Source organism: Lycorma delicatula, chromosome 1 (genome assembly GCF_047948215.1).
Source record: "Lycorma delicatula isolate Av1 chromosome 1, ASM4794821v1, whole genome shotgun sequence".
Classification (NCBI taxonomy): Eukaryota; Metazoa; Arthropoda; class Insecta; order Hemiptera; family Fulgoridae; genus Lycorma; species Lycorma delicatula.
The window spans coordinates 343,804,941-344,020,921 of NC_134455.1; the positions used below are offsets into that span (position 1 = coordinate 343,804,941).

A 215,981-nucleotide genomic window follows, 5' to 3' on the forward strand; every position below is an offset into this window, starting at 1 on the left:
TACAGCTTAATAAGCTACTGAAACAGATGAACCAATTTATCTTTTATTCATAAATTTATACTTAACATTTGTATTTGTAGATGTAATATTTTTTTAAATATTCAATTTAATTACTCATGTCGTTTATTTATTTCAATGTACAGTGAAAAAAAAGTATATAAAAAATTATTTTATTTTTGTATGTTCTTAAATTATCAAAAATTCTTTATTTACAGGACATGTTAGTTTTACCAACACACAGTTCTCACAAAAGAAGGAAAGAATTTCAAAGCATGTTTTGCTAGTGAAGATAAATAAAAAAAGTTGATATAAATATGTATCTTGAAATGGTTTGTTTTTGAGCTAAAGCTTGCAAATGTTTCAGCCTGATTTCTGCTCCAAGGGTAAAATGAACTCGTACATTTTTTTTTTTGGAACTTAATACTATTTCATTTGGTCTTTGATTTGAGAAGTAGAATAAAATAGGCCTCAGAGCTCTATCTCTAATAAAATTTTAGAAAATTATTGTACGCGTAAAATACAAAAGAACTGGTGTACAAAGCACAATTTTTTAACTTTGACATACAAGGCTTCATTAAAACTAAAAACTTTAGTTTTCTTTTGACTCTGGTTAATCCAAAGCAAGATTTTATTAAAATTATATACAATATTTATCTGGTACATTTCACACTCTTTTAATTAAAATCAAATTTCTTAAACTCTTCTTCAAGTTCAGTTGATATTACTTACATACATGTTTTCAAAATTAAATTTTCTGTAGATTTTGTTTACTGCACTAATGAAGTTATTGTGTTTTAAGCAATTTCAGGCCAAAAACCATCAAATTTACCTGTGTATTTAATACATATAAAACAAGAGTTTTTAGTATTAAGAAATGTGATTTATTTTTTTTTAAATATGGTTTTATAAGTGTTGTACAATATGTTAAATTTTAAGAAAAGTGGTGACTTTTTAAATTAATTATTAAAAATTATTTCTTCAAATATTGAATTCAATAAATTATCAGTCAAAATTTTACTTATATCTAAAACTAATCATGAGAACAAATATTTTGTACTTGTAATAATTTCACTGTCATTAGCTTCAAGAGGTGAAGAAACATTAGCTAAATTTGTTGCAGTATCTGTTGGTATCACGTCAATGTCAATACTGTTCAGTAAACTTTCAGTAGCAGAAGTTGGAGTTTCCTGAGTAGAAAACTCATTTACTGTAGGCATATTAATTTTTTCAATTTGTGAGTTATTCGTGTCAATATATACCATGTCATTAGAGAAATCTGTTTTTACATTTTCATAGTTATGATTGAAAAATGGGTTCGTATGAAATATTGTTTCGTTAATTTTATAATCCTTTAACTTTTCCATCAAAAAATTTAGATCTGCACCAAATCTGTAATATTCTTCTTCATTTAAATGATTAATCTCTTCACCTCTTTTAACATTCAGATGAAAACAACCAAGATCATAATTGGATGAAAAACTATTCAGTAATGTAAAAGAAAGTTTTATACATCCCTGGATTGTTCGTTCATCTCCATCAACCTCAACGTCATAAATCCTAATGCAAGCTCCACTTTTCATTCTGGGCAGTGGTGTTGGGATCAAGAAGCAGACAGGAGGAGGATTCTTAACTGAAAATGTTAAACTTTATGTAATTAATGTTAGTAACATTATGGATTATTACTAGTGAGTAATTCATTTTTACTTTTTACACAACTATTTATGTAATCTTCTATAAAAAGAAAATCTAGATACTTACTTTCAACTGTAAACATACTTAACATTATGAGTGTTTTCATAAAAATTTCTACATCATTGATCTGACCCCCATAGGGGAAGATACCCATCTTATGATGATTCCGATTGCCACACCATTCCCTCTGTTCCTAACCCTGATGGATTTTACCAGAGGTCCCTCCTATAAACCCTCTGATTACATATCACAACGTCATCAGTTATAATATACATCATTAACTTAAAAAAATATTATAGAAAAAAGTTATTGCGGGTTTTCTTTGGTCAGATTTATTTAAAACTTCCTAGTATCAATAAACAAGGAAGCTGATGTAATTTGTTGATTTATTATTATAGTCGATGATGAACTGACAGTCTATGTACCATGTGATGTATAAGTTTATGTAACTGTAAATATTGATATATAATTTAATATATAACCTGCATCAGAAAATTGCTTTATAATAACTAATTAAAAATGCAATTATTGCAAACGCAAAATTGAAAATATAAAATGTATGTTTTCCATCTTGGTCATCAACATAAAATGAAACATTTTGCTGCTATTACAATCTGTTGGTAAATTAAGAAACCATTATTTTTAATTTGAATATTATTGACCATAATCTGAATACATATTTTTAGATATAAATTTGAACAAAATTAAATTAAATATATTATTTTCCTAAGCCAAGCATCAAGTTCAATTTTACTCATCAATTGATTACATTTTCATTGTTTCTTTACAGTATATTTTTTTCAAGATTAATAGATTTACATTTTTTGCTACCAATTTCTTACATTGACATGCTTTCTACATTTGAAAATAATATTAATTTCTCTTATTTTTTTTAATGCAATTAGGTTTTTATCATATTAAAATGGTTGTGAATATTCTAGACAGGGATTTTTTGTTGCTCCTATATAGAATTTTTTTCAATTTTGGAAATTGTAAATGATTTTGCAGTGAAATAAAATTGATTCAAATTTTATTTTCATTGAGCAAAGAATAAAAGAAAATAATTTTGGTACTTCAGTTAAGCACATCCTAAAATCTTTGTCTCAAAATTCTCAGACAAGAATTAGCAGTGATCTTTGTGAATTTTTCAGCAATCTTCAAAGTTACCTTAGAAATAAATATGACTTTACTATTGACAATACTTATGAGCAGTTGTTGAACTTTTAATTGTGCCAGGAAATTTAATATAAGAATTTTGAAACTGCATTGAAGTTATTCAGCTTACAAGATCAAGTGAATTTGGATGACCTTTATGAGGAACTTTGTGAAATTATGTTGAGTTTGAAAGACTGTTCAGGAAGTGATATTGCTGTTCTTAAGTTGCTTTCTTAAGTTCTTAAATTGCTTTTCTTAAGTCGCAACAAAAACTGCACCAAATATTCTAACAACAGTTGGATTTTTATTTAGCATTCCAGAATCAATACTTTTGTTGAAAGAGTATTTTCATTAATGAACAACAAATGGACTGATGTCAGGAACAGAAGCTCTTATGAACTAATAAACCAGAATGCCAAGTTCTGGATTTTATTTGCCCTGCAAGGAGTTTTAAAAGTATAACAAAGTATGTGAGACTATTAAGAGATGCAAAGTCTTCATTGAAATATAATTAAAATGCAAAAATTTGTATAACATATTTTGCATTTTTTTTTATGAAAATGCCCTAGTTTCCAATTATTATTATTATTATTATTATTATTCTACTTTACTTTGTGAAACCATATATGTGTTTGTTGTGTGTAAATTTTGAATAAAACATGTAGCTAAAAATCTTTCATTTTTCTCTGAAAAATCTGAAATTCTACTTTCTGGTCAAGGCTGCTTTTGTAATGATCATTATCATGATTAAGGTACTCTTCAAGGATGTCTGGTATGGACTTAAGGGAAGGCACAACTGCTTCTCTCATGGCTAGTAAAATATGTAGATTGTTCCAGGGGACCTCTATCATGCTGCCGTCAAAAAAAAGATTGGCTAACAATGCCCAAGGAGGTGCAGATTCTTGAAAATCCAGGTTATCCACAACCAATATTCTACTTTGTGTTTGAAATGTAAATTTAAGTGCTTAAAAAACTACATAATATGATAGCAAGCTCACCCAATTTATATACATGTAATCAATGTTAATAGATAGTTCTGAAAGGATGAATCTTTTACAACGCAATATTAAAGTAAGTGCTTTCCATGACAGGCAGTGTGAATTTGAACATTTCTTCTTCCAGTAGTAGTTTATTGTAATGATGTAGAATCTTTGAGACGTATGCACAATCCTAATGAATGGCATCTGCTTATAAACTCCTCAAAGTGTAGTTTGAAAGCAGTTTCTTCATGTTGGAAATAATATTTCTTCATGTCTTTCTTCATGTTGGAAATAATATTTCATCAATCCCTTTAGCTCATTCAGCTACATGAAGAACTCATATGAAAATATGAAACTTGTGTTGGATATGATTCAGTGTGAGAAACATTTGTGAAGACCTGAAAGTGGTATCACTGTTAACTTGGGCATACTAAATTTTGTTGCTTCTTGGGTGAGCAGGACAAAAAAGATAGGAGGAATCATTATGTTAAAAAAGAGTGGCCAAAAATAGAAACAATAACTGTAGGAGAGAACCTAGTGAGTCCAGCACTAGTAAAAGCTGAAAATGTTAACCATCCGCCACTACACATTTACATGTTTATTGCTTTTGATATCAATAAATCCAATTGCCACTGACATGCCACGTGCCTGTGGTACCAGCCAAAACCAAAAAAAAAGTATTAAATTGTATTACAGTATTCTAGCACCTGTGTGGCTATAAGCTGCTAGTTGCATCCTAATTAATACTGAGTATTAATAAAAAACCTGTATACTGTGTACTGTGTATTTTTGAGTATGAATATAAATAAAATAAAACATAAAATAAATTTAAAAAATAAAAATAAAAATTTCCTCATCATCTTGGGTCCAGGAGATGGGAAAAACAAGTGCTTAATTTGTTAAGCTAGGAAGAATGAAAACTTTTGTTAAAGCAATGAATTTTGATGGGAATGGATTTTACTTTCTAAAAAACAAGATCCTTAATATAATTGATGTTAAGATAAAGAAAGGTATATTTGTTGAGCTGCAAATAAGAAAACTAATGAATGATATTGAATTTGAAGACAATCTGAATGACTGTGAGGTTGCTGTGAGGAAATCTTTTAAAAAGACTGTAAACAACTTCCTTGGAAATCATACGGCAGATAACTACAAAGAACTATAACTGAGCTTGTTAAACACTGTAAAGGACTTTGATATAATATGTCACTAAAGATTGGAGAATGCTTTTACCAGGAAATATCCACCATGGAAACACACTACTAGAGAAAGTGGAACCCAAAAATGATAGCTGACCACTGCTAGAATCTCAAGACTTTTGTACCTACAGGAAGCTACAGTAGAAAATTCAAAAGAAGCAGATTTAGGCATGTAGAAATTTTATATATTGTTATAATGGTTTTTTCTTACAATAAAAAAATGATAATTACAAAAAACCTATGCCTGATAGTAAGAAATTACTTGTTTATTTGAAATAGGGGTTATTAAAAATACTACAAGATTCAGCTATTAACATTGTTGTAACAAACAAAAAAACAAAATTTTGTTGTCCAGTGTTAGAGTGTTCTTAATTTTCTTATTAAGTAAGCTGCAATAGTACAGATCCCCTACAGTGAGAGTCCTGCTTAAGGAATTTTTAGGGAGGAGAAAATTTGACTCAAATGAGAAGATCATTGACATTATGTGAGGATGGATCAACATGAAACCAAAAAAAAAATCTCTTTTAGGAGCAATAAGTTTCTTGAGCACTGAAACAAGTAGACTACACTGGCAGGAGACTACATTGTGACAAAGTAGGGTAATTTACCTCATTTTACTACCTAAATAAATTATAGTTGGGAAATTCCTGTTTATATTTGAACTATACTTGTATTATATATTTCAGTATCTACTAATAGACTACCTTCAATTAATGGTTTATTTTTATTTCATGATTCTACGTTGTTTGCTTTAAACCTGCATCAAAACACTTCTTCAAATGTGTTTTTGTACACCTCACAAGCCCACTATGCTGCAAGATATTTTAGTCAGGTTTAGCTGTGAAAGTGAATTATATTTTTAATTATTTTATTTTTATAAGATAATTTTTTTAAACATGTAGTTGTGTGATCAATTTTTGTAAATGAGTATTGAAAATGTATAAAATATGATTCTTTAGTTTAGTAAAAGGCTGTTGTAGGTTTTGCAAAAATACAAATAATAGTAATAAGTAACTTAAGTATGATGTTAGTTGAAACACTTATTATTAGTTATTGGTAGAATTAAGCATTGAACCTAAAATTGAAATTGCCTAAGCAATAATGTACTTACAGTGGAAATTGAGTTATTATTTACATAGTATCATTATATATAAATAATGATATATATATATATATATATTGTATATGTTTAGCTTAATTATAAATAAATACCAATAATTTAAATCAATTCTCTTTAGCAACAACAATACTTTTGACATAAAACTTAAGGTATACCTGAAATTTTTCTTTGCATTTTCACATCATCATTTACTATGAGACTGTATGAAAAGCCAATTTCCTTTTCAAGATATTCCACTTTCATGCATACTGTAAGAAAGAAAACAAGTGTAATTAATAAAATGCATTTTTATATTTTCGTATACTTACATATAATCACTACTATAAACTGATTCCAGTAAAAATAATCATACCTAATAAATGAATCTACAGCAATACATACACATCCTAAGTGGATTTCATCCATGTTTTAGGAATACACATTAATTTACAATTTAAATATTGCAGTAATTTTAAATATTGCCTATACTTCTTATTATAACTCATATATTTACATTCACTATACTTTGTTTATCCTGTACCTGCTTTATCTGTTACAAACATACACAGTTGGATTCACAAAATAACTGCATTTTAAAATTTGAGCAGTGTAGTTTTTTATCAATAAGTTATTTTTTTACATCTTGAGACACACTAATAAATTTCAAATGTTATCATTATAGGTAAACATTTTGGTATTAATATTATTACATAAAATTAATTAAATAATAATTTTTTGTTGAATTGTTTTTGTAACATAAATAACTAAAATTTTTATTTACTCTACAATTTTAGTATAATCTGAAAATATTTTCAATTTGTATAATTTTTTTAATTACAGATCTACACCTAAATAATTTTTTAATTATACTATTTACATACAGTTCATATCTTGATCAATATTATTTCTTATAATTAATTTATTACAGCAGATATTAAAGTATCCCATGAAAACTTTCATAAATCATGTAATTTTACTTTTTCTTTGACTATTTCCACTTTTTTTTTCAGTGTGTAGTCAATCCTAATTTTTTTTTTTTGTCTTCAGTCATTTGACTGGTTTGATGCAGCTCTCCAAGATTCCCTATCTAGTGCTAGTCGTTTCATTTCAGTATACCCTCTACATCCTACATCCCTAACAATTTGTTTTCCATATTCCAAACGTGGCCTGCCTACACAATTTTTTCCTTCTACCTGTCCTTCCAATATTAAAGCGACTATTCCAGGATGCCTTAGTATGTGGCCTATAAGTCTGTCCCTTCTTTTAACTATATTTTTCCAAATGCTTTTCTTCATCTATTTGCCGCAATACCTCTTCATTTGTCACTTTATCCACCCATCTGATTTTTAACATTCTCCTATAGCACCACATTTCAAAAGCTTCTAATCTTTTCTTCTCAGATACTCCGATTGTCCAAGTTTCACTTCCATATAAAACGACGCTCCAAACATATACTTTCAAAAATCTTTTCCTGACATTTAAATTAATTTTTGATGTAAACAAATTATATTTCTTACTGAAGGCTCGTTTCGCTTTTGCTATTCAGCATTTTATATCGCTCCTGCTACATTCATCTTTAGTAATTCTACTTCCCAAATAACAAAATTCTTCTACCTCTGTAATCTTTTCTCCTCCTATTTTCACATTCAGTTGTCCATCTTTGTTATTTCTACTACATTTCATAACTTTTGTTTTGTTCTTGTTTATTTTCATGCGATAGTTCTTGCGTAGGACTTCATCTATGCCGTTCATTGTTTCTTCTAAATCCTTTTTACTCTCGGCTAGAATTACTATATCATCAGCAAATCGTAGCATCTTTATCTTTTCACCTTGTACTGTTACTCCGAATCTAAATTGTTCTTTAACATCATTAACTGCTAGTTCCATGTAAAGATTAAAAAATAACAGAGATAGGGAACATCCTTGTCAGACTCTCTTTCTTATTATGGCTTCTTTCTTATGTTCTTCAATTGTTACTGTTGCTGTTTGGTTCCTGTACATGTTAGCAATTGTTCTTCTATCTCTGTATTTGAACCCTAATTTTTTTAAAATACTGAACATTTTATTCCAGTCTACGTTATCGAATGCCTTTTCTAGGTCTATAAACGCCAAGTATGTTGGTTTGTTTTTCTTTAATCTTCCTTCTACTATTAATCTGAGGCCTAAAATTGCTTCCCTTGTCCCTATACTTTTCCTGTAACCAAATTGGTCTTCTCCTAACTCTTCTTCCACTCTCCTCTCAATTCTTCTGTATAGAATTCTAGTTAAGATTTTTGATGCATGACTAGTTAAACTAATTGTTCTGTATTCTTCACATTTATCTGCCCCTGCTTTCTTTGGTATCATAACACTTTTTTTGAAGTCTGACGGAAATTCCCCTTTTCCATAAATATTACACACCAGTTTGTATAATCTATCAATCGCTTCCTCACCTGCACTGCGCAGTAATTGTATTCCGTCTATTCCAGGAGCCTTTCTGCCATTTAAATCTTTTAATGCTCTCTTAAATTCAGATCTCAGTATTGTTTCTCCCATTTCATCCTCCTCAACTTCCTCTTCTTCCTCTATAACACCATTTTCTAATTCATTTCCTCCGTATAACTCTTCAATATATTCCACCCATCTATCGACTTTACCTTTCGTATTATATATTGGTGTACCATCTTTGTTTAACACATTATTAGATTTTAATTTATGTACCCCAAAATTTTCCTTAACTTTCCTGTATGCTCCGTCTATTTTACCAATGTTCATTTCTCTTTCCACTTCTGAACACTTTTCTTTAATCCACTCTTCTTTCGCCAGTTTGCACTTCCTGTTTATAGCATTTCTTAATTGCCGATAGTTCCTTTTACTTTCTTCATCACTAGCATTCTTATATTTTCTACGTTCATCCATCAGCTGCAATATATCGTCTGAAACCCAAGGTTTTCAACCAGTTCTCTTTATTCCGCCTAAGTTTGCTTCTAAGTCATTCTGACTCACGCCCCTAACAACTACTGAAAGAGCTGCTGCCGTCTTTCAGGAATCATTCCTTAGTCTGGCTCTCAACAGATACCTCTCCGATATGGTTGCACCTTCGGTCCAGCTACTCTGTATCCCTGAGCACTCAAGCCCCCTCACCAACGGCAAGGTCTCATGATTCATAGAGGAGGCCTAATTTATACTTACTAATCAGTTTATTATACTGCATTAATATGTGTATACTGTATGCACTATATTGTATACAGTACATTACATATGTATAAATTATATTGCATAATGTATCTGATAAATTTATTCTGTATGTTATAAGATAAATTTTTATAATATTTATTACATTAACATTTAGCTGCTTTATTCCTCAATTTTCTGAAAATTATTTTTCTTAAGAAATTTCTTTTTTGAAAGAAAAGACTTCTTACATTTTTTCTTGACACTTTGAAATATAGATCTTTCTGAACTGTTTGATATGATATTTTTGCACATACATTTAATATTTTCATTTTAAATATTTTTTAATGAGAATTTTGAAAATTTTCTATCTAGTTGAAATTTGTCCAAAAATTCATTTAAGTCTGTTATGCAGATTTTAATAAGAAATCAATTACAACAAAAATGGCATTTTTTTTTTCATTTAATCTAACATCAAATATTAAGTATAGTTATGGTTAATGAAATTTAATATCTTAATTAATTACAAGCTAATGCAATATTTATTTTTTAATAAATCTGAAACTTAGGCTCATCAAAGTGGAAATTTATTTTGTGGTATGTTGTGTTTGAATAAATATCCAAGTAAGTACCATAAATGATCCAGATAGCTTCTGTTATGTGAGTGGGGATTTGAAGTTTAAAGAACAATGACAAAGTTTGACTCCACTAGTTAAAAATTATTATGAACTATATTTTAGCTGTAAAGTTGGGGATCACGATAAAAACTGGGACCCACATCTGCTGTTCAACATGTGTGAAATGTCTGATGCACTGGGTTAGGTGTTTTTGGCTCATGAGTTTTGCCATATGCCATATGGTGTGTTATGAATCACAAGATCATTTATCAGATGACTGTAATTTCTGTATTATAAAGATAAAAGGAATAAGTAGTAAATCCAAACACACAGTGTAGTACTTGGATTTACCATCTGGTATAAGGACAATGCCCCATGGTGAAGACTTGCCTGTACCTTATCCTCTAACATGTCTAACTTTAGAAGTAAATCGAAATATGAGATATCCACTGAAGTTTAACATAGGCAGCAAGATGATCCTACTTTTGAAGCAGAATCCTCTTTTGTGAACTACAACTGATAACTCAAGATGAATTGAATAGCCTTTGGTTTTTGAACTTGTCAAAGAAACAAGCCATGCTTTTGGGATCTGGCTGAAGGGTGGAATCTTCTCCATACTGACATTAAAATGTGTTTCTTCTGTAATTGTCAGGAAAATTTCAAAATCTATATTCTCAAGAAAATAGTTTAGTGTACTATAACAATATTTATGCTGTTATAGTTGCACTTCATGAGGACCATAATTCTACAGAATGGAGACAGTTAATTGAAATTCTTTGAGAATTAGTTTAAAGGCTGTTCTTTTATACAATGGCAACAAATATTCTTCTACATTGTTATTTTAAGCAACTAATATGAAAGAAACAAATGATAATATGAAAATCCTGTTACAAAAATTTAGTACAAAAGTACTGTTGGACTATATGTTGTGATTCAATTGTTGAGTTATTAATAGATTTACAGCTTGTCTACACTAAACTTTGTTGCTTTTAGTGTGAATGGGGCAGCAGGGACAAGACAACTCATTACAGCAGGAAAGAATGATCAAAGCATAAGCACTTTTGGTCTGGACAGAAAGATGTATATCTACCACTAATTGACTCAGAAATGATTCTTCTACCTCCACTGCACATAAAATTAGTGCTTTTCAAAAACCTTGTTAAGGTGATGGATAAAAATGAAGCTGAATTTTATTATTTGGAAGAAATATTTCCTCTGTTAGTGATGCTACAAATCAAGTAAGACATTTTTGTGAGTCCCCAAATAAGAACTTTAATTACAGACGGACAGTTTAAACAATTGCCTAGCCAAGTTGAAACGTTAGTATAGAGGTCGTTTATTGTACAAAATCTTTTAGAAAATCATAAATTCCCAAACTACCATGACATTATGTATGAATTATTAATCATACAAACATCTGAGGTGTAATATGTCTCAAAAAATTCATTTCTTGGATTTACACCTGGATTTCTTTTAGATAATCTTGACACCACCAGTGACAAACACAGGGAATACTTACCAGCAAATCTGAATTGTGCAAAACAGGTATTGATGATACTGGAGTGTAAGAATGCTCATAGATTATTGTTGGACGCTAAAAAGGGATGTTCCAGATGTCAAACATAAAAGTAAAACAACTACTACGTTTTAAGTAAGTTAAATAATGTACTGTATGTACATAAATTCTTACATTTCTTTCATAGTTTATTTATGTATCATAAAAAAACAGTGAGTGGTGGAGAAGTTCTATTTATATATTTGAATTCAATGTGAAAAGTTTTATTAGGATCAAATATTTTGTTCCAAAAAAAAGTTTACTTTTGTTCCTGTCCAATTAGACACATTGGTGCATCCAATAAAAAAAAAAATCTTAGTGCCTGCTACATGGTGTACCACTCTGCCATTTACATGTTGGTTTACTTTGAGAGGACTCCAATAGTGGGGGGGCGATTCATCATAATAATTGCACAACTGATACTTCCTTTGTCTTTCACATTTCATATAAAATTCTTGCCAACTGGGATATTCAGCCATTATTTTTTTTTTAATTCTCTGTAGTGTTTTACATGATTGCACCATTTTTGACATGAATAGTAACCTCCAATCTGCAAACAGCCTGTGGAATACGTCATGGTATTGTATCATAGACAGATGGTGGAAGACATCTTGACAAATTTAATTCTTACTTCTAATGAATAGGTCTGGTGTCAAGTAAAATGGTCCTTAGAGGATAATTATTAAATTTACCATAATCCATATATTCTGAAAGAGAGAGAAAATTGAATATCACAGTAAGAGGAGAGATCTTATCTGAATCTTAGAGATAGCAGCAGCACTCCTGCCTCATTGTGATGGCTCTCTGCAGGACTGGTATGAAAAGCACTATTAGCATAGCATATTGAATTTCTTTCGGTCACTTCAAGAAATGTTAGAACACTTTTCCATGCTGATGCAGCATGCATCAGCATGCAGACTATTGGACAGCACAGTCCAATAGTCTGCTGGATTAAAGACAATCCTAATTTAATCCTGTTTTTATCAAGATGCGGGTTTCTCACCTCTTTGGGTGTCTTTTGAATTTGAGCACCTTCTTTTTGAAGGCTCATTCATATTTTAAATAAACAAAAATTGTGAAATAAAATAAACTTTTGAAAAGAAAACCCCTATAAAAGAACAAATAATAATACTCTTTCAATTCTTTAAATTTTATCTTTTTGAAAATGGCATCCAGTTAATGACCAATAAATTGTAGGTAACTGTTCTCAATTTTTTTAATTTGTCATCAACTTCTAAAAGTCAAAGACTTAAATGGTCAAAAATAACTGAACGAATATTTTTTCTCTTTAGATCCTTTTTAAGTTGCTTATTTAAGTTTACAAATTACATTGCTGTGTATAAAGTATGATTATATCTATGCAAGCAATGTTGGAAAACAAATGAAAATAAATGACGTGAAGGTTAATTAAAAATTATCTGAATGGATTATCCCCACTGGAATTCTTACTATAGTTTCTAACCCATGGTGTCAATGTTAAAAGCATCCATTTTGGCTTGACTACAGCAACTGCAGAAAAACTTGCAACGACTGCAGCCACAGTGAGGTAATAGACGAAGAAACAGATTGTCAGAGAGTCTTACACTCCCTAAACGTTGAGGCACCAACCCACCTGCAAAAAATAAAATGTTTTATTTTTCATTACATATTGGTAATCAAATCAATATTAAACATTTATTTTATTCTAATTATTATATATTCTTAATAACAATATGAACTATAATTAATTATTGCTTGTAATATATTAATTGTAATAGTAGTGGTGGGTGGTGGTGGTGGTAATAGCCAGTGACAATGGCAACAGTAGTATTATGATTTAATGCTAGATATCAAAATTTAAATACCAGATATAAATTACGGGGCTCAGCTGATAAATATTACACATATATGCGTAGCATGGGAATGATAACAAATATTGGAATGAAATAAAAAATGAATAAAAGTACAATACCTTAGCTACAAATTTCAGTACTTATTTTTCAATATAATCCCCATTGATACACTTTTCCCAACGTGTGACAAGTTCTTCCATACAGTCATTGAAAAATTCTGGCAGTCTTTCCCGGATCCAAATGGCCACAGCTTCCTTCACCTCATCATCGGTGGTGTAATGATTACTTTGAGATCCCTCTTGAGATGAGGGAAGAAGTTAAAGTCGAACAGAGACAAATCCAGCGAGTAAGGCGGATGCAGAATACGCTCAACTTCAGCTTTCGGAGAGCCTTGAAAGGAATAATTCATCAAAAGAGTATAAAATATACTCCTGAACAGAATGAAAAATCAAGAGGTAAAATAACCATAGTAGAAACAGTTAAAACTATGCTAAGCAAAATCATTGGAAAAATGTTTTAGTGAATACTGCTGTTAAATTTTAAATAAAACCAGTAAAGTAGAAGGAAGAATGCCATCTGAATTATGGTTTGATAAAAGTTTTGACATAAACCAGCTACGCATATTTGGTTCAGAAGTGTATGTACATGTACCTAAACAAAGGAGATTGAAATGGGTTGTTAAAAGTAAAAGTGAAATATTCATGAGGTACATTGAATAAACAAATGGATGGATATAGAATTTTTTCTGTAATATATATATACAAAATCAAGAATATAGAAATAGCAAGAGATATTGTGTTATCAACATAAAAACTTAAAATGAAGGAAAAGAATTCGAAAATGTATTTGAAATGCCAGAAATGATCAATGAATTCAGTATGGAGAGAATGAGGGAAACATAGACAGAAGCTTAAGAGATAAGAGAACAAGAAAGACAAAATATTCTAACTGAGGCACAAGAGATCAATCCACAGGATAACAAACAAGAAATATGAGAAGAAAAGCAAAATCTTAGAAGAAAAAGCAAAGCTAATTTGGTTGAAAGATTATGAACTAAGATTTGTAAATGTCAATGCAGAAGAAAACCCAACAACCTATGCAGAAGCAGTGAAATGTGGTGGTGTGAATAAATGATTTGAAGCTATAATGGCTGAATTGAAGATTTTAAATGAAACTAAGACATGGACTGAAGTAAAATCACCAGTAAATAAAGAAATGATTGAGACAATATGGGTGTTTAAAAGGAAAGAAGTTGAGAAGAGTAATGTGCAATATAAAGTTAGGTTGTTGGCTAGAGGTTTACAACAGATAGTCAATATAGTGTTGAATAATATCTATGCTCCTGCTGCAAAATTATCAACCTTTAGAATATTATGAGCACGACAAATAAACTGAGTCAACCAGTCTACCAGATCATATAGATGTGAAAGGAGCGTTTTTATATAGTGAAATACAAGATGGCGGTATATTTTCTATTAACCAGTTGTAGTAATCTTATGTATACAGCAATGGGTTCAAGGCCAGAAATATGTTGTGCTATTACTATTTTGAGTCTTTTTTTTAAATGTTGCAAGTGAATTATTGAATAAAAGACTGAAATATGTTCTTTTATCTCTTTGTATTAAGGTTTAATTTACAAGTAGATTGACTGATGTGATTCTAGTATATGCTGATACTGAGTGTGGTAGTGATTGTGACAGAAAGTTGATAACTGGTTACTTCTTTAAAATTTTTGGAAATTTAGTATCTTTATGTATACAAATACTTACTGGTATGTAGCAAGCAGAACAGATTCAATATATTATAGCAATAAATCAAAGAGATTGGTTACTTTTGACACTTTTCAATCCAAGGAGATTTTTTAATTTTCTTATTTACTAGTATAACTATTATATTCCATATTTATATAAAATATGGAAATTCTTACCACAGAATAATCTTCTTTCATAGAACCTTAAAAAAATTAAAAACAAAAATAAAAAATTTATAAAAACTTTATGGAGAAATTGTTTAATCATTTGGATGTAAAAAAGTTTTATTATATTCAGTAACTTGTTTTGCAATTTACTTATTTTTGTTTTGTGTGTTTAATTTATTTTTTTAAACCATGTTAACTGAAAACATTTTATAGCAAGTCTTTAAAAAATGAATTTCTGTATACTTACTAAGGCTAATGCTAGGATCTGTATTATAGAATACATAAGTACCATCAGGTAAAAATTCATTTGCTTTTACAGTAAAATTTAGGTGATTCCTCTTTAAAGCTGAATATAGTCCTGAAACATTTTAAAATTCAAGTAGAATTCATAAATTAATGCTAGTTAGATTTTTTCTAAACCCAAACACAATCTGTTACAATAAAGTAAACAAACAGCGCTGTCGTTATTACAATGCTTGTGGACTTGAAGTCAAGAGTTCTAAGGTTCAATCCTAGTAAAGGCAGTTACTTTTGTACGGACTTAAATACTAGATCATGGATACCAGTGTTCTTTGGTGTTTGGGTTTCAATTAACCACACATCTCAGGAGTGGTCAACCTGAGACTGCACAAGACTACATTTCATTTACATTAACACATATCATCCTCTGAAGTAATATAGTGGTTCCAGAGGCTAAACAGAAAAAGAAAGAAAGGTAGACATATTCAAAAGATCAAAACACAACATTGAGAGCACTGTAACATTGACAATAATCTGGATGTTCAGTTTATAGGATAAAAATAAAAACTAAAAGCACACTGTATTGTAAATAGAAAGAACAAATTATCATTTTAGACAATACTAATCAAAAGGAAAAAATTAGTTTAAAAATATCAAACCACTGAATCCGCCAACTCATGCACTTCTAAGCTAACTTTATAATTTCAAATGGGACTGCCCAAAACAATACTTCGAACTTTTTCTTCAACATTAGTTTGTATTGTTCATTATACGTTTTCTTAGACATGTTCATTACATTGAGTTCTATATACTATCTCCAAGATAACAAATAATGTTGGTGATTCAAAAATTGTAATAGCCATCTATTTTTAAACTTCATTATGAAAACAATTTTTGAGTGTTTCCTCAATTTCTTTCAATAACAATGTAGTATATTTCTTTCTTTGCACATACATTTTTTCGTAATTATTTTGATGGATGACGCACATTCTAAAGTCAATAATCTTTGCATATGTTGTGTTTACTGCGCTGTTTGTAATTACACAAAATAGTGTCGCTTTATTGTAGTTGTTGACTTTAAGATTTAAAAAAAAAAAAAAACTACATATTCCCATAGCGGCGAGGGTAATGTTTTGAATTGGTATCAATATTCTCTTGTGTTTACATTTTAAATTGGGCACTTTAATATTTAACGTTAATTGTACTTAGCGAAGCAAAGTGAGCGTTAAGCTATCTTTGGTTAGGTTAACAGTTATTCTTATACGGATTTGAGTACTAGATTGTGGATACTGGTGTTCTTTGGTGGTTGGGTTTAAATTAACCACATATCTCAGGCATCGTAGAACTGAGACTGCACAAGACTACACTTCACTTACACTCATATATACCAACCTCATTCATGCTCTGAAGGAATACTTTTCTGTTATGTTCAGTAAAATCTCTTCTTAATAACCAGCAGTAGTTGCCCATCATAGTGGGTCCCAGCGTCCCTGGTATCGTGTTTCCATTGTCCTGATGTCCTTGTGAAATCTCTCTCCTTGTTCGTCACTTACTGCACCCAAATTTTCAGGAAAGAATCCAAATAAGAGTGAAAATACATTTTTAAGAATATGTGACATCCTAATAATTTATGGCTTTTAAGAGTTCTATGATGGCTTTATAGTTTCTATCTTTCTTATTTACCCAGAACACTTATTATAATTTACCCACTATACTTATAAAACACAGTTCCAAGCTGCCAATTCTTTGTCATTTATTTTTCTTTAAAAAAGGGAATTATTTAAAGGTTTCTTATATAAGGTCCAATAAAGATGTCTTTTAGTTTTGCATCACTTAACTAGGAAGATGGTTCTTTAAGTACTTGAAACCATTAGCTTCTTTATCCATAGCTTTAACAAAGTTTTTCATTAGTCCAAGCTTAACATAGAGAGGCCAAAGAAGCACCATTTTTTTATCAACGAGGGAAGCATACTTTATATTTGAAGTACCTGGTTAAAAAGAGTTCTATGAGGCCAATCTTTCTTAATGAAATAATCTTGTGCTGTCCGACCAACCTATAGGCATAAAAAACAACAATACTTTGTAAAACCCCTTGAACCCCTAGCAATCACTTTTAAATCTCTACAAATATCCCACTGATAATGATCATACTTCACATCATTTAGTATGGTAGACAAGTTATGGTAGTCTTTCTAATTGTCACTGAATGAGCTAAAGGAATAGATGGTTTATCGTCTCCATTATAAAGCAAGACTACTTTTAAGCTGTATTTAGATGAATCTATGAAAATACGCCATTCGGAAGGTGATTATGTCATTACATTATTAATAGTGAAATAATAATAATAATTTTTTTTTTTTTTTTGCGGAGGGAGGTGGAAATGCATTTACACACGGAGTGTCGGGCTCCCGCTGATGGTAATATCCAATCACTATCAGCAGACTACTGATTAAAACCACCCGCTTTCTACCAGGACTTGACCCAGAACCGTTCAACACATTACTAAACAGATTACCGGTCGAGTCCTCCTATACTAGCCTGATTAGGTGCTACCTAATTTTCAGTGTCTTAGCCTTATCTATTTATTACATACTAAAAACGTATGCTCAGAATCATCGTCCTGTTCGCAGTACATGCACGTGGGTTCATTCCTTCTTTCCACCTTATGGAGATAACCATTGAAACACCCATGTCCCATCAGGAACTGGGTGATCCAATAGTCAGTCTCTTCATGACGCCTGCTAATCCATCCTGTTAATTCTGGAATTAAAGTTCTTGTCCATCCAGCCACTCCAGCCTCCGCCCATCTCTCCTGCCAGATTCTATGTATGTTTTCCCTGACTTCATTTTCTGCTCTCCCTAAAAACCTGTCAGTTCTATATCTGGCGATAAGGTCAATCGGTAACATTCCCGAGAGCACACAGAGGGCCTCGTAAGAAACAGTTCTATAGGCAGATACTACTACTAATCCCAGTAGTATCCCCCTGTGTGCTCTCTTCAACCTGTCTCTGTTTCTGCTAATAGTGAGAGCACAACTCCATGCCGGCACGGTATACATCATTGTTGACACTACGGTTGTCGCTAAAACTCTTCTTTTTGATGCCCAAGGAGCGCTCTGCTTTGACAAAATTATATTTAGGCATTTAGTCAGTTTCTCCGCACTCTAACAGACACTTAGTACCTGCTCAGTAAATCTGCAGTTTTTCTGTAAGATGACTCCAAGATATTTTAATACTGTTACTTCCTCAATATTATAGTCTCCAATTCGTATATCTACTGGCTGCAACACACGTTTTCCAGTGAATTTAATGTATTTACATTTTTCAATCGAAAGCTGCAATCCCCTATCAATGAGCCGTCTACCGACTGTCTCTAATGCAGCGTTTGCCTTATTTTTAACTTCATCGATCGTTCTGGCCTGCACAAGGATTGCCAGATCATCTGCGTATGCTATAATTTGTACACCCTCAGGAAATGTTAGCCGAAGCACACCATCAAAGGCAATGACCCATAAAAGTGGTCCAAGGACTGAGCCCTGCGGTACTCCGGCGCTCATACTAAAGGATATCTCTTGCTCTTGCGCCTTGACTATACAACTGTGATTTTTGAGGTATTCCTCTACTTGCCTCCTCAAGTACGGGCTAATTTCCTTTTCAACCATGGCAGCATTAATATATTTCCATGGAATCGACCCGAAAGCATTCTTCACATCTAAAGAGACAAGCAAAGGAATGTTTCTTGTCCGCCAAGTACCTCTTCTAGTTTCGTTAGCCCAACTAATCACCTTAGTAATTGCCTGAACTGTTGCCTTTCCAAAAACCAAACTGATTAGCACTTCTTCCACCATCTTCCACCTCCTGCACTATGCGGCCAGCCAACATTTTTTCGACCACTTTTTCCATTGTGTTGAGGAATAATAATGCCCTGAGGTAGATAATCCCCACGTCCGGAACACAACATCACGTCCAGGGCGGCAACAGCTCTACTCACGTACAATTCATGCAGCTGACTAACGGGGTTCCGAATGTTGTTGTCGGACATGCTATTGTTCGGCCGAATTACATCTACAGGCCGAGTTTAAGGACTGGATTTCGCGGCCACCTGCAGGTATGACATTTTTTAACTGTTAAGGACATGGATTGATACCACCATTAGAGCTGGCGATGTGGCGACCACGGTCGAAGTTATTTGCAGGTGTAACGGAGGCCTTTCGCTGTCCACATGCCCCCCGCGATGGCAAGCATGTAGTTAAGGTGCCCATTTTTTTCGGCGCATGGGAGCCCCGAAAACCGTGGTGTGTAGGGGCCTGGAATCATTGCAGATACTGCGCATCCGCTCTTTGCCAAGACGTATGCCGGTTCCACCCGAACCGTACCCGAACGGACCTCCAGGGTTGGTAGCCCTGGAGTGGGGGTGTGCCCCGGCGGCTAGCCTTACTACAGAAGGGATCAAAGATCATGCAAACTGATCAAAAACCAAACGTGGCAGAGGGTTCATGTAAACACCCTCGTTTAGAACCGGCCGTTACGCCTCAGGCAAAACGGAGAAAGAGCGCGGAATCAAAGAAAATTGAAGTTGAGGCTAGAAAAAACTTACAAAAAGCTTTATTCAAGAATAGTAATGTTCCAAACCAAATACTTGGTCATTACACAGGAGGATGGTAATTTCTCGAGGGTGAGTCCTTTTCTCATTGCTCGAGAAATAACTAAATGCGCTGGAGGCCCTGTTAAAGGAATAAGGAAGACCTTCACTAGACTTCATGTTGAGACTGTAAATGATGCTCAATCTCAGAACATCCTACGGCTTAAAAGGACTGGAGAATTGGTTGTACGCGTCGATCCCCACGGCACGCTCAACACCTCAAGGGGTGTAGTCGTCTGTCGGGATCTTCTAAATTGCTCGGAGCAAGAGATTGTTGAGGAGTTGTCATCACAAGGAGTAATAGAGTGTCGTCGATTGAACATGAGAAGGAACGGCGAGGTCCTACCCTCAGCCTCTCATGTCCTCACTTTCAACCGGCCTACTTTGCCGGAGAAGGTAAGAGCGGGGATTCATCGATTGGATGTGCGGGCTTTTGTCCCGCAGCCAATGAGATGCTTTAAGTGCCAACGTTTTGGCTACACCACTCTTAGATGTGAAAGACCGCAAATATGTGTGTGCGGTGATGAGGTGCATGAAGGAGAGCCGTGTAAAGAGCCTCCTACATGTATCAATTGCAACGGACAGCATTCATGTAGATCCAGGAATTGTCCTGTCTACAAAGACGAAGTAGCTGTGCAGAAAAATAAAACCCTACAAAAAGTCAGCTACTTTGAGGCCAAAAAGATAGTAAGCGCCCGCAAACCTAGAGCAACAACAACCTATGCTCAGGCTGCGGCTGCTGTTCCTGCTCCTGCTCCAGTAGCTGTTGATGAAGGTGAGATTATCAACAAACTTGCGCCCACTTTGGCTGGCTTGATTGAAAGGATTATTGAAACCAAAATGAAGCCTTTCAGTAGTAAAGAACAGGTCAAGCCAAAGATGTTAGTACAGCCTCCTGAAGATAAATCTCCAAAACCGAAAGTTGCTCTTGTAGAGAAGAAAACGGACGCGAAAGTAGAATCCCAAGTCCGTCTTAGTGAGATACTTATTGATGATAAGAAGAAAGTGACAGCTACAGAGTCTGTTATGGAGGCTCCCAAGCGTCCTGCAACTGAGGTGGCCTCTAAGCCTCAAAGGCCACAAAAAATCATCACACAGGGGGGGCAAGTGTCCTCCACTCCAGGGACGGTGACTGGTGCGATTCCAGTGTCGGGGGTCGGCCAGGTTGTCGCCTCTCAATCGGCGCCTGAAACTGGCGCCAATCCATGTCCGTCGTCGTCGGCGGCTTCGGTGGTCTCCGATTCGGAGACCGGAAGCTATACGGGCGACGACGTTCTCCGCGAACACGAAGCTGTTCGCAATATGGAGAAAAAAAGGGTGGCCGAAAGGTAAACCTAGGCCATAATTTAATTTAAAATTAGCGAGTCGATTGTACAATGGAACATCAATGGATGTTTTTCAAACATCCATGAGCTCCAACGCTTGGTACATGATGTAGACCCGATTTGTATATGTCTGCAAGAAACACATTTCTGCCGAAATGAAAATTTTCAATTAAGAGGATATGATATATTTCGGCGAGATCAACCGCCAAATGTAAGTTAGAGGTGGAGTAACCATATTAACATCGACCAGAGCTACCGCCGAAGTTGTTAAACTAAATACAAACCTACAAGCGGTCGCCATTAGAATGAAGCGTCCGCTTCAGGTCACTGTTTGCAGCATATACTTGCCGAATTTTGATTGGATTGAGGATGACATAGCATGATTAATTTCTGAGCTTCCCCCACCTATTTTACTGGTGGGTGATTTTAATGCTCATAATTCTATTTGGGGATCAGATCGAGTAGTTCCCCGCGGAAGAGAATTGGAAAGGTTCCTGATGAATTCTGAACTTATGCTTTTAAACGATGGGTCAGGAACTTTTTTCAATGCCAGAGATGGAGCGACGTCCTGTATAGATCTTGCACTCATAAGCGGATCGATAGCACCGAGGTACACCTTCCATGTTTTAGACGATTTGCATGGAAGCGATCATTTCCCGGTGCAAATTGTAACTAATGTTACAATAAAAATATACCCCATCTCTAAAAGATGGTTGTTTGACAAGGCAGATTGGACGAGCTTCACGGCTAAGATGATACTACCCGAAACAACTGAAGTTATCGGGGACACTGTCAACGAGAGGCTTTTTGGCCGTCCTGAACAAGTGGTCAGATTGCTCTTATGACGCTGGAAGGACCCCGATGGGTTACGTCCTACGGAACTGTTTTTAGGAGGGAGTCAACTGCCACGGCATCCTGAGGCGACTGATTTGCTGCTTAATGTCGGTTCTGGTCTCCCCGAGGGTGCTTAAATAAATAATTAAACGAGACAGGCAGAAGGAGATATGGTATTGTAAAGACTTGTATTTTCTATTTATGTTATTTGTGATTTTACTCAAAGTTTTAAGATTGGGGCTCTTTACACCCCATAATTGTTGTTTTGTTTATTGTTGTTATATTAATGTTTTTGTGTATTTTGTGCTTTTAAATAAAAATGTAAGGTCCCTTTATACTCTTACATCTCTTACATATGACGACCCTGATGCTGATACTATCCTCTTTTTTTGACGAGAGCTAATGACCTTAGCAGTCGATGCCCATAAAACAAAGAAAATAAAATAGATAGATTTCATAAGAAAGCTACCAATTGTAATGGGTACCATGATCCAACTTCTGGAAAATTTCGACATATCTTCGCATTTCACATCCCCCAGCTCAAAAGTTTATATATATATACACACACACAGAGAGTGTTTCTAAAATGGTGGGCTGGCTATACTTTTTTGGATTCTACTTGTAAGATTAAACAAAAAATATCCTTAGGAAAAATGGCAATTTCTTCTTCATTCTCCCCGCTGTCCGCCATTTTGTTATAAAAATTTATATCTCTAGTTCGGATAGAGAAATCATATTAATAATTTGTAAGCGTCTTTGTAACAATGTTTTAAAATTAGCAAAAATCAAGACTTAAATACATTAGGAAATGAATAACAGTTGTAAAATAAAAAATAAAGGAAATTAATAAATTCAGTTTTCATTTCATTCAATGTACATTTTATCGAAAAAAAATAAAAGTAAGAATAATGGAAAATTGTTTTAATATAGGCATTATGTTTAATATGAAAATAAAAGACAATTATCACAGAAATAAAGACTCAAGTCACAGTACATAATCTTCCACAAAACATCATATGTTGTTGTTTTTACTCATTCAATGTCCAGCCCAACTAATTTGTCTGTTTTGACTGTATTGTTGTCTATATTACTTTAGAAACATGGTAGCCGAACAAACAAACAAACCATATTGTGGGAATGTGTGAATGTGTTTATGGAACTGTTTCTTTGTCTTCCATAATTTATTAACCAAATTACACAGGTATAGAATATGTCATTTGCCCCATTATAAACTTATAAAATCCATAAAGTAACACATTGTAAAACTTAACACTGCACAATTGCATCAGAGGCTTTCAAACTTCCTCTGACAAAGATTCTTAGGATACCTTAACTTCTAAAGGATGAACTGGCTGATAGTGGAATGCCTTCTGTACAGAGGAGACAGGTAGGTAATCGGAGGGTAATAAGATATCTTTGACAGACTAACAGGCAAAGATTTGTTATACCCAGAACATAAATGTTTGAGACATCTAACCCAGAATGGATTGCTGTCCTTCTGATAGGTGTACACTTCTCTGGTATTTACATTAGGAGTTGAAGCTATAGAATTTTTAACCCAGCTTAGAACCAGATATTTCTAATATGAGCCAGTAACTCAGTACCACACACCAGTTCTTAAGAGATTTTATTGTACTACTCTCATCAGCTACTCCTGACTGAGCATGTACATGACTGATTTTATCAACTGGTGTGATTGCATTGTATACTAGAAAGCTAATAAACTTATCACTTGCAGGTTGCTAAATTAAAAAAAAAAATCAAATAATAGTCATTAAAATACAGGTACATGTTGAGTACCAGTATTTTAATGCATGTTTGTGTTCTAATCTAAAAAAAATAATAATAAAAAAACATACAGCTAACACATACTCATGTCAGGTGTTATACAGCATATTCTATTTAAAAGGCAGATTACATTTTTTACTAGTTAAAAAATCAAACCAGTTTGTGTTTTATACATTTAAACTTTTCTGGATAATTTTCATAACTGCATGCAATATTAGAAATTAATTATTGAAAACTGAACATTACTACTGCTACTTAAAGCACTGTCTCATATTAACATTAACGACATCTTAGGAATGGTTGACCTGAGACTGTACAAGACTAACACTTCATTTGCATTCATACATATCATCCTCATTCATCCTCTGAACCTTAAGATGGTTCCAGAGGCTAAACAAAGAAAGAAAAAAAGTACTGTCACAAAAAGAAATAAATAAACAGCTTTTAAAAACAAATCACATAATGTTAATAGTTACCATTCATAATCATCGGCAATGAAGTAGCACACATAGCAGAAGTAACAATAAATATCACTGATTTCAAAATGTCATACATTTTTAATAAGAATGTAGGAAATGAAATTTATCTCTGGTATACAATGATGGAAGCTTTATATGAACTAAAATTAGATGTTCATATTTCATATTAACACTGTACGTATTACTAATCTATTTGCAAACATTGATAAACTAATTAAATATTACAATCAGATAACTCTAATAAGGTATCAAACTGTTTCCCTATACAGAAATTGTAAAGTATCTTTCAATATAATTACTATCTTTTTTAAATAATTTTTTTGGCCTTTTAATTACATTTAAATGAGTTTCTCTGTATATCTATTTGAATCGATATACCTCACCTTGTGAAGTATAAATGTATAAGTATGATACTTTATATTCTAAAATGAATCTTTCTTTACTTTCTATAAGGTATTTAATTTTACAGAAGTTTGATTAAAAAGATTGTATAGTATTTAAATTTTTGAGAGTCTGGAGACTGATGAAATCATTTAAAAAATAATATTAGTTTATATATCTATTTACTCTTGTCTATCTATGATGGCATAACCATCTTAGAACTTGAATCACTGAATTCATTTTTGGAATCAAAAGGGCCTTCATTAATCTATTTTATATCAAATTTAAAGTCTTTGGCTGGGATTTTGGTTTCTTATGAAAAGTTTAAAAAAAAAATCTTTTTTCAGAATTTGGTTAATTCTAGATTTTGACAAAATCATACTACTTATTAACCATTCACCTCTAACAATGGCATATTTGCTACCATGCTGTATACTATGGAAGCAAGGGAAATATCAAGGGAAACTTTTGTTTCACCATTCTGTTTTTATTAATAACTGAATAAAATGATTTTTTTCTACACTTAAAGTTTCAAAAAAAAAAAAAATTATCAAACAGTTTGTAGAATTTTATCCCTAACACTTTCATAAACTTATTCATTAACTAAATTCTATTTATTTTTAAGTATTATCTCTTTTTGCTTAGAAAATGTAAATTACGGTTTAGCATTCCATTCCTGAAGTTCTGTATCTGTATTCCAGCAGATACTAATTAAATTGAGAGACCTTAAATAGAAAAAGCTGCCTCCATAAATGACAGTCTGTATTAATGCCATCAAATCCTGTTGACTTACAACTTTTTGACACTTATCACAGTTTCTAACTCTTCAATTAAACTGTACTCTATCTTGCTGGTGCAAAATAGGTGACAGAACAATTTTCTAGTATTTTACTTTGTAAGTTGCAAACCATGAACTCCTTTAGTTAATCCAAGTTTCCATTGTAATAACATAAACTGAGCAAAATCTCTCTGATTTAGGAAGATAAGGAAGCTTATCACTCTAACTGATAGCCTATGTGAATTTATACATAATGGGTTATTTTGTTTTCATTTATTACAAAATACAATTGTATATTATTTTTGTATGTTTTGTATTCTTTTTATATATTCACTGTAATTGCAAAAAACCTTTCAAATGGTCCAGTCTTCATAGGATCCAGAATACTTTCCTTACTACACAAGTAAAATTTATTGAGTAGAATGAAAAATTCTTTGAAAGCATCAAATTTTTTTAATTTTAACGTTTAATCTAAATTTAGTTTTATTGTCTGACTTAACTTTTATTCTGATGCTGAATAAAAGAATAAAACACACCAAGTATAAGTGAGTGATATTCTTTTAATTTTCACATAATTTTAATAATATTATTGCATGATAGACCAATTGTAGATAGTTCCAGCACGCTTTACTGATATTTAAATTTTATTTTATTTTCAAATCATATTTTCTATCAGATGCACTAATATTCTTACAGTGAAATGCTTTATATTACTAACCGTTTATTATAGGCATTAGAAAAATATTTATTTCTCTCTTATACTCATGCAAAATAAAACTTGTATGTACAATGCACTCCATTTGCCCATTTCAAACTGGTACATGGTTATGTACATATATGTCATATAGTTTCGCTCTTCTTGTCGAAGTAGAGCAATACAGCACAATAGAAAAAAAAACTGCCTGTATTAGAAATAATAAATCAAGTGATTCATAATTAGAGTGTATTTAAGTTTTAGCAGCATGTTATTGCTATTATTAGTCGAGTTTGGATACTCATACTGTGAGGACGTCTTATTATTGCTCCTCGTTTTGTCGCTTCTTTGATAGGTTTTTTCGGTATTTTCATTGATTTGTTAATTGGATGTTAAAGTGTTATGGTTAATGGACTAGATCTGAAAATTTCAAGAGTTTTGGACACGGAATTACTTTTTTATTAGTGTTTTTTTAGTTTTCCAACTATTCAGTGAATTTTTAGTGAATTAAAATAGCTATAATTTACTTTTTATAAGGTGTTGAAGTGATTTAAGTTATCAATAGTGAAGAAGTATAAACTGAGTTTACATACAATTCAGAAGAGTGAGTAGAAGATACTTTTTTAGAGTGCTTCATTATATACTATTGAGGTTATAATAGTATAATATTATAATATTTCTTAGCAAAATTTTTCTAAGTTAATACACAGGCTCATACAGGCGTGTTTATTGTAGTAAACAAGGACTTGTAATTATTCTCTCGTATTACCGTCGTACTAGTAGAGATTTTTTCTAAGTCCTCAGAGCTGTTTTAATAGGGAATTACATTTCTACTAATATCTTGAGAACTACCCAATCGATTTCCTTCCTACCTGGACATAAATTCGTCCCAAAACCTTCCCTAACCCCCTACCCCCACAACTCCCCCCCAATTTTTTGACCCCATTTTCGGTCACATACATTTTTCTTACCCCCTCAACCCCCCCCCCCCAAATTTTTTTTTGGGCCCCTCCCCCGAGTGGGTATTCGTAGAACTTGGGACGGTACTATATCATGCGAAGACGTGGTTCACTCCCTATGGATGGGACATCCACCCAAAGTAGCAGCAGCATGACAAAATCGGCGACGGTCAAGAAAACTGATCTAAAAGGGAAGAAGAGGCTCCTTCAAGGATCTTCCGAGGAGGAAGAAGAGGCACCCGATACAGTGAGCAGTCTAGCATACCAATTGGGTCTGATACTGATATCGTTGAAACAGCATTTAGGCCCAGGTTTGAATAAGTACATTGCGACCCATGAACAGGATCTAAGGCGAGTATACGAGGGACTGAATGCGCTTTCCGAGCTGTCCTCTCCAGACACAAAGACTTCCCAAGCTACCCGAACGGACCCTATTGCGGATGACGATTACATGGAGTATATTTTGACCAGCGATTTGAGTGATGAAGAACTCATTGAGCTCCTCCCTAAAAGGTGGCCTAACTCACTTAGGGGCAAGCTAAAGTTGGTTACTGACCTTCCACCTGAAGTCAAAGACACTTGTACTCTTAGAGATTTAAGGAGAGTAGGTGAGCAGGATATGGGTAACAAACTCGCAGCTGGTGACTTCATAAAAGACGAAATAACTCTAATAGGAGACCAAACCGTTGAAGAAAAGAAGAAGAAATTTAAGATACATTATGACTTGGGAGCCCCGGCAAAGGAAACCCTTTCTTGTTTATTGAAGGCGTTCAAAAAGATAGCTATACAGTCACCAAATTCAGCGTACATACTGCCTTCGGGCAGTATGGGAAATTTTGCCAAGAAGATCATATCCTATATCTTCAGAGCAAGGGAAACACCTGTATATGTGTTAACTCTTCAAGGGGATGGTGGGACCAGGCACATCGGTAATAATCAAATCCCGATAAAGAAGGCTACTCCACCGGCGGAGCAAAGCCGAACTGTGATTGTTAAGGCGGAAGGAAAAACGTACGCGGAGCTCCTCCGGTCCATGAAGGATGCTGTCACCAGCGAGGAGGCAAATAACGTCATCTCATTGCGAAAGGGCCGTAACGAGGAGCTCCACGTTAGGATACAGGGTGCAGAGAAAGCGGAACAATTTACATCTATCCTGAGGGACAAGGCTGCCGACCTTCACGTTGATATAAAAAGCAGAGCTGGAAGGATAACTGTTGTGCACATCCGAGATGTCGAGCATGACACAACAGAGCAAGAGGTTATGGCTGCCATTATAAATCGCGTGGGTTCTAGCGAGGAAGTCAAGATAACATCCATGAGGAAAGGTTTTGGCGAGACACAAAATATTACGGTCATGACCTCTTACAGAGCGGCATGCAAACTGGTCGAGGAAAGAATAAGAATCGGATGGATTAGTTGCCGGGCGTACATCCGGGAAGATGAAGACAGGTGCTACAGTTGTTGGGGCACGGGCCATAGAAGGCACGAATGTAAGGGCCCAGATGCTCGATTTGTGCTTCAACTGCGGTAGCAGAGGTCACAAGATAGCGGATTGTCTTGAACCTAAGCAATGCCTCGATTGTAAGAGCGGTGAACACAGGACTGGAGCATGGCAATGTAAGAAAAAATTGCATGATTAGGACTATGTTAGCGAATGCCAATAGGAGTATTCTCGCTCACGACTTAATTAGTCGTGTTGTTGCAGACAAGAACGTAGACCTCCTTGTGGTCACCGAACCCAATATATATGAAGCTGCCAAACTTGGATGGACTGTTGATATGTCGGGAGATGTTGCCATTATGGACGTAAGTCATAGTATACAATGGAATTTCAAGTTTAGAGGTAGTGGCGTGGTGTCTGTTGAGACCGAAACAACTCTATTCGTGGGTGTGTACATTTCGCCCAACATTGCGATCGCGGACTTTACTAACTTCATCGACACTTTACAAGGTGTGATTACTAATTCAACCAAGAGGATCGTAATGTTGGGTGATTTTAACAGCAAAATGGTGGCGGCTGGCAGTCGACACACCAACAGGAGAGGACAGATCCTTGCCGATCTCCTGGAAACTGCCGGCTGCATCTGCATTAATGACGATACGCCCACGTACGTAGCGAGAGGTCATCGGTCGGTGCTTGACCTCACCATCCTGGACTGTAGGTGGAGGAGGAATCAGTACCAGTGGATGGTTCTCTCAGAAGATATAGCGAGCGATCACCGCGCCTCTATCTTGGATCTGAATTTCAGGCGTGAAGTGCACTCCCCCCACTGAGATTCTCATCAGTACAAATAGAGCAAATCGTCAACAGGACTGCAAGTAGACTGTCTGATAGACATCAACAATCACCTGAGGCTTTATCTAATATAATAAAGCAGGAAATGGACAGAATGGCAGCTAACAATACAAGGAGGCGCTCCGTATATTGGTGGACTGCTGAAATTGAAGCAATGAGACAAGAGCTCCAGTCCCTTAGGAGAAGGAAACAACGTATTCTTAGAAATAACAGAGAAGGGTACCAGGAAATAGCCAATAGATACCTCGAGGCAAGAAGAACGCTCAATAAGGCTATTAAGAGACGTAAAAAGGATTGCTGGATCAGGCTCTGCGAAGAGCTTGACAGCAATCCCTGGAGCCAGGCATATCGTATTGTGACCAAAAAGTTCGGGAGACGTATGCCTATCCTCAATAAGACCAGTGTTGCAAGGGAGGTAGCCAGGTTGTTCCCGCATACAGTGCCTGATATCGTGAGATCTACACCTTGCGACAATAGAAGATTCACCATGGAAGAGCTACAACTTGCGGCGAGGAGTTTGGCAACCAAAAAGAGCCCTGGCCCGGACAAGATTCCCGCGGCAGTGATCAAGGGGCTGGTTCAGAAGGCTCCCTGGGAGATGCTCGAGATTGCCAGCCATGACATGGAGAACGGAGACTTCCCCGACTGCTGGAAGGAGGCCAGAGTGGTATTCTTACCTAAAGGCACCTCTTCGGAGGAAGATATAACCTATAGACCCCTGAGCCTCCTTAACATGATGGGGAAGCTAGTAGAAAAGATGCTGGCTCGCCGCATCATCAAAGAACTAGGAGCCGGAATCAGTCCTAACCAGTACGGGTTTATGCGGGGGCGATCCACCGTGCAGGCTATCTGCCGAATTTCGGGATGGGCGACGAGGTGAAGGGAGGCACTTGGCGAACCAGGAGAATTCCACTGATGCTGTCACTAGACATAAAAAACGCGTTCGGGGCTATTGGTTGGGGTCACATTAATGACGCAATTGCGGCTAGGGGCCTCAGCCCGTACCTGCGTAGGCAAATTGAATGTTACTTGTCCAACAGAGGATGTCTGGTGGAAGCACAGGAAGAAACAGTACATTTTCAAATGCACGGTGGAGTTCCGCAGGGCTCTGTTCTGGGGCCGTTGTTGTGGCTGGTGATTATAGATGAACTCCTTCAGAAGGAGTTTCCTGTCGGCGTCCAGGTCCTGGCTTATGCAGATGACCTTGCAGTCCTCGTAGAGGGAAGGATGGTCTTGGAGGTGCGGGAGAGGGTGTATGCGGCCATTGACATTATACAGGAGTGGTTGAGGTCCAGGGGTCTGCAACTGTCTATGGAAAAATGCCGGTGTATTTTACTCTTTACGGGTAGAAGAGTGCTAGAACCGTTCAATATTTCCATCAACGGTCATGCTATAGAAGAAGCGAATAACATCAAGTACTTAGGAGTTATCCTCCAGAAAAACGGTAGATACACCGAGCACATAGTCAATGTATGCAACAAGGCAGAAAGGATGATAAAAAGTCTAAACATCATTATATCATCGCAGAATGCCCCTCGGGCCTCAAAGCGCCGTTTACTGGCGACCACCGTCGTGTCTTCGCTTATGTATGCCGTTCCGGCCTGGTGGCGCTCTATCGCCATCAGGCGCAACAAAGAGAGACTGGCGAGGACGCACAGGTGTGTGCTCCTAGGTGTTGTGTCCGCATACAGGACAGTGTCCTATGCCGCCCTGTGCGTGTTATCGGGTACACTTCCTATTGACCTAATCGCAAAAAAGAGGGTGGAGAGGGCACAAGGAAAGCCAGAACAAGAGGTCAGGGATGCCGTTTATAATATCTGGCAGGAAAGATGGTCGCAGGAAGCTGTGGGTCGATGGACGAGAACCCTCATCCCCAACATCAAGCCATGGTTGTCGAGAAGATTTGGTGAGGTTGATCATCACCTATCGCAGTTTTTTACAGGACATGGTTCCTTCAATAACTACCTGCACAAAATAGGCAAGAGAGAAGAGCCAATTTGCAACTACTGCAACGAGATAGATGATGCTGAGCATACCTTTTTTGAGTGCAATAGGTGGGACACACTTAGACATAGTAAGGCACTCACAGGTATAACTCCAGAGACAACAATAGACTACATGCTAAGAAGCGAGTCAAACTGGAATAATTTTGCTAGTTTTGTTAGACAAGTTGTTCTACAGAAATACTCCGATGAGAGAAGACAAGGTGTTTCATTTATGATTTTCAATTGGGTTTAAGTCTGGAGAGTTACTTGACCATGGCACTTTGTTTCGTTCTTCAAAAACTTTTTCCACTTTTTTGGCAGTATGGCATGACTAAAATCTTGTTGGAACATTCTGTTGCCTTGTGGGATTTTTTTTGAAATTGTGTCATAATCCTTTCCTTCAGAATCTTGATTATCAATCACATTTCAACATACCATTCACTGGAAGTAATGAACAAGGGCCTTCAGAAGTGAAACAACCCCAAAACGTTTTTTCTGAGGATTAACTGATTGTTGGTTATGAACTGGTGATGTATTTTCATTTCATGCTTTTCTAATGTATGGAACTCTTTGCCCCTGAACATAAAAATGTGACTTGTAAGAAAACATAACATTTTTCCTGTCTTCTTTGTTCCAGTTAGCATGTGCTTTGGCTCACAAGAACCTATTTTTTGCACATTGCTGATGTTAAAAGTAGATTTTTAGCTAGCCAATGAGCTTTCCACCTGATTGCAAGAAATCAGCATCTAAGAGTTGTCACTTGTAAATCTATTCCACTGGCTGTTAATTCTAGATTTAAGTCCACAGCAGATAATTTTGTATCAAGTTTACTTTTTCTCACTAATAACCAATCCTGTGTTGGAGTAGTTTTTTTTTTTACAGCCACATTTGCCTTTTGTTTGAGGAAGAAGGAACCACTTTCTTTACATCATTATAAAGTAACATTCACTGTTCCTAGTCCAAGACCACACTGAGAAGCTACTTTTCATTGTGTCATACTGGTATGCTCAGAAAGAGAAACAATTTTTAAATATTTTTTTGGAGTTATGTCTGTTAAAGACACATGGAACAAGAAAATATGAGAATATGATTTTATAATAAAAAATTAAATAAACTTTAACAAAATACTATTTATAACGTGAAAATTGCTAAATAATTGAAGAACAGTAGCCTCACATTACACAGATATCTTAAACAATGGGTGTGATCAAGTAATGTAGCCACAACATAGAAATAAACAAAAAATTCCCTGTGTTCAGATTAGTTTCAATGCTACAGTATAAGCTTTGAAATTTCATGAATAAGATTCAATTTTTTTTGTTTATGAGTTAATGTGCTTTTTTGATATACTGGGAAATGCCAGTATAAAGAAATAACTCCTATAAGCAATTCCAGGCTAAAGAAAACTATTATCAGAAACCTGAAGTATGGTTTTATTTTCTTTTATGGTAGAAATAATTAATTTTCTCTTTTGCTAGTTGTAATTAAGTAAACTAAAATCCATGGGTATTTCAGTTCAATTCATTCAGGGTTTGAGGATTGTTCTTGTAAACAGATCCTTTCATTGCTCCCTATAAATAAATATCTGTAGGTGTAAGATTTGGGAATCTCTATAGCCAGATATATTTTAAAATGAATCAATCTCCAAAAACTTCACACAGTAAATTTTGTGAAACATTGGTGGTGTGCAACATAGTTTTCTATCTTCTTGGAAGTATATTCTTGTTTGACTTGTTTTATATTTTTATTTGGCTGGAGGAGAAGGATAAGAAGCCTATATTTGCCGCAGTAACTGCCGCCCCTGGGCCTAAGCAGCTAAGTCCACCGCTGCTAGTCCAGGCTCCAGCTGCAAAAATTAAGATTATGCCGAGAGCAACGAGGGTAGAGGAGCCCGAATTCCTCAGGGCTATACACAGCCAAAATCCTGTGTTGGATATGCTTGTCAAGGACTTTCTCAAGGGAACGAGGGTGGTCCGGCAGTTGGGGCCGAAAGAGGCCGCAAAGAGCCACTGGATAATTGAGACCTTGCCATAGATGCGGCAGGTCTTGGTGGCCGGTGGTCGGCTGTTCATTGGGTGCACCTCTTGCAGGGTTGTCGACCATATAGAAGTACCCCGGTGCTTTAAATGTCAGGTCACACCTCTCTCCGCTGTAGAGCACAGTGGGAGATGTGTGGTCATTGCGCCCTTTCTGGGCACAGGGCAGCTAACTTCCCTAATAAGGCCGTGCCTAATAGGGGCCCCTTCCCTAATATGGCGCTCCCTGTGCCTTGGTGAAAAATTTTGATGCCGGACACCGGGTCGGGGGCGGGCAATGCAGGTCGCACGACATAGCCCGGGCGAATATCGTTAATAATACGGCGTATGGCGATGCCTGAATTGGGGGAAGCTTTCGAGGACTGTCGTCACCATATCGAACGCTTTCGCCTGGGGCAGTTAAACCTGCATCATTGCCGGGCGGCCACTAACTAAGTCATGAGGATCCTTGAGGAGTACAACTTCGAGGTACTCTTGGTCCAGGAGCCGTACATGGTCGGGGATAGGGTGATCGGCTTCCGCGGAGTTGATGTTATTCACTCTCGTGAGGGACGGCCGCTCTCTGCGATCGTGGTCGGCTTGGTCTCATTGGGTGTTTTCTGGTGCTCCAGTTTTCTGATGAGCAATTCACCATCGTGCGAGTCACGAGGGGTACGTTCGATGTCCTACCAGTGTCGGGATACTTCCAGCTTGGAGTATCGACAACTTGCTGGCGAAGTTGGGACAGTTCCTGGACGGTCACCACATCCCTAACATGTCAACCAACATCAGAGTGCTGGTTGCTCTGGACGCTAACGCTAAGTCTTCTGCCTGGGTTTCACCACTAACTGATCCCAGAGGTGCTGGTCTCGTACAGTTCGTAGAATCCAGGAACCTCTACTTGCTTAACGAGGTAGAACAACGGCCGACTTTCTCTTCCGAACTGGGGGAAAGTTACTTCGATGTCACCTTGGTGACGGGCGATCTGCTTAGGAGTGCAAGTAGTTGGACTGTCTGGCCCGAGGCCAGTGTGAGTGATCACTCACAGTGTGAGTGGGGCCAGTGTGAGCGTATGAGATCGCTTACGGAGGCCGTCCGAGCGCTCCAGATTCAGGTCGCTATAATCTAAGGGGCCTGGATAAGGACAGGTTGCGGCGCGAGTGTGCGGCTACATTACAGGGGTTGGAATGGCGCATGGAACACAAAGAGCAGGTGGAATTGATGGCTGAACAACTCGGCTGGGCCATCAAGACTGGCTGCGATAGGGTTTTACAGCGGCCTAGACCAATGAATGGATCCTTGGGCAGTAGCCAGTCCGCTGATCTGCGAGTGCCTGGAGTCGTCATGACCTCCACTTCCAGGGAGCCGTCTGTTAGACGCAGGCGGAAACCCGGGAAAAAGTGGTGGTCCTCTGACCTGAGCGTACTGCATGCTAGAGTTAGGTCTGCTAGGAGAAGATAACAGCGTCACCCCCTAACGGGGATTATCGTTGACGACGTGCGCGCTGAGGGTCTGTGAATCTACCTGCGCGCCTGTAATGAGTACGTTCATGCTATCAAGGAAGCCAAATTCAAATTTTGGCAAGACTCTATGCGCGAGTTGCAACGCAGTCCCTGGCAGCTTGCTAAGTCATGTAACCGGCCAACGCCATTGCACGTGCTGTTCAGTATTCGATGCGGGTTTGGTGGTCGGGACCACACTTTAACATCTGTGGCGACCCACCAGGCGTTCGTGAATACTCTGTTTCCAGATGCTCCGGAGGGTGAAACAGAAATCGGCGTCAGGGCGCGTGAGACAACATTCCCTGATGTACTGGCTGTGGATCCCGTAGGTATAGACCGAGGGGTTTCTCGAATGGCACTGAAAAAGGAACCTGGGATTGACCAGCTTGATCCGGACATATTCTATCATCTGCTGCTTGTCATAAGAGAGCAGCTTGGCAGACTGTTCTCGGGGTGCCTAAGCTGGGGTTGCTTTCAGACTCGTTGGAAGGTGGCTTTGGTGAGAATGTTCTTAAAATCAGGAAAGGATTCGAGTGAGGTCAGCAGTTATCGACCCATCAGCCTCTTGCCGGTAATCGTCAAGTTGTTTGAAAGGCTGGTTGTGGAATGTCTCTGGGAAAACACCTATATGAACTCATTTCTAAATCGAAGCCAGTACGGCTTCATGAAAGGTGTTGGCACAGAGGATTGCATCTTAAATGCTCTTGCCGAGGAGGAAAGCGCCGAATGTATATGTTTTGGCAAATTTTATTGACATAGAGGCAGCATTTCCTTCCTTGTGTTGGAGTTCTGTTCTCTATGAGTTGGAACCCCGCAATATTCCCGTAGCTGTGCAGGCCGTGGTACGTAATTATTTGTCTAACCGTACGGCTCTGTTTAAGGATGGGCACATAGTTGTGGAAAAATCAGTCACCAGGGGAAGCCTGCAGGGGTCCTCGGTCCCTTGCTGTGGATCCTGGTATTCGACGCATTTCTGGGATTGACATTCCCAAAAGGGGTCACGGCCCAGGCTTTCGTCGATGACTGTCTCCTGTTAGTTCGTGGTAATTCACGATCACAGCTTCTAGCTGTGATCTGCGAAGCCGCAGAGGGCTGGATGGACATGCAAAATTTAAATATTTCTGTGGCCAAGACGAAGTGTATGCTTCTCAAGGGCGCAGACAAATTTTCGTACATTCGTAACCCCTATATTAAGTATAAAGCCTGTGTAATCAGCCGAGAGAGTTCATAAGTACCTAGGTGTTTTGTTTGATGAGAAATTGCTGTTTAACAACCACATTAGGCAAGTAGCAACGGACGCCGTCTCTGATGCACAGGGTTAGGAGGATTACTCGGAAGGATTATGGGCTGTCGAGCCGTCATTTGTACATAGTGTACCAAGGTGTCTTCGAAAGTATAACCTCTTATGCTGCGTCCATTTGGACGCATAGGTTGGAAAGAAATCGAGCACTTATTCAACATTTAAGGAGTGCCCAGCGCAGATCCTTAATCGTATGCACTGGTGTGTTTAAAACAACCACCTACGAGGTTACCACTGTATTGGGAAAGTATCTCCCAATCGATTTGTGGTAAAAGTTCGGGCAGCCATGTGGAAATTGCGAAAAGGCAGGGGAGCCGAGGTATTTGAGATGCGGTTTCGAGCCGGGCCTGTATTGGAGCGGAACGGTAATCGCAATGCACTGGTTCTAAATTTCGAACAATTGCCCATCTCCCGCCTGCGAAAGAGGCTTTACAGCCTTGCGATGAAGCATGGCAGCAAGAATGGCACGCCACAAGTTAGGGTAGGTCCTTGTATAGATTTATACAGGACATGGGGGGATGGTACACCTCTAGTTCGTTGTTAAGGGCAACAGGAGCCCAAGTGCTCTCTAACCACGCGAATTTGAGCCAATATCTGTTTCGGTTCCACCTGGCAGCTGAAGAGCTGTGTGTCTGCTGGGAGGTCCAGTCGAACGAACACATGATGTTCGACTGCCCAGATCTTGGGGGATCGCTGCTTGGTTCAACCAGCATCATAGTTTAAGGGTTATAAGACTCCTACTGTTAGCTGGGAGGAAGCTAACTTCGAGAAATGGCTGGCCATCGGTCAAATATAGCTCCAAGTGCTATAATATGGTGAACAGGTACTTGTTGGCATTCAGAAACCTAGGCGTGGCAGCAAATTGCTGTCCTTGACAGAATAAATTTTAATTTATTGACAAGTCATATATTTTAGTATGTAGACGGGGTGCACCTACCCATTTTAGTAGTATATGACAAGTGAGTGGTTGGACACGCAAGCGAGTGGTGCAGGGCACCATGCTTATTCTGCTCATGCAGTTAGGTAAGCTCTAGGAACTAATTAGGATATTGGTCGCTAAACCATTTTGAGGAACAATAGCCGTTTGTGGTACGAACATTCGGTCTTATGCTTTAGAGCAACTGAATTTAGGAGTGGTGGTGGGAGAAATGCTAGACAAACAAATCTTCTTGGAAGTTTATTCTTATTTTACTTTTTTTATATTTGACAATATGAATTCATTTATTCTTTTATTGACTAACTAAATGAGAAAGAGATTGTAGAAGTGTATTTTCAACAAGGTGGAGCAGTAGCAGATATCTCCAGTGTTTTGGTAAATTTACTATGTTTTTGGGGATAGGCTCAAGTATATCCAACAACAAACATTCCCAGATCTTATAAATGGAGATTTATATATTTGGGGAGGAATGAAACGATCTTTTTTAAAAAAACAATTCTCATATTCCAGGTGAACTGAAAAGTAACATATCTAAATTTATAAATACAATCACTTTTTTAGTGTTCCAGGTTGTATTTTAAACGTATTGAAATGTGTTTAGGTATGTCTGGAGGCATATTGCAGCCATATTGAACATCTGCAGTAAATAAAAATTCATTGAAGTATTATAAAAAAAAAGTAATAGTAGTGGTTGTAAAAGTAGGTGCACATTTCATTTGGGGCTCCCATAATTTGCTATTATATTAATATCGGAATTCATTAATTTCACTAGGCATGGATTATTTAAATGTTCCACTTAAGGGTATTGTAATACATTTTAATGAGTATTGCAATCGTATCACTGTACATCAGACGTTATCAATATTGCAGTGAGGGCTTGAAAGCCCTTGACAAGAGTCAAGATTTCTGACCATTTACAAACACAAATAGATTAACAATTATAAAAAATCTTGATTTTCTTCACTTGTATCAAAAAACATACACATAAGTTGAATAGCATCTGTGTTAATTTCCCTTTATTGTAAGACTGTAATCTATAGGATCATCTTATATCAAATAAAATAGACTGGTTACACTTGTTTTAATGTTTCTTGTTAACATTTACATGTTTAAGTATATTACATTTAATATGAATTATATTGTTGTGTTGTGTTTATGATGTATGAGATGAGATGATCATGACTATCTGTTATTAAAAACAAGAGTGAACAATACAGTGAAAAATAATAAAATATATTAAACATGAGCTGTAATAAGCCAGCTGAATATACAGCTTTCTATAAAGAAGAAGACAAGACAGTAGGTAAATTTATTTTAAGAAATATAGAGAAAGTAATATATGATACTGAACACATGTAACACAACAAAAACGAACTAAATAAGCAGACACTTTTTAATGCTAAATATGAGTAAAAAAACAACATTATTCTTAATAAAACTCTAAGCTGGGTCATTATTACTAATTAGTTACGTCCATGTACATTCTCCTATGATGTATAATTTCCCTCAATTGTCAGAACATGTTTTATGGATGTAAAAAATGTTTTATAGGGGACAAATCATTTTGACAAGAAAATATGAGTGAAGAAAATTGCTATTAGGAAAATAAAATGTTAACTTATTCATGTATTTATATATGAAATGGAATCTTCGCTAAACAGAATAGCCACTTATTATTAAAAAAATAATGATTTCCACCTTCATCAAACCAAACAACAAAACTGTTTTTGTAACTCAACACAATAAGTCATTCTTGTAAGCCTGCTATGGCTTACAAGAATGACCTTACTATGGGCCTTACTATGCTTCTGCTACCAGTAGTAATAAATTACCAAACCACTTAAAAACTTTTTCCACCAATTTATTTAAAATAAATTTAAGAGGGTATTATTTTACAGAAGCAGTATTAAACTGTCAATGAGTTTTCACATATTACATTATTAAAAAAAAAAAAATGGATTTTCTTCCCATTCATTTTTATTTTTTTAATGTATACATGCTTAATTTACTAGTGCAAATGTTTAGTATAGTGCAAAAGTAAAAATATCCCTCAATAAAAAAGTAAAAGTTTCTTTAGTTTGACATCCATAAGAAATAAACAACTAATTGCAAATAAGCATGCTTCTTTGAATAAAATAAAATCGATTTAAATAACTTTAGGCAGAAATAATTAAAAGAGTGGCAAAATATTTTTCTTCAGCTGTGTACAGTCATACTAATCTCTATCTTTACTTATGTTTCTTAATTAATTTTACATATGCCAACCTCCATAGTTGAGTAGGTAGTGTTTCAGCATTTCATGTGGGGGTCCTGAATATCAGTCAGACATGGCATCTTTTCATATGCTACCAATTTCATCAGGCTAGTGACCATAGAAATTAATGTGTGCTCTTTCAAAAAAAAAAAATCTGATGTAGACACAACATGATTGACTTCCTTGTATGCCTATTAAATTACATATACACATTTTTGGGTACTTCATTTAAATTTATTTCATTTTAAAGTGAGACGATCCTCCAATTCTTTAATAAAGTGGACAGTTATACAACTGCATTGTGGTGGACAACACATTGCATCACATTTTTTTTTTTTGGTGTCTATATCAGCATTTTATATTAGTTTAATTTTGTTTCACGTTGCTCAAATAGTTATGTGGTGTAAGAGAGAATGTTTTGGTCTGTAACCATGGACATATCAGATCGAATCCGACTTCATATAAATATATTATTTTACCTTTTTTTTTGGATTTAAATATATTGATTTATTAATAATTATTAACCTCTGTAAAAATTTTATAATTAACATGAAAAGTAAATAAAATTTTATTTCACTAATAACTGAAGATTTTTTTCATTTTTTTTTTGTCAGAGGTTAATAATTATCAATAAATCAATGTATTTAAATTTAAAAAAAAGTAAATGAAGTCGGAATCGAACCGATGTGCCTTCTCCTTGTAATATCCAAATATTTCATTAATTAAAATTTTATTTGGCTATAACTCTGGAACCAATGAAAATAAGTACCACTTATATCGTTGAAAAGCTCTCACTGAGAGTTTATTTCTGAAATTAAGAAAAAGTCCAAAATCCAAATTTTTTTTGAATTTGGTCTTTTATGGACACTTTTGGTCCAGTCGATTGCAATCAAAAGGGGAGGTGCAAAACTATACTAACTTTACTATACTATACTATACTGTACTAACAATCAAGTACTACTACACTACCAACTATACCATACTTTTTGTTTTGTTTGTTACAACAATCCTAAATCGAAAATTTCAACATTCTACGGGTTATCGTTTTTGAGTTATGCGAGATAACACGTACGTACGTACAGACGCCACGCCGAAACTAGTCAAAATGGATATTTACGTTGAAATCCCTTACTTCGTACAAGGAAGTATAAAATAATGAAATAAAATTTAAAAAAATACATATTATGATCACAGGGTGCTGGCTGTAAATGTTGAAGCTCAAATTATGTTTTGACTGTTGCTGTTGATAACCACTACACTAGTATTTCATGTATTTATATTTAAGATTTTTCATAAGGAGTTTAATCATCTCTATTTTTTATAATTAGTTTTGTTCTGTGTGACCATGTTTTTTAGTTTCCCTTCATCCATCCAGGCAAAGGTTGGAGAATACCTTTTCTGTCCTTGTCAGGTGCAATTAATGTATAGTTATCTAATGATTAGAATAAATACTTATTTATGTATTTCCCTCATTAAATAATTAAACTACCAGAACAAACAGCCTTGTTGAACGGAGGTACAAATTACTGAGTTTAGTCGCAAAGGCGACTGACAATTACATTAAAAAAGTTTAGTTTCCAAAATTTAGCACTGTTTGATGGATTTGATACTAGTTCGTGGATATAGGTGTTCTTTGGTGGTTGGGTTTCAATTAACCACACATCTCAGTAACGGTCGATATAAGACTATACTTCATTTACATTCATACATACCATCCTCATTCATCCTCTGAATTACCTATCACCTTACGTTGGTTCCGTAGGCTAAAGAGAAAAAGAAAGAAGCACGGTTTGATGGATTCTGTACTTACTAGATAATTTTTAATATTTGTATAATTATGTTATACAGAATGTTTATTGATTTTATACACCTATATTTTTCACAAATTTTTTGTGAAAATATAGATTATGATTGTTTACTATTGTGTGTACATTTTCAAATGGCGTGCCGCAAATAAAAACTGAATTATAATGATTTTTTTCATATTGACGCTGCTTTCTGCATGTGATTTTCATTAAAATTTTTGGTTGATGTAGGGTATGTGGTAAATTTAAATTATTGTTGTTTCTTATTAACAGTTTTAATTTTACAGAATTTTTATAGTTAGTACAACATGTCTTCCGTCAGGAGTGCTAGTAAACCGAAGCATTCATTTAAGGTTTGTTGCATTTGCGTTAGTCTAGATTACGGACCGGCGTTGTGTATGACTATTGTGATAGTTGTAGGTACATTAATTAGTTGTAGGGTTAATTTGTTTAAACACTTACTGCTAGTTTATTTTGGGAGGCTTTTGAAATTCGTGCATTGTTTTATTCACAAGGTAATTCGTTAAAACACAGTTGAAAAATAGATGTTTAGAAGAAACTTAGTTACACAGATTTCAGTGTAATTTAATCTCAAACTTAGGAAGTTTGTTTACTATTTACTGTTGGAAGCAGTTCTCGTTTTTATCTAGATAATTATTAGATTTACAGAAATTTAATATTTTTTGGCTATTCTTTTGTAGCTATTTGGAAAAACATAATAAAACAATGAATAAATGGTAAGTAAAATAATGAATAAAACTGTGACATTACTTTACAATTTCCATAAATATCAATTGTTGTAACATAGATTAAAGTATTAACATTTCCAAATCTAAAGCCTTTTTATGTCTTTTATAAAAATTAATGTTCCAAATTTACATTTAACTTTTACATTTTTTGGCCAATTCTGAGTATTATTTTCAACGTTTAATTTCCATGTTCATCATATTTTCAGGGAAAATGATTATGAACAGTTGCATCAGTACTAAATGTGTATTCTCAGACAGTTGACTCGAATGGTTCGTATTCTACTGTCTCATCATAACAAGCCACATATCATGCCCAAAAATTGTTTAATGTATCAGGATATATAGGTGCCTGATTTAATAAAAAGTTTAGTAACAACATAATTTTAGCTATTGAATCGTTGATTAAAGTTTTCACACATAAAGTTTTTTTAAATATATTTTATGAAAAGTAATGTTCTACATGACCTGATAAAACTTTTAAAAGTAAGAACTAACCCATACAAAATGATTTACATATTAAGAGTATTTGTGTGAATAACATATAGAGTTTGTGATGATGAATTATGTAATGTATAATTACTTTACAAAGTAATAATGAAGTTTGAAAGATATTTTTAAAGAATGGAATCAAATTAATACATTTGAACAGTTCTACAGCTGTAGTTTCATTATTGTCTTTTTCTGTGTATATTTTGCACTGTGTAGTGTATTAAGACTTTCTTTTTTGTATTTGTACTTGTATACTTACTTTTTTGTATGTATAATATCTTGTTGTATCTGAACATGTAATCCATTTTTATTTTAACCCAGTGAGCTTTTTTTCTAATATTAAATTTGTAAGCAAATGTATGCTATTACTAATGCTGTATCTGTTTTGAAATTATATTTCTGTTTCTAGTCCTCTTGAAGTGATTGATCTCTTGTGTTAATACTTGTATTTATCCTTGAATTAGTTTTTCATGTTGTATTTACATTAATTAAGAACTGGATGCATTGTCTGTTGCTATCATAGGAAGGTATTTAACATCTTACCACTACATTTATAAAAATATATTCATTCACTAATGTAGTGACTAATATACTAACCTATATTGTGGAGTAATAGTGTGTCTTGACTACCTTTCCATTTAGAAGCCACTAGGTTCAAACCTAAATAATCATAAAATGGTGCATAAAACTCCATGTTTGTTGTTATATTTTCTTACCCAGTATTTATTATTATTATTACTTCTATATACTATTGTTATTCCTACTTCTCTATTCTATTGACCTTGTGCTAATTATTTCACAATCTGTTGACCAAAATTTCAACTTTTCTTTCATTTTCCTCTCCAATTTTTATATCATCTGATGACGACATATCCATTCTTCTTTTATACTGTCTTGTCTTGGATTTTTCATTTAAAATTGTATTTCCATTGTCTACATGACTGTCCATAGATGTAATTGACAACTATTTTACCTCACAAATTTTTTTATTATGCAAGAGTATGCTATCATATAAAGAAGGGGAATGTAGTTTGAAAGAACACATTTCTTTTGAAAATGAATTTTTAGTTTCCATTACTTTTTCCACTTGTCTTCAAAACCTAGTGAATTCTGTGCTTTAAGTTTTTGTTATTCGGGCTGTGTCAACAATTAATTAGTCTGTACCCTCAGCAACTACTGAAAACTCTTCTACTTCCAGAGATTATGCCTTGTTATGGCTTCTCTGCAGTTAGTTGTTATGGTGACAGTGTGGTGTCACGATTCTCTTAAGGTTTGGAAGCTCTCAACTACAAACAATAAGCAAGCAAACTACAAGGTCTCATATCTGCAGTAAGCTAGTGAATGTGCATCTATACCAGAACTATACCAGTTAGTGTTGAGACTCAGGCATTTGTTACCATACTATAAGGCTGGATTTCAGAGTAGTTCATCAGGTTGTTGATAGCCAGTTTGTTTCCAAGTACACCAATAATGGATCACCACGGTGTGGTGATCCATTTATCTTAGCCTTGTAATGTGATGAATTAAGTCAAATTTTACAGGTGACTGTTGCTTTGAATAATGTATCTTCTAAATAATTATGTCTTCTGGATCATTCATAACTTTCTTAAGGTCTGCAAAATTAACATTACATTTTCAGGAAAAAATTAACGAAGCAGTACTACTTCTCAGAAAAAAAGGTTTGCTCATATTTTTCCCCTCCAATCTATGTACCTCTGCTGTTTTTACATCTATAAATACTAGAGCGATGAAATGAATTTATTAAAAATAACACTGTAAATGCTGTTTTGAATTCTAAATTCAATTATGTAAGTTATGTATATTGCTTTAATTTTGATTTATTCATTTTAGATTTTCATGGATTTATTACTTTGAGTTATGGAAATCGATAATGGCTTTACACTAAACAGCAGCCAAATAAAAGATGATGCATGCACTATAAATAAAAATGCTAATGAAGAAGAATCAAATGAGAACATAAAAAATATGAATGATAAAAGAACAGACTCTGGTGATTCTGACGCTGATTTGATTGTTGAAACTTTGGTAGTTAAAGATATAAATGAGATTTTACAAAAAGGTAGGAGGAATAGAGGAAATCCTGGGGAAATTATAGATATTTGCGATGAGGATATTTCTAAAACTACCTCTACCTCTAATACTATTTCTACTGTTACTTCTGTTTCTAAGTCTTCAGTAGATAAGAAAATTGATGAAATAATAGATATATGCGATGATGATGATGATGATGATGACTGTGATCCAGATGAGAAGTTAAAACGTTCTAAATGTGTTAACATAAATTGTAAATCTGGGGAAAATCTTGAATTGTGTGAAGCTATGTTTGTGTTCCTATACTTTGGAATGAAGAAAGCTAAAGATCAGCTTGTATGTGAACAGTGCTTCAACATGGCTTTGAAACACCAAGAGGTGATTGTTTTTATTACTTAATGTTTTTAATTTTAAACTGCAATTGAAGTTGTAATAATTTAGTTAAGTACATTTATAAATATATATTTATTTAGTTAGTTATACAGGGTGTCCCAGGAAGAAACAGAGAAATGTTTAGGACATGTTCTGCTGGTGAAAATAATGAAAAAAGTTCATATAAATATAGATCTGGAAATGCTTTGTTTTTGAGTTACAATTAGCGAAAGATTTTACCCAGATTTCAGCTCTTCTAAAAAAAAAAGCCTACTGTAATTTTTGGGACCCAAATTAAGGTGTAAAGTTGATGGTTTCTAATGTAATTTGAGCTGGGAAATAGTTTTAAACAGGTCCCAGAACTGTAATTCCAGTAGTTTTTAAGATATCGATATAAAACACGAAATTTGCTGTCGAAAAACAAGTTTTTATTGAGTTTGTAATACAATAGCTTTGTTAAATGTCTAATAAATGCAGAAAATTTAGCAACAAAACTTGTAGAGAATTTCATTCTGAGAAATTAATATAATTACAGCCAATGAAAAGTAAATAAAAACTTGTAAAAATCGGTGTTTTATTGAAGTAAAACAGACAGAAAATCGTATTATTCTTTCTATACCTAATAGACATTCTTTTTAAAAACAAAAATTGTAATTACTGAAAATAATTTTAAAAGAAATACAAAATTTATAAACTATTTAGCTTTGTATATTCAATAATTAACGTAGGTAAATGAAAATAATTATGTAAAAAGCTAAATTGAAATGTATGGTTCTTTAGAAAAATTAAAAAAAAAATTTATTGGCAATACTAACAATTGATCAACAATGAAAATTGTATACTTTGTTTGAATCTGTTGTGATAAGTTTTCATACAGATAAAGGAAGTGTAATGTTATCAAATTTTAGTGTAAAAATACAGTTTAAATGTACCTTTATATATGTTGAGGATGTACCTTTAAAAATAAGATTACAAATTTTTTCCAGGATGATGGTGTAACGCCACATTTTTCTTTTCATTGGTGGACCAATCAATTGGCCACCATGATCATCTTACTTAATGCCTCTAGATTACTTCGTTTGGGACCAAATGAAACTAGTATATTGACAAAACATTAATACTAAGGAAGGGTTATTCATCAAGTATAAAATGCTATTGAATTTATGCAAAACGATCCTGAAATGATTTGGAAAGCCACCAGAAATATTTTACATTGGGCAGAGTCTGTGTACACTGTGAAGGAGGGAATTTGAACAATTATTGTAACTGAGATTTGTTATTCTGTTACCATTTATCGCCCATGCATTTTATTTTTTTGTTTTGCTGTGTTAAGAATAATGTTTATTAGGTACAGAAGGAATAATATGATTTTCTGTCTATTTTGCTTCAATAAAAAATTGATTTCTAAAAGTTTTTATTTGCTGTATTTATTTTCTCAGAATTAAATTTTCTACAAGTTTTTTTTTTTACTAAATTTTCCACATTTCTTAGTCATTTAACAAAGCTATGATGTAACAAACATACAAAAAAAATTGTTTTTTGACACTGAATTTTGTGTTTTATGTTGAACATCTTAAAAACTATTGAACTTACAGTTCTGGGACCAGCTTTATCCTATTTCCTTGCTCAAATTACATAAGACATCATCAACTTTACATCCTAATTTGGGTCCCAAAAATTACAGTAGGGATATTTTTTATTAGAAAAGCTGATATATGGGTAAATCTTTCACTAGCTGTGACTCAAAAACAAAGAATTAAGAACCTATGTTTATATGAACTTTTTTCTTTATTTTCTCCAGTAGAATATGCTCTGAAAGTTTCTATGTTTCTTTGTTAGACACCTGTATATATACAGATATACCACAAAGTTCTCCTGGGACTTTAATAACCTTTTCTACTCGTGAAAGTAATGGAAAAAGTTCAGACAAACATATGTCCTAAAATGCTTTGTTTTGTAAGTTACGGCTAGTGAAAAATTTCACTCGGATTTCAGCTACCCTGGTGAAATGAGGTACTGAACATTTTAGAATATTAATTAAAGATCAGAAATAGTGACTTCTTTTGGTGTCTGGCCTGAAAAATTGAATAAAATAGGTCTCAGAACTGTATCTGCAGTAGTTTTTGAAAAATCTTTGGTGAAAACCAATAAATTGGAGTAAAAAACCCTGTTTTTTATGTTTGACATACAATAACCTTTTAAATTGGTTTTAAACGCATAAAACTTTTAAACAAAAGCTTGTAGAGAATTTAATTCTGAACAAATTTGTTTATAAGTTGAATAAAAGAAAATTTGAAAAATTCAAATTTTATTTAAATAAAATTTGTTCCTAAATAGGAATAATATATTATTGCATTTGTCAGAGCACTTATTCAATGTAAATAAAAACCATATTCTTTTTTGGTGGTGTGAAAAATTTGTTAAACACAAAATTTACTGTTAAAAACTGCTTAACAAAATCGGGGTATTCCATTTTAATTCAACAAATGATCAGTGCATCACTATTTTTGTTATTGATGATATTTGGTATATGAAAAACTACTCACCTTGTAGTGGCCAAAAGATATTTTTTTATATTTAAAAAAAAATTTTTTCTTGAGTAATAGACTATTTTCTAACTCGCAAACAGGTAAAAACAGCTATTTTTGTCACTTTTCCAGGAGCTGTTGCATTCTGATTTTACATCGTACAGAGGTTTAAGAAGGGCTTTTTGGAAAGAGTAAAATTTGAACTTCATCTTAGTATACTCAAAATTCATTTTGTTACATAATGTTGTAATGTTTACTGAAGTTACATTTACAAATTGTTTTCTTTTTTTCAAATGTTGGGCCCAAAATAAATAATGAATGGCTTAGGGGTAACAGGCCTGTTTTTTATCTTTTAATTCTTGGGAACTAGTAGTACTTGTGAAAAAAAATTGGACTGTTACCAAGAGTGTCCGTCATTAAAAAAAATGGCCACCAAGTCGTAAGATTTTGAAAATGTCTCATTTTTGGGCCCAAAAACCACATTTGGGATAGGTGACAAAAATCTGAAATTTTTACAGCAAGTACTTTTTATGTCTTTTAAAACCATTAAAATATTTTGTTACTGAAAGGGGTTGATGAGCAATGAAGCCATAAAAACTGCTAAAAACACCATCCTTCTAAAGAATTCATAGCATCCATTTTTTCAGATAATAATGTAGGCCTATTATATAAAATATTTTGATTTGTCTTTAATGAGATAGCTTATATTTTGATAGTTTTTTACTGAAAGTATGACTCATACACACAAACTCATGTTTAAATACAAAAGTGAATAGCCATGCATGGACATGAATGTTTGCGTAATTCTGAACATAAACATTGTAGAAGGTTCATTTACCGTTTTGATTTCAGTGTGATATGTTGTATTGTTGCTGGTGTTAATACTGTGGTTAGGTAATATACACTTATTTATAAAGTAATTTTATTAGCAGTGAACTTCTCTTTTATGCATTATCTTTTACTTATTAATTAAATAAATTTTTATTTTAGCTGTAGAGAAACTGATATAAGACAAAGTGAGGTGCAATTGGTAGTTTTATAATTTATTCTAACAATATTGTTATTGTAAGAAGCCTTGCATTTTATAAAAATCGATTATGGAGTGTTCATTTGGCATTTTCACTGAAACAGTATGTCACAAGTTGATTTACAATAGATCTTTAGTATTGCATGATATTTTAGAGTTTACTGAACAGCAAATAATATTGATATCTTTAAGAAGTGGATACACTAAAACAAAAAATATCTATACGTTTCATAAAATCGAATATTTAGATAAATATTTTCTTATTGATGGGAAAAGTTGCTCTGATCTATTTAGCTCACACTAAACCGGTTAAGAAGTTTCTTAGAGAAATATCTTTGACACTTTCAACCAGCAATCCAAATTTAAAATTAATTCCAGGCATTTTTTACTGTGTACAAAATGCTTAAAAAAATTAAAAAAACACAAGATGATACAGAAAACGAACCGGAATGTCAAGATATATTTGAGCCTCAATGTGTTGTAGTTAGATCTGTGTATAAAGCTTGTTCAGCACTTTGCAAGTTATAAATAAAATAAAAACATGTGTTTTTTATCTTGTACCATGGAAAAGGACCATGTGATGTTATTGGTGGAAAAGTAAAAAGGACTGTGACTAAAGCAAAACCTTCAAGGACAGTCAACAATCAAATTGTACACCTGAAATGTACCATTATTGCAAAGACAATATTAAAAATATAACATTTATTTTCTGCTCTAATAAAGATGTTCAAGAGACTGAAGAATTCCACAGTTCTCATCAGTTAATCACAACAGTCCCAGAAACAAGAACCTTTCACAGTTTTATTCCAACAAGTCAGAAATGTATTCTGAAAGTCCGGGTGACCTCTGAATCAGAAACATTTATGTTAGTGTGAGTACATAAGGATATTAGTGCTTCTGATTGCTTTGTAGGTTTACCAAAGCCAAAATATAAAAATTATGTCTGCTGCATATACGATGGCAAGTGATGGTTAGGTGAAGTCATTGAAGTCAAAATACATGAAGATGAATATCAAATACACTTTTTCCAGACACAGGGTCCTGAAACTGCATTCAAGAAATCATTGAAGGATAATCAAACATGAGTTCAACTGGAAAATATTTTAAAGATTCTCACGCCTTCAGAGCTTTTTCTACCAGCTACTGAAAGGGGACGCAACATTACATCAAAGATGAATTAGGACATATCAGTTCTACTCAATAAAAAAATGACATAAGTACTAAGTTATGTTACTTAAGTTTATTATCAAAAAGTGCAAGATTTATTCATAACTTTCATTAGCAGGAGTAAAATAAAGTAAAAGTGAATTGAACAACTTGTTAAAGTATTTGAATTGTTTATCATTTTGTAATTATTATTTATTATTCTGTAATTGACTATTTATCATTTTGTAATTGACTATTTATTATTAATTTATTCATTCTAATGAGTTTAGTAGTAATTTTTACAATCTGAAAAAAATACATACCATCAGTATTTTTGGATGCGTTATTTATGGTTAGAAGGAACAATATTTTTAGTTGTTTTTGGATATGTTGTTTATGGTTAGAAGGAATGATGATATTTTTAGTGGTTTTGTTGCTTCATTACTTCTCAACCTCTTTGAGTAACAAAATAATTTTATATGGTTTTAAAGGACATAAAAAGTACTAGCTGTAAAAATTTCAGATTTTTGCCACCTATCCCACATGTAGTTTTTGGGCCCCAAAAATGAGACATTTTCAGATTTTTACGATTTTAATGACTGACACTTGGTAACAGTCCAATTTTTTTTCATAAGTACTATTAGCACCCAAGAGTTAAAAGGTAAAAAACAGCCCTGTTACCGTAAGCACTTTATTATTTATTTTGGGCCCAAAATTTGAAAAAAGAACAATTTATAGACATAACTTCAGTAAACATTATAAGATTTGGTTTTGTAACAAAATGAATTTTGAGTACACTAGATAAAGTTCCAACCTTACTCTTTCCAAAAAGCCCTTTTTAACCCACTGTATGATGTAAAATAAGAATGCTACAGCTCATGGAAAAAGTGGTGAAAACGGCTGTTTTTACCTGTTGGCGAGTTAGAAAATAGTCTATTACTAAGGGAAAAATTTTTTTAAAAAATATAAAAAAAATATTTTTTGACCACTACAAGGTCGCTAGTTATATACCAAATATCATCAAAATCAAAAATAGCGATACACTGATCATTTGTTGAATTAAAATGGAATACCTGTTTGAATGTGATCGGTTTGCCATAGAAGTAATGCTGTACTTATTTACAACAGAGGAATATGCTGATGTGGTATTCATTTTGGGTTTGTGTAATGGTAATGCTACAGCTGCTGTAGTAGCATATATGAAATACATTTTCCAAATTGCAGGACTCAGATCCCAAAACAATTAGTGCAACTTTCGCAATCTTTGGGGAACAGGTTCACTACAAAGCAGGTGTAAAACCTAGTATTTAAACTGCTATGAACAATCTTTCCAACACAATGATGTTATTGATGAAATTATTATCGATGCAGTTCAACGCAGTCCAGACATCAATATATGATGTCTTTCTAAGTGGATCGGATCATCGAATCAGGGTTTTGGATTCAATCATCTGAAGGACATTTAAATAAAACAAGTGTTATCCTTATAAACAGCCAGTTCAACATCTACACCCAGGAGATAGTTCACTTCGTTTGGCATTCTGCAACTGGTGAAATACAATTCGACAACTCTATAAGTATATTTTGTTTACTGGCGAGGCAAATTTGACTCAAGATGGTATTAAAAATTTAATAAATTAACACCAATGAGCATAAATGGACGAAAGTAAATCATCATGAAATGGTGGAAGGCAGTTTTCAACAGCAATGTAGCGTCAATATATGGTGCAGCCTCATTCACAATCAGCTTTTTGGACTGTTCACATTACCTGGTCGCTTAAATGCTGAGGTCAACTTATCCTTTCTTCAAGAAAAATTGGTGTAGCTGCTTGAAGATGTTCTCTTTTTCTGAGATGCAAAGTTTACCTCCAGCACAATGGCAGACTTCCCTACTTCTCTTATTTCTTTTCCACCCACTTAAATTATCATTTCCCTGAGAGATAGAGTAGTTGTGGAGGTCCACATTTCTAGCCACCAAGATCACCTGATATATAACACCTTTAGATTTTTGCACCTGAGGATGGATGATAACTATTGTATACAAAACAGAAATACATTCTCATGAGGAATTAATTGTCCATATTATGGATGTGGTTGAGCAACTTAAGGATGCCCTGAAGAACTGAAAAGAGCAACAAAAAAATCAGTACAGAAGTTTGCTAAGAGATATGTTGAAAATGGCAGGCTCATTTTTGAATGTTTATTATAAACTGGTATGTATAATTCACTTTGATCTTGTGTACTGTTTCTAAATAAAATTTGAATTTTTCTAACTTTTCTTAGATTTACTCAACTAATCTTACACCATTTTTTTCAGAATTAAATTGTCTGCAATGTTTGTTTAAAAGTTTTATGTGTTTAGTACCCATTTAACAAAATTATTGTAGGTCAGACATAAAACATTGGGTTTTTTACCCCAATTTATTGGTTTTCACCCCAGATTTGTTAAAAACTACTGTAGATACGATTCTGGGACCTATTTTATCCAATTTTTCAGGTCAAAAACCATTATAATTCACTAATTCTGTCCCTTAATTAATATCCTAAAAGTTTCAATATGACCTTATTTCACCAGAGTAGCTGAAATCCAAGCAAAATCTTTCACTAGCCATAATTTACAAATGAAGCATTTTAGGATAAATGTTTGTATAAACCTTTTCCATTATTTTCACAAATAGTATAGGTTATGAAAGTACCAGGAGAACTTTGTGATAGTCTAATTATATATGTAAATGTTCATTGTGTTCAGAAGGTTCATGCTAAACTTCACAGTTATATTATTCTGATTAAAATAATGTACAAAGTATTATTTAAATATGAGAATAGGAATGTTTTGTTTTTGAGTTATGAACAGAGTTTATGTTTACCTGATGCAGGTACCTGTTTATGAACAGGAAAACATTTTTTTCTATCTGTAGCCTCAGAAGTTAAACAATCCAGTATCATATTAATTTGAAAGAAATTTTAACATTAAACACAATTTTATATAAATAAATTTTACTTAAGCTCTTAAAGTAAGCAATATGTATTGTAATATATGAAGATTGCTACAAAACAGATCAATTTCTCCTTCAATTTTATTAACAGGACAGTTTATCTTGCACAATAAGAAACAAAGTTTTAAGATTTTACAAAAAAGCAGTTTCTGTCCTTAAATCAACTGTAGAAACATTTCCATCAGTTAGACCTTAATTAAATTTATTGTTATATTAGTTCAACAGTATTTTTCCAACTTTGAAATGTGAATAATTTTTAACTTATTCATTTTTGTTGATGTGATCACCTGTACTCTTCCATCTTATGTAATCAGTACATAAATACAAGTATTTGAACTGAACAAATACAAGTATTTATTCCTTGTTTTAACAATCATTCCAGACAACTTAGCAATTTTTGAGGGCAGACTGTATGAGATCTTTTATACGTTTATACAGGGTCATTCACAGGAATCGGGTGTTTTTAAAATAATCATAAAAAATTGAATATTTACGTTAAAAAAATGTTATTGGTACTGAAACACTTGTTAAATCAAAGCATTTGTTACTTACTCATGAACGAAAAATTATGTCCGGCAAGTGATGTCCATTTTGGGCAATACATTGTTGTAGTCTTTCATGGTAACTGGCCTCAATTCTTTGCATCAATCTGGGTGACGTGATGACGAATTGCGATATTTAGGTCCTCCAGTATATGCGGTTTATTGCCGTACACACGCGATTTCAGAAACCCCCACAGAAAAAAATCACAACTACTCAAGTCGGGGGACCGAGGGGGCCAAGGAATGTCGCGAATCTGGAAACGATCCGTCCCCGAAACAAGTTATGGAGAACAGCCCTCGCTGTGCGCGCTGTAGCTCCATCCTGCTGGAATAACACATTTTGAAAATCGATTCCCCGGTTTCGTAACTCAGGGATGAAAAACGTATTCAACATCGCAATGTAACGATCAGCTGTTACAGTTACGGCAGTGTCATTTTCTTCAAAAAAATATGGTCCAATAACACCGACCTTTCCTGTTGCACACCAGACAGTCACCTTTGGGCTATGAAGTGGTCTCTCGTGAAGCTGATGTGGGTTTCTTTCTGCCCAATACCAGCAATTCTGTTTGTTGACGAAGCCATTCAGATGAAAATGGGCTTCGTCACTCAATAACAATAACAAATTTTCATTTTCTTCAAAAATGGTAAGCATTTATCGACAAAATTGTAATCGCTGCGTGAAATCTTGCTCGTTTAACTGCTGCACGACGGCTATCTTGTAAGGATGGAAATGCAGGTCTGTATGCAGAATTCGTCTTACCGTACTTGTGCTCATTTGAAGTGCTGCTGAATGCCTCTGAATAGAGCGGCGTGGGCTTCTGACAATGGCTTCCCTTACTCGTTCGATATTCTCCGGAGTGCTAGCAGTTCGTCGGGGACCGGGTGGTTTTTTCTTCAATATTGAACCACTTGTTCGAAGGTTGTTTACCCATCGCAATATTTATTGTGTTAGGAGAAGGGACACTTGCATTACGATGGATATTAAACTGACGGCAGAAATCTCGCTGAACAGCAGTTACGGATTCGTCATTTCGCACAAAACTGTCATGCACGTACAGGTGTTGGTCTAGCGTCCACGGTTCAATCTCAACGACTAAAATGTAAATGCTATGAACAAAGGAAACGTCAGACACCCGCCATGTGCACCTCCCACCACGAACGCCCGAGTACAACCCACTTCAAAAAGATCCGGTTCCCGTGAATGACCCTGTAATTGTCTAACATCTTGTTAACTTCTACTGGTATAACTTTCTTGAGGCTTAATATTGACGATAGGTTCATTAAAAAGAATTTTGAGTCTAATGCAACATCTAAATGCTGTGGATGAAACTCTTCAATTACACTCTAATTAATCTTATACTTTTTTTGGAACTACATTAGTATGCAGTCTACCATACAGAACATGCCTCAGTTTTATCATGATGTCTGTATATAATCTGATATAGAAGTCAGATATAAATAATAAATATGTTTTTCGTTGTAATAATAAGTTATAGAATTTACTTATTTTTAAAAATTAACTAATAATTAAAAATGTTAAGTTTAGTTAGGTAATATTGTTTCCATGTCCTGAACTTCGTACTGTATCAATATAACCCGATCAAATTTAACCTAATTCTTGAGTTGCTCACTAACCTTTTCAGATTAATATTAAATATACAAATGTACATGCAGTCTAAGTAGCACCAGTTTTGATAGACCACATACTAAGTGTAAACTAATGTTAGACCACATACTATTCTCATTATTTAATTCTCTTTCCTGAGAAGGAGAAAAACAATAATTATGAAAATTTAGCTTCAACCTGTTTTTTTATATATAATTCAGTTGCCTTGTTAATGTCATCCTGTAGGCGATTGAAGTCAGCTTAATACCTTATAACAGAACAGAGTTTAAGGTCATCAATGTGTAACTAAGACTAATCTTTAATCAACAGGAAGAGTCCATATTTATTAACAGTAATAATAGTAAGAATAATAATAATGATTAGATTAAATCACTTTAGTGTACACCAAATATTAAGTTGAAAAAAGATGAAGTATTTCCCCTTTGTTTTAACTTCAAAAACCCATTAAATAAGTTAAAAAAAAAATCATCACCAAAAATCATATCATTTGAAGCACGTGTGCATAATTGTTAACAATTTCTCAAATATTTTAGGATTGATACTAATTACAGAAATTGGTGTAACTAATATCAGGGAAGACACACTTATCAGGAACAGGAAATAGTAAAAAATCTATACATAACAATAATAGTACACAGTGGTAATAAACAATGAGAGAAATTTTATATAAAAAAAAAGAATTGGTTATAAAATATGTATATACGTTTTCATGTACAGTCAGTAACATAGCCATAAAATTATTACAAAATTTGTGATCTGATTGTCACTCTAACATTTGTAGTTGAAATTTTGGTAGTAGTTTTGGAGTATCTCCATTCTCAAAACTACTTTTAGCATTGAGTATCGCAGAAGTGGGATTGTTGATTAAATAACAGTGTTAAGCTCATCTCACTCTCTATCCTTACTGTTATGGCCTTTTCTGTTTTGTCCCTTCTGCTCTAATAGTTAAACAATTTCTTGGAACTAATCCTAATTCTTTATTTTAACATTTTAGATTTTTAAATATTACGTTGGACTGAGTATTTGTTAATTAGTTATGTACTGTCCTTTTAATTTTAGCTTGAATATTTATGCTTTTAGAATATTTAAACACCCTTTTTCTGCATAATGTAATATATTCAAGGATTTTATTATTTCATTGGAAATATAATCCTTTTGCTAACAAAAATTATGCAACACATTGGTGTAATTTATCTCCATTGTAAAGTGTTTTGTTTGTAATGGTTTTGCTAACCAGTTCACTTTAAGTTTTATACTTGTGGGTTATTATTATCAAAAGGATATTCTATGATCATTATTTTCAAGAATAAATCCTGTGAGGATGATGTTACTGCTTGGTTTATATCGATAAAGAAAGCAATATATTAAAATAAAGTATGAAAACAGCTTGTTTTTCTGGTTTGAAAAATTTTGTTTGTTTTATTTTTTGGTATTTTCATGTACATTGTATTTGTATTCATAAAATTATTTTTGCTTATATATAGAGCTTAGCAGGACTTCTAAATAAGCATGCCCCATTATTTGAAGCAAATTTTCCAGATAACAATGCTGTTGTTGTATTAGATTCTGATGAAGAAGGAGATAGTGAAAATAGAGGTGAGTATGACAGAATTTTAATAAATTTTAAATCTTGAAATGTTTTGCTTATAAAACGGGTGTTTCATAAACAATGCAACTCCTTTGTTTGACTATTGAAGTTATTACAAAAATATTAATGTTAATAAAGCTCTTATACAACAATATTCAAATTACCTTTTGTAACTTTACAATAAATGTTCAAAATGATTTCCTATAATCTGGATGCAGGTTCATTCAAGTTTCATAACATTTGCGGCTACTTTTCTCATTGTTTGCTCAATAATGTTTCAAATCTTGCTTTCAATGTTAGCCTTCAATTCTTTGAGTGTATGAGAATTGTTCTTAAAAACAATTTTTTTTAAATACCCCCAAAGGAAAACATCTGCTGGTGTGAGATCTGGGAATCTTAGAGGCCACAACCTTTTTTATCAAATGATGGCCAAAAAATTCCTGTAACATATTCATTCATTAGCAGTATAACACGTTGTATTATCCGCTGGAACCAACATTCTCATTCATGTAAATCTAACATGGCAGTAAACTGTTCAGTTAAATTGTAGTAAACCATATCATCTACAGATTTGTCAAAAATTAAAGGCCCTATTACATGACACCAGGAGTTCACACACCAAATTAAAATTTTACCTGCGTGTAATGGTTGTTCATGAAACATGTGAGGATTCTCAGTGTTCCATATTCAACAGTTTTGGCCGTTAATTTAGCCATCCAAGTGAAACCATGCCTCGTCACTGAAATAAACATGATCCAAAATTTCAATACAGTTATTATCAACAAGAGAAGGAAACCAATGACAATACTGTAAACATTTTCCATGATCTACTTTCAGTTCTTGAATGACACTGATGCAATGCAGTTGTAATTTTTAACCCTGAAAGCTGTAGATAATGGAAGCCCAGCCTGTAAAGATAATTTTCTGAGCGATTTTCTGGGTGTGCGAGTCGAACATTCTTTCACATCCTCCATAATTTCTACTGTTAACATGGATAGTCAACCTGAACTTTTCCGATCATGTGTCCCTCAGTCACACAAAATTTATTAACCAAACATGATATTGTCGACTTATTAGGAATTGAAGAATTGGAAAATTTTATCCGAAACTTGTCTTTCACTCGTTCCTAAGATTTATATGCGCAATAATCTCAATAATAAACACACTTTTGTCCTTGGAAAATGACATAGTTAACACAATAGAGACAAATTTATACAGGTGTAGCATTAGTTCATAAGAACATGTCAACTGTTACAAGCTGCTGCTAACCTTGAGTACAGTGTTGCCAACTGACGTGTAGGGAGAAATAAAATTTAACTATGTGTGAATTTTACCTTCTTAATCTTAGGGTTGCATACTTTTTGAAACGCCTGTTACTTTGGTAATTCATAGCTGGTAAACTTGCTTGATATTTAGGAGCCAGTCCTTCTTTTGGTTTATCGTCTCCTCCTCTTCTTTTTCTTTTCTTTACTTTTTATATCTTCTTTCTTGGGAACGTACTGTAGGTTTGTACATGTTGCTTCACTGGCTTCATTTGGGATTTCATACTGATATTACCTGGTGCCAGGTGGCAGAGCATGTTCAAGCTTATAATCTGGCAGTGATGCAAGAATTTGGTCTTCAAACACTTTCTCCTGTCCAAAGCCTAACTAAAGACTGAGGTGCCTTTTAAGTGAATCTAGCTTCTAACAATCCCATAGTAAGTCACTCATGTCAGAAATTTTCTATTTAGCAGTAAAATTACATGAGATAACATAGTACAATAGAAGAAAGACAAAAGCAGGCTTACGAAGGCAAGGAGAGATCTCATGGAGAAAAGAAGTATGCTAATATTAAATGTAAAATTAAATTTATAGGAATGTAGTTTAAGAAAAGGCCTTTAAATGTATTCTTATTTAAATGAATTTCATGTTTCCATCCCTCAATTACCGAATTGACTAAATGTTGACATCTTAATAATACACAGCCTACCATGATTAACTTAATTAATATCAAGTTTTTTTTTCTATTTATCATAACAACTGGCATTCCATTTCCTTGTAAAGCTACATTTCAAAAGCCTGTACATTTTTTCCCCTTATATATTGTCTAATATTTTATTACCATAAAATGTTATATTCCACATAAATATTTTTAAGAATGCCTTTCTATCCATTCTAAATACTAGGAGTAGCATCTTTTTTCATGAAAACTATCCTTGCTTATGCCACTTTGCTTCTGATCTTTACCTTTCTTTTACTGCCCTTTACAATTTTCATCATATTATTATCTGCCTTGAGGCGAGTCCTTTGTACTAAATTCATTTCGATTCTCTTTATGTTTCCAGAAAAGGTTTTGAGTTTTTGGTAGTTCGTATTTACTTTAAAATTTTTTATAATTTTTAATTTTTTTTTTTATCATTCTCCTTTTTATTTTCTCTTTATTCTTCTACACTATTCTAATCAATTAGCTTTAATATTGATCTAGGTCCTATTTTCATTTATTCTTCTCATTAATTCTTCATTTTTCATTCTGTTCATTTAATCGTCTCTCCAACCTTCTCCATGTTCACATTTCAAATGTCTCCAGCCTTTATTTTTTCCTTTTTTTCCTGAAGTGCATTCCAAATGTAACACTTTATAAGATGCTTCCTCAAGTCTAATTCTACCTAACTACATAATAACCATTTCTTTTTGTTTAGCTTATTTGGACATAATGATTCTTAATTTTATTCCATTTTCACTTTTGCAGTTTTCTGTTAGCATGGTACCTCTACTGTTTGTCTTGTTAATTCTTCCTTCTTTTGTGTGGATATTCATTGTTGCCTTATTGTCTCCTACGGCATTATTTCATCTAAAGGATTTTTTTATTATATCTTCATCTTATTTATTAAACAAGATCGAGGCTAAGCAAAAACCTTTCCTCACTCCTCTTCCTAAATAAATCAAATCGCTGAAATTTTATGTTCGCTATTTTCATAACTTTCCTGATTCAGATGTCCATTCTTTATCTATTTTCCTTTTTGTATTTTTTCTGTCGCATTCCATTTTCTCATTACTATCTTTTTTTTGGTATAAAGGGTGGGCTGAAATATAATGCACAATCACTTATAACTAACAAATGAAAATAGATAGTCAAGTGAAATAAATGTGGCGTGAAAGTACATTTTATTTACTACAAAAACTTACATTAATTTTTTCACCTAGTCACCATTTGCAGCTGCACATTTCTCTCAATGGAGAACCAATTTTCTTACCCTGTCAGTGAAGACTGCTGATGGCCTTTCTTTGAGCCATGACCTCACTGCGTCCTTTAGTTCATTTTGGTAAAATGAGTACCCTTAATATCTTTATTGTAATTGAGGAAAGGAGTGAAAATCATAGACAACAAATCTGATGAGTATGGAATACTCATCATTGGAACGTATTTCATACGTTCCAATTTCTACTCAACTTCACAACAGCCTCTATAGTTGCATACAATGAGTATGGCCAATCATTATCCTGTCACAGAAATATTTTCTTTGTGGATTGTTGAACATGACACATTTCCTATTTTAAAATCTCTGCACAGTATTTAGTCGATCCAGATTTCAGGTAATCAGTCATGTACATTTGTTTGGAATCCCAGAACAGCATTAAGAAAGCTTTTTTTCCAGAGAGTTATATTTTGAATTTTTTTCAATTGTGATGAACCACAATTATTTCATGCTGTGCTGTTTTGAGTCTGGGTTGTAATGATGCACCCAAGTTCCACTTCCCATCACAATACTGAAAAGAAAGCCATCTCCCTAGTCGTGATAACATTACAGAAATTGTTCACAACATTCTTTTTGTTGTTATTCTTTTCTGTGAATTTGTGTGGCACTTGTTATGAACAGATTTTATAGTACCTCTGTTGTGCAAAATTGTTCCTACTTGTTCTTTCGATATGCTTATCTTGGTGGTAACATGTTGTGTGGTGTGACAGTCATTTTGAATTAATTCATCTACCTCCTTTTATTGGTGCTACCAATAAAAGTGTGTGTCGGTCACAGAAACTGATCAAACCTCAGTATCTGCTTTACCAACTTATGATGCACAAAATTTTATTACCCACATGTTCACAGTACTTCGATCAAGAGTTTCATCACCATAAACAGCTTTTAAACAATGATATATCAGTAGCATTCACTTTTTCTGCTGTTAAAAATTCAGTCACTGAACATTGTTGAAATGTATTTCATAGCATGCATACTTGATTCCATAACAATGGTAACTGACAGAAAATGAGAAGGAATGGGTCAACGAGTTTTGGAATGTTAGTAGTACAGGAATAAACTACAAGATGACAGCCCATGTTTGCTTTGTGCGTCATTTTGTTCTCCCTTTACATTCCAGTAAGCATTGCATTTCAGCTTATCAGATTATTTGATGTGCATTATAATTGTGGACTTGAACTTAGAATCTGTGTTGATTAAAGCAATTCTTTCACTGTACTTCATACAACAATACATTCCTTCTCCTATGTTCTTATTTATTAATATTCCCATTCCTGCATTTCCATTTACACTTTACTGACCAAAGATTTTCTAACCTATTTCAATTTTCTAACTTTCATAATAATTCTACTTAATCCAGTTTAACCTTTTCATTTCTTGTTTTAAATTTTCCAGCCTAAAAGTCTTATTTAACCTTACACTTTTCATATTTCCCCTAAAATATTTTATTCAAGAAATGCCAACACATTAATTTTATAAATAAAACAAGAAAAGGGATGACAACATAATTTCCTCAGAAAATACAGCTGTAGTTTATTATTGTCTTTAGTACTTAAACTTTAACATCATTGCTTTCCCTGTACGGTATTAAAGCCCAAAATATGTTGACCTAAGTTATTTGTTCTCTCTGTATCAACTTTCAGTCAGGATGATGCCTCTAACAATTTCTGAAAGGCTGCTCACTTTTAAGAATAATACCTTCATTTGGCCTCTCCACAGAATACCCATCTGTTACAGTAGGACCTTCAATAAGGTTGTATTTTTCTCAGAGGCATGCAAATTTCTGTTTGACAGATATGTAGATTTTTACTGTTGGCGATGCTCACTTGTCCTTAATATTCTTTATGCAATATCCTTAATGACTCGTTAATGTTCATTTTTTAGGTGTACTGTTCCCCTCATTATTTAGATAGTATCCCATCACATCCTAGATAACTACTACTGTCTGTCCATGATAAGCTATTTGGACTTCTCCTTATTCACAACCATCATACTAATGTCTATCTTTCATAGCTAGTCTCTGTATTGTTAGGTAGAGCTTCTTTGATATTTTACAGAAAAATTATATTAATATTCTTATCTTGATATTTCTATCAAAAATCAGCATATTGTAAGATGTGTTTAGAAATCTATGATCTTCCGAGGAGCTAAAGTTTATACTAGACCTTTACTTGTATTATTTATTGTTATTTTTAATATTACTGTTATTATTATATATTATTCGTTAAATTTGTTTGACTATTACTTTTTTGGCAATATACTTTAGCTGTTTTGGAATTTTTGTTTTAATAGAAATGCTTCCAGAAGATGTTCGTCTCATGGTAGAAAATGAAATTGATGAACTGCTACAAAAAAGTTTATTAAAGTATGATTTAGATTACCAAATAAATGAGAATTTACGGATAACAGAAGAAAAGCTTGTTCAACTTGAAGGTATGTTTGTGAAGTTATAAAAATGTATGTTTTAAAGTTTAAAATTATGGGTAGTTGTTAAGTTTTATTTGTTAAAATGCATTTGGTTAAATGATTTATAAAATGCAGAATAGAATTAAGAGTTTTATAAGGTTGAATTATAATTTTACACAAAACATGAAGAAAGCAATTTTAAGTAAAATTTTTATCACTCCTATATGCTTCTATTTCTTTTCCAAACCTATTTTTATTATGTTTCAGTTTTTAACATAGATTTTTGGCATGAAATAAAAACACATTAACTGCTTGCTTTTCATCAGTGTATTAACCCTCCTTCCTGAATTATTTTTTTTTGTTTTTCAACTGCTTATCAACTAAAATGTTTTTTCAAACATTTTATATGTTTGAATATAAAATGTTTGAAAAACCCCGAAAAACATGACCATGCGCTATGCATGATGCGAACAGGAGACAAAAAAACCACTGGATTTATACTGTCTGTGCTGAACACTCACTTATGTGGGTTGAGCATGTTCGTATATTTCTTGCTTGTTGATGGTGGCAATTTATTTTAACTAATTTTCTAGTCTTAAAATTAGTTAAAAATAATTTATTCCTTCGTTTTATGAAAAAAGAATGACCAAAGTTTATGGATTTTACTTTTAAAAAGTTGTTAAAATTTATGTACAATAAATCCTTAATTTATAATTGATTTAGCAATTTTTATATTACTTTCATGTCAGATTAATTTACAGTTTATTTTCATCTGATTTCATCTATCATCTGACTAACCAGATGATAGCAACCTAATTTTTCAGGTTGCTTACAACCTGAAAAATTAGTTTTTATGTAAATTCCTCTGAACGTTTTAGAATATATCTGAACAAACATGTAAAGTAACTATATTATTTATACTTTAAACACATAATGAAATAATAAATTTTATATTTTAACATTTTTATTTAAAAGAATAATAATAAAGTTAAAAATATTTATGTAACTTACATTTTATTATGATATCCTTCATCAAAAAGTAGTAATTTAAAATGAAAATAATTGTATCAATATACAATTATAAAAGTAAAACATAATTGTCTAATTAGTACTGATTGAAATACAAGTAATTTATAAAATAAATGTATGCTAAATATTAAACCAGTAAATAAATTCTATAAATTAGTATTGATATTTTTTAGTTATTTAATCTATGTTTATTTTGAATTCATGATTTTGGCTGATTTTTATCATTGTGTGAAATTAAAGTCAAAGTGTAGATCGATTATGTTTAATCTATAATTGTTTTACTGTGAGTGGTAACTGTAAAATAAATGTAATTTTATTCACTTTATAGGTACTACCATCACTAGTGCTCTAAGGTTTCCTTCTACTAGTAATCCCTAATTGAAATGTATTGTTTGTAATTATGTAATCCAATTTGTGAAGCAATTGATATACATACATTAAATTATTATGTAATTGTATTATTTTTAGGGCATAAATATTGAATCGTTCAATAAGGTGCATCTTTTTTGTAGTTATTTTCCTGCATTAATTTATTTAAGAGTTTATGATTTATACTTTAAAAATGTAAGTTAGGATGTATGTTGCTAATTTATGTATCTGTTTTTTGTTTCAGAAATTAAAAAAGAACTAGATGAAGGATTTGATAGTGCAGTTAAGTTAGTGGATGATTTCTATATGAAAGTCTATAAAAACTTTGAACAGCCAGTTAGGGTATGTTGTGCAATTTTTTGTTTATTTTATATTTAACTGAAGACATTCTTCTGTTTTCAGTCTTATATTTAAAACTGTCATCTTGTGAGATTATGTGTTCATGCATTGATCACATTTCAGTGACAATCCATGGTAAGCAGATGAAATGATTTGTATATCTGCAAATGACTTGTACAGATATTGTTGGTTAAAACATTTTTATTTATTTGTTTTCAATTTCTTGACTTATATTATGTACAATTTTTAAGAGAATTTCTCAAAAGAAAAACTTAGTTTTGGTTGGTTATCATGAGAGTAGATGCTATGTGTTATTGTACTCCTGTATTATTTTTATTTTTGTAGGTGATTCTTGCAGAAGCAATTCCTTTGTTTTTAGGTATAAAATTATGATTAATAAAAAGTGCCAATTGCAAGCGAGCAGTCAAACATAGGACCATCAGCATATTATCAATTTATTCTGTCAGTTGACTTTTATCTTTGTCAGTGTGTGATGCATTAACAGCACATCAAAAACTCTTGCTGGCATGAAAAAAAGTGATGAAAAATGGCTTTCCAGAGAAGAATGGGTTACCAAAACAGTGAATTCAGCTTTTATAAAATTTTCTAATATAAACCTCTGTCTTGATTTTAAGCACTTTTATATTTTTGTAGTTAAAAAATTCATCTAGAGGCTACATGATTGGTGCTAAATTGAATGTTTATTCCATTAAATTTCATTAATCCTCTTTTTGTTGAATTTCCATACCTATCTTTATTTTTTTTTACTCTCATCACTCTTTTAATAATGGTTACTTCATTTTTCCCATAATGTTGCATTGCTTGCTTATTTTCAGAATAACCTTAATAGTAGATAAGGCTTGGGTCTTTAGTTAGGGTTGGTAATTTTTAGATCAATAACTTTGCTTCTTGTATGAATGAATTGTCTCTTTTTAATCTCCTTTCTCTTCATTATAAAATAAAATGCGATTTCAAATATTGATGTCTTGCTGGGGTTAACTTTTGAGTTAGTATTGTGGTACTCAGCAAGTTGGATTGTTAGTTCTGGTCGTAATGGAAATAGTTCAGAAAAATTAATTGAAAAGAAAGAAAAGTGTAATAAATTGTAAACCTTTCATTACTTAGTTATTCATCGTTTATAGTGGAGGCTAAAGGCTAAATTTTATTCATGATTTTGTTTTTATTTAAGAGTGAGATTTCTGTAATTGTTTTTAAACTGCCTCAACAAGCTAATGTTGAGGTAGTTAAAAAACAGTTTTTCAATTTCAATTAGACAGTTGACCTTTTCAAATTTCATGTTACCAGATCTAATGACTACTGACATACTAATGTGTAATTAACTTCTAACATGAGCATACAAATTCAAATAACTATTAAACCATCACCTGGATCTGATCCTAACATCTATAGTTTCACAGACAGGTTGCTATATGGTTATAGCAATCATATAGCGGTATATTACACTGTGTTATCATTAATGCAGTGTAATATAAAATTATTATTATACAGTACAGTGTTAATGATATAATAAAATGCATATGGAAATCCATTTTGTGAGCATTGCTTTTGGGCTTGGTGGGAGCAATTGGAAGAGAATGCAATTACACAGTTATTGTTGTTATAGTCAGTATTGCGTTTATCACATTGAGCATACATGAAAGTTTTGTATATACAATAGCGAACAAATTAATCTGAACAAAGGGAATTTTTATTCTGAAGGAAATTTTCATTGTGTGGCAGACTGCTTGCTGTTTTGGTGTTTCAGGTTGTGTTGTTAGTTCATATACAAATAGAGCTAGTGGTTTTTGTGCTTTTATAGTTCATTTGTCAATTAGGTTTTGGTGACCTTGTGAGTTTCTGTTATAAGTTTGTTATTTGTTTATATTTAATACAATAGATATAACCCCACAAAAGCAGTAAAAAAATTTTTGTTCTGTCCCAACACACACAAATGACTCGACAGATTGCCAGTGAGTCTAGTGTGGGGGTTAGATTCTGTAAATGGTATAAAAAAGTTTAGGAAGACAGGTTCTGTCTTTCCAAAGAGAAAAGGGAAGTTTGGACAGGAAAAAAACCACACCTATATAGGATCGATTACTAATAAGAAAAAGTAAAATTAATTCACGATTCTCAGCTGTTGACCTTAATAGGGACTTGAGAGCCAGTGGAACTAATGTTTCAGATATGACGGTTCATAGAAGATAGTTGGCAGTGGGAAGGATTGCTTGGAAACCTAAAAATACTGACGCAGACAGTTACTGACACAGATTATGAAGACAAAAAGACCTCAGTGGGCAAAGGAACATGAAGATAAAGAATGGATGATTTTCTTTGTCCAAGGGGAATGAGTAGCCTACATTCATAAGTTAGCAGATGAGAAGGCCAGCACACTTGCAACAAGCTCCCAAATACTCAGCCAAAAAGATGTTTTAGGGATGTTTTACAAATGAAGGGCCAGGAGCACTTATGCCTGTGGATGGAATGATGAAATTTACCAATACATTAACATATGCCAAAGAAAAATAGTCCCATTTATGCAGAAGAACCCAGAAGTTATTTTCCAACAGGACCTTGCACCATGTCACACCTCAAAGAAAGTAAAAGAGTTCTCCAAAAACCAAAAAATTCAAGTGCCGTCATGGCCACTGAACTCCCCTGACCTGAATCCCATTGAGAGTTTATGGGTCATACTAAAAAGAAGACTTGGGAAAATGAATTGTAGCACAAAAACTGACCTTAGTTTAGTGATACAGGTTTGGTTTTGAGATGAAAATATCAAAAATCATTGTTCTACCTTACTAGAATCAATGCCAAAGAAGATTAATGAGATAATAAAAAAACAAAGGATACATAAACTACTAAATTTCAGTAAGTTTGACTATTAAATATCTTTTCTTTTAAAAATAGAATTTTCTGTTAAAAATACTGTAATTGGATTAATTTATTTGCCACTGTAATGCCGTTTTTTAATTGAAGAATGAATTTTTGTTTCTGAACATGTCATTTGTGAAGGTAATAAATAATTGATGTTGTGGAGCAAATATTTTTAAAAACTTAAAGAAATTCCTCTCCTGTGCTACAGTGCAGTTTACAACCTTATCGAAAAGTTCCAAGGAACAAGCTTCATTGAAAAACGTCCAATATTGTCTAAACTGAATGAACGTAAGCTACTGTAAGTTTGTGTGGTATGGAACACAGTCCTTCAAAGTCAATGCATATTCTAGCATATCAGTATGAAATTAGAGTTGCTGCTACCCATAAAACAATCAGATAAGAACCGAAACTTTCTCTTATAAAATAATTTCACCCTTTTTGATATGGCACTCCATTTTTGACAGATTAAGTTAAGTTTTTGCCAGTATATATTCCTAAATACATAACTGTGGCTTTACAGCCTTTACAACTTGACAAAATTGGAATGTGGTTGGGCTTAGCAGATGTTGCATTGTGGAGCCATTATTCTTTAAATGAGTTATAATACTAATGATTATGAAATTTTAATGAATTTCATCAGTTAACTCACAGAAATAGTAACTAAGCGAAACAGTAACTTATGCTTAGTTTCTTCTAGATAATACTTATCAAGCCAAATTATAATCCTTAATTTATAATTAATCTAATATTATTTCTAATAAATATATAATCTTCAATTGTATATTAATTTGTATAATTATTGTTCTTAAGACAAGTGCAGAGTGATTTTGCAAATGCACTGTAGAGCACTGACTATTTTATCATTAATGCAGTATACATATCTAGATGTTCAAATTTTGTTTATGTGTGTGTGAATTCACTTTCATGTGTAGAAAATGTACATTTTCATTATAATAAACTGTCATTGTAATATTGTGAATATTCAAAATATTCTGGGTTCAATTCTAAATGTGAACAATCATTTACATTACTATGATAGAGAAAGGATTGAAGAAGCAAATAACTATACCTTTAATTACTTTGTGTCTTTATATAATCAGCATTCGTTTTTATTTAAAATTCTAGTTTAGTTTTTATTTTTGGGCAATAATGACCTAATCTTTTTGGTTTTTCAACCTTACTGTTGCCACAGTCAAACTATAGATTTGGAACATAACTTTTTTAAGTAGCATTACAGAATTATGTGGAAAGACATTAAGTAATTTTTTGCTTTTGTTTATTAATGATATATATATATATATAATAAAACAAACGTAAAGTTAAGGGCATTATAAAAAATCAGCAGTGATCTTGTTGAACTTCATCAGCATTTGCCTAGAACATGAAATTGAATCTGGTAACTTTTGTTTTTAGCATTTTCTATTTTAATTAGCCTTGTGGAATGCTTTGTACAGGATAAAAAGAAAGCATAAATAAAGAAGAGCTTTTTTTTTACAAAAATGTTTTTCCCTTTATCAACATTTTTAATTTTCAGGAGTTGGAGCCATTGATTATTAGAGATTCACCTCCCCCATCACCATCTCCTTTTTATAGACAAATCCAAAATATGTCCAATCCTAATGAAATGAATCGCCGCCCGACTGCAGTTGCCATAAAAAAAGTCACTCAAGTGAGACCAATATCTCAACAACAAGATCAGGTATATATTATATTCTCAATTCTACATTGTTTTGTTAAATATTTTCTAAATTACATTCATATACATTTTTTTTATAAGTTATTTACTGGTATTTGTTTGTAAAAATCATTTGTTTTGCTATAATATTTACTGTGGTCTATGGTATGAGAGTAATAGAAAGGTGTATCGAAAGCAGGTAGATTTGATAAAAACTATTGATAAAGTAAATATGGAGTGGGATATACCAGCTTTAAATATACAGGATCTGTGTCCCATAGATTATTTAGATTAAATAATTTTGGGTTTAGTTTCACTGCATTCTGTCTATTTATTTGTGGCTAATGATCATTGAACATGAAAGGTATACATAAACTTTTCATGTGTTACAAGATGTGTATTTTTTAATTTATTAACTAGTCATCAAAATATTTTTATGAATGTTTATTATTACCCATTAATTTTTTTTCTATTCTGATTTTTGGTTCATATGGAATAAACATGTAAGATTGTAAGATAACCTAGAATTATGTTTTTATATATGTGTATAATTTGCTGTAAGAAAGGCATTCATTTTCAAAGATATATAAATTAAAGAAGTTTATATCATTACTAATTGCATAGCCTTGGTAGCCTACCCAGTGGCGTGTATTAATGGTAATGTTAAAGGTCTAGTTATTAAGACAAGTATGGCTTTTGAAAAATGTTACTATATGGAAATGTTAAGAGGAGGTAAAGTACAAACTGTTGACATAATTATAAAATATCAAGTATAAATAAGGGAAATCAAATAAAAACTTACTTTTAATGAAAATATGTTCAAAACTAAATTAGATGATTACATAGAAAATCTTGGGGAGAGTGAAACATTGTTTTTAAAGTATGCAACATTTGAATTTTCATCCAGATGACTTCATAGATTTGAAGGTTACCACAGGAATTAGGTGTTCAAGGAGCTTGATAAAATGTTTGAAGTGAAGCTACTGAAATCTTTAAATTGAATTTTTTTTCTTAATTCGACATAGAACTAAAATTAGGTCAAATATATAATGTTGATGTAACAGAGTTCTATAAGAAATACTATTCAATCAGATTCTTCTGAAAATTAAGAAAAAAACTGTCCTGTTTAGAAAAATTATGAAGGAACAGGAACATATTTTTGTATCAAAAGGAAGATGGAATTTTGCGTCAGTTTTTAAAGATTTGGTAATAAAGAATCCTATTAATAAAGTTGTTATTTTGTAGTATAATGCTTATTTGGGTGATGTATCTTTGTTCTGGGATGTTAATATATTTGTGTACTTTATACATCCTAATTTAACTTCTGCTGTGCAGTCTATAGACCAAGAAATATAGCTGCTACTAACAAAATTTTCAGAGGAACACTTATAAGGGATCCTTGTTCAAACAATCCAATATTAAAACATTTTAGAAATATTTCAAGCACTGGAGTAACTAGTGCTAGGAAAAAATTAATGCAGGTAAATTAAAAGATCTGAAAGAAGCTATTGTGTGGAAGAATTAAACTATTTGAAAATTCAAATCAAAAGAATGTACTAGAGAAGAATTTTTACAGACATCACTTCAGTTATTCTTATTATCATGTCATAAATCAATTATGATAAAACCACAGAATAATTTCTTAGTGTGATGAGCATTTAAGAATTTTCTTATAAAACATTTGTGGAGAAAGTGGTAAAGTTGCTAGATGAAAACAAACTGGATGTTAGCTAATATAGTGATAAAAAGTCTGTAGAAACATAGGCCAGTTTCCTTCGGACAAGTAGCTGTAGATATTTCTAAGATATTGAAATAGCTCATTATTTAAAAATTGTAGAAATTTTTTTTTTTAGAACAGATAAACTCAGTTACAAGCAAAATTGTGAACAGATCTAATGTACAGAGATGACAGATTATCGAAATTAAAAAAAGTTGAAAAATAATTAAACAAATTATTGGAATTAAATGACATTTTTTTTATTGAATTACACATTAGGTAGTAAATTTCACATGTTATACTACATCGAAACATTCCATTTTCTTCTATATAAGTTGTTATTCTGTTTGAAAATAAAGCTCTTGTTTTGTGGATAATTTGGTATTTAAAATTATTTGTAGCAGTTTCAGGCTTGTTGTGGTGCAAATTATCATGATAAGTCATGGTCAGGGTTCTTTTTTTTAATAAACTCTTTATCATTTTAAAGTGATTCTGTTTTCATATTTTAGTTAGCTTTAAGATACACCAGTCTTTTTACAAATAGGCACTTCTTGCATCAGTTATTGATTACACATTCTATTTACTCTTTGATCTTCTTTTGATATAATTGTTTAGATAAAAATTAAAGAAAAACTTGACATTAGATGGTATTCTTATGTAAAACTATTAATGTTTTTATCTATCCCTGTTGGTAATATATATATTTTTTTGTTAGGTTTCTTTAGAAATTGTTGAGGTAGTAACTGAACCAGTTAGAGCACCACCTCTGCCTCCTATGGGACAACTTCAACGACCGAAACTTGAAGTCGGTAAAACTGTGTATGTCATGCGAGTCAGTTTTTTTACATCATGGGTGCGAGCAAAAATAATTGAAATGCTCCACACAAAGTCTGGCGTTGAAAATAATGTAATTAATCTTCAAGTAATTTTTTAATATTATTTTACATATATATATATTGAAATTAGTCTTTTTAAGATTCGTATTCCTGTGTACTGTCAAATTAATTTTAAATTCTATTAATATATACCACCTAATACAGAATATTGAGGTAAGACATATCTGACCTTAATTTATCTTGATAGTACTTCCACAGGATCCCAGATTCTCAGTCATGATTGAATTCACTTTATTAATTGTGTATTAAATAAAGATGTTAACAATATTAACAAATTAATGTTTTTATTAAAAGAAACATAATTAAAGTTCAGTAGAAATCCCTTTGATTAAAATTACATAAGTTTAGTCAAACAATATATATATTATTATAATAGTACAATAATTCATTTATGACAAAAATTTTAAAAGAAAAAAACGTTAATAAAAATATGAAACAGGTTCTCAGAACACATTAGTAAATTTTGTATAATGGAAATAAATATTGAATATGAAAGTAAACACTGTAATTAATTTGGGGTAATTAATTTTGTATTTTAAAACAAATGAAGTCCGCATTGAAAAATGCTGTAAATATCAAATGCAGTAATTAACATAAACTTTGTTTAGTAATTTCTAAATCCAGATCCAGCTGGATTCAGAGTCTCCTCGCTGAGGGTTAGAGGCTGGCACAATAAAAATAATTCAACTGGCAGGCCGACCTGCCTTGCCGGACGTACAGCTGATGGGCAGGAAGGCCTGTTAGAGTTAAAGGACACTCCCCGTGGCTGAGTTATACTTAGTTGTGGGTCCGGCTCAGGGGAGGAGAAAAAAAAAGAAAAAACTTCTAAAAACACTTATTAGTTGAAGTATTTGTTCAGTGAAGTCTGCCTACTTGACTTTGTCTCTTGCTTAATAACCACATCCTTTTCTAACACAATCAGAATTTCATAAAGCAAGTCAAAATTTTTATTATTACCAAGATTACGACCTAATTGTTATAATTTATTGATACAATTTAAAATATCATCTAAAGGAATTACTGGGATTTCTTCATTTTCTTCCGTCATAGTCTCTTCCGCATCTTTTGAAGCAGAATCATTAGCATACTTACATGGAATTTTTTCTCCCAGTCATTTTCATCTTCAACCTCTTCATTTTCATTAAAGTGTACATCAATACGAATCTGCCTACCTATACTGTATTCAGTTAGCTTATAGAATGAATAATAATCAAACGTTGCATTTGTATGAGTGAGTTTATCGTGATTCTACTGAATCATGTTCTGTGTTTCAGTGTCAATTTACAATGGCGGCCATTGTATATACAACACTATAATCATTTACTCATATATTAGTAACCATATAATAAGTCATATAATAGTCATGTAGTCAAATATTTATATAATATTATATCTTCTCAGTTCTATTAAAACTCTTGATTTTTTTTATATGATCACTTTTGTTACGTATTTCATTAATAACACGAGTTATGTTGGCTTCCAAAGTGTCAATTTTGTTACTGGTTTATCAGCATAAACCAGATACGTTACTTATCCCCAAAGAAAATAATCCACTGGTGTTAGGTCACATGATCTTGGAGGCCAATTCACTAGATCTTTTCGTTAAATAATTTTGTCGCTAAATTGTTTTTTCAATAAATTGATTGTTTCGGTAGCAGTATGAGGTGTGGCACCTTCTTGTTGAAACCAAACCTGTTGCAGGTTGATGTCATGCAAATTTGAAAACAAGTAATCACTGGTCATTGATCTATAATGATCACCATTGACAGTAGCACATGCTCCAGCCTCATTTTTTAAGAAATAAGGACAGACAGTGCCTCCAGCATGTAACCCACACCATATAGTGCATTTTCAGGATGCAATGGAGCCTTATAAATTTCCTGAGGATTGGTCCTACTCCATATATAGCAACTGTGCTTGTTGACATAACCATTTAACCAGAAATGAGCTTCGTCACTAAACACAATTTTTCGATAAAAAAGTGGATCAGTTTCAAATTGATTTAGGCACCATTCACCAAAAAATGATGCTTATTATGGTCTTTTGGCTTCACTTCTTGCGCCAATTGCATTGTGTACGGGTGTAGACCGAGATCTTTACATAAAATTTTCCTTGTAGTGGATGGACAAAGTGAAGTTTTTGAGAATGGCAATACATAAACACATTCAGATCTTCAACACTATCACTGACAGCACTGATATTTTCTTCTGTACGTACAGTTCTTTGTCTTGGTTTTTCATCGAGTAGAGTAAATGTTTGAAGAATCAACAGTTTGACAAATAAGTTGCTCTGATGGACGATACATTTGGTGAACAAAACATTGATTTTGGAAATATATTTCCACAATTTGTAAACGTTGTGATGTCAGTTTTTCCATGATCATTTGCCAATGCTTGCTGATCTCAAATTACAAAACAAAAATGTCATCAAAGCAAAACAAATGACAGCTATCCCTATCAAAGTTCCATCATTCTGAAAAAAACACCTAATATTATATGGCGAAGTTATTACCTCACTGAAATAAAGGAAATGAGGCAACAAGGCTTTAGAATATATTATATGAATGAAACTTGGGTAAACAAAGGCCACACAGAAAGTTTCGTTTGGAAAGATAAAGCTGTGAATTCATCAAAAGAAGCCTTTCTCTGTGGCTTATCAACCTGTAATAAGGCTCTGTTGGATAAAGGTAGGCATTGCATAATTATGCATATCAGCAGTGATAGTGGGTGGTCTTTCGATTTTGGAAGTTAAATCTACACCAGACTATCATAACGAGATGGAAAGCATGACTTTTAAGAAATAGTTTAGTGATGTATTACCTGTTCTGGAAGTTAATTTGGCTATTGTCCTAGACAACGCATCATACATATAAAAATAAAAAAAATTCCAGCTGTGTCTGGGAATAAAAATGATATCAAAATATGGTTTAGTTCAAAAGGAGTGATTTTTGAAGAGGATGATCTTAAGGTCCAATTATTGCAAAGGATTTCGTGTAATAAAAGTAATTTTAACATGTATAAAACTGTAGACTTAACAAAATCCAGTGATAAAACCATGCTTCGATTACCTCCCTATCATTGTGAACTCAACCAAATTGAGTTAATTTGGGGACAAATCAAAAGTTACATAGCGTCAGAAAATATAACTTCTAAAATATCTGATGTTAAAAATTTATGTTTAAAAGCCATTCATAAAACAGGCCAGCAGGAATGGAAAAACTGTATAAAACATGTAACAGATACTATTGAATCAAATTATTGGGTGTTGGATAATATAATAGAAAAAAAAAATTGAGCCTCTCCTTGTATCTCTTAATAGACATATTACTATGCAATTCTTACAATTAGACGACGAGAACTGAATTGAATTTATCAGTTATTTATTATAGAAATTTAGTCTAAAATATTAGTGAACTTTTACTGTTAGTGTACAATTGACAATGTCATAACGCTTAAAAAAACTCAAAGAAATTACATAACAATAAACAATTTTAATGAGTAAAATACTCATGGCTTATCAGATGTTGATAACTGATTACCCATGGAAAGAAATATTTGTTGATTATTTAAATTTAAAATATATGTATAATTTTTTAAATTTAAAATATATGTATAATTTTTGTAAAATATAATAGTGCATGGTTACTGAATATTAATATTACTTGGTTATGAATATTAATGTCACTTAGTTTCTTTTTTATGAATCAGGATTTACAGGAGGTGCTTGTGAATCAGCCACCTGAACACTTGTATGCGTAGTCTGTTTACTTGAACTGTATAAGTTAACTGAATTAGGTATAGTTCTACGACTTCATTTTCAGTTTGAATTAGATTTTCCTCATTCATATTTTTTTCCTCAGGTAACCAAAAATCAATAAACCTTTCTTAAAACACTTTTGTACCGTGTTTTCATCTAATCCATGATTCTTTTACACATTCCATTACATCTGTCAAATAGATTTTTTGAATAAGTTATCTAAATTTTGAACGGAGTCGATAATTGCTACAAGAATAATCATATTCGATGGCAATAATGAAGTTTAAACAACTTGAGTTATTCCAAGATTTAATGGTAGTGATTTACTTTTAGCAGGTAAAAACAAGAAAAAAATGTTACTTAAGAGATTACATATGTATTAACTGATAATTTTTTAATTTTGGTGGTTGTTGCCTAAGTATTATTTATTAGGCCTCTGGTAATTTTTTTATTATTTAAAAAAAAATTAATGAATCTTTTTATTTTAAACGCATACAACACATTATGTTCATTAATATTTTTTGTTATGTGTCTGTATTACCCATTTAATGACAAATATTTTTGTCCTGTAGTTCAGCTTAAAAGCATTTAAAATGTAGGGATAGGATCATCAAATTTTGTTTCAGAACAATATTGAATGCTTTAGATTACATTGATCTTAGTTGCAGTTGTTTTCCACTCTTCACACCATCTATCAAGCATCAGTTTGAGGGCAAAAGTTTAACGGTGTCTTACTTCTGTATCATGCATAACTTATGATTTTTTTTATCAATTGACTAGATTATTTCAAGTTAAAACTTCTTTTATGACTTTAAGTATTTTTATGGTGTTAAACATGTTAATCTGTTATTGAGATACAGATTTATATTAAAAGAACAAACATACAGACATATTGAAGGAAAACACTAAGCACCTTAAGACCTCATATGTGTCTATGACATTTTTTTTTGTATTGTATAAGAAACAAATTAATCAACCTAAATGTTAATTTTATTTGTGATTATATTTTTATTTAATTGTTATTTTATTTGTGTCTTGTATTTATTTTTACATTTTCTTCTCATATAATATTTTATTTATTTTTCTTAGACAAATTTTTGAATTTAAGCAAAGTGTATTTTTTATAATTAATATATAAATAATTTTTATTTTTTTTATATTTTTTTATGGGCATTCCTTTACAACCTTGAACTATATCTTTGTAGTATGATACACTTAGAAAATTTTATGTGTGCTATCATGATTATTGGATTAAATTTTTTCATAATTTATATTAAAATTACAATAAAAAATTTATACTTTTATCTTGTGGGAGCATTAGATCCAATTAAACATTTCAGTAATTGTAATTGAAATTTTCAGTTGAATATCTGGAAAATTTACTGAAAATAAGATTGTGATAGTACAATTTCTCTGTGAGTTAACTTAATTTATTGTGTATCTTGGTTCTGGCTCCATGACCTTCATTGATATTGTAACTTTATCGCACAATATCCAGTCAGCTGTTATTGCATATTAGGAGAGAATTAATCTGTTTGAAAATTTCTTTTACAAAGCTATCAGTTGATTGGATTAAAATTTTACAGATGCTCCAATGCATATTCAGATTCAGGCAGTAGGTGTTATTTGTATTAATTAATGCTAAAGCTACAGTTTGTTTTATTGATTAAATCTATTTTTCAGTCCACTGGTACTTCTGAAGTACTTTATAAAGTGAAAATCGAGTCATCCTACAGAAAGTCTTCTAATATCAAAAATGTTGCTGCTCGATACTTGGCATATCCAGATCCCTCTCCCGTGCGTTTGCCTGTAGGTGCAAGGGTAATAGCAATCTTCAAAGAAGAGGGTCAAGCTAATAATAAGGATAATTACTATTCTGGTATTGTTGCTGAAGTTCCTAAAAGCAGTAATAAGTATAGGTATCTATTTTTTCCTAACTTTATATTATAGGTATTTTATGTTATATTTTATTTTTTACTAGTTTTTACTTACTCGGTGAAGGGAACATGGTGGAAGTATTTTATTATTAAATATATCCTACATTTAGATTTGTCTGATAGTTTATTTTTTAAAACATTTTTATAGAATAAAATGGAAATCACTTACCTGATAAATCCTGTTAATATTCAAACTATTAAGGATTCAAATATTAAGGATGATTCCTGGACTAGGATGCCAATGTGTTGTCTCTTCTAGATGATTTCCAAGATATTGATCTCAAACAAGAAGCAAATGATGGGACAATTTATTTGATGAATGAAGTAATGGACTGTAAAGTGATGCATTAAATCCAAAGTAAATGGGGTGATATTGAACTTCTTATATACATGCTAAAAAATGTAATAAATGAATACATAAAAATAAATAATTATTTTGGATTACAGGTGAGCATGAATCATGTAAACCATTTTATAATTTGGTAGATTCTGTCCTTTATGACACACAGATTCTGTCTTGAGTGTGCAAATATATGCAAGATTCAACAAGTTGAGGTGGTTTTAAATCAGAAATTAAAAATTATAAAGTTCAGACTTGTCCCCCTCCCCAAAAAAGGCATTTCTATAGGAATATATATATATAAATATATACATATATCAATGTATTTCTGAAAGAAACAAATTATTTCAATATTAAGAGACTTTATTCCATTTCTGGAGCTTAGTTTAAAAAAATTCATTCTTGCATAAAATAGGGGAAAAAATTGTAAAATTTATGAAAATCAGAAGGTAATAATATCTAAAACTATTACTTTAAATTAAAGATTCATTTCTTTCTGATACCTACTGGTTATTGGTTTTTTTTTCAACTAATAAGGACTTTTTTTAAATAATGGATTTTCCTAACTTTTCAGCTTTTTGCTGAAAAGTTATAAAGAATTTTTAAGAGAAGAAAGTTTAATTTTGTGTAAACCATTAAATCAGAAACAAATATTCATTGACTTTTAATATTTATTTCATGATCTAATCTTATATCATTGCCCCCAACCTAATATTGCCAAGATTATTTTGTTGTTTATATTTTGAACTATGTAGGAATAGAAATTATTGTTGCCAGAATTTTTTGTAAAGCAACAAAAGAAATAATTCATTAATAATTATTTGATTTATGGCAAATGTTGGTCTTGATTAAATGTTGATTTTGATCTTGATTAAAGGGAATTGACTAGCTCAACATTTGTCAGGAGCTGTGTCAGTTCATATGAGCTTCGAAGTGGTGATCTTGTAATAAATCTTGTTTTAAAATATTTATAAAGTTGAATAAGTTAATATTTAATTTAAATATTTATATATTTATTTAAAAATAAATATTCTTCTTAAAAGACAATATAGAAAATTACATAAACTATCAGGAAGCGATGATAACGCAAAAGCGTTTTTCACCCTCCCAAAAAAATAAAATTAAGCTACCAGTTTAGTCTCAAGTCTCAAGTTTATTCAAGTATGTAGGGAGAAATGGTGGTATTGATGGTTTATTTATCAATGTGTGTAGCTTGGAAGATATTACATTTAATGCTTTATCAGTACATTTTCTTTGTAATTTAAAATGGCTTTACCATTATTTTAATAATGATCTGACAATTGGATATACACGTCTTTCTCACAAAGACCCTAATTGATAAAATAAAAGATTGTAATTGTACCTCTTTCAATTTTAAAATATTGTACAAATTTATAGCTTTGTGGATATATCATAAAGAACGAAACTTTTTTTGTGCTACTTCTTCATTATTATTCATTGGAAAACCATATTAGAGTAAAGGTATATTGAAAAATTTCTCTTCATTATCAAATTAGAAGACACTGAACAAAAGTTTGATCATAAATTGATTCAAGAGTAGCCATTAGATATGTATTACATATATTGCATACATACAGATTTTTTTTTGTATTACCAAAATTGTATAAAGCACAATTGTTACCTATAGGTTGTCGGCTGTATTTAAAAATTGTATCATCTTTATAATTATAAAATTTCAGTATGAGATAGCTTGAGAATTTCAACAATATATTATCACCAGTTAGACATTAATGATTTGCTAACTATAAGACTATGCATACTTTGTTGAATTTCTTATGCTAAATTAAAAAGATTAGAACTGTATGTCTTAAATAAAAAATCCCTTTCAGCATGCCAGAAGGTGGAAGTAGATTTTACTGGTGCTACGTAGGGGATAAAAAAGATTTCCACTTTAAAGTTAAGAAAAACTTAACCAGTTTACTCACTGGTTGCATGTGAAAAAAGTTTCACACGTTTAGTATACGTCGAGTCCCATCTTACAATTACAGCAACATTTAGGTCATCCCTTGCTGTAAGGGTTGGTCATATCAAAAATTGTTTTAGACAAAAGTTTTAGATAATGTTTAGAGGACTAACAATCACTTTAAACCAATTGATATTGTGTCTATTAAGGGAAGTATGATTTTTTGTCTTCGAAACCCCCATTTTTTCACCCCCTGGGCGAATGGTTGGTGATATCAAAAAACTTTATTTATATAAGTTTTAGGCTCTTATCCTAGCAATAGTAGCAGCTTTAAACAAATTCAACATTTAACTTAATAAGAAAGTTATAGCGATATTTTGTTTTTTTTTTCAAAAAAGCCCCCTGTTTCCACTCCCATGGTTCGATTTTGCCCATTAACGAACTAAACCAAGATTTTGGGTCATTATATTTTATGTATCAATTTGAAAGTGATTGTGACAAAATTATGGCAGTTATCATGTCCACAAGAAAGTAAAATATGTATATATATATATATATATATATATATATATATATATACATTGAACTGATGGTGGTTTTGGGGTCTGGGGGATGTGAAACGCGTTATAACAATTATTAATAATGATGTACTAACTAATCATTGTCAGAAGCCTTTGGTATAATTGATCGAAGAAAGCTGAATTTTCAAAAAAAGAAGATATTTTACTAATCTTGAAAGAATTTTAACTTTCTTTTAAATCTCTCCTGAGTGGTTGTTAGTTTTGGAAAACATAAAAGAAGAACTAAAATAGCTCATTAGATATCAAAAGGTTTTAAACAAATTGATCCAGATAAAGAAACTCCATCTTTCCTTTCTTTTTCATTGAGTTCAAATCTTCATCAGAATTCCAACTAACTGATCAACTTTTCTATCATTTAACAGGAATAGGAAGCTTTGGACAAATAATTTATAACTACATGAGGTGATCCAGAAAACATCATTTTATTTTATTAAAAACAAACATTTTTCTCAAATTTCAATCAACTGTAGATTTGTACCTGACTAATAAAAATGAAAAGATCAAACCAAAATGCCATAAAGAAGACAAAATATGAATTATTATGTTCTCTTCTTAAATTCTTATGTAATAATAATAATCATTCAAAGATTAGAAGAAGGTAGTAGATTAATTAGAATTGAAAATTATAAACATTCTTTCTGACTGCTGCAGTTAAAAGGCATTTTTTTGCATTAAAAGGTTTTTTCTTGAATGTATAGTGGAACAACAAGAAAATTGGGCAATTCAGTATATGTATGAAAGGTATGTATGAAAGGTCATAAAGAATGAATAATGGCATTAATTATTTCATTATTAAAAGTAATCAGTAAACTAGTAAGCCAAAACAACATAGTTTGTACATATTCAAGGTAAAGAATTATTTTTGAGTGGTAGAATTGGAGTTTCTGGCTGTTGTTAATGATCTAAGAAAGTGTTTTATTGGAAAGAGAAATTTCCAAAAACTTTAAATGTCCATACACAAGTGTAAGTTTGTGTTATTTGGAATGTTTGGTTGTGTTCATAGAAAAACAATACAGTAACATATAGATGCTAGGATGCATCAAGTATGTTAACTTCAACAGTAGAAAATACAACTAGGAAAGCCTGAATTTTTAATATACAGATTAGCTTGAATGTTATGCATGAAGAACAGATTTGGATAAATTTAGCATTGATAGTTTTGTTAATGTTGGACTGTAGAAGGATACTAGATTGTTACAAGGAGGATAAGGTGAGAAGGTAGGAGAGCAGAGGGGAGGAGTGTAGTGAAGCGGCATAAGAATGATTTAGGGATGGCACTTACAGGTAGAAGATTTAGGTTTAGGTAAGAAGTAAGCAGAAGTAAGAAATAAGTAGCTATAAAAAGTTTATGTAAAGAATAAGCAGAATGGGCATAAAAAACAGACATATTTATTAAATGATAACCTTTAAGAAGCTTCTTTTTAAAAAACTTAAAATTCTTCTAAGGAAAAAACTTCTTTTAAAAACTATCTAAAAAGTGCAGTGTGTTAAGTGAACATAGGTTGTATTAGCCCCTAATTCATGCTATTAAATTAATTAAAAACATTTCATTTTGTAAAAAATTCTATAATTAAGAAAAGTGCATAGGAATTCAATAGTTTGTTCATCTTAAAATTTTTTCGAGATTTTATTAATTTACCTTACTCTGTTTACCTCTTTTTCTATTGTTCATTTTTTCAAATATGCTGGGTATTCAGTTCCTTTATTTCAATGAATAATATGGATATAAAATTCAGTAAATAGAAAAACTTTATATTTCCTTTTAATCAGTGAACTGTAAAGGGTCTAATAAAATTACTTAGGTTTGTTAGAAAACTATTTGTAGGATATTTCTAATGATTCTAATTTATCTCAACTTGAGAGGATAGGTTTTTATAAAAAAATTGAATATGGGTTGTATTTTTTTTTATTTTTAGCTGTTCTTTCTTATTAATAATGAGTTAAATGTTGCTATTTGGTAATTATGTTTTAAATTTCCCTAATAGTTCATTGTAAGAGATCCTTTTCAAGGTAATCTCTCAAGTTTTGTTTAGGCACTTTTCATTGTTTAGTTCCAGTTTATGACCTGCAAAATTGTTGTCAATCTTCTAGTAATTAATTTTACATGCATTTTTGGCATCTTCATTGGGGTGATATCACCATTTTGAAAGTTCCTCATTTGTCTGTTTGGCTACATGAAACAGGTGCATGTTTAATTTGATATTCACCACACATTGAAAGTTGGAAGAAAAGGATTGCTTAGGAATACCTTCTTTTTTTTTAAAAAAAAAAAGGTATTGTTGACTGAAATAAAAGAGGTAAATGGGTATGTTTGGTACTTTTACAGTTGTAGAGAATGGGAATGTTGCAACTGAAATGAACTTGGTTTCATTTCTGTTAAAAAATGATGGATGTACTTAACACGTGTTTCTGGTGATATGCTTTGTAGAAAGCTATTTATGAAAGCATTAAAATTTTGTCATCACTGATATGGAGGTTGGTCAACCCATATTTGTCTACGTGGGGCTTGTATTATGCTTTCATATTAATCTAGTTATTCTTGAATAAGTTTACTATAGCAAGAGTTTCAGGATAGGTGGCTTCTCTTCTTGGGAGTACATTATTTTTACTAATCATTAAATTATAAATATTCTATTATTTCCTAACTATTTATAACTATTTGTTTGGATTAATTGTTAATTGTTAAAAGTGAACAATCAAAGAGTACATCATGGAAAAAAAAAATTTTATTCAAAAAAATAAATAAAGGAAGGCAAAGTAAAATCAGAATTACAAGTGATTTTAAGATGCCCCTTACAGAAACAAAAACTGAAAATGGGTACTTTAAAGTCTGGAAACTGAAAAGTCCATTATTTTCAACTACAAAACAGACAAATTTAGAGACGAACATAAATATAGTTCATGAAAAAATTAATAATTTTGCAGATACATATAGTATATCATAAACAAGAATACATGTACATGTATTCAGTTGTATATTAATAATACACAACATTTTTTATTCATTCATATTATATAAACCATAGCCTGATAATAAAATTGCATCATAGTAGGTGTAAAGGTCTTGTTTTGAAAACTAAAATGGATTTGAAATGTAATTTCTGAAACTTTTAAGATAGCTCTTTGATATCTTTTTTATGTTGCAGATATTTAGTTTTCTTTGATGATGGTTATGCTCAGTATGTACCCCATGAAAATATCCTATTGGTATGCGAGAGTTCTCGTAATGTGTGGGAAGATGTCCATCCCGATTCTAAAGATTTCATTAAAAATTACTTGCAACAGTATCCAGAAAGGCCGATGGTGAAATTAAACTTGGATGAAGTTGTCAGAACTGAATGGAATGGTTATTATTTTGCATTTGTGTTTCTCAATTCATCAACATTTATTTCTTAAGAGTTATAGATTATGGTACTTATGGCAATTCTTTATTCTAGCAGGATCAAACAGGATATTTTTCATATTTTACTCTATTAAATGCTTATCAAACATTTGTGATAGAGCTGTATCAGGATTGCTAAGTTTAATTAAATCATAACTGTGAAGTTCATGAGTTTTATGTATGTGTATGCATAAATACACAATCAAAGAAGTAAACCATGTCAGTTTTATTTGAAACAGATGTAATTGAATAATTCTTATCTCTTGTTTTTTTTTTTTTAAGAAAGAATTTAAAATATTTTTGTTATTCATCAATTATTATAATTTATCTGATGAAGTCATTATGATACTATGAGGCTGCTCTGCAGAAAATTACAGTTAAAGAAGTATATTAAATATTTAGTTGTAAATAAAACACACTTTTCATCAAATTACATTCATTAGAGACTACACATATTAACTAGAGAACAAAGGTAGAGTTAGTACCTTAAACAAAAATTATTGGTATTTTTTTTTTAATTAACTCTGCTATAAGTTAAGGATTATGTATTTAGCAGAGATTACTTTGAGAGATTAAACTGCACTAGGGCTATCAATCCTTCAGTTGTAAAAATGATCCTTTTTTTTGGTTCTATATTCTAAAATAGTAGTTACTTAAATTATTCTTAAAATTTACATTCAGTATATTTACATAAATTTAATCTCCTTCTTGTATTAGATTCATTATTAAATTATTGGTAATAAGTTTTAATTATGATAAATTTGTAGTAGGATTAAACTGTTTCATAAATCTTTTGTTAAGTCACAAGAATTTCTTTTATAGCTTAGTTTAACCACCTAAAAAAAGGCAACTTTCATTTTTGGGGACATTCATTTTTTTTTATGAATGTGTTGAAATTGTGTGTACAATGAGTGCCTCATTTGCTTCAATAGTCTTTTTGAAATTTTTTTAAATTTCTCTTGTTAGAATGGTAGAATAAAATCCAACAAAAAATGTTGTGTAGGTTTTGAATCTTTTAGCAGGCAGTGTTTTACAAAATTGTAAATAACCAAAATCATGTCTTAGAATTATTCTCATGAGGAAAATTCACTACTATTTTTCTGAAGAAAGGAACAACCTTAGGTTAGGAAGATGTAAAAAGATCAAGCCTTATTCTATGACTTGTTGAAGTGCTGTTATTCCCTTAAATTCTAATCTTATTGAAAAAACAATTCTGCACTTTAATTTGTCTTAATTGTGGTAAATGTGAACCAGTTGACAAAAACCAGTGAAATGTTACCCATTCATATTGCAGCGAGAAGGGTAGTATTATTAATAAATATGGATTTTTATTTATGATTTTGAAGTAAGAACATTTTCCCCCTTGTATTCCGATTAATATTTAAACTGATGTAAACAGTTTTAAATAATTTCAGTATACATGTCTTATTTCCTCACCTTTGCTGTGGCAAGAAAATTGAATTTGTTTTCTGTGAAACAGTTTTTCAAGTCTGATAATCCGTTCATAGATAACAAAGTTACAACCGTGGCGTTGAAAAATGCAACATTTGAGTGAGGAATTACCTAGTGAGACACATTTGCCATCATCATACAGTGAATTTTCCATAAGATATTTCTCCATGCTAATGACATGAACATAAAAAATGAATTATGTTAAGTAAAATTTTATTTAAGATCCTTTTACATCTTGGAAATTAGTTCTGATATTTCGGCTTTCAGCTATACCAGTAATTGTGCTTCATTTTCACATTTAATTTTCAAATTCAATTCACTGTTTGAATCACCTTAGTTAAAATCACTATTTTAATCTTTTAGTATTGAAATTTCTTTGAGTCAAATCAAGACAAAAAGAAACAAACCTTAGGTTTATTGTTTGAAAGTTAAGGCCTTGTAGTACTTCGTCAATAATGAATGAGAGGTTAAGTCTGTTGAATTTATAGACTTCAGTTTTTGACCCACTTTCATGTTTCACCTAAGTCAGTTCTGTTATAATGTAAGAGTTAGGTTAGGTTTTATGATACTGTCATTCAATCACTCTTTTCTATAGTACTTGAGAGTAATCAGTTTTTTATTTCATTTTTGCTGTTCCCTAATATTCCTTTAGTCTGATATCCTTTTCCATAAAATTCTTCCTTTATTATTACTTCTGGTCTTAAATGTTTCAGGTAAGTGGTGGGTAGCTCGTGTGAAGGAAATAGATGGATCGCTTGTAAAAATGTACTTTGATGCAGATGAAAGAACAGAGTGGATTTATAGAGGTTCAACGAGGCTAGGACCTCTATATGTAGAGATGTTAGCTGCTAAAGATAGACTGGAAAGTGGTCATCGTCATCGACATATGTCCATCAAGAAAGTAAGTATGTTGTTGCTGAGCTATTCTTCTTTTATATTTTGTGCATAATTATTGACTTTTAAAATAAATCCATACACTCTTAATAAGGTTAAGTTATTTTTTTTGTTACTTAAAAAACCAAATAGTTATTTAAAAAATAAGCTTTTGCAATAATGATAAACTATATAGACCACATATAATATACATACTTTTTAAATATATAAACATTCAAAAATTTTGTTGTTGTTTTCAACATAATTCTAAACTTGCAAACTTTCTGAAGATATTCTGACATTATCCCTCTGGTTGGAGTGAAAAGGGCTGAAATTCATCGTGGACTTTTATCACAATATGGGGACGGTGCTTTATCCATGAAAGTGTTTTTTTATGGATCAAGAGATTTAAAAGTAGTCAGACAAGTGTCATGCACAAAGAGGAAGCAAAGCAAGCTGCCCGTCAACTTTCATCACTGACAATGAGATTCAGCAAGCTCAAGCTAGGTTTTGGTGGAAGGAGAGTTGCTGTTGATGAGGTAGTGCCTTCCTTGAACACCTTTCATGGTTCTGCCCATCAAATCATCCACATGAGCTCAGCTACCTTATAGTCTATTGTTGAAGAAAGTGTTGTAGAATGACACGCCCATTCGCACATGGATCGCCACACTGTTCAAATCATCAACAAGTTGAATTTTTAGTTTCTAGAACACTCTCCCTACAGCCCAGATCTTGCTCCTTCAGATTTTCATCTGTTTGGGCCGCAGAAGGATGCTTTGCAAGGTCATAGATTTTCCACAGACTTAGACATGCAGGAAGCAGTTCGAAAGTGTCTTCCTTACCAACTGAAAATCTTGTTTTTGGAAGGAATACACCCACCTTGTGAACCACTGGACCAAGTGCATTGACAAAAGAGGTAACTATGTAGAAAAATGATGTACATGCTGAACCCCTGCCTTTGTGTAAATTTATTTGTACAAAGGTAAATTTAAATAAATTTAGAATGAAAAGTGTAGGTAATGTTTGACTTGTATCATATTTTATATTAGTATTATTACAGGACCATTTCTCAAAACCTATAAATTATATATTGTGCAGATTAAATTAGCATATTCACTATTTTGTAAAATTGTAAGGACTAGGTGTATAAATTTGACTATTTACTCATATAATTTTCATAACATTTGATATAAATTTTTTAATGCACATAGATTAAATTAGCATATTCACTATTTTGTAAATTTGTAAGGACTAGGTATATAAATTTGACTATTTACTCATATAATTTTCACAACATTTGATATAAATTTTTTAATGCACATCTTGTTATTCTGTTTTGTAGCTAACAATTGTGGAATATTAACACCTTTGTCTGGGTTTAATTTCATAAAAATCTAAAAGTTTAAAAATTTAAAGTTTATTTATATTTTCATAAAAATTTATCAGATATTAGAAATAAAAGATTAAAATAGCACAGGTATCTATCTGGTCTGCATCTTATATTTGATATGGTTGGGAATTATGTAACCTGCAATGCATAATATTTAATATTATAAGCATTCAGAGTTTGATTTGAAATATTTTATTTACAGTAGGTCTTTCACTACACACTATAAAACAGAGAGGACATACATAGTTCCACACATTTCATTTGTAACTAAGAAGTGATCCTACTACAAATTTTTAAATTTTAGCAATTCATGTTTTTACTTCTTTTGAAAGAGATTTTCAACTTTCTGTAGATAGTGGTCAAGCATATGAAGTAAGTTTTTAGCTTACTCATGTCTGAGACACAATCCTGTGAAAATCAACATTCATTACATCAGTTTTTATATGGCAGCTCAAATATTTATTGGTGAAATGTATTTCGTGACAAAAAGGTATGTACATTTCTGTAAAATTCTAAGTTCTTAATAAGTAGGTTGATGTAAATAGGCAAATCTACTCCATTTGGTCCAACACTGGTTGCCACACCATCTCAGAAAAAATCCATATTTTGTAGGTGCATTGCCTTATGTTTTGGTAGTTCAAAACTAATCTTTTTTAAGTTTTATTGTATCTAGTTAAAAAATGGCAGCATTTTTTTGTTAAGTCTCGCACTGTTTTCATGTTCACAGGCATCAACGATTGTGTAAATTACTCAGTACTGGTTTATCCTACACTTTTCAAATAAACTGCATTGTGTTCAGTAAATTCTGGCCTACAAATCAAAACCCCACTTATCTACCTAGTGTGATTTTGTTCATGTACGCTTTGTAGCCTGAAGTTATCGAATGTGAATGAACAAAATTCAATTTTTGTAAGATAATTTCCCAAAGAAGGAACAGTTTCGCAGTCTCAATTTTTTATGTGTTTTTATATATAAGAGAATAGTTAGTTATTTTGTGTATAAAATATCATTGGTGAGTAGTTTACTCTTTAAAAATTACACCCTTTTAAAAATTGAAGTTTTGAATTTTTTTCAATTTCAAAGCTGGAATATTTCTGTTGGGGAACCAGATAAAAATCTGAAAATTGCGCACTTAAAAGGTCTATAGTATCAAACTTCAGTATAAATTTCAACTCAAAGTAAGTACAAAATAAATTGTGAATTTGAGAAAAAAATGCTTGTTTCCACTTCAGGGATAAGCAGGTAAAAGAGGTATAATAATTCAATTATTTAAACATTTTTCAAACTAAGATAATTATTTTGATAACAATACAGGATATGAATTAAATTATGTGTGGTAAATGTGCTTTCCAGTATTATATAATGTTAAGTTGTATCAATATTTCAAAGAATTCTCATGATTTTACAACACACTACTTTGGTCTCAACTCACAAAATTTTGATCTTCCAATTTTAATGTCAGTGTTCTTTTTAAACTCAGAAAATAGCTTATTTAAATTTCAAACCACTAACCATTTTTTATTTGAACCTTAGTACAATTTTACTTCAATGAAACAATCTTTTTTCCAGGCATCAAACGACTATTTTCATCATCTTCATAAAAACATCTAACTTTTTTTATCGTATCTTCACTTACTACATTTGATGGTCTCCTTTTTTGTATTTCTGGTAAAATACCCTGCTCTCTTTTAGGTTTCTTGTTATTTTTATTGTATGTAATACTTTAAATTCATTGCTAACTTTTGCTTGGCTCCAAGAACTCGGAAGTAAACTGATAATTTTAATTTTATTTTCTTTGTTAAAAACATAACATTTAGTTTTAATTTTTTATCTGATCATCATATTCAGTTTGTAAATTTTGAAGATTGTCATATGGATTAGAAGTAGGAATTTCCTTTTGAAATGAAACTTCCAAATTCTTTCTGACAGTGGTAGGAATTTTTTTCAGTTTTTGTTTTCGAGGCTACTGAACTTTTCTTCTCACTTAATTTCCTAATTTTACAAGCAGGCGATAAACCTAGAATAGCACAAACAGGATTTATTTTTTAATATTTTCTGATGAGTTGTAAAATTCTTTATCTGAACTATCACCATCTCTTTCTTTGTCAACAAAAAATATCTTAAGAGTAGCATGTTGGGTACAATGACTTTCCTGGTATAAGATTGACAGGAATGCTTACATTCTTAGAATAATGATCTAAAGTTACTTCTCTTAAGCCTTTCGTTATAGGTTTTTATGTTTTTTGAAAAGATCCAAGCAAGATTGGCCATAGAGATGATGACATTTTTCAAGTATTTTATTTCATATTATTTACAAGTTGAAGTGACCTCAGAGTTCATTCTTAAAGAAAACAACATTTTTTCTTCTTCACTGTAATCGTTAATTGATTTTAATGTCTTTAAGTAAAACTTTATACACAGTTTTATTGCAAGGTCCATTAGTAAAAACACCTATAGAACACTGACACTTCATTTTGATAAAAGGTCACACACAACTGTACACTTTAAGAGCACGTATTAAAGTGAGACAAATATTGGTGTAGGGGGAAGACAACACTCAGTGCAGTCATAGACTTACACCACTTGCAAATGCTTAAGTGAGCCTGTACAATACTGAACCTATATGTAGAGAATTGTGACTTATTAGCACCATTAACTAACTAATAACTATTAACAGTATCAATTGCATAATTTTGTACATACATGCACGTGCGCCCACACACACACACGCGCGCGCGCGCGCGGGCACACACATTTATATATCCCTTTTAATCCTATTTCCTAGCTCAAATTACATAAGAAACTACCAACTTTACTACTTAATTTGTGTCCCAATAATTATAGTAGGGCTTCTTTTTATTAGAAGAGGGAAATCCGGGCAAAATTTTTCGCTAGGTGTAACTCAAAAACAAAGCATTTCCAGACCTATATTTATTATGAATTTTTGTCATGTTTTCCAGTAGAACACACCCTGAAAGTTTCTCAGTCTCTTCATGGGACACCTTATATATATAAAATAATAACTAAACACTATTCTTTGGTTAGACAAAACCAAAGAGCCATATTATATCCAATTTTTGGTTTTTTATTTATATATATATATATATATATACACTGGAATTTATATACTGGAACTGGAACTTTGGGAATACCAAGGGGGATTTAGGCCATGGAGAGGTTGCCCGGAGCAAATAATATCCCTAAAACTTATGATGGACTTATATAAAAGACGGAAAAAACAACTAATAATCACCTTCGTCGACTTTAAAAGGGCCTATGATTGTATACACCGACCATCCATGCTGAATATTCTGAGAAACCTGGGCCTTCACCCTAAACTCGTAAACATGATAAAATTAACTTTAACCGATACCCAGTCCAGAGTGAAATTCAGAGGTGAACTCTCTCAACCCTTCTACATAAAAACTGGATTGAGGCAAGGAGACGGCCTCTCACCACTCCTTTTTAACTGCGCCCTTGAATTTGTCATGAGAAAATGGTATGAAATAAATCCCAAAAATATAAAAATGGGTACTAAGAAAAACTCCATCACACTAAATTGCCTAGGATTTGCAGATGACCTCGCTCTTTTCGCAAATAATATTCAAGAAGCCAAAACACAAATCATGAGCCTTCAAAACCTAGCACAAAAGATAGGGCTTCATATCTCTTTCGAAAAAACTGAACTAATGGCCATAGATCCTCTGGTAATAGAGCACATTACGGTAAACAATCAGAAAATTAAAATAGTAAAACAATTTAAATATCTAGGGGAAATAATAACTTATAATTTAAATGAAAAAGTGACATGGCAAAACAGGACAAATAAAATGATTAAATCCCAAAAATTAACTTGGTCAACATATAACAAGAAATGCCTTTCTGCTAAAACAAAACTTAACATTATAAAACTGTAGTACAGCCAGAAGTCACCTACGGAAGCGAGACCCTTTTCAAAATCACTCAGAAAAACCGAATTGAAAAAATTCTGAAAATAGAGAGGAGAATTGTCAGAACGTGTATCAATAAAAAACACCAAAAAGAAGGCCAATGGTGGATTGTGCCAAATGAGGTGGTGTATCGAGAAATAGAGCCTGTTACTGATACTATGCGGAAAAAAGAATCTCTTTCTTCGGTCATCTCATAAGGACACCGCAAACAAGAAATATCATTGAAAAGCTCTGGTTCCAAAAGCTAGAAGTAGGATGGATCTAAGAAATTAGAGAAGATATGAAAGAATTGGGAATTTCCCTGACTGACCTACAGAATAAAACTGGAAAAATTACAAAGCTAAAAGATAAAAGCATTAGATTTAAACAAAAGACAGACAAACGACAAAATACAACGAAGAGGGTGTTTACGGATGAAGAAAAGAAAGCAAGATCTGAACGGATGAAGAAATACTGGGCAGCTCGAAAGAGTAAAATAACACGCTTTTCTCAGAAAAGATCCAACTAAAATTGACTTAAGTGGTCCCATGTTGGCCGTAAAAGCATAATAAATAATAATATATATATATATAACTAGCTGTACCCTGCCACGCTTCGCTGTGGCACAGCGAAGTTTCTGCGACGTTTATCATTTGATCATTTCTTCGATGGAGAACAATATCTCTAGGTTGGAACTGATCTCTGACTATGACAATTGCTACTTCGTCTATAGTTGGAGCATTATATCTCCGGACATGTTCTCCAGCGGATGTTTTGTCTGCGTGAATGACAATCTTGTGGGTATCTGATGGCATCATATCAATTGCCGTTTTGAACAAACGCACCAAATTGTTCTTTTTGTGAAGGAGCTTCTGTAGCTGCGAAATAATGGATCTTCTTAGCGAGGTATGTATTCCACAACGTGCTTCATCTCTATTCACAATCGACTTCATCTCTATCATCGCCAATGAAGTATATTTGAAGGAATTTATGGTTACCGTCAGGGAATGGGAGCAGGGAGGTAGCTTTGTGATATATTTGCCCTTTGATTTTAAAAGTTGGCATGAATTGAGTTGTCACGATTTCCGCACCAAATGACGTCATTTGGAAGCAAGAGTTATATTTCCTGATGTTCGATAGGAAATGCTTCGATTCAGCGGAAGATCCATCAAGTAGAGTTTTCAATGGCTTTGGTGGTGCATCAAGTTGAGGCAATTTGATTTTTCCGCCAGCACAACGCATCCCTTTCGTTTCATTATTAAACTTTAGAGCCTGGCTGTAGGTACAAACATGACTCATCTGGCCAATGACAACATGCCAACTTGAACTATAATCAACAGCTGGATTGTACCGGAACGCAAGACGATTGTATTGCAGATTCAGACCAGCTGTTCTTTGGGTTCGTGTTTCAGCTATCATCACCCTGTCGCGTTCATTCTGTTGAGAACGAACCAAATCTGTTGCTGCAGAATGCGACTGATGTGCTCGCAATCGTGCATCCTCAAGCCTGGCTGCTCGACTTTCTGCTGATTCCACGTTACATATCTGGATGGTGCTTTGTCTGTTCTTCTCTTGTACGGATGCACGCTCTTCCTCAGTCATATTCAAAAGCCGTCTTCTTGATCCTTCTGTGTGGCGAGTGCGACGGCCCAAATTTGATTTTTTGAAAGGCATTATTTCAGTTTTCACTGGAATAGAAGGAAGGGATAAGTTATAACCTCTTATGGCTCTCACAGCTCTAGGTTGAAAACCATGACAGAAAGAACAAAAAGTTTAATAACGAAAAATTTTCATTTTGAAAAGGCCAACAAAATTTATTTAAACTTTTTTCACCGATTATCATGGTTCTCATAGATGCAGCTCGACAACAATGAGACACAGGACAGACAGTATTGAAAAGTGGCTAAAAATTAATAATATTAACTAAATACATGAATTTAAATAAATAAGTAAAATATTAGTTAAATGAAATAGTTAAATAATAATTATAAAAAATTAATATTTTTTCTGACCATCTCTCATATAAAACATAACCTCCATTTACGATTTGGTGAAAGGCGCAGCTCAATCACGACACAATCACACAAAAGTACCTCGATTAAAGTGAATATTTAATTCAGATTGTATAATAATCTGAATCAGATGCAAGTGGATACGTTTTTTTTTTTTGTTAATAAACAATGTAATTGGGAACAGGTATTGTTTCACATGTGACTGAGGTTGTTGTTAGCTAGCATGGCGAGTGTTCCCCTCGCTTCCGGCAGATTGCACAGTCACTGGTACACAGCTGACCGTAAAAAAACGGTTTTCTCGCGGTGCGAGACTGATGCGAAAAATAGATAAAAACAATCTTTGATGCGGGTTATAAATCGCTAAAATTTGAGCTCAATCGGTGCAGAACATTTTGAGTTTTTGAAGCGTACACAAACGAACTTAACATTTTTATATATAAAGATATCATTAATGACCGAGTAGGATCACTTTAGTCAGCCCATTATCCAAGCCTCTTAGATGGGACTGTTTGGGCCTTGAGCCCTCATAGTACGTTTTCATATGTTCTGATCTTTGTGTCGTTTTTGGTGTTGAAAACGTTTGTGTTGTTTTTTCTTGTGAGTATGAATTGAGTGTTTTTGTTCTTGATTTTCTTGTTTAGGGATTTTAGGGATTTAGGGATTTTCTTGTTTTCTTGTTGGGTCTGTTTTGTCCCCTTTTACTTCCTTGTACTTCATATAAGGAAGTATTGTAATCGTGAAAAATTTCAACTTTCAGATTTAACGGAAATATCCATTATGACTAGTTTCAGCATGTGACATCTGTATGTATGTATTTGTCCTGCATAACTCAAAAACAATTAGCCACAGGATGTTGAAATCTTGGATTTAGGACTGTTGTAACATCAAGTTGTGCACCTCCACTTTTAATTGCAATCAACTGAACCAAAAGTGTCCAAAAAAGTCCAAATCCAAAAAAAATTGAATTTTGGACTTTTTCTTAACTTTGGTAATAAGCCCTCTTTGAGAGCTTTTCAACAATATATCCAAGTGGTACTTATTTTCATTGGTTCCAGAGTTATATCCAAATAAAATTTCAATTAATAAATACAGGGTGTCCCATATAAAACGCAACCCAACCTTATATTGGTAGGTATTGAAATAATAAAAAGGCATGTGTAAATGTAAATGTAATTTTTATTATTACCATCCATTACCTTACATTTAGAGTAAATGTTGGAAGTGGCCGCCATCTTCTTGAATACAAGCTTCAATTCTTTTTACAGCGTTTCTTGCAACCTTTAGCAAAGTTTGTGGCTGGATATTTAATACAGCTTGTTCAATATTGACTTTCAATTGCTCAAGTGTTCGTGGTTTGTTGCTGTAGGCATTTTCTTTGAGGTAACCCCATAGAAAAAAATCCGCCGCAGTCAAATCTGGAGATCTTGGTGGCCACAAGCCTCGACCGATAACACGATTACCAAAGAATTCCTCAACGAAATCAGAAGTTGAACCTGCGTAGTGCAATGTCACATCGTCATGTTGTAGCCAGCAGTGTCTGTCTTCCTCTTCCAAGAGTGCAATGAACTGAAATAAAATATCCTGATAGGGTTCTGCATTAATGGTGTACTCTAAAAAAATAAGACCGATTATTTTCTTCTGCGATATCACACACCACACGCCCAACTTCTGCGGGTGTAATTGTTTTTTGTGATAAACGTGGGGATTTTCAGCACTCCAAATTCTACCGTTTTGGCTGTTTACGTAGCCAGTCAAATGAAACTATGCTTCATCTGTGAAAAATAACGAATCCATAACATTAATTCCCTCACGCAGAATTAGACGGAACCATTGACAATATTGTAGTCGTTTTTCTTTGTCGGGCTCAAGAAGTTGATGAACCGTTTGAATGCGATAAGGTCGTAATTGTAATTGTTTGGTCGCCCGATGAACAGTTGATTTAGACATATTAATTTCAGCAGACAAACGTCTGATCGATTTATTTGGCGAGGCGAGTAATCGGTCTTTGAGTTCAGTGACTGTATCTGTATTCAACACTGACGCAGATCTTTTGTGTTCCTTGTTGTGAACAGAACCAGTCTCTCTAAATTTTGCAACTAACCTTAATACTGATTTTTTGTTAGGAGCTGGTTTATCTGGGTACTTATGGCGAAACAAATCTTGCACTGCAACCACTGATTTTGTACTGAAGTACGACTCAACAATGAAAACACGTTCATCTAGCGAAAACACCACCTTGTCTCTAGCAATACACTGAACGTTATGATTGCATTGTTGTTACTATCGGTAGTGTTCTACTGCGTCGCTGCGATGTTCAGATGTTGGACGAGTCCATTTCAGTAACGAGTAGGGGAGTACGCTTGACTTTTGAAATTTCATGGATGAGTGATTGATGGGTTGCGTTTTATATCGGACACCCTGTATTTAGATCTTATAAAGGGAAGGCACATTGGTTTGAATCAGACTTCATCTCCTTTTTTTTTTATTTAAATATATTGATTTATTAATAACACTGATGGACAAAAAAAAATTATATGTTTATTTAACATTCTTGAATAACTCCTTGTGATAAACATTCTTGAATTGCTTTTTTGCATACATTATAGATCTGTAAATACAATTTTTCTATCACCCTTAGTTTTAAATAAATTACACTTCAAAAAAAAATTAAGGGAAAATATAGTTAAAATCTGTACAATTTATAATTTTGCATGGCTACACCTGCGTTAGAATGATTTTGCTGATTCTTTTCTTTTATAAATAGCCTCAGGTACATCTCTAATTAATGTCCAACAGTAATCAGCTAGCATGTTAGTATTCCATTTCTCTTTATAGAGGTTTTCCATCACTGAAATGTCTTTTTGGAAACATTCACCGTGTTCGTCACTTACATCTCCAAGGTTGTCTGGGTAAAAATCTAGATGTGAGTGGAATGTGTTTTCAAAGACATATTATATCCCATAGCTCTGTCTGAAATAAGATGTTGATTAACAGTATCATGGTAATTGTCAGATTTTTGTTTTCCGAGAAAGTTTTTGTAAATGTCTTTAAATGGAGCCCAAGCTGCACTTTCTACATTATTTAACATTAAGTTAAATACATCATCTTTGACCAAATCTCTTATTTAAGGACCAACAAATATTCCTTCTTTAATCTTTTCTTCACTTACATTCGGAAATTTCTGCCTGATTTACAAAAATCCAGGACTATCCTTCATTGCTTTTACAAAATTTTTCATTAGTCCTTGCTTGATGTGGAGAGGGGGTAAAAATATTTTTTTGGGTCTAAGGGCTCATGAATAATATCTTTTCCATTTAGAGTCTCGTTTCTTTCACTCTTTGGTAACATAATGTTTTTCTCTAGCTCGGCTGTCTTATTTGCAAAGAAAACACATGTACTTAGTATAACACAACCTTAGTATAACCTAAGTTCATGTACTTAGTATAACATGTACCCTTAGTATAACAATGTACTTAGTGTAATTGCATGCTTAACAAAGTAGCTATAACTTTCAAATCATCACTTATATGTTTTTTATAATTTATTTTTTCAAAGAACGTCTTTCCTCACATCGTATGTCTCTTTCAAATTAATACCATAAGCGATTGGTATCGAAGGATATTTGTTACTGTTATGTAGACCACTTTTAAACTATAATTGAACAAATCTATGAAAAGGTGCCAGTCCTAGCTTTATGAACAACAAGTTCGTACAACAACATAAGCAATTTGTACCAAAGGATATTTGTTACCATTGTGTAGAACCACTTTTAAACTATACTTGGATGAATCTATGAAAAGGTGCTGGTCCTCAAGTTTATGAACTTGTTCTAAGTGCAACTTAAGCTCATCAATATTTGTGCAATAAACTAAATTATTTTCATCAATAAAGTACTGAGAAAGTTCTTTTTGTCAGCTTCAAAAGCCTGAAGTTTTTGAATTTTTTTGAAGTAAATTCTAACTTTGCAGTCTTGATCCTAATAGTTGAGCTTGATTTTTTGATAAATTTAAGTCCCTAACCAAGTCATTAGTTCACCTTGTGGTATAAGATGTGACTTATTGGAAGATAATCCAAAATCAAAATCGTTGTCTTCTTCAGTACTGCCTGATTCTTCATCGCTGCTTTTGAAACATATATTCACAGGTGGCTCAGGCACTGGAATAATTTCACTGTCAGGTACAGGCCTATTTGCAGATTGCAGTGAAGGATATTTTACAGTATGTTTAGATTTTTTAGAAATTTCAGACACACTTGTTGAACAAAAGTAACAAACTGTTGTGTGATCCTTTGGTTCATGCCAAACCATAGGTACACTAAATGGCAAAGCCTTCCGTGTACCTTTCAGCCATCTTCCTAAATATACAGAACAATTGGTTAATACTATATGAGGAGCCCACGTCTTATCCTGATCACCAATTTTTCATGAAAGTACAGATGATGCTTTTTTAGTTAAAGGTGTAATATTTTTTCTATTTGATTTTACGGTAAACTTACCACATACATAACAAAAGGCATCCACATCATTTACTCAATTTCGAGGCATTATGACACTGCTCTGTTAACAAACTTAAGACAGCAATAAGACTGAATAAAATTTATTCATTCCTAAATCCAGTACTTAATACAAACAACACAGCTGTGTTTTCAGATATATGTTTTGACCTAAACAGACATGGTTAATCTTGTCCATAAAGGCTCACTCTTCAGTATAGGATGTGATGTCATAATATGTGACTACAATATCATTTAATTCTTTGTCTAGTATTGTTTATTTAGAGCTTACAAATTATGTTAACAAAGTTAAATAATAAAAAATGAGCTAACAAAATACAATATAGAAGCTTAAAATGCTAACTATACATTGAAAAATGAAAAAAATTCTTTAATTAAAATTTAAAAAGTTAAAAAAAATTGTGGGTGTAGAAAGATTCTGAGTTCATACTTGTTTTCAACATAAAAAAACAGATTAAAATCATGTATCGCATGTTACGAAACAAAAATTATGTTTATCAGTGTTATTATTAACCTCTGATTCTAAAAATTTTTTTACGATGAATAATAATTCAATAACAAAAAAAAAAAAAATGAAAAAAATGACAGTTATTAATGAAATAGAGTTTTATGTAGTTTTCAGTAACTACAAAAATGGATATGTGGTGTCCATACCAGTTTTTTAGTGTAGTGGTTGGATAAGGGCTGTCGTCCAGTGTTCTCTGGTAGTTCTTTGATCCAGATGTTGACAAGCTGTTGATGAAGGGCAATTTTTGCTGATCTTCCTGCATGTTTCCAGAGCTCTTCAAAAGTCTGATCTTTTTCCAGTGCTTTGCAATTCTTCATCTCACCCAGTGCTTGGTAGACGTCTTTTGTAGTGGGAGGGTTGATATTTTCTAGTGGTGCTGTTATTAGGGTGTTGGTGTTGAAGTTTTGGAATTCTGTTGGTTCTTCGCAATTTAAGAGTATGTTGAAATATTTAGCTAGTATTCTGCATTATCTTTATTGTTATGGGCCAATTCACAGTTTTCATTTTTTAGAGCTAATTTTTTAAGGTTTTATAGTAGTCTCTCATCTGTTTTATTGAATTATTCTTCTATCGACTTCTGTGTGTCATTATCATGTTGTCGTTTTATTCTCCGTAGGGTTCGGATGATTTCTTTTCTTTGTTTTACTAGGTTTTGGAAGGGTGTTTCTGATTTTTGGGATTGGTGAAATAGCCATGCTTGATGTCTTTTTCACATTTGCTGTTCCACCATTGATGCTTTTTACGGGATTTTATTGGGGCTAATTCTTCTGCGATTTGTTTAAGGTTGTTGAACTAGATCTTTGAGTTTATCAATGATTGTTATTTTTTCAGTTGCTTTTTGGTAATTTTCATTCTTGATTAGTTGGGTAGGGACCATTTTTCTTTGGTGTTAGGGGCTTGGTTTTGTTGCTTTCTTTGGGGAGTAAATTTAATTTTCTTTTGACTAAATAGTAATCTGAGCCTGTGTCTACTCCTCGGAGATTTTTTACATCTCCTTGTGCTGGTTTTTTTTCATGAAGACATGGTCTAGTTGTCTGCTCATTCTCCATTGTGTAATAAGAGTGTTTCCAGGCTTTGAGTTTTTGAGGTTTCCTCTTTAAATATGTAGGTTTTGAGATTAGGTTGTGGTTTCTACAGAGATCGATGAATCTCTGTTCGTTTTTGTTTATTTTCTTTTGGATAGGCCATTTTCCAATGATGTTGCAGTATTATCTTTCTCTGCCTAGTTGAGCATTGAAGTCTCCAATTAATTGTTTAACATGGTTTTTGAGGATGTTATTTATAGTCAGGTTGAGCAGATCCCAGAACTTTTTTGTTTCTTTACAGTCTTTTGGGGAATTATTTTTATTATTAATGGGTGTGTGGTTGCTTATTATAGTGTATATTCTATTAGGTGCTTTTAGGGTGAGCATTCTGCTCCAGTGACAAATCATTTCCATAAATTTACCATTTGCAAAATTGCATCAACGATGATGAAGAAGATTATATATCAAAGTGAAGAAATAACACAATTTTAAAATGTAACAAAGTAAGAATTGTTTTTATTTTTAAGTTCATCTGCTATTAATCTTTACTAAAGCACTATTTATCTTTATATTTTAGACTTCGTAAGACATTTTTAATACCTTAAGGTTGATTTTGCAATCTAAAATAATTAAATAGTTTTTCCACCATAAATGAAATCAAGCAACTATTAAAAATCCTAAAAAAAATTCCTAGAAAGTTGTTTTAAATTATATTTAAAATAACTTTTTGCTTATTGGTGGGATGTTTACCTAACTAGAGTTTAAATATGGAGTTTATTATTTTGAGGCTGACTAAAAAGCCTGTTCCAAAGTTTGGGACATTTTTCATCACTCTCTTCCCCGATATATGTTTGCAGAGTCTATATCTTTGAGATTCCATGGGATCCTGGTCATTGTTTCTTATTTCCTGCAGACCCATGATGAGAATTTTGTGTTGGTTTGTTAGGCCAGTTATTATTTTTAGTTTACATTGTGTGTGGAAATGTAGGTGATTTGCTGTGGTTTCATTTTGGACTTTGTATTTTTCTTGTTTGTGTGTATAGTATTGGGGCATTCCAATGCTTCCAATCACAAGTTATTTTCTAAGTGGCAGCCCATCGTATCCAAATGTTGCCTTCTCTGAACTCTGGTGTTCAGCCAGTGGAGTATTCCTCTTTAAAAGACCTTTCAAGGTTGACTGCAAAGGGGTCACCTTTGGTGGGATTAGGTCCCAAGTTACAGCTGTAGATGTGATCTAGTGAGTTGATAGTGAGATGTAATTTGATGATAAGCTCTGAACTTTGTTTAGATTCAGTTCACTGGACAAATTTCTCCTATTTGCTCCAGAGGCACACTTCGTGGAGGCTCAATCCGACTTTTGTTAAAGTTGTTTTTTTGGAGAAAAGTTACAAAGACTGATCATAAACATTATGTCCATAATATATATATATATACTTCATATTTACTTCTATAATTTAATTGATTTTCAGTTGATTTACAAATTTAGACTAACTTATTGATTAATGATTAAATTAGTTTTCTTTTTATTAATGAATTAATTTATTGTCTTTTATTAACAATTTTTAATATTTATTTGGTGTAGGTCCGGACTTCAGGATAACATTATCTTGATAAAGAAAAACTTTATATCCAAAATAATTTTAAATTATATATTGGGCAGTCTACATGCTTATTTATAATAAGGTACTTCATTTATTTTTAAGAAATGTGGTTTTCTTAGTTTAAACTGTCTGAGAAATAATAGAGTAACTTCTTATTCCCACTTATCCCAGATGTGGAAATCAAGCATTTTTTGCTCAAGTTCACAATATTTTTTATACTTGAAATCCAAAGTTGAAATTTAAGGTGCAATTTTAAGATTTTTATCTGGACCTTCTACAGGGATATTGCAGGTGAAAAATTGAAAAAATCAAAACTTTAATTTTTAAGCGGGTGTACTTTTTAAAGACTAAACGGTCACCCTTGATGTTTTATATAAAGTAACCATTCTCCTATATATAAAATCACAGAAAACATTGAGGCTGAGAAACTGTTCCTTTTTTGAGAAACTACCCTATAAAAATTGAATTTTATTCAGCCACATTTGATAACTTTCCACTACAAAGCGTACATGAACAAAATGATAGAAGGCAGGTAAATAGGGCTTTGATTTGTAGGCCAGAACTTATTGAACACAATGCAGTTAATTTGAAAAGTAGAACAACCCAGTGTAATTTAGAAAATCGTAGGTGCCTGCAATTTGACAATGTGAAGAACGTGAAAAACAGCGTGAGGCTTAAAACAAAAATGGCTGCCATTTTTAAACCATATTTAAACCAATTATTTTTTTGGATCACTTTGATTTTATCACATATAAGTAGAAAGTTAAAATACAAAAGTTTAGCACATGTAATGTAGATATAATTTTGTTTATTTATAATATTTTGAAGTCAAAACGCATACTAGAATGTTCTTTAATTTTATGTATTTTGTTAATATATTTTCCCCTTTACAAAGTCATTAGAAAACAATACCATATATTAATTAGTATGAAATACCCTGGTAAGTGGAAGCTATACCTAACTTTTTTTAACTTAAAAAGATACAAGAACTGATTTATTAAATGTGGTACTTGTTCTTATTTCACATTCTTTCTTATTGGAGGTGCTACTCATCGAGGTAGGTCTTGCTTACTTACATTGTTACAGTCATATTTGCTTTAAAAGCTTATGCAAGTATTTAAGTGTATGCAGTGTAAACATACATTTGAAATTCTGAAATTTGCATATTTGAACTCATGAAGTGCATTTCATAAGTATTTTTATAAATGAATTTGTATTACATTATCTTATTCACAACTTACTGAAATTTATGTGCTCTGAGTACTGTTACTAAGTTCTAACCTTTGCTTAATTGGATTGTAGAGAATTATTTAGCATAGATTAAGGAAATCATGAATATGTGTGGTGTATCATTTGATAGATATCTTTTACCCGTAATGCCTTTTTGGCATCAAATTTATGAATAAAGTTCTTTAAAAGTATTCTAGGATTCCTTGTTATCTTACATTTATGTGTATTGGCAACAGTAGTGGATTAATTATTCTGTAAATATAGAATGTTATTTTAAAGTTTTTAATTATAAAAAGGAAAAAAGTTGTTAGTATTAAACATTTCATCATATGTCGGTTATTATTTGATACTCCAGTAACTCTTCAGGAGTAACTACCAATGAATGAACTACATGATAGTTGAAAAAAGAAGTCATTTTACTTTTGCAAGGTATTATTTTGTATTTAGAAAATGAGTCAGTTTCTAATTTAAACATTTTTTTTTAGATATTTAAAAGCGCATTTTAAGCATAATTTAAAAATTTATACTGATTAATGTTTTTTTTTTTTCAGAGGAAGATGCCATATGTTGAGTACACAAGAAATGTTGATGTAGAGGAGAAAGGAGACGAAGAAGGTAAATATGCAGTTGTAGTATCTGCTTCCAGAATTACATTTTTATTAAAAAAGACTATATAATCAAGTACTGAAGAATATGTATTTTGAATGTTTTTTTTTTTTTTTTTTTGTCTTCAGTCATTTGACTGGTTTGATGCAGCTCTCCAAGATTCCCTATCTAGTGCTAGTCGTTTCATTTCAGTATACCCTCTACATCCTACATCCCCAACAATTTGTTTTACATACTCCAAACGTGGCCTGCCTACACAATTTTTCCCTTCTACCTGTCCTTCCAATATTAAAGCGACTATTCCAGGATGCCTTAGTATGTGGCCTATAAGTCTGTCTCTTCTTTTAACTATATTCTTCCAAATGCTTCTTTCTTCATCTATTTGCCGCAATACCTCTTCATTTGTCACTTTATCCACCCATCTGATTTTTAACATTCTCCTATAGCACCACATTTCAAAAGCTTCTAACCTTTTCTTCTCAGATACTCCGATCGTCCAAGTTTCACTTCCATATAAAGCGACACTCCAAACATACACTTTCAAAAATCTTTTCCTGACATTTAAATTCATTTTTGATGTAAACAAATTATATTTCTTACTGAAGGCTCGTTTAGCTTGTGCTATTCGGCATTTTATATCGCTCCTGCTTCGTCCATCTTTAGTAATTTTACTTCCCAAATAACAAAATTCTTCTACCTCCATAATCTTTTCTCCTCCTATTTTCACATTCAGGGGTCCATCTTTGTTATTTCTACTACATTTCATTACTTTTGTTTTGTTCTTGTTTATTTTCATGCGATAGTTCTTGCGTAGGACTTCATCTATGCCATTCATTGTTTCTTCTAAATCCTTTTTACTCTCGGCTAGAATTACTATATCATCAGCAAATCGTAGCATCTTTATCTTTTCACCTTGTACTGTTACTCCGAATCTAAATTGTTCTTTAATATCATTAACTGCTAGTTCCATGTAAAGATTAAAAAGTAACGGAGATAGGGAACATCCTTGTCGGACTCCCTTTCTTATTAGGGCTTCTTTCTTATGTTCTTCAATTGTTATTGTTGCTGTTTGGTTCCTGTACATGTTAGCAATTGTTCTTCTATCTCTGTATTTGAACCCTAATTTTTTTAAAATGCTGAACATTTTATTCCAATCTACGTTATCGAAAGCCTTTTCTAGGTCTATAAACGCCAAGTATGTTGGTTTGTTTTTCTTTAATCTTCCTTCTACTATTAATCTGAGGCCTAAAATTGCTTCCCTTGTCCCTATACTTTTCCTGAAACCAAATTGGTCTTCTCCTAACACTTCTTCCACTCTCCTCTCAATTCTTCTGTATAAAATTCTAGTTAAGATTTTTGATGCATGACTAGTTAAACTAATTGTTCTGTATTCTTCACATTTATCTGCCCCTGCTTTCTTTGGTATCATAACTATAACACTTTTTTTGAAGTCTGACGGAAATTCCCCTTTTTCATAAATATTACACACCAGTTTGTATAATCTATCAATCGCTTCCTCACCTGCACTGCGCAGTAATTCTACAGGTATTCCGTCTATTCCAGGAGCCTTTCTGCCATTTAAATCTTTTAATGCTCTCTTAAATTCAGATCTCAGTATTGTTTCTCCCATTTCATCCTCCTCAACTTCCTCTTCTTCCTACATTTTGAATGTAATAATATTTAATCAATGTTAATTAACAGAAACTGCGTATTAATGAAAAATTGTTACAATTGTTTTCATTATTATTACATTCTGTTTTAAGTAATGTATGTTACAAAGATTATTTTATATATACAAAAAGGTTGCTTTCTTTTTAATTTAAATCATATATATTTTATTTAGTAAGTATAAACTTTTATATTAGTAGTATGTGACTTATGTTTAGGTTAATCTCCATTTTAGATATTTGTTTTATTTTACTTGTTTCATTACTCTGATAAAATTTAATTTGTTGGAATATGCAGTAGGAATGTTTGTTAAACAAACAAGAGAGATAAATCATATGTAACAAAAATATTATGCAGTACACAATACACTGAATAACTTTTTACGACAATTCGTTATTCTGTACCTTAATTCATTTGTATTATAATTTATTCAATTACGGGTGGCCGGAAAGTCATCGTACCCTCTAATGTTAAAACTAAAAATTTTTAAGGAGTTATAAATGAAAAATGCTATGCAATAATGAATTATTTTATTTACTCACTTTGATACATAGTATTAACTTTAATATTCCACTGGGTCTGTGTGTTCACCCTCATGTTGAACACACAATTCTATATGTCTCCACATGCTCTGTGACATGTGATGGAGCATTTCTGGTGTTGCATTGTAGAAGGCATCCCTCACATCGTCATGCAATTCTTCATTTGTGGTGTAGCAACATGTAGATTAGTGTGCCTTGATAATACCCCATAATGAATTAGCTGGTGTGGTGAGATCAGGACTTTGTGGTGGCCATGATAATGAAGCTTGTGACACTGGAGTATTGCGGCCAATCCAAATTTTTCATACAGAAATGCATGGTCTGATAGAGCAAAATGTGCAGGTCCTCCATTCTGCTGCAGCCAAACTTGTTCCATGAGATCCTTCCCTTGAAGCTGTGGGATTAACCAATCATGTCTCCAAACATCTCTAAATAAGTTTGTGCATTCATTGGCCCGTCAAAATAATAGGGACCAAACAAATGACGAGGTGACATTCCAGCCCTTATCATGACTTGCGGTGGATTTCTTTCCAACTTGTTATGTAATAAGAATTTTCTTTCTCCCAAAGTAACATTTTTCTGGCATACGAACTGCAGTAGATTGCTCATTTTTCAGTAAAAAGCACCTTTCCATGGTGTACTGCAACATCAGATGAAATGGTCTAACTTTCAAGTTCTTTTTCATATGATCTTGCATTGTCATCTGTGGTATACAAAGTTCAGCTGACCGTTTACGAGTTGATCTCATTGAGGATTATTCCATTCAAACTGTAACAGCAGCACATGTTTCTTACCGCGCTAATTTTCATCCACTTCGCCACATGTCTTTAACATTGCCTAATTCAAATGCTTGTTTTTCCAAAGTCAACATTGTTGCTTTGTGTGGTGGTGGGTTATTAAAACATTGCCGAAATGTATCGCTAATTACCTTCATTGTTTGGTTAATATGTTGTTGTTCATGAACCCATACACTTGGTACTAACGCTCCTAGACCTTGTAACTATGTCAGCCATTTAACACAACTGTTGTTGGGAAATATTACAAAATAAAATGACACAGCTCGTTTTTGCCAAAAGAATTGGACTTTAATTTATCACACAAATAAACTGCATATAGGCTAATAATATGAAAATCTGCAATTTAACAAAGCCTGAAAACAAAAGAACTTAAATCACCTTTTTTTACAATCATATACTTATAAACATAACATCAATAAACATAGTGTAATTGGAAAACTGTTGCATTACTGACATATTCTGTAATAATAAAAAATTAGCAATGAACAAATGTTATTAACTTAGAAAAATAAACTACAATAATTCTTATCATTGGCACTGGTCTTTTCTGATTTATGAACATCTTCATACTTATCATTAAATAATTAAAACTTGCATTTCTAGTTTGGTATAGAAAAAAAGGCCACGATAATATTCCAGTATAAAAAAAAGGTTAATTACAATATAATCAATTACATCCAAAATGTCATGCAGTTAATATTATTCTACATGTTTTATTCTTGTAAACTAGGCATAAAGCTAAACAAAAAAAGTATTTAAATTTAAACAAACAACATAATAGGTTTTGAAAAATATGTTATCTCTATAGTAAAAATTCACAACACAATTATCGATGACAACCTAATCGCATACAGAGCTTCTAAAAGCAAGATACATAATTTTGAATTTTCAATTTTTAGTGGTGCCATCTCTTAGTTACAAAATGCAATGAGACTGAACATTGTCGCAGAAATTCATAAACAATACACAAAAATGTGACAACCACTGCACCATTTTAATATTGTGCGTTAATGTAAACTATGTATATATTAACATATTGAAGAACAGTAATAAACCAGACAGTCTTTATTTTCATTTTCATATGCACAATGTTAACGTGAAAACATGAGCTCAATTTAACACCAGTACATAATTTTCAGCTATTTTGCATAACTATAAAATATAAGATCAACTGACTTTTAAACAAAGACTTTTAATGAACAACCAGAATATTATTAATAACAGTTATTCAATGACCTTAATCACACATTATTATTTTGTACAAAGATGAATCGTGAATTAAAGTACACATATATACATACAGTTAGTCCTTGGCTTAATCTACAGTGGTGTATCAGAAAATACAGAGGTAACACTTTGTTACTAGAAATTGAATAATACGGAGCATCACAAATTTGTAATAACCAGTTTGGAAAGATCCTGCTTCGATAAATTTGGCTGGTTTGTAGTAACTGAACCACTTTCAACACTAGACATTATCTATTGAATTAAAAAATTAACTTATCAAAGAAATGAGGCAAAACAATCATAGAAATCTGTGAAATTACGAAACACTAACGAGTACAACAAGACGAAATGGGGACCGAGTATTACCATACTAAACTCAACGTTTCTAGTACGAACACGTTTATGAATGCACAAAGGCGACGAATATAACCACACTAAAATCAATGTTTCTAGTACGAACACGTTTATGAATGCACAAAGGCGACGAATATAACCACATAATACGAGAGAGAGAGAGAGAGAGAAACGAGAGCGAATCGCAAGCATCCACACATCGTGGACATCTGTCCTGCACTATACGAGATAGAAGCGAGAGCGAATTGCAGGCATCCACACATCATGGAAATTCAACCTGAACTGACAAAAGGTGGCGTGATGAGAAGAGGGAGAAACAAACTAGACCGTAAACAGAAGAGTATGTGTTGATGACAGCGGGTAGTGTGCAAGTGTTAGTGTGAGACGATTAGAAAAACGTGTGGAATTCGGTAACGAAGACAAAACAAAAATTTTTACAAGCAAGCAGACCATTAAAAGAATTATGTAAGACTGATAAAATAATTTCTGAATACGAAAAAGTTGAGGAATGACATCATGGCTAACAAAGAAAATTAGACTTGCAGGAACTATGACAATATTAAAATTGGAAATAACAAAACACAGTTAAGACTAATATATTAAGACTAAACAGCAATAAATAATGCGTGATAGAAATACGCTGACAATATTATGATGATGATGCAACAGTCAGTCAGACTGGAGCCGAGAGAGTTGATAATGAAAACAACACGCCAAAACAACCTATTCTAAAAGTACACATATGATAAGCCCTACGAAAGTGCAAAATAAATTTACCAAGCCTGTAATAACTACAAGACTCAACCATAACCTTGAATTTATTGGATTAAAAGCTACTTTACGCATTGGCGTAAACAACTGTCTTTTACTCAGAGTGTGTGATGTAAAAAACTGTTGCCAACCGATCCCAACAAAAATACTGTGTGTTCTAAATATATATTCTAACTCATATTTTGTGTTAACTTTAGGGGTACAGTGACTTCCTGACCACGCTGTATATCTGAAATGTCCAACTGCAAGTTTACGTTCCTTTTTCTTTTATTATTGATAAAACATTTTATTGCAACAGAATATAAAAGACCTTAAACTGCACCTAAAATCAGTCCTTGAAATTTTTGTTGATATAGATGAGGCAACAATTTTGGCCTGTTCTAGTAAACCCTGGCTTGTCAGTTAATGGAATCTTGTTATTTACAATTATATTATTTATTTTTATCTCCAAGAGTATACAAGTTCTTGGATACCTTTTGTACATGTTTCTATGACACGTGATGCTGATAGATGTTTTGTAATAATTGGCATAATAAAATTAACAAAAATAGTAGAAGTCCAAGAGAAACTCTTAAGAGGGTGTAAATTACAGGTTCATATGTTATACATGTTTTTTATGTTAGGTTTAAAAAGTATATTATCTGTTTTATATATATATATATATATATATATAACATGAAATGCGGTTAGCAAAATTATTTTATTGTTTTCCCAGTATTACAGCACCTGTATACTAATTTTTGTAGTACAAAAAAGTACTTTTATGAAAATTAAGTTTATCAGTTTCATTTTCTTAATTTAATTATTAGTAAAGAAATGATTTTAATTATTTTCTAATATTTTAATGTGTAATTAGGTGTTTTTCATTTGATTTATACAGGTTTGCTGGTAAAAAGTGAAAATGAGTTTTTATCCTATTTTTAGTTGTAATTTTTTGTCTTACATGTACAAAACTCAGTCGATTTTGGAGATTTACTCTTGCTTCACATATCTACCTGAAATCAAATTGTATATCTTGAATGTAACATTTTTTTATTATGATTATTGCACCTTTTGTTTTATCAAATATACAAATTTAATCACTAATTTTTTCTTTTTAAGTAAAATTTAAATACCACCTTAGGCCCATAGTTAAACTGTTAGGTAAAATTCCCTTACATAAACTATTATTAATATTTTTTAATAACTCTGCATTGTAGTAAACTAATTTTTAATAAAAGAATTCTTAGACTAAAAATGTAGACTAATCAGTATTAATTTCATATGATAAGTTCCTTAGTCATTATTGAATATTTTTTGTGAGTATTTTGTTGGCTATTTTTGTTATAGCTTGTCTGTTACATTTTTTTTTGTTGTGATTGTACATTTGCTTTTATTAAATGTACAAATTATAATTAGGTTTAGAAGCTAATATACTATGATTACCTCTTTTAAATAAACTATGATTACCTTAGGCCTTCAGTCAAAATATTAAACTTGTTTAGTTTTTGTCACACTCTGAATAACATTGTGAAAAATTGAAATGGATTATGGAACTTTATTCCTACTGTACATTTCCCTGAAATCGGATAGTATATCGTATTGGGGAATTTTTGTTATTTCTTGCCTATAGCATTTTTTATTGTGATTGCACTTTTTGTTTTATCAAATATGCTGTTATAATTGAATATATTTTTTTGTTTTGGTTCACTCAGTTTGTAAATTATTATTTACTACTAATCAGTAGCTAAACCATTAAGAAAATTCTCTGATATTTCTCTAAATCTTTATACCCCCATTTTTTTATTGTTTCAGTAGTATGTTATTACATATTTTTAGTTCAATTATTGGGTTAAGTTATTTAGATCTGGTACCATAGTCAGTACCCACCAGGTTGGTCTAGTGGTGAACGCGTCTTCCCAAATCAGCTGATTTGGAAGTTGAGAGTTCCAGCGTTCAAGTCCTAGTAAAGCCAGTTATTTTTACACGGACTTGAATACTAGATCGTGGATACCGGTGTTCTTTGGTGGTTGGATTTCAATTAACCACACATCTCAGGTATGGTCGAACTGAGAATGTACAAGACTACACTTCATTCACATTCATACATATCATCCTCACTCATCCTCTGAAGTATTATCTAAACGGTAGTTACCGGAGGCTAAACAGGAAAAAAGTAAGGTACCATAGTCAGTGTTTGTGTTTGTAAATAAACAGGTAATATGACAGTATAAGAACGTAGTATGAAATCTTTCTGATTAAGTAATGATATGTACAAACCATAGATTTTATAAAAAATAATTTTTAAAAAATTTTAAATTATGTTAGCTGTTTGTTAGCTGTTATGTTTACTTTTTGGGGTTAAGTATTTTCTAGATTTACTCTAAGTAAAACTGATTTACTTCATCGTAATCATATTCTGTTTTAAAGATCTCTTGAAATTCCTTGATATCCTAATTATGCCTTATTTTGATATTCAATGTACACATGGTTCTTGCTGATAATGTAAGCTATGTAGTTTTTGTCATTTTATGAAATATTGTTACAGAACTTGTCAAAGCTTCAGAAATTGTTCCTTCAAGATCAGTAGCAAGAAAGAGTACAAATAGAAAACCTATTCAGGATCATTTGGGTCCTGTGAATGCATCCGAGAAACCTAAAGAATACATTGAGCAGCAGCATCCTGGATACTTTGTAGTTAGTATTAATTATTTACTATTTGAATTTTTTAATGCTGTAATTAATTATGCTGGTTTGTTCACTGATTACAGTTGATGGATTTACATCCATCATTAATTTCTCAAAGGAAGCATTTTAAATCATGGAGATACAGCCTCTATGTTTATCCTCTGAATTTCTTTTGAGATATAAATAAATGTCTTACTCTTCTATTTTCTGTTCCAAAACTCATCTTAATTTTATTTGAAGTATCACTTGTTCAAATCCTGTCGTGCTACAAAAATTTATTTGTCATCATTAATAGTAATTGTAATGGAGTAACACCTGCAATTACTTGAATGAGTAAATAGGCCTTTTTGACGATTAAAACACTGGCCAAAAATCTGTACATTGATTTTAAAAAAATTTTTTTAATTATATTTTGGATTGTAGAATATCTTATATTAGTATCTTCAATCTTCTTATTGACTTTTTGATGCATGAGAAATCAACATGAGTACTTTTTGTTTGTATCAGATGTAATAATCATTTAATTATTTGAATATTATTTATCTAACTGGTATAGATCAGAATTTACTTGATTAACCGGATTTAATGAATAAAACCTGTTAATATAGATATTTAATAAAGGAATTGTAGTGAAAGGTGTTAAAATATATTTTTATCAATAATTTTCACTTAAAAAAAATTATTTTTAAGACATGAGGGCAAATACATTTTACACTTATCTTAAAATTATTTTTTAAGCATTTGAAAATTTTCATAAGTGTATGTTGAACTAAAATTTCGACTTGAAATGAGTATCTAATAGCATAGTTTAGGTTTGTTTTCAGTTATATAGTTTAAGTGTAGCATGTATGCATTACAGGCTCATCTTTATACTATCTTATACTAGGATTACAAGGGTGAAGAAAGATGGATATTGAAAAAAGAATGATTAAACACGAATCATTAAACAGTAGACATCAAACATCAACTGAAAATGAGACAGATAAACCCTTCCAAAGTAATGTTTTAAAGCCCCTTTCAATAGTGGGTGTCCATCCCCACAATCTTCAGGAGAGGAATCTATCTTTACTGAGGATGGAAGCAGCTCATTAGTTATTACTGTATCATATTGACAAACTCAAATAGATGTTATAAAAATTTATACATTAGATTGATATTTAATGATTACTGTAATACTTATGATGATACAACTATAATATAAAAAGTGTCAATGATTTTGAATGCTTGTTTTCAAGGAATTATAGGAGACATTTTGGGGAACATGATTTTTTTTGTGTAATGATAACATTTATATTTTATTTTTAAAAAAAATTGCTACTATGAAATGTATTTGTGTTTGAGAAGTAATTGAGTGAAACAAGTATTAAACAAAGCTTAATCTAATCCAGGTTGACTGTTTTGGTATAAATCATAACCTCATATCATCTTTTTATTGGAAGTATTGTTTTATTACTAGCTGTTTATGGTTGTGATTAAAAGTCAATTTAAAATCATTGGACCTTTCTCTGAATTCCATTAACTGCACTAAGGAAGAAATAAGAATGGTGATAAATTTTCTGAATTCTGAAAGGAATGAAACCAGTAAAGAATGTTCATAGAATGCAATAGTAAATTGAAGAGAATGGTTTATGTGAAAGGAAGATCTACAAATGGATTAATCACTTTAAAAAATATAGGATTCTCTTTGTGATTAATTGTACATCTGTAGTAAAATTGATGAAAACAATATCCTGGTGTATCAGGTTTAGCTTTTTGGTGCAGCTCAAGGCTCAGCTTTTTTCACTTTACATCTTTTCAGAATACTGAAAACTGCAGTGAGCTACTGTGATCACTGAGGATAACTTATAAAGATGTGGTAAATTTTCAATAGGGGTATGATTTTGCTTCAGGATAACACTCAACCTCATACAAACACCAAAACTTTGCCTTCAAGATTTTGATTTTGAGCTGCTGGACCATCCACTGTACAGTTATGGTTGGCTCCAAGCCATTTTCCTTTCGTTTTTTTTTTAGTCCACTGAAAGAAGAGCTGCAGGAAATAGTTTTTTTTATGAAGAGGTCATGGAAACTGTGAGAAATAGGCTAAAAGGCTGAAAAATTTCTTTCAGGAAAAAATTATTAAAAGATAAACTAAATTCATTGAAGTAGTCGGGGATTATTTGAAAATTAAGCATATTAACATATTTCATTTACATAAGTGCAAATAAAAATGATTTTTTAAATTTCACTTTAATCTTGCTTTATGATTTGAGTGTCAATCATAAACCACCAATTGTAATAATTTAACAAAACTCACCTTTCAATCATTAGATCCTTGATCGTGCTCTGTCTGGATTCTTTATAATTTATTTTTATTATTTATGATGTAATATTTTTATGTTAAAAGAAAATCTTTATATAAAAGAGTATTATTTTTGTATGAAAGTAAATTTTGTACCCAATGCTTGTGAGAAAGTAAAATTAATATAATTAACATAATGGTTTGTATTTTCTGTTAATATTATATTTTGCAAATATAAATTTCTAATTCATAAACTAAGTGATAGTTTGTAATTTTCTTAATATTTGAATGTGTAATGTTTTAAACTGTACCAGTCTGATATTAATTTTTATTGTTTGTTTATAATTATAATTTTTCTACATTATCTTCTGAATTTGTTGGAATAGATATTCTATTACATTAGATAATTTCTAATTCCCATTTTTATATGTTTGGTGAAACATGGAACAGCTGATTGGTTTGTTTTACCAGTACATGCTATTATTTTTTATTTTTTACATTCTGCCTCGTAGATCGTACTTATTATTATTTGTATTAATATTGAAATGTTCTATTATTCTTTTATCTTTTAAAATAATATTAATCCTAATCTGTGTGCGTGTGTAAAAGTTACAATTACAAATTCTGAAATAAGTTTATAAAATTATGTATGTTGGTTGTTGCATGGGCATACACATATAACAGTCCTTTTTTAGTGAGCATGATGAGTGGCATCATTTCTCATACATTGTGGCGAGCGTAATTATGTTTTTATAACCAATTACACATTGGATCAGACATTTCATTGTGGACTGCTAAGTAGAGCATAGAGATAACATCAGTATCTGTCATTTGTTAAATGATGTAGGCCTGTGACAATGAAGTAATGAGCTGGGCAAGATTTTTAAGTGGCAGACATCTTTAAGAAAGGCAGAACATTACCAGAGAATGAAGAGTGGTCAAGGCATCTCCAAGGACAATGCTTGAAAATATGAATAAAATAAGACACCCTGTGAATCTGAATGATTGGATCCTCATAAAGGAAATTTCTGACTTCAATTTGTCATCTGAAACATCCTAGATAAGGTTCCTGTCCCTTAAATAGATAAGCATTGTAACACAACCTGTCTGGATCTCTGTCAGCAACTTTGGTTAACCTAAACTTCATGATCAGAACCAGTAATGAGAGTAGAACCTATGATGCTGAAACCCAGCAGCAGAGTTCACACTGGAGGAACCTATGCACTTTCCAAGACTGTAAAAGACAGCAAGTTAGAAGTATGATAAAGCGCAAGCGCATCATTTTCTTTGATGTTTGTGAAGTTGTGCACCAAAAATTCATTTTCAAAGATCAGGCTGTAAGCACTGAATGCTACTTTAGTATTCTAAGTTGTCTGAGGAAGACATTTGGTTCAAATAGCCTGAACTGTGGTTCAGAACAATTTGATGCTCAGTTATATCAATTTTCCTGCTCTCAAACCTTACCAGAAACTTATTATTTATTTGCTGTAATAATATAATTCGACACACTCCCCTCTGTGGCTAAGATTGGGCCTCCTGAGACTTTTCCTTACATTTTGTAGTCTTTGTTTTAACATCATTTAGGAGATCCATTATAATTCATAGAACTCATTTAATGTGCTTAAATAACAAATTTTCTCAGATCATTCTAGCAAGGTAAAATTACTAGGAGCAGTATATCACTGCCCTGTAGATTGCAGTGACATACTGTATGTATATATTGTCACATGTTCACGGTTCATCAGGGATATTGAGAAATAGTACATGTAAAAACTTTTACAAATGTAATTTATTTACTCTTAAATAACTAATAATATACAAAATAGGTCAATTGTAAATAGCAAAATACAATTCAGATTTTATTGCAAAGGTTATAATAATAATAATTAATAGAAACTAATTATGAATTAACAAATGATGACAGTGAGAAAACAATTACAAAATCATTTATTCTTTTTTTACAAGAATTATTTACTTTTAATGTTTAAAAAAGGCACTATCTAACTAAATGTCATTTTGTTCCCTGCTCACAAAGTACTTGCCGAACAGCTTTTCATTCTTAATTACTGTCAAAAGATGTAATACTTATGATGTACGCTTCGCTCTTTTTTGTTACTGCACACTGACTCTGAATGCTCACTGTTCTTGTATTTATTATACACTGAATGGGGACTGTAACTTGCTGATCCTTGGCATTATTTATATCAGATATGAGGGCTTGATTGTCAGTACAGTCAAGCCCTCAGACCTATTCTTTTGTTTATTTAAGTGTAAATGATTTCTGTTATCTGCACTTCTATGTTTTCCTGTAAATTGATTCTTGAAAGAATTTCTTTGTTTCTTCCTGATTTTTCATTCTTCAATTTCTTCCTTGTTTTTTCTTCTGCAAACTTCTTTACCCATTACAATATATATATATATATATTTTTTTTCTTTTCTAAAATCAATCTTTTCAGGAATCATATTCCTCTGCACTGTACAAATTATATTAATCCGATCAACCCAATATTTTAATAAAATAAAATAAATTAGGATGACACCTACCTTATTCCATAATCCAAGCAAGAGCAATTTCGTTAATACCTCGCATCATCAGTTGCTCTATAATTTTTCAAATCTGTCTTGCCAAGTACACATTAAAATTGTTCGTTGCAAATTGTACATTAGAATTAAAATTGAGATTTAAAATTGTTAAAAGATCCTTTTCCAATTAAATGAAAATAGAAGTAGAACTACAGAACTACATTTTTTTTAATATTCAAAATTTTAAATTATAAATAAAAATTAAAAATTGCATATATATAAAATATGAAGTCATTAATAAAATTTAATTAAAAGTCAAAATAAAAATTAATAATAAAAATAAAATAGAAATCCATGTAGACTAGCTAGCTAAAGTTATGTGACTGTACAGAGTTGAAATATTATAAATTATAAATATCTAAAGAAGTGCTGCTATCTACAGCAGCCTTTTTGGTTGTGTCATCTCATATTCTGTATGTAGGTTTATCAAATTAAATTTACTTATATTTATAAATGTAAAATTTTCTAAAATGTCAAAAACCCTATTATTGGTATTAATATTGTATTTCTTAATTTCAAGAACTTCTAAGTTTGTATGAATATCAGATATTGAATGTGTATTATTAATAAGGTGATCAGAAACATTAGAGAAACCCATTTTCTACTTTTATAATATTTAAAGTGTTCGTTAAATCTAGTTTTAAAGGATGTAGTGGTTTTACCCATATAAATATGGTCACAATCATTGCACTTTATTTTATAAATACCACACAAATCGTGTAATTCATATGAAGCAGTACGTGTATTATTTTTCAAATGTTTTATTAAATGGTTATTTGTCTGGTATGCAGGTTTAAATAAATTTTTATCATAAATCCTTGTTATGGTTTCAACAATGTTATCAGTATATACATATTTTAAATATACATTGTGTGCCATTTATATAGGTAAAACCACTAGATCCTTTAAAAATAGATTTGATGAACACTATTATAAAAGTAGAAAATTGGTTTTTTCTAATGTTTCTGATCATCTTATTAATAATAGACATTCAATATCCAATATTCATACAAACTTAAAAGTACTGGAAATTAAGAAATACAATATTAATACAAATAATAGGGTTTTTGACATTTTAGAAAGATTTTACATATATAAATATAAAAGTAAATTTAATTTGATAAACCTACATACAGAATATGAGATGACAATCAAAAAAGCTGCTGTAGATAGCAGCAATTCTTTAGATGTTGATAATTCATGATATTTCAACTCTGTATAGTCACATAACTTTGGCTAGCTAGCTAGTCTACTTGGATTTCTATTTTATTTTTATTATTAATTTTTATTTTAACGTTTAATTTTATTTTATTAATGACCATATTTTATATATATGCAATTTTTAATTTTAATTTATAATTTAAAATTTTGAATATAAAAAAAAATTAGTTCTATTTCTGTTTTGATTTAATTGGAAAAGAATCTTTTAACAATTTTAAATCAAAATTAATTTTAATGTGCAATTTGCAATGAAAGATTTGGAAAATTATAGAGCAACTAATGATGCGAGGTACTTGGATTATGGAATAAGGTAGGTGTCATCCTATTTTATTTTATTAATTCTGTACTTGGGTTGATAATAAGTTGTATTTTTATTGATTATCATTTTCAATATTTATAGATAAATCATCATCTAACAAAGTAATAAATTCAATTTACCAATTAAGAGATGTTTTCCTGACCAAAAGAGAAAGATCTAAAACTACAAAAATTTCATATTTTATGTTCATTCAGGTTCAGAAGTGATCAGATAAAGTGATTTTTATATTTTAATTAATGAATTTTTTAGATTATATATTTTTACAGCATAAAAATATATTTTAACAAGTATAAAAAAATCAAGACAGGAGGTATAAGGATTAAAAAATGCCTCTTCAGTATCAATTTGATTACATGGTTATTTATTAATATGTTAATTTCTAATAATCACTAAAATATAATAGATATTTCATTTTAATTATGATTAAAATCTTATGTTGAGCAGAAACATCTAATGGTTATAAAAATTAAATGAAGATACTTTCTTAATGAAGGTTTATTTGTGTTAACAATCTACTAAATAAAAGGAGATTTTTATTGAATATAAAATTATTAGTCGTGCTAGAAAATTGCATATTCAAAACTGAGATCTCCATTATATAATTGCTGGAAATTGATTTTGGATGCTCAAAATTACCTGTTATAGCCGTTCCTGTAGAATGTTAAGTTCTCTTGATTAGTTATACTGTTAATTTTTATACAAAAATATTGTTAACATTTCTTTGTTGCAGTTGGCATGTACTCTTATGGTAGATTAATACACAATAGCTTAATTTGTTTCTCTTCTCTGACAACTAGAAAACCTTGAAACTTTCATATTCACTTAAGAATAGTGTTATAGCTTACATGTATTGAACAGTATACAGAATTCTTTTTAATTCATTACAAAGTTTGTAGTAGAATAAATAGTTAAATGGATGCAGTACAACCATGCCCATACTATGGCAAATTACTGTAAACTTGTAGAGGAAAGCTGTTTATTTAGTGTTTGTCACGGAACCACGCATAGTTTCAATAATAAGATGTACAACTAACTGATTATTACAAAATTTTATTAAACAGTTGTGATTTTTTTTTAATACAAAGTTATCATAATTCATTAAAACCATTGAAAAATCAATGGTTAATTAAAATTGTATGAAAATAATTTTTTTTAATTTTATGTTTTGTATTTCTATTTTGTTTGCTGACTGTTACAGAAAGTTTCTTTGGCAGATGCAATCAAACCAAGGTGTTTTAGGCCTCATCAGTGTAGTGAATTATGTGTTGCTTGGACACGATACACACCTAATAAGGCTAAAGGCATGAATTCTCTTCTTAGACCACTAAAGTTTGGATTTCAAAGGTATGCGTTATATTTTTTTTTTTTTTTTTTTTTTTTTTTTATATAGCACAAATCAAATGAAAATTTTTTATTATTTTTTTTACTTTCTCATTAAAATCTGAAACTCATTACACCTTTTCTTATAATATTCAGGGATTCAAGGCCTTAGAGAAAAAATTAGACAACGCTTAGATTTATGGGAAATAAAATAATTAGTTCTGTCACTGTTATTGTCAAAATATATGAGTGGTTTCTTTTATATGAATTCTTTTAAATTGTTATTGACAAATTGTTTAGTTCATACTTACTTTTCTATTGTTTGCTGTTACTTTGTACTTTTTTTTTTTAATGTATGTTTTTTTTTCTTAATTATTAATATCATATTCTCATTCTAGTTGAGTTAAAGAAATAATTAAATATTTATAATTTTCTACAAACTGTACTCTTAGTAAGTATTTAACTCATTGGAACAACCACTCTTGTGTTAACTTTTGCATATCTTTAGTGTTTTACCATATGCATTTCTTCTAATGTCAGAATTGTTCAAACATGTATGTAAATGCAAACAGGTAGAAATAAATTTTATTCCTCACAAGCAGACCCAGCAATGCTTCCCTGTTGCTAAATTTGAGTATATAATTAAATAAATAAATTTTGTATTACATTTGACAAATTATATTACAAAAATAATAAAATGTACATATCAGTTCAATATTAATTTTATTTTGATTAAATCAAAATCATGTGCTGGGATGTACAATGTTTTGGCAGTTTTCTTATACAGGAGCATGCAACGTATAATTGACCATGAGAAAAACATGAATTTTCCAAATTCAATCCACATACTTCCAGCAATTGAGCTTGTGATTTGTTTATTGTTATTAAAAAAACCAGTTTAATTGGAAATTGCAATTGTTTGAATTGGAATGGGATTATCTGTTGGAGTCATTGATATCTGTGGTAGCAGCACATCTTCTCCTTTGAATTTACAGTTGAAATTATTGCTTCAATGGCATTGTTTAACAATTATTTGACTAACAAAATGTACCATTACCATTGCGTAGACGGGGTGGATCAATGTTTCTAAGAAGAATTATAGAAACACCCATTTCTAAATTTATGATGTGTTGTGGCAATCTGGGTAAATCTATTGAATTCAACGACTCATTTGGAAAATTTACTTCTTCAGCTTGATTAATAACAGTATGTACTGATTTATAAGTAGCTACTTTGCCTGGTAACACATATTGTATGATGATGTTAATAACATTTACATACACGTTTTTCGCAGCTAAATTGCACGTTCACTTAACCTAATGCTGTGTGTAATGACTAGCACTAGATAGGGAATCTTGGAGAGCTGCATCAAACCAGTCAAATGACTGAAGACAAAAAAAAAATGCTGTGTGACACCTGGAATCACACATTGAATCAGTTGTTTTGAATATGTGATACTATAAAAATCTAATGGCAATTTAATGCATCCCATTGATCACCAATTTTAATTTTGCCATTTCCAGTGTCTAATAATTGTTTTGCAGAATGTTCTGGAGAAGCATCATTTTGAAATTGAACACATATTTGTTGTTAATATCAGTTTGTTAATGTGCCTCTCCTCCTCTATGAATCATGAGACCTTGCCGTTGGTGAGGGGGCTTGAGTGCTCAGGGATACAGAGTAGCTGGACCGAAGGTGCAACCATATCGGAGAGGTATCTGTTGAGAGCCAGACTAAGGAATGATTCCTGAAAGAGGGCAGCAGCTCTTTCAGTAGTTGTTAGGGGCGTGAGTCAGGACGACTTAAACGGCCGTATCAACATCACTCAGTCCTCTGAGTACTGCGCAGCTGAAAGCAATGGAAAACTACAGCTGCTTTTTTTCCAAGAAAATGTGGCTCTGCATTTTCACATAGCAATAATGGAGGCGCCTTCCTTGGTAAAATATTCCGGTGGTAAAATAGTCCCCCGTTCGGATCTCCGGGTGGGGACTACTAAGGAGGGGGTCACCAGAAAATTAAAAAATAACATTCTACGAGTCGGAGCGTGGAATGTTAGAAGCTTGAAAAAGGTTGGTAGGCTAGAAAATTTAAAAAGGGAAATGGGTAGGACAAATGTGGATATAGTAGGAATTAGTGAGGTTCGGTGGGAAGAGGAAGGCGACTTTTGGTCAGGTGATTTTAGAGTAATTAACTCAGCATCAAATAATGGGCAGGCAGGAGTAGGTTTCGTGATGAACAAGAAGATAGGGAGGAGAGTGGAGTATTTCAAAACGCATAGCGATAGAATCATTGTAATAAGGATAAAATCAAAACCTAAACCGACAACGATTGTTAACGTCTATATGCTTACAAGCGCCCATGATGATGATGAGGTAGAGTGTGTATACGAAGAGATTGATGAAGCAATTAAACACGTAAAAGGAGATGAAAATTTAATAATAGTTGGAGATTGGAATGCAAGCATTGGAAAAGGCAAGGAAGGAAATATAGTGGGTGAATACGGGCTGGACAAAAGGAATGAAAGAGGGGACCGACTTATAGAATTTTGCACGAAGTATAATTTAGTAATTGCCAACACCCAATTTAAAAATCATAATAGAAGAATATACACTTGGAAAAAGCCAGGCGATACTGGAAGGTATCAGATAGATTATATCATGGTTAAGCAAAGATTTAGAAATCAACTCGTTGACTGCAAAACTTACCCTGGAGCAGACATTGATAGCGACCATAATTTGGTGATAATGAAATGTAGATTGGGGTTTAAAAACCTGGAGAAAAGGTGTCAGATGAATCGGTGGAATTTAGAGAAGCTTGACGAAGAGGAGGTAAAGAAGATTTTTGAGGAGGACATCGCAAGAGGTCTGAGTAAAAAAGATAAGGTAGAAAATGTAGAAGAAGAATGGGAGAATGTTAAAAAGGAAATTCTTAAATCAGCAGAAGCAAACTTAGGCGGAATAAAGAGAACCGGTAGAAAACCTTGGGTTTCAGACGATATATTGCAGCTGATGGATGAACGTAGAAAATATAAGAATGCTAGTGATGAAGAAAGTAAAAGGAACTATCGGAAATTAAGAAATGCTATAAACAGGAAGTGCAAACTGGTGAAAGAAGAGTGGATTAAAGAAAAGTGTTCAGAAGTGGAAAGAGAAATGAACATTGGTAAAATAGACGGAGCATACAGGAAAGTTAAGGAAAATTTTGGGGTACATAAATTAAAATCTAATAATGTGTTAAACAAAGATGGTACACCAATATATAATACGAAAGGTAAAGTCGATAGATGGGTGGAATATATTGAAGAGTTATACGGAGGAAATGAATTAGAAATTGGTGTTATAGAGGAAGAAGAGGAAGTTGAGGAGGATGAAATGGGAGAAACAATACTGAGATCTGAATTTAAGAGAGCATTAAAAGATTTAAATGGCCGAAAGGCTCCTGGAATAGACGGAATACCTGTAGAATTACTGCGCAGTGCAGGTGAGGAAGCGATTGATAGATTATACAAACTGGTGTGTAATATTTATGAAAATGGGGAATTTCCATCAGACTTCAAAAAAAGTGTTATAGTTATGATACCAAAGAAAGTAAGGGCAGATAAATGTGAAGAATACAGAACAATTAGTTTAACTAGTCATGCATCAAAAATCTTAACTAGAATTTTATACAGAAGAATTGAGAGGAGAGTGGAAGAAGTGTTAGGAGAAGACCAATTTGGTTTCAGAAAAAGTATAGGGACAAAGGAAGCAATTTTAGGCTTCAGATTAATAGTAGAAGGAAGATTAAAGAAAAACAAACCAACATACTTGGCGTTTATAGACCTAGAAGAGGCTTTCGATAACGTAGACTGGAATAAAATGTTCAGCATTTTAAAAAAATTAGGGTTCAAATACAGAGATAGAAGAACAATTGCTAACATGTACAGGAACCAAACAGCAACAATAACAATTGAAGAACATAAGAAAGAAGCCCTAATAAGAAAGGGAGTCCGACAAGGATGTTCCCTATCTCCGTTACTTTTTAATCTTAACATGGAACTAGCAGTTAATGATGTTAAAGAACAATTTAGATTCGGAGTAACAGTACAAGGTGAAAAGATAAAGATGCTACGATTTGCTGATGATATAGTAATTCTAGCCAAGAGTAAAAAGGATTTAGAAGAAACAATGAACGGCATAGATGAAGTCCTACGCAAGAACTATCGCATGAAAATAAACAAGAACAAAACAAAAGTAATGAAATGTAGTAGAAATAATAAAGATGGACCGCTGAATGTGAAAATAGGAGGAGAAAAGATTATGGAGGTAGAAGAATTTTGTTATTTGGGAAGTAAAATTACTAAAGATGGACGAAGCAGGAGCGATATAAAATGCCGAATAGCACAAGCTAAACGAGCCTTCAGTAAGAAATATAATTTGTTTACATCAAAAATCAATTTAAATGTCAAAAAGATTTTTGAAAGTGTATGTTTGGAGTGTCGCTTTACATGGAAGTGAAACTTGGACGATCGGAGTATCTGAGAAGAAAAGATTAGAAGCTTTTGAAATGTGGTGCTATAGGAGAATGTTAAAAATCAGATGGGTGGATAAAGTGACAAATGAAGAGGTATTGCGGCAAATAGATGAAGAAAGAAGCATTTGGAAAAATATAGTTAAAAGAAGAGACAGACTTATAGGCCACATACTAAGGCATCCTGGAATAGTCGCTTTAATATTGGAAGGACAGGTAGAAGGGAAGAATTGTGTAGGCAGGCCACGTTTGGAGTATGTAAAACAAATTGTTGGGGCTGTAGGATGTAGAGGGTATACTGAAATGAAACGAATAGCACTAGATAGGGAATCTTGGAGAGCTGCATCAAACCAGTCAAATGACTGAAGACAAAAAAAAAAAAATGTGCCTCTACAAATTTGATACTTTTAAACACACATTTAGTTCATCAGCTGGTGTTGAGCGTGATATAACTGATAATGTCTGACGATTGTTTTTGTTGTAATTCACTATCAAATATGTCATTAACCAATTGATTTGGTGTTGTCATGCCCATTTGAGCTAATGCTTTATTCATGATTACCAAACAGTTGTCTTCAATCAAAATCCACACTTTGTTATACATTTCCAGTGTGAATTGCATGTTGTGGTTTAAACATCTTATGTGTAGTCAAAGTAGAATATCATCAGTCATAAAACCCTTATATTTTTCCTGTAATTCTTTTGGATTTGATTATAATCATTTAAGTAATATTACTGCAAATAATGTTTGAAATTGGATGAGTGGAAATTGAAATGTTGGCAAGTGAACTATCCCAGTATTAATTGTTTTCAAGCAAGTTCTAATTTTGATATGCTTCTTGATATGTTGCACACAAACATTCATTAACTGTTCTTAAATTTTGAAGTGATGGTCCATGAGCGTTAATCAGTAATAAATACAAATAAAAATATTCTATTTGGTTTGGATGAACAGTATATAATCTTTCCAAAGCAGTTGAAAATCAATCTTTTTGACTTTGAATGGCTTTTTCTTGTTTGTGTCATTGAAATTCTTCTATTGATATGTTCCAAGAAAAATAAGTTTGTATTTCTGAGTATAACAATGTTTTGGCAAATGTATCAATTTGGCATAATGAAGAAAATGCAGTTATTGTTTGTGGTGGTCTTACTGCTCTTTCTTGTTCATTTTCTGTTGTAAAATAAACATTTTAGCCAGTTTTGAGATGAACTGCTAAATGAATGTTGGGTATCATTCATGTATTGGAAATGACAAAATTAAAATTTGCCATACTGTTTCATTGCTGCTAATATACCTATCCATTTGATACTGATCATAAAAAGATCAATTTTCACTTGATATTCCAAAAACAGCAAAATCACTCCTTTGTTAACATATTTGCAAATGTATTTAATAGATTTTACAGAACTGTAATATTGAACATTGATATGTGCATTGAGAGTTTTTAATAATAGTGGTGAATATGGCACAACCTAATGATTATCGGCTTCAATCTCTTTGTTTTTGACTTAAAATTACTGATTTGCCATTTTGATTGGTTGATCAATGATGATATTGTGGATAACCATCATTGCCAGTAATAGTTTCTGGAAGCAATGCCCTTGGATAATATTTTGTGCATTTTCTAACAGCCACACATGGTGAATTCATGTAAACAACACCACATGGATCATGAATCATATTTTTTTATGACAATTTCAAACAATCCAGGATCGACAGTTAAATCTGGAATTTCAGTTGACATCACCTTATCAATTTTGTCAGATGTAATTTTATTGATCAACCAAATCAAAACGGGCGTGCGGTAATCCTTGTTTTTGCCATTCTATGGAATACATCCAACAACGTGTCTGTTCAAATACATTATGTTTAACTATGAAATCCATTAATGATTTCAATTTTTGCTTAAATACACATACTGTAATATCATGTTGATCTGCTGATGATTGACAGAAGCAATAGAAGTTCATCAATCTCAGTGTATTAGGGATTACATGTGAATTTAATGAACAAATCTGGATGACCGTATGACATTGCATCTTGTGCATATTGACGTATGTGTCATGGATTGCCTGTATATGTTGCTGGTAATATCATAATTCTCTCAACATTATTGAGACACTGTCATCATTGTTTACTGTATCAGACAAATGTATATATTCTTCAGTACATAATTTTTTCTTATTCATGCGAATGTATAACAAACATTCAGTTTCAGTTTTTGCATACATGTCAACAATGTATTGATGAAATGATTGACAACACTTTAAAATGCTATTTTCTTCATTTTCATGTATCATCAGTCTTTATTAATAGTAGTAATTCATTGCACTGACTTTTTTATTTGTTTCTTCACCATTTGCTGGATTTATCATTTTGATTAAAAAAATGATATGCATCTTCCTTGCCAGAATAATATTGGATATTGTAATGCATCGTAGGAGCAGCGAGTTTCTGCAACACATTGAACATGCTCATTTCATTAATGTTGGACCATTAAACCTTCTTGCATGTTGCCCAGGGTGTTTTGTTGACTCGAATCACAATTTTGTGGTTATTGGATATCATTTGTTCAATTGCTGTTTTGAACAATTTAATCAGTTCATTGTCTCCTGAAATAAATTTTGCTATGATTCAAGTATTTCTCTTTTTGTTAATTTCCCAATCTTGATTTACATGATCATTTGAATTTCCAATGAAACAAAATTGCAAAAAAATTTTGTTCAGCATCTGGAAACTGTAATAAAAGCCTGTTTTATGGTATATTTGACCTTGAATCTCCTTGGCATATAATTGTCATTTATTACATTGGATGCATCAAATAATCTCATGTGTTTAATTTTCATATTATTTTAGAAATATTTTGATTGCCGTTGTAATATCTACAACCAATGAGAATAGCACATGCCTGTGATGGTAGTGTTTTTTAGTTTTTGATAATACATTCTTAGTCTGAAGAGGATGGCAGGAGGGTCATTGACCCCTTAATTTCTAATGAAAATTGCCACAAAATAAGCCTGTTATAGTGCATTTTTAAATTAATTTTTATGGGGTATATCTTGCCTCTGGAAACCACTCTCTTTCATTCCATGTGTCGAAGTTTCTTTGGACGGACTTATACTCTGCTTCACGCTTTTCCTTCTATGTTCTCTGTAGGGTTCATCTCGGTGTAGCATCCAGCAATAGTCTATCATCATTGTAATAGTCCATTTTCCTTGATACCTCCTTTCCATTTCTTTCATGTCCTGATGAAATCTTTCACCCATCTCTTCACTAACACCACCCAGAATTTCAGGAAAATAGTCCACATGTGAATTTAGGAAGTGAATCTTCAAGCTCATAGAACAGGCTAAATTTTTGTACTTCTGCAGCTTGTTCTCAATGATTGATTTAAATTTCAGATCCACTTAGTTACTACATCGTTAAAGGCTGCCGGGCTTCTTTTTTGCAACCTCCATTTGTTTCTTTAAATTACCATCTTTGAGAAGTTTTCTAATGTCAAAATCAGTAAAGATACCCTCATTTAGTTTAATGATTGATAACACTGGAATTTGTCACAGATTTATTTAAAAAATTTACCTTCTTTTGGTAAGGCTTTGACAAATTGTTACATCAAGCCTAACTTTATGTGCAGAGGTGGAAGAACTATTTGGATCTATGAGAGCTTTTTGGAGCACATTTTTGGTCCCAGGTTCTAATGAAGCTCTTTTTGACTAATCTTTCCTTATCCAATGATTTTCTCTGTCTCTGCTATCTCATTCTCACAAAAAACAAGGAAACTTTTTTTATCCTCCTTGCTGCCCTAGGGCCATCGATATTATTTTGAGATCACTGCACATAATCCACTGTTGTACAATCCATTGTTATATTTAATTTTATAGAAAACAAATTCCAAATTATTGTAACTGTCTTTTAAAGTGACATACCCGTCAGAATGTCTGATGGGTATTGATGGATTTATATTCCCATTGTGAAGAAAGACGACTTTGAGGTTTCTTTTGGATGAACCTATAAACCCAGTTGGTACTTTCATATGGAATGTTAAATTGAGTCAAAAGTCCATGTACATCAGTGCAGAAGACTAATTCTCTTCTTCCGAAAAATATGGAAGTCCTTTTCTCTGTACCTGAACTAGAAAAATTTAGTGCCAGCTGCTACAGGTTCTTCTCTTTAAGCCTCAAATGAAGCATTTGTAAATTTTCTTTGGTCAGATGTAAGTTTCAAACCAAATCGTTTAGTTCAGACTATGAATGAAGCTCTGGTGCACAGCTATCTCTGGGTTCGTACTCCTCGATGTTATCATCACTGAAATCACTTGTGGGACCGTCTATTTCAGATAAATTTTCTGGTGGAATTGACACTGGTATGTCTGAACTATAAGTAACCGAGCATAAAGCATATGACATGTTTGGTTAGAAGATTCTTTTTTTATTCTTCAAATTGAAACCACAAACACCAGTCGAACAAAAGTAACAATCATTGGTGTGATTTCGTGTCTGCTGCCACACCATTGGAACTCCAAATCTGAACGCTTCTTGTTCTACCTTTTACCACCGTCTAAATCCTTCAACACATGTGTTGGAAATTTTAGTGGGGGTGCCCAAGTTTTGTCTTTTTCTTCTATTTTCACTCCAAAATATGTGAGGTACACTAGTCAAACGAAGCTTGTTATATTTCTTTTTTGCTTTTCCACCATGCTTTTTCCAACTCGGCACAAATTTAACACAAAGAATCTACTTTTTGCAGCCTCTTGGAAGCCATTTTAAAAACGGAAAGTTTGCTTTGTGGCTTGAAAATATATTTTCCACTGACAAAAACACATTTAATCAAAGAGGACGGAAAAAAACTCAATTTACACATGCTGATGGTTGAAATAGCACCAATAATAGTTGCTAGGTGCATGAATGGCGTAGATAGCTGCCAATAAATATGTTACTGGCAATTTAACTTTACCACTCAAACAATATATTGTTTGATGCTTCATTTTAAAATTTTAATGCTTTACAGTATGTGCAAACTTTATTTATACTTTCAGTTACAACATCTGGATGCAAACTACACTCAATTTCAGAATTATACTGAAATGAAATACAGTCAAGTGCTCCCAGTTGATGCAATTGATCATTTTCATGTTCTTGTGATGATACTGTAGCCCATAATTATAACATGTGTAATCTATTTCATTCATTTCGATGTACAGTTTTTTCCTCTGTTTCATTTCTTCTGTATTCTTTTGTTCTTTTCGCTTTAATTGTGTGTCAACCAGTAATTTGTCATTTTTGACGCATTGTTATTTTTAAATTATAAAAATTTTATCTACTATATAAATATTAATATTATAATTATCTACATAAGAAAATAATGAAACAGACAGTATTACAGAAACAATAAATTGTACAATATTAATTCACTATTAATTTTCTTTCTTTCTTTGGTAATTTAGTTTATACTGAACTTGATTGAAAATAATGGTCTGTGTTTTTAAATTTTCAATGTATCTTTCAAACAGTCTTCAATATATGGAACTAATAACATATAAACGCTCTTGGGACAAATTATAGTAAATTTTGAAATTTTCAGCGAAATCGGGTTAGTAGTTTTTGAGTTATTAGGGCACGCACAAAATGAAGATTTGTGGACCACTTTAGTCAACTCTGGTACGTCTTTTCTTTTTATTTTTTTCTTGATTGCTTCCCAATACTTATTTATTCTGTCAGATCTTGCTTTTCTGAGTTCTTCTGAACAAGCCCCTATTGTTGTTTTCTTTTCTTTAATTTTGAGTTTGCTTCTTTTAGTATTTTTATATTGTCAGTTTTGTTTTTTTTTTAATTTTCTATTGTGGTTTCTACTTCTTACATATCTTGTTTAATTTTGGTTATCCAGGTTGGTTTTTTTGGACATTTTCCAGTATTTCTTGACCAGTTTCCTGAGAGCCTGTTCAGTTCTGTTCTTATTATGTGTCCAAAGAAAGAAATTCTTTTCTTTCTGAAGTAGTCTAGAGCTGGTTCTGCATCTTTATATACCTCTTTTGTTTGGTATGAATCTCATTCTCTCCCATCAGTAAGTCATTTTTTTACTTTTTCATGTTCTTAGAATTCTTCTTTCTATTCTTTGCATCTCTGCTGAGTAGGAAATGCTGGATTTTAGTTTGAAGAGTGTTTGCTTCCAGTTGATATTACAGGTCTGATTACAGTTTTGTATTGTTTGAGTTTGGTATTTATTGAGATACATCTTTTATTTTATGTTGTTTTGGTGGTATTTTGGGTATATTGACCTTTTGTAAATTTTCTTTCCAGTTTATTTTTCCTTTGAGGTCATGTGTGATATTTTCTTCTAAATATTTAAACCCTTCATTCAACTAGCTCAACTTTTTGTCTGTTTATGATTACGTGGTTCAGTACCAGGGAATTTATGGCCATTGTTCTAGTCTTTTCATATGATATTCTTAGGCCTATTTTTCCTACTAGTTCCTCCATTGAAGTTACTTGGATTCTAGCTTCTGTGATGTTATTGGCTAGAAACGCTACATCGTCTGTAAATCCTATACAGTTTACTTTGATATGGTCTACATGTTTCCTTGCTTCAATTGTTATATATTGCTATTGATGTGTTAATATTTTAATTTTAATTGTAAAGTATTTGCATTTTTTTTTTATAACATAGTATTTCTAATTAAATGATTTATATCAAATAATCATCTTTATATTCTCCTTTGGATTACTATTCTGTTCATAGATCTTTATTTTATGTCTTACATTGCTTTTTCCATGAACCAATTTTATAGCAGCTGGGTAGACTATTACAATTATTAGGGATGTTCAAAAAGTAATGATAATAATGACTCTGAGGAAAATGTATTGCGAAGAATTGTAATATTGCATACTATTGTGTAGCCCATTCTTTTAGCCATCTACAATGATCAGTTTCAAGTCGATTGGTGCAGTGAGTGCGACAATTCACGTAACATGTGTTAGATATTCTCCTACCACATCCGGCATAGATAAAAAGTTAGAGCAATGTTGTAACGTGAAATTTTTATTGAAACTGGGGGAGAACCGAAAAGACGCATATGAATTATTAACTATGGTGTATGGTGTAGATGTTATGAATCAGGTGACCTTCTACAATTGGTATAAAGCATTCAGGGAGGGTAGAGAGAATATCGCTGATGAGCCACTCGAAGGGCATCTTGCACCGAGGTTGTAAAGAATACAGCTGCCACTATTCTCCACAAAGAATGACGCATTACCGTTAGGGAGCTCACCGCATGTCTAGACATTTCAGTTGACAGTGCATTTTTGATTTTGTACCATGATTTGGCCATGTGATGTGTGTCTTGCAGATGGGTGCCGTGCCTGCTCACACCGGAGCAAATGCATCATCGTGTCTCCATGTGTCAAGACTTGTTATCGTGGTTTGTGGGGAAGCAAACAAAGAAATGAATAGAATCATAACCGCAGATGAGTCTTGGATGTATCACTACGATCCAGAACTGAAACAACAAAGTTCTCAATGGAAAAGGGTGCAGATGCCACCTCTGAAAAAAGCAAAGATGAGTTGCAGTGTCGGTAAGGTTATGATGATAATCTTCTTCAATTCTGAGGGTTTTTTGTACCAACATGCTGTCCCTCAAGGCCAGATGGTCATGGCAGATTATTACCAATCCGTTTTGATCATGATCTTACACCATTTTAAGAAAAAAACAGCTCCACAGAAACATTAACAAAATTTTACTGCATCATAACAATGTGTGGCCCCATGTTGCTCACATTGTGGTTGATTTCTTGTACACTGACAGCATCGCAACTATACCCCATCCATCGTACAGTCCAGATTTGGCTCCTTGGGACTTCTGGCTGTTCCCCATAGTCAAGTTTTCGCTCAGGGGAAGGAAATTCAAGACCAAGCATGAGGTCATCAAAGCTTTGGAGGCGTGCTGCAAGGAGCTCGAGAAAAATGGTCTGGCATTCGTGTTTAAAAAGTGGCAGGAATGGTGCTAAAAATGTATTTGAACTGAGGAGGGTTACTTTGAAAAAGAGCAGGTAGATTTGGAAAACTGAATAAATATTTTTTTCTGTAGAGCGTTTTTATCATTACTTTTTGAACAGCCTTCGAATATGCCACACCTTTCTGAATTCAAGATTGCCTTTCCTAGTCTGTCTGTTATTCCATCATAGATACTCACTTTTTTACAGATATTAATTAAATCTTATTTCCGTATATTTCATTTAAACATTTATTGCATTAAATCAAGGCCTTCTTGAAATGTATAGTGGTTGTAATTAATCTGAGAACTAAAATTACCTCCTTTCTTACCTGTGCTCTTGTTGCTGTTACTGTTTTTTCAATATGCAGAAAAAAGTCCCTTTCCATTTTTTCTTTTGGAGAACTTAGTTAAAGTAACAGTTTGCCTTATATTGACAAGTTCATTGTGCCTACAGTTTCTCAATTCATTTTCAGTTGGTTTTTGGATGCTGATAAGACTTTAAAATACTTGTCTATATAATATAATGGTTCCAAAATATTCTGTCAGCTGCTGGCAATTTTAAGTGGCTGTTGAGCATGTCAGTTGTTATCATTTAAAAAAAAAAAAAAGATTTTAAGTATTTATGAGAGAAATTTGATTCATGCAACCACTAACCTACCCAGATTTAGATTGCTGTACTGAGTATTTAGTTAGCACTGTGGTGCTTGTAAGATTGAATATCCTTTCATGGACTTAATGTTATGATACACACAGTAGATTTGGCCCAATGAAGAAAGAAACAGGAATCACCTCATTTTTCACTTTTCGTTGTATGCCTGGTAGACCTGATGGGGTGTTTGCCATTTTTGAGAATGTCTATTTGCTTTTTGGAGTGATTGAGACTATCAGGTTGTCTGCAACCATTATGGTTGTGACCCTTAACACATAGTATACTGGAGAGAAGGTGAGTACCAAAATATAATCTAGATCATTTTGACTTTGTCTTGGTTTCTTGTTTTCAAAGGAAAGTTATTCGTAGTAATGACTATTAGCTGTAAGGCCAGGTTTTTGATCTGTTGTCAACTGCTGTTATTACATACTCTGATTTTCATTCTTATATCATTTTCACTTAGCCAGGTTTCTTTCTTAACGAACACATGTCCTTTGAAATTTAATGATTCAATGAACAAAGCTGTGTTAAAATTCATTTAGTACAACATGCATACAACCAAATTGTGGTTGTACATTTTGAGAAAGTAGAAAACATATTAGATTGCAGATGCGTATTTTCATTATTTGATAATTTATTGTCAACTTATATATTTCTATGTTTATTTGTAGATAGTAGCCACATTATTAATTCTTGTTTAATTTTTTTTTCATGTTGATTCTGAAATTCTTTCATTAGCTTCGCTTTTGCATATCAGTAGATTAATGAAATTGTTTTTACTTTTTCAAGCACATTGAAACAGTATATTAATATTTAGTTCATATATAAGAAGAACCTGTTTGCATTCAAAAAAAGAACATGTACCAATAGAAGTGATTTTTGATTCCATTCATTTAAAATAATTTTTTGCTACAGGGAAATGTGTCATGACCTAATTTTTTATCAGATGGTTGGAGGAAGTTTGATATCTATTTGCTGATGATGTGAAAATTTCATGAAACTGCTATTTTCTAATTGAATGTGTCTTTGAATGTTTCCGTTTCTTATATGTAAAATAAAATTATTTTTACATAATATAAAATAAAAATCAACTTGTGTATTATATTTTTATCTACATGAATGTCTGATATTTAGTTCAACTATTTTATTTTTAAAATTTTTATTTATTAGTCTCTCAGTTATTTATACTTTTAGAAATAAGTTATATGAAATCTTTATTGTTTGTAATAGGTTATTCTGTAACAAAAGAGGTAAACCGCTAGTCGCTTATCTTGCTCCTTGTGGCCGTCGTTTACGTAACCACGATGAAGTTCATACATATCTTAGAATTACTAAGTCAGAATTGACTGTGGATCAGTTTGATTTTGATCCATGGGTTTCATGTGTGGTGGAATATAAACTAGAAATAGATAAAACATTGGCATCTATCAAGGTACGCATTATTATTATTTAATGTCTTAGACAATATTTGAATAGTCTAAATATTTTTTTAACTAAATAATTGTTCCTTTGACCAGCCTTGCTATTTGACAACAGCATCATATGGCAAGGATAATAGACTTTGTGTAGCTTCTCCAATGCACAAAAAAGATTACAGATTTGTTTAATAGTTTTTACATACGTAAAATAAAATACATTAGCAGTATTATAATTTAAATTATAATAATTATTGAAAGTATTTGAACATTATATTCAGAGAGATCCCATTGTTTGTATACGTACATTTCATTCCATACTCTTTTTATATGTTATTTGTAACATATAATCCACTTTTTAACTTTTTAGCAGGACCAGATTGTGTGTCGATCAGTCAGTCTTCCCCAGCTAATAAACCACTTCTGTATTACAAATTTCAGTATTTAAATTTGAACAGATTGTTACTAGACATAGGAACTGAATGAATGGTCTCCATAAAAATAAAATTGTACCCAAATTGGTTCATGAGTAACAGACATGTCTTTTTTATAGGCATGTTCACTTGTTCATAAAAAAAATTGTACAAAATTGTTATATCTATTATTAAAAATGACTTATGAATTTCCTTATATTTTTGGTCAAATATTGTGCTATGATTATTGTTTACGCCATTGCGTAAAGTTCCGTTATTTCCAATGAATTCAAAGCTAGGGTTCGGTCATGTTGTTTGTTACAGGCATGGTAAATTTATTACTATGTTTCGTATTTGGGCTTGTCATATTTGTACCTGTTTGATTATTTGTTCTCTTGTCCGACACTTCTGGCACCGGCCAGACTGTCTGCTTCTGTCATCCTTAGTGACCGCGTGTATTCATTTCTCGAATTATTTATGGTTACCCTTTTCACACACCCGTTTTTCTTTCGTTCCCATACTAATACATGCACACATCTCTTGTTTTTTACACACACTCTCTCCTGTCCACTGCCTAGGCTTGGTTTCCCCCTCTTTTCTTTCACACCATCTTTTCGGTAGAGTAGATCCAACATTCATCCGGTACAGTCGCCTATGGCCATTCTCTCTCAAACTTTGTGATAATATTTTCATTTCATTCATACCCGCATAAACGTTGTGGTATTTCTCTGTCGAAATATTCTCTAGCTCTACTCGGCAGTGTCTCGTAATTTCACCGATCTCTATGTTTTTTTGCCTCGTTTCTTCGGTAAGTTGTTCTTCAAATTCTATATTACGTCTCTGTGGAAAGTTTTAAAATCACTACAAGCTGCCAATTCTATCGACGCCGAATCTTCTCGAGCTGCTGATTACATTTTCATCGATGCAGAATCTCTCCAAATCTCGTTGCTACATATTTGAGACACTACATCTTGCTCAACCTCTAAACCACGTCTCATCCCTGTATTCCTGATACACCATTCCAGACTACGCCCAGGATTACTATATGTATTCATTTACCTTCATTCACGAGTTCGTCTCTTGCTAATATTTGTGTGCTACAGGCAAGTTCAATTTTCATTATTTATTACGTTAAACAGTTATATTATCATTAAAATTTGTGGAACATTCAGTTCATCATACCTTATGCCTTTCAAGTTTCAATTTCAATTTTAAGTTTAGTTTAAAAAACCTTTTATTCATTTAAGTGCAGTCACGACAGGTGACTTATATAAGGTTGTGTCATTGTTCAGCTGCAACCTACTTTACGTGCTTAATTATTTCAATTTGTTGTTATGGTAATTAACTCTATAATTTAATTTTGTAACTTGTTAATCGCCGAGATTAATCCTTTTCTACTCATGAACTGTATTCATAATACTTCTCGTAAATTAACCTAAAGCAAATTACTCCTGATGTGCAGTTATGTTTTAGGACTTTGTAATTTTATATTTTCCAGAATGCTTATTTACCAAAATGAACTCTATTTATATTATTACTTACTTTAATGTGATTATATTGTAAACAACTCTTTCTTAAACTGAAATTATTGTAATTTATTTTTCTAAGTTAATGACATCTGTTCATTGCTAATTTTTCAATATTACAGCATTTGTCAGTAATGTAATAGTTTTCTAGTCATACTATGTTTATTGATGTTTTGTTTTTCTAAGTATATAGTTGAAAATAAGGTGTTTTATGTTCTCTTGTTTTCAGACTTTGTTACATTGTGTATTTAAAAAATGTATATTCATGTATTTTCTCATTTAACATCATTGTTTTGTTCATATGTTGATTCAGCTGATATTTTAAGTATCATTAAGTTATGTTAATTTCATAATTTCTTTTTATGTTTTAAGGTTATGATTTTAACATAAGTTCATTTGTTTTATTTCCAATTAAAGTCCAATTTCTTTTGGCAAATATGAGCTGTGTGTTTTTTGTTAACTTTACCCAACAGTTATATTGAGAAGATGTATATGTATGTATTATATTCTTATTCTGTTTTAGGATCTCTCTTATGAAAAAGAAAATGTACCAATATCTTGTGTGAATTATGTAGACTGTTCACTGCCTGATTTTGTTTATTACATGACTGAAAGAAGAGCTATGGATGGTGTTAATCTTAATTTGGACCCAAATTTCCTTAGTGGGTGTGATTGCACTGATGGTTGTGCAGTAAGTCTTTTTTTATATTATTCTTATTTATTAGTACTGCAGTGTACCAGTGAACATATTAGCTAAAAGATTTAAGCTGCTTGGAGTGATAATGCTTTAAATATTTAGATAAACTTGCATTATACTGTTTCTGTATTTCAGTTATTTTATTTATTTTAATTAATGTTTAACTATAGTTGTATTAGTAATGTTACATTGCAAGTTAAGTGTTAATTATAATAAATAAATATTATCTAGACTACTGTAATCAGTGTATGTTAAATTAATTTTAATGAGTGTGTTAGGTTTTGTAAATAAGACAGTTGTAAGAGATGTTAAGTCACTTAATCTAGCTGGCATAAACATAAAATAATCCTGACGCTACTTTAATTGCAGACTGAATGTTTCACTAAGAAAACTATTATTTACAAGCAGGTTATTTTTCTGATGTTACCAAGGAAAATTACACCACATACATTGTACTATCTTTTGCAATTAATATTTATAGTATAAAAATGAAACTGAATCTGATCTTGACCACAATTTCTGACTAGTATAATTTGACTAGAACAACCAGTCAAATTCTTATTAAGAGATTACCTGATTAATGGTAGGGGGAGCTGTGGAGTGTCTGGTATTTTTTATTAAAGTACCCAGTTCATTTGTAGGTGTAGGAGGTATAGTGAAGAGCCTGGAATAAAACTTAACTTTTATGTAAATGCTTCGCCGTGTTAGGGACTGAAGGTTTTACCAATCATAGGTATGTGGTTAAAGGAGTTTTACCAATAAATAATCCTTATACTTAGATAACCAAACAGCTTTTTAGGAAAATTGGTTTAAATCTAACTTAAGGAGAGTAACATTAACTCTCCTCTGCTGGCTCTTAAGTGTTATTTTGTTGCACTGAATTCTAGGTTTTGTTGCATTGAATCATTAGGAGGAGAAAATAGTGAAGTAGACTATAATCTGTTTCATGCATGCAGTAAACCAAAAAATAACACTATGATGATTCTGATGTAATTTAGCACAATCCATCCAAGAAATAAAAACACTTCTCTTTACTTTTTAATATAAAAATGAAGTAAAAATAAGTTGTAATATAAAAATTAGAAAATTATGATAAAATGATATATTTATCTTAAAAATAAAAATTTTAAGTTAGTACATAACTGTTATATTAAAGTTTGAGTAATACAGAAAACAATTTTGTTATCTTAATGTATTTTTTAAATACCCAATAAGCAATATTCTGTTTAACTATTGTCATAGTTTCCCAAATTTATCAAAATATCTTCAATAATATTTTCACACAAACAGTCCACTTCCCATGCTTTTTTTCTTTAATTACATGTTGAATACAAGTTTTCCAAGCATTTGCATCTACTTTTCTGCATTTTTTACATCACTTAACTTAAATGTTGTCTTACTCCCAATGTAGCCATTGACTTGTGTCAATATCAGTTCAATTGGGTTAAAATTACAATGTTATGGAGGAATATATAACATGACCCAGTTTTTAATTTTGCTATTTCATGTTACTTTATAATAAATATGAGGGTTATTTTTTGTTTAACGTCCGATCGGTCACAAAATTAAAACCACAGTGAAGAGTTTGTTATTTGTAACAAGTACTTGCATAGTTACGCTATTTCTCTACATAGTCGCCACTCTGATTTAGACTTTTGTCGTAGCGTGGTACCAACTTTCCAATACTCTCGTCATAGAACGAAGCCGCCTGTGTTTTCAGCTATGTTTCTACGCTGGTCTGCACCTCAATGTCTGTGCAAAAATGTCCTCTTAGCCAGCGTTTCATGTGAGCAAAGAGGTGAAAATCGGATGGAGCCAAGTCCGGGCTGTATGGAGGGTGATCAACCACTTCCCAATGAAAACGCTGCAGGAGCTTCTTTGTTACAGCTGCAGTGTGCGGCCGAGCATTATCATGGAGAAAGACAATGCCTGATGACAACATTCCTCTCAGCTTATTCTGAATTGCCCTTCGTAAATATTGAAGAGTCACACAGTATGAGGCTGCAGTGATGGTTGTGCCACATTCCATGAATTCCATCAAGAGAACTCCATTCCGGTCCCAGAACACAGTAGCCATACACTTTCTGTTGGAGAAGGTTCGCTTGAACTTCTTTGGTTTACTGGGAGAATGAGAATGCATCCACTGTTTAGATTGTTCTTTTGTTTCTTCAGTTTCAAAATGGACCCATGTCTCGTCCCCTGTGTCAATTTTATTCGAAACATCTTCTCCTTCATTGTGTTAGCGCTGGAGAAACGTTAGGGAGGCGTCCATTCTCGTTGTTTTGTGATGGTCGGACAGGATCTTGGGAACCCATCTCGCACACAGTTTGTGGTACTGAAGTCTCTCACTCATAATAGTATAGAAAAATTTTCTTGAAATTTCAGTTAAGGAATCGCCCAATACATAAATTGTGAACTGATGATTTTCTTGAATTGCCTCATCCACTCGTTTCACGAGATCATCGGTTGACACTCACTTCCTTCCCTGACCGCCCGCATCATGAACATCTGTACGTCCTGCTTTAAAGTTCCTACACCATTGTCGCACTTTGCTGTCACTCATTGAAGTTTCACCGTACACATTACTTATTCGTCAATGAATTTCAGCTGTATTACACCTCTCCGCCTCAAGAAATCGAATTACTGCACGCACTTCACACTTGGCGGGAGATGCTATTGTTGTAGTAGACATGTTTACATGCTAGCTGCGTATTCAGAACTAAACGAAGTGATCCAGCGTAATTGAAGGCCATACTAGAGATGCTCTGCAACACATATGCGCAAAGGTTCATCTGATTTTTGCGCAGGGCTTTATTTCACAACCGATCGGACCTTGATAAAAAATAATCCTCGTATATATTTGTCAAACTGATTTTACTAATCTTATAAGTTTTGCTTTTAATATGTCGTCAGTGTATGCGATTTTCTTTGATTTCAACCATTCGGCAATTTCTGATTTTTATATTGAAGTGTTTTGAATTTTCAGGCAATGTTAAAGTACATTATCCATTACTATGACAGATTCTTCAGCAACATTTTTGACAATCTTTTTAAATTACTGCATAAGATTGTAGCATTATTTCCTCATGGCACTCTTGGGAAGATCTGGTTTCAAACACCCATCGAAAACTTATTTTTACTTCCTTTGTGCATTACATTGCTTACGTTATCCAGCTGCGGTTTTCACCTCAGTTGACAAATCTTTCATAAAGCGTCTTTTGTTTTTTCTGTATTTCTTTATCCACCCACATTTTTTCCCATACATGTCTCGCATTAACCTTAGTTTCATCTAGATAATAAATTGTCTCTTCATGAATTCGCTTAAATATTCTGTGTGCCATCAAATAATATCTTTGTTTTCAGCCAATAAAGAATTATTTTTTCTGGACATGAAACAAAAATTCATTGGATTTTAAAATACAATGTAATGTACTTTGAGAAAAATTTGGTAGTTCAGAATTAGTCTTCACACCATTTAATATTTTGTTCAAGTTAGGAAGCTCGTTAGTGAAGTAAAACAATGTTTTGTTTTTTTTTAATATTGATTTTAATCAAATCGTTAACTTTTCAGTTTTTATCACATGCTTTCCAGTCTTTTTAGGGTTAACGTGTTTACCAATAACTTTGTGTTTCTGTGTTATATTAAGAATTGTTCTTTTGTTGACGCCTGTTGCACTACTTGCTTTCTGAGCAATGTTGCTGACTGCAGTTTTGGGTTTATTTTACTTAAGGTTATATGTATATTGCTGATTATTTTTATTTATTTTTTGTAGTTACTTAAGGATTTTCCCGAATTGTGTTTCCCAACAAAATCATTCACTTTAAAACTCGATTGGCACAAAAAAGTGTAAATTAAAATTAATGAAAATAACACTGAATAAAACTTATAAAAGTGAACTATAAAACAGTGTCGTACAGTATGGAGTAATATGGTAACACAGACTGAATACTGAAATACTTTCTTTTACTGAACTGAATAATGGTGTAAAGCATTACAAATGATGTTGTCATTATTAAACATCAATAACAAAGACTCAACAAAATTTTTAATTGCTTATCATCGCCTTGCCACAGTGATAGACAAGTGATAGCTTATAGTACATTCTTATATGTACAAAACAATAATTGTACTTGCATGTGTAAGTGACAGACTGTTTCAATAAGATATAGAAGATAATAATCAGATATAAATCATATTTCTGAATTCATACTGCTACGCTCTTTTCGGACAAAGATTAATTAGCCATTTGGGAAGATGTTCATTCCATTTATTTGAATTAGGTAAACCTGAACCTTTTTGAGAAATTAGCAAATATCTAGTTAATATCCAAGTATGCCAATGTAGGGAGGTGTAGAAAGCCTTTTCCTGGCTAGAGATTTATTAAGATATTTGGTTAGAACCTATCTCTGTCTGAAGGGTCTCTGCCTTTCTCTTTGTTCTCTATGGATTCACAATTCATAGGATCAAATGGAATGAGAAGATTGGTTTTCTTATTTATTGAGCTTATCTTTCCTTTAGAAAGAATACCCAAATCTAGGTAACAGAGTTCTGCATGTTGTAAATGGTTATGAAACGGATCTAGTCTCAGAATGATGATAATAAAATCCTTTTTTCTGATTTTTGTAGCTTTTTCCCATTTCCACTTTCATTGTTTAATATACTAGTATATGTTAAGTAGACTATTTCTTTATTGAGATCACTAAAAAATTAGATTGTAGTGAGCTTGTTATACAGAATCTAAATTAAGCTCTTTTATATTCGCTGTTTTCATTATGAATTTTTATTTTTCATGTATTCACTCATACATATTGTTCTATTATTAAGTCATTCTAATTTTTTAAATTAAATGTTATGTTGAAGCATAACTAAATGTGCTTTTTATTTAATTTTTTTGTTGTTTATTTTGTTCATATTTTCTAATATGAAAAAAGTGAGCCTGAACTATTGTAGTTCATTGATTATACAGAACTAAATGCAAAACACTCTATGTAGTAGTTCATTGATTATACAGAACTAAATGCAAAACATTCTATGGACTAGTGCTAAACACTAATGCATTCTGACTCCCGTAAGGGAACCAACTGCCTTGTGATGATCTCGGTTTCTATACCACCCTCTCTGTTTCTACTCTTGATGGTCTTTACTGGAGGTCGTCCTGTAGACCTTCTAGACTTGATAACACAATAAAATCATCAGTTGGCCCCTGTCAGGATACTACCGATGCAAATGCTTCAGCAGACATTTCCATCATTGTATTTACACAACCTACTATTGCCTTCGGCTAGGCTCTTCCAACCATCACTACCTACCATAACTTACAACCCTGAACTATCAAATTAACCAATTCACAGAACCATGATCCCCGTGACTTCCTCTAACACTGAAGGTTTCACACAAAACCTCTTCCTATATCTAACTTCGATTAGAATATATACTTAGATCATTACTTGATTTAGTCTTTATAAACACCAAAAATACTATCCTTATATAAACAAAACAAGTGTTGATCCCAACAACGACAATTTTGTTCTACAGTTCCATTTACTCATGTCCTCTTGATTTGCTTAAAAATCAAGAAACAGATTCTCAAATTTAGTAATCCTATAATGAAAACATACCTATCCTTCTCTGCTCTGGTCCATTTTCAGGAGCAAGGTCAATGCCTGCACCACAACTCTATCACAGAATTCTCTACATATTCATCTCATCTTAACAGCGAATATCTAAGCTAACTAGGACTTGATGCCAAAACCCCTATCTTGGCGAAGTAAGCACCTTGACAGGTCCGTAGCTACCTGGGTTGCTATTCTATTTATACTTCTATAACAGCATTAGACACCCTCAGTCTCCTTCACAGGGCTAAGAATCTAAGGAAGCCAGCAACTATGTTCCATTCCCTTTTGGTTTTCCAATTAACTTGCTGATCAAAACCACAATTGATCATTGGAAGCTTTCTGGCACTTCAGTAGGTTCAGCTTCGTACTTGGGGCAGACATATAAGACATCGCACACATCATCAGTGGCCCTGCACTCTGGACAAAAGCCTGAATTAATCAAACCAAATCTGGCCAACCTATCTTGAAAAGCACCATGTCCAGAAAGAAACTTGTAATTTGCAAATTGGCGGAAATCCACAAGACTACCTACATACTTTTCACATAGGAAAAATTCCATGCATGTAATGGCATCGAGCAGTCTACCACAAATAGAAACCTTGGTTGTCTATTTGTTTTATGCGTCCAGAGGTAAATTGGCCTTAGCATCATGACGCAATTGGTATTCAGTCGTCACAAGGATATCAATAAGAGCTTAATACCAGAAACAACAAGGACCGCCTCTCAAGAGACAGTCTTAGGCACCAATCACAGATAAAAATAGGTGATGCTGGGCTCTTAACAAAATATTCCTATAACATTTGTAGCTTATTCATTGAGCCCAGACAGGTGTAGCATGCAGCATTATAGCTTCGCATACATCCTTTTATAGAATACACATGGTTCTGAAATTAAGCCTCCCAATCAGGGTTCTGATTCTTCAGTCTCTCCGAACACTGAAGAAAGCAAAGTGTTCCTTGAATCGAAGATTCTCGTCAAGGATAACACCTAGACACTTATACAGCTGGACATACCTAAATCAAGGACCTACCATTGATACATGAGGTTGTCGTGTAACAGCTAGTCTGCCCTTGAGCAACTTCATTGTTGTTTTCTCTGAGCTAAACACCATTTTATGTTGCAAACTCCACAATTGGAGTATCTTTGAAGCTGGGTTGCCTTGAATTTGATCTCATTCCTCAAACCTACTTTAACCAGCAAAAGCCCATCATTCACATATGCAATGACACAGCATCCACTGGGTAACCTCAAACCCATAAAAATATCGAATTCAACAACCCAGATCAGTGGTCCTACGAGGTCTGTAAATAAAGTAATGAGATTAGTTTTTTGGCAGCCAAAATGACAACACTGTAAAGTTACTAGTAAACATATGGTTATATGAACAACTGATTTATATTAGGTATTAATATTTTTAGTCTATTGTTGCCATGTGAAACATAAACAAACTTTTCATGAAACGAGTTTTTGTTTTGTTACAAAAATGAGTGATACTAAATTGGAACAACGTTGTGCAAAGTTTGATGCTCTGTCACAAGCCCAAGTGTTTAGCTGGTTTAAAGCATTTTCAAATGGCTGAGAATCAGTTGCAGACAATCCACATTCTGGAAGATCGTTTATGTCAAAAAGTGATGATAATATTGAGCAAATCAGAGACTTGATATGGTATGACCTGCAATTAACTATCAGAATGATTGCAGAACAATTGAATTTGAGCCATACCACAGTCCACCAAATTTTGACAATCGAATTGGACATGAAAAAGGTTTGTGCAAAATTGGTCCCAAAAAAAACATCACTGTTGAACAGAAAAACAACAGGGTGGAAGTGTGTTGTGATCTTTTAAGGCGAATTGAAACTGATCCTGATTTTCTAAAAAAATGTTATTACTGGTGATGAATTTTGGATATGTGAGTACGATCCAGAAACAGAACACCAAAGCAAGGAGTGGCACACTTGAAACTCACTACGTCCCAAAAAAACAATAATGAGCAAATGAAAAATTAAAATCATGCTAATTTGTTTCTGTCATAGTAATGGCATTTTCCATAAGTAGTTTTTGCCTATAGGACAGACTGTAATTCAATATGTTTACCGAGAGATCCTTGAAAGACTGTGGAAAAGAGTTGCCCGCATGAGACCTGCCATCAAAGACAACTGGGTGCTGCATCATGACAATGCTCCTTGTCACACTGTTATTGAGTTTTTTGCAAAGAAAAACATTCTTGTAGTTCCTCAACTTCCTTATTCACCTGACTTGAGTCCCTGCGACTGTTTAAAACCCATAGTATGCAAAATCATTTTATTTATCAAAATGTATTTCTTGGACTTAAAGTGTACCTTGTACTTTAAAGGTACATATACATTTTACTGTTTCTGTGCTGAATTTTATTACATGAAAATATGAATGGAAATTTATTTAATTTGTTTTCAGATACAATATTTTTTTAGAATTCAGTGAGCTAAATTTATTTTCAATTTTAAAGATTTCTTTTTTTCTTGATTTGTAATTAATAGTGAGTGGTTTGTGAATGCATGTATGTATACAAACACATCTATTAGAATTTTCATTAAACCATCAATATCACTCTCCTGCTTTCATCCCTGATGGGGATATGAGTGAGTCCTTTAATGAGCTTGGGATTTAACATCCCCACGCCCCTAGCCTCTGAAGCTTTTCTTCCATTACATACCAAGCTGCTGAATCTTTCACACCATACACATGCACTATACCACAACAAACACTATGCAAATTACAACATATACCCTTACACAGGAAAACAACATCTTATACTGCCCTTTCTTACACTTACACTTAGTATTATTGCAACACTTTACAGAATGCAGCCTTAACCCAAGATTAAAACTATCATGTTGATGGGTAGATGGCTACTTGTAGTGAGTCTTGAACGATGTCCTCTAGGGACCAGGGTGAACCCAGTTATATGAAGCTGTAGCTCCAGTACAGTGCATTCTACTGGAGAGGTCTGTTAAATCGTCAATACTCATGGGAACCACATGGCAGTCCCGAATAATAATCTTTTGGTGATTGTTGGTTCACTTGAAAAACCAACAAAATCGCGGGTTTGTATAGACTTTGACTGTCCTTGTCAGCCAAAGATATATCCAGTGAAAAGGAAACTAGAAATGTTACAATGTGCCAAATATTCAGGCATAAGGTTTTTGTGGTTAGGTACAACGAGGAAGATAAATCCTTTTCTCTCTTGCTGATTAATAAATGCATTGTAACAGCTTGGGGTCTGTAAAATCGATAAATAAACTTAGGAGTAGTGCCCTATTAATTGAAGTCTTTAATGAAGAGCAGTGTTGGGAATTACTTACCATAAAGAATATAGGAACCGACTGGGTTATAGTGGAACCCCATAACCCTCTAAATTTTAGCAAAGGAGTGATCTTTTGCTGTGATCTGGCTGATATTGAGTTCCAGTAATTACGCAAGAGTTGTCATTACAGTCAGTCACGCATGTGCACTGGATTATGGGAAGGGAGAATAGTATTTATATACCAACTTAATCGCTAGTTCTGACCTTTTCCAGTCCGACCATTCCTGACCAAATAAAGGTTGGTTACTATTCTGTTTATGTACAGCTATATATATCAAACCCTCGATGGTGCTTCCAGTATCAGCATTTTGGTCACACCAAGATTGGTTGTAAAAAGGAACAGGTTGTGCACATTGCAGCCATGCAGACATGATGATAGCACATATACTGAAGAAGTGTAATGTATAAACTGTGTAGGTCCACACTCTACAAGGTTTCAGAAAGGCAGCCTTTATAAGGAAGAAAAAACTATATTGAAGATCTGTACTTAGCAGAAAGTGTTCTTTCAGATGGCAGGAATATAGAAAATCTCTCAGCATGAGGAATCTTGTACAATCTGGTATTAATTTCATACAGGTTCTTACAAACAACAGAAAAAAGGAGAAAGAATATGCATCATGTAAAGAACTGACCAAATTGGTAGAAGCTTTGTCAAAACAAGTAAAGTCCCTCACATCTGCTATTGCTGCATTGAATACTGGCAAGAAGGTAACTTCTGCAAGAATGGTAATATAATAAGGTTTATCAAAAGCCAGTTCAGTCAGTACATCACCGCATATGATTACTGCTGCACTGATTACATCGCAAACTACTAAGATCCCTGTGAAGGGATCTATGAAACATCATCGCCTGTCACAGCATCTCCGTTCTTCCAGGTTTTCAAGTCTCCTCCACCATCTTGAGGTTTCTACGAGGATATGGTGGCGGATGAAGTGCCTGAAGAAGTAAAGCACTTCCTAAAGGTTTTAAATTTGAAAAAGAAAAACTGGATTGTAATTGAAAAGTAATCTGCAAGCAGAGTTTATAACAAGAAGTATTTTTATGGGTACAAATATCCAATGGAATATTTATGGTCTCAGTACTAGGCATGAGGATATCAAAATCCTTCTAAAAGAAGAAAATCCTTTAATACTGTGTCTGCAGGAAACTCACCTCAGGATGAAGTGTCTTTTTGTTGATATGTCTGTGTGAGATGTGACTATGCAGCTGAGGATGGAGGATGAGAAGGTGTGGCTGTTTTCATAAAGGAAGTCATATTTGGCCACACGGATTCCACTAGATGCAAACATTTTTGCAGTTTAAGTAAAGATACTGGCGGCATTTAAAATAAAGATCTGCATCTTGTACCTTCCCAAAACTACAAAATCAGTGAGGATGATCTGACGTATCTGTTTTCACAGAATCCTTTATCCTGCCTAATAATCAGTGATTTCAGTCAACGCCCATCACTATTCATGGGGCTCAGTGTCATGTTCTTCCTGAGGAGGCACTATAGTTGATTGACTGAGATAGAACTTAGATCTCTGCTCATTGAACAGTAGGTCATACAAGTTTATGACATCTTCATCAGGTACATTTTCGTGCATCGATCTCATGTTCAGCTTCCCTACTTCCACGTCTTACCTGGCACATTTAAAAAACGTTTTTGAAAGCGATCACAGACCAGTTGTTATCTCGGTCGATAATAGTGATTTGCTTCAGAGTCATCTATGCGGGTAGGGGGTTGAAAAAGCAGACAGGATTGGGCACAATGATTCTTTTAGCCTATATGACGAGCAATAGTACGATTAAACAACTTGCCAAGTTTTCACACCTGGTACTCGATAATGTAAGGGAATATATCCCTCTAACATCTGGAAACCCAAGGTGGCCTGCTGTTGCATGATGGGATGAAGACTGAAGAAGGCACTAAGGGACCGTGACAGGGCGCTACATAATTTCAATCGTAGACCTACGACAGAATTGCTTTAAGCTTTTCTTAATGTGACAGCTGTATGTTGTTAGGTGTTCTGATGTGCTAAATGTAAATCATGTTTAAATTAGTGGATACAATTACTTGGACAACACCATCGTCAGTTGTATGGAGAAAAGTTCGGGCCATATCCATATGTGGATCACAACAATATCCACAGTTGATTGCACTGGAAAACAATGGCATTCTTGTAACGGTGTCAATTGATATGGCAACCACGATTGGCAATATGTTATGTCTATTTCACTTACATCATCATATTGTCCCGAGTTTATCAGGTATAAGCTGCACATAGAAAGTGTGCCATTTGTTATCAGAGATCTGCAAAATGAATTAAGCATTCCTTTTGGAATAAACTTATACTTCCCCTGGTAATGGTATCAGGTTCAGTATGTTATCTCACCTCCGAGATACAACAATACAACATCTTTTGTTTATTTATAATAAAATATTCTCTGACCAGGTGTTTCTAGATTCTTGGTCAGAAGCATTTGTGATTCCCAATCCAAAACCTGTTAAAGATAAATCATGCCCCTCAAGTTATCATCCTATCTTCCAGACCAGTGCCCTGTGCAAGTTGATGGAATGAATGATAAACCATCATCTAGTGTGGTACCTTGTAAGAAAAGCCCTAATTGCCCCCCCCCCCGAAACATTGCGGTTTCCACCAAGGTAGATTGCCTATCAGTCATGTAGTTTCCCTGGAATCAAAACGCCTGGTTGCTGTATTTTATCAGTCATGTAGTTTCCCTGGAATCATAACGCCTGGTTGCTGTATTTTTCAATATGCAAAAGGCGTACAACACGGCTTGGAGAAGAGGAATCTTAAATGGACTGCATGAATGGGGTATAAAAGGGAATCTTTTTTCATTTATCAGAGGGTTCTTCAATATTCGGTCTTTCCATGTTCAAGTTGGAATGACCTTATTTGAAAGTTTCAGATTAGAAAACGGAATACCACAGGGAGTGTGCTCCTAAGTGTTATTTTATTGTCTTTAATAGTAAAACAAACTGTATGCGAAAACCCGTTAATGTGTTAAATATTTGTAGATGATTTTACAATTTACATTGCTTGTAGAACCGTAGCTACTGCTGAGAGGCTACTCCAAATTACAATAATCCATTTGAATTAGTGGTTTAAACTACTGGATTCACCTTCTCCCTGGAGAAAACCAAGTGCATTTGCTTTTCCTGACTGAGAAAACATGTTATTCCTCAACTATTTTTTTATGGTAAACTAGTAGAACCATGCACGAAGGTTAGATTTTTAGGGTTGTGATTTGACCAACGACTGATGTAGGTTACTCATTAAAGGAGCTGAAGGTTAAATGTCTAGAAATGCTAGACATGCTTAGAGTTCTGTCTAATTCTCGTTGGGGAGCTGATCAAGTGTGCATGTTGCACTTCTACCATGGTCTGGTCTATTCCCACTTGGAAAATGGCTGTGTGACTTATTCTTTCACATGGGCCTCTGTTCTTAGGTTGCTTGATGTAGTCCTTCATTCATTTATTCATCTTATAAGAGGTGCATTTTGTTCAAGTCCTGTGGTAAGTCTGCTAGTGGACAGTGGTAATCTCTTTGGTATAGACAAAATCAAATGATCTGCTCCTATGTAGCCCTTATTAAAACGCAATCAAATCATCCGACTTTTAATATCCGGAACAGCCATGATCTACTGCCCTGCTAGGCATCAGAGCTCATCAACTTTTCTTATCTCTAAATCTACAATTTCCTCTTGTACGTCAACATTATTAACCTCGTCGGCAGCCTTGTTTCAGGAATTATTGCTTTAGTCTTTGTCAATATAAAAATTCACAAATTTGGTTATCTTATTAGAAAAATTTTACAATATTGTAAATAGCTTGAATCCAGATGCTATTGTTTATACAGATGGCTCTAAACACAATAAATATGTTGGTTGTACTTTTGTCATTGGCAATATAACATATATGTTTGGCCTTCCCAGTATCACCAGTGTTTCCATTACAGAATTGTTTGCTGTTAGTAAAACCTTAAATATACTTAGCCCAACATTTTGACATATACTTGTCTGCTTAGATTCCATGAATGCTTTGCAGCTGATTAGTGACATGTACTCCAGACAACCTGTTGTGCATGAGATACAGTCTGTTATTTCAGAAATGACTCAACATAACACAAGTGTGAGCTTTTTGGATTCCCAGCCATATTGGAATTTCAGGTAATGAGCATGCTGATCATGTGGCTAAAGACACTTGCTTTCAACCTTTTTTCACTGATGTATTATTTCTGAAGAACTTGTCTGTGTTTTCTGAAGAAAGTGAATAGTGATTAGTGGCAAAGTGAATGGCATGCTGCTATCAATAATAAACTTTGTTCAGTTAAGGACTGTGTCACCGTGGAACTCTTCATCCAGGAGTAACTGATGAAAGGAAATTATTATTTGCCATTTGCAAATAGGGCACAGTAGACTCACTTATGGGACATCTATTTCATGACTTCGACCAATGCACTTGTTTGTGTTCGCTGCAACTGCCAACTGATGGTACTCCACTTATTGGTGACTGTGTCAGTTATGCAGCATTGCATCAGAAATTTAAATTTGGGCTAACATCAGAAATATTTTAGGAAACAATACGACTATGTTATCCAATGTGTTACTACTCATTAAGGGCGTGCATTTGTATTCAAATATTTGATTGGTATTTTAATGTGTTTCGTTGATTTTATCCATTTGAGATATGCAAGATAGCAGTTTTGCTGTTTTAAGTTAGATTTTTAATACTTTTTTTATTGTAGTTTTATTTTGCTTTTAGCTTACAGAATAGTCATTTTAAGTCTGTTAAATTTTTAAGTTAATTTTTTACTTGCTTATGATGGTAATATTATATCCAGGTGCTGATGAGTATACTTCGTTGTGCACCCAATGAAAAAAAAAAATCCTGTTTTCATATGTGACTTGGCAGCAGTTTTAAATAAAAATTCTTATGTATCATTTTTCATTTTTTAACCAAGGATACTTTATTTACCACGCTCATAACTCTGAAGATATCTCGAAAAATACTTGAATTTAAGTCAAATCTAGTTATACTGTATTCAGTTAGCTTGTAGAGTGAAGAATAAACAAACATTGCATTTGTGTTAATGGTTTCATTATGTTTCTGTTGAGTCATGTCCCTTGTATCAGTGCTGATTCACAACACGGCCGTATTTATATACAACACAATTATCATTACTCATATTAGTCACATATAATTAATTACTCTTACAGTACTCATGTAATCAAATGTTTATAAATTTATAATATTATATCTTTCAGTTCTATTAAAATCCTTGATCTTTTCATATGATTACTTTTTTGTTCTCATGTTCAATTTTGAGATGCTTGTGAATCGGCTGCCTGAACACTTGTACATGCAATTTGTTTACTTGAATTCTATAAGCTAACAGAATTGGGTATAGGTGAAAAGTATTCATTGAAGGCATTGTACTGCATTTCTGATGTGTTGATGCCAGTAACTGATCTATTTAAGTTTTCTATTGGGCTGAAGAAGCATGCAGTCAAATGCAAAACTTGTTTCTTGCATAGTAGTTATATTTAGTGAGAAAAAATAGTTTATCATTCTTTTATAATGGTGTAAGATGTTTTGTTGTTGTGCAGTTGCAAAACGTTCAAAAAGAAGGATTAACAGAAATCGATTGTTTATATTATTGTAATTTTTTCTAATTTTATTGTTTGTAATTTCTTAGGACCGTAAAAAGTGTGCTTGTTGGAGGTTGACCGTACAAGGTGCAAAGAGCATTCCAGGTTATACATTTGATGAAAATACTATTGGTTATCAGTATCGTCGACTTGCTGATAGAGTAGTTAGTGGAATTTATGAATGTAACTCGCAGTATGTTATTTCTTTTTAATTACTTGTTTAATAAAATACAATAATGGTCATTTTTAATATTTACATACTTTTATTATTTTGTAATTTTTTATTATATAATTAGTTTTTTTTTACTTTGTTATTTTATATATTTTATTTATTGTAATTTTTTATCTGCGCTGTTGAATTACTTTTATAAAAGTAAAAAAAAATCCATTTTGAAGCTAATGATAACAATTTTTTTACATTTAAACGTATTCTTTTAACAACCATGTTATGTATATACACAATTTGATAAGTACATTTGTGCTAAATGAGGTGCATTCTGTATTACTTTAAAGCAAACATTCTATATTTCTTTTAAAAATTCAAGAAACTAAATTTAGGCTAAAAAATGTTTTCAGACATAACAATTTTTGTAGTAATTTTAAAATTACCTGAGATCAGAATAAAAATAATTTATATTAATTTACAATTTTAAGTGTACACATACCAAAATACACATATAAATAAATATACATGTACAAATAAAATATTTATTTTTTATTGATTTTAATTTAAATGTTAAATTTCTTACTGAAAATTTTATTCAAATTATCTTAAATATTTTAATGTTTTTACTTGTAATTTAATAATTCCTTCAATAATTGATTAAAAAAAATTAAATTAAAGATAAAACTTAAAACATTTATTAAAAATAAAATAAGAAGCTTTACTTTTTTAGTGTATTATAAAAGAATAAAATGTTGCTTACTTGTTTCATTGGTCTTTTAGTTTTAAAAATAATATTTTGAATTAACTTTTTTATAGCTCTATACTTGTTGAGAACAGAATAAACTACAATTGTTCATTCTTTCTTTACTTATTATTTACATCATATCTTGGCCTACTGTGCTCCAATATTCATTTTCTCTCTTCCTTGCTTTATTAATATACATAATGACTAATATTACATATATAATTCCTGTTAAGAGACAAAAGTCTCCAGGGTAAGCAGTAAAACAGTAAAAAAAATTCAATTCAGTTTGGTCTCATTGAACGGAGTGTCATTCTGGAGTTCATTCTATTGTTCTTCTCTTGCCGGGTCAAACCATGTTTCAATCGTCGATCTTCCAACTCCCTACACCAACTGTTCTTCGGTCTTCCTCGTTTCCTGACTGGCGGGATATCAAGAGCCATTATCTTTTTTGTAACACTTGAAGAGTGCTGAGAATCAATCTTTTCGAACCAATCGTTTCGCTCTCGAGAGATTTTCTCTGCCACTGTCTCTTTTATTTGAAGGGAGCCTCGTATTCGTTCGCTTCTGATGCGGTCCAACTTAGTCACACCAAGAGACATTCGAACATTTTCATCTCTGCAGTCATGAGATCTCGATCAAACTGCTCGTATCGTGTCCAACACTTTGCTCCATATGTAAGTGCGGGTCTAACCACTGTAGTATACATTCGGCCCTTAAGTTTTGGAGGCATACGCTTGTCGCAAAGAACAGCCGAAATCTGCTGCCACTTCAACCATGCCACGGTGATTCGATGGTTCACATCTTGCTCACAGCCGCCTCTTTGATTCAATATAGATCCAAGATACTTAAAACTTGTACACTTCGGCATAACTCGACCGTTGATCATAATGTCAGGCGATGGTGCTTGTGCATCGCTGAATGGCAAGAACATATATTCCGTTTTGGATTCACTGATCTTCAGACCGTGACTTTCAAGTGCACATTTCCAGCGATTGAAAACATCCTGCAGCACCGCAACACTTTCACTCGCAAGACCCACATCGTCAGCAAAAAGTACGCTCAGCAGCAATTCATCCATGATGTGCGTTGTCAGATAATTGATAACAATGTTAAAGAGCAGTGGGCTCAGCACGCTGCCTTAATGTACCCCCATGTTCACAAGAAAAGCCGTTGATGTTCCTGCCATTCATCTCACCCTTGTGGTCGCATCGCGATACATGTCCACAATGATTTCAACATATCGTTCTGGAACACCGTGACTTCTCATTGCCGTCCATATCAAATCTCGCGGCACTCGATTGAAAGCTTTCTCATGGTCTATGAATATCATATGCAAATTCCTAGCAGCGTCTAAACTTTTCCACCAGTATACGCATAGCTTGAATTGCATCCGCTGTTGATCTGCCAGGCACGAAACCACATTGATTAACGTGAATTTTTGACAGTACAATTTTCATCAGGCCGTTGTTAATGACTCTCCCAAAGCTTCATAGTGTGCGACAGTAGTTTTATACCTCTGTAATTGCCGCATATTCTGGAATCTCCTTTGCCCTTAAAGAACGGCAAGAGGAAGCTTTGACGAAAAGCCGCAGGCATCGAGCTTCCGTTTTTAATTTTGTTGAACAAAATACAGTGAAAGAGGATGCCGATCGCTCCAACAGACTTCCACAGCTCTATGGGCACTTCGTCCGGTCCCACTGCTTTACTTCTTTTCATTTCTTTCTGTGCAGCTTCGACCTCCAATTCGGTTATGTCTTCCACTTCTTCGCCTAAGACGGGTTCACAGGATGGGTATTCGGTTCGTGGGAACTCCTTGTTCAACAGATTATCAAAGTAGTCTCTTCATCCCTGCGTTATGTCGTGGTCGTAAGTAAGCAGCCTGCCATTTGCATCCTCAATAAACTTAGGTGAAGATATTGCTTTTGCATTGTTTTGATGCTGTGCTGCCACTTTAAAGATCATCCCACCGCCGTCCGGAGATTCGAGATCTTCATAGAACTTTTGACACGCAGCAGCTTCGGCTTTAGCTACTTCTTTTGCCGCGGCTTTCTTCGTTTTGTTGTGATAGCCGCTCTTTTTCTATTGTCAGTAGTGGATCACACTTCGACCACACCCTGAATGCTGCCCTCTTGGTCGCCACTGCCTTCTTGACAGAGTCGCCCTTCCAAAACCAAGCTTCTCTTCCGTTTCTCAATCGACCTTTCGATACTCCAAGCAGTTCTTTAGCTTTCAACAAACAGACATCTTGGAATGCCTGCCACATCTCGCCAGCATCCAGTTCAGCCTCTGCCTCAACAACATCATGAATCCAGTCTTTCAATTCTGTCAGAAGCCAGAATTGAAACCCAGAAGCCCTGTTCAGTACCCAGTCTTTGCCATCGAATCTTTTCCACTTTAAACGACTTGTCTATAGTTCGAGAAGCAGCTGGAAGGCGCATTTCAGTCAGTAGCAAACGATGTTGATCCACAACGTCCTCTCCCAAGATGACTTTACAATCCCTCACAAGCTTTCTCATGGCGGCAGTGCACAAATGGTAATCGATCTGGGTCGTACGGCCCCCGCTGCTGTAAGTGATCAGGTGACGGGGCTGTTTTCTGAAGAACGTGTTCAGTATTACTAACTCATGAGCCTTGGCAAGTCAAAGTATCTCATTTCTCTGCTCATTTCTGCAGCCATATCCGTAACCACCATGCCACCTTTTATCGCCTTGATTTTGTGTGCCAACATTCCGTTGAGATCCGCACCCAGAAACACCCTCTCGTTCTTGGGGAGTTTTTTAAGCAAGTTCTCCAGTTCAAGCCAAAAAGCCTCTTTCTCTGCTGCTGGACATCCTGTCTGAGGTGCATAGGCACTGATGATGTTCCAAATTCCCCTGTCGATCACCAACTTAATGCTCATCAGGCGGTCACTGACTTTTTCAATATCGACGATGTTGTTTTGTAGCTCTAGACAGAGTATGATGCCGACTCCATTTCGATGATTCTCGAGCCCGTGATAGTGTACTTTAAATTTCTTTGTGTTCGTATCCAAAAAACGGCTCTTGTTTGCTTGGTTACGCCACTTTGTTTCTTGGACACAGAACATCCAATCTCCGTCTCTCCATCACATCCTCCAGTTGGTAGCTCTTTCCGTTCATGCTACCCACGTTCCATGAGCCAATGCGCAAAATCCTGGGTCCAATTGGATGCTTCATTTTGCTCGCCCCTGAAACGTCCCGAGCTCTGATCCGTCCACGAGTGGACGTCCCGGGATCACGAACCCGAAGTGCCTTTGGGTAGTGTTATTTATTTAAACCATTATTTCCAAAAAGCATGAATCCATTGTTTTGAACCTGTCTGGATTTAAAAGGTTTTGTTTGTTTGACGTCTTCATGTTGCCTATAATCAAAATTCGACCTTTCTTTTTTTTCCACCGGTGGTCTCCAGTCGTGGTAACCCAAGGCTTCATGACACTGTTGGGATCAGAGCTTAAGGTGTTAATGACGTCGCAGCCACATCTTATGGTGTTCACTTTGTAGCTGCATTTGATTCAAAAAGATCATTAGACATGACCCCCACCCTTCTCTGTCTGCCACGCCACCTTGTAGGTCTTGCGTTGCCCGGGTCACACCACAGGGAGGTAGAGAATCGGGTAGTTGACCGGTCTGGAGCTATGTCGTTTTCCTAATAAACGATGTTGGTTACTTAGCCCTGCGCTTCGTTTCAACCGGCCCATTTCGTGACCCACTCCAATATTCATTTTATTTTTATTATTTTTAATTTATTATTCCTTCCTATCACAAATTTTTAAATTCTATTCTACATTCCATAATTATAAATGATTTAATCTAAAGACCTTTTTATCATGTACCAGCAGACAATGCATACCAAAAATTGTACTTATTATAAGGTTAAGTAGCCAGTGAGAGAAGAGAATGTAGTTAACAAAAAAATAAAAATTCCAAATTCTCAACAAAAAAGGTTTTCTTCAAAAGAAATTCTGTAAATAATTTTCCTTAAATTTTTCAATTTAACTTTTATGATTGTTATATATGCAGTAGAAGGTTGGGCTGTTATAAAAGCCAGGGATCCAGGATTCCCTTAGTTATTTTTTTAAATAACAAAATATTTTAAAAGTGTAACAGTAAATGTAAACAAAATATGGTGTATTATAATATAATGTTGTTTTTCTGGCAACCAGCATGAAATTTCCTCTACATTTTTAAGAAATTCCTATTTAGTTGTGTTTTATAAATGACCTAGTTAGCATGCTTCATATTATATCTCCTACTTGTTACTACAAGTAGGTAATAATATGTTTCGTGTTTGTTTGTAATGTATTACTTGTTACTTTTATGAGAAACGTTTGATAATTTTTTTTTTATCCAGAATTATAACAGTTGGCAATTCTGATAAGATGTTTTGTTATGATAATGGCAGTTGCAAACTATTCAAAAGAATTTACAGAAATCTGCTGCTTTTCATCAGTGCAATTCAATCTGTTAGTTGTTCATCGGTGCAAAAAGCACTGATGAATATAAGTTAATAGTTGACATTACCAACCTTTATATGTTTCCTGTCAAAAGTTCATCACATTTCATCTGGCAGTCTATTTGTTTAAACCTATTTGATAAATAGGTTTTAGTTTTCTTTTTAGAGAAAAAAAAACAAATATTTGCAGTGATTTGATATTTGTGTTTGATGGTATAATGACTCAAGGAATAGTTCAAAACTGTATTTGGTGATTTTACCATAAAAAATCAGCCATTTATTTTTGGTTCAGCGAATTAAAATGTTCCAGTAGCACAAAATAAGAACCACACATCAGATGTCTAAGCAAAATAAAATAGGAAAGTGTTCAAAAATATCATTTTGGAATAATGGAATCACTGGCACAGTGAATACCTCAAGTGAGAGTTCACACAACACCTTAAAATAACATCTTATATGAAAAACTATCAGCAAATGGGTAATGTATTCATTAATTAGTCAATCAAAAAAAAAAGTCCCAGGTTTGAATTCTGGTGAGGCATAGTATTTTTTATACCCTACAAAAATTTACATTCTATATTCTCATGACAGTTGGCGACTTTATGTGGTAGAATAATCACAAAAAAAAATTTAATATCGCACTGAATAAGTTCATTGAGCTAAAGGAAAATTACACAAAAAATATTTATTGCAACTTAAAAAATTATAAAATACTCTTCATATGTTATGTTAATCAGTTAACAAAATAATGTGTTTAGTTAATTTAGACCAATTTAGATTCTGTTCAATTTTTTTTAAAAACTTGTCTAATTTATTTGTCAATCTTTAAAATACTTCCATATATTGAGTGTAAATGAACCCCTCTGCCTTTATTAAATTAGAGGATCTGCCATGGGAAATCTTGATTTTCTCCTTCCTCCAATTTTTTATAGATGTGACATTATTAAAGTGGCAGCCCATGTTGGCCCCATTTTTGAGTAGATTTTAAAATGCGAGAAAAAATGTTTTAAACAGTAGTTTTTTATATTAAATTAAATTGTTCATATTAATCTTATTAAATGTTATATTAGTGATCATTATTACTAAAATAACAATGGAAAGAACCATACCTGATCAGAATAGTAGTGGCACCTCCAGTTGTAATTTTGAAATATCTGTTTATTTTTTTTTTTAATTTTGAATCGACAAACACTGAGATAAAATCGACAAAATCTATGAACACTGAGATAGATTTGACTTACCATTATTAAAGAAGGATGTTTTATTCTGATGATTCCTGGAGACAGACTAATTTTTACCAGAATATTTATTTATATATATGTTTATACGAGTATATGTAGACCAGAAGTAGAAATGGAGAATTACTTGATGTAAAATTTGAAAAAAGAAAAACAGTGGTGGTACCTGTTTTTAAGACATCAACATCCAGAATTATAAAATACAAAATTTGTACAAAAAGTGAAATGAGAGAAAATGTGCTGTAGAAATTGCTTTTATTATATTTCCCTTTCAAATTTTATTCATTAACTTATCTTTGTCAGTTACAGTAGTAAAGCAACTTATAATTCCTTTTTTTTATCAAACTTTGTATAAATATCATGAATTGTACAACTATTTTCTCTTAATACAAAAGGCTTGATACAAAGATTGTAGACAAAAATTTCAAAATTACTCTAGAATGCTATTTTTACAGCTCTCTATATATACATGGATGTTTCTATTTTCTGCTCATGCTCAGTGTTACAATATGAAGCCATTTTCAGACTTTTATAATTTTTTATATTTAGTCAGCAAGACTCTTTTTCATAAAATTATTGTTTTACTATTGTTAATGTGTGTTTGTAGGTGTAAGTGCTCACATACATGTCTTAATAGAGTTGCACAACAACCTCTTTCTGTAAAACTCCAGTTGTATAAAACTCTAATGAAAGGTTGGGGTATAAGATGTTTACATGACATACCTCAAGGCTCTTTCATTTGCATTTATGCTGGGAATCTGTTGACAGAACAAGCAGCTAATGAGGTGAGGCATAATTTTTTTTACAAATTTGTACTTAAGATCACACAACATAATGGTAACATATTATTACATTATCTTCCAATGTTAAGTATTATATTTCTGTACTTTGAAAGTTTGTAGATTGAATGGCTTAAGAAATAAACTGGTACTTATTAGTAATCATTCAGGCACTTATACACCATAAATAATATATGAACTTAACTCGTTTAGCTATCATACATATATAGTAAAAAATTTCATTAATAATAGTAATGGCAGGATTTTTTTTAAAGCACTTCACATTTTTTTATTCTTGTTTCATTTCTTGTTAGAAGGATTTGAATTTTCAGTTGCAAACTGTAGACAAATGGCATTCTTCTACTTGTCATGTTAATGAGTCTAGTGAAAACATAAAAATGAATAGCAAAAATATGTAAATATAACAAGTAAAATGTAAATGAATAGCATAATATATAACAAAAAAAAATATATATATATGTATATACGAGGTTTTTTTTTTTCAAGGTCCGATCGGTCATGAAATTAAAACCACAATGAAAATAAACAATTTTTTATTTATAACAAGTACTTTCATAGTCGCCACTCCAATTTAGACATTTGCCGTAGCGTGGTACCAACTTTCCAATACTCTCGTCATAGAATGAAGCCGTCTGTGTTTTCAGCTATGTCTCTACGCGGGTCTGCAGCTAGATGTCTGTGCAAAAATGTCCTCCTAGCCAGCGTTTCATGTGAGCAAAGAGGTGAAAATCGGATGGAGCAAAGTCCGGTCTGTATGGTGGGTGATCAAACACTTCCCAATGAAACCGCTGCAGGAGCTTCTTTGATACAGCTGCAGTGTGCGGCTGAGATTGTCATGGAGAAAGACAATGCCTGATGACAACATTCCTCTCAGCTTATTCTGATTGCCCTTTGTAAACATTGAAGAGACATGCAGTATGAGGCTGCAGTGATGGTCGTGCCACGTTCCATGAATTTCCCCAAGAGAACTCCATTCCGGTTCCAGAACACAGTAGCCATACACTTTCTGTTAGAGAAGGTTCGCTTGAACATCTTTGGCTTACTGGGAGAATGAGAATTCATCCACTGTTTGGATTGTTCTTTTGTTTCTTCAGTTTCGAAATGGACCCATGTCTCGTCCCCTGTGACAATTTTGTTCAAAAATCTTCTCCTTCATTGTGGTAGCACTGGAGAAACGTTAGGGAGGCGTCCATTCTCATTGGTTTTTTGATGGTCGGACAGGATCTTAGAAACTTATCTTGCACACAGTGTGCGGTACTGAAAAGTCTCTCACTCACAATGATGTAGAGAGCTGACCTTGAAATTTCAGGAAGCGAATCACCCAATACAGAAATTGTGAACCGACGATTTTCTTGAATTGCCTCATCCATTCGATCAACGAGATCATCGATTGACACTTGCTTCCTTCCTTGACCACCTGCATCATGAATATCTGTACGTCCTGCTTTAAAGTTCCTGCACCATTGTCGCACTTTCTGTCACTCATTGAAGTTTCACCATACACATTACTTATTCGTCGATGAATTTCAGTTGCATTACACTTCTCAGCCTCAAGAAATCGAATTACCGCACGCACTTCTCACTTGGCGGAAGATTGTATTGTTGTAGACATGTTTACGTGCTAGCTGCATGTTCAGAACTAAACAAAGTGACGCGGCGTGATTGAAGGCCGTACTAGAGACGCTCCACAACACATATGCGCAAAGGTTCATCTGATTTTTTCGCAGGTTTAAATCATGACCAATTGGACCTGGAAAAATAACCCTCGTATATATAACTTAAAAATAATTTATATTAATAATATATATAGCAAAATATAACATCCAGTCGTTAGTAAAGATCAAGAGTTGGGAAGCAATGAAGCAATTAAGAATTCTGAGAAAGTCACTGAACTTAATGGTTATAAAAAAACCATCACTCATGCTTTTCCATGTATGACACAGAACAGTGTCTTATATCTTTGTTTATACAAAAAAGTATTATCTCTATCTATGAGTAATTTTTGAGTTTTGAGATACACTGATAAACATAATTTTTATTTTCTAACATGCGATACATGATTTTAATCTGTTTTTTTATGCTGAAAACAAATATGAACTCAAAATCTTTCTATCATCCACCATTTTTGAAAATTTTTAAATTTTAATTAAAGGATATTTTTCAACATATAGTTAGCATTTTAAGCTCCTATATTTTATTTTGTTAGCTCATTTAATATTGTTTAATATTGTTAACATAATTTGTAAGCTATAAATAAACAACACTAGACAAAGAATTAAATCATATCATAGTCACATATTATGACATATCTAATACTGAAGAGTGAGCCTTCATGGACAAGATTAATCAAGTCTGTGCAGGTCAAAACATGTAGCTGAAAACACAGCTGTGTTGTTTGTATTAAGCACTGGGTTTAGGAATGAATTAATTTTGTTCAGTCTTATTGTTATCTTATGTTTGTTAACAGTGCAGTGTTACAAAGCCTCAAAATTGTGTAAATGATGTAGATACCTTTTGTTATGTATGTGGTGAGTTTACCGTAAAATCAAATAGTAAAAACATTACACCTTTAATTAAAAAAACATATCATTTGTACTTTCAGTGTAAAATTGGTGATCAGGATAAGAAGTTGGCTCCTCATATAGTATGCACTAATTGTGTTCTGTATACGAGGTGCTACCCAAAAGTTCGGGGAATTTTACCATAAAAATAAAATAGCTTACCATAACTTATAATTTCCACTGTCTTCTTCAAACTAATCCCCTTGGGCATTGATACAGTGATCCCAACGTTTCCCATGATTCCATGCATCCCTGGAAGTTTGCAGGTGTAAGTGTTCGAAGCACGTTCTGCGTTTCTTCCTGAATCTCCTAAATTGTGTTAAAACGACGGCCTTTCAATTGAAATTTTATTTTTGGAAAGAGAAAAACTCGCACAGGGCAAGATCAGGCGAATAGGGTGGGTGGGAAATCACTACAGTCTTTTTGGAAGCCAAGAAATTCCTAACGGCTAGCGATGTGTGCGCGGGCATGTTGTCATGGTGCAGAACCCAGCTATTGTTACCCCTCAGATCTAAATGTTTGCGCCTAATGCTTCACGTAACCGCTTCAAAACTTCTCAATAGAACATCCCATTGACAGTTTGACCAAGAGGAACAAATTCCTTATGGATAAAGTTTTTGGTCGAAAAAACAATCATCATGGGCTTCACCTTGCTGCAAACTAAGCGTGCTTTTTTTGGCCGCTGTGAACTTGGCGACTTCCACTGCAACGACTGCTGCTTAGTTTCAGGGTCATACCCGTACACCCATGTCTCATCACCGGTTATGATGTTGGAGATGAAGTTAGGGTCATCTCTTGCTTAATTTTTCTATTCACTACAGACAGCTACGCGATTTTGTTTCTGGTTGCTGTTCAACAGTCTCGGTACAAATTTTGCAGTAATGTGTCTCATGTTCAAATTGTCCGACAAGATGCGTTGGACGGACCTATATGACATTTGTATGATTGCACAAACATCATGGATTGTTTGTCTACGATCTGCAACAATAGCCTCTCGCACTTTTGCAATGTTTTCCGGTGTTGCGCTTGTAGATGGTTTTCCTGAACGCTCATCGTCATCGACTGTCGTTTGTCCATCTTTGAATCGTATGTACCACAAAAAAGTTTTACTTTTACTCATAGCATTATCACCAAATGCTTTCACAAGCATGCGATGGGTTACTGCACCAGTTTTTTTAAGCATAAATCGAAATTTGATGCCGGTTCTTTGTTCTTTAAAATCTGCCATTTAGAACTTCGCCGAAACAGTAAAAACAATGTTACACAACCGCATGAAAGTCAACAATACAGCCTCTCACCGTCACAGCTGTTGAAACACTGATTCACAAAGAGTACTGTTAGCCACTTCTAGCAGCAGCAGGTCGTACCAGCAATGGTTCGCGTGCGAAATTCAAATTCCCCGAACTTTTGGGTAGCACCTCGTATTTAAGAGAATGGATGAAAGGTACATGGAAGGCTTTGCGATTTGGTGTACCTATGGTTTGGCATGAACCAAAAGATCATATAACCAATTGTTACATGGAATTTCTAAAAAATCTAAACATACTGTAAAATATTCTTCATTGCAATCTGCATTCAGGCCTGTACCTCACAGTGATATTATTCCAGTTCCTGAGCCACCTGTGAATGTATGTTTCGAAAGCAGCGATGAAGAATCAGGCAGTACTGAAGAAGACAATGATTTTGATTTTGAATTATCTTCCAATAAGCCACATCTTATATCACAAGGTGAATTAGATGGCTTGGTTAGGGATATAATTTATCAAAAAAATCAAGCTGAACTCTTAGGATCAAGACTGCAAGGTTGGAATTTACTTAAAAAAAATACAAACATTTCAGGCTTTCAAAGCCGACAAAAAGAACTTTCTCAGTACTTTATTGATGAAAATAATTTGGTTTATTGCACCAATATTGATGAGCGTATGTTGCACTTAAGACAAGTTCATAAACCTGAGGACTGGTACCTTTTCATAGATTCATCCAAGTATAGTTTAAAAGTGGTTCTATTACAAAAAGGTAACAAATATCCTTCGATACCAATTGCTTATGGTATTTATTTGAAAGAGACATACAATGTGATGAAAGACGTTGTTGAAAAAATAAATTATAAAAAACATAGCTGGAACATATGTGGTGATTTGAAAGTTATAGCTATTTTGTTACCAAAGGGTGGAACATATGAGACAACTCCAAATGAGAAAAATATTATCCATGAACCCGTAGTTGAACCCAAAAAAAATATTTTTACTCCCTCTCCACATCAAGCTAGGACTAATGAAGAATTTTGTAAAACCAATGAAGAGGGTAGTCCTGGATTTTTGTACATCAGGCAGAAATTTCTGAATATAAGTGAAGGAAAAATTAAAGAAGGAATATTTGTTGGTCCTGAAATAAGAGAGTTGGTCAAAGATGATGCATTTAACTTAATATTAAATAATGTAGAAAGTGCAGCTTGGGCTTCATTTAAAGACGTTTGAAAAAAGTTTTCTCGGCAAACAAAAATACGACAATTACCACTACATTTTTAATCAACTTCTTACTTCATACAGAGCTATGGGATATAATGTGTCTTTGAAAACACATTTCCTCCACTTGCATCTGGATTTTTTCTTAGACAACCTTAGAGACGTAAGTGACGAACACAGTGAATGTTTCCACCAAGACATTTCGGTGAAGGAAAGACTATATAAAGGAAATGGAATACTAACATGCTAGCCCATTACTGTTGGACATTAATTTGGGATGTGCCTGAGGCTATTTATAAAAGAAAAGCATCAGCGAAATCATTGTAACACAGGTATGGCCATGCAAAATTATAAATTTTACAGATTTTAACTATATTTTATCTTAATTTTTTTTGAAGCGTAATTTATTTAAAACTAAGGGTGATAGAAAAATTGTATTTACAGATCTGTAATGTACACAAAAAAAGCAATTCAAGAAATGTTATCACACTTTTGTGATAACATTTCTATATATATATATATATACATCTATATATATAGAAATTTTTTTAATGAGAAACATTAAAAAAATTTTTTTTGTCTATCAGTGATATCAACCACGATTCAATAATTAAAAAAGTTAAAAACAATCATTTCCTACAGTAGCTGAAATACCATTGTAAAACAGTATAAATGAAATTTATAGAAACATAATTCAGACAGAATTGGTGTTTTCAAGTACATTGTTTTTTAAGGATTGATAAATGAACCATTATTAAAACTGAGAGCATTTAAATAAGCAGCTTTTGCATGACAATGTGTAATAGTATGTTTAACATACTATTACAGTAGGGTTAAAGAAGAGAACTGGAAAAACTTCACCTACTTCCAATTTCCTTAAAAAGTATAAACCGTGGTGTGAAGTACTTATTATTTTGAGAATATTCTATACCTGTTTCGGGAGTGACTTGCATATTATGTCGTGTAGACTCCATGTATACTTATGATAGGTGTCGTACATACATTTTATTTTATAGAAGTGTCTAAAATTTTGATATGTAATTCATAATTTTAATTGACATATGCATATACTTATATGTATATATATATATATATATATATATATATATAAAATGAAATATAAACCACTAAAAAACAGTAACTATATAAATTAAACTACCATATTAATTCCAAGAATCAATTCTCATGGGATCCTGGATATTCAGTTGTTATTAAATTCTATAATTATATTCTATAAATTAACGAATCATAAATAAATATATTTCAATATAATTATTTACAGTTATTAATGATCTTTTACTTTTTGTTGTAAAGAAATATTTATTTACATTACAGTTTGTATTTTTATAAAATAACTTAGAAAGATTAGGATATTTAAATATAAGCTGTGATGTATTAGATTAACCTTAATTCTGTGATCTTGACATATGCCGGAGTCTATGTTTTAACTTAGATTTAAATAATATTTTAACTTACAACTCGAATCAAACTTTACACATTGGTAGTGTTCGAAAAGTATAGTTCTTTGGAGTTTTCTTTTTTCTAATTTAATAATTTATCAGTTTAATATAAACAATTTTTATGCATTTTTCTGATGCGTAATTACATCTTTGTAATTTTCTACATCTATATATCTAGTGTAATTTCTAGAGTATATTTCTAGTGTAATTTTCTATATATCTAGATATATATTTTTTGATAAATTTCTTTTCTTTAATTTACTTCTTTTTTCCCCTATAGGGTGGACAGAATTATGGTGATGAATACCTTGCTGAGTTAGATTATATTGAAGTCGTGGAAAATCTAAAAGAAGATTATGAAAGTGATGTTATTGATGATTTTGCAGAAAATGAAAAAGACAGAGGAAGAGGTAAAGAATAGTTTCTAGATTTTTTTTATGTTAACCATTTCCAGCCAACCAGCACACATATTTGCCAAACTCTCACTGCTTCTCTATACTGCTGACGCATTTATGTTTTGCTTTATAAAAGTATTTCATTTTTTAATTGACATCCTATACAGTATTTAAATGTACAAGGGTGGTCAAAAAAATTTTAAAGACAATACCTGTGGTTTGAAAAAACATTATTCCAAATCGCCATTTACATGTTCCTTTTCAAAATAATACCCCCTTAAGTGCAATATGCTACTTCCAATGCTTGATCTGTTTTCATTTTTTAAACACAAAATCCACCATTTTTCAAAAGCACTTTGAATTTCAGCCTCTGTTGCTTTTACACCCTCTAGATTTATCTCAAATTTTCATCCTTTCAATTCTTCTCCTCTGGGAACAGCCAGAAGTCGCAAGTTGCTAGATCTGGCCTGTACGTTAGGTGAACCATTTTAATATTTTTTCTATTCAAAAATTTGCAGACTATCTGAGTGAAATGGGGCACACATTATAATAATGTTGCAGAAGTTCTTCAATTTTTTTTCCAGGGTGTTTTTTTCAGAAGCGAGTCAAAATTATCTTCAGCACATTAATTTATCAGAGAGCATTTACAGTCATCTCTGTAAGTACCTGATGTTGGTAAAATGAGTCCTTCATGATCAAAAAGATGAACATCATGAGTTAATCCACACTGCTTGCAGCATTTGTTTTTTTCAGAGGTGGTGAAGAAGTTGATTAACTTTGGGAACTTTGTTGTTTCATCTAGGAGTCATAATGGAACATCAAGACTTGTCAACAGTTACCACTTGTAGCAAGCCAACAATTCTTCACAGACGAATACACAGTATTCCGTTTGGTCAGACATTAAGAGCTGCAGAACTTGACAACAACAATGCATTTCATATGCGTTTGCATGCTCAGAATATTATCTGCACTGCTTTTTGAGATGTGTAGCAGTTCCTCCAACTGCTGCAAATCAATACAACAATTTTCTCAAATGATGATGTTCACTGTGTATACCAAATGTTACTAATTGATGTTTGGTCAACTCGCTCTTGTATGTCTTCTGTACTTTTTTGACTGGCCAAAAAAGCAGCATGCCAACAAAAACATGTTACAACATATGACAACATGTTTGCTTCTTTCAATGTTTTAGCTGATTTCTTTAAATTGACACAAAACTGAATCGCATAACATTGATTGATATTTTATCCCATGGTAGGCAATTACCCTACAACACACTTTATGTTAGCAATCATTGATACTCGGTGACTATAACAATCAACTTGAAATTGACACAGGAAGTAGACAACACATGTACTTGTGTGGATGCAAGACTGCCACTTTGTGCACTTTAAATTTCATGCAGAAATCTATCTCATTATTTTTTGGACTGCTTTCATTTATTTTTCTTGACGGTCATAATTTTTTTCACAAGTATTTATTTTATTATTTCATTTTATTACTTCAATGTAGATTGGATAAAAATGACATGTCTTGTATCTCCAAAACAAGAACTAATTGGTCATTTTATGATTTTGGAATTCAGCAGATGGAAATACATAAGAATAAACTATTTTTTAACCCAACACATATTCGTTGTTGGGCAGTGTAATCAACTAATATTAATAATCAAATAATACAAATAACTACAAAAAAGTATTTCTAACGTGTTATACATTTTTAAAAACTATATATTATTATTTTAGATAGTCCAAATTGAAAGTGGAATGTTAGTAAACCACTTTAAGAATAGTCTAAACCACTTTTTTTTAACTCTTCTCAGACAGGGCACCTCCATTCCAAGAGTTGGATGTAAAATTTTTATTCTCAAGAAAAGATAGTAGTAACTTTCTTCCATCAGAAATAGCTCTTATGTTAAATTATATGTAACAGCAAGGCAAGAGTTTTATTTATTTTATGATAGAAAGCATTTATAAAAAAATTTATAATAAATTTAAAATTCCTGAATGCTATTAAATATTTGTCCTATTTTGTTATTCAACAATGAATCTTCTACGACCTAGTTATTTCATATCTATGAAATAAGTTTCCTAAACATCTAATTCCTTTTATTTTGGACATTTTCTGAAGATCACTTTCTAGTAATTAGTTTTTAGGAGTTGTTGGGCTATGCTGATCTCTCTGGTTTGCTATAATTACTACTAATCAGATGTTCCATATTCTATATTCAGTTTTTGTTTTAGTTTCTCATATTTATCCTAAATTGCAATTTTCTTTACTTATCAGTTTATAGGTATCAACATTTTGATAGCTTTACCTTTTCATTGTTAGCATTTGTGAGTATATAGGCTTAACTCAAAACCATAACCAAAGTAAAGTTAAAGTTGTGATTTCTATTTGCATTTTTACCTTCGTGCTGAATGGGAGGTAATATTTAGTTAGTAATATTGATCTCATGTTTTATCCTGGACATGTATTCATCATTTTTTTATATTTAGTTATACAATAAGAGAAAATAAAAAAAATAAAATATTCCTCTTTACATGTGACCTTAATACTATAAAAAATGTTCATGGCTAAAGCTAAGCAAAGGTAATTTAATTTTAGAATAGTTGATAGGAAAGGAAACTTAATCTAATTCTGACTTGGCAGAGGAATGAAATATGTATATAAAAATCTTAATTCAAAAAGTTGAATTAAATTATTTATTTAATTACGATGGCTTTCTCAGCTACACAGTTGACAAATAAATAATTTTATTAGCATTTGACAAGTCCAATATTGATTTTGCTTTCTTAGCCAGTGGGTAAAAAGAATTAAAAAACCTAAAATTAAAGATTTTTTTAAAATTTTTGTTAATTTTGAAATTTGTAACTTTATTTATAAAACTGCGGTTGTCTAGAAAAGAATAAATTTAATGTACAAGGTATATTTACATATTTAAAAAAAAATATTGGAATTAGTATTAGTGTAATAAAAACTTTATTAATGTATTTTGAAATTTATAGGGGCTTGTCTTCTTCAAAGTAGTCTACATTGCACTGCTCTCAACATTTCCTCCACTTTTGGAAATGATTTGCAGTTTTTAGATGGTGTCTGCAGGGGTCAAGTCTGGAGAGTAACAGGGTAATGCACAGTGATTGTCTCATGTTATGCCAGTGGATGGTGGATGGTGCATGAGCTAGTGCATTACAGTGGAACATCTAACAGCTCAGATCTCTTTCTGCATACAAACTTCAAACCCTGTAAAACTTCTGTTTTACAGTTGTTTACTCCTGTTTATTGCCTGACCATGTGGAATGAATTCATAATGGAACAAGCCTTTCCAGTCAAAAAGACCACCAACTTCACTATGTTTAACTAAATTATGAGGGCTTTTTTTAGTTTAAATGGTCATTTCCTAACCATTGTGATGATTCCTTGTTGATTTCTGCATTGTAATCAATACAAAGTCTTATTTCCTGTTACAATGTTTTTAAAAACCTTTTATCAGCTTTGGCTTTGTCAAGAAGACCTTGAATGTTGTTAACAACACCAATCTCTTTCATATCTCAAGTCAGCAAATGTAATACAAATTTTGCACAGATACAATGTAAAATTATTCCAAAATTCCATGGCATGATCCTATGCAGTTCTCCAGTACAACAAATCTCTCAGTTTAAGTACTGATCTTGATTAATTGCATCATTCTTATCTTGTATTGGTAAGGAAAAGTTGTCCAGGTCTGGGATCTTCATCAGTCTATTTTCTGTGTCCTTTAAAATGATATAACTATTCATAGCAGTGCAGTTTGCTTATATAGACTTCCCAAAGTGCTTGCTTAAGCATTTTAAATGTGAATGAAAATTTTACAAAATTGGAAGCAAAATTTAATGCAATCGCATTGTTTGTCAAGATCTTTTATTTTTTACTTAAAAATCCAACAAGAAGTTAGTATATGTGTTTACTCAACTGTTGTAGTTCAAAACCAATGGCCTCTTTAAATTGCCTCTAGCCAGTGCTAGTTGTTGGAATTCACTCTGTCCACTAGTTTGCTCGTTATTACAAAAGTGTGACCTTTTTTTTGTTTTTGAACACTTAACTCTTTCTACTTCATATTTGTTGTAGCTTTTTTAACATCAATTTAATAATTTTTTGTTATGACAACACATGTAGCTAAAATTCCCCTCTACAAACTTGCGATAGTGCATTGAAATCTGTTTACCAGTTTGTTTTCAGTAGCTGGTAAAATGGAGTCAAGTACAGCCATTATGTCAACATGGTTAAAACGGTGTGCAGTGATCAAATTTTCAACAGCAGAAAATGTGAATCCTATGAATATTTTTCATTGTTTAAAAGCGGTTTATGGTAGTGAAACTGTTGGCAGAAGTACTGAGAATAGGTGGGCATTGAAATTTTGCAAATGTGAAGCTGGTAAAGTGACAATTGAGGACGCACCTCGCAGCAGACAACCAGTTTCTGTGACTGACAAGAAAGATCGAAAGGAGGTGATTTACTTCAAAGTGACTGGCGAATCACCCAGCAATGCATCGCTATTCAGTTAGGCATATCTAAGGAACGAGTAGGCCATATTGCCAAGAGGGATCTCAAAAGTAATCATTACACCACCGACAATGAGGTGAAGGAAGCTGTGGCCACTTGGATCAGAGAAAGACCACCAGAATTTTTCAGTGAAAGAATGCAAAAACTTGTCACACATTGGGAAAAAGTATCAGTGTAAATGGGGATTTTACTGAAAAACAAATATTGCATTTTGTAGCTAAGGTACAATTATTCACTTTTTATTTCATTCCAATATCTCTTTTCATTCATTCCCATGCTATGCATATATGTACAAAATTTATCAGTCGAGGCTTCATAATATTTGATAAAAAAATTGTTTCAAATTTAATTTTTTGACCAGAAAAACTAATCATTCCCTTGGTGTTTTGCTTACTATATCAGAGTTTGGAAAATTTTGAGACATAAACTGCAGCAGACTTACCAATCAAACTAAATACTTGTGCTGTAATGGATCCCAATTTATGTTAATAGCATCTGCTACCATGAGAGTTTAATACTTTTTTCAGAAAAGTGAATATTTACATATTATGTATATATCGTAGGTATTATTTGATGATTTTTTTATAATTTAGCTGTAGTTTAGCTGTGATGTAGCTACTTTAAACTGTGACCTATGTAGCCTATGTAAGTAGAGGGTGTCTTATAGTCTTGGTCAACGGAAATGGAAATTTTTAAAAAAGACCAGTTTTTTAAATAAATATACAAGCAATAAATCTAGGCTTCATTTATATCAGTTCAAATCTTTTATTTATTATTTTTTTATGTAATTTTAAGTAAATAAACTATACAGTATTAAAGTAGTACTATTGTATATATTTGTCTGGTTAAGTGTATTAAAGACACAAAAACAGGTGTGTTTATAATATATTTATTGTTAATTTATCGGCCTACTTGTTATTCTTGTATAAAAATAAAAAATTATTCATAAATTACTTTATTACATTATTTATAAATTCATTATTAGTAAATCTTAAAAATTGAAGAAATAAAAATAAAATTTCTACTGTAATATTTCTACTTCAATATAATGGTATGAATTTTTATTATATTATAGGTGTTTAGAAAAATGAATCTTTTGCAGTTTCATAGAAAGTAGGTTGATTATTTGAATCACATGAAAATGGAAATGTGTGCATTGGCATACCTAATGTGTTCAAAAATTTGTAAAAGGTAGTAACAATAAAAAAAAATTATTAGATTATACAATATTTTTACTTTATAAGTTGGTTATCTATATAAAAAAAAGAAAAAAAAGGAATTAACTAGAATAAGCATTTACATAAAAAAAAAGATTCTGTTGGTTTATATTAATGTAGAAACCATTGAAGTGTAAACAAATTAGCTTGACCAATAAATATTGTAAAATTTATTGTTCAACTTAAAAATTTAAGTTGTAAAAATTTTTATGAATTAATAATATCTGTAAGAAAACTAATCCAGTTAATCAATTAAATAATACTAATAAACATGTATTTGAATTTTATAGAATCAAATGTAGTATTACTGAGAAATTCAATTTAAAATTTAGATTAAAAAAAAAATTAGGAAATAGTTTTGTCAATGCATTTTTTTTTAATAAAAATAACTTACAAGTACAACACTATTTCCAAATAAAGAATAATAATAATAATAATAATAATACATTAAAATTTTATCATAATTGTATTAATCATTATACAGAATTTAAATTTGCAAACTGGTGGCTTTAACCTATTGCATCAAACAAACTATTAACTGTTGTATTTAGGTTAGGTTAGATAATTTTTTATAAATTCAGTCATAATCTTACCAAGCACTGTTCACATCAGTATAATGTATAACACCTTGAAAAACAAATACAATTAGGCACTCCAAAACATGTAATCCATCCAAAGTTCAGGGAAAATTTATACTTGAACGATAAGTATCAAATTTAATAAATGAAATGAAAAAAGTAATAAAATTTCATAAAAACTTGCTCTTAAGAAAAATAAATAACATAAATAATACTTAAAAAAATTAATTAAACATGAAAAATGAAGATAATCAGTCGGCATACCACTTGTTATACCAAATACTAACTGGCATAAATATACATCAATGAATTTCATTTAATGAGTTAAAACATTTTGATTTCATAAATTATCAACCACTGACAATTCAGGTTGCAGTATTTGAAATATTCATGTTTTAACTATACCTACAATAATATTATACTATTTAAAATTACTAAAAAAGCAAATGTACTTCAGAGAATTACAAGTTAGCGAAATAGTTTTTTTTTTTAAATTGTCATTTACTTAGTAAAAAAAGTTGAGATTAAGTATTACAATTAAAAATAAGCTTTTTCTATTTCAGCTGTTATTGCTCAGTTAATCTGTATTGAAAACATTAGTTATTAAAGAATAATTTTAATTGTGGCATATTACCAAGATAAACTGTAGGGTATGTTAATGTGGTAGAAAACTCCATACAGAGCTATTCACTAATTCTGTTCAATCTTCTGTTTTGTGAGCTTTTGTTATGTTATTTATTGTAAACAAGTTTAAAACTAATTTTCCTACTGAAATACGTAAATATAATTAAAGAAATCTGCAAATTTGCAACATTATTAAGATATAGTAAAAACCTGAGACCTATAAAGTGAAAATTATATAATGATTAAGTTATTAAAATTAAAGTTAATTTTAAAAGGAAATTGAGTTACTGAATTACTTTGTAGAACAGATTATATATAAAATCCAGTTTCATATTCTAAGCAATCAAATTATAACAATCAAGCATGCAAATCAAAATTATAAAAGTAATTTTAATGTCATTTTTCAAAATCGTTCCTTTTGGATGTACTAATGCTCTCACTCCCTGTAGCTTCCATATTCCTAAAAAAAAATCTTGTGGCTGCAGACGCACCTATTCCCAAACAGCTTCAATGATTTTTTCATTAAAATAACTTTTCCCTCACAAGAACTCTTTTAAGGGTCCAAACATGTTGAAGAGGGTGTGACATTTCAACTCTAGGGGGATAGAAGAAAACAATCCTCGTTAGTTTTCAAATTGTTCTCATCACATGAGCAGGACAGGAACTTGCAGATGTACATTATACAAACAGAATAGTGGCTTTTTATGCTTGTTTTGTATAGGTGTTTTTACTGGACTATTCTATAAGTTGCAGTTATATTTTCTGATTATAATTTGTTGTTCTCTTAAATAATCAATGTATAAAACACCCTTCATTTCCTAAAAAGAATGAAGCCATTTTTTTTTTTTGTTTAATAAATGTTTTTATATTTTTGGTTTGGAGATGAAGGATGTTGCCACTCATCAATGCTTTTTAGCTTTCTGAGGTAAAATGACGTACCAAAATTTCATCAGTAATGTCTATTGAATGTAAAAATGCATCTTCCTCACCATATTGTAAAAACAGTGAATGAGTTGCCTACAAAGCATATGCGCTTGTATTCATCCAGTAGCAGTACTGGAATCCAACTTCCATATGGTAGAAACCCAAAAATATCAGGAATTGTATGGTGGTGGGGATAAAGTCATAGTTTTTGGTTCAGTTGCTGGAAGAGTCTAAATGTAACCCTTCTGAGTCAGTATGCAAAGCGACGCCATCCTGTTAGTTACTGTGGAAGTACAGCAACTTGTCAGCAACTTCTTGAACAAGCCATTGACGATGAAACATTCATACAAAGGATCATAACGGGAAATGAAAGCTGAGTTTACACCTACGACATTGAGATAAAAGTACAGTCATCACAATGGATTGGCAAAGGATCTCCGCACCCCAAGAAACCACGTCAGTCTTGATCTGATGTCAAAGTGATGCTCTCTGTTTTTTTTAGTTTTAATGGAATTATTCTCGCCTCAAGGTGAAACAGTGAACCTTGTGTACTACTATCAAGGTGTTAACAACGGTTACATGAAAAAATTCACAAAAAGAGATCAGAATTGTGGCGCAACAACTCATGGTTCCTTCACCATGACATGCACTCACACAATCAGTTTTGTCAATTCATCAGTTTTCTGCAAAAAATTAGTTGATTGTCTTCCCTCAGCCACCCTACTCGCCAGAATTGACGCCTTGCAATTTTTTGTTACGTCCAGAATTAAAATCGGTGATGAAAGGACACCGTTTTGAGACTGATGACATTAAAGCAAATTCATCATGGACTTTAAAGGTCATTTCAAATGAACCTATCCAGTACTGCTTCACGAAGTGGAAACACTGCTGGGAAAAGTGTGTGAATAGGGGAGGAGAATACTTTGAAGAGGACAAGGATCAATAATCTGTGAAAAAATCTGTAATAAAGAAGTTAAATTATTTTTTGAACAGACCTCATGTGTGTTCTGCAAACATCTGTTTGTCTTCCTTGCACTTGATTGATTTTCTTTGTTTATGCTTTTAGAAGAGGTGATAATAATAGCTAATCTTATCATTTGTATTACTATTTTTATTTTTAGAAAAGAGAATTGATAATAGTGAAGACTCTGAGGATGGAAATGAATATAATGAAGATGCTGATGATGACGATGATGATGATGATGATGATGATGACTTCAGTACCCATGAATTTGATGGAGAGGGAGATAGTTCACAAGATAGTTTGAGTGCGATTGGGGAAAAAAGGAGGTATAACCGATATGAGACTGATCTTGATTACAAATCTTATATGAGAAGAAACTCTTCATCAGCTAGTTTGTCTAGTGATACTTCCATTAGGTAAGTATTCATTAATTTTAATTAAATTTAAATTTAAATATTATTCCCCTCACACCAGAAGAGGAGGGCTGTGATTGAAAAGGCTGATAAATATATTGAGATTTTTAAAGCATTGATTAAAAAACTTATGTATATTATAATTATGTACAAAAAATAGTTATACTGTAAACTGAATGTAAAACCTGAAAACATTAGCAACAGCCAGAAATCAGGTTGTGTGTGTGTGTGCATGCACATGCATGCGTGTATTTACTAAAGTAAAAAATACCGAACAAGGATCTACTAGAGATTATCCAGAAAGTAAGTTCCAAAGGGCTATTAAAAAAGATCAAGAAGATTCTACTGAAAGAGTAAAATTTTTATAGCTTTTTGAAATTAAATCTTAATTTTATTTTTCTTCGTAATCCCTCCCATTGTTAAGGCAGCACATCACAGCAGGACACTAGAAGTTTATCTCTTCATCATAGAATAATTTTACTTGCGTTGCAAGCCATATATTAACTACTTGTTTGACTTATCTTTGCTGTGGACCAAGCACATTGTTTTTATTCAAAATGTAGCCTGTTCACAGTCCAAAAAATTTGTATTATCAAAATTAAAAGCTGTAAGCTAAGTAAATAACCTTTTTTTCAAAACGTAATGTAATTAATGTTAATAATATTAATTTATAATTTTTTATTTTTAAAAATGTTTAAAACTGCTTTTTTCAAAAAGTAAATGAATAAAAGAAAAACAGTCTGTATTAAAAAGTAAAAAATAATTGAATGAAATATTGTGTTCACACCCAACTTACATTACTGTGTAAAATTTCACTATTGTATGGCATCAGTAAATGAGTTTAATTAAGCTTGCAAGAAAGTTATTGAAATAAATCAAAAATATTCTGGGCTATATATATTTTTAATATTATACCATCCTTACTAGAGTACCTCTTCAACTACCATACAAGTGCTGAACATGACTTTATTTATTTATTTTTTTTTGTTGAAAATAAAACAGAAACCTCTACTGATTAATGGGTGCATACTGTTACCATGGGAAAAATAGAACAGGTGAATAAAAGTAAATGAGAGTATAAAAAAAAATTATTTTGTTAATAATTACATACATTTTAAATTATTCAGTAGAATATCTTGCTATAAATAGTAAATTTGATAATTTTAAATAGTAGATTACATAGATTATAAAGAAGAATTAGAAAGATCTGTTTTTCAAGTTTTTTGAAACTGAGAACCAGAACTTTTTTTATTGCAAATACAGATTTTAATATTGTATCATACTTTTATATTCAAACAAGTCTCAGCTTATGAAAATGTAAATCAAATTGATAAATATTTCCTCAGAAGTTTTTAACACATGTGCAATTTCTTGGTAATTTTGTAATATATTTTTCGATTTAATTTTAATTATTTCTTGCGTTCATAAATATTTTTTTTTATGACTTCTTTGTTTTCCTTTTTTTAATATATATATATTAAAAATACACACACACGTGTGTATATATATATATATATATATATATATGTGTGTGTGTGTGTGTGTGTGCATTTTTTATGTTTATTTAGTTAACAAATGTTTTAATGAAAAGTTAAGATGTGTTTAAACAGGTATCTGTTGTGAATATATTCTCTTAATTGCAAATTGAATTTAGGGATGAAGGGTTAGAAATTGAAGATTATTTACTAATTGGAGTCAGTGTGTCTCTGCTTGTCCTAACTGTTAGCTGTAAAATTACTGTGGGATGACCGTAAGAAATAACCTTATGCTTTTTAAGTGGTATAAAAATGGCAATTGGAGCTATCTAGTTGACTGTCAACTCAAGATTAACCAATATATAGGTTATATCAGGGTCCATGTAGCTAGTACAAATAAATAAAAGGATCAAAGATTGGTGAATTCTATATAGTAAAATATATATTCATTAACATATTCATCACTGTGCTGAAAAAAATTATATTATATGAATTATAAATAGAGACCAGATTATACACATTTGCATATTTCCTGAGTAGTAGTATAGAAAACCTATTTCCTGAATCTTCTGCAGATGAAAGAGTGTTTATATTTCTCTTAGACACTGCTCCCTGTATGATTAAGGCAGCCAAAGCTCTCCAAGTATTTTATTCCAATTTTATTCGTGTGACGTGCTTTGCTCACGGAGTACATCGACTCACTGAAGAAGTACGACTCATGTTTGGGTATGTAAATAAACTGATTTCATCAACAAAGAAAGTATTTCTTAAGGCACCTGCTTGCAATAAGGCCTATAAAGAAAAACTGCCAAATGTGCCTTTACCTCCCAAACCAGTGGTAACTCGATGGGGAATGTGGATTGAAGCTGTGCTGTTTTACAATGAACATTTCGAGGCCACCAAAGGTGCAAGAAATGACTTCAGTAGTGCTGAGGCTATGGCAGTTTGTCAGTCCAAGGAAGCATTTAACAATTCTAGTTTAAAAAAGAAACATAGCTGTAATTAGCACTCATTTTTCCCCTCATACCTTTGAGTATTAGAAAGCTTGAAACTCAAGGTTTGGCGTTGACTTAATCTGTTCAGTTAATGAATAAACTCCACCAAATGAAATCCACATTGCCAGAGGTATTCCTGTGTAATCTTAAAGAAAAATTTGAAAACATTTTGAACAATAACCCAGGCTTTGAACCTTAATGTCAAATTGATAATTTTATTAATGGAACAGTTGAACTTTTGCCGGAAACAATAAGTGCTAACATTGCACCCAAATTCAAATACTACCCAGTTACCTCAGTGTATGTAGATCGTTCCTGATACATACAGTCTTACTACCGAATATTTGGAACAGTACCTGATTGTTTACATATACAAAAGTAACAAAATGTTAAATAATTGTTAATTATCGAATTTATCGATATGTTATTCAACTACTTACTAATTGTATGCTGATTTTTAAATAAAAAAATAAAAAGTATTATTTTTTTATTATTTAAAATTGCATATTTTGACACTTTTCATGCATATTTCAAGCGTTTTATGCTGCACATAATCCGGTCTCTAATTATAAACCACCAAACTCTGTAATTAGATAAGTTAAACTTATTATATTAATTTACAGTAACTACTTTTTGTAGTATCCCACATCTTAAGTTTGTATTAAATTCTATATTTATTACATTAAACCATATTCTTTAATTTGACATTTTATTTGAAATTATGTTTTATATTTTGAAATTTTTAATAATATACATATTTTTAATATGTGTGTATATATATATATGAATATATATTTTTTTTTTTTTTTTAATTTTTTGTTAATATATATATTTTTAATATGAGCGTACATGTAAATTTTAATAAAAAGACTATGTTCTAATATAATAAATGTAGAATTTAATACCAAATACTAACTGAAGGAATGGAATACCATGAAAACTAATTATTGTAAATTAATATGGTAAGTTTAACTTATCTAATTACAGTGTTTTGATGGTTTATAATCCGTATAATATACATATATATATATATATATATATATAGTTTTATAGACTGTGATTAAATACATAGCTTGAAATAATGAAACTAAAGAAATGTCATTGAAAAAAAAAAATACTGTTCTGCTGTTACAATATGCTGTTAAATAACAAAATAACAAAATTGCTTTTTGTATTATAATTTAAATAACATTTATCTACATTTAGAAGGAAATCAAATAAATATTAAGCTTCCATCTAATAGAAATCCATTAAAAATGTGTACTTGGTTAAGCTCAAAGTTATAACAAATTTGAAAAATGTTAACAGGCTAACATCAAATATATTTGTTGATTAAAAACTTATGAATTAGATATACTTGAAAAAAATTAAGTCCTTGAAAAAACTAAAATCAGGCCAAGATACCATGTGGTTTGTAAAATGTAGAGCTGAATTCTGGAAAAATCTATTTTTTTATTTTGTAAAGAAAGTTAAGAGGAATAGACGTTATCCTTTAGAAAAAAATTAAAAATTATGATAATCAGTCAAACTATTAAATTGAAATGATTTGAAATAAATGCATTGAAGTGACATCTTTAATTATTTAGATTTCTTGAAAATTTACGTTTTTCATATAAATGGAACTTTCCCACAAAAAATATTTAAGATGTTGACATGAAATTTTTATAGTACTTTATGAGTGTTATTAATGGTACGATTTTAAAGAAGTTTCAAATATGTTTAATTTTTGAGGTAAGAGTGATGTAATAGAATCTTTTTCCCCAACGTTGTGTTCTTAAACTTCTTCCTTTATTTCCTTGTAATTTAGAGTTTAAAATTAATGAGTAATTAAAAAATATTAAAATGAGTGGTTGTGTTAAAAATGGTTGTTCTTGTTGCCAGCCAGCCCATGCCATATATATCACTTAAATAGACAATAAGTCTAATCAAGCGATATATATATATATATATATATATATATAATCTATGCAGTACTTGTCACAGGTCGGTGGCAACTTGTTGTTTTTACATTAGCATCTGATTTTTTTTATGGAAATATTTCTGCTTGAGGTTATTAAATCTTTTATAAAATAAAATGTTATTTGTTATGAATAATTTATTATTTTCCCAAAATAATGTAAACAAATTACAAAATAAATATGGTGTATGTGATCATTCATGAATAAAATTATAAACGTTATTGAAGCAGATAGCAAACATTTAATATTACTATAATCATTAATTGAGGTAATATTTTAATTTCAGCTGTTTTTGTAAATTTTCTGACTGACAGTGTATTGTCAGTTATTAAATGACAAGTTAACAATTTTCATTGGCATTCCGTTATTCAGAAAAATAAATAGAATCATTTAATATTAGTAAATGGTAGTTAATATTAGTAATTTAAATTATTTTACTGTTATTTTGTTATATTTTTTCTGTTACTGAACTGTGCATTTGTTGTTTAATGTATTCTTTGTTTATTTACATCTGATAAAAATTTATCTGCTTAAAATAATTTTTTTAAAAATATTTCTTCAGGACCAGACTAAGGACACGAGAATTTGATAAAGAAAAACATAAGAAGATAGATAATGGTAAGATTCATTTAATTTTTTCTCAATTTCATTTGTTTGCATAAAATCCATTTTCTTGGAATAGTTACTTAAATTTATATACTTAAAAATATTTACTTAAATTTCTTATAATAGAAGTTACATTGATTTTTTTTTTTTTTTAATAAATAAAAAAAGTTAATTTATTTTCTTTGTTCAGATTGAAGGTCTAACAGCATTTATTTTACTATTTGCAGACAGTTAAATGTTTTATTATTTAGGCAGTTTGAAAGTAGTAATATTAAAGCTTTTTAATATACTAGTATATTTTTAATAATACTAGCTTTTTAATAATAATAATAGTATTTTTAGTTATATTTTCACTTCTATGATGCAGTCAGCTTAATTTTAGCCCACTTATCTGAGGCTGATTTCTTGTGATTTGAAGGAAATGCATTTTTAACCCTAAATTTTAAATAGCTTGTTATAAATTCAATAACGTATCCTTCCAGATATTTTATAGTTTTTATTTAGAAAGTTAGTATATAAATTTTGCGAATACCATTGTGACTACAATATTAGCAGTTAGACACATCATGAAAATAGTGAAAGTTGATACAACCAATGAACCCGGTGATGAAAATAATGATTATGAAAATTTACTGAGTTCTTATGTATGGTTCTGCTAATGAGCCATTATCATTGTTATTTAGATAAGTAGTGTGGTTGAAAAGAAAATTGTAATCGCTTTTAAGCCAATCAAAATTAAATCAGAAGAATAAATTAATCTAATTCTCAATTTATCTATCAAAATGTATGTAAATATGGCTCTATAATCCTATATATATGTAGCTACATATTGTAGCTAGGGTGGGAAGGTAGCGTCTGTGCCCAGTGGCTCTTATCGGCAGGCCAGCCAGGCCTGATGCTCTAGCAGGGATGTTCGCATCTGCCAGGAGGTCTCACATCGGGCCAGCCAGGAAAATTCTCCCATCTTCTCCTTCTCCAGGTGGTAGTCGGCGACTAACTGAATATTTGTTCTGTCATTTGCTCTTTTATAAGCGCCTGTGATTGGTGGGAGAGTTGTACGGTCAGCTAGCTTGGTGGAAGTAGTGCTTCTGGAGGCGTGTAGGTGTACTATACTTCCTCTGACATCTGAACAGCTGGCATTGCACTTGCTGATATGAAGCTCAGCATATGTGTGGCGACAATATTCAAAGTATATCATGAAGTTCTCCTAGAATTTTCATAACCTATTTTATTTGTTGTAGATTGGGGTGTAAAAACCTGAAGAAAAGGTGTCAGATGACTCGGTGGAATTTAGAGAAGCTTGAGGAAGAGGAGGTAAAGAAGATTTTTGAGGAGGACATCGCAAGAGGTCTGAGTAAAAAAGATAAGGTAGAAAATGTAGAAGAAGAATGGGAGAATGTTAAAAAGGAAATTCTTAAATCAGCAGAAGCAAACTTAGGCGGAATAAAGAGAACTGGTAGAAAACCTTGGGTTTCAGACGATATATTGTAGCTGATGGATGAACGTAGAAAATATAAGAATGCTAGTGATGAAGAAAGTAAAAGGAACTATCGGCAATTAAGAAATGCTATAAACAGGAAGTGGAAACTGGCGAAAGAAGTGTGGATTAAAGAAAAGTGTTCAGAAGTGGAAAGAGAAATGAACATTGGTAAAATAGACGGAGCATACAGGAAAGTTAAGGAAAATTTTGGGGTACATAAATTAAAATCTAATAATGTGTTAAACAAAGATGGTACACCAATATATAATACGAAAGGTAAAGTCGATAGTTGGGTGGAATATATTGAAGAGTTATACGGAGGAAATGAATTAGAAAATGGTGTTATAGAGGAAGAAGAGGAAGTTGAGGAGGATGAAATGGAAGAAACAATACTGAGATCTGAATTTAAGAGAGCATTAAAAGATTTAAATGGCAGAAAGGCTCCTGGAATAGACGGAATACCTGTAGAATTACTGCGCAGTGCAGGTGAGGAAGCGATTGATAGATTATACAAACTGGTGTGTAATATTTATGAAAATGGGGAATTTCCATCAGACTTCAAAAAAAGTGTTATAGTAATGATACCAAAGAAAGCAGGGGCAGATAAATGTGAAGAATACAGAACAATTAGTTTAACTAGTCATGCATCAAAAATCTTAACTAGAATTTTATACAGAAGAATTGAGAGGAGAGTGGAAGAAGTGTTAGGAGAAGACCAATTTGGTTTCAGGAAAAGTATAGGGACAAGGGAAGCAATTTTAGGCCTCAGATTAATAGTAGAAGGAAGATTAAAGAAAAACAAACAAACATACTTGGCGTTTATAGACCTAGAAAAGGCATTCGATAACGTAGACTGGAATAAAATGTTCAGTATTTTTAAAAAATTAGGGTTCAAATACAGAGATAGAAGAACAATTGCTAACATGTACAGGAACCAAACAGCAACAGTAACAATTGAAGAACATAAGAAAGAAGCCGTAATAAGAAAGGGAGTCTGACAAGGATGTTCCCTATCTCCGTTACTTTTTAATCTTTACATGGAACTAGCAGTTAATGATGTTAAAGAACAATTTAGATTCGGAGTAACAGTACAAGGTGAAAAGATAAAGATGCTACGATTTGCTGATGATATAGTAATTCTAGCCGAGAGTAAAAAGGATTTAGAAGAAACAATGAACGGCATAGATGAAGTCCTACGTAAGAACTATCGCATGAAAATAAACAAGAACAAAACAAAAGTAATGAAATGTAGTAGAAATAACAAAGATGGACCACTGAATGTGAAAATAGGAGGAGAAAATATTATGGAGGTAGAAGAATTTTGTTATTTGGGAAGTAGAATTACTAAAGATGGACGAAGCAGGAGCGATATAAAATGCCGAATAGCACAAGCTAAACGAGCCTTCAGTAAGAAATATAATGTGTTTACATCAAAAATTAATTTAAATGTCAGGAAAAGATTTTTGAAAGTGTATGTTTGGAGTGTCGCTTATATGGAAGTGAAACTTGGACAATCAGAGTATCTGAGAAGAAAAGATTAGAAGCTTTTGAAATGTGGTGCTATAGGAGAATGTTAAAAATCAGATGGGTGGATAAAGTGACAAATGAAGAGGTATTGCGACAAATAGATGAAGAAAGAAGCATTTGGAAAAATATAGTTAAAGAAGAGACAGACTTATAGGCCACATACTAAGGCATCCTGGAATAGTCGCTTTAATATTGGAAGGACAGGTAGAAGGGAAAAATTGTGTAGGCAGGCCACGTTTGGAATATGTAAAACAAATTGTTAGGGATGTAGGATGTAGAGGGTATACTGAAATGAAACGACTAGCACTAGATAGGGAATCTTGGAGAGCTGCATCAAACCAGTCAAATGATTGAAGACAAAAAAAAAACAAATTTTATTTGTGAAAATAATGAAAACGTTTATAAACATGTGTCCTAAAATGTTTTGTTTGCAAATTATGGCTTCTGAAAAATTTCACTCAGATTTCAGCTACCCTTACAATTGAGGTGCTAAATTTTTTAGGATGTTAATTAAGGGGTTGAATTAGTGGTTACAGTTTTGACCTGAAAAATTGAATAGAATAGGTTCCAGCATCATATCTGCAGTAGTTTTTGAAAAATCTGGGTTGGAAACCAATAAATTGGAAAAAACCCTGCCTTTTATGTTTGAAGTACATTATTTTGTTTGAACATTTACTATAAACTAGTACATACCATGCATGCACTTTGATCTAGTATACTAAACCTTTGGTCTAGTTACTAAACAAAATTAAAATTTTTCTAACTTTTTTTGTTTTATTCAACTTATCTTACACCATTTTCTTCAGAATTAAATTTTCCACAAGGTTTGTTTAAAAGTTTTATATGTTTATTACTCATTTAATGAAGTTATTGTATGCCAAACATAAAAAACAGGATTTTTACCCCAAATTATTGGTTTTAACCCCAAATTGCTCAAAAACTTCTGCAGATATGGTTCTGGGGCCAATTTTTTTATTCTTCTGATCACAAACCATAAGAAATAACTAATTCCATCCCGTAAGTAACATCCTAAAAATTTTGGTATGACCTCATTTCACCAGGGTAACTGAAATCCAAGTGAAATATTTCACTAACCATAACTCACAAATGAAGCATTTTATTCTTATGCATTTTTTATTTGCATGAACTTTTTCCATTATTTTCATGAGTAGAATAAGTTATGAAAATCCTGAGAGAACTTTGTGATACATCCCCTGTATTTTTATTAAATTAATTGTAAAAAAATATTTTGCCTACCCCTTAACACGTCATTGTTAGTGTTGCGAAAATACAGAATTTTTTATTCAACCCCTCATTTCTTCATTAATAAATATGTTAGTCTCACCAACGCATTTAAAAATAATAGTATTCCAATACTATTATTTTTAAATACTATATTACTATATTTTTAAATAGTATTGGAATACTATTATTTTTAAATACGTAATGAAAATCAATCAATAAATTAGTTTATATTTCAATAAATTCGTAACAGATTGCTTATTCATAGAGTGTGATAGTCTCAACTCATATTTCTCATTGAAGAAGAATGGAAAACCATTTCAATCTCATTTTACCTTTTGTGGCTAGCATGACATTTTTATTATTTTTGAGAATGGTTTTGTCTGTTTTGAGGAAAAATTAGTATTCCATATTAGATTGCATAACAACTGTATGTTTATGATATCCCGTTAAAGCCCAACAGGGCAAAGAATGGGGGGGGGGGATGTGGCGACCGGAACGTCACTAGGCGGGTATTCTTCCCCTACAGGGTTGGGATGTATGTTTATGATACCTAAAAGACAGCATCTTTATCGGAATTCTAAATCTAATGTACTTTTCTTAAATTCTGTATAAAAGAATACCAAAATGTCCAATTTAAGTTCTAAATGATTTTGTCAATAATTTAGGTTCAGAAAGGAAGTCTAATCCAAAGGAAGACTGCAATGTTATGTACATCAGTGATGAGGAAGAAGTTGGAGGTGAGCATAATGTTTAAAATATTGTATTTTATATTATTTTTAATTTCTGTGGATTATTATAAATTTATGGAATTATCTTTTACATGTTCACATTCATCAATCAATTTTGTTGACTAAACTTTTCTGTCAAGTATCATCTTTCTTCCTGATTAATTTTCATTTTAAAATATCCATTAAATTTTTATATTAACTGTTTTTTTAGCCATTTCCTGTCATATTCCTATAATTTTCCTATAATCTTCAATTTAAATCTTTTAATAGCATCTTAAAAAAATTTTCATATTTATATTGCATCTTTTTTCCCTAATTTTTTTACATTTTCTTAAATTGTAACACATAATTCATTTTAACTAAATTCTAACTGCTACCCATATCTGCTCCATTTTCTTAAATTGTAACACATAATTCATTTTAACTAAATTCTAACTGCTACCCATATCTGCTCCATTTTCTTAAATTGTAACACATAATTCATTTTAACTAAATTCTAACTGCTACCCATATCTGCTCCTACATTCAAGGTTAATTTGTAGTCCATTATTTGAATCATAGTTTTTTTTCACACTTCTGTAATCTGAAAAATTTACTTAACTCTTGGCATTACTCCTGTGTATATGATTCTTTTATGATTTTAGACTGTAGTATGTGGAGTAACTGGATCTTGTTTATTCATATAAGTTTTTTAAATCAGCATTGAAACTGAATGAGATTATTCCTCCTGGTGTAAATAAATTTTTTGCGCTTGTGGTTTATGCTTAAAACTTATAATTGTTTAATGTTAAATTATTTAGTAACTGCTGTTCAGTGTGGGGATGGTTATTGCCCTTCTGCTTAAATATCACTCACATGAGATAATCAACCTGCAACATTTGAATCGTCAGATACATATAAAATCTTAAAAATTAACATTTTGATTAAACTAATTTACTTTTACTTTCAGTAAACATTTGTTTAGTATAAATTTTGTCAAAATAGACTTATTTATAATAGATAGATTGTTTGAATTAAGATTCACAGAATCTTAATGATTGTTTGAATCTTATTGCTTTCATATTGGTAATGAACATTCATATTTTGGTAACCCTTAAGTGATTAAACGATTTTAAACAATATTATTTTTACTAGTTTGAATTTACTGTGAATTAATTAACTACATCTAAGGTATAACTTATTTTGTATCATAAAGTAGTTCTTTAACAATATTAAACATACTAATTGTTGAATTGGACAACCTAAAATAATTTTATTGTATGTGATGATCAGCATTTCAGATTTTTCTCCTGAAACATCTTTCATGTTCTTTGAAATTTTCTTTCATGTTTTCTTTGTATGCTGTTCTCCATTGCAAGGCCAGGAACCTTGTGTTTAAGTGTAGATTCTGAAATTAGTTATAACTTGCGGATGTTTATATATCGTTAAGTAAATACAACAATAATTGGTTAAGTAAATTTGTCTACTAAGCACATTTTATTTTTGTTAATCATGTTCAATTTTATTTAATTCTTAGTTTATTTTAATGTTAAACTGAAGTTATCCATTTATATGTTACATTTTGCTGTCTGTATTACAGCTTATTATGTAAATCTTGTGTTTTCAATCTCTTAATAAGCAAATTAAATACTGTGCTAGTACAGTTGTTATTTAAATGTATTAAGTTGTCTATAATCTTCTGGTTGTACAAAAAAGAATATCCGGGTATTAATTTCTGCATGCATGGCTGTAGATTGATTCCCTGTTTTTTTTTTTTGTTAGCACCACTAGCAAAGATGGCAACTTTGAAAAGCTTCCGTGTTTTGCAATTTGATAAATGTGAATCTGTAGTTACAGTTAACAAGTGTTCCATGGAAAGTTCAATTGTGATCCTGCAAATGAAAATAACATTCATTGATGGCACAGTCAGTTTGAAATGATTGAATGTTATTCAGAGTGTGCAAGCGTACTCTGAAGAAAATGTTGAATGTGTCTGGGAAGGATTTTCTGTGTATTGCTATATAGAAAACCTGGTCAGCTGATCACAAAGTAACAATGCCAGTGATGACAGTGTGAAATAGTTTAAGCAAATGCATACATATGCATCCATATCGTTTACATCTGTTACAGACTTTGAAGCCTACCAACAATTCTGTGCACGCTGACTTCGCAATCAAAATGTTACTGCATGAAGATGAAAACTTTCTTGATCATATATTAATATCTTCCTTTACAAGGAAAATATAATGCTGTTAATTTAAAAAAAAAAAATTAATGACTTACTGACCTCTTGTGTAAACATAAACTCAACGTACCAGAGGATATCAAGATAGCTGATGATAAATTCTTTCAATCTAAACAGGTTGACATGCTCCTAGATGTGAGCATATTTTTCAAATATCTGTGAGTCAACTCTTCAGAGTCTGCCAACCTTACAGAACTAAATTTTCACCTGAAAAAAATCTAACTATAAATCACAGAAAATTTCTGTCTTGCTGAATTTGCAATGCTTCAGCTGAGAACTGGAAGATTTCAATTTGTCATTTTAGAGAATTGAAGAGATTTGAAGCTATGATCTTAAATCTTATGAAAAACGAGCTTGTGAGCAATATTACATATTAAACGTAAAACCCAGTCAGTGGAAAAATTATTTTTTGATTATATTTTTCTCTAAACATTTGACATTAGAAAGTCTAGGGAACAAGCCACTAATCATTTTTATACTTTTGAGCTTAAACTCAGTAGGGATAGTGACTTAAAAAAGGAGTTACATTAAATTTCTAAATGAATATTTGAAAAAAGAAGAGGTATATCCTGTAATAGAAGTGCTTTGTGACACTTAAGGCTACACTACTGGTTGCAGTGAGTCATTCCATGTCTTCATTTTTTCACGCATGTATACAGTGTATTACTTTGGGACAATCCTCTTACAAACTCTTAAACGCATTAGACTAAATAAACTGTATGATTAAACTAATATCTTGTTGTGTCATTAAACTCCTTTATTTATTACAAATTATAATAAAATAAACTTGTTTAAACACTGCAAGAATCTTATACCATTACCTATTAACTTACACCAGTTAATAGCTGAAAAATTATTCAGGGTAACATCAGACTTAGTCCTATAATATTATGTAGATAAGCATAGTTCCATCTGAGTGAGTATGTTAATAGTCAGAACTACTGAATCTGGTGTACTGAAAACCCACACAATTGTAATTAATTTTCTCTAAATCCATAAAACAATACTCAATTTCAATCGATTTAAAAATAAAAAATAATCAAAAACCTGATTTTTAGATTCTTTTAAATGTTATAAGCCTTCCAAGAAGTCACCCAAAATCTACACCTACACTTCTAGAGTAGCAGTATACAAACATTTTTGATCTCATAGTCGTAAGACAAAAATAATTATGTACTCCATATAATAGTGTGTGTGAGCGCATGCGTGTGTGTGTGTGATAAAAATCAAATTTTTATTTATTTTAAATAATAATCATACATTTAAATTAAATTAAAAATTTACATTTTGAATTAGAATTTTATGTGAGGAATGTGATTGTATTTGTTTAGTTATATCAGAAAAATCTGATTTCGTATACCCTCTGTTAATGCAATTTAAAAATCTGGTTCTAACTCTAATTTATTTCTGTATTTGGTTTTAAAGGTTATTGCAGAAAATGCTATTTCACACATAATAAGATTGCACTCTAGAACCAAATGATAAGATTGCATTCGTTGCTGTGCTTACTAAATCTAGATATTTCGTTTTCAGTCCCATCCACCAATTATGAAAAGATTTTCCTTTAAATTCGGACTGTAACATTGTTCTTTCACTCATGCCAATTAACTGTTCTTGAGCTGCAATCGAAAAATATCTATTTTTACATTTTCAGCAAACAGGTCATGACCCATTGAAGAAACATTTTTTTAATACTAGGAAGATCTGTAAACGTTACAAAATTTTGTCTCCAATTTTTTTAAATGTGTAGATGTAAGACTTAATTTGTTCCATATTTACTTCATTTTCAGAAGCAAAAAGACAGAATGATGGAATCATTTCTAAAGATCTCTTTACTAAATTCTCCCTCCACATCACGATTTTCTTACAAAATGCTTTCTTAATCATTGTTAAAATGCCACCTTTTCCTTGAAGGGATAAATTGAGCATGTTTACTTTTTCAAAAATATCAACTAAGTAACATACTATCAATAGCCACTTATCACTGAAAAAGCAAACTTTGAATAGAACGCTTTGCTTCCCATAAAAGTCTTCGTGCACATGTACTTAAAAGCCAGTGCATTTATGATGTTGAGCTCCCTAGGCATAGTGAAATCAGACATAGCATCCAATGAGAGAACTTCACCCTCACATGATAGATGATCATAAACTTGCAAGTGATCGTGAGTCTACTTATTTTGCGTACCTCAGTTTGGAGACTACTATTCTAGTGAATAAGTGTTATGCTACATGTATTTTTTCATGAAAAAGTTACTTTTTCTAGACTATCGCCACCAAGATCCCACCAATTTTCATTTTCATCTTACTACTAGTCTTTTTTGTGAATCTGCTTTAAAGACACTATGTATGGAAGATTCCATTCACCCTGGAGCTGTTAAAGATGACTACTACAAATGCTGACTACTACAAATAATAAACTCCGATAGATTAAAAACATTATGTTGCCATGGGACTCATCTTTTAGAAAAGCTCATCCAAAGGAAATAATCCTTTGTCGATTGCGGTTAGGCCATACTAGAGTCACACACGGATGTCTAATGTCAAACGTAAATGCACCAACATGATTACGATGCAACTGCCGCTTGACTGTGCATCACATCCTTGTGGATTGCATTTGTTATGCGGTATTGCGTTGTAAATTTAATTTGCCCAGGAACATTAGTGAAATCCTTTGTGGACAATAATAAGGAAGTTTTGGACCGGGTCTTTTTATATCTTAGATTTATTTTACTTTTATGAGTTTGACTTTAAATTTATATTTTCTTTTGTTATCTGAGAAGGAGCCTTTTATATTCCTCTTGGAGTTCGTTATATTATTTCATTTTTTTTTTTGTTTATATATATATATATATATTATATAAGTTGTTTTTATTTATTTTTAAGTTTTTAATCTGTGGTAGTAGTTTTAATTATTTTTTAGTGATATTTTATGTTATTAGTTAAATTTTAGCCTTTTAATTTTTAATTAGGATTAGTTTTTTATCATAATTTTGTAGTCTTCCCCTTATCCAAGTTGGGACTCTTTACACTCCTCTTGAATTTTTTTTAAACTTTTTATTTTAGTTAAATTTTACATTTTTAGTTTTAAGCTTATTTTTAATTTTATATTTTACGGCTGTGATTTAGTTTTAAGTGTTTTTAAAAATAAATTTTTCAGCTGTGATATTAGTTGTAAGTTTTTAATTTTTAGTTTTTAAGGCAGTTTTTATTTTTTTTACTATTTGTTTTCTTTTATAAAATTTTGTTCCGGGCAATGATAATACCAAAGCGTTTTTCGTACACCAAACACAAAAAAAAAACTACAAATGCCATTTATAAAATAGACAAGAAAAATTTAAGAAATGTTTCTAGAAACATAGTAAAAATTAAAAAAAAAGTGAAATTAATGGAAAATTGAAATGGATGGATATAATTTCTAACATTGTTTTATATAAAAAAAATCTGTAAATAAACTTTTCAGATAAATGAATGAGATGTAATACAGCTGTTTCAGTCATAATAAAAAATTAGAATTTAAGCAGTTCTAACTGAAACATTAGAACTTAATTACCTTATACAATGGCATTTTGTATATGTTTGCATGTGCTCATTTTTACACATGAATGTCTGGTTGCAGGCACCAAGGTATAATATTACTTCACTGTTTGTAGTCTTATTATGTAATCAGAAGAATGTACAAGAAATGTAATCTATAACTATCACTCATAAAGAGTAACAGTGTGAATGCCTGAAAAATATTTCACCACCATTCAGTGATGGTTATCACTTCTGATCATTGCCATTTTGATTAATATTTTATGGGAAAGAAAATGTTATCTATTTGAAACTGTTCCAGTTTACCATTAGAGCTACTAATTGTTAAAATATTATAAATGTATAAAATTGATTGAGATTTTTTACAAATAATTACCATTTTGTTTTCAGTTCGCCAGCCATCACGCTTTGCTGCTAACCTTGATGACTCGGACAGAAGTAGAAAATTCAAATCTGTAAGGGATTATTATGGAGAAGATGAATGCATCTATGTAATGGATGCCAAAAACAGTGGAAACATTGGCCGTTATCTAAATGTAATTTTTTCTTCAGCTTATATTTTCATTGCTTTCATTATTTATAATGTAATTCATCATTTTGTGGTTGTGTGTCATTGGTCAGAGGTCATACCATGCTTACTAATGGAATTTTCCCTTGTCATAAGGTCAATTATACAATTTTTTATATTTAAAATTACAAAATTTATTAATGTTCTTCTAATCAGTAACATCTTATTAACCTTACCTTATTAACTCCTTCACTTTTTAAACTTTTAATTAAATCAGTATCAAAACATTTAAATGGTGTTATTCACTATTCATAGACTAATTTATAAAAATTAAAATCGAAATAATGGTTTTAATTGAAGAACATTCATTATTTATTTTCAATATTTTTATTTATTTGATACTGAGTGTTGGAATGTAAGCTGAATTAATTTTTATTGTTTGTTGCAGCACTCTTGCAATCCTAACATCTTTGTTCAAAATGTATTTGTTGATACACATGATTTACGATTTCCATGGGTGGCATTTTTTGCTTCTCATTTTATTAAAGCTGGCGATGAATTAACATGGGATTACAATTACGATGTTGGAAGTGTTCCAGGAAAGGTCTTACATTGTTACTGTGGAGAGAATAATTGCAGACGCCGTCTTTTGTAATTTGTTTCGTGTGACTTTTATGTATTTATAGTGACATTTCTGACTTTTTCTATTTAACTTCTAAAAAAGATTTGTATCAAATGAGCTTCACTGCAGTGAATGTCAATATGGAAAACGTGTACACATGTTTCACTTCAGTAGATAAAAAATGAAACCTATATATTGAAGATGTTGAATAATTAAATAGGGATTGAGTTCTGTTGAGCAAATCAGTTTTATTTTGAACCATTACTGGAAATTTGTTAAACTTCAACTTTTTTCCAATAATTCTGGCTCTTTACCTGAAAAAAGAAAAAGTAAAAAAAGTGTAGGATTACTTCAATGTTATCTTAACAAATGTTTTTAAGTTGCAAGAGATATCAAGAAAGTAACAGACTCAAAAAATAAATAACAATATTATTTGTAAAACTGATAAAATCTGAATAAATTTACAATTTTCTGTTCAGTTTAAATATAAAATTCTCTTATTTTAAATACCAATATCAAAACATTACTAACTACTTTATTTCATGATTCTTTTTACTAAAAAGTAATTTTTTGGTAATCCAAGTCCTTCTGGTTAACAGTTCATTAAGTAAATAAATAAATCATGACTTAAATTTAATTAAAGATGAGCTTTTTTTACTGAAATATTTAATCAAATTTGTAGAACCCAATCTCAGCAAATGGTTTTTAATTTGTTAAGTTGACTTTAATATTTATAAATTGTTTCTTTCTATATGGTTCTTAATTTATTTTGTAAGTATTTTTTTTTTTACTCGCTCTCAATCTCAATTTTACATGAGTGTATGTGACTCACTGAAACACATATTTAATAACTAACTGCTTATCTTGAACTTCATTAGATATATTTTTATTATAACATCTCGCATGCAAAAAGTAATCTGTTTAGTATTTAGTCTGTATACTCTTATTTACACTAATGCGTATTGCCTTAAGCAGTAATTGAGGCATGATTTATTTAATTAAATTGTGTTCTTGTTTTTTCATTGAATCAGTTTTTTCAGAATGAATTTATATCCCAGCCCTAGTGAGCAGTGTCTGCTAATGTTGACACCTCAGCAGTGATGGGGTTTCCTTCCCTTATAATTTTTCAGTATTATAACCTTTGAGCAGAAACAAGTATAAAAAAAAAATTAACATAATATAACAACAATGGGCAGTAATTAGCATTATAATTTCTGAACATTGACAAAGTATTTAGTGAATTTTTGTGAAAATAAAAATGCAAGAATAAAAAAATGAAAATACCCTGTTAGCTTGTTAACATCTTGTACAAATTAAATTTGTTATTTTTATTATACTTTCTGCTCTTTTACTCTATACTCATTGATTTTTTTTCTTGTGGACCACAGGTCAGTAATAGTGGAAAAGTTGTTTAAAAACTAATAACTGATTCTTATAGCTTAGTGTGTGCTGGTTTCAAGAAAAATAGTCAAAAATTTCCATCGCATACCATTTTTTTCACTAAATCAAATTTTGTAATATTCTCAAAATTGATTATCAATACATTTTATTTATAAAACATTATATGCAATGAATACAGTAATGTTCATAATTTTGGTTTGATATAGTAAGATGAGTGACTAATAACATGATAATATGATTAATTGGAGTGACTTCATGAGTCATTTTTCTCAAGCTATTAGTTAAGGTAATGACTCACTTATTCCTACTCCCCTTCACTCGACTGAAAAGAAAAAAAAAATCAGTTTCAATTAGAGCATTGTGTTGAAAGGTTTTGCTAGTGTTAAATAGTTTTCTAAACCTATAGTGTTTTAGTTTTCTTTCATTTTTTGAAGTTATTTCATTTGTGCTGTTATGTATTTATATTTTGAAATGGCTTCAAGGGGTTGTGTTAATTCACCTAATAACTTCTGTTACATTTGCGAGGAGTTTGTGGTGAAGAAACAGCAAATAAATATTACAGACTTTGTTAAAAAGTGTACTATGCTTATTTTTGGGTAAACCTTGGTGACCAAGATAAAACGTGGGTACCTTGTACAGTTTGTTCTACTTGTGTGGAAGAGCTACACAAATGGACAAAAGGCAAGAAAAGGTTTTTTCAGTTTGGGGTACCAATGACCTGGAGACAACCACAAAATCACAGTGATGAGTGCTACTTTGGTTTTGTAATGTACAAGGGTTCAATATAAAAAATAAGAAAGAAATTGTGTATCCAAATTGTTATTTGGCAATACACCCTGTACCTCCTGCTAATGAAAATATTTTAAGTATATAGTGGAAAACATGCTAATGAAATTCCAAGACTTGGGTTGTTCAATGAGCTAGAAGGTACATTTTCTGCATCTTCGTATTGATTACTTCCCTGAAAATCTTGGTGCCGTAAGTGAAGAACAGAGTGAAAGATTTCACCAAGATATAAAGGAAATGGAATGCAGATACCAGGGAAAGTGGAATATGAACATGATTGCAGACTACTGTTGGTGCATCGATAGAGACTATCCACATACTGATTACATCCAAAGAAAATATGGCCTGAGAAGTGTTGAAAGGAAAAGAAAAAGGCAGTATAAGTGTTCATAGAAGTAAAAAAAATGTACAAAAATTCTTTCTTTAAGTTCTGTTACTTTTTTGTAAATAAAAGTTTGCCATGAGAATACATACACAGTATGCCTTTTTCCATTTTCCTTTTTTTATTATTGTGGAAAATTCTTACATGATATTTAAAATCAGCACACAAAATAACAAAAATCAGTTATCATATTGCAAACAACTTTCAAATTTGTTAATTTTATTGACCTGTTTTTTTTTATAGGTTTGTTTTATAACTCAACATATATCCTTATAAAATGAACTGTAGGAAATTTGGAAAAAATTATCTAAAAATACTAAGTAGAGCCCCATTGATTGACTTGAAATGCATCATTTTTTACTAAATAGATAATTGTCAGTAACTTCTTATATCTTTGCTCTTTGTAAGGCTTACTCCATTGTACACAGTGTTTATACTTAATTATGTGAAGTTTAACAATATGCTGGTTTTTTGTATTGTAATACGTTTGGCATTGACTGTATTGAAGGAGACACAATGAATAGAACATTGGGATTTAGTAAAAACCAATCACAAAATGAGGAAGAATCCTTGAAATGTTGTAGCTTTAAGGGGTTTAAGAATTTGTGTAAGCATGAAGTACGTAACAAAAATAAATAATTAAATTTAGAAAGGAACCTTTAATATCAGTAGTTCAGTTTTACCGTATAGTTATGATCATATGTAGCATACGCTTATGTTGTCTTTTTAAACCAACATCAGCTAAGTTTATGAAATGTTTTGCAAATTTTTAAGATGAATTTTTCAGATCCTGATAATATAAATAATATATAACATTTATAATACATAAATAAAAATGGTAATTTTTATAAACAAATAGTAATGAAAGTAGTACCTGGGTGTTCATTTTTGGATTCTCCAAAAATCTGTATAAAACAAATTTATCTGTATAAAATATTGTGCATATTTTTAAGAAGATAAAAATAAATATGAAAAAAAATTACTCTTATAAAAGAGTCCATTTAGATGATTCCAAGACACGCCTTCTGGTTTTTTTAAAATATTTTTAATGTATCTCAAATTTTTGCATGTGTGAAGTGTGCAAAAAATATTCTAAAAAGAAAAGATCCTGTTAATTGTCTAATAACATTTTCCAGTTATTTGTTCCTAGTCTTGGCATTTTTATTCTTCTAGTTTCTGTATTTGGTCGTTTTTCAAGTAATAGTTATTTAACGAAGAATGAACATTAAAAAAAAATATATATTTTTTTTTGATAGGCCGAGTAAGAAAATATGTGCTGTGATTATAATATTAATAAAGTGAATTTATTAAACAATTGAAAATTGTTTGCAATAAATCAAAATTTTCAATCATCAGAATAATGATATTAAACAATATCAACTCAGTTTGTGTAACAATAGAATTAATCAGCTAATAATGTTATATAACACACATATATACTAAGTAAACACAGCTGTTCTGAAGATCAACATCTGAAAATGGATTTAAATTTATTGTAATCTAAAATAGATATTACAAAATAATAATAGAATTCTGCACCTATCACTTATCTCTTTTGTCCATCTCCATTCTCCTCTATTCCCCTTTAGATTGTGTATAAACTTTACTCGCATCAGCCTTTCTTTATTGCACCTTGTACTGATCCTTCTAGTAGTATTTTAATCAATCCTCTCACGAGTGTCCCAGCCTGTTACCTTCCATATTCTGAATTGTTCTGATTAATTTTCTATTTTTGTTAACTCCTTATTACTTTGCTCAATTAATTTTCAATCACTTCCAAGATCTCCATTTATAGAAGTAGTAAAAATACATACATTAAAATAAAGCATGGCAATTAATCAGTAACTTCTTGTTTATTATTGCTTCTTTTAAAAATTTAGTAAAATAAACCAATTTTCCCCATTAATTAAGTGATAACATGATGCTCCTTCAGCATCAAACAACTGAACCACATACATCTTCTTTTTCATCGCTATTATACATACAGAGTTATTAAGTATTATTCCTATTTGGACCACATTAATTAAGCTAAAACAATACTTACCTAACTTTAAAAATAAAACTAATAAAATTCCTCCTAAGATTAGATTTATTATTAATATAGTCCTTGCTCACAAATCCCTATTTAATTGACTACGCGGAATACAACCACACCTAAAGACTGTGTCTACCCATTTCTCTATGACCAACTCTTTCATTTTCGTAAGCAGATCGTAAAGCTGTACTCCCATATTCCTGTAGTCTGCACATTAATCATCCATTCACACACATGTACAACACAAAGGACCAACTAGCGTTGTACCAACATACCTTTTTTTCAATAAATAATATTATTTTTGGATACAGATACTGTAATTCCAAAAATTCACAATAAAATTGTAATTGAAATGCATACGCGTTATATAAAAGCATAATTTCAACTCTGTTTTTCAAATATAGCGTATAATTAGGATTATATTTTGGTAAATGAAAAGTTTTCTTTTTAAAAAACCTTTGCAACCATTCTAATTCATTCCTGCCCTTATAACCCCATACTTGTGCACCGTAATAAATCTCAATCCAGTAAACTGTATTGAAGAATTGCTATGTTATAATAATAGGAATATCATTTGTGGAAAAAACATTTCTGTACATTATTTATACTAAATTTAGTGGTAGATACCTTGTCTCTCCAATGAGATTTCAATAAAAGCATATTTGTGAACTTAGTACCTAAGTATTTATATTCATTTATGGTTTCAATTTCTTCCTCTGCAAAATACCACCTTTCATTGCAAGCTTGTTCCAAAACCACATTTTTCTACTTCCCCATATTTACATATAAACTCGTTCTACAAAAAATTTCTTAATAATTTTTTTAACATACCAGGATCACCTTGTCATCTGCATAGTACAGACTCAAAAATCGAGACTGCTTATAGTCAGTTCTCAGAAGAAAATATTTAAAAAGCAGGGGCAACCACAGATATCCCTGTTTTACTAAAGAAAGATCTAAATTTTAGGTTTCTATGGATTGACAGGCCTAGAAGAATAGCACGAGAAGAGGTGAAAATGAACTAGTTCATCTGTTCTCTACTGATTGATTCAGTGAAACTTAAAGGATAATGTTTTTTTAAAGCATTTTCTGATTTGCAATTATTCTTTATTTTATTAACTAAACTGAACAGTAATGTTTAACTGTTATACAAATTTGAGGGGCTTAGAAAATGAATGATTTTTTGTTTCATTTATTTCTACTAATTATGACTGTATTGTTTAAATGGAGATGTGGTGGGATTAAGGTATTTTTAGTAGTGAATTGTTTAATAACAGATGTAATGTATTTAGATGTGATATAGTACTGTCCAAGGAATGAGGCTTGGTGAGGGGGGAGATGCATTAGTACAGTTTAATTTTAGTTCTAGATATGAGCTATACAAGTTAAAATAAACATAGGCCATAACCTTAGTTTGTACATCACTGTAGAATATGTATCTCCAACTGTAGGATTAAAAACCAGATATGAATTATTTATATGACTTCATGAGGACAGCTTTCTTTCTTTTTCCTGTTTAGCCTTTGGTAATTACCACTCAGAATATACTTCAGAGGATGATATATATATGAGTGTAAATGAAGTGTAGTCTTTTACAGTCTCAGTTTGACCATTCCTGAGATGTGTGATTAATTGAAACCCAACCACCAAAGAACACCAGTACCCAAGATCTAGTATTCAGATCTGTGTAAAAATAACTGAATTTACTAGGACTTGAACGCTGGAACTCTTGACTTCCAACTCAGCTGATTTGGGAAGAAGAGTTCACCACTAGACTAACCAGTCGGTTTCATGAGGACAGCTATTGTGGTTGAATTCAACTTATCATTGAATTTCTGTATAAAACTTGCACCAGTTAATTATATCTTAATTTTTAAACAGATTGATTTTACTCATTTTATTACAATTCAAAAGATTCTATCTCTTAAATTTCATAAGGCAAATTTAATATTCAATCCATATTGGAGTAGTTAGAACAATTATAGAGATAGTGATGATGCTGTGAACTACTGCAGTTTTTTTTTCTGAGAAATCTATCGCTGTATACCCAATACCTAATAGGATAATTGGGTCCAAGTACCCTGCTTGGTATAATCAAACAATTACACAAAACAGTAACCAAAAAAATAGGCTGCTTGAAAGGAATGCTATTCTTTGTATGACTTGAACTAATTTAGGGACTTTTACTGAGCTTTTAAGTGTGACATTGGATTTGCTTATAATAATACATGGATGCAAATAGTAGGATATTTATGGTAGTAAAAAATTTTTGAATTTCTTTAATTGCAAAGAAACTAAAACTGACCAGTCTATGAGATTTCTAGTGATGTTTACCAAGCATTTGAACATTACTTTCTGTTGTAGATCAAGACTTTTAACAGTGTAAACAAAAACCTATGTTCACAGCAGATTCAGTTATCAGCTGACCATGCGTAAAACTAGAGATGATGTTAGAAGAGAGCTATTAAGTACTTAAAGCCTAAGATATTAACCAGACCTGATAATATCTCTCCATGCATTACTTGATTGATGCACAGAAATTGTTCTTGGATCCTCTTTTGTTTTTATTTAATTTATTACTAAAAGTAAAAATATTTCCTTAAAATGGAAAAATTTGAGAGTAATCTCGATACCTATGTCGGGAAACAACAGAAATTCACAACTTAAGGCCAATCTCTATCACTAACTGTTCATCAAAAGTATTTGAATGTGCAATATATAGAAAAATTTTTAACATTAAGTATCTTGTTACTCCTTTCCAACCTAGATTTATGCCCTGTCATTCCACTGTGATAAATCTTTCTAGCTGTAATGTGTTATATTGAAATGAATAATAATTCTTCTTTAGAAGCTAATTTTCTTGATTTTAATGAGGGATTTGAAAGAATGGATCATAATGTCCTGCTAAAAAAGTTATAGTTGGTTGGATTTTTAGATAACCTTCTTCAAAATTTATTCAACCTCGTATGTTTTCTTAAAAAGTAATATTCTAAACCATTTATTAGCAGCTCGGGAGCAACTTGGGCCCTTTACTTTTTCTGATATTTATTAATGCACTTTCATATATTAGTAAAATTAAATTTTATTGTTAGGCTGATGATAAGAAAATTTATAAACTGGTCAATTGTGAGAATTATAGGTTGCTTTAAATTGATATTGATAATGTAGTTACATGTACGAGTAGTTTAATTTTAAGTTAGAATTAAATATAAGTAAATTTTATTTTAAGTACTAGTTTTCTCTCATAAATCACAATATAATAATTACAGATATATAATAAACAACTTGAAATCTCAGCAATAAAATACCTTTCAGTATTGCTTGTAAATATGTTATATTGAAGGCTCTAAGAAAAATTATCCCCCAGGCTAATAATTTGGTTTTCATCCTGCCAAATACTAACATAGGAAATTACATGAAGAAACTGATTTCCTACCTGCGGAGAGATGAGGAGGAAGCAGTTAAGGTATTGACGCTCCCAACGGAAGGCAGAACCATACAGTGTAGGACTGGCAAAGTTCACATAAAAAAGCAACACCTCCTGCAGTTGACAGTCGTACTGTTGTAATTAAAACAGCGGGCAAAACGCATTCGGATCTACTCAAGACAATGAAATCCGCCGTCAGCAGTGACGATGCAAAAGAGGTAATCTTGCTAAGAAAAGGCAGGAATGATGAGCTCCACGTGTGAATTTAAGGAGCTAAAAAGCTGCAGAATTTACGAATAATCTGCGAGATAAGGCGGCGGATTTATAAGTTGATCTACGTACAAGAGCGGAAAGGCGCACTGTTGTACATATCAGAGATGTGGAGTACGATATGACTGAGGCAGAGATCTTGGCTGCGATCACTGCAAGAGTAGGTGACAACGAAGAATTTAAGATCTCATCTATGAGAAAAGGATTCGCAGAGACGCAGAATATAACTGTAATAACCACGTACAGGGCTGCCTGCATGCTTGTTGAAGATAGAATTCTAATAGGATAGGTGAACTGCCGGGCATATATCAGGGATGATGGCGACAAGTGTTACAGATGTTGGGGAACCAGTCATCAAAGGCAGGAATGTAAGGGCCCAGACAGGAGGGAGGCTTTAATTGTGGCGCACGAGGACACAAGATAGCCGAAGGCAAGGAGCAGAGGAGCTGTCTTGACTGTGGCAGTCATGAACACAGGACTGGAGCCTGGGGTTGTGCAAAAGATAGGAATGATTAAGATCCTCTTGTTGAATGCAAATCGAAGCTCGCTGTCCCACGATCTAGTCAATGTGCTAGCGGTTGATAGAGAGATAGATTTACTTATAGTAACTGAGCCCAATCGATATGAAGCGTCTAAAACGGGCTGGACAGTGGATGTCGCACTGAAAGATGTTTCTGGTAAGATTGCGTGGAGTTTCAGAATGAGATCGAATGGCGTTGTGGTAATTGAAACGGACACGGCTTTAGTGGTTGGGGCTTACGTCTCTCCTAATATAGATATTCAAGACTACTCAAGATTTCTGGATACTATTGCCAGTATTGTTGTCAACGCAGACAAATACTGGGAGATAAAATACTCCCAAATACTGGGAGATTTTAATAGTAAGGCTGTGGTAGCCGGGAGTCCCCATAATAACAGAAGGGGAGAAATATTGGCTGACTTCATGGAGTTCATCAATTGTCACTGCGTTAATGATGGAACACCTACGTACGAGGCCAGAGGTCACTCCTCGGTGCTAGACTTGGCGATAATAGACAACAGATGGAGGAGTGGCCAATGGTACTGCGGTGTGCTGGAAGATGAAATAGCCAGCGATCACAAAGCCTTGGTATTGCATATAAAGGATCGCAGTCTTATAGTCGCAGAAAATGCATTGCCAATAAGACCCACTGTTAGACAAATAGACAGAATAGTTGGTGAAGTCACTGATAGAATAAATTATGTAACTGATCTTTCCCCTGAAGTGTTGACTAACGTCATACAACAAGAAATGGACAGGGAGTTAAACAGGGCAAGAGGTAGACGCCCTGTATACTGGTAGAACAGTGAGATTGCGGACTTAAGGAAAAAATTGCATTGCGCCAGAAGGAAAAAACACAGACTCAGGCCCAGAGGTGGGCAGACTTATGAAGCTGCCGTAGAAATGTTTCTGGTTGCTAGGCGTGCACTAAATAGAAGCATAAAACAGGCTAAGAGGGGTCATTGGATCAGACTGTGCAACGAGCTGGACAATGACCCCTGGGGACAAGCCTATAAAATTATTACGAAACGCTTTGGCAAGCGGATACCTGTATTGAGCAGAAATCAGGCTGTACAACGAATCGCGGACCTATTCCCCTGTAGGGAAGCGACAGAGGTCATCAGAACAGAGTTCGAGATAAGAAGATTCACGCCTGGTGAAATTGCGAGCGCGGCTATGCAACTGGGAAACAAAAAGAGCCCTGGGCCGGACGGGATACCGGGGGCTCTTGTTAAGGGTCTTATAAAAAAAGCTCCTTGGCAGATAGCAGATGTAATTAATCAAAGCTTGGAGTCTGGTACCTTTCCCAGGTGTCGGAAACAAGCGAGAGTGGTCCTGCTTCCTAAGGGTAGAGATGAGGATGGTCACCTACAGTATAGGCCACTTAGCCTTATAAACACCTTGGGAAAGGTGCTTGAGAAGTTATTATCAACTACAATAGTTAAGGAGATTAATGAAGGTTTGGGTATCAGCTCTAAGCAATATGGTTTCTGGAAAGGGCGTTCTACCATACAAGCGGCAGCAAAAGTAATGGACTGGGCCAATACTGTGAAACAAGGGACATGGAGAACGAGACGCATCCACCTGTTTATCTCACTCGATATTAGGAATGCATTTGGCACTATCAGGTGGAAGCACATAAACAGAGCACTACTGGATAAAGCTATTAGTCGATATTTGAGGAAACAGATTGGGGAGTATCTCTCGGAGCGAGTCTGTGGGATTAATGCCCAGGAGGGGCCCATTGAGTTCGAATTGTATGGTGAGGTCCCACAGGGATCTGTCCTTGGGCCATTATTATGGGTCCTTACGTTCGACGGCATCTTGCAGTTAAACTACCCAATAGGCGCTGAAGTAATAGCATACGCAGACGATCTAGCAGTGTTAGTGCAGGGTAAAACTACTCAGGAGGTGCAGGAAATAGCTAATACTACTTTGCAAAGAATAGAGGAATGGCTACACTCTAGAGATCTGGAGTTATCAGTCCAGAAGAGTAAGTTTATCACTTTAACCGACAGGAGAGTATTGGAACTGCTTAATATAAATATAACGGACACGCGATTAGGGAGGTACAACCCTTAAATATTTAGGCATCACATTTAAGAAAAATGGACGTTTTACGGAGCACATAAATAATGTATGCGAAAAGGCTGAGGGCATGATCAAAATCTTAAATGTGGTCATGTCCTCACAGCGAGCACCAAGGGCCCGTAAGAGAAAAGTGATAGCCGCAGCTGTGACGTCGGCACTCCTGTACGCTGTGCTGGTTTGGTGGCCTTCGATAGAATACAAGAAGGATGCTAATAGGCGTGGTCTCGGCGTACAGAACTGTGTCGTACGAGGCGTTATGCGTGCTCTCCGGTACACCTCCAATTGACCTGATGGCCAAATATAGAGTAGACAGAAATAACGGACTATCAGAGCAAGATGCCAGAAGCAGACTTTTGAATAGTTGAAAAGACAGATGGAGTCAGGATGGACCGGCAAGCAGAACTAAAGAGCTGATACCTGATCTACAAGCATGGCTCAGCAGGAGACACGGGGATATGGATTATCACATGACGCAGTATTATACAGGCCATGGCAATTTTAACAATTACCTATACAGGATAGGCAGAAGGCAGGAGCCGGCCTGTATGTACTGCGGACGCGATGATGATGCGGAACACACGTTCATAGATTGTAATAGATGGGACTAATACAGAACGGATTCTGGTTTTGTTGAAAAAAGCACTGGAGGGATAACCACGTACATGTTACAAAGCATTGATAAATGGAATGAAGTAACAGGCTATATCAAAAGAATCTTAAAGACTAATGATGAAGATGAAAGACTACAGGACTACAGTATAGAATAGGGAAGGGTGGACAGCCCCAGTGGTGAGAGTCGGCATGCTGAGGTGTGTCGATTTCGGTGATCCGCTGGGGACTCCAAGGGAGCTTAGGTAAAAAATAAAAATAAAAGAAATGTTATGACACGTTTCGATAGATCAAGGTATAACGTGAGGTCATCAATTTCAGTAAACTCCAAGTGGTTTGTATCCAAAAAATGTAAATATATTTCACCATTAAGCATTTCAGACAAATAAGTAGTTACCCAGAATACCAGCCCATACGTTTACAGAAATATTATTGGTGACAATTCTCTGCAATGGCATGAGGGTTTTCAATTGACCATTGTGAATGTTGTGGGTGTTAAGAGTGGTTGATATTGTAAATCTGACTTCATCAGTAAAGAAAATATCATTCAAAAAGTTCAGATTAGTACATTTTCAGATAAGCCATTGGCGTAGTTGAACATGGTAAGTATAATCTCGAGGTAAATAGATTGACTATTTAGTCTTTTAGGTTGAGGTAAATAGATTTTTACTCACTGATAATGATAGGCATGGAATTGCTGCTCGTGCAGAACCTTCCAAACTGTGTCATTACTAGCATTGAACTCCAAGGCTAGCTCTCTATTACTCTTTTCAGGGTGGTTAGATATTTTAGCAATCGCACCTTCCTTGAATTTAGGTGGACATATTGAACATGGTTGTCCTGATTTACCTAGGTCCACTCATCTGGACCATCGAGTTTGACTCTCTCATGCGGCTGCGCTTGCCTGGTGGCTGTCGCGTCGTGGCTTATGCCGACGATGGGCTGCTGCTGGTTGAGGGTAGTTCGCGTGCTGAGATCGAGCTCAGAGCGGCACAGGCATGTAGGGTTTTGCGGTTGTGGAGTCTTCAGCATAAGATGGTTTTCAGTGCGGAGAAAACCACTATGATGTTTTTGAAGGGCCGTTTAGCTGCAACTCGCCATCCGGGTTGTGATGGACGGTCGTTCAATTAGGTATGACTCACTCTTCAGAAGTATCTGGGTGTTATCCTTGATGAAAGGCTTCTCTTCAAGGAGCACCTTCAGTGGCGAAGAAGGCAGTTGATGCTTTCTTCGGCGTCCGTAGAGTGGTCCATCCCGATTGGGGGTTGAATTTCCGTACCATGCGGATTCTTTATAAAGGCGTTTGTGAGGTCATTATGTTGTACGCTGCGCCCGTCTGGGCTCATCGTTTGCGGTACCAATGTTATAGGGACATTCTTTTACGAGCCCAGCGTCTTCTTTTGTTAGCGGTTGTCGGTGGTTGCAGGACTGTCTCGCGAGAGGCAGTGACTGTGATCGCGGGCATCAAACCTGTGGATATTTCGGCTACGGAACGTAGCCAGCGTTATGTTGCAAAGAAGGGTGGCCTTCTTACTGCTGGGCGTATGCGTGAGATCGAAGACCAAGGTTTCGACTCTTGGCAAGATAGGTGGAACACTTCTTTGACAGGTCGTTATACGCATGGTATATTTCCCGATGTTAGAGAGTTGCGAGCGATTAGCTGGGTATCCCCCAATCGGCATACCACTCAGTTCCTCTCAGGACATGCATTTAGGGATAAATTGGCGAAGTTTAGGTTGGTTGATTCCGGCTTCTGTCCGGACTGTAGTGTCGATGACACTGTGGACCATGTCCTTTACATATGTCCCCGGTACGAAGCTGAACGTACCAGAGTTACTAGGGAACTCGAGAAAGTAAACTCTGTTTTGGATCTACGAGTCAACTGGAGGACTCGTAGAGAGTGGACAATAGTTGCTGGCTTCCTCGCCCTGAGCAGGGCTGCCGAAGGGATCTAGTAGGTGATAGGAACCTGGGTGGCTAGGGACCGCCTGAGCAGTTGACTGGCCGAAGGTAGGCGCTTAAGGCATCGTGCCTCGGTTAGATGTATTGGTGGTATGTATTAAATCAGGCTGTCGGCGGGCAGAATTATTCTTGCCCGGTGGGTGCGGTCGCGCTCCGACGGGGGCACTAATGAGCTAATGACACTGTCGGCGGGGCTTCTCTGGGTACTGTTTTGGTGGTATGCAAGGGAGTCTTGGCGGCGGTCTGCGAAAGATGGTGAATGTCACGCGGGACTCCGTGATGGCGCTGTGCGGGAGTAGGCGTTAATTCTCCTCTCCCGGGCAGACCGGAACGGAGTTAGATAGAAACTCATTTTGAGTATTAAGCGGGGTTCTTAAGGGAACCAGGTCTAAATTTCGATGTACAAACTTTATTGGGAAAGTTTATTGTTGAGGTAGTTAGTACGGATCTGAGACATTCAGAAAGTGGCTCTTTAATAGTTGGATCTAGGCGCGGGGTCTTCTTTCCGCGGTTAGGTTTCTAGCTTAGTTCCTGAGGGCGACGTGGTAGCTGCAGGTGTTCGTTATCTTCATTCTGAAGGCATAAACACGTAAATCTATCTCGGGGTGAATTTTTTTACCGATGTAGATGTCCCTCGGGGCATCTCTGCGGGGCCTGGACTGAAAGCTGTGTGGCACAATCAGTTTGAGGGCGAGAAGATGTCCTCCGTTAAAGCAGATCATTGAAACCAGCACACCTAAGCATGCTGGCTCTCACCGCTGAGGCTGTCCACCCAACCTAACATACTAGAAACCCTTACTTTTTTCATCTTCATTCTTCTGTTTTAGTACTGTCTTTATATAATCAGCGACCTTCCTCCAGTTCTCCTCACTGCTGAGCATGAAATCCATGGTCTCCTTCGGCGTTTTTCCATGAATACCCGCGTCGTGTCTTAGCCTTATCCATTTATTACATACTAAAAACGTATGCTCAGAATCATCGTCCTGTTCGCAGTACATGCACGTGGGTTCATTCCTTCTTCCCACCTTATGGAGATAACCATTGAAACACCCATGTCCCGTCAGGAACTGGGTGATCCAATAGTCAGTCTCTCCATGCCGCCTGTTAATCCATCCTGTTAATTCTGGAATTAAAGTTCTTGTCCATCCAGCCACTCCAGCCTCCGCACATCTCTCCTGCCAGATTCTATGTATGTTTTCCCTGACTTCATTTTCTGCTCTCCCTAAAAACCTGTCAGTTCTATATCTGGCGATAAGGTTAATCGGTAACATTCCCGCGAGCACACAGAGGGCCTCGTAAGAAACAATTCTATAGGCAGATACTACTACTACTCCCAGTAGTATCCCCCTGTGTGCTCTCTTCAACCTGTCTCTGTTTCTGCTAATAGTGAGAGCACAACTCCATGCCGGCACAACATACATCATTGTTGACACTACGGTTGTCGCTAAAACTCTTCTTTTTGATGCCCAAGGAGTGCTCTGCTTTGACAAAATTATATTTAGGCATTTAGTCAGTTTCTCCGCACTCTGACAGACACTTAGTACCTGCTCAGTAAATCTGCAGTTTTTATGTAAGATGACTCCAAGATATTTTAATACTGTTACTTCCTCAATATTATAGTCTCCAATTCGTATATCTACTGGCTGCAATACACTTTTCCAATGAATTTAATGTATTTACATTTTTCAATTGAAAGCTGCAATCCCCTATCAATGAGCCGTCTACCGACTGTCTCTAATGTAGCGTTTGCCTTGTTTTTAACTTCATCGATCGTTCTGGCCTGCACAAGGATTGCCAGATCATCTGCGTATGCTATAATTTGTACACCCTCAGGAAATGTTAGCCGAAGCACACCATCAAAGGCAATAACCCATAAAAGTGGTCCAAGGTCTGAGCCCTGCGGTACTCCGGCGCTCATACTAAAGGATATCTCTTGCTCTTGCGCCTTGACTATACAGCTGCGATTTTTGAGGTATCCTCTACTTGCCTTTACAAGTACGGGCTAATTCCCTTGTCAACCATGGCCGCATTAATATGTTCCCATGGAATCGACCCGAAAACATTCTTCTAAAGAGACAAGCAAAGGAATGTTTCTTGTCCGCCAAGTACCTCTTCTAGTTTCGTTAGCCCAACTAATCACCTTACTAATTGCCTGAACTGTTGACCTGCCTTTCCAAAAACCAAACTGATTAGCACTTATTTTCGCACCATTTTCCACCTCCTGCACTATGCGGCCAGCCAACATTTTTTCGGCCACTTTTCCCATCGTGTTGAGGAGAGTCAACGGTCTATATGTCAATTGTCCTGTATCATTTGTGCCTTTAGGCAAAAACACAACTTTTGCCTCCTTCCAACACTCCGGGAAAGTCTTGTGAATCAGGCCGTAGCTGGCCACCTCGAGTATCTCCCAAGGGGCTTTCTTGATGAGATTCTTAATTAATGCAGCTGGTATTTGGTCCGGTCCGGGGCTTTTCTTAGTCGCAAGCATGCTGCCAGCACATTGCAACTCGCATAAGGCAAATCTTCTGCTATCTCATTCAGTGGGGTTGCGCTCCTCAACAGTTATATGCGGGAAAAGACTAGATACTTGTGTTTCAGCCCAATCCTTGGAGAGTATCGGAAGCCTTCTGCTGAACCTCTTTGTAACTATTTTAAAAGCCATGCCCCATGGGTCATTGTTTAGTTCAGCACACAACCTCGACCAGTGTATTCTGTTCTCTTTCTTTATAGCTTTATTAAGAGCTCTTCTAGCCTCTTTATAGTTGCTAACTGGCTCCTGATATCTCGAGTCACCCCCGGGTCTGAGCCTTTGCATTACACGTCTCCTGGTTTGTAGCGTCTGTCTAAGGAGCGCTATCTCACCTGTCCACCAATAGACCGTGTGTTTCCTGAGGCCATTGCGCGATTCTCTATCCATCTCTTGCATAACAATATTGGTCAAAGTATCTGGCGTAAGATATTCAGCCGCCTCTAGTCTTGTAGCCACTCTATTGGTAATTACTTCTATTTGGTAAGCAGAAAATCTACTCAACGAGGGTTGTTCATTCGTCTTAAAACTGACGTCGTTCAATGATATCATCGTGACATAATGGTCGCTAGCTATATCATGTGGTATCACCTCCCAATGCCACTGCTGACTTCTCCATCTATTGTCAAGTATGGTGAGTTCCAGGATAGAGGTATGTCCCCTGGCCTCGAATGTAGGCGTCTCATCATTAACGCAATGGCAGCCAACGGTCTCCATCAAGTCTGTTAATAATTTACCTCTCTTATTCGTACATCGACCGCCAGCCTACTGTTGAAATCTCCTACCATGCTGATCTTCTTATCCGTGTTACTAATTAGCTCTTGTATCGTATCAAGGGTGCTAGTGAATTCACTAACTGCCACATTGGGAGATATATATACGCCAATTATCAATGTTTTGGACGTTTCTAGCGCTACTGTGCCATTGCTTCTAAAATTTAATCTACTTGCCACTCTATTACTGACATCTTTAATCACTACGTCATCCTCAGTGTCTGCATACCAACCAGACCTAGCTGCCTCATAAATATTTGGCTCGGTAATAACCAATATGTCAACTTTCTTCTGTACAACCAATCTAGATACCAGGCTGTGTGATAGCGTGCTTCTGTTTACATTTGCTTGTAATACTCTAATCATTTTTATTAATGTCGCATTGCCATGCACCAGTCCTATGCTCATGGCTGTTACACGTCAGACATTTCTTGGGCTCCTGACAATTTGCAATAACGTGGCCTCTGCCCCCGCAATTAAAACACAATCCTGACGACGGTGACCCGTACCCCAGCATCTGTAAAATTCTTCACCATCTTCTCGTATGAATGCTCGGCAGTTCACCCAGCCGATACGTAAGCACTGCTCCACCATCCTACAGTCTGCCCTATAGGATGTGATTACCGTAACGTTCCTGGTTTCCGCGAATCCGGGTCTTATTGAAGAGATCCTGACATCTTCCATATCACCAACTCTTGCCGTTATAGCCGCTAAGATTTCTTCTTCAGTGGTGTCTCCTTCGACGCTCTAATATGAACAGTCGTACGCCGACCAGCTCTAGTCTTCAGATCCACTTTTAGATCCGCCACCTTATCTTTCAGTATACTCGAAAACTCTGCAGCGCGTTTTGAGCCCTGTATTCTGACCAGAACCTCTTCGTTTTTTCCCTTTTTTAATGAGATTACATCTTTATCGTCGACTGTAGCTACAGCCGTCTTCATTGCTCCCAGGAGCTCTGCATATGTTTTGCCCTCAGACTATTGTCCTACTATCCTCCGCAGGTGGAGTAGCCTTCTTGATACGTATTTGTCCAGGCCTAACCTGCATGACAGCCCCATCAGTATGTAGGGTCAAAACTTATATCGTGTCCTCTTTTTACCTATTCAAGTACGATACAATCTTCTTCATCTAATTGCCGATGTTATTGTTCGGCACTATATAGGAAATATTAATAGTATTACTCGAGGATTCTCCTCAGAGCTTTTAAAATATATATTGTATTTTTGTCGTCCATGTTAGAATCATAAAATATTCTATACTTGCTTCGTCTCACTTCAGTTTGTTCACCCAATACAGATTGCTCGTCTTTTAAGATATCTCCAGCTTTGTATTTAGGTCTTCTGGACTCGTCGTCGTTAATCACATGGACTCTGCTGACGTCGCTCAAACTGCAGGTGTCACCTACCTCCGAAGGCAATTCAGTGACCAGATTTAATTTAGTCCTCAGTGCGCTCGGCCATCTCTTTGGAAGTAGTTCTATGAGCTCTTCATCTGTGAGTTCTTTAGAGAGCATTTGTTCCATGTCATCTTCTCTATAGATAACATCCGTCTGCGTGGCCTGCGTGATTTGGATCAATGGTGCAGACAGTTCGGTCAATGCATTTAGTCCATCGTAAATTTTCTTCAACTCTATTTCATGCGTAACTATGTATCTGTTCAAGCCAGGACCCATATGTTGTTTCAAGGCCACCATTGTGAGGCCAAGTTGATATATAAGACTGCCCAATGTTTCTGGCAGCACGTCTTCCTCCTCTGAGGACCCTTGACGGGCTATCTTTTTGCCTTTGACGTCAGTTTTCTTCACACGTGGAAGTTTCTGCGCGCTAGTACTTTGCCCGGATGTCCCTTCCAAAGGAAGCGATCCACGACGTCTCATTGTGTGGCGTTGCACTCAGGGGACAACCCCCAGTCCGAGTACCCACATGACCTTGTGCCCCAAAAAAATTTGGGGGGTGGGGTGGATTGGGGGGAAGGAAAATGTATTCGTCCAAAAATGGGGTCAGAAAAAAAACAAATTGGGGGGTCAAAGGGTTGGGAAGGTTATGAAACGAATTTATGTCCAGGAATAAATTAAATAGGATAAGTGGTTCAGGAGCTATTGTTGGTAAGGATTTCCCCTTATAAAAACTCTACCCGTAGGACTTAGAAAAAATTCTCCTGTCTATGAAGAACAAGAGAAAAATTTCCCAAGTCCTTGTTTACGTCTTTTAATACACTTGTAGAAGTTTGTCTTAACACAATAATTCACTTGAAAAATGTATATTCTAACCTCAAATACACCTTAAAAAACTAGTAAAAAAGCGTTTCTCCTCACTTTGTTGTTATTCAGATGACACTACAAGTTCACTAAAACACGGTAACTTAATATTACCTATTATAGAAAGTAATATAACAGGTAAAAAAAACACCAAACAAGTTAATGTTTAAACTCAAAAAACTGGGTAAGTCCGTATCCGTAAACTATTAAAAAGTGGTAGTCCAAGTCCAGAAACCAATCCTCTTATGTATCCAATAGCCAAATCCAAAAAAATAACCGTCAAACCAAACTAATAATAATAACTCGCAGAGCAGTATGCAAACACGTCTATTCACTGTGAAGTCTCCCACTCGACTATTCATTTGGTCAGTAGTAAGACAACTGGAAGTTAGTTTTTATTTATATTTACAACAAACACTTGTTAATTGCAAATCTGTTTTAATGCAAATTGTCAGTATTAATATTATTTATTACTATGATAATTTAATCATTTCAATTATATTTTACTTTATTGAAATATTCCCAATATTATTAAATTATTAGATGATAACATTAATAAAATTGTTCCAGTTGAGATCGTGATTCACTAAAAATGTTTGCCAAAACTTTGTTATTTTTGAACATATTTGAATAAATAAGTTTTCATTTTATTTATCATAAAATTCTTAACATTTTTTTTATTTTTTTATAACATAGCATTTAAATAAACCAGTTGCAAAGATAATAACAGTTAAAAAATTTACTTGGCTGCCATATTGAAATGGATTGAGAGATCAGATTCATTATTTTTATATAAGTAAAACTCTAGGAACCCTAGCAGTATACGAAATTTCGTTTGATGAGATTAACCATTACTGAAAAATAGGTTTTTATGTAAAAATACAAAATAGCAGATTTTGTAAAAGTGAAAACTAGTGAATTTTTGTTGATAAAGTAAGGGTTTCTGAACGTACATTGATAAAAGTTTTTTCTTTATTTCAATTTTTGAAATGGTTCTTATAAACACCCTTTATACTTAAGATTAATGGCCTTTTCAGTCAATCCTTATCCTTGGCCCTGTAACTTTTAAGATATAGTGTTTAAATCAACAAAAAGAATAAATAAATATTGATAAAGAACAGATTTGGCTACCACTAATCACTGGATCTGTGCACTAATCTGCCACTAATAAATTCAGGATTGAATTCATTGAAATGTATCTCATTCATCTCACCTGGATACAAGTTTCTACGAGTTTCCAACATTTTTCAGAATACTTATTAACTAATATTTGAAATCTCTTTCAGTCTTAGTTTTTATTTTTAGTTAAGTGTTAGAGGATTGTTCTGAAAATAAAAAAAATGTTCAATATCCTTATTCTGATAATAAAATCTGGTGTTAGATTTGGAAATTTTGTGGCCAGAAGTCTTCTCTGGTAAGAAATTGCCAAAAAATTCTTCCAACATGAGTATGAGTAATAGCACCATCTTGTGGGAATAATAATTTTATATTATTGGTTTGATTTGATTTTTTTTTACCACTACTGGTAGATTGATTTTGTTAAATCTTTGAAAAAGAATCTGATGATTAAAATATAATGGGGTACTACATCTCAATTGGATTTAAACTGAATATAAAGTTTTATTGGTACATGTTTTTGGGCTTATCAAAAAATTATGCTATCAGAAATGCCACTGGAAGTGAGAATTACAAACTGTAAAAAACAAGGTTCATTTAAGTTTCTGCAAACCCCTAATTTTTTATCTTAGATGTTTAATAACTACATCAGCCAACTAAATTTTTTTTCCAAATGAGTTATTATATGGGCATGGCAAAATTCTATCATCAGAATTGTATGCCAAACATAAAAAAAAACAGATTTTTTACTTCAATTTATTGGTTTTCACCCCAGATTTTTCAAAACCTACTGTAGATACAATTCTGGGGCTTATTTTATTCGATTCTTCAGGTCAAAAACCGTAAGAAATCACTAATTCCACCTCTTAATTAACATCCTAAAAATTTCAGTATGACCTGATTTCATCAGAGTAGCTGAAATCTGAGCGAAATCTTTCACTAGGCGTAACTCACAAGCAAAGTGTTTCAGTACATATGTTTATATGAAATTTTTACATCAGAAGTAGAATAGGTTATGAAAATCCTAGAAGAACTTTTCGATATACCTCCTGTATGTATGTATGTGTGTGTATATATATAATTTATATAAAAGAGAAAAATGTAGAAGAAAGTAGTTTAATATTGATTAGTTTTATGAGGAGAATGAAGGAGGTGGGATCCTGGGAGAATGAGATACATGAATAGAAGACAACCAAGAGGGCAGACCATATATAAGCTGGAGAGAGTGCATTTTGGAGGTTTTTTTTTTTTTTCTTTCCGTAGCGGAGGAAAAAGCTGTGCCAGCCGCCGTCAGGCCCGTACTGACGGCAGTGCGGGGCTCTCACCCGCTAAAAAACCTCCCCTTCTACCATGCAGGGGCCAGATCTAAGCCATATGGTATGTCAGCCCTGCATGATCACCCAGGCACTCCACTATGCGAATCCGTGTGACCGGATGGCGTCCCCAGGAGGCGATCGACGAGCGACGACTCCGAGGAGCCCCCGCCGCCCACCCCCAGAAGCTGGCCTCCCTTGATCACCCATCATCGAACTCCAGCCTCCATAAATTCGCATCAACTCATCCTGCCGTCGCCGCTCTTCATTGGCCTTCTCTCGTATCATTGATGCGATCGTAGTCGAGACACACTCCCACTTGTTGCCATTGCTGAGCATTCCCTCGATTATATTGTTGGCCCCCTCCACATCCTGACCCTTGAGCACTACGCGGAAGTTGCGCCATCTAGGGCAAAAAAATACTACATGCTCTGCTGTATCCAGTCCGCCGCAATCGTGACAGCGACTTGTATGGCATCTACCCATCCTGTACAGGTAGTCTCGAAAACATCCATGTCCAGAAAGGAACTGGGTGAATTCGTAGCTTTTATTACCATGCTTTCGCTCCACCCAGTTCCTGACGTCTCGTATGAGCCCATAGGTCCACCTTCCTTTGTCTGAATCTCGCCATCTGTCACACCAAGCCATGTAGAGACCGTCAATTGCCTCCTTTCTGTCCCCTCCATTCACTATTGCAGCTCTCATTTGCGCTTGTAAGTCTATGGGCGGTACTCCAGCTATAACCGAAGTCGCCTCGGCGCTGATCGTTCGATACCCTGCGATGACACGTATGTTCAGCCTACGTTGTTGCATAACCAAACGCCTCACGTACCTTGCCCTCGACAACGCTCCCAGTCATACAGGAACTCCATATAACACCACAGAAGAGTACACACTAGCCAACAGTTTCCTCTTACCAGTCTGAGGACCGCCCTTATTTCTCATCATGTTGCTCAGCGCCTTCACCACAGTTTCGCCCTTCCTCGCCGCCTCCTCAACATGTATAGTAAAGGATCGGTTCTTGTCCAACCACACACCTAAATACTTCGCGGCTGGACTATCGTGTGTCCCACTCTAAAACGCAATGGATGCAGTCTGCGTCTTCCAGCCATAACAACCACCTTCACTTTGTCTTCAGCGAGCCGCAGACCATGAACTATTAGCCACCTTTTAACCACATCAGCCGCTTCTTCACCGGCCACCATCAGTTCTTCTTCCGTTTTGCGCACAATTATAAGTGCCAAATCATCAGCAAACGCCACCGGGGTGACGCCCGCCGGATAGCGCTGCCTTAGAATATTATCGAAAGCAATGGTCCACAAGGCCGGACCCAACACCGAACCCTGAGGGACACCCCTCTCCACCGGAAATTTCGTTTCACCACCTTCCGACCTCCCCACCACGAATCTGTCCTTGAAATATTCGTGCAACACCCTTCGCAGGTATGTCGGAATTCATCTTACTTCTAGTTCACGAAATATAACTTCCCATGGCAGCTCATTAAAAGCATTGCGTATATCTAACAGCATGACCGCTCCTATCTTTCTCGACCTCCGTGTACCTACTGAAGCTGATCGAATAACATTCATCACTCGACCGATTGCATCAATCGCTGAGCGTCCAGGCCGGAAACCAAATTGGTCCTCATGAAGTCCCCCCTGCCATCTCTACGCCGTCGTTGAGTCTTCGAAGAACAAGTCTTTCAAACAACTTCGTAAAGCAATTCAATAAACAAAGTGGTCGAAACGAAACCTGTGCCCCCGTAGGACCAGAAGTCTTCCTTAGCATCACTAACCTTGCACCTCTCCACCGTTCAGGTATCCATTCCATCTCCAATATCATATTCATTGCACGCAATACCACACCAGGCACCGTCTCAGCCACAATTTTTACGACCTCCAGGGGGATTCCATCCGGCCCAGGACTCTTGCCGCCTTTAATCAACTTAGTCGCCTCACTCAGGTCTTGCAGCGAGAATGGAACCATTGATTCCACCACAATTTCCTCCCGTTGAAAGTCTGCTCCTTTCGGAAACAGTTCATCAACGCCTTTCCTCAGCTCATCGTCGGTGAGGAGTGGCAGCCGTCTTCCAAACGTTTTGTGACGATACGATAGGCATCACCCCACGGATCAATTTCCACAGCATCACACAATTGCTGCCACTTGTATTTTTTGGACGCAGCAATTGCTCCACGAAAGTCCCGTCTAGCAAGCCGTAACCTTCCGAGCTCCTCTTCGATGTTCTCACTCCGCCTCTGCGTTCGCTTGAGGCAGCGCCTACTCACCACACATCTTCTTCTCAATTCGGCGAGTTCGGGAGTCCACCAATATACCCCCTGCACGCCCTGCAGTCACTTCCTTAATTACACCCGTTTCCATTCCTACCCTGTAAACTGTGTCTGTCAGCTCATTCAAATCCGTGTCTTCGCTACAGCCAAGTTCAAAATCAATAGCTGCCCTGAACTACGCGACACTTTCTTTCTTTTTCCTGTTTAGCCTCCGGTAACTACCGTTTAGATAATTCTTCAGAGGATGAATGAGGATGATATGTATGAGTGTAAATGAAGTATAGTCTTGTACATTCTCAGTTCGACCATTCCTGAGAAGTGTGGTTAATTGAAATCCAACCACCAAAGAACACCGGTATCCACGATCTAGTATTCAAATCCGTGTAAAAATAACTGGCTTTACTAGGACTTGAACGAACTACGCGACACTGCCTGTATGAAACCTCACGCTCCTGGTGCCTGCCCGTTCTTCCTGGATAATATCGCCAATTTCAAAAGTTATTAGCCTGTGGTCACTAAGGGTCTCCTCCCCCAACACTTCCCATCCCAACAACCTCTGCAAGCCTCTCATGTTCACAAATGTTAGATCTGGGACAGAAATCCCCACTCCTCCTCTCTCGAACGTCATTTCGCCTCTTCGATTGACGCACTGAAGGTCCACTGAAGCCATAGCGTCCTCAAGAAGTCTGCCTCTCCGATCATCGATGGCTGATCCCCAACTCCGAACCTTAACATTAAAATCTCCGCCCACCACGACGATTTTCGACCTCCATCTGGCAATTTCCTACACCAAATCATCAACCATTCTCGCATAAACTAAAAAGTCAGAGTTAGGCAACAAATATACACTAAACATCACCACCCTTGCCAGTTCCACCCATACATAGGTCCTGCGCCTTTATTATGTACTGCTGCTGTACCACAGGAGACCAGTATAGCCGCACCGGAATCAGCCGACACCACTCATCTGTCATCGACGATTGTTCTTCGATCCGGCTCACTCAGTAATATAATCTCACAACCCCGGCGGACAGCTATTTCCCAGCAGGCATCCATAGCCCTGCTACTCCTGTTCGCATTAAATTGCGGGGACACAAAAGGAGCTTCCACTCCCATATCTCTTAGTTTCCTGATGCTCCTGAAGCAGTCGGCTATCATCCCATCTACATCCTCTGAGTTCACTACTATCGTATAGATAGTACCTCCCACATCTATTTCCTCACCACCGAATACATCCTTGGCCCCTCGACTGTCAACCAATAATAGTCCACTCTTAATTTCCGACTTGTCCTCCAATCTTCTGACACTTGGCGCCATCAGATAAGCCCTATTCGTCCGCTTAGCTGAAATTGGTCGCAAATCATGTATTAATACAACGTCTCGTCCTTCCTTGTCTGTGAATGATGTATCAGCCATTTTTACCATCTTGAAAACTTCCTCGCCCCAGTGTTGGGCAACAAGTAGAGGAACCTCGTCGTCATCAACGCCCTCCTCCAGTTTCCTGATGATATCGTCAGATCCTATTCTTTTGAGCGTCTGGGTGGCCTTATCAGACCCTGGCCTTATTCTCGCTCTACAACCGCTACATAACCTCTGATTCTCAGACCCCTCTGCCTGCGCGGTCGCTTCGGTCTTTCGAGGTAGTTCATTCAGCCAACCAGTTGAAATAATCAGCCTAACCCGTTGCACCAAGCTAACCAGGGCCGCAGACGTCGACTTAACATCCTGCTTAACTTCAGAACACGGTTTGACGAGAGAATCCAACAGCTCAGCTCGGGAACACAAATCTTCCAGGACAGTTGCAAATCCCGTGGTTAGCAGCTCCGGGCACACCTCCTGGGCCCCACAGTTCTGGAGATCAGGACCAGAATCACCACCGGACTCAGCAGTCAAAGTCATAGAACTACCATCATCCGGACACGATCTCCGCTTGATGGCAGGCGAGGACGTTGCCGGCGGAGACAGCGATTTCTGTCGCTTAAGGCTAGATTTGCCTCCCACCACAAAACACTCTTCCATTTCAACTACACAACGGTTCGTGAGATCGGGACTGTCATCCCCCGAAGAA

The 215,981-nt window shown here is 33.0% G+C and overlaps 3 protein-coding genes across 3 annotated transcripts; 1 reads left to right on the plus strand and 2 right to left on the minus strand.

The window, feature by feature from the left end:
* Positions 1 to 661: 661 nt before the first annotated feature.
* Positions 662 to 24,630, minus strand: LOC142318387 (uncharacterized). Its single transcript, XM_075354970.1, has 5 exons — positions 24,505 to 24,630; positions 15,448 to 15,558; positions 12,913 to 13,062; positions 6,302 to 6,394; positions 662 to 1,630 (listed from the first exon to the last, which is right to left on the minus strand). Exons 1-5 carry the CDS (start codon positions 24,581 to 24,583, stop codon positions 1,035 to 1,037), a joined length of 1,029 nt encoding a protein of 342 aa, XP_075211085.1. The 5' UTR covers positions 24,584 to 24,630; the 3' UTR covers positions 662 to 1,034.
* Positions 24,631 to 41,781: 17,151 nt separating this feature from the next.
* Positions 41,782 to 190,661, plus strand: egg (SET domain bifurcated histone lysine methyltransferase eggless). Its single transcript, XM_075382333.1, has 23 exons — positions 41,782 to 42,150; positions 44,503 to 45,081; positions 56,426 to 56,537; positions 62,060 to 62,200; positions 63,816 to 63,913; positions 68,319 to 68,483; positions 70,892 to 71,083; positions 76,512 to 76,747; positions 82,757 to 82,956; positions 85,158 to 85,345; positions 102,076 to 102,139; positions 110,017 to 110,165; positions 117,759 to 117,904; positions 132,257 to 132,458; positions 134,904 to 135,071; positions 149,740 to 149,885; positions 156,919 to 157,096; positions 163,878 to 164,007; positions 172,999 to 173,257; positions 178,245 to 178,300; positions 183,206 to 183,277; positions 189,417 to 189,562; positions 189,983 to 190,661. Exons 2-23 carry the CDS (start codon positions 44,530 to 44,532, stop codon positions 190,187 to 190,189), a joined length of 3,807 nt encoding a protein of 1,268 aa, XP_075238448.1. The 5' UTR covers positions 41,782 to 42,150; positions 44,503 to 44,529; the 3' UTR covers positions 190,190 to 190,661.
* Positions 190,662 to 206,891: 16,230 nt separating this feature from the next.
* LOC142317903 (uncharacterized) lies at positions 206,892 to 207,305 on the minus strand. Its single transcript, XM_075354442.1, has one exon. The coding sequence runs from the start codon at positions 207,303 to 207,305 to the stop codon at positions 206,892 to 206,894; it is 414 nt and encodes a 137-aa protein (XP_075210557.1).
* Positions 207,306 to 215,981: the final 8,676 nt, after the last annotated feature.

Bases quoted from the DNA above. Each gene is read 5' to 3' on its own strand.
- LOC142318387 (XM_075354970.1), bottom strand. From the start codon at position 24,583: ATGTATGACATTTTGAAATCAGTGATATTTATTGTTACTTCTGCTATG. The intron at 15,559-24,504 runs GTAACTATTAAC...AAAATGTTTCAG, and splicing joins ATTGCCGATGATTATGAATG to GACTATATTCAGCTTTAAAG. The intron at 6,395-12,912 runs GTTAGAAACTAT...TCTTTCTTACAG, and splicing joins TTTTAACATTGACACCATGG to TATGCATGAAAGTGGAATAT.
- egg (XM_075382333.1), top strand. From the start codon at position 44,530: ATGGAAATCGATAATGGCTTTACACTAAACAGCAGCCAAATAAAAGAT. The intron at 62,201-63,815 runs GTATGTTTGTGA...TTTTTGTTTCAG, and splicing joins AAAGCTTGTTCAACTTGAAG to AAATTAAAAAAGAACTAGAT. The intron at 135,072-149,739 runs GTAAGTCTTTTT...GTAATTTCTTAG, and splicing joins ATTGCACTGATGGTTGTGCA to GACCGTAAAAAGTGTGCTTG.
- LOC142317903 (XM_075354442.1), bottom strand. From the start codon at position 207,305: ATGATTAGAGTATTACAAGCAAATGTAAACAGAAGCACGCTATCACAC.